The sequence below is a fragment of the Gallinula chloropus genome, assembly GCF_964237585.1.
Source record: "Gallinula chloropus genome assembly, chromosome: 2".
Lineage (NCBI taxonomy): Eukaryota > Metazoa > Chordata > Aves > Gruiformes > Rallidae > Gallinula > Gallinula chloropus.
Genome location: NC_140086.1, coordinates 35623466 through 35911823, shown reverse-complemented (window position 1 = coordinate 35911823; position 288358 = coordinate 35623466). Strand labels below are relative to the sequence as shown.

General features: G+C 40.5%; 1 protein-coding gene across 7 annotated transcripts; it reads right to left on the bottom strand.

Annotated features, from left to right (window-relative positions):
• Positions 1–81116: 81116 nt before the first annotated feature.
• Positions 81117–236421, bottom strand: EYA1 (EYA transcriptional coactivator and phosphatase 1; the record flags this gene model as incomplete). Of its 7 annotated transcripts, XM_084280433.1 has the most annotated exons (19): positions 81117–81240; positions 89792–89892; positions 91857–91978; positions 92267–92381; positions 92596–92756; positions 92958–93016; positions 118717–118806; positions 124684–124767; positions 125883–126022; positions 137171–137357; positions 137777–137855; positions 144358–144499; positions 148663–148808; positions 149189–149258; positions 151158–151238; positions 162081–162143; positions 164030–164157; positions 165582–165631; positions 236389–236421. In XM_084280433.1, the coding sequence occupies 19 exons, from the start codon at positions 236419–236421 to the stop codon at positions 81160–81162; spliced, it is 1932 nt and encodes a 643-aa protein (XP_084136559.1). In that variant the 3' UTR covers positions 81117–81159. The 7 variants fall into 7 exon arrangements, with proteins under 7 accessions (XP_084136559.1, XP_084136560.1, XP_084136561.1 ...); XM_084280434.1 differs by lacking the exon at positions 162081–162143 and having other exon boundaries at positions 125883–126025; XM_084280435.1 differs by lacking the exon at positions 162081–162143.
• Positions 236422–288358: the final 51937 nt, after the last annotated feature.

The following is a 288358-nucleotide window of genomic DNA, read 5'->3' as shown; positions in this document are numbered from 1 at the left end:
CTTGGAGAAGAGAAGACTCCAGAGGGACCTTATAGTGGCCTTCCAATACCTAAAGGTGCCTATAAGAAACCTGTGGAAGAGCTGTTCATGAGGACATGTAGCAATAGGACAGGGGGTAATGGTTGTACACATAAAAAGGGGAGATTTTGGTTGGATATTAGGAAAAAAATATTCAATATGAAGGTGGTAGATTACTGTAACAGGTTGCCCAGTGAGGTAGTGAAGGCCCCATCCCTGGAGATATTTGAGGTCAGGCTTGATGGGGCTCTGAGTGACCTGATCTAGTGAAAATGTCCTTGCTTACTGCAAAGGAGTTGGACTAGGTGACCTTCAAAAGTCCCTTCTAATCTTACACATTCTATAATTCTATGTAGGGTGAAAGTAATTCTACCTTTGAAGGGAATGTAGTTCCTCAGTAATTTGCCTCACTCCCTTGCTTTCTTTGAAATGTAACTTATTATGGATCTAGAAGTATATCTTTATTTCTTTGTATGAAGCTTTGCTGTTATTTAGGGCTATCCTAGCGGCAACCTGCTTCATGCCAGAGTAGCTTCCTTAACCAGTATTAGGAACTGTCTCAATTTTCTGCCATGAAGGCAGAAAAATCACAGCCCTGAGATGATTAATTGTCTCATTTTTGAGGAAAGTGAGACTTTAGGGACAAGAGGAGCTGCTGGGTAGGCTTCGTCCTTTACACTTCCTTAGTGCAGAATACAAGTGTGGGTTCTAGATGTACAATGGTGGGTATGTGGGCTGACAGAGATGATGGGGGAAGGGTTTTTCCTAACCACATCTAAGCCAGCTATGCCAAAATTAAATTGAGAAGGAAAAAAAAGCATCTGGAAAATTGCAGCAATTTAAAGCACAGTATTTTAGTGCAAGTCCAGGGGGATAAGCAGGGGTGTAGTGACATTTATCAATAGCTACAACACAGAGTTCCAACAAAAAGAAAAGGAACAATCTGCTCTCTGCCCTTGGCATGATAATTTGCCTTTTACCTTCTGCATTTTCATATATTAGTTTGAAAAGCAGAGAACCAAAACAATCAGCAACAGATGTTCCATACAATCAGCGTGGTACATGAATTCAGTTAGCATGCAAATTGTCATCCCTGGGCTATTCATGTGGACTGCTGGGAAAACAGGCAGCCTGCTTTGCAAAAATAGATAGAAGGGTTATGATTAAAATGTCTGGATTCAATCACATGTTTAATCACCGTCCCCTTTTTTATCTCAGTTACAATGACTGGTAGCTATTATGACAAAAATTTGAAAATGTGCATGACACACAGTGGCACCCAGGAGCCTGATAGGTGGTCTGTGCTTGATCAAAGTGATCAAAGCTTTGTGCCCTGTTTCCCTCTGTTCCACCTCACCACAACAACTTTAAATGCACAAAATCTGATTTATAGGAGGGTGTGCTGTACTTTCATTCTTAGGCTAGAATGCTATAAACTGCATCTCAGTTTTTCAGTGAAACCAATAAATTATGTTTCTCCCTCCTTAAAAGTAGCAACAGATGACTCTGCTGTCTAGTCAGAAATGGGTTCTTGGGGATAATACAGGGGAACAGAGGCTTCTGACTTGCCTACATACAGATGATGGGTGAATCCCAAGAAACATGTTGTTGTGTCCCCAAGAAAGCTTATTCAAACTATTCTGAAATGTAAGGGTCAGACAGCAGCCACCTTTGTGCTATTTTGGCACTTTCTTTGTAGCTGTGGATGGGTGCCAGAAGGGCAGGGAAAAGTAGTAGGAAAAAATTATAATCTTGATTTCTTTCTTTAAAATCTAAGAAATGGGTTAGTTAGAATTTTTGGCAAGGATATATATTGTTTATTTAATGAATGAGATGCCAAAAAAAGGAGCAGCCTCTGAGGGACAGACTGTGGAAATTTTACTCACTCTGATAAGTGCTTGCTCATGTGAAGAGTTCTGCTGGTTTCAAAGGGACTATTTTTGTGAGTTGCATAATATAGTTCAAAACTAACCCAAATTGGCTTGAAAAGGAAAATTGTAAAATAGACTGAAGACTGTTCAAAGAACACTGTAAATTAGGGATCACCCTAAATGGCAAAATATCAAGACGGGAAATTCTCTAATGGAGTAACCTGAGGATCATCACGGTACTGTAATGACAATGAAATTAAAACAAGGATCACTGTAAAGGAAATTCCTGGACACTATCAAACTTAGAAAAATGACAAATATGGGCAAGATAATCAGAACTTCTCTAAGTGTGGAGACATTAGCAACCTAAAAGGATAAAATAGGATCTGACTTGGGAATATGCATGCTATGAAAGCAGAGGAGAGAGTAATCTGAAATACATAATTAGCAGCAGGAACCTGGGTAACAGAAGTGCCAAGAAGCAGAGGAGGTGGCTCTGTCTGCTGAAGCTGGCACAAGTGAATGAGAGGTCATAACATGGGTTATGCTCAGTTTATGTTTAGAAATTTGCACAAATGTGAAGATTAGTGAGGATTCATAGTTTTGAGTAACAAATGGTGTCTGAGATTATCATCCTTCATTGGGATTGGGTGCTGGCCTTAATCAGTTAGCTCTGACATTTATTGAAAGTCCCTTTCATAGATGAAGGGGCAAGAGAGGTACAGTAAATTTAACTTTCTGAGCATGAAGATGGGTGGATGGTTTTGGAGAATTAAGCCTTTCAGCTTAGTTTTCAGGCAAATAGAATGTCCAGTAACTCCTACATCCTTCCAATGTGCCTCAAGCTATGACAATCCAGCCTCTCCCTGGAGTACCGAAAAAATGCCCATGTGTCCTTCTATGACAGAACATAAGTGACAGAAAATTTCAAATACAGGATAAAGAAGAGATGAGGTGAAGTAAATAAATAAATAAAACTCTTACTGCCTGCTAGATGTGCTATTACACAGTGCTATAAAGACCATTTGGTTTGGTCTTGTAACAGCTCTGTTGGCAGTGGGAGGTTCATGTTGTTAGAAATGAGGGGCTGTAGCTGAGCCACTTAGATTGGGAAGACTGAGTACCATAACAAGAAAGGTAGCATGTGCCAACGGATCAGATGCAATTTGTATATTTTAACATTGAAACATTCTTTCCTGATTAAAACTTAATTGGCCAAAACACTGACTCTGCAGACTTCTTGGCTACAATGAACACAAATATTTAAAACGCACAGTTCTTGATTAAAACAGTGACTGTGCGCCACAGCTAACAGCACTAATACTTAAACAAAAAGGAAAGGAATTAAAATAGAACTGTAGTGGTAATGACTCAGAGGTTGATCACTTTAAGTTATAAAATGAATTTCTTTATTAAAACAAAGAGAAATTAAGCAGTCATTCTTTTTGGTTTTAAATTGGACTTTGTTGGCCAACTGGCCTTGTTGCTTTTGAAAACCACCTCTAAACTTATTTTTCATTCTTTTTATTTGTCAGGCAATTTTAATAATTGCCTGTGTCCTCTAGTATTGGGGGACACTTTGCTGGAGAACAAAACTGAAGAAGGAAATCTCAGCTGCTGGCAAAAGAAGTTTGAAGCTGCAGATCTAGAGAAGATGTTTCAATAACTGGATTTTACTCCTTTCAAATGTAGTTTTTAAGCGTTTTATGTTGTTTATTTGCTCACACAAGCCACCCTTTACTAGTCCTGCCTTTGATACATGACATTTTGGGCCACATGGTGGAAGGAGACAGCAACCAACAGCTGTTACTCACAAAAGTTGATCCATTTTTCATGTCTTTCCATTCATTTCCATCAAGGACTGTGTTAGCAGCCCTTTTCCCCCTCAAGTCTCATGGCAGAATTTCACAGTTCCTCCCATAGACCCAGAAAATGATGCAATCTTTATTCTAATTTGAGGCCTATTTACAAGAATGAGTCATGGTATTATTTTCAGATGATGTGTGAAATTTCCCATCCTCCTTTTTCCAGAAGAATTGCTCATTTTGTAGAAACAGGTCTTTTGTTCTGGCATGTCCCTGAAGTACAGAGCTACATGGCTGTTGACTTAAGTGTAGGTTGTTCTCTTAGCACTAGAATTAAAAAGTGAAACTACCCAGTCCCATATTTAATACATGAAAGACAGAAGGCTTTGCCTAGATATTCCATAAAAAAAACCTAGTAGTGAAGAAGCATTGCAGTGCACTGAGCCTTGCAGGATACTGAGTTAAAGGCAGTAGGTCTTCATTAGTTCTTAATTCTTTGATTATTATTATTTTTTAACATCTGCATTGCAGGCAGAACCCAAGAAGCACACCATAGTGATCAAGCTACAGGAACAGAAAAGAATTCTCTCTGCTAGCTCAAGAAATCTTTCTGCCAGTTTCACATACTACACTGGACAGTCATATATTATTCAGAGTAATGTTTTTTTTTTATTTGGGTGGAAGAAAACAAGCAAGTAAATACTCATTTATGCATAATGAAGATTGGAAAGTAGGAGAAAGGCTACACACCTCAGGAATTTACAAATGTATTTAAAAATTCATTAAATTCAAATAAAGCCTAATCCTGCCATTTTCATTGTTCAGAAGAATTTAAAATAAAAGATGTTAACTCATACTCCATTGTTACATTAAAATCACAACTGCCCATTTTTCAAAGCAAGAAGTTTGTAATGGGATCCCATGGCTTGGAAAGACTTTTGAGTAACCATTTAACTTACAAATATACAGCCAAACATTTGTAGAGAGAAACTTTCTGTAAAAGTCATATTTGAAAACTACTAAATAAAAATGTTTTGCCCTGAGAGACTACCATCTGTTTACTATATTAAACATACAGAACTTTCTGCTTTTATCGGAAGATTTTCCATTAACAAGGCAAACCCTACATATACAGCAAACCCTTTTACTGAAAAAGAGTGTAAGATGCAGTATAGAAATAGCATGACATTTGTGGGAGATTACGAATTTTTTCTCTGGATGCTGTTCAGAGGCAAGCAATACAATTATATTTGCTTTACTCTTGTGTCAATGGATGTAAAACTCATGTGTCAGAGTTTGACAATTTTATTCTGTTAGTAAACCCTGACAATTTGAGAAATTTAAAAGTCCATAGCTAGAGGTTATTTCTAACATACATGCATATCTCCTGAAATCTCCTAGAGGTGTTGATGCCTGTGCAATGGAAAAATCCTTTTGGACCAGACCAGCTGGTGGACCACAGCTGGACTGGAAGTTCTGGACTATCTTGCTTGCTTGCTCAGTCATGCATTTCAACATTTCCTTAAATAAATGACATTTAAATGGAGTCCTGGAATCAGATACATGTAAACTGCAACAGAATCCATTTACTAATAAACATAGGTCTTCCTCTTGAACAATATTCTTTAAAGATATATAATGCAAATGGAGTATTTCAGTGACTAAAGCTTTAAATTATCTACAGAGAGATTGCTTCCCTCAGCAGCAATACATGTCATAATAATGTGAGCAACTTTTCCAAAGACTTTTTTTTTCTTCTTACATAGTCTGTATTATCTAGAAAGTTTCTTCTTATTGACAGGATTTATTGTGGAATTTTGATTGCTGGGATACAACTATGAAATCTCTACCAAGAAGAGAAAATACCCAAGAATTTTGGAAAAGAAAAGAAGACAAAAGGGAGAAGGAAGAGGGAAGAAGGAAGGATAAAGAAACAAAAAAGAGAAGAAGAAAGGGAAAAAGAAGGGGAAGGGAAGGGAAAGGAAGGGAAGGGAAGGGAAGGGAAGGGAAGGGAAGGGAAGGGAAGGGAAGGGAAGGGAAGGGAAGGGAAGGGAAGGGAAGGGAAGGGAAGGGAAGGGAAGGGAAGGGAAGGGAAGGGAAGGGAAGGGAAGGGAAGGGAAGGGAAGGGAAGGGAAGGGAAGGGAAGGGAAGGGAAGGGAAGGGAAGGGAAGGGAAGGGAAGGGAAGGGAAGGGAAGGGAAGGGAAGGGAAGGGAAGGGAAGGGAAGGGAAGGGAAGGGAAGGGAAGGGAAGGGAAGGGAAGGGAAGGGAAGGGAAGGGAAGGGAAAGGAAAGGGGGGAGTTGTTGCACATCACTAGTCTGCTAGGGCTAATTTTGGACTGACTGGTGACAGAGTATATTGAATATGGATTTCTGTTAGAAGAAATGAAAGAAACTTAATGGATGCCACTAGAGCATTAGTCACTTCATCTGATGTGCTTCTTTTAATAATTCACACATAATATAGAGAGAAGCCATTTTAATTCATGTCCTTCTAACATTTAAGAACCTATAAAAGGTCCCGCAGAGAAATAGGACTAATTATCACTATGTCCCTATTTGATATTATGTGCTAAGAGGTTTTCAAGGAAGGGCCACCAAATCCCAACTAGTGAGGTTTGTTTTAGTGGAGAAGCATAGTGATGTTAGAGATAATGCATGGCACTGAGCCCAACTTAATATGCTTTGCTCTGTTTATTTAGTACAGGCCCTGGTCCTCAGCCGATGGGTGGTTGGAGTGGGGGGGATGAGGAAGAGGAGAATGGAAAGACATTGCCATTGCCTATGGTATAGGAATTGGACAAGAAAAAGGGTGTATGATGCTGTGTGATGTTTGGAAAAAGAGCTCCCCTCAAGCTATAAAACCCCATTATACTCAATCCAGAAAACAACATGTAATTAACAATCCTCCTGGTCTAACTCATCCTCCTGGCTTGACTCTTGCCTATATTAGATCTGGACCCCACCTACTATCACCCCCTTTGAATCCTAGTAGCATATGAGATATTTGGTCAATATATATTGTATGTAACGTGAAGTCCTCAGAACCCACCACAAGTTTCTTCAAGATCCTTTACTCCACATTGCCCAAAGAAGACTAGCTCAGTGGCTGGTATTTTAGACTGTATAATAGAAGTATTTATAAGAACATTATCAAGCCCAAAATGTTGGAAAATCCTGTCTTCCTTCAGAGTGAAATGGATTTAATGGGAAAAGTTCAAAATCTACTATGCAAAATCTCAAGAGATATTTAAATAAACAACATGAGATTTTTTTCATCTGTTTGTTCCTGATCTTTTATAGGTACACTTGGAATACATCTCTGAACCAGTCTTCAAAACCAGAAAGGTTTAAAAGTCACGGTTTCTTTTAAATGAAGGTTGAAAGCCTCAAATAATCATCTGACCTAGAAGCAGGGCACTGTAAAAAGGGACACAGGCTATCATGAAGAAGTAAAAGACATTGAATAGTGAATGAAACATTAGTTTAATTGCTTTTGAATGGGGGAAATTTTGATCATTTTAGCTGTTGCTGAGCAGTCCTTACACAGAGCCAAGGACTTCTCTGCTCCTTACACCAACGAGATAGCTGGGGGTGCACAAGGAATTGGGAGGGGACACAGCTGGGACAGCTGACCCCAACTGACCCAGGAGATATTCCATACCATATGACATCATGCTCAGCATATAGAGCTGGGGTAAAAAAAAGAGAATGAATGGGGAGAACATTTGGAGTGATGGCATTTATCTTCCCAAGCAGGAGTTATTTGTGATGGAGCCCTGCTTTCCTGGGGATGACTGAATGCTTGCCTGCACATGAGGAATGGTGAATGAGCTCCTTGACTTGCTTTGCTTGTGAGCGCAGCTTTTGCTTTACCTGTTAAACTGTTTTTGTCTCAAGTGATGAGTTTTCTCATTTTCACTCTTCTTGACATGTGGGAGTGCGGGAGTGGCTGAGGGGCTTAGCTGCCAGCTGGGGTAAAACCATAGCAGTCACACAGTGAAACATGTTAAAAGCTTGTGTCATCCATTTTTAGTTTCCTGCCAAATAGCTACTTCCAACCACAGGTCCCCAAATACTGGAAAGAAATAGCCATTTATTGGTGTTGCCTTTTTGTATCTCAAAGTAATAAAGCACTCTTTAAGGGAACAATGTGACACCATTCCCTCTGGTTTCTCATTGAATTTCTGTAGCTGGCCTTCTCTTTCTTCACATTTTACCTCCTTGGTCACTTATCTTGCTTATGATGCAGTGAAAAAAACTACTCTGCTTCATTTTGAATGTTTTAAAATCTGTGATGATGCGCTCCAAACAGGGATTTAGATGGAAAACACTCAGTAATTGACCCATTACAAGCTTCCTCCTCAGCTCCCCTTAGTCTGGATGCTGAAGAGCAGAGTGCATCTTAAAGAGCTGCAGTTTTATGATGTGCTAAATCAGCTTCTTACAAATGGAGCTGCAATATGGAAAAATCCCAGTGCAGGACTGCTGCTGATTTACATCTCGACAGCAACAAGGTCCTACCACAAAGTAGGAATGTGACCTCTGCTTCACATCCCAAAATCTGTCATATCTAGAAGTCCATGGGGGTGTCAATCAGTCTCCCTTTTTGCTAATTATAATAAGTCTGGATTAAGCAAAATAAAAATTTCTGTGTAGCTTCTTGCACTTGATTGACAACATATTTTAAAAGTAATAACTTAAGCTCAACTGATGCAATTTTTTTCATGCATGGATGAAAGTTGTTAAGGGTGTTGGGACAGAGAAAATAACTGGTCAGAACTCAAAAGGTGTTTCTTTGGGGTTTTTAAATTTATTTCACAGTGTGGCCACTTGTTTTGCATAAATTCTTTTTTTATTAACTTTTGTTGGAAACAAATAATTTTAATTCTGATCATACTTAGACATCTTCAGAGCACAACAAAAATCTCTGCTCAGATCCAAGCTTTCCAAATGTGAGTGGTCAGATCTAGGGATTTGCCATTGTGCTCACTTCCAGGTCATACAGTGGAATTTATTCCCAAAAGTTTTTTGCAAAATTTCTTTACAGTATTTCATCCAAAAAGCAAAGTTTCTGTGATTTAAAAGCAATACTTCCCATAGACCTTTTTTCCTTGGGAGGTGTAAAAGATTGTGATTGAATAAGCATCACACAAGGTATATAAAAGATAAAAAAACTTTTATCACGAGAAAAAACTGTTGTATGAAAGGCTGCTCTGAGAGTAAAAAATGAAAATTTCCTATAAAAAAATAGAGTTCCCTCTTTCTTTATGTTCTATCATTCACACTGTTGTCTTTCTAATGCTACTGGAAAGTTCTCACTGTTCACTGTGACTGCTATAGAACATCCTTCTCTTCCTGAAATACATCCCAGATCACTTTGAAGTACATAATGCAATCAAAAATAGATATAGATACTCTGTGCTTGCAGATTTTTCTATTTAAAAGGAAAAATGCAGTTGTACGTATACATGCTCAAAGTCAGAGACCAAAAAGCCTGCCTAATCTTTTGAGAACCCTTAAAGTAAATAGTTGTTATTTTTAAACAGACCTGACCTTCATAGAAATCTCTGAATTCCCAAAGAAACCTCATTAAAACTACTGCCAGAGGTTTTCAGTGTCTTCTACCTGCTTCCTGAGTCACCTGACTGTGCTAACACACAGGATATTATCTGACTCTCTAGCAGATTTGTCAAAAGCATCAGTAAAATGCTTATTTGTTGCTTATCACAAGATCGGTTATCAAAACCTTGATACTACTCCAGCAGTCATCAGCTCTGTGTGCCATCAAACCTCTGAGTTAAGCCATCTACAAATGCTGTGAGTTGGTTAGCCAGAATTCACTGGCCACGCATAAAAATCATAACCAGCAAAACGGAACCCCCATTCCTCTTTCTTCTCCCCATAGATACCTCTTTCTCCATCCCACAGAGCTGTATTTCCAGTGGGCCAACACAGAAGTCTTTGGTCAAGTTGGCAGTATGGACTTAAGAAAGAACATCTAAACCTATATCAATAATCCTATTTGCTGCAACTCATTTCCTTTGATGTCAGAAGTTGGTAAGAGATCCAAGGAGCTGGCTTAGACAGCCTTTAAGGGTTTAAAGGTCCCCCAAATTTCTTTAATCCGGTCAACCTCATTGTGTTTCCAGACAGGAAAACAAAAATGTCCCAAAGACCAGAACACTGGGACGACTAGGGACTCATGTAGAGACAATTGGCTTAGGATGACAGAGGCATGAATTTCAAAACAGAGGTGGTGAAAGATTTAACTTTATTATTATTTTCTTTTTCAAAAAACCCTAAAAGAGGCTACCGGAATAACAAAAGGGTGAAGTAAGTTTCTGGCCAGATTTTAGGTTCAAAGTTTCTCCTTATATAGCTAAAGCTTATTAAACCACACATCTGTTTTTGGGTAATGGGGTACATTAAGTGTACACTGAATGCTGACAAAGGCGGGTTAGTTTATTTTCACAAAATATTATTTGAGACTGCTCTTGCTTATATGGAAGTGTCAGTAAATACCCTTCCTGTGAGTTTTATACTTTTTTTCCTTCTCCCCTTAAAATGAAAACACTTTCAGGGTCTGCCTTCCAAATTCTTTATCACATCAAAAAAACTTGCCAAGAAATTTATATCATCCACTCATCTGAATATCAAACCAGGCAATATTTATTACCTAATGTATTTGTTATTCTGTCCATCTGCTCTTCCACATATAAACTAGCCGTAAAAATCAAGTAAATTCTCTAAGGTGAATGGAAGATTTTAAAGCCTGCTTACCCTCATACACCTTAAAAAAATTATTTACTTCTAAAGTTCCTAATATAAAATCCTAGTTAAAAATGCAGTCTCCAAAAACACACCTGGCAAGGTGGCAATGACAAGCAGAATGAAGTGGGAATAAAAGTTACAATGAGATTAAATACTGCATAAGAAAAAGGCAGCGGGGGAAAGTATTTGAAAATGCCAAAATACCTGCCAAGTAACAGAGTATCCTTCAGCTGTGTTGAATTTGAACAATTTCCCATTGTATCACATCATCCATTTCTAGGCCACCTATAATTTTTGAGTTGGCTTGTGAAGTAAAGCACACAACAACAACTCAGTAAAATTGAATAATTCCCTGGAAGCATTTTCAGTTCCTTCCCTCTTCCTTTCCCCTCGCTGCTCTCCTTTAGAAAACAGGGAAACGAAATAAATTTAGAACCATGATTCAAGCCAAATGGTCAGCAATGAATATCAGGTTTTAAAGACCTGACACCTGTATTTATTTCTTTGTTTTTTTTAGGTTCATAGAATTTATTTACTGCAGTAGTTGCAATAGTTGCCGTTTGAAGTCCCCAAAATCGTGGTAGAATCAGATTGCGGAGCATTAAGCCCGTAGGCTTTTAAAGGTGATCTGCATTGAGGGCTGAACGCTGAAGTATTTATAGCCAGCAAAACTTCATATTGACTAAAGTATTTTTGTTTGAGGATTTAAATTATTTTCCAACATTTAGGATGGACAATAGGATTAGTTCTAGGCATTGTCACTACTATTCCTTTCATGCTTTTTTGAGTCTTCATGTATTGTCATAGTAATGGCACCAGAGGCTGAACGTCTTCCAATTGCTGTGGACTGCAGGTAACTCATTGAAAGAGCTGGAATACTGAGAGTCATGCAATTGAGGAAAGAAACTAAAAATCCCTATTAGGACCCAGTGGTGACCTCTCCTTTGATGGATACTCACATGTTATTCTGTACTGATGCAGTGCTTTCCTGGAGCATTGGCACTGCTGTGCCAGAAGCTCCAGGGATGTGTCGTTCTTTGGTTCAGTTTGGAGAGATTTCAGCCTGGAAAGCTGAGTGAGTAAAAGGATGGCAGGGTGAACAAGGGCAGGGAAAGTGTAGGAGGGAATGGGCTCTCACACTAGCATCAGCATTCAGGGCTTTCCAGTTCCTGAGGGCTGGCTATACTCTTATCTGGAAGCACGACTGTACAGCAGAGGCTCAGCTCGGAGCTGTAAAACCTTCACAGACATTTGGGGTGTGCCTTGAAGAGGGAAGTGATGCACAGTGCTGTTGCTGTGATCTTCCAACTGAACAGCCCCGCTGCATGCCATTCCTAGATAGCTCCCAACCTGCCGGGCTATTATCCGCCTGTAACTTAATACACGCGTTAGCGAGAGATGAGTTTTCAGGAGGGATTTGAAGGAGGGGAAAGGTTACAGGCTCGAAGAGACTTCCCAGGCAGAAGGTCTGGCAAGGGCCCTCTGGTTCATTGCTCTTTGTACCTGCGGCACATACGCACACAGCCTGGGAGGCAGAGATGGAGTGTTTTCTTGTCAGGTGAAGCAAACACGTATGTCAGGGGATTGCTGGGGCTGTCGTTTCTCCAGCAGCTCCTGGCTACCCTTCCACCAGCACTGCGCTGAAACTGCTCACTCTAGAAAAGACTAACTTTGTGACTCCCTGTCATTTCTAGGTGCTGCAAATTCATTGTCACACCTTAGCTGTACTATTGCAATCTCATCCAGGCCAGAGCCTTCAGGGGGGAAAAAAAGTCAAGCACCCCAATCTTAAATAACTTTTGCTATCTGCCCCATTGCTATTTGTTTGGGCCAAGAGCAATTATTATTCATAATGGAGCAACTCACTGGTTACAATTAGTTCTGTCTTTTTTTTTTTTTTTCCCAACTAGAAAAGTGCTTGCGTGTCAAACAGCATGTGTAAGAATAGGGGGTATCAACCAAAAGGAGTAAAGACAAATTGCACCTATGGAATTCTTCATGGCACTGAAATGGAAATATCTATGTCCAGCATTTTTTGTTCAAAGTATAACTGTGTCTTACAGCTTTGTAGCTGTAACCAGTCTGAATGAACTAAGTCTTCTGCTGCTGCTGCCTCTGACACCACCACTTTAGATGGTTTCTTTTAAATAGCTCCATCTTTCTTCCCTCAACACTTGGTGCAGCTTACAAACACATTCAAAGACTGGAAAAGCAAAAAACATCATTCAGAAAGCAAAATTTTCCCTTTAACAGAAGCAATGTACTAAGGACACAGGCTGGGGGATGACCTGCTGGAGAGGAGCTCTGCAGAGAAGGACCTGGGGGTCCTGGTTGATGACAGGTTGGTCATGAGCCAGCAGTGTGCCTTGGTGGCTAAGAGAGCCAATGGGATCCTGGGGTGCATCAAGAGGCATGTGGCCAGTAGGTAGAAGGAAGTGATCCTCCCCCTCTACTCTGCCCTGGTCAGGCCTCACCTGGAGTATTGTTTCCACTTCTGGGCTCCCTGGTATAAAAAAGACAGGGATCTCCTGGAGAGAGTCCAGTGGAGGGCTACGAAGATGATTAAAGGAGTGGAGCATCTCCCCTGTGGGGATAGGCTGAAAGAACTAAGGCAGTTCAGCCTTGAGAAAAGAAAGCTAAGAGGGGACCTTATTAATGTTTATAAATATCTGAAGTATGGAACACAGGGGGAAATAGCCAGCCTCTTTTCAATAGTGTGTGGAGACAGGACAAGGGGCAATGGCTTCAAGTTGGAGCACAAGAAGTTCCACACCAATATGCAGAAGAGCTTTTTCACAGTGAGGGTGACAGAGCCCTGGGACAGGCTGCCCAGGGGGCTTGTGGAGTCTCCTTCTCTGGAGATATTCAAGACCTGTCTGGACGCCTATCTGTGTGACCTGTCCTAGGGAGCCTGCTTTGGCAGAGGGTTTGGACACGATGATCTCTTGATGTCCCTTCCAACCTCTATGATTCTGTGATTCTGTGGTTCTGTGACACCACATGTTTGGGAGAGGATGAATTTAATAAACTACCCTCTTATTTTCCTGCTTCAGAAACAAATCTCCAAAGATTAAACCCAAATAACTGGCAGCGCACTAGATTTTTATAGGTGTATTCATGTAGAAAAAAACCCCACAATCAAAGTTAAATAAATACTTGAATTCTGTATTTGCTCCAGCTTTTGATTCATTGATGAGACATTTTTGCCTCAAGCAGTACTAATTTTCTGCAACGTTCTGTTCTGTTTTCCTTTACTAATTTGATGAGACCTGCTGTTCTGAACAAGAGAAACTAAGACCTGGGGTTTGGATAGGGAAAAAAAAAAATCACCTACTCAAGCTTAAATGATGAAGCTCCAAGCTGTTGAAAAAACATTGGGTTTTGGGTGTTTTTTTTTTCAATTTATGAAAAGACATTTTGCTGTATTGTTTCTCATTTCACAGAAGTGTGATGTAACAATGACAGTGTTCTTTCAATTCAAGTATTTTTCTGACATACAGTAATTTTATGAATAATATGCAATTGCTTGGGGGAAAAATGAAGAAAAGAATCTCATAAGTTTTTTATTCACAACATAAAATTCAATATAGTTCCTGTATTTCATTTAAAACCATTGTGTGAATTGAAACACTTTGGGAAATGCTTATTAATAATCCTTCTGTAGAACTCTAGGGTAGAGGCCAGGTAGTTTCAATATTCTCCAGATTTGAATGAGGGTAGAAGGATGCCATGAGGGTAGGAGGATGAGCTCTTAATACACGGAACTTTATGGGGAAGGGAAATTTTCCAAAATATGAATATAAATCCTATTTCAACAACTGGTGACTGAGCAATATGGGCTGTATTAGAAATATGCAAAAACACGGTAATCTGAGGAAAAATGTATTGGACTTTCAATTACCAATCCTTGCCAAGGCAGTGTAAGCTTTACATTACAACAGAACTAGCAGTCTTGCATTTTAGATAACAAATAACAATTTAGTTATTTTTATCTGGTTCTGTCTGTCAAAAGTAGCAACACTTGCACTGGTTCAGGATGAGATTGACATTCATGCAGCTGTTTGGTTGCAAAACTTAATTATTGGCATGTAACGGTTTAATAATAAATAAAATGGGATTATTTTGGGAATATGGATTATTGCACATGGGATCAAGAGCAAGAGAATCTGAATCTGAACTCTGCTTCTGCAGGCAGAAGTCAGGAAGAAAATGGAATAAGGAGTTTTAATGCAAAGCAGCAATGCCTCAGTTTTTTAAACTGCAAATACAATTTTTTTAATTCTTGGATGGACTTTGAATGTTATGTTAAAGCAATTTACCCCCACGCACCATGCTCTTTCTTGTCACTTGATGCATCCTTATTACTTCTCCAGGTATTAAAGGGGTACGATATATTTTCATTTCATTAATCTTCTCTCAGGGGGCAGTGATGAGTTCATCCAACTCTCTACTCTCAAGACTGAAAATTCTTTTCAATTAAAAAATCATCTCCACAGATGGTACTGGCATTAGCAGCAGCCCATTCTGTCTACAACAACAAATATTGAGCTATTTCAGGAATTACCCTATAAATCACTGGACATGGAATGATCTGTAGGATTAAAAAAAATAGGCTACCAGAAGTTAAAATGATGAGAATCTGGCCCATATGGTTTATTGTCTCTTCGATGTATCAGTTTCATCACTGTGTCTGGAGAATTTAATTGCATGTTAAGGTGAAATATAGTGAAAAATTTAACAAAGCTATTAAGTGTAAATATGTTATCCAAAACATTAGGATCACAAAGGTGGTAATATAAATGGTTTAAATTCAGGGAAAATTCTCTGTTAAAGGGGATTAAAGAGACCATTTATTGAATAGGATGGATTTCTTCCAACCCCCTATGTGCAGAAAGCATGCAATGCGTGAATAATTCATCCAGAAATTCTATCGTGAAGTTGTATCAGTTTCCACAGTAAAACCTGGCTGTGGAGGAGGAAAATACATCAACATCTGTGACAGGCCCTATGAAGAGACAGTTGCAAAGCCTTTCAGGCACCAGGAGCAAACCAAAATATAATAAATTCACCAAGTGTCAAATTTGTGTCGGCTGAATAATGACACCATATGTCTGGGTTGCCGTGTCACTGCAGGCTGCCCCACAAAAGCAGCCCCCACGCCTCTCATTCTCACCAGCCCCCCCCTCCTCAATACCCTCCTTTCCCCCCCACCTCCAGCTTTATAAAGTGTGTCTCGGCAGGGGAAGTGCTTCAGCTACCGTTTTCCACACAGAAGATGGATAGAGATCCACTTAATAAATATGACTTTTGGCTGTTCTTTTAAATCGGAGCTCAACCGTGTCTTTTTATCCCCATCTCAAGCTGAAACGGTCACTTCCAGTCCAATGCGAGCTCTCTAATTTATCGTCCGATGAAACGAAGGCATCCGGCCCAGAAAGGATGGTTAGCATTCCAAAAGAGACAGCCTTTTCTCAGCCCAAGGGGCATGAAACAAAGCTTAAAACTGCAGTTGGAGACGGCTGACTGGGCTGGTGGCAAACCATCGCTACTCCACAGGAGAAGCTCTTTCTTGGATGTAGTGATCTTTCCTGCAGCGAATCAAGCCAATAAATTCTGGTCCGGTGGCTGTGCCCCAGAAAAAGGTGCTGACTGCACTGTTCCTACTGTCTGATCCCCGCTGGCAACTGCTAGACAAATAAAACAGGAGAAAGGGGCGGGGGGTGGTGGGAATGGCAAGTTTTACGCTGTTAAATTGTGTTGGCTCTACATTGGAAAACAGGGACAAAGAGAGAGGATTCAGTATTTCTCTAAATGGTGCTGACAGGTGAAATCACTCCAGATGACATATTTGACTCAAATCCTTGGAAAAGCACCTGAACTCTCCAAGTTCTACTTCAAACTCCAGTTCTACAAAGTGCCTCATTAGATACCAACTTACATTTTGTTTCAGAATGCTCTACTTTTGTCATCAAGAGCCTCCTCTGTAACCCTGTGATTGCTGTTCCTCTTCCCACAACCATCTTGTCCTCGCTGGAAGCTGTTACAAGTTTGTGTTTCATAAAACTCAATTTAAGAACTGGAAATAAAAAGTTTTTCGAGCGTTGTGAAGATGATCCAGAGAAAATAAATGGAAAACTAGTTATTGTGGAAGCAAGCATATTACATGGGCTGGGACAGTTATGGGTTCTCAAGAAGATATAAACAAGCTATTATACTCCCTTGCAAAACAGAAGAATATTAAATAAACAAAATGTGAGATCAATTAAAACCAACCTCTAATTTCAGCAAAGTCAAACAAGTGTGAACCTATGCAGGAAGGAAAAAAAATCTGATAGGAAATTTTGCTGCCCATCATAATTCTATATGTTTGACACCTGGTCAGCAAAAGTAATCCATAAATCCCTAAATACATTTGCTCTGGAGAAAGGGAAACAAAGTAGAAAAAAGTAAAAAAAACAAACGAGAATTCTAGTCGAACTGGTGAACTCCACCGTGAGTTGTTCAATTACAGACATCTATCTGTCATCATTGCTTTTGTGAACATTGGAACCAATGACAAGTCTGTCAATATAAGGAAGGGAAAATGAAACCATGTCTTTAAAATAGAGGGCAAATATATTGTATATGTATATCTGCAATTCTATATGTATATCTGCAGGCTGTCAAGCTAGTATACAGATGGAAAATGAAATCCAGAATGCCATCTCAGGGCATCATTGAAATGGGGAGGACAAAGTGAAACCAGAATTATTTGGCTTGTGCTTTTTTGCTCATTTACTGAAGAAGCTTATCATTTGGTTGAAGATAAAATTTGCAATGAATAACATAACCAGAAGCAGACTCTTGCTACATATTGAAGGGCTGGTAGATTGCTGGTTGCTTTTGCTGACTCACTTTTATTTGTGACTGATTAGAGAGTAATAAACTATCTTACTAAGAAACTGTTGGACTGATTTTTAAAATAATTAAGTAAATGGAATTCTTACCAATACCTTCTGGAATGCCCAGTGGAAAAGGTGGCAATTTTAGGATATGGGGCATGGAGAGGTATGGTTAGTGAATTTTAACAAGTTAAAAACCCTTCTGCTCTGTACTCATCAGGCCATTCCAAGGACATACCTCTTGGAAATGTAAATAAATGTCAGATTGAATAGTGAAAGAGTAAGAAGTTACCTTTTATCATCTCATTTTCACAGAGTAGTTTTGTGTGTTATGGGTATATAAAAAAGAGAGGTTGGATTTTGACACACTGATTTGAATTATTCCTGGTGAAGCATTCAGGGATCACTTGAATTTGATCTAACTAAACTTTACTACAGCTTTTTTTCTCTAAGTAAGTCCTGTGTCTGTAAGTAAAACTTGACTATGAAAATGAACATAGCATCAGTTTTGAATACAAGTAAGTAATGTTTCATCTTGAACTGATTCAATAGCTGATAATTTTAGGTTTGACAGCAGAAGTAGTAGTTTTCTCTCAGATTCTTCATCTGTCTTCTGCAAGCCTCACTCATCTCTGTGTGGTCCTTTGTTGCTCCCTTGATCTGCTACTTTCTTGTCTTTAGCTCCCACCTCAGTTTCTACAAGAATTTTGTCCTTTTCTCTCTCAGTGCTTCTGCTCACACTGAGATGATAAAGGTTATCCAGCTGCTCCCAGCCTGCCTCACCCTCTTCTTTTCCTCCTTTGCTTGGCATTGAGGTTATGTGGTGTCTATAGCACTGGGGTCCTGAACATGACTGTGGCCTCTGGAGAAATGCAGAACACATTTCAAATGAGCAGCAAAAGCTGAAGAAAAATCCATACTATCATCTATCTATAAAAAACTCTCGAAAGAGCCAAATGGGGAATGCTTCTCTTCAAAAGTATTGCTATTTTCTTCTTGCAAACATAGTCATAAAAGTGGAGCTGGTAGCAGGGAACTCACTGCTCTCTGAATGGATAGAAACAGTTGGAGATATATGGGGAAATGTATCTGTGAGAGTGACCTCTACCCCTGGAGAAAAGTGCTCTTTGATGCATAAATCTCAAGGAGAGGGAGGCAGAAGGGGCTTTAGCTGACGATTAAACTCTCTTTTTCAGTAATAGTGGGAACAGGCAGTAAAAAAATGACTGAGAGATGGTTACTTAAGATGTACTAAAAAGTCCTTTGAAGGAAAGAGAATTGCCCAAAAAGGCTGGAGAAATCTCAGGTCAGTGAGTGAGAGTCTCCCTATGCTATATTTAGCTGAGGAAAATGGCTAACAGATCTACTACATTTGTACAGTTTTGGGTGTTCGTTTTAGAACAGATGTAGCCTGTACTACCCCCATGACAACAACAGGCTGATCCGTATCCTTCTCAACTGTTTCAGTGTTTTATACAGTTACAGAGTATTCAGGAAAAACCATGGGAATTTTACAGTGCGGAGATAAAGCTGTGTGAAAGGGCCTATACATCTACAAAAATATTTCAAAACTCAGAATCTCAGGAGACTCATTTTGCACTTAAAACTGACACGTGAAATTTTGTGACCATGAGATTTTGAGCAACAGTGATCCGTTTTCTTCATACAAAGAAAATCCCCTGCACACATCCTAGCGGCCCCGCTAGCCGCTTACCTAATTTTAGAAGGCTCTTAACTACTACATCCCCCAACCTCGTGTAACAAATTAGACACAGCAGCAACTCTCTGGGAACTGTAGCATTGCCTTTACTCCTTGTTGGGTTCCCCACAGGCTTTCAAAGCAGATACAGCCAGCCTGATGCATTTTCACCGCTTTGAGACTGTATTTTTGAGCACGCAAACGTGTTTGCAAATCCAGAGTTAATGTTAGGACTGGGGACCTTGGCATTAGCCAAGTAAGCTCACTGCTGTCTTGCCTGAATGTCTGTTGGGAGGTGGAGGTTCCATATAACTACTCAAGAAAACAAATTAAAACACCAGTAAGCTGAATGCCAGCATTTTTCTTTGCTTGGCACTAAATAAAACGAGCATGGAAATATGATTGTAATGGAATGTATTATGCAGTCATCTCAAGTGAAATACAAGAGTTCCCTGGCTATATACGTCAAGGGAACTAAAGAAGTTAGTAGGCTGGAGCAAAGACGGGCTTAATCCAGCCAGCGAGGCTTCAGACCCTTGATGCCACAGATGATTTTCTGAGCACTATCTTCCACTGTAAAAAAATATGTAAATGCAATGAGACAATATTGTAAAATGCAACAACATTTCAATCTCTACACTAATTGTAAGTACCCAGATCAACTCTGTCTTTTTAGGCCATTTATACCTCCCTCCTAAGAGCACAATGCAAAAAGACACGAAACTCAGTGTTAACTCAGACAACTAAGGGAGGACTGGGTACTGCAATGCATGACATCAACTGCATCATGGGCTAAAATATTTCCAGTAAAAACAGACTGAAACATTACTGGCATTCAGACACAAAATACTGAAGCCACTAGTGTTTCTTTTTGACTGCAGTTCCAAAATCTGAAGAACATTTTCTAGGGGAGGTAATGTGTTTTTGTGGAAAGAGTGAACTTGGAGAAAAGCAAAAGGAAAAGAAAGGAAAAGGGGAAGGGAAAAGAAAAAGGGGAAGGGTAAAGGGAAAAATTTTCTACTAAGAGAGGGCTTTTTACTATCTTGATCTGTTGCTTTGGTGAACGCACTAATGTTGTGACTGGTGTCCTGTCTCCGAAAGTTTTCTTAGTACAAGGTCTATCTCTTTCACAGCTGTATTACAAACAAGATTTCCATCTCCTAAGCAGAGACAGAGAAGCAAACCAGAAAGTTCAAATTGCCATATATTCATCCAGTATCTTTTGCCAGAATGCTTTAGATTTATATTTGTATTCACATAACTTCAATTTCACACTCAGTGTAACAAAAACATAAAGAAGAAAGACTAAATGTTATATATAATGTTATATATAGCAGTGCCACTGCTCACTGAAATTCTAAGGGCTTGGTAGTCTGCTATGGTGACAAGTGCAACGGACCAATTTGGCTGCTGCCAGTTTTCAGTGAACCAAGTGTTGATCTCTGATTAATAAACCATTGTGTATACCCTTGGCTATCAGATGTTTTGCCTGATAGTTTGTTAGAATATTTACTGTTTTTCCTTCTGTACATTTTTCTAAGGGCTTTTGCCCTTCATTGCAGTTCTCTTCATAGAATCGTGGAATCATTTAGGTTGGAAAAGATCCTTAAGATTATTTTGTTGCTGTTCATGTTTATTCCCTTTTCAGTCTAGCTTGTTGAATGTCACCCTCTCATGCCTAGATTGTTGGATTACTCTTAGGAGGTGTGATGGAACAATTACAGACTTTATAATTGTTCATCCAGGCTAAACAATACAAAATCAGCTTTTAAAATCTATTTTTAATTTTCAGATCTCAACAGCTCCAAGTTCATGTTTACTAGAAAATATAACAATATTATAATACAAAATAAATAAACAGAGTATATGCATATTGATTTTATGGCTGCCATGCTAGTGAATCTGAAGCATTTAAAGTAAATATCCAAAGTATTATTAAGCTGAACACCTCCCCTTTTTTCTTAGGCATTGTTTGCTCTATCAAAGAAATCCAAACATGTTTCAAGGATGTTCTAAAAATTATACCTAATTTTCTGGCTTCATATAGATGTTTAAAGTCTTTGATGCAGAGTTGACCTCTGTTTTACCTGTAGCACAAGCGGAAAACCTGTATGGACCAGAAATCACCTCTAGGCATCAAACTTGCCACCTCAAAACCCACTAAATGAGTTTCTTTTTCTTTCACACATCCCTTCTATGCAGCAAAATATTTAAAGTGATGCCAGAAACATAAAGAAGATGAGCTACCTCATATACTCTTGGCTACCAATGCTTGCCCTGGAGTCACAAGCCCATTGTTTACCTTTTCTTTTGAAGCCTGGGAAAAAATATATCAAAGTATTTCAGTCTGCCAGAACATTGCACACACAGACACTGGCATTGTGACAGGAAACCCAGATGAGAAAAGATGTCTAGGCTTAAATATCACACTCTCCCCTGAGCTCATCTTGGGAACTTGAAAGCTAGCCTGCTTCAAGGTAATGATTATAAAGTCTTGCACAGAAATGGAAGCACTGTACAGCTAACCTGCTCTGCCTTCCATGAATCTGCTGGGCCTGACATCATCTGGCATTTCTTCACCCAGACTGCAATGGAAAAAGACCTGAAGTGGGTCATTTTGTTTTCCTGCTCATGTTCAGCTTTTCCTTACATTTTGTCATGGTCCAGTAATTGAATGATACACAATAATACTAGATAGATCGATATAGATGAAGCTGAAGAGGCAATTAGCTTTAATATAAGGAGAATAGAAAGTATTGGCGTGTTTTGGATGCAAGTGAAGTATGGCTATAGCCATTTGAGCTGTTTAGCTAGAGTAGGTACAAAATTTAACCGTAACAGTGGAACAGCCTTTAAGATAAAGAAAGTGAAGAAGTAAAGTGAAGAAAGTAGACAAAAGTGAAGAAAGTAAAGGAAAGAAAGTGAAGAAAGTAAAGGAATTAACAAACAATAAAACTAAAAACTAATTAAGAGTCAGAGTATATCTTGTTTTCAACTAAAAGGAGTTCCTAACTAGTTAGTGCAGGAATGTGTTTTCGAGACTGTGGAGAAAACCATGAAGAGCATGCTCTGAAGGAAAAGGTAAAAAGCTCACTGAGAGGAAGATGTCCAGCCTTCATCCCTGAAGACCACCAGAAGACCCCCTGAGTGTCACTGAGCATGCTCTATCTGGGAGGAGTTAATGTAAATGACATTCTGGAAATAATTTGTATAACCCTGATTGTTCTTAGAAATAAAATGAATATGTATAGTTAATCTGTATAAATATAAGAAATTTTGCTTTAAATGGTGCATGCATTAGGAGGAGTGATCCCCTGTGCTGCCCCGCAGAATACCTGCTTAATAGTTACTAAGGCTATTGAGTTTTGATTTTGGCTTTTTGAAGCTTCACCTGTTTGCATCATATGCTTTCCTCTCACCTTCCAAGATGGAGCTTTCTGTTCTCTACACACTTTCCATCTGTCTTTTGCCTGTCCTCAGGTAAATATTCAAGTTGACTGGGAGAAACCCTCTGCTTCAAACTAGCACCATTTGACTTCATAGAACTTTTGTCATTCAAACACCACATCAAGTGCCTTCACATACCCATGGGTATAACAGTCCTGTGCTCCAGCTGTCCTGCAGTGTTAGAAAAGCTAATCATGCTGTTTAAGTAAACAATTAAACAATTCCTTTTTCTCAGTGTAAATAATGGCCAAAGAAGCCAAATTCCTTGAAACAAGGACAGAATATTTCGTTTACTGGTTCTATGTATCAGAACTTTTCCTCTAGGGCACAGCCCTGAGATGTGCAAGACTTAAAGTAATGGGATGATCTTGATCCTTTATATGTTCCAAGTATGTTGTCAGGCTGAATGGAGCAACAGTTCCGGCTTATTAAAAAAATTAATCTACTGCAATTTAGAAATACCTTTGTACCGAAGAAGGAGAAAAACATACCACCAAGACACAAGATTTTTTTGCTCCAAAGTACCAATCCCTTCTCTCAGCAGGTTCCTTCATAAACACAGAAATTGGGCAACAGCTCTAGCTTCCTCAGATCGGCTTCCAAGAAAATTTAAGGAACTGCCCTTTATTTTTAAGGCTAACCCACACAACTCCCCTTGGCTCTTTCTTATATAGACTGCGTAGTGTTTGGGCAAGAGAAAGGTTGCAGCCACATATAGACACAAAAGTAGAAAAAGGATAAGGCATAACAAGGAAATAATTTTCCACGCTATGCATATCCCATTCATTCACCCACAACCCTGCCATAACATTCTTTCAGGAGACCACCCTGTCACATCATATAATAAGGTGATACCTTCTCCCATCACTCCATGGGACTTCTCTTTACTGAAATAATATAGCATCTTTGTATTCCAGATGTTCCCACTGAAAATTGTTTCAATAGTATATTGAAGATAAAACTGCTCCAAGATTTTGGCAAGTACCAACTGAAATTCCAGTAACACACAACTTTAACATCAAGATCCTCTGTTTGAGCAATCTCTTCACTCTGGGCTATGTTCCAGCAACACCCTTCTCCATTGTCCTAGCAGCAGAAATAAGAACTGTGAACATGCAAAACCCCTGGGGACCAAGTCCCTCAGCAACCAGTTCCCTCTTCTATGAGAGGACGATGTTTGCAGATGTTGTTCTTACAAGGCCACCTGTACAAATTGCATGTCACTCCCCAAGCCTACAGCTCTGCCTGCGAAGGTGCATCCCAACCACAAACAAGGATTTATTTTTTTTTTATCCTGGAGAACCTTTGTAAAAATGTATGTTGCATTTTGACTAGAAATTTGTCTGTTACAGGTACATTAAAAATAAACCTATAGATATCTGCAAGGGACTATTATTATTCCAGGTAGTTATCTGTATGTGTGTGTGTGTCAGAGACTGAATCATCTCACTTTTCAGTATCCTTACTTCCAGCATTCCTTCACTTCAGCATCAAATATGAACTGAGTTTCAAAATGCAGCTCAAATGATGAAGGCCATTTTTGAACCATCTTTACTTCTACACGTTCCCAACACAGTTAGGGAGTCAAGTCCTGTTTTCCTTTTCTATCCCAAACCCTGTAATAGCTTTGGTAACATGGAAATAGACTACTAGTGTAACCCTGAAAAACTTGAAATCTGACTGAGGAGTTAACCAGATCTATACCATTTGCATTTTCTCTTGTCAGTGGAAATTCCCTCTGTGTTGAGGTACGTGACCTCTTTCCGAAAGAGCTCACATTTCTTTGGATCCCATTTCCAACTGACACTCTTAATCTTATCACAGCTATCTATGAGTTCATCAGTTCACGCTGTGAATGGTCAGGGTGCACCAAATTCTCAGCCAGACACATATGCAAGGAGACACACCAAGAAATAACTCCCCCAGTGATGTTGTAGAGAGAATCGCCCAAACTAAACCCAAACCTCTTACCCTCCTGTCCTCCTTTTTTTTGAACCACTTCCACCTTCTGAAAGGCACCTTTAAGAACAGGCTTGAAAAGTTGTAGATGAAGTTGCTAGCTCTCATCCTAACATGCCTGGGTGACAAAAGGTAAGACCCTTAAGACCCACTGAATTATTTAAAATTTCTGGTCTTGGTTTTGGGGTTTTTCTTTGAATAGTTGGAACTGTGACTGAGGCCCCACAACTGGTTGAAAGCATACTTATGCTTGTTTAATACCATAAAAATTTTCCTCAAAATGGTAACCACAAAGATGTCCATATGATTGTACCTGATCTTGCCTTACCCCACCAAATAAAACCCACATCTCTGTTGTGTTTGGAGAACAGTTTCCTTTTCCTCATGCTTTCAAAAGCTTTTATTGCAATCCATTTAAATGTATAGCAATGCCTGAAACTGCTCCAATAAAAACTCAGAGTCCACAATCTCTCCTTATCCTGTAAAGTTTTCCTGGAGCCAAGAATTACTGGAGTTGCATATCTTGCCACCATGGACTGGCTCTTTTTCTGTTGCTGTTTTTCAAGAAATATTTAGTCACTGAGCACAAACTAGATGTTACTACAAGCCCAGAACTGCTAGAAATTCTCTCCACATTCAAGCTTTAAACTACCAATATGCCACAGCCCTGACTGAATTTTAATGTAGGGTTTTGTAATAACATTGCCAAGATCAATGTTTTATTATTTACATATTTACCTATTCCAGTTATAGGTAGGAAATACTTTGTTCCAGTTTATCCCAAAACACGACAACTTTATCCTCACTTGTTCCCGCCTTATCTTCGTATATTTTCTGTCTGTTTCCATCATGGAAACAACAGGGACAAGGTTCAAAATTATTAAAATTATTATTAGATTTTTTTCTTTTTTTTTTCAACTCAGAAGTATTTAGTAAAGGCAACAAGAGAATCTCTGAGCAGAAATGGTTAAAGGACCTTTTCCTGGCTCAGGAATTTGTTTGAGCTTGCTGAGTTAATAGCTCACAATGATTGAGCTATAACAAAACCACTTCATCCTCAAGACAACAGAAATTGTGAGATAAACTCTGGAATCAAATCAAGGATTTTTGTGGGGAAATTCATGTGGTCCTGCGGAGCAAGAAGACTTGTAGGAAATGTCTTTGAAATCAAAGTTTATGAATCACTAGTGTCTATAAAAATTACATGCAGATGTTATAAATTGCCTTTTCTTTTTTATTTCCAAAAAGGTAAACTGAAAATACAGTAGATGTAAAATGAAGATATATGCTGTTATATATGTAGAGGGAAAAAATATTTTTATTATCTGTATTGTCTGTTGATATATCTGCAGCTGATACCAAGAAAAAGACACATCAAGTTACCTCTTGATTCAGGTTAGTCCTTCTGTATATGTGCAGTGCTCTACTATTTGCTCATGTATATAATTTAAAAGACTTCCCATCAGCATCTCTGATTCTCCCCAAAATGTCGCCCTACTTTGTTAGAGCAGAATTCAAAGCTCTTCTCAAATCTTTATAAGTCTTTATATTGCTTCATGACTCTCTCTGATTGTTTGGGATTTTTTGCATCCTTTCTTTTATGTACTACTGCATGTTGGGGAAAAACTGTACCACGTCCTTTTGCCTTATTTTCCTGCAAACAGTAAGCCCAAGGGTAAAAATCTTTAAAAAAGGTATTTTAAAAGCCAGGGGTCACGCCTATTTTCCACCCATGCTCCTACCACTTATGCAAAGATTCTTACACATTGGAAAATCACAGAATCACAGAACTGTGTGGGTTGGAAGGGACCTCGAGAGGTCATTGGGTCCAAGTCCATTGGGTCCCCAGGACAGATCACACAGGTAGGCGTCCAGATGGGTCTTGAATATCTCCAGAGAAGGAGACTCCACAAGACCCCTGGGGCAGCCTTTCCCAGTGCTCTGTCACCCTCACTGTGAAAAAGCTCTTCTGCATATTGGTGTGGAACTTCCTGTGCTCCAACTTGAGGCCACTGCCCCTTGGCCTGTCTCCACAGACCACTGAAAAGAGGCTGGCTATTTCCCTTTGTGTCCCACACTAGAGATATTTATAAACACTAATCAGATCCCCTCTTAGTCTTCTTTTCTCAAGGATGAACAGCCCCAGTTCATTCAGCTTATCCTCGTAGGGGAGATGCTCCAGGCCCTTAATCATCTTCATAGCTCTCCACTGGACTCTTTCCAGGAGATCCCTGTCTTTTTTGTACAGGGAAGCCCAGAACAGGATACAGTAAAATCTCTTTTCTAGATGCAGCAACACTTAAAACCCCCAGAGGTAGCTGGCAACACTAGTCTCGGGAGTGCTGAAGCAATGTAAAGTGTTTGCAACACACTCCAAGGTTTCCCTCTGTTGCCATATGTCAATGTATCTGGCTGTTACTGAGTGCCAGGTACACCGGTGCTGTCCACAAATATTATAAAATGTTTTCCTATAAAAATTAATTCTGCAGAGCTACTGTAGCACCCTTGTCTGATTCCTTTTAGCAAGCTGAAAGATATTTCTTCACGTGGCTATAACAGATCTTCACTTTTCTCAGTTTTCTGCTTCACTTATTTAGGAGATGGAAATCTTCCTGGGATCTTGACTTTGTTTGTAGTTAAATAAACTTCATGGTAATACATTTAATGACAACAGCACCAAAGGCAAACATATTTTTGTTTCATACTTACAAAATTGGTTTTTTTTCTATGGTAGAAGGGAGGAAGGGGAAGAGACATGTTTCCTTCGCTTTGCCCCTCACATGGATGGTTGGGTACATCTGAAAAGAAAATCTGTCTGGGAAATAATTCACCGAGTTTAAGTAAGTGATGAAACAGCATGATGTATAGACTTAAACAAATTGTTCAGGCATGTGTGCATAGCACTTCAGATATGTAACAGGACATTGAGAAATCTGGACTTCTTACCAAATAAAAAATATGGTATATATTACTAAACCACTCCCCTGAGCATCTGTATATCAAAGATATTGCCTTAAGACTCTCATTTTCACTTATGCCGCTGAATGTGGTGCTATACAGAGGGGAAGAAGTCAAGCTCAGCATTTCCTGCCCTCAGTTATTTTTAGCAAATGAAGGTACTGTATACCTCTGTGAAACTGCTCCATCTATACCAAGCACTTTGTGCCAGGTTGCTGTAACATCATGTTTGGAGGGAGCTGAAGGCAAAAGTCAAAGCAGGTGATGGTCTCAGAGAGCTGTTCCATCTGGCGTTAAATGTGAACGAAGAGGGCACGAGGCAATGGCAGAGGTGGTGGTCATGCAGAGACCAGAAGCACAGGTCCTTTTTTGTTTTGTGGGGTTGGTTTTGGTTTTGGTTTTGGTTTTGGTTTTGTTTGTTGTTCTTTTTGTTGGCCTCCATTTCCATTGAGTGAAGAGGCAGAACCTGGGCTGTTTTCCAAGGTGGTTTTAGTGAGGTGTTTGAAACAATAATAATTTCACATTTTCTTTGCTTGCATTGTCTACTTCAGCTTCCATTACTGAAACATCATGGTCAGTTTGGAAGGAAGGGACAGGGCACAGGGAGAAGTGCTACAGCATGAGTAAAATGGGAACAAATTGCATCAACATTAAAAAAACCTCACCTGCCATTTAAAGTTCATTATTATTTTAGAAGGAAATAATTTACAGAACTTCAAGTGAGGCACAGGCCTCTGGGGCTTGATGTCAAAAGAATGACATGCCTCTCCCCGTGAGGGACAGCAGCTCCCCTACATCTGCAGAAATATAACGCCCTAAAACATACAGGCTGAAGTATGCATGGGTTTAGTTCTCATCTCACCTACTATGCTTCTATCTGTGTTCTCCCAGATCAATATCCCAAACTCCACATGACCCAAGAGAGCTTTTCCAGCCCTGTGACTCTTTATGGCTGAGCTTGTGAGGCTTGTGATTCCTTTCACCTGCACCCAATTGTCTTAAACTACCTGAAATGAAGTTATCCCAGTCATCTCTCATCTGTACCCTGAGGCATGATGCTTTTCCCACTCTCAGAGTCAGATTTTCCATTTGTGATGGAAGATGATGACTGCTAACACAACCAACCTAACAACCCCTACCCTAAACACCTACTTAAACAACTCATGTTTTACTCTTCAGTACAGTGGTTCACCACTTCTTTCCAAAGTGGCTGTCAAAATAGTCCTGCACTCCTATTCATTTTGCATAACAGACCTTTTAATTTCCGTGTCTCATTCGTTATCGATGCTTCAACCTGTTCAAATCTTCCTGGTATGCTCCAAAAACTGTATGTACACTCTGACGTGCGTCACCCTTTTTTCCCTGAATCCTGATTACATGAGTGGTATCTTTATATTTGCATGCATATGTGTTGAAAATCACACTTTCTGCTAAATATTTTGATTTGTGTTTTGGCCAGAACTCAAGAATTAATTTCTGCCATTATCAAGTGTCTCTTTCAGCTGCAGTTTGGATCCAATGAAGGGCTCTACAATCTACATATCGCAAAGTGATTTTCCTTCCACAGAGGAAAATGGTAAGTCTTTCCTAAAGTCCCACCATGGATAAATTATCTGATGTTGGCGCGTTTCAGAGACAATCTACAAACAAAACTGTAATCACTGTGCCTTCAGTTTCCATAGGTCTGGCCAGAAAGGAATTTTCTCCCAGACCTCATCTCATTTAATCTTGTTTCCTTTGTCTTCATCCTTTCACTTTCTTCATACTTGATTTCTTGTGCTCCACTCTCATTCATTTTCTCAATCTCTGCTTTGGTTTCCCATTCCAATTATGACCCATCTGTTAATAAGGCTAGGTGTAAGAAAAATTAAAAATTAATCAGGTTTGGCTCAGGATTTATTATTTTTTCCCTGTCTTCTAAATAAAGCATATATAGGAATTGGAGTCTGGAGTACCGATACTAAAACCTGAGTGAATGAATTTTGGCTTCCACATCTGTATTTTGGCATCTAAATAAAACCGGTTGTTCAATGATGTTGAATGACTGCAGCTGAAGTTTTAGGTGTTGCACTTAGATATTAACATATAAAATGTTTTTAACTGCAGAATTTAAACATTTATGGTGTCTACAATCTTTTTTAACTGAACCTCGAATATTGTCTAGAAATCAGTGCTTCATACCAGTAAAGTTTAAAGTGTTGCATTCCAGTCTTGGGAAGGCTTTTATTCCACCCTTTTGGTGGGTTACGGGAGCAAAGAACAGCATCAGTACATTTTCACTTCTTTATATTCTAGTCTGACCTTTCTTTCCCTTATGCCAGTGTAATAAAGGATCTTAGAAAAAATTCCATTGATTTTTAGAAATTCCAGTGATGGTATTTGAGGTTAAAAGGAGGCTGTATCTTCAGTTAGGAATAAAGCACTCTTTGAAGAACCCCCTGTGACAATCTGAATTAAATTACAGCCAAGACAAGCATACTCCAGAGCAAGACTACTGCAGTGTCCTAGGCTGTTGGACACATCCAAGCCTCGTGATGGTACGGGAGCAAAGACCTAAGAATGCTGGTCCAAAGCAGGGCGCAGAGAAAGGTGACAGGACTCCAAATGTGTTTGGGAGTTTGGCCCTTTTCCATGCAGATTCAGATCTCTCTTTTATTATTGTTTGCATGTTTTGTTTGAGAATGGAGGAAGAAGTGAAGACCATGGCCAGTTTCCAGAAGCCAGAGGCACTGCACATTCTGACACCGTGAGTTACCAGCAACTTCATACAGATCGAGACCTACTGACTTGTGGCACCGTTCTGCTTCAGATTGGATCTCACCCCCCGCCCCTCAAATCTCCACCGTGCTCGTACCTTTACAGCTCCAGTTTGAGAGCATTCACTCCACAGTGTCAACTACCTGCCTTTCTCCTTGTCCTCAGGATGAGAAGGACTTAAGCAGAAGAAACAAAGGAGTTCTAATGATTTCAGGGAAAGGGTAAAATACATTTTCAATTTCTTTGCTTTTTTTAACATTTCTTAAGGACTTCAGCATAGGTACCCATGTGCAGCCATAGCCCAAAAAGTAATCTCAGTAATGCCACGTTTCTCCTGTTATGCTTAATTAAGGTGTTTCTTAGCCAAGAGAATGACATAAGAGTTCAAAAGGAGCTTCAAGAGCCCAATTAATAATAATCCCTATTCCAAAGAGGATACAGAAATTTGGGAAATTAGTACGGAGAAAACTATTGGTCTTTCTAATGCATCCTTTTGCTTTGGACTGCTATTCATTAGCCATGCTCCAAAGTCTTCTCCACTCACTACTGCTCAACTCCATGCTGTTTGAATCTTCATCTTGTGTTGGACTTTTCAATATCATAATGATGTTTCAAAGTGAAAAATCTCTCACTAAACCCTAACCTAAACCTCCTTCTCATTTCTCATTTCAAGTCACAGTGGAAACAAGACAATGGCCATTACAGAATTAGCCCTTTTTATATGACATTTGTTACATTTAAGTTTTCCTGTCAGCACCATTTTTCAGACTACAGACATTCAAGCTTTGCAAAACAAGCAATGGCTGTAACATTGCCAAAGGCAATAGCAGCAAGGGAGTTCAGCAAGCATCTTTAGGGAAGTTTTACATTTGGAATTTTCTTTAGCTTGATGTGAATTATTTAATTATTAATGGCCTCATTATTTTGGTTTAGACCAGTTAGAGCAATATGGCACCAATGGCTCTGTGAGTTTTATAGTGTAACTTGTAAACACAGAGTTTTTGTTCCTAGATCAAATCTCTCTCTCTGAAGTAGGGGTCAAGGTATGAGCTGGGGAAAAAAGTAGACAAACTGCTTTTTTCCCCCCTTAGAAGTGATGAGGAGCTTCCTTATACAATTTAAATGACATGTCCATGGTGGTATGCGAAAGATTGTCTCCCCACAATGCATTTTTCTTTGCAAACATCCTGTCATCGTGCTTCAGTGAGTTCTGAACAGTCTTATCTCTGCCTCAAGGGGAAAAAGTCAGTTGTCTTTATAATCCTGTGTTTTAGGATGTTTGAAAGGCTGATCTAGTGAGGAAGCAGCACTCTGTGGCACGTTCCTTAATCTGGGGCCCACTGATGGCTGCATTCACAGCGGAGCACTCATGTGAGCACTCATGAGCCCTTCTGGGCTCAGCACCAGTAGTGCATGGGAAGAAGGTTAATATCTGCTCAGGTGTTCTTTAAATGGATACACAACATGTAGCTCAAAACATTTAGACCATGAAAGCGCTCCTGGGATCCCCTAAAGAAGTCGTAGTTGAAGCATGGCATGCAAAACTTTTAATGCCTGCAAGTAGAAATATTGAAGGCTTCCAAAAAACACGTTGCATTTAAAACGAAGAATTACCTCCCCCACAACCCTACTGGCAGATAACTGAACCTTCAGTTCTTTTCTCTTGTGTCCCTGACATTGGACACAAAGTGTACACAAGGGATTAGTAGGTGGTAGCCTCGAGAATTTTTAAATTAAGCAGAGAAGGACTAAATTAAATTCCCAAATGTTATGACATGCCAATTTAATAAGGTTTCTTAGAACCTTGTAACACAAAAAGCTACAACTGAATCAGTATTTTATCAAATCAGTTGTTTTCTAACCAAACCAGTGATTTATCAGTACTATCAGTATTTTGACAGCTGTAACATACTTGATTCTCAGGACTTGCTAGGTGCAGGGAACTGGTTGACATGGTCCCTACTCTTAATGAAGTAAATATATTACCATTCTCCATATTTACATGGACCTCTTGTCCATGCAGTCAGTCTATATTAGATTTTGCGTACCAACATGGGCCCTTCACTCAGATTTTGGTTATATTGTACTTTTGCTTTTGTAGAAGCTATTGTTCCTGTAATAGCAGATGTAAGCTGACAGGTACATTCCCCTACTGGAAGGAGTTCCATCTCACAGATTCCTGTTAAGACCACCTTTAATAACTAACTGCATAAAAATCTTGAAATATCATACAAAGATAGGTGATAAATGCTTGGCCTTCTTCCACAAGCCAGTAAATGGAAAGATAACGGCTTTCTAAGCAGTCTGACTCAGATATCTCACCAGTCTGGACATTCCACAAACATTTGATCCAAGCTAAAAAGTTTCATTCTTTGCTTTGTTCTGTTCCCTATGACATAAGCATATTATAAACTTCTTACTAGATCCCAGGGGAGAAACTCTTTCTCTTTCCCAAAACCAGGATAGGAGCCTTTCTTTAAAGAGCAGCCAGCAACCAAACCACGTGGGACCTGAGAAGGTGACCTTTCATGTGCTTGGGCAAATACAACTTCCCAGCGTCCTTTCCCGTACAGGACTAAAAGCTATGAGTACAGTTAACTATTTTAAAAGATATGTCTGTGACTTTCTCTGTTTAATATTACCAAGTTGTTAAAATAGCAGACTGGTGGAACTAAAACAACTGAAAGTTTTAACAGTTGTGCAAGAAAATGCTGTGTGGGGTAAGAAGCCTCAGGTAAGTGTTCTAGTGAGACTTAAATAACTCTGACTACCTTAAGATGACTTGCTGTGATGGATGGCATCCCTGGTAGCTTGCATTCTTTTTTCTTGTGGATTGTTATTAAAAAGAATAATAGGAAATAAGTTCAGGAAAGCAATAAACTGTTACCAAAGGATTACGTGCATTTCTGCTAATGTCACAGGCAAGGAAAAGAGACAAGATGGTCTATAACTAAGTAATGGGATAGTGCTACTGCTGAGAACAGCATGTTTTGCACTAGCACAACGGGTAAGACCAATTATACTTTATACAAAATATAATTGGGAGATGGATGTGACTCACTTGTTGCTTAATACTTAAAATAAGAATTGTTTTTACTATCTGTTGTCTGTGGAGAATGGAATTACAAGTGTTCACACGCAACACAATCTTTCTGTAAAATTCTCAAATGAATGAGCCTAATACAACCTCGGTGTTGTAACATACTCAGATCTTCACCTGAAGTACCTATCTGCCTTTCTGAAAGTCAGTACAGGGAACCGAAAATGCCTTCTCATTTTGGGACACGAGCAGCTGAACTCAGCAGTCATTTTCAAAAGCGATCTTTACACCCTCCTTCATACCAGAAAAACAATCAAAATGTCCGTGGGGCCCCAGAAAAAAATTCATGTTGGCTCAGGCAAATGTGATGTATCCCTGACATGACCCACAGCCCAAAGTGGCCTGGAGAGGTGACGGGAGAAGGCAGAAGTGGGACAGTTGCCTTGTACAACAGGACAACTGCAGTTGTTTCTCACACAGCACAGGTGCAATTATCCCTGCTGTGTTGGGTCACAAGAAACACAGGCACACTGTCCCATGTCCGCTCAGGTACTCAGGCACAGATGAAGTGCACGATCCTGGGCTACAGTGGAGCACCTCAGCCTGCTCCTGACACCCACACACCAGATGCAGCTAGTGGAAATAAGGGCCAGATGTGCGAGCTGGATACATAAAATGTGTGAGCTGACACGTCTGCCAAGGTCCCACCCCCACTAATCCACACTATGTAAAACCCTCAGTAAATCCACCTCGACCATGACAGCCCAAACTGCTTCCATCAGCATTGATTGCCCCTAAGCTTGGATGCCTTGGCAACACAGGCAAAACTTCAGGTGCTGACCACACCACGCACCTGCATCATCCACCCTGCATGGAAAACAGGAGCAGCACCCAGGGAAGGGAAGGGGAAGAGTGAAATCCACCATGTAACTGGGCCATGGTAGCTGCCTCTGTATGCACTCTTAGTTGAACTTGTTGTGTGCCTGTACCCATATCTGGCTCACTCTGGTCAAGTTGCTAGAGGACCCATCCATAGTCCTAGAAAACAGGCAGCACCTAAGCAAGACAATGTGGAGTTCCATGCCCTTAAAAAAACACATAAGCACGACTTCTGCCCATCTACAACACTTGATATTTATCCTAAACAAAGATTATATTCTAACAGTAGTCTCAGTGTTGGCTCAGGAACTGGCAAATCCTGTACTTTAATCCCACTATCCTAGTGGTTCGTTATGTGACTTTTATAAACTCCATGAATAAAATATAGAAAATACATTTCTTGTGTTCCCAACTAGTAAAATCACAAGGATCATTTTCCAATGTTTACAAATCAATTTTTTTTTGCATATTATATACTGATGATTAGACACTTACATTTATGCCTGCCTTGGAAGTAACTTTTGTTGTTAACTCAGATGAAGTATTAGGCTATAATGAAACCGTATTATTTGTATTTAGATCATCACCAGACACACAAAACTGTCTATTTGGACTTTTTATAAACTTTACTTTTTAAAATATTAAAATATGCAGTTTAGAAAATGGTTATTCTTTTGAAGTCTTCACTGTGTCTGTTGCAAGAGCTCTCTCTTGCTATTATTTATGTAGTAATAGCTACACTGTCACATAAAATCACACACACAGAATGCACAATATAGATTTTTTTCTGTTACTGCATATTATATACTCTTCATCATAGTAAAACATCTCGTCCCCAGATAACTCTCAAGAGAATGTGAACTCTGTGCTGTGATCTGAAGGGCTTGCATTATACATTTGCCTGGAGCTTTCATTATTAATAGACTCTCCTTGATCACCTCTTAGCTAACTGACATTCATTTGAGACCACCGGACTCCTAAACATCCCTGACCTTGCAGCGTTAACTCAAGATTCATAGTCTCAAGTAGAATGGATAAATCAAATAAAATATTTTTATTATGAGGTCTCAAATGTTGTCGACAGCAAAATAGACACAATAAAATTCTAGTGAAAAATGTTTCTCTAGAACAATATGCTTTTATTTGCTGGTTTATGATATTTTCCTATTATTTCAATTAAAGCGAAACATTTATGCATTGCAAGCATGGCACTAGGATTATAAAGTATAATTAAGTATTAATTTAATTATATTGTGTTTGTAGTCAAATTTGAACAGAAAGTTTCTCAAAAATTACTTTCCTATTCAAACAGTCTAACTAACATCACGGGTCTTTTACAGTAGCCTTAGTCTTTGCCAGCTATAATATGTCAGTCAGTACCGCCGTAATATGAGACCGTGGTTGGGATAGGGTTTGTTTTATGTCAAGGCTTCCTTCAGATTTTTCCACAGACTCCCTACTGAATGGTTTATCTTTTTTTAAAGTGTCCTGAACCTCCCTTGTGTTTTGAATCACTTCAAGCACTTTGTTCCTTTGTTTCCAGCACTTGGCGAAGCAGAACCCAAGAGGACTGGACACTCGCAGAAAAGTGCCAGCCCCACTGCAGACAACACCAAAATCCCCTTGTTTTGAGGAGTCCAGAACGTGACCCTCAGCAATACCCAGCACACTCTGGCAGCAGTGACTGTGGAAATTTGCCTTTGGCGTTCATTTAACTATGGAAGTTGATGTTTTTATCACAAAACATGCTACTAAGGAGGGCATTTCTTGGACCCTCGTAAGACACCCAGGTATCTGTACCACACAGTATGTCTCCAGGGTTTATTCCTCCCAGCACTGCTGAATTTCCAATTGTCCAAGAGTTATCCTCTTGCCTCGATGCACAATTTGTCCCTTAAAGAGTTTCTGCTAATTCAGGAGAGCATAAAGTCCCACTCAGACCCCAGGAGAATTTCACCAGGGAAAGTTCAATATGTGCATGATAAATAACAGCTAATGCACAGCATAGACATCTTTGCTGTGTAGTTAAGAGGACATCTGCAGACATAAGTTGGGAGAACAGAATCTTTAGGCATAGTCCTCTGTCTAGGTGGACACAGAGTTTCACAGGAGCTCTTTTTAAAAGCTGTGCAAGTAGAAGATGCATAAACTCGAGGCCATGTCCCAGCTACATGACTCATCCTGAAATCCTTGCAGCTGTGCCATGCTACCCTCTCTGAGGTATCTATTTCCGTTTGAGGGATGTGATGTAGCATATTTTCAGGAATAGAAGTCTGTAATTTTATTTTCAATTCAGTGTTTGGCAACAGATTAGGCAAAGGTTACTGCGTTTAGACATATTTATCAAAGCACTGTAAAAAGAGAGGTGATAAACTGTGCACCAGGATATTTGTGCATGTAAGTTCACTGAATTTTCCCTTGAAAATGAATCAATGCAAATAAGAAGGTTGCATCTGATATGCCACCTCAGGAACCTAATTTAAGAGGTTTGAATATATACCTGGAAGTATCTTTTCCCATTGACTGCAGAAAAAGTCCAGGGTGATTGTCTGGAATAAATTATTCACTGAAGTTAGGTTCCTGAACTTAGTATGACTGACTGACTGCCGCTATTGCTCGTCTCTCTTAGTTAACCGACTACTAAATTTGGGCAATCAGCAGATGGGGAAGACATAAGCAGCCACATGTGGTCAAAGAGTGAAGAAATTAAGCCAAACTATTTACAGAGGGACACATCCCTATTTTTAATAAAAAGTCCCCATAAAATATACTGAAGACTTTTTCCTACTGGGAACGATTTCCTAACACTCCTTAGAGAAGGACATTGCTTCTGAAAATGGTGTCTATTTCCATTTACCCAGGCCATGAAAATGGCTTGGGATTAACCCGAGGCACGATGACACCTCGGAAAGTTTTGTATGTTTTTGAGTGCCTGGAAACCCTTCAAAGGGCATGGCAAACTTGCAGTCACTTAGGGTATTCTTAAAGCAGCACAGGAATACTGAGCAAGAACAAAGCTAGCTCCTCCCCAGAGGCATTTGTGGCAAACAACGTGTCCGTGGTAGCCTCCCTCCCACCGAGGGTGCGATGCTGTGGCTTGCAGCTGCCACAGGTGTCCAGGCTAAGGAGTGAGGGTGTAGAGCAAAGGTGAGGCAGAAGCACCATCCACAGCCCCCATGCATGGGAAAATACTGGGAAATGTCACAGTTCCTGCAAACTGAAGGTCACGGGACAGACCTGAGGGTGCCGACAGGGATGGGATATAAAGGGCTTTGTTCTGCTCTTGCTCTGGTGGAGAACAAGCTACCAGGCCTGTTTGCCTGACTTGAGACTAGCCAAGGGTTTATCCCACAGGGTATAAATTATACGCATAAAATATGAGGTATCGGGTAATGTAATTAGCTCAATTTAGGTGCACTATTGACATGACACTAGTGCTTATTACTAATGAATACGCTGCTAGTGAATCATTAATAATGGGAGTATCTAGCTACCGTGCTTATGAATGCTTTATTGTGGAAAGGTGGAAAGTTCATTTAAGCTGCTGGATTTTGTGGGCCAGTTGCTTGCTTCACTTTTGACCTTTTTGATCAGCTATTCTGAATTAGGTTTGTGAACAAAAGGAAAGAATATCAGTTGGCTTTCGAAGGAAATTGGGTGTCAAGTGTAATGGGTATGTGTTGAATACCTTCACTACATTTTCTTTGCACCACACTTCCAGTTAAGTGCCAGGGAAGGTGGTTGGGCAGAAGGCACAGGAGTCCAGAAATAACCGAGTAAGAACCAAATCAGCAGCGAGCAGACTTAGCAGAGAATGTGAGAGAAGAAGAGCATTTAACCAGAGGAGAAGGAGATGCTTTCAGAAAGTATTTGCAAAGGCACAAGGACAGTCACAGAGGTGTGAAAGTATGAAATAAAATGGCTGCAGGAGTCTGCCTTGCTTCCCGGGCCATAACCCTAAGCCTTACAAAGGCCCTTGTCCTAAAAACTGGATCTCCTCAGACAGCTGCACTTGTGGGAACTGGGTCTTTGAGCAGGAATGTACCAGCCATGTGCTACACCACTTGGGGTGTAAGGAAGGGATCAGGCCATGTCTGAGTTCACCAAACTAGAGCAGCAGCTTCTGGCACCAGAGGGTTAATAACAATCCCTGGTGTGGAAAACTGATGGTTACCATGTGGCTTTGGTTTTTAATGCAGAGCTCAGGGAGGGTGAGAAGCCTTTGCAGTGGCGGCTGGGTGGATGGTATAGCTCTGGCTTCTCTCAAGACAGCATCGGCATTGCCAGCAAATCCAGTCCATCCTAGTTTGATGTTTTGCTGCTCACCAGAGATCAGGTAGACCCACAGAGTTGGATTTGGGGAGTGTCAGGCTCTGTGTTTCAGGCCTCTCAGGCCTTGCTGTTACATCCTGAGATAGCAGCTACTTAGTGAAATAAATCAGGGGACTCCAGGTGTAGCAACACTGCATGGGTAACAAGCTTTGTACTGGAAACACTAGCTGGACCCCCCCAAACCCAAAAATATTTTACAACCTGTTTGGAACCTGAGCAGTGGGATGCAGAGATGTGGTGTCTTGTGACAAGCTGTCTCAGCTTCTGGTTTTGAAACACTTCAACTGCTGAGATTTTACAAGGCCAGAATTGCTCTGGTTATGCCTTTGCTAATTGACTGAAGCTTTTCTAATACCAACATTTTTCCCACGCAAAAAAGGATTATCTTTTTGAAAAACATTTCTGCCTCATAAGAAAGAAAGTTTTCTATCAAAACTAAAAGCACTTTTTCTCTACATCTGGGGTTATTCAAAGTGATTTTATCAGTCCAGAGCCCTGGCTGCTGAACAAGCACCCAACAGAAACTCTCCCCATGTGACAACAGTGCAACCTCCAGCAGAATTTAGCATTTTCAAACCAGCCTCCACATCTATCCTGAATTTCCAAGTTCAACTCTCACAGGTACTTCCATGGTACTTCCATAGTACTTTCATAGTTTCCTGTGAATAGGTCATGCATAGGATGTTAGATGAATAGCAATTGTATAAATAGCATCCTAAAAAGAAGAGCTGTCTCCAAGAGCTACTTAATTAGTGACAAATCTCCTCTCGACGGAGATGCCCCAGGCACAAAATGAGTACCTCTGAGCCAGATGACTTATAGAAGCCTTTGTTTTACATAGTCCACATCTTTTGTTAAATTTCCAGTTGAAAAACCAACAGCTCTGTCATGAAGGCAAAACTTATTCTTATGTTTCAGTTTGTGCATTTTTTTCCCCCAGAGATTCACCAATTGAAAACCAAATCACATTTGTATTTAGGGGTAACCATTTTGCAAGTTTACAGTCATAGTTTGTTCTGAATTTCTAAGGATGGATCTGATGTCTGTGAGCAGGACCATATTTCCGCTGCAAACACACCACCCAAAAGGACAAACTGGTCAGGATGTTTCATGACCTTGACCTTCACCTCTGAACTCAAGTTATTAGTCTGTAGAACCAACCCCCTCAAAAATGTACTCAGACCTGCTTGCCCTTCTCAGCTCACACCCTTTTCAGCTCACATCCTTTTCAGCTGCACAGCCTCTTATGCATTAGTTTTCCTCCTCTTAATCCACGTTAGTCACATGAGCCATAGGGACTGGCTAGCCCATGATGTACCAAATTGTATCGAACTATTTTGACAGGTTTTTAAATGCAGTGAACAAAAAATCACACAGCATTTATGATTTATGAACTAAAACAGTTCCTCTTGCAGAGATCATTTGCTTATGAGCAAAACAAGTTGTAGAAAGACCATTCTCTGAAAAAAAAAAAAGGAACCATAGGGGAACATGTTGTGCATTGTTTTTCATAGATTACATTTTATTTTAGAACAGTTATATGAATTTGTAAAGAAAAATAAATAGACTTTGGGAGGCAAACATTATTTGTAAGACAGAAAGTATCTGTGTGTGCTCTCCTGGGTTCTCTTCTTTTCTTGAATTACACTATCTTGGAGCGGATTGCAAGTGATTCACAGTTCAAAAGGCAGCCACAGAAAGTACAGCAATTCTGGAAAACAGACTTTCAGGGTTTTTTTTTTTTCTGGTGTGCTATACATCACACAGAGCATTATAATTTGGACTATATCAGATAAAAAGGGGAGTCTTCCTCTCCTCTATAAACTGTATGAACATTTGCTAGCACTTGCTATGATTTTCCCCAGCGGACTACTCCTGTGTGAACATGCAATAAAAGGTCCCAAATTTCTCATCAGATATGGAGGTATGGAGCCTGAAACCCAACAAGGCTCTGCACAAACTGCAGCCCTGTATCCACCCTACAATGGCTCGGATTTCAGGATCAATGCTCTAATTATCCTAAACTTGAAAAGTATGATAAAAAAATGTTTTTCGCCAAAGAGAGGAGAAGGAAATAGAAAAGCCATTTCCAGTGTGAACAGACATGTCTACGCCATAAAGACAATTGGGGTTAGTTTCAACAGAGTTGTCAACTGTCACTGTCAACCCTGGGAGTGTTTAATCACTGCGGTAGTGATATATCCTTCAGTATGGGAGGTGCTATTAAGGTGTTGTGTTTCCTTCTAAAAGCTTCTAACAATCTCCTTCCTTAGAATGACTGCCCTGGTGTTATACAGTTGGTAGTTAGGAGTGAGCAGAGCATTCAGATTTGCCGTGAGTATTTTTTGCTACTTGGGTCACGGAAAGGTTTGGCACATGAGGGTTGTGTGTCCCTGACTTTGCCCTTGCTTTTTTTTTTTTCCAGACTTCTTCCCAGTCTCAGTTCTTGTTTCTTTAAATTCTGCTCCCCAAATGCCAGATATTTCCACTCCATCCACTATGACGAGCTTTACAGCGTGTGCACAGTAAACCCAATACTTCTGTGTCACATTACTACACATGTGCACAAACTACTTTCACATACTATGCTTATTTAAAATGGTATGCTCCTGCGTGCAGCACTCCACAGCCTGTGCACACGTAGTTCTTCATGGCCAGTTCCTGGCTGCAGTACACCTGCCTCCTCCTCCTGTCCTGCTATCCACAGGGGGACAGTTTTCAAAACAAAGCTGTTTCCACTCTGGGCCCCCATGGAGGTCAGAGCGTTGTGTGCTGAGTTCCTGTGGCAGCCCAGCTGCAAACATGGTATGGCAGGGCTGTAGGCTATTTTGAGCTATTATAAAAACTTGGGTTGTCTGAATATGAGCTTCAGAAAAATGTGGGCCCTGCAGCAGATCCTGAAATATTTGAAAATCCAGATGGCACTGTATGTTCTTCATAGATTAAATAACAATATTGGAGAGAAGGTTGATTTCAGGATGCGTTTCTTTTCAGTATCACCAGCTGAGGCTCCCTCCCAGCATGGGATGATGGACTTCACTCTGCCCCATCCCACCCTGCTGCAGCTGCTCAGGGGCCAGGAGAGCCCCTGCTGGGTCTTCATGCCCTCCCGCTGCCCCTGGGCAGGGGGTGCTGCATAACTGGAGATCCTCTGGTGCACCCCACCCTGCCTCAGCAAGCGCCTGCCGCACGGCACCATCAGCTTAGCAGAAAGTCATTCAGTGGCACTTGGTTCAGCTTTGCAGACTTGCTTAATTCTTGCAACTTATCTGAAATGCCTCCAAAACCTAAGTATTTTTATAATTTATATATATATCATAGAATCACAGAATATCCTGAGTTGGAAGGGACCAATAAGGATCATTGAGTCCAACTCCTGGCTCCACACAGGGCCAGCCAAGTCAGAGTATGTGACTGGGTGCATCGTACAGACGCTTCTTCAACTCAGTCAAGCTCAGTGCTGTGACCACTTCCCTGGGGATCTTGTTCCTGTGCCTGACCACAAACTCAGTGAAGAAGCTCTTCCTAAAATCCAACCTAGAAAGAACTTCATTATATATAAATATCTAACTCAGACTGTTCAATAACTACGTCGAGGATCTGAGACAGACCCATCAACTCACAAGTGCAACAAACCTTAAATCTCAGTTTAACACTTTTGGGAAACAATGATTTGGAAAAGGGCGATTCCAGGGCTGCACCCACCACCTTACGCTTGCGTACAAGGCACATAATGGTTCACACTTCTGCATAAGATTCTTTGGATTTTGTAAGCATGTGCTGAAAGGTGGGCCAGGCCACTGACAGCATAGTTTGGCTGCAGCCATAAATAATCCTGTGTGGTTTCTTATAGGACACAGTTTACTACCCATGACACCTGTAGAAATCACAGATGTGTATTTTTCAATTGTTCTGTGAATCTGACGTACAACGGAAACAAGTGCCTGCATTGAGGGTGCTGGAAATTGAAAATTAGTAGTTAATAATATTGTGAAAAGACTTCTCCCCCTCCCCTATTTTTTGTGGGGGTCTTTTGTAGCTAGTTACTGTGATGATGATAACACAAAATTCTGTGTTTGTAAATGAAAATGTTCATATATTTTGAGGTGCTGCAATAATCCAGTAGCTTTCTCTGTTAATATTAATTTATGTGCATGTCAAAGGTGAATATCAGGGTAAGTCAAGTATATTTTTATATACTTCTTCATAACTTCAAGAAGCCAGAAAATTTCAGAAACCATCCATCCTCCCACTACACCTCCCCACCCCGGCCATCTACCAACATCTTGTGCTGTTCATTACCCATGGTAATTCAGTTCCAGTGAAGAAGATGGATTTGGAACTAAGAGGAAGCCTATGCAATGGTTTTGTGATAGAGTAACATTCTTCCGTCCTTCACGAAAGCACAGGTGAGCTCAGACAAATTGATGAATTCTACTTCTACAGTGGCTGTTCAATAATGCAAAGACTCTCCAGCTCATTTTTCTTGTGGTATAGCTTAGCTCCACTGAAAGCACACTTTTTAGTCAAAGGAAGCTCAGTTACAGCCTAATTTTTTTAATTTTATCTATTTTATTTACTGAACATTCCTTCTGTTCTTCTTTGTACCTCTCTTCTATTTTAATCACACCTCAGCAACTGAAAAATGGTAGAATATTTGTACTGAAGTGCAACTCTCATGTTCAAATTGGTTTGAGCTTTGGGAAAAACGTGTTTGCACACGGCTGCCCTGCAGAAGTGCCTGAAATTACCCGTGATAATTGTTTTCATATTATCTCTAGTGTAACTCCACAGTGATATATTTACTGCCTGTTCTGGCAGAGATACAAGAGCGCTATCTGGGCAAGTACATGGCAGACATTCCTGTGTTTGTAATTATGGTTCCTCACACATACCAGATGAACTGAAGCATGGCACAAGTGCCTGTGCGTTTCTTCGGTCTAAATCCGTACACTTGCTCTAAGCTTTCACCAGTCTGGCAGAGGAATGTCTTGTATTCAGGCTTTCCTCTTCAGCATATAGAGGGTTTTTTTATTAAATTATGAGAGCGATGAAATGCTGAGAGCGCCTTCTGATACAAATCAGGAGGCCAAATTTTAACTCGTACGAGCAGTTCAATTAATTTTGGTGAGATCATTTTTATGGGCGTAGCGGATAAATATTAGTCAAAATTGAGACTTGGGCTTTTTGTTACTTTTGTTGTGAATGAATGTGACATAGCTGCGCTGCAAAACTGGGAAGAGAGCTTAGTGAAACTGTTAAGTACCGCAAAGGGTACTACCAGGGAAATCCTGGTTCCAATGAAATTAATAGGAAACCTGATGTATAGGACAAGCATCAGAAATATGGTGTATAACCACAAGAATTCTCAGGCATATGCTCTTAGTTAAACAGTTTAGAAATTTTACTTCTTATATAAAATCTAATATTAAGAATATTTGTGTTAGTTTAGAACTCAAATAATTTGAAGAGCTCTTCATTTCAACAGATCCCCTTTCATATGGTGGCTTTCCTTATTTGTGGTAGAAGACTAAAATTTGTTTCCACTGCAGAACATAATTGTGTTCTGTTGAAGTACTGTAGGTGACTTGGGAGTAAGTGATATTTTTTCTAATTAAAGCCAGGCTTTTGCCTAATTACATCTGAGTAAGGGTTTCAAAACTTGGGTCTGACAGATTTTGTGTGTGTGATAATTTTATTGTGGCAAATAAATTAGATTCAGTCTTATGAAGCTATGCTCATTGCAAGATGGGAAAACAGGGCCAGGCCAAGACAACTTAATCTTTGCAACTGTTGGAAACTCCTTGTGAAATTTAGTATTCTCGGGAATATTTTGGAATAACCTTTGAGACCCTGTTGCCAGCCTGAGGTGGAAGCTGGGGTGGTGGATCAGAGTCGTTCCAAGATTTTCCAGCTATATCCCTTGCCTTCGGCTGGGACTTCTACAGAAAATCCCTGGGGGTTTAGGAAAAACATATGATATTCATATAATTCGGAGCCTATAGGGGGAAAAAAAAAGTCTGCTATGCTTGTTATATATTAATGCATTCTGAAAAGTATTTGAGTTCTCCTTTCAATAACCAGCCAGAAAATATTTACAATTATTTTAAGTTCCCCGCAGTCTAAACAAATTTACTCATTAAAAACAACTGAGTAATAAAAACAAACATACCCAACCATGTAAACCAAATGCAAAAATCTGCCAGTCATTTGTGAAAATGGTTTTGATTTGACTATAGCTAAATTGGTGGGGGTATTATTTTCCCTCAGTATGACTGATGTGGTTTTACATAAAGGGTTTAATAAAATAGGTGGCATTAGTGAAATGCAAAAAAATGTGTCAGGGATGTTATTTTCACCTAACAATATTGAGAGGAAAAAGCAATAGGCACTGTGGATTTTTTTGAATCGAATGTACTCTTTACCAGCTCTTGTGGGAGGAAGTCCAGAGGTATGGTGATAAATGCTCAGTGATAAATGCTTGATTCCTTACAGAAACAAGTAACATAAATTGTACTCTAATATTCTATTCCTACAGCACACATGCAGCGATCTCTGAGCCTGAGCTCACCATGAACATACTGTGAGCATTTCCAGTTATCCTGAATCTGCAAAGCACAAATTTTATCAGCAGTAGAAAATATATTGCCCACAGCAATCTCTCCAGGAATAAATACCTGTTTGGTGGTAGTTTTTTTCTTACAGCTTTGTTTGTAATTTTATCTATGTTTGAATTACAATGTATTTCTTGATTCGAGGCAGAGAGTTTTGTTCTTACAACAGGTTCATGAAGTATTTCATTAGTTGCTACTAGACCAAAAGTAAAAATAGCTGAAGTATGTAATGGTGTGAAAAGTGCTGGGCAATCCAGGTAAGAAAGTGGACATTTTTATCACAAGGCTGGTATGTTACCTAAATACAAATATCACATCGCAAATTTATATCCAAACCTTCTTTTGGGTAACATCAATTTAAAATGCTGCAGATCATGCTTCTTGTTCATAGCAAAGCATATAGTCTCCAACTTTCTCAACAAAAATACCATTTAAACATAAGATCCAATATTTGCTAGAAAATATTTTTCATTTTAGCAAAACACCATGTTCTCTGGAGAAAATGTATTGCTGGTCTTTGCATTTAGCCCATTTCCCACAGAATGAAATGCCAGTTTGGGCTTATTCTGTGCCTAGTACCCGCATGTCTAAAACTTTGTGGCTACTTTTCATTATACATTCTGTGCACAGTGTGGTAGGCAAAGTAGAGAGATATTTAATTAAGTATCTTAACACACACATAGCAGGACAAGCCTGTGCAAATCCACCAAGATTCACCAAGTTCAGGGACTTCATAAGGACTTACACTGTTACTAACACAGAGCAGCATTTTGTCCTGCATCTTTGCGATGTCTGTGCACGTAATTTATAAATCTCAAATATGGACTCTCCCAGCCTCTCCATACATTCATTTCTTTATCTGAGAGCCAACCTCCTCACTGAGGGAAGATGGAGGATTCTGATGCCAGAGTTCCAAACCCCATTGGGTTGTGCTTACTATGGCTGTACCCCTCAAGGGTCGGGAGGAGTGTTACTGACACTTTGCAGCTGCAGTTCATCTCTGATGGGCCTGAACACCAGCATCTGGTTGACACAGAAGGCTCTTTGCATAGCCATCATTGTTCTTGGACAAAATCTTTACCTCCTTTTCACACCATCCCATCGGGATGACGATGCAAGCAGACAGCAGTCAACTTGGTGGGTCTCCTGCACCTCCAAGACGCAAACGGGGCAATGGCAAGGCAGTTGCATGCAGATCACAAGGCACTTTGTTCTCCTAATTCATTAATTTTCCACCCTTTTTCAGTGCTAAGTTATTAACTGCAGGCAAGGGACCACTTTTCTTCCCCACATCTCAGTACAGAGCTTCCTCATAAGAAACTGGCTGTGGTGACACCAAAACTTTGGAACAACGTCATAGAGACAGAGAAGAGCTGACAGCCCAGTTGAGGACTTTTGTCCTCCCTGGTCAAACATATCCTCCCTTTCCGCAGTAGCTTCTCTCCCAGGTCCAGAAGGGAAAGCACTGGTGCTCGGGGTTTGCTCTGGTTGTGCCATCTTTTATCCAAATTAAAATTGCAGGTGAGAAGATAGCCTCAAGTTCCCCCTTTTTAGACTAGAATGGACTTAACTGCAATTTTGTTTACTGTGTTTTCAAGATTTACATATGGTTTTCTGCTACAAAAAAAAATCCATCTGAAAAAGTGTAAATACCACAGCCTGTGAGACAAGCAAATCCTTTCTCCTTCAACGGCATCAGTGATTTCCAGCCAAGTTAATGCCAGGTTGCATATGTCTGCAGTAAATCTTCACCTTCTTCAACACCTCTGCGTGATTTGCTGTCTCTAGGTATACTGACACCTTTTCTCATGTGAGAACTTTATGGCTTGATAACCATAAAGGGACAGCTGGCTCAGTGGAATGGTTACTACTTACTCTCACCTCCTAGTTAGTAAGAATTTAAATATATAGAAATGCACGTACAATTCTCGCTTGTAACCTGATCTACAGGAAATGTTCCTTTATATATAAGCTTATTGCTGTGGGTCTACAAGTCTTGTATCAGCAGTGGCTTTGTAAGTCCCTTAATAACAATAGAGCTGTTAGCAATGGGCTCAGTCTGCACACCCCTGAGTGCTGAGAGAGGCTAGATCCAGTCTTGGTCTGAGCCAATGGGTCAGGCCCATTTCCAGTTTCGACTGCCTCTGGGCATGCTGCACAGAAAAGTCAAAGGCACTATTTAGAAAAAAAAAAAATACACCTAAGTTGCCTGTGCTGAACGTTCTCTTGTGGCTTTTTTCATAAATAAGGAAAAGATCAAGGCATTAAAAAGATTCTTTTCATTTTTCCCCTCTTCCTTTCTCAGTGTTGTGCCGCTGATGGGTTTTTTTTGGAGGTGATGCGTTAAGAGCCCCATTCGTGTGGGGCTGGGATTCCCTGTGATTTCCTGTCTCCGGGAGCAGCAGACTGTCCCATATTTTACAGAGCAGGCAGACCTGCAAGGACAGTGACTAATTACCTTCATTTATCATGCTACCAGGCACCCTTTCAGGTAATCTGATTGAAATCTTCTACTTGTCAGTGGCTCAGGAGTCGTCGGTTCACAGGACCACTGCAGGTTTTGGTATCCGTTACTGCTCCAGCTGCTAAGGCACTTAATTACTCTAACACAGAGGGAATAAATAGCACGTGTCAATTGCTAATAAAACTTGAGTCCTCAGCATTGCTTTTAGAAATTCAACAATAAATTCAGCTTTGTGGTTCCTATTCCCTCATTCCCTTATCTCACTGGAGTGGGAAAGAATAAACACTACAGGAGACCTGTTGGCTCCAGGCGGCCAGGAAAGGAAGGAAAAGGAAGCAAGCAGGAGCATCACATGTCTGACTCAGGAAACCTGTTGCTATTAAACTGCTTTCCTTTAATCTCCTAGCAGCATTAGTAGCCCATGTGTGGCCTTTTCCACAGTGGAAGAGGCATCACCTGACATCACCTCTTGCCAGTGAGCTGCTGCCAGAGCTTTTCCTCCTCTCATGCTACAGACGAGAGGTCCACAAGGAAAGTGTGTAGCAGGTCCCTGACAATTGCCCTTCTTCTCTTGTGGTGAGGAAAGGCACATGCACAGGATGGGGACAGTGGCAGGAGAGTATTCACCATGGCTTCCTCAGCCATGAGAAAGACTTTTCGCTGTTGCTACCTTTCAGCTGGCTGAACCCTGGAGAATCTTTTTAGGAAAAAAGGAGTTGGAGATAATGATATAGAATAGCTAGAAGCAGTGTCTGTCATGTTTCTCAGAAGTCATAAAGCCCACCACCTCTCCTAGCAACTTGAAGGACATGCTATAGCACAATAACAAAAGTCTGTCTTTGCTTGATTGCTTCTATGATAAAAATTCCTGCAGCTGGGCTGCCCTGATGTTGTTTTGAGAAGTTTCTTAAACATTACCTTTTTCTGTCAAGTTAGTGGTGCCTTTCCTCAAAGCTTGTCATTGGCCAGCATGTTTTCTTTCCAGTTCAAGGTATGAAACATTGTTCTGCATATTGCTTTACTAAATTCTTCCCAATTTATAGGATATGCCTTAAGATCTGTAATATGAACCCCCCATTTAACTACAATTTTAAACCTCATACTCCTTCCTTAGTAAAAATCACAATGCTCTGCTCACACCCCAGAAGTCCTTATAATTTTTTTCCTTACTGAATGAAAAGTTATGTTGCAATTCCAAGCACTTAAAATTGTGCATTTCATGGGAGACTAGATTCAGTGATGCAGAAGTCACCTTCCCTTCATCTCTTCCTAACTCTTCTGTCACCTTTTTCAAAATTCTCCCAAGGCAAGAGTTAATCTTTAGTTAGGCTGAGATGGATTTTATTGTGATCATTCTCTATACCATTAATTTGAATTCTCCCCCTTGAAACCCCACAATTTGAGCATAAAAATCTTATGCATGGAAAGATGTCAGTTTTCAGGTATGAAAAAAACCCAGTAGAAATATGTTTTTCTATTTGCAATATTGCAAGAGGAAAAAACTCAATAAAATTAATCATTGCTTAGACAGAGATTTTATTTTCCTATTCAGTACATTCTTGGAATGGAAAATGTTGAATTGGTCCATTGACTTAAGATCCAAAATTTCCTTTATTTAATATTCTGGAGCTCTGCTAAGTATATTTTCAGCCAGGTCAGTAGCAGCATAAGTGTATGGTTTTGTTAGTCATATGCTGTATGGTATTGTGTTACCTCAATGATATATTTTGAATTCCACACACATCCATTACTGTACAATGGGCAAGCACTTTTATTTTGGCTATGCTCTCATAGGTATTTCCTTACACTTGACTGACATCCTCAAATAATTATTCTGTTTGTTAAATACCTATATATGATTTAATAAGACCTTCCAAGAATGATCACTTAAAGCATCAGGTATGTGGAAAGTTTGAGGAGCAAATCCAGTGCGTACTTGTACACGTTTCATGACCATTTGCCAACATATATTGTACTTTCCTTGACCTGTTCCTTGCTTTTACAGCTTAAAGCAGAGGTTTCCTGAAACAGAGGCATCTTTCTAGGATCACCTTATAATTTGGAATGTGATCACTTGGACTACAGATATCACCTCTGTTTTATTCGAGTTCTGCACCTACAATCAGACCCTGAGTCCAGTCAAGTATCAGAGCTCATGACTGTCTCCCAAACTCTTTGAGTGTCACACCTTGCTGATTTTCCATTCACTGAGCAGGTAGGAAGTGATTGTGTCAATGCTGTCCTATATTCCCTAGCAATTATTCTAATGCAATACAATTTATATCAAGGCTGTATAGTTCCCAAGCTTTTATATAGGAAAGAAAAAAATGCAACATTATTCACGTTACTGATATGCCTCAGAATGGTGACAGGAACATAACATCACAACTGAAGCCAATGAAAAAATTCCTCCTGCTGGGCAGGGGGAGGGAAAAAGCCTGTGTGTCCTGGTTTCAGCTAGGATAGAGTTTAATTTCTTAGTATCTGCTATAGTGCCGTGGTTTGGGTTTAGTATGAAAACAGTGTTGATATGCTGATGTATTAGTTTTTGCCAAGGAGTGTTTGCAGTTAAGTCAAGGACTTTTCAGCTTCCCAGGCCCTGCCAGAGAGGAGGCATGAACCTTCTGCAGAAGGTGCACAAGAAGCTGGGAGGGGGCACAGCCAAGACAGCTGGTCCAAACTGGCCAAAAGGATATTCCATACCATATGACGTCATGCTCAGGGTACTTGGCTGGGGAGAGTGACATCTCAGGAACCAGCTGGGCATCAGTGTTGTGCTGTGCATCACTTGTTTTATATGTTCTTTTATCATCATTATTTTATCTTCCACTACTCTCCTATTAAACTGTTGTCAGTTTTTAACTCAATCCATTAGTCTTACTTTTTTCTGATTCTCTCCCCCACCCCACTGAGGTGGGGGGGTTGAGCGAATGGCTGTGTGGCTGCTGTAGCTGCCTGCTGGCTTAAACCACAACACTGTGGTATGTAAATATTTCTACAATTCATTCAGAAACATGTTTTACTATGAGCTGATCTGTTTTCTCCATTGATAGAGGTGAACTGAGATTACTAGTGACAAAGGAAAAAAATAATCTACGTGCAACATGGAGACAGTAGCACAAGTCTATTCTGAACTTGTATTTTACCTAACTTAATCACCTTTTCTTGGCTGTCACTGGAATGTCTGCAGTCACTGACCTGTGCGTTCATAATAGTCTGCAGTAAGAATCAGAAGGTTGAAGGCTTTTTGTGTGCTTTTACGGAGTAGTCAAAGTATCACTAATTTTGGAGGCACTTACATCCTGCTACCCCCACTGCCATTCCAGAAACTGCCCATGCAATTGAGTGACATCTCATGCACAGCATTATGCCAGATGTTCAGAGGGGCAAGACAGCTTTTGCCTATCCTTACTCAGGAAAGCTCAGCTCTGAAGAGGAAAGGAGAGATGCCTCTTTTAGCCACTTAATCATTCTTGTGCATGAAAAGCTTGTTTGAAATTTCTCAGAGTGGTTCCATTTGTTAGGAGGAGTTTTAGGAAAGACAAATTAGTGGATATAACCAAGATAGTAACCGATCCAAACCATACTTTATCCCTGAGGTAAGTCTACAACTTATCAAAGCAAGTATATGTTTACAGCTGGTAACATCTTAAAACTGAATCACTACTTCTGCGTGTAGACATGACTCTTAATGTGAATACATCTGGCCCAATTCCAGAGTCCTGACAGGTAGAAAGAGAAGGCAAACTCATGGTTTTCACGTATGAAAATGTCTGTAGTAGCTCTGCTCAGGGCTTGTGTGGAGATGATGGGGTCAGGGTTTGGGTTTTTTTTTTGTAACAGAGGGCAATTCTCCTGAAGGATGCTCAGCAGCAGCAAGTGTGTCTGTTTCAGCTGGGCTGAGCCAAGTGGGTGCTGCATTTTTTTTTCTCAGGTGAGAAGCAGGGATGGCTTGCCACATCCTCTGCTCCAGGAAGGATGAAAGACACAGGTTGTGCTGTGGGAAGGTGGGCGGCAGCATGTGTTCAGGACCAGGATCCAGCCTGGGAATCCCACCCAGGGACCACCGACTACGCGACTCTGGCCAGCAACAAGGTCAAAGATCCTGGAGACACAGACTATCACTGACATTTTGATTTAAATTCATCCATCTGGGCAACTTCTTAGGCAATTAGCTGTGCCTCCTGAGTAATCCATAGATATATCCCTGTAACCCACGGAGCTGCGATTGAAAACTACAAAATCATTTTTTCAGGCTGGAAAATAGAAGCCTGAAGCCATGTGACTGTTGGCAGAGATTGTGTTTCAGGGCACAGATTATGTCAGTAATCATTAATGTGCTACATTTAGGTATCACAAGAAAATTATCCACTGTAGAGAAGAATTAGCAAGATTAACTTTTTAGTACTGGGAAATTATAAAGAAAAGCATAAATCAGCAAATATTCCCAGTCTGCAGGTGAAATCCCCCAAAACCACCTGCTGGATGAAAAAATAGCACAGCTATGAGAGAGCTCCACTCAAATGACAGTGTAAAACATAAAGATTGAGTCTGTGTGACTGACTGTACCCTGTTAGCATTGCCAGCAGCCCCAGAAAGATAAAATAATTTGACCTGACTGTATGATTTGTGTTATTTTTCAAACATATCATCTTCTTGATGAGAACATTTTTCAGGAGTTTGTCCATCAAATTGCAATTATTTTAGCGTTACGAACCATGAGCCATTGCTAGGTTAACCACAGATTTATTACTGTGATAAATAAAGCAAGTGCACCAGCTTCCAGTGGGTTCTGCTATCCTCAGAACTGGTGCGCGGCCGGGACGCTCCCTTCCACTGCAGTGGAGTAATGCCAGAGCAGGCTTCCACCAGCACCTCTGGTTGCTCAGCCTCTGTGGCTATGCAAGTCCTCACTGATGTAGCAGGGCTCTGTGGTGGTGGATTGATCTGCTGGAGGGAGATCTTCTGGTACAGCAAGCACAATCTGAGCAATTCCCTGGGAGAGTTTCTTAGCATTGTTTTAGTTTTTTGTAGTTTTTTTAAAAGGTTCACAGAACATCTGAGGTTGGATGGGACCTCTCTGACATCACCACGTCCAATAGCCCCCTGCCCCAAATGGAGTAGTCAGACTTTGCTGTCCCTTTCTGTAAATACCTGCTTTGAGATGCTTGGAGTTAAAGCATACAGAAGAAGTCTACAAAAGCTGTTAAGATCAGCCAAAGTTGTTGAATATCTGCTTTGAGATGATTTGGTTCACCGGCTGAACAGCTCACTGACTGTAAAAAGGTGACAATGCGATAAAAGTTTTGGTAGCTTGGGATGAGCTGAACAATTTTAATTTTGGCTTGTGCAGGGATGAAGAATGTATTTACTCCAAACTGGGAAAGCTGTATTCATGGAAGAAGGTCACTGGGGACTGAGGCGAAGGTCCATCAAAGCATGGGCTGGACACCAAGTACATGAACACTGCCATTGACTTCAGTGAGACTGCTCCCGAGCTGAGGGTGGTGAACCCAACCATTCAGTTATTTCCTGGGTTTGTGCTTCACTTTGCATAGATTTTTAAGGCATGATTTCAGAGATTTGGTCCATTTCTTTAAGCATTAAGCAATACTTCATGCCACTGCAGGCTAATGTAATAAGACGGGTTAACTTTATACACTAAATTAAAAAATAAATCTGTCCTCAGTTTTCACCTGAAGTTGACATTTTCCTTGTTCTCTTTGTGTATAAAATGCAAAGTGGTAGCCTAAGGGAAGGCGTTTGAAGAAATCTGTGTTTATAAATGGTCTATATTATATTTTATATATGTAGGCAGCAGCTATAGTCTCCCCTTTTAGGCCTGAGGGAAAGGCAATGGTTTCCTGCATCACGGAGCCACAGCTCCTGTCTGTAAGCAGGTACACAAAGGTCCCTTTAAGCGGCTCGAAAGGAGCGGTGAGATGAAACATGGCCACTGATGGTTAACAGATCTGTCCCTCAAGACTGCTTTTTGCTGAACATGGCATTTGTTTACACTCAGCTGAAGCTTTTAGCATTTTTGGGCCTATAAGAGGATTTGGCTGGTAGCCCTACTGTTGATTGTCATATTCCCTAGCTAGAAATGTCAGTTACCACTTCTCTTTCTTCTTCCGTTCATTAAACTTTTTTGTATATTTTCTCTATCGTTCCCAGGAATTAGTGATGACATGTCCCATTTGCATATTACTGTAGTTCTTCCAGGGGATGTGAGTGCACACAGAGCTCACAGCTTTTAACCCACTAGGGATTCAGGGGACCAGGAGTGACATAATATCATCTGAATATTATTTGTAGCATTCTGTGTATGGAAAAAACTAGTGAAAAAATAAGAGCTGTTCAGCTGGAACTGAATATGCAGACACACTGCTTTTCTTTCATGACCTACCACTGAGCATTTTCTCTGCAGATGACAGGAAGATATTACTGGAAATCTAACACAGTATAGCTCACTGGAAGGGTGTCACAGCTAAAATTGTTTAACCCACTCTTTTATTTACTGTGTGGTGTTGTCAGTGCTGCTGTACAGATGATTTCTCAGATTCATTGTTGACATACCCTCGCAAGGTCAATCCACTTTTTAAAAGGGTAGACAATGGCAGGACAAGGGGGAACAGACTAAAGCTAAAGGAGGGAAGGTTTAGATTAGAGACTAGGGGGAATTTTTTTACAGAGAGAGCGGTAAGATGCTGGAACAGGCTGCCCAGAGAGGTGGTGGATGCCCCATCCCTGGAGGTGTTCAAGGCCAGGTTGGATGGGGCCCTGGGCAACCTTGTGTAGATACAGGCCTGGAGTTTGGTGGCCCTGCCTGTGGCAGGGGGGTTGGAACTCTGTGATCGTTGGGGTCCCCTTCCAACCTAGAACCATTCTATGATGCTATGATGCTATGATTCTATAAGGTTGCTTCACATTCCCTGCCTGAGAAACCACCACAGGTGGTTTGGTTTTTTCCATATCAGTTCACTCTGTTCTGTGATTTTTTCCCTCCTAGTTCATTCAGAAATCCAAAATAAATTTCATTGACAAATAGTTAAACCAGCAGAACTGAGGAGGCACTAGCCTCGGGGAGGGGAGTAGAAGCAAGCAGCTGGACATCAGTGGCAGTTGACTTAATTTGCCTAGTACAGTAGTCTATGGCTTGTTGCAACAATGAACTGGAGGGACTTAACTATACCGGAGTCATTTCACATACTTCTATATAGTTAAAAGTTATAAGCTTGTCCTAGCTCATAAGCTAAAGTCCCTTTGGTGACTAGAAAGGAGACAAGCATCTCCAGAAAGAAGTTAATCTGTTTTAGGTGCCTTCAGAGCAACTCATTTGACTTTCTCTCCTGGGGTGATGGTGAAAGCACAGATTAGGGCAACCAGGCTACATGTATTGAGACATCCAGGGATCCAGGAAAGCTTTCAAGCCATGATGTTGTCCAGATTTTTGTTACATCAGTGAATAGTCTGCAAAGGATTCACCGAGGATGTGTCTTCCTTCTTAATATGAGTCTTAGATCCCCTTACTAATTTCGAACTTGCAGAGGAGACTTTTTGCCCATCATGCTCCCTGACATGTTTGCCATTCACATTATAGCCATTAATCCTGTGTTTAGACTCAAGCTGCCCTGTGCCAGATGGCTAGGGCTAGACTGTCTTTCTAACCTCAGACTGTTAAATTCTAGGGAAATTAATTACACTTTTAAAGGATAAATAATGGCCACACTGGCTTTAAAGTAGTTAGCTCAGGGAACATTAGCAGCAACAGGGAGCTCAGGTTGGGCTGCAGAACCTGCCTGTATAAAACAAATGGTTAAATAGTCAAGCCAGAGCTCTATTCAAGCAGGGCTGCGGCCTCAGCAGTATCCAGTAGCCACTCAAATCCTCAGGCTGTGTCATGCAAGTTACCTATGCAGTAATGAAATGTGCATGATCTTATTCCCTGTCAGCCCCAAATGAGACTCCAGATACTCTTTGGCAAAGACTCTGCCCTAGAAAGGCTGTCATTTATTAAAAGACCCAGGGTAATCCCAGCTCAATTTGTGGCTGGCGCTTGGCTTTTATGTATGATGAATTAGAAAGTGGGATGGTTCCTCCTCACACTACAGGTTTCATTTTACTCTTCTTTGTGAGAAATTCCTCCCTTTCAACCTACAGACCTGGAAAGCATTTCAAAGTCTGTCCTGTTCATGTGATATTTTGGTAACTCCTCAAGAACTGGTGAATGCAAAGAAGTGACGCTGTTCCCACTTTCAATTCCTGAAGCATATCTCAGAGTCACTCAGGTTATTTCCATTTTGTACCCTTTCTAGAATTTCAGAGATGACTTGTTTCATCTTAGCTGGTAAAGCAATGCAACTACATTTCTAATAATTCGACCAGACCAGCTGAGCATCTTCTATGTCAGCATGAATTCCGAAAAGGGAAAATCCCCCTGACAAAATCTTTATTGAAAATTCCCTGCAGAAACCTGGACAAATTGCATGTGAATGCACACTTTGTTTATAATTTTTCTTTCCAGCAAATTAGTCCCTCTTAAAGAAGTTCTGTGACTATTTTTCAATTGCAAAGTGTAACGTGTATGCCAGGCTGTACATCCTCCTGTTATCCTCTGGACAGTCCAGTGAAATCTCTGCTAGACACCATATGCAACACAGCACAGCTGCTGTCAGATTCGGTTTCATTAGCCACTTCCTGCAGCACTGAGCTGTTGCTGGGACTCTCAGCAACCCTTCTTCCCTTCCTTCAATTCACTCCTCTCTCATTTATTCTCAATAGAGTCATATACTTTAAGGTACATCATCTCCGTCGTCTTTTCTAAGCAGTTTTCAATAGAACTGGTGCCCTTAAAGCAGGCATGGATGAATGTATCCAGTTTCACAAAAGCCTCCATAGATTGATTGGAAAGAGGAAAAATTCAGGCAGTGGCCTTAAGGCCAGCAGGTAGCAGGGCTGCACTGGTAGTTTACACATCAACAAATTATTTACATGTCTGGAAAGTGCAGTGGGAGCACTGATGGAGAAAGGAAGGGACTGCCATAACTTTGAAACATGGAAGCACTTTCTGTGAAAATTAAAAAATGGGGGCATATGCAGGAACTGGTCACATTCTGCTCTCTGAGATGCTCTTCAAAGATAATAACATGTACAGATTTTACAGAGTGCAATTTGGCTTGCTGTACATCTTACAGTGTGGTGTTTGCAGCTGTTTGCTCATTTTGGATAAGGATGTTGTACTTGGCTGGCTTAGAGCAGAGGCTCTTCACTGCAGATGTCTGTCTTCATGTTTTAACAATGTTAACCCAATGGAAGTGGGTGGCCTGTCAATACTGTATGATAAGGACAGTAATGCTACTGATTTAACAGGAGTTTATAGTGACCTAGAAATTTTCTCCTTGCATTATTACCATTGTGCTTGAAGTTTCACCTTTCAAGCTGAGTTAGACTCCTGAAGGAGTTAAGTTGTTAAATTATTAACTTCAAATATTTTTTAATAACAAATATTAACTTTTTTTTTTTTTTAATAGCTGTAGCTACTAACTATTTCTTGGATAAAGATTTGAGCTTGGCACACAAACAGTCCCAAATAGTTTTAAATGTTTCATCATTTCAACAGCCTGGTGAAAGTCCATTTTCTTTTGTCCAGATTATCACAGTTAAGCGTATGCGGCTTTTGCAGAAAGCACAAAGTGATTGTTTTCCTAACTATCTGCCTCTCAATTTTCTCCTGCCTCTGTGCATGCTTATGTAAGTAACCTGAGATGAGCTCAGTCTCTGAGGCTACGACTATTCTAGTAAATTAAAAAGTGGTAAGGAATGTTCCCAGGCACTGGGCTTCAATTGCCTGTACTCCTAAATTTTTAAAAAGGTCCTGGGTATGGTTTTGGCTCATGTCAAATAGCAGTCTCCTGGATGATACCCAGGCATGGTCTGTGTGACAGAAAGTCTTCCCAGTGGGCAACCTGAATGCAGGAACCCTGCTTTGGAGGGCAGGAGTACGACGATGTGAACCCAAGTGCCACTTGTGCTCACCGCCAGAGAGTGGTTCCAAGCACTTTTAGTTTATTAGTTCAGACACAATTTGAGTGGTATTAGGGGACCTCTACCTCTTTGATATTTGACGGACCTATAAAATACTCCTCTCATTTCAAAGGACCTGTTAATGGACCCAGGGAAACTTTGATGTACCAAGGCACTTAACCAAGTAAGTAGTTCTGTGACAGTCAGCAGCGTAACTCATACTCTTGACGTCAGCTCCATCCCTGTCACATTGATGGGTTGTAGCCTAAAGTATGTGAGCTTTGAGCTGTCTGGCCTCACTGAATTTAGATCTTCAGAAGACAGACTCTTGTTACATCACGAAAAGTACCCAAGGGGAAATGACAAATTCAGCCCAAATTCAGAAAGGAGACCTTTTTCGGTACAACCCTTCTCTTGCACTGAAATACTTGGTTTCTGGCCACTTGTACAGTTACTCCAGATCTGACTTGCTTAGTGTAGAAACAGAAAAAGCCATCAGGTGATGCCTCATGTCACCTGTTTTAGCAGACGGATGACAATACCCAGATTGTCATCCAAATTAGCATATTCAAAAATGCACATCCTAGGGACAAGACCTATATAGATGAAAGCCTGACATGGCTGTCTAAAAACTGGCAGATATTATTCATGTCTTAAATGATAGAACAGAAAAGTTAGTACATTTGTCACTGATGGAAAGAGAGAAAAGCCCCATCCAACCTGGCCTTGAATACTTCCAAGGAGGTTTCCATAGCTTCTCTGGGCAACCTGTTCCAGTGCCTCACTATCCTTATAGGGAAGATTTTATTCCTAATATCTGATATAAATCTCCCCTTCTTCGACTTAAAACCATTACCACTTGTCCTGTTGCTACATGCCCTTGCAAACAGTCCATCTTCAGTGTTCCTGTAGGCCCCCTTAAGTACTGGAAGGCTGCTAGAATGTCTCCCCAGAGCCTTGTCTAAAGGCTGAACAACCTCAAATCTTTCAGCCTGTCTTTATAGGACCAGTGCTTCAGACCTCTCATTGTCATTGTGGCCCTCCTCTGGACTTGGTTCCAACAGCTCCATGCCTTTCTGACATGTACCTGCATGGTACTGAACAGTACCTCTGAATTGAAAAGCTACTGGTCCATGAAATTTTACAAAGAGGTAACATGCACTGAATAAAACAAGCAAGATATATAAGTAGGCATGCTATATACAAAAAATGATTTGCATATTTGTGCCTACCAGAATCCAAAGCCACATATCTGACATGGAACCATTCGGTACTGGACAGCCTTTGTGCCCAACGGCTAAAACAGCAATGTAGTTTTGAATGCGGGTTTTGGTTGATTTTGTGGGTGCTTGAAAGAAATGTTAGCAGAAACAAAGGGGAGATGATAACTGATCTTTGATGATCATTCACATGAGTTTCATTCACATGAAACTCTGGATCTGGTGACAACTCTATTCACTGCAATACCTAAGCAATGCAGATCTCACCAAGAAATGTACACATTCTGCTAGGATGGATTAGAAAGAAATCTGAGAAAGCTGACAGAAGATTAGAAAGGGTAAACATATTTTTAACACCTTTACCATCATTTATCAACAATGATGAACCTCCAAAAAGTGAAATCTTGAGTCCCCAAAGATGAAAAAATCAAATCCAGGGAAATAAAAACTGTATAACCTATGGCAAAGCCTGTTGGCCAGGGCCAAAGGCAAAAGGCTGCTATGAAGGGAAGGCAGACAGAATACTTATGTCAAGAAAAAGCAGCTAAGAAAAGAAGAGTCTGGCTATTTATTCAAACCAGAGGAAGCCCAGAATGCTGTGGGCTAATGTGACATCCTTGTGGGGACCAGGCTGTTGGCCAGCCTCATTGGCATGCAGCTCATCTGATGGTGTTCTTCCATGGTGTGTGCCTGTAACTGTTCCCATAACACCAGTTACAATGGGAAAGGAGCAGGTGGGATGCACAGAGGTTGTTTGGAGTACCTGTTAGGGTAACAGGGTAATCATTCCAGCCTGATATAATCACAAGTAGAGATCAAATAGTCTGGGTGTGAAAGAACAGTCCTGCCAGAGCTGTATAGCTTCTAGTACTTATTAAAGACATTTTACCTCTCCTTCTGCTTTGGATTAAAACCCAGCAACTCCTTAGAAAAAAGACCAGCAGCTCAATCAGATGAGGATTTTCTACAAGCAGAGAGACCAACAGCCTCAAAGTGGGGAACACGTAAGTTAATTGCTGCTTCTCTTCTCCTGCCCCTTCCCCTTGAACAATTTGTCATATATGATTGAGGCTGGTTGATTTTATAGTGCAGATGACAGGTCCAGGCAGGCAGCGCTGCTTGTACAGTAGGTCTAGGAGGGAAGCCCAGGCAAATCTGTGCCAGCTCATGAAGTTAAAACAATTTTGCATATAAAAAGGAAACCATAACTAATTAACACCAGGCAGGTGGTCTAGCTGGAAAAATAAAATACAAACTAGGTCACAAGGGAATATGGGACTTGGCAGATGAAACTGTAACTGAAATCATCTCCTAAAACCAGCCAAGTGAGAGCAGAGCCAACTACCCTTATGAAAAAATATGCCTGTGCCAGTCATTTCTGGGAAAAACAAGCCAAGGACAAATGACTGCAGCTTTCAGAATGAGCATGATTGCATTTAGTCTTCAGGCTTTTGTTTCTAAAAGTTTTTTTTTTATTAAATGCCAGTCTTATTTGGTCAGATTCACAGAGAGTTCAAAATCAGCCTTCATGGTGCTTTAAGAAAATCAGCAGGGAAGACGATTGGAAGGTATCAAGAATGAAAACAAAAAGGAGGGTGTGAAAGTTTATGTTAAATTTAGGTGGGGCTTAGAGGAAGCAATAGACCCTGCTGAGTTACAAAAGCAAAAGCAGATACCAGCAAAAAGCAGAGCTGGCTATATATCAGCTACAGAATCAGGGGGTTGTGCCTGGCACCAAAAGGCAGGTGGGTGGGGGAAAGGCATTGTTTGGAGGAAGGAAAAGGAGAAGGAGAGGTTTGTGAGGTGGATGGCTCTGCTCTTATGCTGAAAAAAAGGACTGATCAAACACAAGTACAATGTCTTAAAACTTACCGTGAGTAACATATGGGCTGTGGGAAACTGAACACCCAGATCATGTTTTCAATTGGTGGGCCTTAGGGATACAGAAAGTATTCCCTCCCTTCAAACTCCTAAAATGTAATCTTATGACATACCTAAATGCACGAGCAGGCTGGTGAGGACTTACCCACATGCTAGAGAAATACTTGATAGATTTGGGCTTTTAAAAGCTTATGAAAGGTTGCAAATGTGTAACGTAACAGTATGTACAAAGCCCCAGCTTTTTCTGCTTTTGCAGGTAGATGATTCCACTCACCTCACTATACTCATGGTCAGAGTATGCGCAGTTGCCCATGTGATAAACTTCAGCTGTGCATTTAATGCATACTAAAAATACAGCCTGTAAGGTCAAGTGACTGTAGTTTCATGGAGTCCTTTGACAAGCAATTCAGTGAAGAGCTAATTGTAATCAGCAAGCGGGAAAAGTAGCTCTTTAGCTGTAATCAGCCTCCTGGTACCATTTATACGTACTAATATAAGCACTATTATGGTAATTCTGTAACAATTCATCTTCATACTTTACCAAGATTATGACCGTTCTCCTTTACACTGCAGTGCTCACACGCAGTCACTCACATATGTATAGCATTACACACATGCCTAAAATTCAAAGGGCCAAGCTCTTAACTGGTCAATACTGGTGCAAACTACTGATGCCAGGCGGCATCCACATACGTGCATGAAATCCCTGACTTGTGAATGTTTTTCAGCCCTATTTAAATACCTATAAGGCAAGGCATAAATTACTAAGGGATCAGGATCTGCTTGTAAGGAAAGTTTGTGGTGTGGAATGATGTCTTCTGCCAGATCAAGTTAGAGTACTCGAAGACCTAGCTGTCCTCGTTTCTCCATTGCCAGCTCACTGGACCTTCTCCCAGCCTTCAGCTCTGTGTTATGCAGGTCATTCAGGGTAAATGTGGCCAGATCAACATCAAAACTCATCAACATGGTTTGAGCTAATCCACTAACCCTGTGCCGAAGCAGAGTAGGAAACACTTGCGATGCTTACTGCTGAGGCTGTATTGGCATAGCAAATATCTGTCAGGGTGAGTAACATCTTCTGGCACCACAAGGTTTGCAAGGTAAATGTGTCATGAGTAAAAGAAATGTGCCCAGTCAAAACAAACAACCAGTTCTTCCCTTAGTGAGACAGAAAGGAGAAGTGATTTGTCACAAAAGGCATAGGAAACTATTTCATCTAGAAAACAGCTAAGATTGGGAGGACATGAAAAGGGTAAAGCTAATGCCAGAAGTTGGGGTGGCAGCATGAGAATACATTTTGTAGCACTTAATGCATGAGACAAGCTGTCGAGCTTCTGCACCACAATGGGAATAGACCAGGCAGGAGCTAGCATCCATTTTGTCAAGGCAAAAGGAGAGTTTAATACCTTTCATATCATGCTGTCACCAATTAACTGCTCCCAAGACATTGCCCTGCTAACTGCTTTTGTTGTGTCACTCCAAAAGTCTTCAGTTCTTAAAAAATAAACATTTTATTTTTTAAAAAAACACACTTACAACTGTGCAATTGGCATCTTTCAATGTTCTGCTGTAAGCAAAATACTGTCCTTCCAAGAGGCAAAAACCCTCTCTGAATGGGAGTTAAGCAGCTGAGTAGCATTGTTTTACAGCTCCATAGCATCACTGACCTGCTTCAGGAAACTACTCAAATCATTTGGGAGCCTTCTATAGTTTGTGCACAGAGGGGTGATGGACTAATTTATACAGTCATGATAATCTCTATAGAAACACTTCTCATTGTCTTGAGGGAAACATATCTGAATGCCTAAGAACCTTTATTGCTTATATTAAAATTATTCTCTTGGACAATTATCATACCTGTTGACTTGGGCATTCATTTGAAACGGAGCTATTAAAAAACCACCCTGCGGCGATCTCTGTAAAACTTTTAATTATTGAGTTAAATAAAACATCAGTTGTCTTTTAATGAAATATGTGACTGCATTCAGCCTTTCCCTTGGGTTTACCAAGTGTGTTCAAATAAACACTTAGAGACAGCTCTGTTATTATCATTATTACATTTATAGTGCCAGGTAAGTGCCTGTTGTATTCTAGAGAGAGACAGATAGTAGTCTCAGTATGCTTGGACTATTTAGCAATGTAAATGACAATCACAGAAAAAGAGACTCTAGGAGAATGAAATGGAGGAAGGTCAGTGTTTGGCTCCACAGAGCAAAGCTGCCGGTCCCTATTACAAACTAGCATTGCATGGCTACAGGAAAAGCCAGGCACTTTAATAAAAATGTTAATTAATGTGTTCAGCACGGGTGACATCGCCAAATGCTATTCTCCGACCAATTTCATAGAGGTGCCAGACCTGAAATACTCCCAAAGTACAGGAAAGCAATGCCCAGGGTTGGGCTATTCCTCTGCCAGGATACATCTGCTGTTCATATGGCACTGAGCCCAGGCACACTGAGAATCCCATTATGGCTTTGTTGTGCATGAAGTTCAAGGGAAGAGAGTGTCCAAAACGGCCTGGGAATCACATTACGGAACTTCTTGAGGTTTGCCTGGAGGCCTTAGATGCTCCCTTCCCCATCAGGGCATATGCTGGCTGCATACGTTCACAGCCCTGGCCCCCGGCAAGGTCAGAGGCGGCACCAGAGACAGCTCCTGCTTCATGAAGCAGCAGCGGTCCTCAGCAGGATGAAGTACTTCACTGATGTAAAGCATCCTCTCTGTGCTTTAACTAGCAGCATAGTGAAAGAGTAACGTCTTTGCTATCAGACCTCTGCTGGTTTGTAAGCACTTAAAGTTAAAACAATGGTTACCCTGCAAGGCAATCAATATATGCTTAGATGATACATATGCTACTGCTGGACTTGACCCAAAGCACACTTCGAGTGAAATTAGAGTCATCCCATTGGCCTCCCTGGGATTTGGACGATGCCAGTTTGGCTCCCTGACGACCAGGCACATTTTGTACTGTTCATGCAGATTATACAGTTATCCTTTTCAACTTGATTAGCCATGCCAAAAGAAAATGGAAGCTTGAAGGTTATTGTCTTTATGAAGAGAAATTAATGATGGAGTCGGGTAGCTTGCATGTGGTTCTCTCCAGCTACAAACCCTGTGCTCTTGAACCCAGATACTATTAAGCAATGGGAGGCAACTTTGGTTTTAGTAGAAAACTTTTTAGGGCAGCTTCTCCACAAAAGATATTTTTCCTCCTGACGACTTGACAGGATCAGGCCATGCTTCACCTCCCTTTCTGCTCCTGAGCTTCCTGCCACTGCATCTGCATAGCTTTTTCTACCAGGAGCAAAAGCACACACACACATGCAAATACATACATCCAACTATATCACACTTAATACAGGGCCAAAACCCTTCTGCCCAAAGAACGTTTACATTTTTGAACAGGATCATGCACCCCTTTGAGCAGAGGCACAGGCTTGTGTTCTGATTCAGGAGGCTGCTATCATTTCAGCTACGTATTTAAGAGAGGCACTGCATACACAGAGGCACTTAATAGCTTTTTTCCAGACTTTTCAAATGAAAGGTCGCAGCTTAGTCTACTTCCTTCAGTGAATTCATGCCCAGCCTGTTTCAGACTGCCCATTTCACCGGGGTCATTCTCCAGACCACATGATTTTCTCCATACATTGCTCTTTTCGTTTGGTATCAGATTTTCTGCATGTTTTGTGTATTTTATGCACTATGAGAATCAATAAAACAGATTGAACAATGAATTGTTAATGAATAACAACTGAGACACTGCAGATGTTTCATTTTAAGACGCTTTTAATCTCCATTACCATAGACAACAGCGTGCTCTTGAATGACAATAGTTACCAAGGCAGACGTACTGATCTCGTCACTGACAACAAATTGCTGAAAAACCCTACTCAGCTGCAGCGCTGCTGTGAGCAGCACACATCCATCCTGTGAATCTCCTTCACCAAAGTCAAGGAGTCTCTGTGCAGGATCGGTTTCAAGCATCCAGATCCATGGAATCGTTCCATGAAGCGACTGAACCAGCGCAGCCCAGGCTCTTTCCATGTCTGCTTATCTGCCTAGGGACACAGGGGAAAGTTGAGGCAAACCAGCTCAAGGTGGAAAGTCACTGTGCATAAATTACAGCATGCTAATATCTTCCACAGATGCTCTCATTTAGGTGTAAAATGGTTTAAGGTTATTGAAGTTCCATGCCACCCTTGGCAGGGTTTATTTACATTTCCTGTAGGAGACTGTGGTTTGATGTTACAAAATGGTCAACAGTGATACCAGCTTAAGAGAAATTTCCTGTTAAAAAAAATCAAAACAAAACATGGTAAAAAAAAAATTAACTGATTTTTCATCCAGATCAGTTCACTGATCTCATTCACAATGAAGTCATACATATAGTATGCTAGAAGCTTGCTTTCTTTTTTTCAGATGAAGTTTGTTCTGGATACACTGAGGTTTTATGTCCATGTTTTACTTGAGGTGGTTGAGGGATGCTCCAATTTTAACCAGTCTTATTCATTCCTGCCCTGCTTGCTTGTATTGTAATCACAAAAGTAATTTCTAATGAATGTCCTAATTGGCTAAATAGTGCATATAATATGCACAAAATAATGCCCATTCACAAGTTTGCCTCATCAACCTGTACTTCTGCAAACAGAAGATCTTGCACAGTTGCAGTGAAGCCTAATGCAGAATCAGTGAACAGCATGAAGCCAGGGCAGTCTCCCTGCTTAGTGAGGTATAATTCAACAGGTATAAAGATCATCTTATTAGATACTTGCATTAGGTCAGAAGGTACCTTGGACTGTTAGCACCTCAGAAAACACCTGGGATCGCAAGTCTCTATAATCAGTCTTCTAGCTCATAGACTTATGTGGAGATAAGAAAGTTAGGGACAGGAAGAGATGAGTTGGAACCTGAGTGTGATGGAGAGAGTGTGTGAGAGACCAGTTTCAAATGGTAGCACTTGAACACCCCCTAGGAGCTTCAAGGTTTGGCAATCTCAGGAACAGGACCTGGAGGTGATCCTCTGACATGGGGATGGGCTGGAGCTTCTTCCTGTTGTAGGGAAAAACCTCCTTAACTCTGAAACAGCACAGCAGGAACTACTGAGCTGGTTCTGCCTGACCAAACAAGAGGCAATGACCTTTATTCTGCACTTTGCTGTGGTTCAGCACACTGGATAAATGCTGGGAGATCTGCTGTTATGGTAGGTGGGACTATTAATCTCCATTGCTAAAGAATGAGTTGACACAATTCCAGTGCATTTGAAAATGTTTGAAACTATTTAAAAATTCCCTCTCACTAAACCTGTTATCTGTTTAGAATTATTTCAACATTAGTTAGTAACATTCTTTGAATAATAGACTAGTGTCCAGCTCCCTGGCAGAACTCACCTTGATCTGTATTATCATTTAGACTCCACCTGAAAACATCATTAATTTAAATAAGCAATAGAGACTGAAATAAAATTCCATTCATGCTTAACTCTCCAATGTGGTTTTGAAAAACCTTTCTTCTTTAGCCAGTCTTATGTTACATGCTGGATGGTCTTTGCTTTGACCACCTCATAAAAAAAAGCTCATAAATACTTTTCATGTGTTATTTAAACTAGCGGTACTCCCTGAGGCACCGTGCTTTTATTTTTAAAAATCCTTTGTGTGTTCCTAAAGCATTTCTAAACCAGTAGCAGAGGTAAATGTGTATTTTAACCTAGGAATGCCATGTTCTGTCAGTATCAGACCACAAATTTTCTTACTTCATGTTGATAAGAATAAAACATTTCTAGCAACTTCCACCTGATTTATGTGCTTCACTTCTAAAAATCATCAATTTTTGAGTATGAGATAATAGAACTGAAATGATTTTGCCTGAGTAGATGATTTCCAAAACCAAAAACTGCATTCCCAGTGTGCTACCACAGGTACGAGCAACAGACCAAGAGCCTCTCCCCCTGCTGCTGACTGGGAACCATAGAATCATTTAGGTTGGAAAAGACCTTTAAGATCATCGAGTCCACACTGCCAAGTCCACCACTAAACTCTGTCCCTAAGCACCCCATATATACATCTTGTCAATACCTCCTGGGATGGTGACTCAACCACTTCCCTGGGCAGCCTGTTCCAGTGCTTGACAAGCCTTTTGGTGAATTGTTTTTCCTAATATCAAATAGAAACCTCCTCTGGTGCAACTTGAGGCTGTTTCCTCTTGTCCAACCACTTGTTACTTGGGAGAAAAGACCAACCCACACCTAATTGCAACCTCCTTTCAGGAAGTTGTAGAGACCAATAAGGTCTCCCCTCAGGCTCCTCTTCTCCAGGCTAAACAATCCCAGTTCCTGCAGCTGCTTCTCATAAGACCTTTTTCTCTAGACCCTTCACCAGCTTTGGGGCCCTTCTCTGTATGTGTTCCAGCACCTCAATGTCCTTCTTGCAGTGAATGGCCCAAAACTGATCACAGTACCAAGATGCAGCCCCGCCAGTACCGAGTCCAGGAGGACAATGACTCCCCTAGTCTTGCTGGCCACACTGTTACTGATACAAGCCACAATGCTATTGGCCTTCTTGGTCACCTGGGCACACTGCTGGCTCATATTCAGCTGGCTATCAACCAAGATCCCCAGTTTTTTTTCCACCTGGTAGCTTTCCAGCTACTCTTCTCCAAACCTGTAGCACTGCATGGGATTGTTCTTAAGCCCTTTGAACTTTGTACAGTTGATCTCGACCCATTGAACCAGCCTGTCCAGATGCCTTCCTACCCTCAGACAAATCAACACTTATGCCCAACTTGGTTTCAGTTGCAGATGAACTGAGGGTGCACTCAATCCTCTGGTCATATCAGATAACAATATGAAAGAGAACTGGCCCTAGTACTGAGCCCTGAGGAACACGACCTGTTGGCCCAGCCAACCAGCCAGTTTTTTACTTAGCGAAGACTGCACCTGTCCAAGCCATAAGCAGCCAGCTTCACCAGGAGAATGCTGCAGGACATGATGTCAAAGGCTTTACTACAGTCCAGTTAGACAACATCCACAGCTTTTCCCTCAGCCAGTAAGTGGGTTGCCTTGTCATAGAAGGAGATCAGGTTGGTCAAGCAGAACTTGCCTTTCATAAACCTATGATGACTGAGCCTGATCACCTTGTTGTCCTGCGCATGCCATGTGATGGCTCCATAACCTCCCCTGGTCCCAAGGTCAGACTGACAGGCCTGTAGTTCCCCAGATCCTTCTTCTGGCCCCTCCTATAGATGGGCATTGCATTTCCTAACCTCCAGTCAACTGGGACCTCCTTGGTTAGCCAGGAACTGCTAATAGATGATAAGTGGCTTGCCAAGCACTTCTGCTAGCTCCCTCTGTACTTTTGGGTGGATCCCATATGGCCCTACAGACCTGTGTCTAAGTAGTGGAGCAGGTCACTAACCATTTCCCCTTGAATTATTGGGGCTTCATTCTGCTCCCCTTACCGGTCTTCTAGCTCAAGGGCTGGGTACTCTAAGAACCGGTTTTACTCTTGCTGAGGCAAAGGCATTAAGTATCTCAGCCTTTTCCTCATCCTTTATCCCCTGTGTTCCCCTGCATCCAACAAAGGATGAAGAAATTCTCCTTAGCCCTCCTTTTGTTGCTAATACATAAAACCAGATTTTATCGGCTTTAACTGCAGTAGCCAGATTTAGTTCTAGTCGGGCTTTAGGCCTTATAATTTTCTCCCTGCATAATCTATGACCTCCTGGGTTGCCTACCTCTTCTTCCAAAGGTCACAAACTCTCCTCTTTTTCCTGAGCTCCAGTCAAAGCTCTCTGTTTAGCCAGGCTGGTCTTCTTCCCTGCCTACTTGTCTTTTGGCACACGGTGATGGCCTTTTAATGCACCTTTAAGATTTCCTTCTTGCAGAATGTCCAGCATGCCTGGACTCCTTTGCCTTTCAGGTCTGCCTTCCAAGGGACTCTGCCAACCAGGCTCCTAAACAGGTCAAGTTCTGCCCTCTGGAAGTCCAAGGTAGTCCAAGGGAATGCTCTGAAGGAAGGAGGGATGCATGAAAACAGCTCCTGGAGTCAGTGAGAGTTTTCCTGGAGAAGAGTAGGACTAGGCAGTGACCATAGGTGCATAGAGCAGATGAGTAGATGGGAAAGGAAAATTTCACCTGGCATAAGAGAATTCAAATTTTCTTCAACTGACAAGTATAGATAGCAGTAGAATTAAGTTATACTGCAAGCAAAAGACTCACAAAGAGTAGGAAGTAAAAAAATATATGGCAAAATTGTTGGGATATTACCTTTAACAAAGTCAAATATAAAGTACGATTTAAATAAAAAGGATTAGAAATTAGATAGGCAGATTAGGCATTAGACAATTAGATAAACACATATTCCAGACAATATAGAGTGATTCTTCCATGTTCCAGACCTGCTCCTTATTTACTTTTCAGCAGGAAAAAGAACCCAACAAACCCCTTTTTGGATCACAACCTGAGTACATCCTTCCTGGCAATGTGTGAGCTGATAATCATGAATTAAGGCAGAAATGACATCATACTGAGACAGGTATTCTCGTCCCAACCTCCTTGAAAGAGCCAGGCTGTGGTGCCTACACAAAATGCCAACAATAAAGCCAAGAGAAGTCAGGGTTTCTAAGCTCAATCTTTTCCATAGATGCTGCTGCAGCAGCTCATTTGACACATGGAAGTCAGCTAGCTGGTAGAATGGGTGAAGTCTTCTCTTTTGCTTATGGAGTTTGTAGTCTCTGCCAGCCCCTGACGGGCCTTCAAAGGTTCACATTCCTTTAATGGATGAATCCCTACTAAAAAAATTGTGCACCCTTCAGAATAACCTGCAAAGCAGTAGCTCTTACTGAGATAAATCACTAAGACCCACCACTTCCAGCTTTACACGCAGCTGACTTGCTAGATGCTATATTTACAGAAAACTGTTTTCATATTATTTTTAACAGTTATTTAATCAAGTGATCATACTGTCAAGAATTCCTTTCCATTTATCCTCACAATTTAAAATTAAACAAATAATGAGGAAAACAAAATAATCAGCTCCCCCACTCATTGCCTGGTCATCCCAATTATTGGTTAGCCAGTCAGGCGAGAAAATATATGAGGAAGAAAAAGAGATTTATGGAGAATTTAGGATTATATTTCATGAGGGAGAGAGAAAATCGGTATCAGAAGTGATCTAATAACATTTTTGGTATAACTATCTCGTCTTCCCTCTCACACTCAGATTGTTCCCTTCAGACAAAAGCAAACTTTTCACAACACCCTGACCATTTAGCTGACACAGTAGTTCCAGGATTTTATTTCAGTTCAAATGTCATGAAATGTGAAAGGCTGCTGGCCTGTATTTATCTGACACACACCTCGACAGTAGCCAACAAGGCAGCCGTGGCCTGGGTCAAAAGCAGAGTCATAAGCTCTGCTTGTAGGATTTCTCCTCCTAATATCCTACTAAATTCAACAAGAGATGAGACTGCAGAGCCTCCAGCCTTGAATTTAAAGGAGTGGGATAGCAGAAATTGTCATCTCCATATGCTTTTGCCATGTGGCCACCACGGGTGACTTTTTCTATCATTTATTGCACCCTACACACCACATGGAACGTCAGAGGTGAACCACAATGGCACACTCTCAAGGAGCAGGAAAATTCAGCTGGAAGAGAAGGAAGAAGTGGAAGGTAAGAAGAAGGAGGTGAACTGTCTTACAAACATCAGGATATCTGGTTGATCCACTGGGATCTGTGAGGAAGAAAGTGAGCCCTAGTGAGACTGCATCTGGAATATTGTGTCCAGTTCTGGGTCCCTCAGTTCAAGAAGGACAGGGAACTACTTTAAAGAGTCCAGCACAGGACTACTAAGATGATGAAGGGAGTGGAACAGCTTCATTGTGAGGACAGGCTGAGGGAGTTGGGTCTCTTGAGCTTGGAGAAGATGAGACTGAGGGATGACCTCATCAATGTCTATAAATATGTAAAGGGTGAGTGTCAGGAGGATGGAGCCAGGTTCTTCTCAGTGATGTCCAATGACAGGACACAGGGCAATGGGTGCAAGCTGGAGCACAGGAGGTTCCATGTGAACATAAGGAGAAACTTTTTCAATGTGAGGATGACAGAGCACTGGAAAAAACTGCCCAGAGAGGTTGTGGAGTCTTCTCTGGAGACATTCAAAACCCATCTCTGCATGTTCTTGGTGATCCTGCTCTGTTGGGGGGGTGGAGGGATTGGACTAGAGGGTCTTTCAAGGTCTCTTCCAACCCCTACAGTTCTGTGATAATACACAGTAACAGTAACACACAGTGCAAATGTCCATATAAATAAAATACTGACATCACTGAAAACACTTTTTTTGTATGTCTGAGAATCATAGAATCATAGAAACACAGACTGATTTAGGTTGGAAGGGCCCTCAAATATCACCTAGTTCCAATGCCCCAGACATGGGCAAGGCCACCCACCACTAGACCAAGTTGCCCAAAGCCTCATCCCACCTGGCCTTGAACACTGCCTTTTTCTTTGGGCAGAGTGTTTCAATGTCTCACCACCCTCTCAAATAAGGATTGTTTTCCTAATATCTAATAAAAATCTCCCCTTCTCCAGCTTAAAGCCATTACCCCTTGACCTGTCACTACAAGCCCTTGTAAATAGTAACTCTCCATCTCTCCCGTAGACCCCCTGTAGGTACTGGAAGGCTTCTATAAGATGTCCACAGAGCCTTCTCCTCTACCAGGCTTCCTATGGCTTTGCCTCTCTATAGGTATCCCCTTATGTAGTGTCTGGGGAATACACATGATGTACAACTCTGTGCAGTGTCCAGTATTTTAGGTCTCACTCCAAAGGGGCTCAGGTGTCCCTGCAAGTGCTGCAGAGGCCCAAAGAAAGATCTGTGCTTCAGAAGAGGGTCATATGTGGCTGTGCTCCAGTGGGCTGAGTCTGGATGCTCTTACTGTGAAGCACTGCCTGCTCTCATTCTCACTCTGAAGAGAGATGGGTTAAGTCTCAGCCAAACTATTACAACATATTTCAGCTAACATGGACTCTAAACTTAACCACAGGTGCTGGCATGGCACACAATGTGCCCTCAAAGCCAAATCATTTCTCCTAGCCTGGCTGATCCTTTCTGACAAGCTGCTGCCCATCTTTCCGTTTCTGGGAGAGAAGTAAGGATTGCTGTTTTTCCATCAGTTTTGTTATTCAACCAAACCCATTTATTTATTTTGCTGCTTTTAATCCTATCATAGTGTCCTGTCCTATCCTATCCTATGCTTTTATTTTATTTTCAAAGATCCAGGATGGTTGTTATCTACCAAGCAACCTCAACAAATCTTAAATGAAGGAATAGTAGAATATTTACAGACTCATGTAGTCAGCATCTGGGAAGCTGAAATGCTGTGGCAAAGTTGCAGGGACCACAAGCTAGGTTTGTGGGCAGAGGCTTTTACCATTATCCTATTTGTTTTTTGGGGTCTTTGGTCTTTTCCAGCAGCTGTGCCAATTAGTGTTACTAAAACGTGGTTCTTCTACTGTCTGTGCTACAGAGCGGTGAGTTCTGGCAGGACAAAATCTTGGTTCTGATGTATAAATAAGATGGCAGAGTTGCACGGGTTCAGCTTTTGGCTGGGCAGTTTCAAATCCTAGCTGTTCCTTTCGATTTGTATTTGTTTGCGTTCCTTTTCACAGCAAAGAAAACTACAAACCACTGCAATGTTTACAAGAATGCACAAAGATGTCAGAGCTGGTTATAGTCTGACTGTGTGGGCTCTGTAGTTTATTTTTTCATGGGCTACATCACTAACTGCATGCTTGATCCATGTTTTGGAGAACCAATGACTGATTTTATCTATACATTCGATGCAATTGTTTCCCCCCTGGTGTTGTTTAGACTGGCTTACACTTTGCATGCTGTTGTTAAGGGGTGTTGTAATGAGTTTGAAACAAAACCTTTCTTGCCATAGACATAAATATATGGCATTTTGTTTATTTTACCCGGGCCACCTTTGCAAAACACTGAATGTGAAGATGAAACAGAAAATTCTCTTTTGAGTGAAGATACAAAAGGAATGAGATGTGAGGACCTGACCTGTGATTCAGTGGCTTGAATTTAATGAATAGTCTAACTTGTGTAGAAGAGCCAATACGCCACGACAAGAAGCCACAGCTCTGCCATGTCACAGTTCACATTCTTGCAGCAGCACTACATGACTGTGAAAGTAGGGAATTAATACTATGTCATAGCAAAAGACCAAGACAAATGGAGCTGAGCAATATACTCAGCAGATACGTGAAATAGGATTGTGTATAGAACAGCTTGAGCCAGGCCAAGGCAGAGCAGTCCCTGCATATACAGTGTTGAGGATCTTAATGGGAAGGATGAGCACAGACAAATCTGCTGATGCTTCTGCTTCACGACTTAGGGTGTCACAGGGCTGATGTAACAGAAGATGAAGGCGATCTGTAGCTACAGCACTGATTTCTGCACAGATTTTTGTTCACAGCAGAGTCTGTTGGAAGATGTGTGGGAAGGACATGCGGTGACCCTGGGTTCCTTTGGGAACTCCTCATACCCACATGGATACCAATTGTGTGACTGATGCTGGAAGCGAAATCTGAGTGACCGTGAATGGCAATACTCAGGTTAGAGATCTAGGGCATACTTGCTACACATGCTTTAGCATGTTCATGTACCAGTTCAGCCACAAACATATTGTGTATTGGTTAACTTTTCTCGCTTAGTTACCTTCTCACAGACAAATAGCCTTGAGATTTGGTTATTTAGGTGGATTAGTGAATCCAAGGGCCAAAATCCAAATCTCAATCTTTCTAACGAATGGTGGGAATAATCAGATTTAACCTCAGACTGCAGCTGTCCCTCACTTTTGATTCAAATTATGATTGAAGTGGCTTTACTTTGCATTTCCAGTTATAAAGAAGTGGATTAAATTATTTTTTCCATCTATGAGAGCCAAAATCTGCCTATGCTTTATGCCTCTGAATGAACACAAACCCCCAAATCTCACCTAAAAGTCTTCATAAAGTCTAAATAACAGGATGATTTGAAAAGAGCATTCATAACTCATCTTCAGATTTGTTACACAATGAAGCATTTACAATAGTCTATTCTTCTTTTACATAACAATTAGGTCATAATTCAAATAAGATTTTTATTTCTACAAAATTGTTGGCAATTAGTTTGTCATCTGGATAGTAAAACCATCTGTCCAGAACTATTCCCACCAGGAAACTGAGGGTTTAGAAATCCCATGTACTTCCACACTTTAAAACGATACCACAAATATTCAGCAGAAAGCCACTGTCTAAGAATTAAACCGGTGTCTTGTGGAACAGACTCCTTTTGCCAGCATGTTTTCAAAATTACTAGAATGGTTTTTAGAAACCTGACCAGAGACAACATAACCATTCAAAGTCCTGCCAGAGATCTACACAAGGTTTGAACATCACTCTATATTTGGTACAGATGAAAGAGTAATTAGAAGCCTGTGGAAAATATTAGTATCTCAGCTGTAACTTTTTCTGCACATTTCAGGTACAGTATTCTCCATCTCAGAACAGAAGGAAATGTATCACATGCTATTATGGAAGTATTAAATAGCTTCTGTCTCAGATGTCAATGTTTAAAACATCGGGGTATCATTGAATATGGAGGAGGACATTGCACCCAGTAGGAAGAAGTTAAAATGGCAAGAACAATGTTTGATCAGAGATCAGTTCTTCCCAGACTAATGTTGGTTAAAAGGTAGTAAACCCCCCCCAATAAACAAATAAAAATAAACCCCCCAAACAAACAAACAAAAAACTTCCCCAAAAAAATCTAAGCATGAGGTCAGTATCTGCTCTCATCACCAGGAGACCCAGCTCAGGCCTTGGACTGCTCAGCAGGAAGGAGGAAATAACATCAAACCACATTCCAAAGCAAAACAAGGATCAAGAACCAAACTAAAGTCTTCAGAAAAAGTTCTGGCTTGGGGTTGCCATAGCAATCATCAGGTTTGTCTCATTTCTGTTCCTAGTGGAAAAAAGAGCAAATCTTAAACTAAGACGCCAATATGATTTCAGGGTCTGCTACAGCTACAGATCTGCAGGTATGCCAATAACTTTTATACAAACCAACGGGTGACCCAGTGTCTGGGAATTGTAATAGACAGTTTACATTCCAGTTTTGATGGAAATTTAGTCTTTGGTTTCAATGGAAATAAATTTATAGCCACCATAAATGAACTCAAATTCTGCTTACCTGTAAGAAAAGAAAATGAAAAAAAAAAATGGTTAGAAACCAAACTTCTCAGTTGTCATTTAACACACAGCCATATTAGCCTGTTTCCTATGTTAAGCAAGGTTAGCCAATGGTAACAAGAAGATATTAACATTGGCTTGATTACCTGCTCTGCATACTTATCACCTGGTTTGGATCTTCTGAGGGAAATACCCAATGACCGAAAGCAAAATCTTCAGATCTGCTGGTTCACACAGCAACTGCAGCAACGGGGAGAGGAATCAAGTGGCGTAACAGCAAGTATTTGAGAAATGCTGGACCAAAAGTTACAGAAGGATGGATTTCAAGATCAATTTTAAGAACACACACAAAAAGGATTCCTAACATTCACAAAAACTTACTTTTTTCCCATGCATCTGCCATTTAAAAGGGATATTGCAACCTTGGTTGATTATTTCTGTACAGAGCGCTGGAACAGGCTGCCCAGAGAGGTTGTGGAGTCTCCCTCTGGAGACGTTCAAAACCCGCCTGGATGTGTTCCTGTGCAGCCTGCTCTGGGTGATTCTGCTCTGGCAGAGTGGGTGTTGGACTAGATCATCTCGAGGTCCCTTCCGACTCCTACCTGTCTGTGATTCTGTGGTTCTGTTTTCATTTTATTTCACCGAGTTTTCCTTGTCTTCTAGAGACTTAAGTGTATAGTTTAGGGGTTTTTTTCAACTCCTGTTCAAATACTTTCTGTCTCGAAACAAAAGAACTCCAGGAAGGCAGTTACTGGGGACAAATCTGGGATACATTTCAAACTCTCATTTTGTAAGAACATAGCAGGAGCAGTCCTAGATTACCTGCTGTGTAGTAGAGATATTACTGGACTAATCTCCTGTGACCCCCAAATTAATGACAAGTACCAAATGGCATGTAAGTAGACCACTGATATCTATGACAGAGATGCTCTAGTGAATGTTTAGTGAGTCATATATAAATAATGACTGCATAGATACATTTAGGAGCTGGAACATGAATTTAATGCAAGGTTAATTATCCCTTCTGGAGTTATAGTGCTCACTGAGGTAAAAGGGAGTGTCACGATTTTGTTTCTATCCAGTTCCTCATCTTTGTACTGAGAACTGTATTTGTTTACTCTGGAGAGGAGGGAAAGCAGGTATTGTCACTCCATCCTTCTAAATCTGCTTCAGTTCATCCCATGGATTTTGCTGAGGAGAGCAAAGGGGTATCACTGTAATTCACCAGTGTGAGCAGACATCAGAGGTGGAAGCCCAGACTTAAGTGCCAGCTCCTAGGACCTTCTGTTTTTAGCATTAAGCAGCTATACATTAGCAAAGCATTCCTGCTCTGCAAACACCATCCTCCTGTATTTCTCTGAGAACCTGCATGCTCGCTTGCTCCCTCTCATCTTCTGCTCCCACAAAAATCCTCTGACCCTCTGAACATATTAACAGCACACAGCATCCCAAGAGTACAACACATAGATCTGGATAGGGTTGAAGATGGGCTTGGATTCAAGTCACCTGTACTCTGTGCAAGTAGGCACTAATCACTAAGGTTCTGCAGAGAGGGTGAGCAGCAGGAGACCTGCAGAACATGAGGCATCTCCACCATGTGTCTCACTCAGCACGGGCATCCTCCACCTCCACACAGGAAAGGGTTCCCAGCTGTCGGTCAAGAGGAGAGATGCAGGACCCAAGCTCCTGGTGAGCTCACAAATTCATGCCCAGCTCTGGTGCCAGTAGCTGGCTTCAGCAGCTCCTCACCAAGGATCCCAGCTCTCTCCATCGAGAGCTCAGCTGAAGGTCTGCATGCCCAGTTGGTGGCCAGTGACAGCAACACTTACCTTTGCTTAGTCTGAGGCTTTTTTGGACTGAGGTCCTAACATCATGCCCAGGTTTTTCTGTGGCAGAACCAAGAAACGAAACTTGCTTTCCTAAACTTAATTGACTCCATGCTGGACAACTCATCATTGTTCCCCACTCCTTCCTTTGGACTATTTTTCCACAGAATTATTCTCTCACATTTTTCAAATCAAATGAGCTTTTTTTTTCCTTCTCTTTCTAGCCACTCTCCACCTCCTCTGCTGTTATCTCCTATCTCTGCAGCCTCAGCTCTTTGGCTTAATGCAATCTCTAGATCTCAACTCGCTTCCATGTAAACCTCACATAAGTTGGCAGTGAAGAAAATGAGGCAGACTGGGACTTCCTTTGCAAATACTTCAGTTCCCACTCTGGAAAACAGTGCTGCATCTACACAGGAGACTGGAAACAGCACTGCCAAAGGCCAGCCCTGCGGGCAGTAGCAGTCAGCAGTCCATGCAAAAGATTTCAAAGAGTGGGTGAGAAACAAAACCCAAGCCACAAATACCTCTTCCCAGAAAAATAACTGCTGGTGGCAGTGAAGCAATGGAAAGGGCAGATCACTAATGACATACTTGCGCCTTGGGCTGACTTCTACAAGGTGTTAGTTGGCAACATCATGTGGCTTCCATGAGAGCTGGCAGAGCTGTATTTTCCTTTGGATATATCCAAATCCTTTGTTTTCCTTCTGCTGTTATTCTAGCACCATTAGCAGGAACTAATAGCCACTTAAAACCCAGAAATGACGATGTAGAATATTAGTACAGAATGAAAAATAGAGTGTGTCAGAATGTGAATGTTTATTTGCACTAACATAAAATGACATGCCGACAAGCGGCTATAAACAAGGATGATTTGCGTAGGCAAAAGAGAGTTTCACTTTTCCTTTTCATAGCTTGCTGGAGAACAAGAGGAAGGGGTGCTTTCTATTGTAAACCATTTACTCTAAGGTCAGTCAGTCCTCAAGCCCAATGACATGTCATTTTAGTTCTGCTGTCATAACCAAGCTTGGCTTTTCAACACGTGCACGTGTGTGCTAAAGAAAGTAGACTTTTCCTCTACATCTTCTACAGACCTGACCTGCTGGGCACTTCCAGCACCTCAGATGCCAGTAGGATCGAGCCTCTCAGAAAACATGGCAGGCAGGAGTTGGCTCTATGCCATTCAGGGACTGGGTGCTCGTTTTGGTCATTACTGTTATAACTGGACTATTAGTTCCAAAAGAAGTTAAGATGACTTAATCTCTACTCTGTCAGAAGACAGAAACCCATCCTTGATGAAGCCATGACTTTCTTAGCTAGAGGCGCTCTCCATCACGTAGCGATAAAACCCATGTTTCACAAGACTAGAAAGTGAACACAAGCATGCCCTAGCCCCCATTCAAGGCTCTCACTCATGGGTGGAGGAGCAAAGGGCTCTTTATCAGCCATGATGTGTTGATGGACACATTTTCTCCTGGCTGATCCTGCTTTTCCCTTCAGTGCAGCCATACTCTTTGGTTCACTGACTTCTTCACCACAGTCTCTGGCTCAACTAATCCCTTTGTGCAGCGTGGCACAACAGTACCAGGAAGAGCAGAGGATGTGTCTTGGGAAGATTAGTCTAAAAGTTGTTAATTAGGATAAAGTTGTGGAAGGCAAGATGTGGGTTGTGGGTCTGGGTGCCTCTCCCTCTCCTTAGAAGAGTGAATAAGATCCACATTCTGGACCAATATTTCATGGGTCTACAGTAAAGTGTCTGCTATAAAGTGATTGGCACTGCCACTCTTCCCCTGATTTAAAGGGCAGCCCTGCTCTGTGCTTGAGAAAGGTAAATAGAAGCCCTAAATTCCCAGAGATGTTCATGCCTGCAGATCCTCAGTGGGTGTGAGACTTGCTGCAGCCCTGAGATGCACAAACAATGGGAATTATCCCTTCAGCACAGGAATCACTTCAGATGACAGTCAGAGGCACCGCAGCATCTAACAGACATTTACTTCTGGGAGTCACTTTGGCACGCATTTCCAGGACACCACGCACCGAGTTCTTATTCTGTGCTCATCTTCTGTAGCTCCTGCCAATAAGCAAAACAACTGCTGCCCACCTGACTAAACCTTTTGTAAACTAGATGCAAATATTTTTTATCCTATGTCTCAGCTGGACACAAGCAGGTGAATAACTTCTACCTTGTGACAACAAATTGATGAGAGCTGTCTCCTGGTTCCTGACCTAGAGGGCAGAAATATCACAGACTTTTATACAAGACAATTGTTTAATACGTTCACAAATCAATTTTATTAATTTAAAACAAAATTAATGAAGAAAAATTCTGTACACAATTGTGGACACAACACACCTTTTGTACAATAAGTCCCAGATAAACTGTTTGTTGTTTTCAGTCTGCGAGTGACTAAAAATTGAAAAGAGCCAAAAAAAAAAAAAAGATAAAAAAAAAAAGACAACCAACCCCCATCACTGTCTACTTTGCTTGGGGGGGGGGAGAAAGGCTAATTATAGTCTCAATTCTAAAAAAACTACCCACACCGTGCTTCATGTACGTATGTGAGTACCACGTGAATTCCAGCACTCATACTGGGTAAAGTGAAGCACGTGTGCAAGACTTGGTAGGATAAAAACCTCTCTGTGGGTAATAAAGCAAAATCCACAAACATTGAATTCTAGCAGCAATGATTCCTCCAATAGAGAAAGGTGGTATTGTGTAGCTACATCGGTGCTTTGTAGCTTTGCAGGTAGCTGTTTCAAGGCTGGTGTTTTCAGCAAAAGAAAACAAGAAGAAAAGCTGTAGAATGAGCCAACGAAGCTGAGGCTTCTTTTTAATTAAGAGATTTAAATCAGGTAAAGGGAATTGGTACAATTCAAGCCGAAAAGTCAGACTGACAGTTTATCTGACCAAGTAGCTCATGGCCTTCAAGATTAGAAAAGTCACAAGTCACAGACAGACAGACACAGTCTAGGTTTGTCCTGTAAATGGGTATAGACAAAAGCAAATTTTAACTCCTTGGCGGTAACTATTTCAGTATTTCCATTGCCGGCAATGGATGCTTTATCTTAGGAAAATCTGACTCCTGGTGGAAGAGGATTAAAGAACTTAAATGTAGATGAGTATTCTTGTTCAATTTCTCCAAAATATTCCCATTTATAATTTCTAAAAATAATGCTGAAGATAGATAGCTTCCTTCATTTTTGGATGAGACAAAAACTATTCAGTACCAAGATCCCAGTTTAAGTCACGTCTTAAAATATATTTGCGTTCTCTCTCTCTTTCTTTACGGAATGAATCTGCTAATTAATTTTTCAATACTTTAAAAAAGGGTGAATTCATTGACTTTAAAAGAGGAAACAGAAGACAGCAAAGGACTCCTCTTCAGTTGTGTTCTATCTGTATTTCCTCTGTGAGGGGAAAGGAATCAATCACTTCATAATCAGAGTAGGTGAGAGAAGAAAAAGGTAGAGAAACAGCTAAGAAGAACAAACCCCAATTCTTATTGACACTTGACATCCATGCTTTTGGTCTTGACAAATTTTTCTAAAAAAATCCATTATCTACATATTTATATCCAACGCACTGATAAGGCACTGCACAACAGTTTGTGCACACGTGGCCTCATTCTTCACCGACAAGGCATTACTATCTCTCAATAGCATTTACCTTAACAATATGTAAAAGAATCATTCATTATTACAAATTTACACAAAAAATTCTTCCTGTACATGATTGTCTCAGTGATGTACCTATTAGTTTAAATTAGACATATTTTAAACTACTCTGTAATGTGCTAAAATCAAAAGTAGTTGCTGTACCATAAGGCAAAGGCTTATAATAGCCTTTAATCCTATTATACATATCCTCAGTTACATGATGTCAAAATATAGTCTGTTCATAAATAAGTAAAGATGTACAGAGTACCCTGGGTATGAGAAACCAAAAAGTAAACCTTCTTTACAAGAAAATTACTCCACTGGTATTTTGAAAAATCTCAGTCTTCATTGTGCAATCAAGTTTGCTGTGTTGAAGAAATGGTGTATGTCACATTGAAGAGTCTAAAAACTACAAAGCATTTGCAGGTCCGTATGTTTTTCTTCACAGGTATGAACCTTTTATTTCTTTTTTTTGTTTGTTTGTTTGGTTGTTGTTGTTTTTGTTGGTTTTTTTGGGGGGGTTCTTTTTTGTTTGTTTGTTTCCTTCTCTGTTTCTTTTTGGTAGCAAATATGGTAAAAGATGAGTTGTTCAAACATTTGCATGGCTTATTTTCATTGGACTCGCGGTACCAGCGTCAACAGCTGTTCTGAAGAAAAAGACATGCTCCTTCGTTTACTGAAAGGGCAAGGGTTAAGACCAATTGCAGTTGTACGTCAACATGTTGAAATCACAAAGTTCTGTAGTCCAATGCTGACACAAGACACAGGCATCCCGTCCACGGGCAGAAGGAGGCTCTGGGGTTTCAAAGTGCTGCTGAGCTGCTACAAGTACTCCAGTTCCAAGGCATGGTGAAGGGCCATAAGGTCAGAGTGGCTCGAGATCCTCCAAAATGGCATAGCATGCTGTGAACAGCACAGACAACATGTAAAAATAACCCCAAGCATTCTGGTATTCAGACCCACCCATTGTCTTTCGCAAGGATAAGGGAACACTGCGAGGAGAGAAAAAGAGCTTAAATCCTCGAGCCCTTCATGTTTACCTCCGGTTCCTCTGACCCAACCCCTCAGCGTAAATTCTCAGCAACAGCAGATCTATTTACCAACAGGAACAACAGCAAACATGTCAGGAAATGATAAGGAAGGGAGGGGGTTTCTCATCTCTTTATAAGAGACCAGTTATCAGCACACTGCAGGAGAAAGCATTATTTTCAGAAAAAAAAAATTAAAATAAGTAAAATAACCTATACATGAAACACATGGGTAGTTTTGAAGAAGGGAACAGAGCTTGATTCAAAAATTAAAAAAATAAAGGAAGTGAAAGTATTTACTATCAATGCCTGTACAAACTGGCTTTGTGGAACTATCCCTGGCAGGTGAGTTAAGAACATAGCCATGGTGATTCAGAATAGCTCATGTGTTGCTCACATCACTTTGAAATTAATTTTATCCCGGTGGCTTGTATAACGTTGCTCATTGTTAGCACTGATCTTAAAACATCTTTTCCATATGGGACAGTTTTAAAATAAATACATATTTTTTTCCTATTAGCTGTAATAAAATCTGTCTGGAGCCCAAATATATTTGCAAAGAACCTGAATAAACTAAAAACACAAATACCAGGAAAAGCACACATTACCTCATCCATGAAGGGTAAAAGTCTGATTAAGAGTTATCTTTATACTCTAAACTAGGGTCTATAGTGTCAGCAAGACCTTGTACATAAATAAGAATAATAAAAAAGAAAAGATAACCATCAGCTTTCATCAGGACAATATTCTATAAATCCCATGGGAAAATAGTTTCAATTCAACAATATTCACTTTCTCATTGGGTCAGCTTGTGTCCTCACATCTTTAGAAGGCAAACCACAAGCAATTTATTATCACAACAGCTTCCAAGCTCCCCAAGCATTTTATCAACAATTTCTCAGAGAGGTTTTCTTGATCCTCCAGCACTTCCTGAGCAAATTGCTAGTTCTACTGAAATCAGTGGCAAAACTCCATTTCTTCTGACTATTGCTTCTGTGCTGACCTTTTTCTATTCAGACCTTTTCCTCAAATTTTAAGTTAGAGAATAATTTTGAAAGCAATGTGACGCTCTCTGTTTCTAGCTGCAGGTTTATTGTAAGCCCTGTAATTTTACTTCAGACCTGTTGGAAGGCAAACACCTTAGCACAGAGCCTGTCATACATTTGTCTTTAGAAGCTCAGATAAACACCAGTCTGTCAGTGTATAAATAATTACCATTTTTAGAAGAATGCTGCTTCAATCCAAATAATGATGTGATAATGAATTGGGTTGAATTTATAGAATAAATCAGAGATTTTTGAAAATAAATGTAACCGTATAGGTAGCAGCAGGTTTCTCTTAAGTCAAACAGAAACTGTTAAGGAACAATCAACCATTCCTTTTGCAAGTGTCAGAGAAGCTATTATCAATACTAATAAGCAAGGCTAAAGGGTCATACAAGATCCACAAGGGATCACTGTCAGGAATCTGGAAAACGCACACCCAATGAAGGACAAGTGTTAGCAAGCAGAGCTGCACAGTTGGAAGACTGGAGAGAGAAGGAAGAAGTGCTGAGCACCCAGTGCCCGTGTTTCAGGGCTTTTCACTTCAGAATAGTTCTAGCCTGCCATCACGGAATAAGTGCCCATTAGCAGTTGCGGGGCACTTGGTGAGCACCTGGACAACATATTCCTTACTTCTAGCCAAAATAAATCTGTTTGGGTATCCCCTCCTTCCCCTAAAACCAGGCCAGGATGTTAACCAAAGCATAGTGAGGGGGAGCAACTGCAAGGTCTGCTTCAAAGTGATGCTCCTGATCTGAATAAAATGTGACATGGATGATGCATCAAAAGATGCCCACATTCAGAGACTATCTCAGAGCAAAGAAACTTACTGAGGAAGAAAATAAAAAGACCAGCAAAGAGCCACCATTGGAAGAATTTCTGTTATGCTTTGCTGTACTGTAGATTGTTACAAAGCCTTGAGAAACAGCTGACTAAATCTCAGTTTGAAGATAAATTCATGAGCAATAGCTTCTTAAGAAGAGAACAAAACAAACCAAATAATTCAGAGACAATTGAGGTGTTGGAGAAAACCGCTTATGATATTTCCAAAGCACTTTTGCAGATTAATCCTTTCCTTAAGCATTAAACAGTGACTATGACACCTACTATATCTGTACCTTCAATCTCACCCTCCATTGTACTGCCTCCACACTCCATGGGCAATAGTAACTAGATGCAATTAGCTCACTCAATAACAACTCCTTGTCCCTGTACATTATACAGACAGTCTATCCTCCACACTCCATCAGGTCACACACTGCTGCTTTCCAATTAAAATCTTCTCTAAAGATTAATTTCTTGCACCATGTTCAGGAAACAAACCAGCAATATCAAAACAAAATAAAAGTTCCTAATCTGCACTCTCCAAAAGCTTCTGTGGGCCTCTTATTTAGGCTGGGAGAACTTCCTGGCAGAATCTCTAGTATCTGATAGGGGTGTTACAACACAAACATGCACAGGTTTGTGCTTGCAGCAGGCCCATGCAGTGTTTGCCAGCGGCCTGTTCTTGGACAGTGGGGCTCAGCAGTACTGTCTCCCTTTCTTGCGAGGCTGCAGTTTCCTTCTTCTCTCACAAGCCCCCTCACAAGACAGGTAGGACCTACCCTACCAGCCATAGCTCCCTGCTTCTTTTTGTCAGCTCAGCACCAGCTCTGCATCAGCCACTAAGTCAGCGAGGTGTAAATAGCACACCTAAGCTGCGGCGTGGCAAAGAGTTTGGTGGACACCTGCCTTTGTGCAGTGTCTCTGCAGAAGCCAAGATTCAATGACATGGACCCTCTCCAAGGTCATACAGCAAACTATTGAATAGGGAGAACACTAGTAATAAATTCTTGGCTTCCATCTCCCACTTCACGCAGCTCCAGCGTTATACTGCTTCCCTAGTAACAACCTCAGCATCACAGAGCGTACACACACCCAGCAGCTAGGGCAGTTAAAGGCGCTGATTGATTTAACAGAAGGCTTAGCTTTTGCTAAATCAAATCACAGCGATTCTCGCTAGATGCCCATATGCAATATCAAGTTTTGGATTACCCTCAGCCGTTTATGGTCAGATTTTAACCCAAAACTTTAAGTGGTCGTTATTTTGACTATTTCTTTCTATTTTAAATCACCTAGGTGTCCTCCACTTTATTTCTGTCTGTCTGTGAAAGGAGTATACCTCCATTTATGCCGTGTGGTTACAGGAGCGAGGTGTGGAATGATTCTGGAGAGCCCCATGAAAACAACAAGGCTGTGTAAACCTCAGGATTATAATTATTTTCAGTCCTCTGGCTTATAGGTCAAAAGACGAGGAGCACACTCCCAAGAAATAAAGCATGCCAGGAACGCGGCGGCTGCACGGGCTGGAATCTGCGCTGGCGCTCTCTGCACGGCCGAATGTGGACAATTCAGATCTCTATCAGTCTGACCCTGCGGCGCAGCCTTCGGAGCCAAGAGGAGGGGGAAAAGCCTGATACAGATCTACGTATATCTATAGGTGTATGTTTCTGTATGTATGTACAGCCTTGCACACACGTCTCCGTATATAAGGATGTGCATTCACGGCTCATATACAGTAATTTTCACCTTATCTAAAGCAACAGATGACTGCATGAACTAAAAACATTAAGAATAATAAAATTATCATACAGAAACCTATACACTATTCCTATATTAACATGCCCCATTTAATGCACAACTATTCAGCTCTGTCCAAACTGGCAACACACCCACGAGACAGGAGTACATTTTTCCTTACCAAATGACCGGGTAAGGGTTTCTCTGTATCTCTCTTCACTAAATATTGCCTTCAGAAAGCCATCCCTGCCAACACTTCGCGCACATGTCATGTACACGTGTCTTCTATTCTGAGCACACTGAAAAATGCTAATATCTCATTTGCTGTTCTGTGAGAATGGATGACAAATGCTAACCACTAATAAATAGGCAGTGAAACTGAGAGCATTGGTGTCTTAATGAAACTATAAGAAAGCTTTTCTTATTGCACATTGGAAGAACGTGCATCTAGACTGGCAGTAAAACAATGATTTGGTGTACTGTTTTAGTGTCTTCCAAGAAAATATGAAGCTTTTACTACTGGAAAAAAAAATGAATTCTTATGTAGACAATACTTGGTAATAAATACATTTATGAACTTTTTAATGATTGAATTTTCATGACATTTTGAAATATGATGGCAAAAGTTTGTAAAAAAACATGAAAAGTGAAATTATTAATTTTGTAAATCCAATAATTATAATATTATTAAATAACTGAAAATATGAGATACTTCTGAAATAGAATCAATATTATTTTTTCAGCAGGTATTTACTAAAAGAAAAAACTTCAAGTATTTTATTCAACAAAATAAATTGTTTCTATTAATACATGTGCAAAACAATACCATTTTTTAACAGCAACTCTGGAAAGTGCAGACTATCCTCCTTCCCTTAAATGAATACATACTTGTACAAAAAAACCTTACTCCTGAGGTTTGTGATGAATTTGAATAGAAAACTCATCAGTTTCTGTCATCTTTCACAGTATTTTTGTTGTGTTCCTGCCAGATTTGCTAAGCGGTCGTCTTTACTTCCTACCCCAAACCTGACCAGCACAGTGTGACTGTGAGCTTAAAAGCAGTGGCATATTGGATACCCATTTATATTCTATTTATTACTCCACAAAGATTTATGATTTTTCCTCCCAATTTCCCTCTGCGGCAGCATGACCATTTTGGAGACAAAGGGAGAAGCTGATTTGCCCAGGCTCTCCCGAATCACCTGATGTAAAATCCAGCTCCTCAGTGCAGAGCCTCCTTCTTTGTCTCCTCTCGCAAATTAGAAACCCTTTGGAGGATTCTCCTAAGCAGAAAAACTCAGGAGTTGGGGGTTTTATCTGCCTTATGAGGATTTCCTGACCGTGTCTCCAAAGGCAAAGGTGGCAAAAGATGAGCTCAAACAGAACAAATCAAAAAAACCCCAACAAAACAAAGCAAAACAAAACAAACACTCAAAACAAAGAAAAGAAAAACAAAATTCCAAGACAATGGAGTCTCTGGCAGAAACCCTCAGGAACTGATTCTGTGAACAGCTGTGGCATCGTGGTGGCTCCGACCCACACGGCACCCACACCAATGCCACCTGCCGTTCCGCACCCTCTTCGGCTCTCACACCAGTTTCTCTCTCTCCCCCCATCTCCCTCTTTTCCCAGGGAAGCCAACCCAAAGGTAGAAACCTCTGCATGAACCCTGGCGTTACAACCACACTGGCTGTGTGCTGAACCAATCCAGAAGGGTACGATTATTACTCAGTCTGCAACGCAAATGTCCCAAGAATTTTAATTGTCTTATAAAATATTTTGCTGGAACTGACAGCTAAACAAAGGTGTTGATATCATGGCTTGTCCCATGCTACATGAAACGTAAGAGCATGCGGTTTCCTCAGTGTATTGTATCTAATTTCATCAATTGAGGCAGGCATCTTATGAAAAAAAGTCTATCCTAAAACTGTTTCTTAAACACAGTAAAAAAAAGTGTCTATTACTGCATTTTTACAATAATGTCAATTAAAAAAAAGATCTTGATTGAAAACAAAAAGAATTCCCTATTGTTATATTGACTAGGGATTTTCTGTGAATTTCGAATTTATATGTTCACTTAGAAATACTAGTTATAGTTTATAGTAATCATGAAGGGGAAGGAAAGGAGGAAGGGAGGAAGGGAGGAAGGAAGGGAGGAAGGAAGGAAGGAAGGGAGGAAGGGAGGGAGGGAGGAAGGAAGGAAGGAAGGAAGGAAGGAAGGAAGGAAGGAAGGAAGGAAGGAAGGAAGGAAGGAAGGAAGGAAGGAAGGAAGGAAGGAAGGAAGGAAGGAAGGAAGGAAGGAAGGAAGGAAGGAAGGAAGGAAGGAAGGAAGGAAGGAAGGAAGGAAGGAAGGAAGGAAGGAAGGAAGGAAGGAAGGAAGGAAGGAAGGAAGGAAGGAAGGAAGGAAGGAAGGAAGGAAGGGAGGGAGGGAGGGAGGGAGGGAGGGAGGGAGGGAGGGAGGGAGGGAGGGAGGGAGGGAGGGAGGGAGGGAGGGAGGGAGGGAGGGAGGGAGGGAGGGAGGGAGGGAGGGAGGAAGGAAGGAAGGAAGGAAGGAAGGAAGGAAGGAAGGAAGGAAGGAAGGAAGGAAGGAAGGAAGGAAGGAAGGAAGGAAGGAAGGAAGGAAGGAAGGAAGGAAGGAAGGAAGGAAGGAAGGAAGGAAGGAAGGAAGGAAGGAAGGAAGGAAGGAAGGAAGGAAGGAAGGAAGGAAGGAAGGAAGGAAGGAAGGAAGGAAGGAAGGAAGGAAGGAAGGAAGGAAGGAAGGAAGGAAGGAAGGAAGGAAGGGAGGGAGGGAGGGAGGGAGGGAGGGAGGGAGGGAGGGAGGGAGGGAGGGAGGGAGGGAGGGAGGGAGGGAGGGAGGGAGGGAGGGAGGGAGGGAGGGAGGGAGGGAGGGAAAAGAAGAAGGGGGGGAGGGAGGCAATGGGATATGTCATAGGAAAGTTAATGCCACTTTGGATTGATGGTTTTGTGGGGGTAAATCTTCTACTCTGTTGCACACTCTCCAGAGAAGGTCTAGGCTTGTACTGTTTTCTGACACAGCAAAAACATTTCCTCCTTAGGGCATATGTCTTTAAATCCAAGAACAGTATACACTACAGTGCCTTGCTATGCTCACTCCTCCTACTAACCCTGAAAACCTGAGGAGCAGATAACCAAAAAGTTATCATCTGAGTTGGGAGCAGCTCCTCATCCCGCATGGCACTGTGTGGCTCTGGCTCTTGCAGGAGATGCGACAGCCAAAACTTCTGTAAGTTAAGCAATTCCTGCTTTCACAGTGTGAAAAGGTGAGTTCTTTTTCGGTGGAGTGAGAAGCAGGACAAGAATCACAGAGGCATTTTCCTTAATCAAATTAATAGTTTCTGCAGAAAGACAGGGCTGCTGGTCTACTTACTGACTTCTCTGGCATTGCTGCAGCAGATAATTTAATCCAGAGCATCTAACATGCTTTGAATCTGAAAATTCCTTCCACCGAGAAAGAATACACAGAAATAATGGCACAAAGGAACTTTCTATACTGCTACTCCTCTTAGCGACTGGAAAGGCTTTTTCTTATGCTTTTCTGAATCATGTTTCCTGTTGAAAAAAGCACTGAATTAGATAATGTTACCAAAAGGACTACTCCTGCCATTATCATATACAACACTATTTCACCAAGCAACAGAAAAGGAACAAAGAGATTTCTTTTTTTTTCTTTTTTCCCCCTGATCTTAAATGCAGCTTTTAAAATGTAATCATTTGCAGCGGGGAAACATTTCTATGCAAAGATGAAAGGCATTTCTGGAGGAGAAAGGAGCAAACTGTTCCCGCCAGCCCGCCAAAGGGATACATGAAACTGAGACTCTGCGAAGTGCTGGGACGAGCTGGGAACCTACCCACAACGCTTCGGGGGGCACAAACCCCCAGATTTCAAGAAGCAAAAACCAGCCAATGGTTGTTAAAATGCTATGAGGGCTAATTGGTTTCACTTCTCCAATGTAGAAAGTTGTGGTGGGAACAGATAGAGAAGCACCGCAACGCATTCTGTGGTAAAAAACACAGCTGTGTAAAAGCAATTTACCTGTAAAAGGAAGCAAGGACAGAAATGCCCATTTTCCTACTGTTCAAATAGCCAATGTTATGCATCATTTCTCCAAGTGGAGACTCTGTACCCGCTGTATTTGGGTAGAATAACAAGGCTAGGAATGCTGCCTATTATTTGTCAGTGGGAAGTGCTGCTTTTTATGGAGTTTATTCCATACTGGGGGAAAAAAAAAGTGTGCTTTTCCCTTCTTCCCAGAGGAAAGATGTAGTCAAATAGTATCCTTTGCTCCATAAACTGAGGTTATGAACGCAGGACAAGCCACAAGTAGTTACATGAATGCAGAATCCAAATTATGGATGCACTAGAAAACTGAAATTTATTTATACCTCTCCCAGTCCTATGTAACTTTCAAGATGTGTCATATATGTATTTCATACAAATGGCACACTGCCTTTGATTAGCAAGAATTGCCACCTTTTGCTCTTATTCATAACATCCTATGTGGTATTTTGGGACGCCAATGAAAACAGAACTATTAGTTCTTGGCACAAAAGCCAGGGTCCATTTTCTGGCACCTTTTTGAAATGCATCAAATATACATAGCTAGCTCAATGTGTCTTTCAGAGAACAGCAGGGCACATTATTATGTCAAATTTTATCCAGCTTTTTACTAGATATGGTCAAAACATATTTCATAAAGCAAAGACACAAACCCTAAATGCCAATGTATGCTGTCCCACGTCAAAGAAAAGGTGATTTTGCTTTCAGACTCTTCAAATCAACCCACACTGAAAAAGGGCCATTACCTTTTTTGCACCTTGTTCTTCTTCAACACCATCCCCTATAACAACATACACTACTTTTCTTCCAAATCTTTGAATTATTCGCTCAAAACAACTTTCCTTCCCTGAAAAAAAGAGAGCAGACTATTCAGGATAGGTGGCTATGAGATGATAGAAAATAAGTCACATTTTAGCCTGGAATTGCCAAACACTTTGAATACATAATTAGAGCTACAGGGAGAGAAGAGCCTCTCCTGCAGGATGGCTTATCAAGGCTGATGGCAGTTTTACTCTCGCCGTAGCAGCTGACAGGCAACCTTAAAGTCTGTTCTGTGAGGTCCTTTAGTACACATGCTATGGTAGACATTGTGGACTAGAGATATGCAATATCATCTTTCTTGTCTCCTCCCCTAATGTGAGACAGGTTTTAGAGGGAATTTCCCTACCAGGAGGATTCTCTACCGGTTGTTTAAAGACAATATCCTGAACAGCGCAAATTGAATCTGAGTTGACATTCCAGCTTTTACTCCACAACCTGTGACAAGATTAATCACAGCTCCTGAAACAGTAGTATCCTGACTTAGAAGGTCACTCAGAAGACTTAGATTTAAATGTCTGTAATCCAATACACAGACAAGGTCCTTGATCCTGCACCAGGATCCATTAGCGTGGCTCATTACTTCCCTGCACAGACCTAGGGATGCGATCCCACTGCTCAGGTCCTACATGTAGGAACCGATACTGGGAAGCTTCAGGTAGTAGCGCTGGGAAGCCAGAAAGAATGCTTACAGTTGAGTTTTCATAAATGTCCCCATTCTGAAAAATCCCTTCAGTCTGTTCATGCTCACCCGTGTGTGTACAGCAACCGATTGGAAAAATAATTTTTTTCAAGATTGTTCAGCTCAGAACAGTATCAGCATCAGAACAAATAGGTTCAGAATTTAAAAAAGGCTTCCAGCCAGTAGAGAAGCCAAACTACTCAATGACACCCTGTAACAAGTAGCACCAGGCATAAAAAACCTCCAACACTAACTAGGCTGAAACGGTGCTTGAAAATTATGAATCGTGTCACGTTACAAAAATCTCATGATTTCCCCTGACAGTCAGCGACTCAATGGAGTTTTCCAAAAGTATCCTTCTGTCCTGTGTTCATGAAGCCACAAGTGAATATTTATTAAAATATATTTTAATTAAAATGTGTATTTGAAGTATTCTGATTCAAAGTTTTAATTTACTTTAAAGTTTTCACAGATGGTACCATAACACTTCTATCCAGAAAGCGATTTAAACCTTTCACGGTAATGCTTTCAAATTTCTTCATAAATACTCTCAACCAGGTTTTTTTAAAAACAAACAAAACCAAACAAAAATAATCCACCACTTCTTTTCTCAGCCATTTGAGCTTCCTGTATTATAGATACTTAAGAACACATGAAAACCGTTTTCGTGCAGCCCACAATTTTGAGGGAATCTGAGACAGAACAGATACGTCATAATCACGTTAAAAACTACAAGCACCGTTGCCATCTGGTCCTATGTACTTTCTACATACTCGGACTAAAATCTTTTATATTGAACCAGAAAACAGAAATAAACATTTGCCCGGCTGAAGCTTATTACAGTCAGTATGAATGAACTTAAATAATTACATTCTGCAGCAAAACATTCTTGCTTCTGGTGAATTGTTTACCAAAAGTTGCCCCAGAGCCCATGAAACCGCATGGAGCCAGGGCTTACCTTTACGGAATTTCTTCTCCCGATCTGGGGAAGCTTCAGCGTTCTGTACTCACAGCCCACTAAAAAGCCTTCTCAACTGCTACACAGTCTCATAGTTTTGAGAAATGATGACAAAACCCAATTACATTTCTTCATAACAGAAGCTGCAGCAGCATTAATAAAGCTGAATAAAGCTTTCTGTGGTGGACCACAACAAATATTTGATAAGCAATTTTAGGATTCTTTAACATGAAAAGTGTTTCATGAGACCAGTTACTACTATTACTTGCTACAGTGAATGATAACTACAAACTAAACTTTTTATTTAGAATTACAGCTTCAAATGTATCACAAAATTATAAAAATAGCTCACCTATTTTAGTTGCACTGTAAATATTTTCTATGGGAAATACAACCCCTAGTCCATACAACAAGACTTTTGCCAGAGCTGGAATTAGCTGAGTAGTTGTTACCAGAATGTTCACACAGTTTGTCCTATGGAAGAGAAAATGCAAACATCCTTTTTTTAACAAAACAGAACAGAACAAGGAAAACCTTATCCCTCCCATCAGAACCCCTCATCATTATTACTGCCACTTAAAAAGAAAGGTTTTGGTTGGGTTTTTTTCTACCTTACAAGAGACTAAGGTGCAGAGTGGCATAGTCAGACAAGAACAAGGATTGAAAAGAAGGTCCTCCAGGTTCAGCATTTTGCCCAGGCCAGGCAGCCTCTTCAAGAACAACAGCAGACAACCTAAAGTTTCCTAACTAGTCTGTACTCACCTTGAATGAATAAGGGTGAGTGCTTTCAGTGCAAGTGTTAACCAAGAATCCGTCAAAGCTTCAATTTCTGCTCTTAGCTGTAACCAAGCCTCTCTTTTTGCTGGACCAAGAAGACCTGTGGAGTAGATAAGGGCATTTCTGCACTGAAATGAAGTAACGTTCTCTCATTTTCCTTTCCTTTCTTTAGCTCAGAGACAATCTTCCACACACCATAAACTAAACAGCTCACTAAACACTACTATGTTAAGAAAAGGAACAGAAATCAAAATTTCTTCCTTTTTACTATTTCTCCTAGTAGTATACTTGCTATATACTTCAGAGCCACTTGCCTCCAACGTTGTTTTTGTAGGTGTTGTATATTTCTTTTACTCGTCTGTAGCGGAAGGCCAGTTTCCGCATCCAGTCCACTCCTCCGCGCACCCCCGTCGCAAGGCACAAGTTTGCGCTGGTGGCAGCCGCGGGGAAGCCGTCTGTTCCGAAGTTATAGGTGCTAGTCAGAGATAAGAGCACACACACCCACCCCCAGATTAGCAAAAGGCAACACTCAACCACCAGCTTCTCACTTTCCTGGGCTGCAAAAGGCCAAGAGAGCTAAAAAGACAGCAGGCTACTGCAAGCGTTACAGCAGTTCCTTGCTTTCCCAGGGAGGATTTGGCAAAGCAGGGTTTTATCTCGTTCGGTTCTCTTGTACCTTAAATCCTGACCGTTGTCGTCTGAAGACACGTCATCAATGTGAACCTGGTCGCATTCCTAAGGTGACAGAAATTTTTTTGTCATTTTCTTGCAAATCTCAAAAATAAAGCTATAAAGAACTATGAACAATTTACTCATCTGGAATATTTTTAATTGTGGAAATCAGTAGATGGCAGTCTTGTTAAAACAACTATTTTATCTTTTCCTTGCGCTCATTTCTTAGAATACATGCACACCATCATTAGCTACTGCTGTTAAATGGCTTTCCAAAAACACTTTTTTGTGTTTAGAAAGGAAAGTGGTTAAAAACAATTAGCATATGTGTTCCATAAACGTTCTTGTAGCTTTTCAGGTACCTTAAAACATCATGCTGCTCAAAGCTGATTCAGTCAGTGCATAAGTGTAACTGAAACCAGACATTTTGGTAAATGTAACATATTAGAAAAATTAAACCTGATGCTAACCGCCAATGAAATTATGACCTCTGATTGCTGTTGAGCCACACACCAACACAGCCTGAGGCCAGTGTTTCAGAGGAGCGCAGACGAAAAATCTGTTCCTAGTTTGCCATTCATTTGAGAGTTGTGAGTTTCCTTCTCTCTCTTTGGTCTTAGTGCATGAAAGCAGCATGAAAAGATGAAGAAAATCTGAACAGAAATAGCCAAATCAAACCATCTTTTTTCAATGACTTTTATGCAAACCAAAATGGCACATTCGTAATTAGCTTTGTCCATCAATAAATTAACAATTGTGATGCATATTGTTTGTCCACCAAAAGACATTAGAACATTACTATTAACAATTTAACTTTTGGCAGGAAAACAAATAAACCTCTGGCACTCTAGATCAATCTCAATTCAGTGCTTGAAACAATAATGGATTTCAATTATTTCGATTATTTTAATAATTTCCTCTTCTCTCTCTTAATGTGAAGTACTATAACAAACATGATCTATTTTAAACATGAAAATACTGCAATCCTTTATTTTTGTGTTACTGCTTTCCTCTGAACAAATTTTTCTCTCTCCATGGATTTGCGAGGAAGGGAGGGAAGATAGAAGTGGAAAGAAACTCAAACCAGCTGTTCCCTAACAGAATTAAAATCATGACCCTCAACCCTTTTTCTAAAATATCTATTTTCCAGCCAACCCTCTCCCAGCAAGCAGCAAACTCCAAGGAGGAAAAGACTTTGACCCTGTAACCTTCTCCTCCTCTCCTGAGGTCAACAACCTCAGATAAGAAAAAAGCTGAAATGGTCTATTTGGCCTCACATGATGGCTGTGGATTCTAGATTTTTAAAAACATAGGTCTATGAAAAATATCTCAGAAACTTTTCAAATGTTTTGAACAACAAGGTGTGGTCTTTTGCAGTTGCACAACATATACTTTTTCTTACTGCAATACGTACTTTTTGGTATTTTATGCATACATAGCTTATGCTGGAGAGAGGGAAGCTAGAGAGTCAACCAGCGTAGGAAAGACAATACCACATTTGCTCATAATTTAACCACTATACAGTGAGTTTTCTCTTCATGCTGACAAAATGTATTAGATTTACAGACACAGATGAAACTGTGTGAGCATATGTTGCCAGGCTTTGAAAATTAACTTGCCTAAAAAAAAAAAATAAATAAAGCGAGAAGCTACTTCAGCAAGTTATCAAATTCACAGAAATTAAGTATTTTTCATATAAAACTGAAAGGAACTGTCCATCCAAATGCCTATGAAATTAATGACTCAAATATGCAGTGAGTGTAAGCTAATGAAGGGAAACTGTCCTGAATCCATGAATTTCTCACTGTAGTTACTCTTCCACTGCTCAGTGACTTTTCAAAGACTCCATGCATAGAAAACTTAAGCTTGAGTTGTCAATGTAGCAGTGAAAATTATCAAGTCTATAGCCTCCTCTCCCAGCTTGGAAGCTATGAATGATAACTGGAACAAGTTGCTGGAGAAGAAGATTCAAAATAGTAATCTATGAAAAAACCCAATTCTTTTAGTAACCACAAAACTAAAGGAAGGAGTAGATGAGCTTCTCACGGGAGTGGTTGAAAGAAGGAAGAACTCAATAGACTTCCAAATTCAGCTCTCAGGCAAAAGATAGAGGCAGGAAAGATGACACCACTGCATCTTAGATTCCACAGTTAAACAGGACCTGAGGACTTGGACTTTTCATTTATGCCGTGAGGTCTTAGAGCCATCACTAGACCTGGGACATCACATTCTCCCCTTTTGTCCACCCATCTCTTTGGTACATAGAACATAAGAAATTAAATAATGCAGTAGGAATGTTTAATTGGTGCTGGAACTAACTTTAAGGTCCCTTCCAACCAAATCCATTCTAGGATTCTATGAAACAGAAATCATGGTGTTGAAAGAAAAGAATTTTTGAGAGGAAAAACCCCAGAAAAGAACTCAGAAACTAAAACCTGGTGGAGTAAAGGTATAGAAACTGTGTCAAGAAAATAAGTAAAGTAAAGAAAGGTTGTGAACATCACAAATTTCAGGTGAAATACTGCATATAATGGAGAGAGATAGTGTCCTTTTTTTTGTCACGGATAAAAGAAAAGTCAAGTCAGGAAAGGAACGAAGCAAAATTGAAGCACAAGAGATACATGTTATAATTTGGAAGGGATAAAAGACCAATGTGATTGACACTACATTACAAGTGAAGGAAGGTCACAAACAGTGCATGACTGTTTTGTTCCTGTTGAGTGGCGGGACACAGCTTTGAGGCTAAATGTGAGTTTTGAGTGCCAGGTATTTTTTCACGCTGTCTAGCTGACTCGGACTTCGGGCTAATGAGTGATGGGTGCATTTTTCAACCCCTGAACATGGGAAGGAAAAACACTCATTCAGCGACTGCTCTTTTAGCAGTAAAGTCATGAAGGAATATCTCTTCAAAGAAGCTAATTACCTGCCCACCATTAAATGAACTTGTCTAACTTTACTTCAAAACACCTTCTATTTGTTTTCACCTGCGTGCTTTGTGTGAGGCATTTTGTTTATGACCAAAGACTATCTGAGACACTCTTCCCTCCCCTGATTAGTTAACAAGCAAACACCCATACAGTCAACATTTTAAAATAGCAGTTTAGTCAATATGCACCATATTCAGGGATAGGCTAAAATGAACTTTGACACTGACCAATAAATAATGTACATCCAAGCAGTACATTTGTGCAAAGATGTATGTTAATAGAAATGCTAAAACTCATGATATCCTCAATTACTTTCCAAAAAGGCTTCTGTGATGGAAGCCAAGTTAGAGGCAAACAGCCACTCAGAAAAAAAACACCACTTTACTGGTTTATTTGCACGCTTACCATTTCAAACTTTTACAGATACATTTGACAATTTTTCAAAATTTTCATAGGAAATACAGTACTAGTATTCTCCCCCCTATTTCTCTGGCACAGTGATATCTGAAATTAATATTGTAAGTCCCTGTAGAAACACTGCAAATACATGCTATTTATGCAGATGTATTTCATTATGATAGAATCAGTTTAGAAGTTTGCTCCAAAGCAGAACATTAAAATTGTTGGATTCTCTTTTAAAATTGGCTGAATTGGCAAGTAAGGAGCAAAATATCCTGTGGCTTATGTATAAAGATTATGCAGCAAGCTGTGTTTTGCTCCTAAAGGTGTTGACCTTGCAACTTCAGTGTATCCAGTTTGAAATCTTCATGAAGGACTACAAGTGATGACATGTTTGCACTGATGGTTTGGATTTCAGTCAGACAGGCTGAGATGCAGCTCAGCACTTTGGATCAATCCCTGGAAAGCGAAATGCACTTGGCATAGTTCAGGGGTAACACTTTCAGAAGGGCAAGGCACCTTAGGCATCTAAACCCTATTTTCACATAGGTCTTCTAAATTGCACTAATTTTAAGGAAACCCCCAAAGTGCTTAATTCACATTCGAAAATGAGATTTGGGCTACTAAAACATATAGAAAGTTTACAAGACCCTATTCGTAGTGCTGGATGCACGTTCTGTGTATGAGGGGCAGACACGAGATAGGAGAGGTATTCACAAAGGGAAATTTACTCTGTGAAAGCAATGCTGCTGCGATTCAGATCTCTGCTCCAGATCCCTTGCAGCTGTGGCCAGCAATCACAGGGCAAGTTGGTCAGAAACCTGGAGCAGTTATTGGTTTTCTGTGTAGTCAGCACACTAGTTTGACAGCCACTGTCAGAAATGGCAGGAGAGTGGGGCTGTATGGTGGATGTGGGACTGGTCCTCCTTTGGCAGCAGACTGGTAGCTGCCCAAGGCAGCACCCATAGAGCAACACCAAATAAGTGCCACCTGGAAGCTGGGTTTTTTTTCAAATGGCTTCATGAAGCATTACATTTTAAGGAATAATTCAAGGCAGAGAGAAAATTAATGTTCTGCAAAGGGAGAGAGGGAAATCTTTTCTGTTTAGCAATAGCAGCATGAAAGACAGCAAGCTGTGAAATGCAGGAGGATTTAAAAGCCTGTGGGAAGCAGAATCATAGACTCATAAAATCATCCCCTGCCATGGGCAAGGACATCTTCCACTAGACCAGGTTGCCCAAAGCCTCATCCAACCTGACTTTGGGAGACCCCAGAAAAAGCTGTTTTCCAGGGAGAGAAAGGAGACATTTCCTATGTACCTTTAAAGTGCAAGTTTGGATAAGGGAGGATGCTAGATAGGTGATTAGTAACATGATGAAAGCACACTCAAAGATACGATGCTAGTGGTGATATTGTGTCTGCCTGTGGACTTACCAATTAGCCTAAGAGAAAATGAGAGTGTCAGCATGCATAACTTAGCAAATCCACACATAGTAGTTTAAGAAGTTACTGTCCATGCTGTTCTTTGCTGTTCTCCTGCACATCTGGCCTGCATGAATCCATGTGTTTGTGTCCCTCAGACCTTTCAGAGCCATAACTGGTAGCATAGCTTGAAACAAATCTCCTGCAGCAGCTCAATTAAACCAACAGACATCGCATGGAGTAACTGAGACTTGATTCTTTGTTCCTTTCCATCAGCTTTGCTTTGGGTGTTGAAGCAGCAGCAGATACATGCTTGCAGGAGCTCTGTGAAACTGCTGCAATCATTTGCTAAGTGAAAATATGTCTCTAGTGAAATGCAGTAAGCCAAAGAAAAACAATTGAAAATGAATGACTAGATGCGTCCAGCCTAAGACTTGCACATGGAAAGCTTGTGTCTTCTCCCTCCTCCATTCCCAAAGCATTTGTTTCCTGCTAAATTTTCCTCCTTCTCTTTTCTGTTTTTGTGTGACGAGCCAAAAACTCCCAGAGATGCTCCACAGTCATCATTCACAGCTCTTAAAATGCCTGGACCTATGTAGTCTTCTGGAATCAGTCCTTCAAACTAACTTAGGATCTTTATAAAGATTCATATGCAAAGCATTAAGTTATGGCAGAAATGTTCTGCAAATATTTATATTACTTTGCTCCTTTGCTACCACCCGTCAAGTTGTGCACTTCTGCCATAATTATGTAAAATATGCCTCACTACTCAATTTACTGTAGGAAAATTAATAATAATAATAAAAAAGAGATTAAGGCTGTTACAAGAGTTCCTCTTATCTGTGCCAAAACTACAGGCCAAGTGGAGTGACGTAACGGCTAGCATGCTGATCATCTGCATTTCTGTGTTACAAAACTAACAAAAATAAATCTAATAATTCTGCTGTCCTGAATAAATACTGAGTGTAAGATAACTCTGGGCGAGTTTTGCACATTATGAAAAGGAGTAACGCGAATAATATTCTGAACATAACCTCAGAGGATGCCGAAGTATTACAGTCCTGATCTGCTGATTACAGCTAAAACACATTTCCACATTTGGTTAATCTTCTTAATTTACCGTGAGAAAACTAACACCACGCTGTCAACTAATTGTTTCAATACCTTAGTCTGCAAAGTCAAACGAGAGAGGGGGGAAAAAACCTCAACCAACAACCACCCTTCAGAACAAGCTATTTTCATTTTGTCTTTACATCAGCGTGCCCATTGAGACAGCCTGGAAGCTGGCCAACTCACAGGAAATGATTGCTGGGATTCTCTGTTCCTCTCATATCTGTCATTACCCAATTATATCCACTGCTTCATTTTCCCTACTGAACAGTAGAGAAATTTGGTCATGTACATGTGAGAACAGATCTGGCAAAACAAGTTAAAGCTGCAATCCTTTATGTATGTGATGTATTTGGAAAAAAACTTAATTTAGAAAAAAAATCCTCTAGTGTACACTACTGTGTTTTTTTATGCAGATTTTTATGACAGGAGTATCTCTGTTTATGTCTTTTCCAGAAATAAGATATATAAACTTTAAGATGTATAACCTTTCAGATTATTATCTGTTCCACAAATACTCATCACTTCTATAAGCAATCACAATGTACTTTTTTAGGAAACACAGGCTAACAGATTGTCAAGGAATGTTTTTCCAAGGAATAACTGCATGATCCAAAGCATGAATGATGATTTTTCTTTACAAATCTTTTGGTTTCTACACCTTTTTACTTACAGCTGTGATTATCTTCCTGAAAAATATGAAGCAGATTGCACCAACTAATCTCTATTTTAATTTTAGAAAAATAACAGGCAAGGATCCCAACATTATTTAATAGTAGTCATCAAACTTGACAAGTAAATCTCTGTTTAGCAAAACTTCTGTATGCAGACAGGTTAGACAACTGACCTTACATGAACAACACACATACAGTCTACCTGACATACATGTGCATCACCTGTGCCGCATGCTCCTCTCCTGCACTTGCTAAATATCCATAAAACTCTGCATGTCTTTTCAAGCCAAGGCAATAAAGCCTGAAGTGCTGAACTTCCTAACCCATCATCGCAGGGTGACTGTTAACATACAGCGCAAATCCATGTGAAAGAGCAGAGACTACGGTTCGCAGGTTCTCAATACTGGCACTCAACTGGCAGGACCTGTCATCTCTGTCTAGCCTGCACTTTGTGACCCTAACATTTTCTCTTCTTTCCCACCACAATTATTTGGCGCTGAAGAAAAAAGGTGCAGATTACCTGTGGGTCAGGCACAGGATATGAAGAACAAAGAGAGTTCTTGAAATCCACTTCATTCTGTCTGACAATTTGTGGATGAACAGTCAAGGAATTAAAGCAGGCTGTGAAGGCTTTCAAAACACTCCCATTTTAAACTTAAGACTATAAAGAGAAGCTTATAGTGTAAAAAAAAAAAAAATCACAACAAAAACCCAAACCCCACCTTTTAGTGTTAAAATAGCACATCAGAACAAAAAATAAATTTAAGGCTGTTAGCTATATAAACCATTAGCTATTATAAACACCGAGGGCTAAGCACTAAAATTATTTAACAAACTCATTCTCATAGCTGATGACTAAGGAGTGCCGTCCCGCACCAACACGTAACCCTTTCAGAACACACAAAGGATGCCATTCTTTTCTAACAGAAAAAGTGATTAAAATCCTATTTTGCTTCCCCACACGAACAAGTGCATTTGGATTAAATACGATACGCCTAAAGTAAACAGTGTTTGTTCCAAAATAAATACAGATCTTACTCTGCAAATTGTGTTTACTGAAGTAGCTACACTAAAATCAAGGTTTACATTTTCATTTCAGCTGCACCTTGTAACTGGAAGAATGCGTTCTAAAGTAAAACATGATCTAGAGAAGCATCTACATAACAATGTAACATGATGGTTACATTCCCACAGCCAATTAAAACTATCTCGCTAGTTCTCTTTACTTCGTGTCACGAAGCAGATATCCTAAGAACTGATAGTGTCTCGATATATATTACTTGATACATTGAAATCTCTTCTACTGAAAAATAAGACTAAAAGGTAAAATCATACCTCTAGCACAGAGTCAGCAGAGCTCAGGACAATTACAATAAGTGCAGTCCTCTGAACCCCAGAGCTTTCTTGCCTGCTTTAAGGTATAGATTTGTTGTTTGAGTTCCAGTTCAGAGTTACTCCCTATCATTCCAATTGTGCTCATTGCATTCCAATCATTCAGACAAGATAAAACACAGAACTATTCTACTTCTGTAACCATGGAATCATAGAATATCCTAAGTTGGGAGAGACCCATAAGGATCATCAAGTCCAACTCCTGGCTCCGAACAGGGCCAGCCAAGTCAGAGCACGGGACTGAGTGTATCATTCAGATGCTCCCTGAACAGCTCAGTGCTGTGACCACTTTCATGGGGAGCCTGTTCCTGGGCCCGACCACCCTCTCAGTAAAGAACCTCTTCCTGACATCCAACCTAAACCTCCCCTGTCCAACTTCATACTCATAGAACCACTCCCTCGGGTTCTATCACTGGCCACCAAAGTGAGGAGATAAGTGTCCCTTTGCTCCCCCTCATCAGGAAGTCATAGACTGTGATGAGGCCTCCCCTCAGTCTCCTTTTCCCCACACTGTACAAACCAAGGGACTTCAGCCTCTCCTCGTAAGCCTTCCCCTCCAGACCCTTTACTGTGCTCATTCCTCTCCTCTGAACACTCTACAACAGTTTTGTGTCCCTCTTCTATTGTGGCATCCAAAACTGCATGCAGTACTCAAGGTGAGGCTGCACCAGCACAGTTTAGAGCGGGACAATCCCCTCCCTGGACCAGCTGGCAATTCCATGCTTGATGCACCCCAGGATAGGGTTGGCCCTCCTGGCTGCCTAGGCACATTGCTGGCTCCTGTTTAACTTGCTGTCAATCAAGACCCCAGATCTCTCTCAGCATGGCTGGCCTCCAGTGCCTGATCTGTATGTGTAGCCAGGGTTGCCCCTTTCCAGGTCCAGAATCTGGCCCTTGGTCTTGTTAAACTTCATGCTGTTGGTGACTGCCCAGCTCTCCAAGATGTCCAGATCTCTCTGTAAGGCTTCTCCACCTTCAAGAGAGTCAAAAGCTCCTCCAAATTTGGTGTCATCTGCAAATTTACTTAAGACACCCTCTACTGCTGTCTTATTCAGTGAAGTGTTTTGGAGTGCCTCTCTAGCAATCAATTCTTGCTGCAACTCTGACAAAATATTTTATTATTCTATTTCTCTATGTTTTGCAGGAAGAGGAGGATGTCAGAAGAAGAATTTTACCCATAAATAGAAACTGTTCAAGTTTATCTGTTTAAAGAGTCCATGTAACTCCTGGAAAGGACAGTGTTAAGTTCAAAATGTCAAGCTCACTTTATTTTAAAAGTTCAACAATTCATGTTGTAAATACCTTCTTTACAACATGATTCATGTTATCTGCAGATATATACTTTTATAAAAAGAAAAAAACTACTATAACTGATGAAAGCCAGTTAAAATAAAATATGAATGTGTTTAAAGAAGTAACAAAAGCCATGGAACTGGTCAGCATACCATGAATTATTCCCAAACTTATTAACTTGAAAGTACACTTTCAGGAACACATACACTTTATTGAAACTGTATACTACAGGTTGTTCAAATATATTTAAATTTTAAACAATTTCAAAATTAAACTTATGAAAAGAATGATTTTTCCATAAAAGCCTGAAAGCAGTATCTCATATCTCAGGAAATTACGAGTGCTCTTTTGGTTCACATGGAAATGTGACAAAAAAAGATGTAAGGTCTCTCTTTCAGTCCTACACAACCATTTCACATAAACTTGCTGTGCCTGGGTGCAGTTGACCATCTCCTAAATGCAGATGTTCAAATGAGAGCTACAATACTTTGGGGTAGTGAGTTTCCCATCCTTGTAAATATCTGCTAATGGGACAAAACTGGGATTAAAATTCTTTCTGCTAACCTTGTTGGTAATTGCAGCTAAAACTTTTGCTTCTATAGGCACCCTGAAGACCTTTGCACATTGCATTGCATTTTTCTCCTTCCTTTTCCTTCCCCCTTCAATGTTGTGGGGCAGATGTTGACCCCTATACCACTGCTCAGTGGCACATGTAGGGAGTGATCTGAGGCACCACTGCCTTGCTCAGCTGGAGCAGAGGATGACTATCTGATTCACTATAGCTCTAGAATTCCAGCAGGATAGGCAAGAGCTTTTGTGCCACCTACACTTAGAGAAATGGAGAAGCAACATGAAGGCAAATAAGGTGATAAAGTGATGCTACGAGCTTGGTAGGCTCCCAAGTATTTCAGCCATATGTGTGGAAAGACCACTCCATCTTTATTTTCAGTGGCACCTAGTATGAAGGTACTTATCACTGGGCATGTGAAAAAAGTTAAGTGGTTAAGAAACTGTATAAGCTCACAGGAATGATCTTCTTAAGTAAGCTAAGGAGCTATTTGTTATTCTTTGTAGCTCTAACACTCATGACCCACAGCAGCACATTTCACAACAGCTAGGCATCATGCATTTCGGGTGGGTCAAAGCTTTTAGCTGGGTTTTGCACACAACCAGCAAAGCCAAAATTCTGCCTATGAATAAAGACATTGTTTTGCATCTCTGTTCATATACCTACAGCCACATGTGTGGTGTAATTTAGTCCCACATTCATGAAGTAGAATTTCACAAGCTTTCTGCAAGTCACCCATGACTGCAGTATCATATAGATGAGAAACCATTTCTAGTCATTCCCTCATATACGTATCAGGGCAAATTCCTTACCATGATTTGTATTTGCTTTCCCTTCTTCCTGCAGCAAAACTGAGCTGTTCCTAGATTGCTATTGTGGAAAACTAAATGCCATAAATATATGGGTTTTGTGTCTCAGTTTGAATCTGCAATGCCTGTTAGATGGGACTTCACAACTCTTCATAGGGCCCAAAGTACTTTAAAAATTAGATTTACATCTCCAAATACATGGAGTACTGTTAAAAAAAAAAGAAAAAGGAAAAAAGCTCTACTGAAGCTTTAGGATTAATCACATTTGGTTTTCTCAGAACTCTGTTGCTGAAGGTGAAATATCAGAAGTTGAATCATGGGCTGCATACGCAGCCCCGGTCTGGCTGGGAGTTCCTATTACAGACATTACAAACATCAGAAGGAGGTGCACTCTTATTTCAGCCAAAATGCAAAAAGGCATTTTTGAATGGATATTCCTCTGTAGGTCTCCGGACAACCCCACTCACAGTGATCAGGGATTAGTCCAGTATTTGGGGGTGGGAAAGAGATAATTCAGAGGGCTCTATTTGAAGTTTTCCTCTCCCTGCAACCATCCCTTGCATCTCACCAGGAATAAGGCTTATTCAAAAGCTTTTCCTGTGGTTGCTTATATTTGAGTTTGATGGTCCCAGAAATCTATTTTTGGTGTGTTCTACATTCCTTTCTACTGGCTTTTGCAATAAGTGACTACAGTTGTTTCTTATTCATCATCCAGCTAGCCAATTCGGAAGTAAAGGGCCAAAGGTCCGTTAAGATTTTCCGGGATCCATCCTCCAATCACAGCCAAATCAGACTCACTGCCAAAATCAGAGAGGTGCCTCAAGGAAAACAACTATTTCTCACAGCTGTAGAACCAGACCTAATGGTCTGAACATGAACTTCTGTCCATTGTTCCTTTGTAAATGTAGGTCATCCGGCAAAACCCATCATTTTATGACAAGCCAGACTCTTAAATTCCTAATTTTATGTATTACCAGCAATAGATATTTACATGACCAATATGAATGACTACAATCCACAATGGCTGAGAACTGATTCTGCTTTCAGCTGCATCTTTAACTATCATGTGCTTTTGAAAACTATTTTCAAACAAAAAGTACTTTCATAGATTGGTTTTTAAACGTTTCTATCTTCCTAGGATATTAAAGAATGCACATGCTATTTTTCTGGTTTGAGAGAACGTGAAATGTAATGTTCTTAAGAAATACATTTTCTTTGGCATCATCTTAGTAAATATTAATTTTGAGGCAGTGAACCCACCTGCTTACCTCTAGAGAGCTTAACGTCAACAACCTATCAACAACACTGTTGCTCTGTACTGGATTAATTTTATTTTCCCCCTAACATTGACAGAGATAGGTTGACTTTCTTCCTTCCTGGTACATCACTGGTGACCTCAGGAAAATAAAGGACATTCATAGATTCATGCCATAATGCTACATCAAAGTTTTGCAATACTCTCAGATGTGTTCACAAATGAAATCTTTTAAATAGAACTGGGGTAATTGTGCATGGGAGAAACAAAGAGCAGGAAGCACTCAAAGCTGCTGCATTTAACTCTTAAACAGCTGCTACCTATTCCTTTTAAAAAAATGAAAATCCCAGCCAAAACAGCAAAAAACCCACAATCTTTCTTCAGGAATGACCAACAATTAAAACCCATAAAGCTGCGGAATGTTTTGGGGAGAGTCATTAAATTTTATGTAACTTTAGTCCTCATCTTGAATGGAAGATAATACCAGCTCTAATGGCAGGGATGCAGACTTAATCAATGGTTTAATCTTTTGACCATTCCGAAAGCTTATCACAAACCTAATACAAAGAAAGTAATTGTTAATACCAATTAAGTTCATTGAAGTATTAACGCATTCTCCAGCATACATCCTTTCTAATAATATATTTCCAGTTGAAAAATAGACAAGCGATAAGAAATAGATAAGTAATAATAAGAAGTAATAATAAAAACACAATAATAAATTTAATAATAAACTGGTTATTAAATAATTTCATAACAAATAATTTGTTAGGGGAAATAAAAATATTTAAAATCCAATCAAAGGATATTTTTTCTTCTTTCTCCTGAATGATTTAATTCAATATTTATTTTTTATCTCAAGGAAAATGGTATCATTTTGCTGTAATTTTAGTGATTTCTGAAGAATTATTTCACACCCTTGCAACTCAGACCCTGGAAGTCTTGCTTACTTTATGGACAAGAGAAATGGGAGCTATTAAACGATACAGGCAATCACGAGTAACTTGCTTTGGAACAGGAGTACTTAGAGGAGCAAGACTCTGATTTACTGTTGTTCTGATTTCTTCTTTTTCAATGGGTTACCCTATCATTTTGTAAACATAATTTGTCACCAACACCAGCCAGAGTTCTCTGTAACTACTTTTTGTCTTTCTTTCAGATCTGTTATCCCTGCTGAGAGAATCTACTAAAGAAGAATTTTTCATACTGACACCAACTGTAGTCTTGCTGTGAATAACCACATTCCCATAAAAATCATTCCATTTATTGCAAAGTTGTTGGCAGACCATAGGAATAATAGTCAACTCAGGAAACCTTTTATCCTGAAATCACATAGCTTAACCCTTTGCATGACCACATAAAGTTTATACCTAAAAGCCATTCTACCACCTTGCTGATTTAATGCTTTTGTAAAAGAATTTTTGTTTTTGGCAAGTTTTAAAAGTTATTTTTTCACAGTACTTATTTTTTAACTAACTCCCCCCAAAACCCAAAGCAAAAAAGGAGGATTAAATTGGAATCTGTCCAGTAGTATTTTTAGGTTTTTATAAACTTAGAATTATAGGTTCTTTCCCAATGCATTTAATAATACATTAGCATAGGTACATTAGCATGATTTTGATCACAATCTTAACATTTACATTCATATGAAAATTTTTTCTGTTTCTATTTTTCCTACCTTCCTATGGTAAAGAAAGATGCATGAAATCACAGTATAATGGAACAATTAAAAAAAAACAAGCCTGTTTACTTTATGATTTTTTTGTGGAAGATACTTCTGTTAGGCATTATATTTGCTTTGTTAAACACCAAACGAGTGGAGATTAGCTTCAGGAAAAAGACATTAGTCTTGTTAGTCCATCTTCATGATAGTTTGTGAGTCAGAGGTTGCCTGTATTCAAATTCCTGTCTGAATTTATTAAATTGATGGAACAAAAAAAATGCAGTGTATGTTTCCACTGTCTTTTTTCTTCTGTTCATCAACCCTTATTTATAGGTAATAATGGCTTGATTTATACTTTATTCATTTGACCGAGGCAATAATGGGAGTTTTGGACTTGTGAACACACTGTTAAGAAATATATACACATTTCATTCCAATAAATGAGGTATTTGACTTGCATTTTTAAACTTTTCAATCAGAGAAAATTCTTAGGAAACCTCTTTCTTGAGTTAGAACTGTAGCTGCAATTGACTCTCCCCCTTGCCTACCAATGTTAGGGAATGAGTTATTCCCCTGTGTATCCATGCTTTACATTCACAATGCGAGTTACACAAATGCACAGGAGAATGAGAGCAGACACTCCAACTGATTGAAATTATTTTCTACAATTCAGAAAGGATCACTTGCTTAGATATAGCTGATCCTCCCTGTGCCAGTAATATTGCAGCTGAGCTCAGTACTCAGTCAGCAGTCTGTGCTTCGCTGCTAGTGAACATGTAAGAACCATCATCTCCCAACTGCGCAGTACTGCAGGTAGCGTTCAGAACGGGCCTGGACTGCCCTGTTCCAACTGGACAAGGATCTTGGAAAAAAAAAAAAACAAAACCAAATACTCCATTCCTTCAATACCTCGTTGTTTCTTTTGTTAAGCTTTTCATTTACATTTTTTGCAATCCCCATTAAATCCTCGTGTTTTAACAGCACAGACTGATTGCTTTAGTCCACTACAGATTCACACAGCTTCTTGACCATATCTAAAGATGAATTTTAAAAATGCAATTAACAGCAAACTTTACTTTAAAACACAGAGAAATAAAAGTGATACTGCAATGAGTAAAGGGAATAGTCCCCTCCCCCTTTCTTTAAAGTTTCATTAGACCATTGAACTGGATGAAATTCAGATAGAGGCCTTATTGTAACCACACTGAAACAGTAGAAATCTCCTGAGACCATGAAACTCAAACATTTTGGGAACCAACTTCAAGCACTCCTTTCGTGCTTTCAAAAAAGAAAATGAATGAAAGGCACTTCTTAATTTTTCTCCCTACAGCAACATTTCGATATAATTCCTACCAAAAAAAACCCCCAACCCCAAAAAATCCAAACAAAAAGCCCCCAGCACAAACAGATCTTTTTAAAATACATGTGTATGAATTTTTTCTTAAAATTTAAATTACAGCCATAGCAGTCATACGTAGCCACACCAGCACAAACTGCTTGATGGCTCATTTGGATAAACAGACAACTGCACTAATAACTTTGTAAATTCATGCTAAAATTAAACCCAGACTGAAGAGGTTGATAAAAACCACCTACCATGCATGCTGCACATACTGTGCATAAGATGCTTACGCTGCGCTTTCAAGTGTTTGTATTTGAGGATTGGCTAATAGCTAACGGCATGTAAGGATAACACTTTCCCCTAGCTTCCCTAAAATAAAGGTACATCATTTTCAGAAACTGATCCACTTAAAACACCAACCTGAATAACACAAATCTGAGGTTTACAGTTTAAGATGGTATTCAGATCAACAAGAAGAAAATTTTTTAAAAGACAACTATTTATTTTCTCTTCAGGTTATCTTCTGGGTTTTGCACTGGAAGAGTTCAGTGAGGGGAAAAACGTTTTTCCTCAAAGTGGTGAAATCAGCACAAAATAATCACATTAAGTGAACAAAAAAAGGGTGTGGATGTGTGTGTGTGCAGCTGGGAAATATCTGAGTGTAAATTAACATTGATCTTCACTGGAATAACTCACAGTCTTCAGCATTTTCAGCTGCACCCAGGACTTGACTGGATGCATGAGATTTTACACATCTGTCAGCTTAATCAGAGATGAAAACACAAAATCTACTCCTCAAAAATATTATTTAAATTCGTGAAACTTTGTAGATTTTTAGGTTATAAGCTGATAATGGATTACTTTGGAAACTTATGAATGAGTCATGACTACAGCATTGACATCTGTAGTAGTAGACAGGCTTTTGGTTCGGTGGTATTCATAATATCTAAAGAAAATGTAAACCAACTTTGCTCACATCAACTTCACAATACCAAAATTAAGCCTCTCTATGCAAGAAAAAATGGAAATAAATTCATTAATTAATAGCAACATTAACTGTTTTTGTTGTTAGTATCAACTATTTCCCCTTTCACTTTGCATCACTGTTTTATTATTTCAGACTTCTGGTCTCAGGTAAATAAGAAAGACAACTTATTCATATCCAAAATGGCAATTCTAGCACTAAGAGGCCTTCAGGATGAATCACGTCATTGCCTGGTTTTGGATTGAATGTGCTGAACCATCACGCAGTGTATCACATCTGTGCTTAGGGCACAATCTGATTGGCAGCAGAGCTCTGTGGCATGTATTGGGGTGCTTCAACCCCTCAAAAGCACAAATTTATCAAGGACAGATGATTATATGTCAGCAACATAAAGTACGTCAGTGTTTGGACATCTGGTAATGGATTGATATCAAATGCATGGAAGCTGACTGCAGACTTCTCAATCTGCAAAATTTCTTAGAGTGAGTTTTGCCTCTCAGTTTCTGGAAGTTGTTTTTTTAGAACAACAGCAATGTTTCAGTACTGTTTATAAGAGGAGCTTCAACGTTGTGTCTCACGTCCTTCTTCACTACACAGAAATCTTAACAGCACCCTTCATAGTCTGCCACTGCAGCCTGGTGCTCATGTTTCCATTGCCATTAAAACAGCCATTATCCTGTGCAGATCCATGATTCCACTAACAGATGCTGTCTGCATAATGCTTTGATGAGAATACTACAATAAATTCCAGGCACCTTACTACTGCCCTTCAACACACTATCTCCTGGACTGGCAGATCCTTGCAGCTGATATTTCAGGCTCTACAGAACCTAGCTATTACAGACAGGTACAAGTGTTACCATGAAAAGCATGTCAGCATTTGGTATTTTATTTCCCATGGCAGGTACGAGAACTACAGTTCTTTCACTTTTTTGAATATACAATTTGGGGAAGCACGTAGACAAAACATGTTTTTTTATGTGATAGAAATTACTTTAGGGTATGATCTTGGAGATGGTTAGCTAACCACAAGGTTAGCTTGCTGTCTACCACAAACCTTTTCTCACTAGCACGTATACCACTGAGAAACGGGATGCCATCCAGAGGGACCCTGTCAGACTTGGGGAGTAGGCCAATGACAGTCTCATGGAGTTAATAAAGTCAAGCACAAGGTCATACATGTGGGTTGAGACAATCACCAGTAACAGCTGGATGGTGAATTGATTGAGAACAGCCCTGCAGAGAAGGACTTGGGGATACTGGTGGATAAAAAATGGGATACGAACTGGTAATGTGCACCCAGAAAGCCAACCATACTGTGGACTGCATTTAAAGAGGCATGACTAGCAGGTCAACAGAAGTGATTCCCCCCTGTGCTCCACTCTCATGAGACACCACCAGGAGTACTGCATCCAGCTCTGGGGCCCTCAACATAAAAAGGACATGGAACTGTTGGAGCAGGTCCAGAGGAGGTTCCACAGAAATGATCAGAGGGCTGGTGCACCTCTTGTATGAGGAAAGGTTGAGAGATTTGCAATTGTTCAGCCTGAAGAAGAGTAGGCTCCAGGGAGACCTTATTGTGGTTTTTCAATATATAAAGGGAGCCTGTAAGAAAGATGGAGGGAAGCTTTTTACCAAAGCCTACAGCGATAGAACAAGGGCTAAAGTGTAACAGTTTTAAACTGAAGGAGGGAAGGTTTAGATTAGATATAAGGAAGAAATTCTTTATGATGAGGGGCGAGACACTGGAACAGGTTGCCCAGAGAAGCTGTGGATGGCTTATAATTGAAAGTGCTCAAAAGGCCAGGTTGGATGTGGTTTTGAGCCACTACATCTAGTGGAAGGTGTCCCTGCCCATAGCAGTGGGGTTTAGATTAGGTGAATTTAAAGGTTCCAACTCAAAACCATTCTTTAATTCTATGAAATACTCTTTACTATACCAGGTGATTTGCGTGTCGATGTGTTTCTTCACAAAGCATTCCTGCCTATTCTTAAGCTCATTTATCCTACAGCAAAATCTAGGCATCCCAAACAGAAGCCCTTGGTACCAAACAGTAGATTACATGGAATTCATACTGGTTACTAGCTCACAAGGACAAACACCTGAAACACTGCAATGACTAGTGATGACTGATGGCCAACTGGGTTGGTTTGTTTGGGTTTTTTTCCCTGTGGTTTTAAAAAATTTACTTTACTTGAAATGTATGAATAACTCAAACTGGAACAATTACAACTTTCAAAACCAATCCAAAATAAAAAACAGTAGAAAACAAATTAACAAATACAATGGAAAACTGGAAAGTTTTCTTGGATGACTAATTGCAATGAGTTTTTGCCCTTTTTCTTTAAAGTTGTTTGAATATACGCATTTTATAATTGTCTCAGCAGAGAAAGCATTAGTGCCAAGATGTTCCTAAGGACTAAGACATTAAAGAGACCAAGCTGTTAGAAATCCAACTGCAACTGCACACAGTAAGCTACAGCAATCATGAGACTATACTCTCTCTTTTCCTTCTTTAGTACTTTATGACATAATTATCATCCTTGTATCTGTAGATACCATCTTTATCATCATCCTTATCTGTAGATGAAGAGACCAAGGCAGTAATCAGTAATTACAAAGTAGGGGCAACCACAAAACCAGACCTCGTGTCACTTCATTTTGCATAAATGTATGTAGTATCTACTGATTAGTACATACTGCCAGCAGAGGCTTACCCTATAAGTACTCAAAGCTTGGAGCATGGCTTCAGACACAAAGTGATCTTGATCTGATTTTTTTCTATGCAAAGAAGTTGAGATCTTTCTGGTGATCCTGTTTTCACAGTCCCTTCACAGTTACTCCACTTCCTCAGTCAGCCTGGCTACGTCTTTGCAGCTCCCATAGCTTCCACCACTGACTGCGGACTTCTTTTACACCTGAGTAAGTTTAAATCTAGGCAACAACATACCTATCACACCTGCCCAAAGCTGGCTCTGTGACATTTCCACAAGGTGTGAGAGAATAAATGATGGACTTCCACACTGCTAATAGTGGCCAACCAGCTTGCTCTGGAGCTTGCTCAAAAGCCTGCACTTAAGGGCTGGTTTGCATCCAAGCAGTTCATTTGTTAGATTACTTGATTCTAGAACCAGATGTGCTAAAATGCTTTCAGAAAGATGAGCATTTCACCCTGCAGTGGTCATGGTTCTTTGAGATGTGCAGTAACCTGCACACAATAAGTCTGCCAAATGTTATTATTCAATAATGTGTATTATCATAATGCCCGCGATCCCAAATCATGCTTCAGAGTGCTACTGTGCTAAAAGCTACCAGCCCAAGTCTGCGGCGTATTAAAGTATCAAGGTCTGAGGGGAAATAGTTTCCCTTTCTCCTCCAGATTAAAGAAACAGAACATATGGCTGTGTTGCTTCAAAGGCATTCCTACAGGGCACTGCGTGGTATGCTGGGGACATAGCTCCATGCACAGCCACTGAAGGACCCGTGAGGAAAGTCACTTAGTTTCCTGCAGTGTTACTGAGACCTACAAAGGAGAAAATTCCCAGGCTGATGAAAAGAAGAATATATGTCCCTGTCATGAAGAAAAGGTCTCCTTGAGGCCTAGAAGTGATTTATATAGTGCATTTGCTTCCAGCAGCAGGGAGGCAATCCAGTTTCACCTGTAAGAACTGCAGGCAAAGGACAAAGAGGGACTAAAGTCGGAGAAGTTTTGCTCTGTGATCAGGCTTCACCGTTGCTGTGCTGGGGTTTTATTTCCTTTGTCAGACCTGAGCTCTCACTATGATCTCAGTGGAGCACCTCTTCTCGGAGCAATCCCTTCAGTGCCCATTGTCAGTGCAGAAAGTATCACTACCTGCTTTAGTGCCCGAAGAGTCTGTATTTCAATGTGGGCCTTGCAGATGCTTTACATTTCTTTAAGGAACAGAAGGGCGGCTGCATACTGCTGGGTGTCACACATCCCAGACACATTTGAAGTAGTAAAAGCTGCCCTCCACACAACCTCGAGCTTGCAAAGGAGAACGAGAGAGAGGCGGTGTTGATATATACTGATAGCCTGATGATTGGGAGCTACAAACAAGGAGAGCAGGCACCTCCACATAGTAAATTATGCACGAAACAACCCACAAAGAGCAGTTTTCATAAAAAATACCTGGCAGTTAATTTCTCCCTATCAACTTCTAGATCTGAGTAAATCCAAGCTAGCAGTTACAGACTAGCAGGAGTCCTAGAAAGATTTATTGCTAAATGGGTGGAGGGAGCATGTTTACAGGGCAAACTCAGAGTGTGAGAGTACAAGAACGTAAATGCTGTTTATTCATTGCTTGAAATTGCGAAAAGATGCATCCATGTAAGTCAGTGTCTCACTGTTTCACAACAGCCAGTTTCGTTCCCATGTGTGTCAATTTGTAAAACATTTCAATATTAATCTAACTTTTTTTAACAGTGTGAAGAGGCAGGAGAGTTAGAGCAATGCAGAGGGCTGCTCTTCTGCCACTTGGTGTGGGAGGACCAGCCAACCATGTTGGCAGCAGACAGGCAGGACAGCGGGGCAAAGGTGCTGCCTGGTAGCCAGGGGTGGAAAGGGAGCACCATACCCCTCCCCACCCAGGCTGCTGCTCCAGCCAGCCAAGGCTACGGAGCTGCGTCCAACAGAAATCACAGGCAACTCTTAACACAGGCAGCTTTTCAGAGGGGTCTGTGCATAGTAATATGCTAATGCAATGCCTTAAAGGTTCATTAATCTGAAGTAGCACTGTATTTGTTATCACAAAGCAGTTATGCAGCTCATTTTGACACACAGAAGAGACCAAGCTCTGAATGTCCATCGGGCACACATTAATATCCATCCAGTTGGATTTTAAGTAAGAAAATGAAGAGAAATTAATCAGAGTTAGCATTGTTAGAATGTAACTATTTTTTTCCTTTGTTTTTCTTCCCAAAGAGCCAAAGTCACTGCTTTACAGAAAAACCTGATAACATTTCCTCATCTTTTATCAAGGTATCAGTAGCTGAAAAACACTGCTGTTCATTACAATCACTCCCATACAGGGACTCCACAAAGAAAAGTGAATAGTAAAGCCATGAGTGTGCACTATATATCCTTCACTAATGGCAGTAAAATGAATGCTAATCATCTTTACTGTACCCATATGCATTACTGCATTCCTCAGAGGTGTCAAAATTATTTTTTATAGCACCATAATACATAGAACTTGATTTTGAACCTACCCAAAAAAGCCCAAACCAAAAACCTGAAATGAACAAAAAATAATAGAAAGTTGTAAAAAAACCCCAACCCAACACTGCCCCCCCAGAACCCCTACAAATTAATTTGATTTTATTTACTTCTATAGAATTCAACACACACCAAAAAAGCCCCAAAAATCTTATTCATAAAACCAGGTAAGATTAAAAGTGAAACTTCGCAAGTGACATTTTCAGTTTCAGTATAAATATGTAAATGCATAAATACATAAAATCTTCAGAGGTACAGATAGCTGGTTGTCATATTTCAGTCCTATCATCAAGTTGCTAATTTCCCTAAAACACTGGAGCACGCATCCTAAAATACCTAATATGTGTAATAGCCCCATATACACCATTGAAATCTAATACCTTATTATCGCTAACACAACATGATCACAGCATGTGTCCTGCTTTTGGCTGGCGTAGAGTTAATTTTCTTTCTAGCAGCGGGTATGGTGCTGTGTTTTGGATTTAGGATGAGCATCATGTCGATAACACACTGATGTTTTTAGTTGTTGCCAAGCAGTTAAGGACGTTTCATCTTTTCACACTGCCCTGCCAACAAGAAGGCAGGGGGTACCCAGGAAGCTAGGAGGGGACACAGCCCGGGCAGCTGACTCAAACTGGCCGAAGGGATATTCCATGCCATATGACGTCACACTCTCTGTATAACTGAGGGTTGGCTGGAAGGCAGTTTGGCTCAAAAACAGCTTCAGGTGGTGAGCAATTGTGTGCTATGCGTCACTTGTTTTGTACATTATCACTGTTGTAATTGTTCTTCCTGTTGTTGTTATTAGCTTTTTTTGTCCTAATAAACTGTCTTTATCTCAACTCACAAGTTTTACCTTTTTTCTTTTTCTTTTTTTTTTTCCTTTCCAATCCTCTCCCCAGTCCCACCGGGGGGTTGGTGAGCAAATGGCTGTGTGGTTGTTTTAGCTGCCTGCCGGGTTAAACCACGACAGCATGTAAAATCACACATTCTCTTTTGATGAGATAACTCTGGTTCTCTTGAGAGCACTACATCAATGCAGTTATTGCCTCCTGCATGCAATTAAAATTCTACTATAGAACAGAGGATGAGATACTTAAATGAAAATTTTCAATACGGAAAACCTGAATTTCCAATACTTTGAAGCCCAAATGCAGATTTTGGAATCTAAATTTTGAGAGCATTACATTAGTTTCTACTGTTTGGCCTAGTATTCTTTTATAATTTCCTTATCAAATTACTATTAATGCCAGAAAACGTTTAATGACAGTGTTTAGATCAAAATATGCATTAGTAAATATTTTTTCCACTTTCAGTATGTTAAAAAACTTGTCATAGTCCTTTTAGCATGTTGTTAAGAAATATTTATCCAAGATCTGAAATTATTTGCTATCACATTAATTTGGAATTAATTAGTCCAAATAAATCTGTGCCAAGTGAAGAAAATAAGCCATCTCTTAATTTTTCTCAAAGCAATAAACTAAGAACTAGTACAAACTGAGGATGCAGTAAATAATTGTAAATCTAAATGAAGCTTAGCCATTTCTAAACAGGATACTAACTTCAGAGATAGTCTGAGAGATCTGATTTTTTCACTGACTTCAAAAAATGCCAATTAAAAATACTATTATTATTATTAATTATCATTACTATTACTTAAAGAGCAACATATAGGAAATTGTATGATTCACTTACCTGGCTGTGTCCCCTACTAAATTAGGATGTGTAAACTAGTTTGCAACTGATACACATTGGCATTGATTCACTTTATACAGACTAAAAAATGAGTGCTGAAGTTTACAATGTAAGCTAATAACATAAAATAAATCTCTAGGTTGTACTTTGAAAAGTCAGTTGGGTCATACACAAACCAGGCAGTGCTTCAGAAATCACTGCTGCAACTCTGCCCTTTGCATTCAAAATGTTAAATCCATCTTATAAGCAGTTTATAAGAAGAGAAAATACTTTCCCCCTAACTTGGATAACAAGAGAGCTGTTCTGATTAGAGCTTTCTGGAACACGTCAGATGAAAAGAAGATTTTTATTAAAAAACATTAACTTGTGGTATCTGGAAAAATGTGCATCATAGGCCAAAGTTATGACAGATGATTGCCTGCCTGTAAACCCAGCCTCTCTATATGCCAGGAAGGGTTCCCTCTGAGCCTGGGTGAGCCGGAGAGCATCAGCTTTCAGGTTCCCACTTTGAATTATGCATAGACCCAAAGACATGTCTACACTGTGGGTTAGACATGTTCCAAATCCAGCTTTGCTTGCCTTCATACTATTTCTGGGAAAGGATGCCCAAGCTCTGTGCCTCACTGGCAACGCTGCCTACAAACTTCTCAATTCCTAACAGCTGAAATGCTTATGCAAATAAATTGGAAAGCTTAGGCCTGAGCAGGGTCACCACTAGATCTTCCAGACTCAGTCCTTCATCAGCAAGAACAGATGCTTTGGGCCTGAGGCACAGCCAAGCCAAATTGCCTGCAGTTTTCATGGAAGCCTGTCAAGCCATAGGGGAGCCTTAACTTCCAAACCACCAAGCAAGGACTTCGAGTTTCTGAGATGGATGGGAGGAATCTGTCCCAAGGTCCCAGGCCTTTGAAATCAGGCAGGCCCTGTTAATTATGTGATGCTCACACAAATGACAAACTGAAACTTCAGGAGGACACACTCCTTCAAAAACACCACGTGTCTGCAACACGCTTCAGAAAACCTGAAATCTCTGGTGAGCTGAAAGCCTTAGTCTGTGGTCAGGTCTAGTCCTTATGCGCTACTTCCCACAAAGTAGAGGCTCTCATACACCCCTTTCCTGTATATACCTCTGAAGACTTTTCTGTGGCAAACCACAAGCACAAAAACACTGCCCTAGCATTGTTGAATATGCTTCTCTCCCACTTGGACAGGCCATGATCTTTCAGATTGAAGTTCATGTCCCTCAAAAATCATAATCATAGAATACTAGGATAATTTGGGTTGGAAGACACTTCAAAGATCATCTAGGTCCAACCCCCTGCCATGGGCAGGGACATCCTCCAATAGACCAGGTTGCCCAAAGGCCCATCCAACCTGGCCTTCAACACTGCCAGGGAGGGGACAGCCACAGCTTCTCTGAGCAACCTGTACCAGGGCACAACCAACCTCACAGGGAAGAATTTCTTCCTTACGTATGAAGAAGTAGCTACAAGTGTACTAAGTATCTGGCTATCCAGAGGAAATGAAAACTCACTGAATTTTATCAAATATGCTGTTAAGATACAGTAGTAGTTTCTCTTTCTGCTCTGGATAAAAGGAAATATTGCCAGAAATCAGAAACAGATTTGGAAAATAACTATCATTGTTATACTTTTCTACAAATCCAAAAAATCACTATATATGCAACACTAATAACGTTTCTTATATCCAAGAAAATATATTTACATATAGCTACCTAAATGGAAGAAAACACTACTTCAAAATTTAAAGAAATAATTGATTTTATTGTAAGTATAAAAAAAAAGCTCCACTAAGGAATGGAAGAAAAAATAAAGCACATTTAAATAATTTCATTACATTCTAAGATGCCAAATCATCTGTGAGTGGTTTCTTTTTAGATGAAAAGAAATCAAAATACAGGACAGATGTTGGACAAACCACATTTGAGGTCTATCACACACTGGCATTTTTCAAATGATTTTGGCTCATCTATTAAATAAGGTGTATTTTGCTTGATTTCGAAAAGGGAAACATCAGGAAATATTTAAAGGCCAATTGCTGCCAATTAACTTTGATCAGCAAAAGTTGCATTTGAATCTTTTAGATTCTTTTGCCTGTCTGGAATAACACACTATTCTAAAATCTAGCAAAACAACAACTTGATGATTAATGTGTGTTGGCAGCCCCACCACAAGCTTGCTTAACAGTTGGATTTTAAATAAACAGCTGTCTTCATTACGATGGGAAAGAAATCTGACTGTTTTCATGTTTTCATGTTATTAAAATATGATCAGAAATTGCTTTTTTGCCTTTTAAGATGAAACAGCCAGGCATTATGGTGACAGTCTCTTTCAGCAGTTCGGATAGTTTTAGAATGATCTCACAAGCGTCGCCAAACCATAGCCTATGTAGGCTGAAAAAGCCCTTGGCATACACCACCAGCTCCTCAGTGCATGCCACAGGGGAGAAGCAGAGAAAACCTAGCACATAACAAATCGTACCTGACACCAGGGAAGGCAGAGGACCTCCAGGAATAGGCTACTGAGACGGACAGCATATACAACATTAATAATTTCCCTCAGGTTTAAGGTAATACTTGTCCACAGTGGGATGGCAGTGAGAAATCTGTACCCAGCCATTAACTGTTTATAGAAGCTGAAGTTTAATATTTAATGGCCTGTGCAGACTATTGAAATCTAATGTTTATAGACATTTTTGGAGTACCCACCTCTAAAGCTCGTCTGCTGTGGTTGTGAATACTAAGACCTGTGAGGACAAAACTCTACCATTTCAACTACTGTAACCTTTGAAGGCCAGTGCAGATGTTTAGTGTAGATATTATTATATATCCGAATGATTATGTAATACAGATATTTTTCTAAATGCTTCCATAGGAAAATTGCAAACCAAAAAAAATGTCAAACCATCTATCACCACACAAAACCAGACAAATATTAAATCACCACTATGTTTTGAAGGAATGAACACTTACTTCTAAATCGTTAAAGAATAGATGCGTGTCCGCCAAATTGAAAATCATCTCTTCCATTCGGAGTCCAAGAGACACAGAAGTGGGTGGATCCTTAAAGAAGAAATGAGTACACCATCAATACCGTGCCTATATACACACCAGAATACAAACTGGATGATGAACCACTTTTCAAGAGAAATTATTTGATTCATTGAATGCAATGCCTACTGCTTCGGTTTAACTTCAGTAATTCTCTGATCCTGTAGTATAACACTAAGCAGTAACACTCAATACCATGACTTTTAATTCAAATGATTCTGTAGTGGACCCTCTTGATCACCCTTGTGCATCCATGGCATGAGTTCTTTAACACCCACACCCACCCACCCACCTACACACACACACACACACACACACACAGAGAAGGGGCAAATCCATTTCACCTAAACCTTCTCCAAATTTTACAACCGTTTACCAGTTTTATGATCAACCAGGGGAATGATAACACTATTGTAACTCAAATTTTCACTGGTCACAAGTGAAAGGATTTGCTCCTGGAAATACCTAGTGACTTTAAAGCAAATCACCATTATTGTTTTACTTGCAAATAGCAATTATATTTAAAACCACTCCTTGATTCTCCACAAAACCATGCTTTAATTATGTTTTTAGTTTGGCCCACCCATGAAGAGTGAACAAATCTATTGTTTGTTATTAATACATAACACACTTTAACTTCTCTACAGAAATTACCATAACAACTTATTCTTTACTGAGCTAATAAACTCAAAAAGCATGTTCAGCATTGCGGTTACCAAATGCATTACAGATGTTTGTCTTGTTCTGATTTTGTGTGTGTGTGTTTTATATATTTTCAATCTGAAAAATCGAAAAGAAAGCCTAACATATACATTTGATATAGAGTTTCTCATTTATAATGCCAAGTATATCCAAGTGCACAGAAGCATGAGTTTGAAAGAACATGTTATATTATCTCATGACACCCCCTATTAACTATGTTAGTTTGTTAGGAATTATATTTTAAATAGAACTGCAGGAGTGACGACCCATATTTTACTTAATATAGTATTAAATGATATAATATTCTAAACCTGATGACAACTCAAAGTTAAAAACCAAGAGATGCAGCACCTAGTTTCTTTTTCCAGCTCTCAATCAAATTAATAGGTGTTTCAACATGATCTCTGAACTTTTAAACACTTTTCTGTAACTACTGGTTAAAAGGCAGTATGTGTTACTAGCAAGGATTTGGAAAAGAATGGTGATTTGGCAGCCTGTTTGCCTTCTGGAAATGCCAAAGCAAAACTAACAAGAAAAAGCTTTTCAGAAGAAACATGTACAAACAAAGCTACATAGGACATACAAAACATTTATTCTTGAACTCACATATGAGAAGAGTAAATAAGTTTTCTAGTATCAAAAAAAATAACCCTTATAAATGGGAAAGAAAAATTGCATCATGCTATTTTGATGAACTTAGCCCTTAAAAATAAGCCTTCTATTTAAACTGGCACTGCCAAAAAAGAAAAGATTATTTCATATTTTCCTTCTTTATTCAAACAGAAAGACTTTAAAATATGATCAAAACTATTCTATCTCTCTGTTTTAATACTACTCTATTTGTAGACCCATGTCTTCCTGGAAAGCAGGTGACATTTTCTCTTTACCTAGGCCTGAGGCTACTTTTCCCTTTGACATTGCTGCTTAACTTGGTGCCTAGTGCTTAGCTACATTTTAATTATCAACTGCTAACATAATGGTGTAGATCAAATCTTATGCAGAGCTTCAATTTATAAATAAAAACATTATTTTGAAAAGCAAAATAAATGGACAGGGAGCGTATGATATTGCTTATGAACCCATACAGTTAATTTTAAGCAAATGTATCTGAATATATATTTCAAGTTTCAATGTACACCTTTGAATTAAACTTTCATCACACTTCTGAGTCTGAAAAAATGGCTTTTTGCAAAGCTTTCTGTGAACCATTTTTAAAGGGAATACAAAATAGAATGGGGATTTCTCTAATGTAGTATTAAAATAATGCCAATTATTAGGTTAATTTAATTAGGAGAAAAACAAACAAGAAAATCATTGTCACCTACTGAAAATGTCAGATTAAATACCATAAAAACTAAGAGAAGAAACAAAACAGGTGGCTTTTCAAAGAAAACTTAATTCCTTGATTAAACACAATTTTTTTCTATAGAAAGTTCCACTTAACGTAAAAACCATGTTAAGCTGCAGCTCTGGATACCCACAAATATAACAGAAGCAAAAGCCTTATCTGCATTAGGGTTTTTAATATCTGCATAGTCACAGTACTGCAACTGCTCTAGTAAAACAACACAAGAGCCTTGGTTTAAGGCATGGAGTAGATTAAACTCTGATGTCAGACATTACAGTGGGGGCTGAAAACTTAAAAAAAAAGACAATAAGGTTTTTTTTTTTAAAAAAAATAAATCCCATACCAAAGCTTCTTTTGCAGTTCTAAGCCACTAATTGCTAACTAATTATTGTGAGGTGCCACACAATGAAGAGGAAAGCTAACAATCTCTTCTTGTTGATTGGATTTGCAGGTTCAGTTCAAGTGTCTTTTCAGGTATGGTCAAAACCAGGTACGAATCTCTGAGGGAGGTACAGTTTAGCTAAAGAAAAGAAATACCAATGTCAAACTGCTTAAGCAGGCCTCTTGTTTTGAATATTGGTATTGGAGCCAAAACATTGTCTGTATGTCATTTCTAAAATCTACCCACTTGATTTCTTTGTTTTGTGGAGAAACAAGAAGCTGAAAAACAGGAAAGTTCACTTTGGGTACAAGGCTTATTTTCCACTTAAGCCTACAGGTCACAAATGAAGGGTTAAGTGAAACCAGGCTTTGTTTTTCTCAATCTCTAAAATATATTAGACCACATTAAAATAGCTTATAATTTAAAGGAAAATTCCTTTAAAGCCTCTGAATATAAATGCTTTCACGGTGAATGGAAATGTACGTAAAGACCACAGTATTCCAGTGCCAATACTGAAATGTATCTTCACCTGTTCCAAGATACTAAAGAAAAGCTCCAGCTTTTTCCAAATTCCAAAACTGAATCAGTTGACATATGGCTCAAAACCTAAGTTTTAAGGTGCTAGATGCCCTAATGTCAGTTAAAGCAAACTGATAACTAGATATTTGATCAATAGATCTCTGCACATACTGAAAAAAATATATTTCAAAAGCAAAGGGAAATATTTCTTTTTGTTTCTTTTTCATCTCTTCTGGAAGGACAAATAATATTGCTAAACTAGTGTCATATATTTCTATGAAATTCACAGAGTTCAAATCACCCTTAAATAAAAACATAGCATTTTATACCATGACTGTACAAACTGAAAAGCAAAGGTATTATTTTCTTCCAACAGAGCTGAAGGACAAAAGCAGGGAGAAAGCAGAACACAATAGCAGCAAAAGGAGAGCAGGTGATAAAAACCTATGAGAAAGTAAGAATATACAGAAAAGGGTGGCACAAGCAAGAAGTTATGAGGAATGAGGTAGAGAATAAGGAAAAGAAAATCAATCCCTTCAGCAGCAGGGCTGCTCATCATTCATAGTCATTCACCATGAAACTCACTCAGGCATTATGAAAAAAGCTGAATGCCAAGTTGCCAAATCCTCTATTACTTAATTAGGATATTTTTGTTTGTTTGGAGATCCAGTTTTTGTATTTTAATAAGCAGCTTAGATTTAGTTTTCTTAAAGGGCTTTTCTAGCCCTCACCACAGTGCAGAAACATATGAGAATGTGATGTTAGATAGCACAAAAAGCAGAATGGGAGTGAAAAGAATAAAAACTGCCCTCAACATTTTTTTTCCAGATTGATTTATGATCCAGATTTCTGATTTTAAGGCCAGAAATCATTACAAAATACTCTTTAAAAATATGCACCTCCCACTGCTGCAAATAAAGCCTAAAATTCTCATGTGGCAGGTATATGTTTTAGCATGTTTGCTTTCAACGCTTGATACTGTCTTCCTCCAATGTCTATGAAAATTGCTAACTGTTTTCTGAAGCTGTCAATTACCCAAGAAAAAATTGTGACATGAATAAAACTACGAAAACAAAGCAAGAATGGCACACTTTCTTGAGTGCATCTGGGAGGCAAGGACATGCACATTGCTGCTACTCACCAAAAAGGCCTAACGTTTATCCACAGCATAAGTGCTAATGCCATCCGTCATGCCTCTTAATATCAACGGTTGGTTGTTGTTTAGCAATGCAGAAGTACATGCCATGCAACCAGAGCCAGCTGGGCAAAACCTACATCTCAAGCAAACAGTGCCAACAGTGAGGGAGCTGCAGTCAGGAGTCAGCCATCTCCTTGGAACATATGCATTTATATCTCTTTGCAGCTGAATACTAACCACCTTCCTCAACCTCCAGCAGCCAGCAAGAAAGGTGTTTATGTTCAGGCCCCAATTAATGAAACCACTATTGGGAACTAGTAACAAAATGGAAAAAATATGCTTGCACAAGTTCTTCTAGGGCAATGACTAATTAGGCTTTTCCAGCACTGCTCTGCTGCTCAAAGCATGTGCTGAGATTCTGCTGGCACCGACTTTTTTTGTGAATACTGGGATTTGTTTTTCTCATTCTGAACTGAACTCTTATAGATTTGGTGCTTTTGGGGTGCCATGCAAAAGCTGGTTTGGTCTGAGAAAATGAAAATAGCTTTTGGTAAGTGTTTAACACTATAAATCTGTTGTCTATATACATCCATACAATAATAGCTGAAACATTTAAAGTTCTGGTGTCTTTTTACTCCTTGAATATAAATTAATAACACCTAAGAAAACAAAGCAGCTGAATTAACTTGCTTTACTGACACACTATGAAAAAAATAATAATTATATTCTTCAAACAGGTAAGATGCCGTTTCAGCAAAGGCTTCTGGAAATACACTGTACCTGAACATGCAAAAAAGGTTGGAAAGCAGTACTGGTTTAGATTTTTATAATGAAAAGAGCTATTGGGAGCAATTCAAAACCTGACCCAAGCATGGACTGTATCAGTGTAGCTTTGCCCCTTTTGCCTTTTGCTGGGTGTAGGGTAAAACCTTTCAGTGACATATAAAAGCTTTATGAGAAGACAGTGACTACATGAAGCCAGATAAAACTATCTAGTTGTTCTTTATATGTAGAACTTGTTAAAGTTACCAAAAGAAAAATCACAGTCTAGTTATACCTCACATGAGGTGAACATGAAATGGCCTAACAAGTTTTAGCCCAAGCTGAGACGTTAGCTTTCAAATGTAATTCTGGAAAAACAAAGCTTGATCTCACAAGTGCATTCCATTCATAAACTGTTCTTATTCACCTAAGACCATGTTTCTCTTCTGAGATTACTGAGGAAACCCACAGTCTGTACACATATTCATCAGGTCAGTTATGATTTATAGACTGTGCATAATAGAAAGATTTGACTCATAAGCAGACTTTCAAAAACCATCAGTCAACATGTACGATAAAAAAAATGTTAAGGTAAAAAATTTTAGACTGGTCTCCCTGTGTCCCAAAATATTCTTCTTCTTCCCTTCCTAATACAGAACACAGTCCACTGCCAACTGCTCAGGACTAAAACATTACTTCAGCAATCACTCCTGGAAGTTCTTGACTTTATGAGGGTAGGTAAACCTTTGCCTATTTTGGTTGTTACAACAAGCTTAAGACGCTCTGTACCTACAAACCAAACCTCAAGTGGTCAAAGTATCACTCCTAATGTTATTTAATTATTTACTGAATATAAGAACCAGCTGAGTGCAAAGAAAGGACACATGAGAGAGCTTTACTCTTTGATTTTTTATGTCTTGAAACTCCAATATTTCATGTTTGCCTCTAGAAAATCAACTAACGTTCTGGTCTTCTCTGTGTATCAACCATAAACCAGCAAGTATTACTGAAAACTTCCATCAGTTTCTTGACACTTACCCTTCCATATCTGTTAGCATAGGACCCTGTAAGCAAGGAATGGAAAATGATGATTGTCTCATCCAAATCCCAAATGAATACTCTCTGTAAAAAGAGAATCAAATCAATGTGTTCCTCTGTGAAGCCGATACTTGAAATGGAAAGTTAAAATTTGAATCAGTAAGCGCACAAATGAGAAAATTGTATTGAAATGGTTATGTATTAAAACCATAGTTTCCTTGCCATTTGTTTTCAGAACTAACAAGTTTTTTCCAGAATCGGGTAATACAATCTGTTAGTTTCTTACTACAATTGCTATTATATCAAATTATTCTATTAGAATAGAATTATAGTTATTGTCAAATACACACAGAAAATGAGATTGTACAATGTATTATTTTAAAGCCAGATGTGAGATAGAAACTGAAATAAATTAAGAGAAGCCTCTGAAAATTAAATCTTTGGGGTTTGAATTCTGTATTTCTACAAGTCTGACAAAACACAGTTCACATAACTGCGCTTGAAAATTACCTTAAAGCCAAAATAAAGCAAATTCCTGCTAAGCACTTAAATCCCCTTAATCTATGTTCACTTTTAATGAATTTTAGGCACCTGAACAATGAAATTTAGGAACTTAGATGCTGCATGTGTAAGGATTTATGGTATCAGTAAATAATTCTTTTGCTTACAGTCAATGGAAAATATGTGTTTTAAATTTGTCCTCTGACCACATACAAAATGATATTTTAATGAAAAATAAAGTGTCCAAATGCAAGTATTTTAAATCATGGTGAGATTGTATTTCCCATGATGAGAAACGGGCTACGCTTTTGGAAAGGAAAAGTAATGCAGTGAGGACACTTCTAGCAGTGGTCTGTCATTGGAGATGTGTTCTCGGCATAAAGTATGGGCCACTGGGAAGAACGTGAACAGGAGAGAACAAAACCCACTATTGTGCTAGAAGTGTCTCCTGTCCAAACATAAACCTCTCTTTGACTTTATAAAAGCTTGTACTGCTTTTTTTTTTCTTTTTGAAACAATAGGAGAAAGAAACTCCCAGAATTATTGAGAAAAGTATTTTTCATGAAGAAGGTTCTATAGAAGAAAAAGTGTATCTTCTACAAAAATAGTGTTGGGAAAAAAATTCATAATACTTCTCTGTACAAAATAATTACAAAAATAGAGTCTGTAACAGGTCAAAGACATCTAATATAATGTACCTCTAGATCAGAGTCTGGTGGTGGTGAAGGATTATTGTTTCTTCTGCCACGGCCACGTGATTTCCCATCTGAACTACGACGCAATCTATCTGAATCTGAATCTTTAATGGGTGTTGATGGACTGTGGATTGTACTGTATTCTGCTGCAGCAAAGAAACGACAGTTTAAACTTCAAAATGTTCAACTTGCTTTTTACATGTGACACTAAAACCAGGACATTTATCAAAGAGTCCTAACTAAAATAATTAAATCTACAATGATGAGTGGCAACACTGTTACATAAATTAATTCAATCAAGTTACATGTAAAAAGAGAAATATTAATTATTTCAGTAAACAAAAAGTAGAAAAAAAATCTTCATTCTTTCAAATCATAGAGAAGATTATATTCCTTTAAAGATAAGATTAAATTCTAAATGAACAACTTTAAGGGATGCCAAGTTTTTTTAAAGAACACCGCTTTAATTCTAAGTTTTCAAACATGCTTTAAGATAAGCATTATGGTAACTTGTAAGAAAAAAAATAATCCAGATGGGAAAAAAAAACCAAACCCATACAGAAAATGTAAACTTCTCAAAAGACACTTATAGATTGCTACTTTTCATGCAGATGAACATGGTCCTTTGCAAATATGGCATAGAGTCCTTATTTTCCCAGGGTAAGTTAAATTAGTAAGTTTTAAATATGCACCAACTATGAAGATGAAATTTATAGTACTCTTCACAGGCCTACTCAATATTGAATTTCTCCAAAGAGTATCTTCAAGACAGGATACAATTCTTAATTACTATGCTTCAGCAAAATTTATGGACAAAAATATTTACTGTTGTTGAACAAGTAAAAAAGAATAATGAATGATTTACATATGAAGAACAACAAAGTTTTCCTAAAACATGCTAGGTGGAAAATGTTTTGCTATTCTTAACATCCATAGACTCAGTAACAGTGAAGTGCTTGAACATTAACAAAGAAGACACCCAGCACAAATTATCATTCCTAACTCATTTAACCAGAAGTACCATACTCCTCAGAAATGCAACAGCACATTTTTAAATCTGTTTTCATGACTTCATTTCACAGTCTCAAGTTCACAGAGAAAAGACTTATTTTTTTTCCCTAAAAAAACCCTCTACTTTTGTGAAGGCAGCTGAATTTTTCCGCATCTGGCGTATTTATCCATTTCACTTCTCAGTTAACATTAATTACTCTTTAGAGTTTGTTGGATGTGGATAGTTGTATCAATATTAATTTTCTTTTTAATCAGCCTAGACCATGGCATTCCAGTTTGATCAGACAGGTATACTTCTCACATAAGTGACTCTTTCTCCTACAAAAACATCCTGTTGAGGTCAAAGGTTAGATTAAGGAGGAGACTGTGGACATCTGTGTAACACTACATACAATTACTCAAAATAATAATGGTTGCTTGTTCTGAATGAAAGAAAAAGGTCTTGTAATTCTGATGTTCAGCCTTCAAATCTACAGTTAATGGAAATCCGTATATATCATATATTTCACATTATACCTCTACCTAACTATCTCAGGCTACAATAAGCAAAGCAGAATAAAAAGTTAAAATGTAACTCTAGGATAAAAAAAAAAAAAAAACTTCAAAAGAGACTAGACCTATACCTAAAAAAGTGATTCTGTGTATATGCCAAAAAAAAATCATCCAGCCATGTCAGTCTACACAACTAAAGGTAGAGGTTTAAATGTTGAAGATCTATATTCCAATATTATGTATTTTTCCAATGTCAATGTACACTTAATTCACAATATTTATTTAAACAATTTGAACTTTGAATGCTGATTACTTTTTTCACCTACTGCATTTGAACATAAATAAGAAATCACAGATCAACCACTACAATTTTTCCCAAACTTTTAAACTTAAATAGGTTTACCTGCTATACAATATTATTATTATAAATCCATTTTTAAAAGATAGAAAACAATGCACAAAAGCCTTTAAATAAATCATAACCAGGTAAAATAAACAGAGTGAGTTTCTTCAATAGGCATATTGCCGAACCATGTTTTAAATATGTGCTCTAAAATTCAGACATAACGAACAATTAGGCTTCCTACTGACTACTTTTAATTAGGGTTGCTCTTCGTCTCTGACAATAGTTTCAGGAGTTTGGCTTCAGATTCCAGTTTTTCAAATTCTCACATCATACACATAAAACCTAAAAGTAGTAAGCTTGGGGTAGTAACAGTAACACTAAAAAAATAGAGAACAGATAGCATCGTAAAAGTATAAACAAAACTTCATGACAAATAAAACCAAGTATACCTAAAAGAGTGAGCACACAGAGCAGAGCACGGTGAGGGCAGGGAAGAAAGTCTGCTTATAAATGCCATCCAGCTTTCCATTTTTGTAAACACCTTCATTTACTTATACAGCATTCAAAATTTCACACACAGGGCTGCAGGTTTGAGTGGATGCTCATTTCCATATCCCCTTCACACATACAAATTATCTGTCTGGATGGGCCAGACCCTCGCCTGTCAGAAAGGCAACCTCAGGACCACAAGGTTGGCTTGGCACACCTTAGCCCACCCTTCTTGGTACCACTCTACCTGCATCATTCCCAAGAGAGATTTGTCTGTCTTGCTGTTATGGATCTCTCCAGCAAATCCACTCTGAGGCTTTAACAGCCACGCCATTAGAAACAGAACATACAACTTCAGCATTGATTACAGCAATATAAATTCAATCTGTGAAAGCAGGGGAAAAAAATATTACCTTTATTCTGCTTGCATGCATTTGAAGACTGTTCGCAGATCCCCTTTATTGTTAAGTTAACCCTTCCCTGACGATCCTCTTTTCTAGGTTTTGATTATCGCTCTCTGTAGTATCGCCAAACTGGACACAGTAATCCAAAGTAAAGTCAAGCAAAGCTTCACTTCCTGTTTTCTGCAAGCTACCCTCCCCTGGACACCATTTGGCAGCAGACAAATTGCATTTTCTGCAATATTTTTAATAAATGTTAGTTTCAGGATCTCTAGATTATCTTCCAAGAAGAAAGTAACATCTAACTGGTTGATTCTCAAAGACCTGGTCAAATATTGCACATGAACTGAATACACAAAATTGCTAATACCTGGAGCTTCCGGGCCTACTCAGGAGACCAGTCTGTTACGAACAGCATGACAGATGGCAGTAACCAATGGCGAGAAACATGACATCGTGTGCAAGAATAATTCCATGTACATAAAGGGAAACTATAGCATGTGCCTTTTTGGATTAAAGCTGTTTGATGGGGCAGCCTCTGTGTACACGGCTGAGTTGCCAGCTCCCTGTCCAATGGTCGCTCTCAGGTCCTCATAAGGAAATCCAATTAAAGAATCCAGTGCCCAGCTAAGCCCTGAGCCTTGACAGGCCCAAGCCCTGACAAATTCTGGAGCAAGAAAAACAACAGTGGCTGAGGGTACTCAGTGTGACACTAATATTTGCAGTACTGAGAGTGGTCCACAGGGAAAGGTAGAGCCTAGAAGGAGCTGCCAACATTCCCCATCCCACATTTGTGCAGTTCATCATTCCTGCCTAAATGTATACCTCACACCTGCTCCTATTCAGATCACATCTCCATTTTTTGAGTTCTCATCCTGTCTCCAAAGAACTCGCAGCCCCTCTCAGCATGGTGTCATCTACATATTTAATAGGCAAACACATTCTGTTCCGTCATCTAAATGATTAATGAAAATGCGGTCTGGTGCTAGGCCCAAGACAGACACTGAGGAATGCTGCTGTAGCCATCCATCTATTTTAACAGTGAGCTCTCAATGACTTCTCTCTGGCCACGGTTTCCCAAACAGCTTTATATCATTCTGCTATAGTTTCTGCTGGATTGCTTTAGCCTAGTTTGCTTATAAGCTTTTAAAGTGAGAAGATTTACTTGTCAGGGCAGCATAGGCTCTGAAGTCAAACCACAGAGACACAAAATACGTTACTGTTACACCCATTATTTTACATTAATTCTATGTTCGTAGGAGGTTAATTTGTTCAACCTCAGCTGACTTCATAGTACCAGACGCATTGTAATATTAGCCAAGGGAAATGATGATGTTTCTAAGGCACTGAATTTAATTTTATCCTGTTCTTGAGCATCACAAACACAGGGAGGTGCAGGAGAAAACCCAGCCTGCCAGAAAAGAAGATGAGCTCTCCACTGCCTGTCTCAATACTAAAGCAAGATCACCAAAGGAACTTTCTGCAGCCAGGTTGAACACAAGAAGTTCAGATAAAAGCTAGGAGATTTGTGGTACATTTGCTGAAAGATGTCAGGCTCCCAAAAAATTAGAAGGGTTCATGGGGAGCCTGAAGATATCACTGGACGAGCAGCGCTGAGGGATGATACAGCCATGCCGCATTAGAGTCTGTGGGATGAAACAAGTGGTGGCAACAAACCAAAGCTTCACTGCCTGTTTCTGAGAAGTCATTTCAGTGTAAGTCCTGCCTGATCTAATCTCCTGAGCATCCTCAGTAGGGACTGGAGAAATTAGGAACTGTCCTGGAGGACACCTTCCAGGTTAGTTTTGTCTGGAAGGATTCCAGCTGGGTGCTCTAGGACTGCTTTGCTGAGCCAAAGTTCTGCGTCAAAACAGAACCCTGCTCCAAATTAAAATCTTAATCTAGGCACACCCTAAACATACAAAGAACAGCAGCTTTGGAAGCTCCCTGAGACAAAAGTACCTGGAAGCTGTAAGAGTGCTTATGGCAAGTCTTATAAAATTTAGCCTGTCCTTGCTGCTGCCAGGGTGTCTGCTGATGGCGACCACAGCAGGCAGGGTATGATCCAGCAGTTTGGACCACAACAGCCACTTCAGAAAGTTACTGTTCTGCATCCAGACACATAATTTTAGATCTCTCTGTTATGACACCTCTCTATGAGGAATAAAATGTTTTTACATTCTGGTTTACCCAAAATACATGAACCATACTGCAGCATTCTCCTATGCTTTAAGACACTATATTGTTGCAGCTTGACATAATGCTTCATAAGCATATACTTCCCCATTATACATCATTAGACTGTCCCAGGCGGGTTGTGGAGTCTCCTTCTCTGGAGATATTCAAGACCTGTCTGGATGCCTACCTGTGTCTGTCCTAGGGAAGCTGCTTTGGCAGTGGGGTTGGACTTGATGATCTCTGGAGGTCCCTTCTAACCCCTACGATTCTGGGATTCTGGGATCACTGCGGGCAGTTTTGATGGTTCTGTCACAGAGGACACTTTTCCATCACCTCATAAATAAGAATACTTTGATTACTTATGAATAGACAATACAGCCAGAGATACCATTCACAACACTGAATTCTGTAATTCTGTTTGTTATGAAAATCCCCTCTAAGTAACTGGTGTATTTTCTTCCTATTGATTTCAATGTACCATACAGCAACAGTACCAAATGATAAATCAGGAGAAAACAGCAAATCAAGTCTATCTCTGGACTGACTAGTAAGTAAATCCAACTGGCAACTGTGTGGATAGAGCTCTCGCTGTTGACAAAAGTATTGCAAATGTCACCAGACTTTTTCCCTACGACACTGAAAGGGTATGCAAAAAAGAGTAAATGCACATTATCAAAGTAATCATATCTCATGTCACAATGTAAATCAGGTGACTGAGATGGGCCTAGGATAGCTAGCATAGTCAAATGTCTCTGCAAGTAGGTATGTACAAATATTTTCCATTTAGATTGTGCCTAGATTAATGGTCTCCCCTCAAATATTACACTTAATTTTGAATAAAGACTTTAACTTCTCTAGCCATTGTTGTTTCAACTCCTGAATACCAAAATAAAAGTACATGATTCAGGTAGTTTGAATATGTCAGTCTCATGCTATGATTTTCTGTACTTTTGCATAAATAAACATCAAATTCCATAAGCACTATACAAATGTCTTCCTTTACTGGACCAGGATCAAACAATGCAGCAGAATCACATAGACATCTGAGGATTATTATTTTTTTTTACTTCTCTATAAAAAATATGACTACTACATTAGTCATAAGTTACTAAAAGTACTAAGTATTGCACAAAATACAATAATGCCTGCTGAGGGGATCACAGAAGGACATCTTTAGTCCTGTTCTGACAAGACGTCAAAATCTTCACCTCAAAAATGTATCTACTCCTTGAGGAGTATGAAGATACTCTTATAAACTTGACAGAAACCCCCACTAGTCTGTTAAAAATATTGACAAAAATTACTATTTATTTCAAGGCTTGGGTGAACTAATGGCAAATCTTATATGCAATAGCATACATTAACTATATATGACAACAACTATATTAACAAGCCCTACAATGGGCCAGATTTTTTTCTCCAACTTTCAATGTTGAAGAAAAAGAGATGAAGCTATCCCATGGACAGGTAGTACTTGTCTCCATTCCTTACTTATTATTTATGCTTTCACACATTTTGAAATTAATAATTTTTAATGCTACTAAAATTAATGATTTATCTATTTTTAAAAGAGCATCAAGTTTTTAGCCGCAACATATCTTGTGATAGTGAGTCAGGCTACGTGTTGCTGGATGCAATATGAGTTCAATGTTAAACTTCGTTAAGCTAAAACCAGAACAACCATTACCAGAAAACCAAAAGCAGTGCTGTATTTTGCCATTCATTATAGCATTCAATGCCATTTCTCTTGTTACAGAATTTTCATTGAGTTTCCTTCCTATACAAATATATACTCTAGATTTACTCTTCATTTATATTTATGAAAAAGAGCAAATTTGAGAACACCAGTAATGTACTGCAAATACAGCCGTATTTCTTTCCATACAGGTATTAGCAAAAAGTTGTCTATATAGTCTATTCGCTCTGTTTCACTTTCCTGTCTCTAATTTATTGTTATGAAACCTGATAAGGAGAAACTGTAAAAGTAGCTTTCCCTTCTGCAGTACTAAATGTGATATAGTGTTCAAGGAAAAAGAAGTTTAGTCTTTAAGAGCAAAATGGTGACCCATGGCTGAGAACAATTTTTGTTGGCTAGCACAGCCCTTGTGGGGTTTGTAATCTGCACTGTGAAGTATGTGAGTAATATTAAAAAAAAACCCCAAACCTTCCAGTAATATTTTAAACATACTTATTGCAGAAACCAAGAAACCCGAAAGAGATCAAATCCCAAGAACAATGCAAGTCTCTCTTGTGAGAAACACTGTTTAATACATTATAAATACAGTATCAGATGAAATAAAGAATAAATTTGGCTTTGTTGAATGGATTTCTAAACAAAAACTTCACAGGTCAAGAATTCTTTGTTACCAGCAGTGGTGACAGAGATGAACTATTCCAAGGGAAAATTATTAAAGCTTTAGAAAAAGTAGTAATTTTCTACATCAACTGTTAGAAATACATGTTATGAATGTTCCTCTAATTATTTTACAACATGAAGGCAGGCATAATAGATTGAGACAAAACTCCATCCGTCCAGGATAAATTTCAACACTGGCCAACAGCAGCTGACTGTGAGAGAGTATAAAAAGGACAGACATACACACAATACTAATTCCTCACTGTCTCCAGTGATTTTTTTGTGTCAAGAATTTCTCAATTTGATGTTGGTGTTTGTGTAAAACCAGTCCTTGAGTTTGTATAAGCAACGCTTGAACTGGCATAAACTTTTTGCATCTACAACATCCTACAGCAAGGAGCTATACCACTTACCTACATGAAATACTTCCTTTTGTTCACTCTGAACCTACTTCAGTGAATTTGGAAGAGAGTGAGAGTTTTTTTTCACTAGTCCACTTGCATTTTTAAAAGTAATTTTAATTATTATTACCTCTCTTACATACAACAGCTCATGAAAAATTAGCCAGTCGTTGTTCATCCCTGGGATAATCTACTCGTGTGTGGACCCAGAAGGGCCCTAATATTCTAGTGTTATTCTGATGGAAAACGTTTTCTTCTGTAAAGCAAAAGTTCGAATTCTACAAGTGGAAGAAGACTTGAAAATTCTCACTTTTGAACTGAAACAAAATTTCCAACGAATTCTGAAGCAAAACACACATTAAAAATTTGGGAGGTCATACTGAGATTGTTTTGTTTCATCATTTTCTGACTATGTCACTGTTCACAAGGAAATCACATTCATTTGTATGTCTGATTTCTGGAGACAGGAACTATCTGCCTCTGTGCAATCAATAGGTTTTCTCATGACTGATGTAGAAGAAATTTTTCAGATCCACAAAGAAAAAACACTGAACATGGAAAATCTCAGGTTCTTCTGCAACAATCCCTGGACATCCAGGATTGCAAAGCAAAAATGTGCATATTTAACTAAGAACTGTAGGAAACCATAAAAGGATTATTTTATATTTGGACAAGGAATTAAACATACTTTAAGTGAAATTATCTGAGCTTTCTGAGTCTGCAAAACTCTACTAAAAATGTCACAAGAGCACATAATTACTTTCTCTCTTTTCACATGTTTCTTACCAGACTCTTCTGTTTCACTTACTGGACCAAATTCATAGGAACCACCTATGTCTGTCAAATTATTCTGGTGCCTCTCTAAAGTCTGAAGGCTGTTCTGTGCTTTTCCTGGCATGGTTCAGAACCGCACAGATTACATGGCTTTTTTAAATATAGAAGATGTCTAGGGATATCAGATCCAGTAAGAATAGCTGCAATTCAGCAGCTGGAGCCCATCCTACTAACGGGATAGAGTAGCCTGTACTGCTCCCCACCATCCCTCATATGCAGTGGTCCAGTCGTGGTCGAGAATCGACAGCCTAACTTGACCAAATGTAGCAAAACCTCCTAGAGAAATGTGACTAGGTTAGTTTGCTCCTTTGTTCTGTGCTTTTCAATTTCAAACTTCCCTCTAATATGTCTTTCACTTGTTCCCAACTCCACCAGAACTCCCTTGCTGCATGCTGATCCCCGTTCCTTTGACCCTAACCTTGCTTTCTCTTCCAAGCACACCATGTATGAGCTTTGCAATAAACCTCAGCATGAAGAAAGTAAAAAAAAAATTGTACTGCCCAAGGGGAAATGGCAGGCACAGCATTGGATTTACTGACAGATTCTTGCTTTCCTTCTACTAGGGTTGAAGGTTCAAAAGGTTCTCACCTAATTTTAACTTATGAAGCCACTACAGGTCTATCAGCCACCTTAAACTGCTCTCACACCAGTGGAGTGGGTTTGGCACCTCAGGATTAAGACTGCAGATAAGCTGAACTCTAAATAGAAGTACTCATCTCTCTCCACTCAATACAGAATTAGTTTAAACAGGCTTGATCCATCCTTACTTAAATGTGTAAAGTTAAACGGAGAAATCTGTGTCTAGCCCCATACCTTCTGCCAAATGCGACTGTGTTGGTGAAGTGGAACAGAAAGATGGTTTCCATTAGCTCCTAATAAGAGAGTGGCCCACAGCAGGTACTTTCCTAAATATGCCTCTGCCTGTGGCACAGGCAGTCAGCCCAAGATAACTCCATATCTACATTAAGACTTATTATTTGCAAACCATTTGAAGTACCTTTTTCAGAACTGTTAAATCAGTGACATAAATATCTCAGGGAAAGAGACGGCAGTCCCAGCAATGCCAGAGAAGGTGTGCAGATGTCCAAGGAATGGCTATCTCTAAGCACGCAGTGGTAGGGCACCCATGGATGTACAGCTTTCAATACAGGGAATCATAAACAAGAAGAGGGCTTAGGTGTAGGACCCATCCATGAGAAAGCCAACCAACTTATTTCAAATTTTGAGACAAAACTATCTTAACAAGAGTGTGGAAGATTAGAGGGAGAAAAGAAAAAAAACTTCTTAAAAAGGAACTGATAGAAAAGTCCTGTTCAGGCTTCCTGAGCACAGAAGACTATTTAAATAGGAAGGCAAGCTTTAAGCCACTAAGTTTGAGCTTGGGAAAATACATATTTCCTCTTTCACTATGTGTTTACTGTTGCTTTTAGAAAGTATCAACTACTTTAAACAAATACATGCAAAGGTTTTGCAAAAGATCAGGACCAAGATAATACAACAAATCAATTTTAGTAGCTGATAAAAGCTAAAACTTGATCACGTTGGGGGGTGAGGTGGTCTAAGAGGAACTGTGTCCAACTTTAAAATAAAATTTAAAAATCCCACAAGGAAACAAAACCAAATAATAAAAACAAAGTGAAAAGCCAAGTGATTATGTAGAGTCTAGTACACAGCCATATATTCTAAAAGGTGCAGACTGCAATATGCATTCATATATTTAGAGACATTCCTTTCACAAGTACACTGATCACACACATGTGATCTTCTGTATATAAACACACACCAGGTGTATTTTCCTCCCTACTTTACTTTCAGCAAATGTACCAGAAGACACAACACAGCATACATTTTCTTCAGGTACACACTCATGCAGAAAAGAAACGGAGTACTACCAAATTATAGCAAAGTTCACACTGCACACGCAAGTACCATCATGTATTTAATGAAAACAAAATCCAACCTCCCTCAACAAAAGTCCAAAACAAAACCACCTGAGAAAATTGCCAAATCACAGTTGATTTTTTACCACATTGCTGAGAACATACAACTGCAACCTCGGACTTTCCCTCTGACAGGTTTCAAACTTCTGCCATCTACTAACTACTGACACACTTGAACTGTTAAAAAATGTTTCAGATTTTTTTTTAATAAAGAATGGGAAAAGTATTTTTCACCCCTCACTTCCAAAACCAGCTGGAGCAGTTTGGCATAAATGTTCAAAAAATATCTCAACTGGCATAGGACAGCCAAATTCCAGCAAGAAAGGTAAAACGACTGGGAAAAAGGACAAGCCACTGAAAATCTTTTCTTAAAATGGAAACACTTGTGCAATTTCAACTCCCCATTACAAGCATTATTATGTTCTCTGAAAGTGAAAAACACAAAAGCTCTCTTTCAAGTGGACAGTTGGGCTATGGTCTAAAGGCCTCTCAATTTCAGTCTTAGGAAAAATCAAAGGAGTTTATCTTGATGAAGACAGAGCTTAAAAGCATCAGGTTCTGGTTTAGTGTAAAGACCTTTCCATACCCTGCAATTTTTCACACAAGCACTTTACAAATAAATACAAACAACTTGTATTTTTGTACAAGATTTAAATTTTTACTGATCCCAGTTCTTCTTTAGTCTATTTTCCGTTAAGAGTCTGTGCAAGATGGGCCACAGGCTCAGGATTAAGAAATAAAAAAAAAGTTGACGACTATACACAAAACAAAAAAAATCCAATTCAACCTCCTTTCAACTTACAAAAACGTGCCTCATAGGGACCATAAAATCCATGTAATTACCTGCTGCAGGATCTGTAACCGCTTGACTGGTGATGCCAGATGGTGGTTCTTGAAGCTGGTATGTTGCATTTGTGGAGGGTGTCGTTGGGCTGGTGTTGCTGTTTGTCATGTAATGTGAAGGATACGGTGAGCTATTATAATACTGTGCATACTGGCCTTGGCCAAAACTGGGATAAGAGGGATATTCCTGCAAGACAAAAAAGCAACTGAATAGTCCATCAAAGTTTTGCTACTTTTTAGTATAAATTCCAAAATATAACTACAAACACATGTCAGATTTTCAGCACGTATGCTTCCTGGACTGGATGCGGCAGGACCTAAAACTGTGAGGCAGTAAAATGAAATCTAAATTACTCATAGTTTAGTATGTCTTCTCATACAAATAGTTTATTAGGCACACTACTGAAGATGTGTGAATAAAAAACATCAATCTCAATTAGTTCTATTATTGGAAGATGATGAATTGGAGAAAAAACATTTATAAACATTACTCTAACTTGAAATTATGCTAATTGCATTCAAAAAGCTATTTAAGGGTTACATTTTTTCACTGTATGAGAATTCGAAGTTTGCCAAAGTTTCCTTAACTCATATTTACAAATTTACCTGCTGTGAACTATTAAATCCAGTAGAATTCGTGAGTGAATTATTTCCTGCATATATTCCTGATGATGTTGTAAAACTGCTGCCTGAAATGAAATGAAAAATTATGTGAATTACTAAAACACAGTATCAGAAAATAACTTCCATCATGCGATTATATCATAAGGGTATGGCTTATTTGTAATATTTCCCATATGTTGACTGATTTGGTTGTCATCAGCTCTGTAACATGTTAATATAGGGAAAGTGATAATTCATTGTTCCTACACCCTGTGTTTCATTGTTGCAATAAAGAGAAAACTTGAGATTTAGATAGGAATTTGGAGCCACATCAGATTGAATATTAGGCTATCCCACCCCTCTGAATAGTTCCCAGTGTTGTGGAAGTAATGAGGGTTTCTTCACTTTCAGGGTTTTTTTGTTGTACAATAACTGCAAGCCTTGTCCCAGGACATGCCGTCATTGAAACACACTGGCTCTGTTTCTCCTGTTGCCTTTGAGAACCGGGTCCTCTTCCCCCCACCCTCACCCTCCCCCAAACCTCAGTGCCCGAAGGAGCAGCAAAAGCTGTAACTCCCTGCTCTGAACAGTCCAGCCCAACAGTGAAGCCGTCAGGATTCACTAGTCGATCATAGACAGCCTTGGGCTGCAAACCTTTTTTCTTCTTTTTGATAGAGCCTATCAGGCACGACACAAGGGAAAAAAGTACCTCTCTGAGAAGAGGGGCCCAAGATTGAACGCAGCGCAGAGACTGAATTACCGCCTCGCTTTCCCTCCCCTCCTCACCTCACCAAAAATAGACAGATGGGGCTCTTGTTTAATACCTAACCTGAGAAGCTGTTCCACTAAAAGGGCAGCAACCCCCTTTCAGCTGTTTTGCCCTTGCTGGTTATAACCTGGGAGTGACACAGCCACCAGCTGAGACATATGGATGCACAGGGTGAAGCTACATAAGCCCCCAGAAAGTCTGTAATGAGGCAACCTATTGAACTTGTCCAGCAGGAGAGCACCAGCCAGCGAGCAGCTCGCATTAAAGCTGTTTACAGCCTTCCCCGCCACCGAAACCCGCCTTAGTGCAAAGATATACCAAGACCTTAGGAGCAAGAGCTTGTAGGTGAGCCGAGGAGGCAAGGAGGGATGGAAATCAACAGGGAGCCAGGGGTACAGATACACCAACGCTCTGATGTACCCAATGCAACTCAATTAACAACCACATCTTACACAGCGGTTACTCACTGGGAAAAGTGACATTTCTTGCAACTCCAAACAGAGAGGAATGCAGGCAGGGCTGCATGCTCAGCACAACCCCTAAAGGGCATTTCTGAGCTATTCACTTTTTTTAAACGGAAAAAAAAAACCCCAAAACACAAACCAATAGGTACTCTAGCTATAAGAAGTCAGAAGGAAAACTATTTAAATGCTTTGATTGTAAAAGTTACTAAAAATGTGCACTAGTTAAGCCTCAAAGTAGATGTGGAGTATGCCTAACAGCAGCGGGAGTAAAGATGAAGGCTAAACTTAAAGTGTGATAATGACTGTAAACATTTCTCCTGTGTTCGCTATTAGTGCAAAAGCTCTGTGGTTGTTGATAGATGCTACTAATCCCGTGAACTAAAATCAGATTACTTCAGCAGAAGAGTTGACATCCAAGTTTCGCAGATAGTACAGATAAACAGTACTAATGAGAAAAACATGTTGTTTTAAATTTAATTTAAAATTGGAAAACAGATGTTATTTTTTATTATAACAAACCCCAGAGCCAAAATACAGCTGAAAAATATTTTAAATTGCAAAACTTTGAAATGCTATTTTATTTCTAAGAGTGCTTTGGCTGGAAGAATGTAAGTCACTGTGTCTATTTCTGTAGTTATTTCTGAGTGATTCAGTAATACATTCAAACACAAGCTTTATAGGTGTGTGGTTTGAACCATTCGGGAAAGATATAAAAGGACTCTCATAAATGAAAAAATAACCCACAAAACAAAACTTTTTTGAGGAATACGTTATCTTTCCACCTAAAGTCTGGCAAATAATTTGCAAGAGCAAATGAGAAAAGTAATTACGTGCCAGCCAGCATCTCTCCCTCTCAGACAAAGACACACACATACTAACACGCAGATATCTCTTTCATCTCATGGTCAGCATGGAGGAGGGGTAGGGGTCTCCTAGACCGTAACAAACATGAAGCAGGTTTCTCAGAAACGGCTCCGTGGGCCACCCAGAACTACTGACCTGAAGTTGTTTTTAAAATACTCCAATTTTGCCATTTGTTTTTTAAATAATTGACCATGGCATGGCACAGAGCTGCTGCTCCTGCCTTAGCTAAACACAAAAATAAGAATCTCTACGAAACGTTTGAGATTTACAGCCACAAGTTGGCCAGCTACGTAGCTTTAAAATGTGATAAAAGCTGTAAATTGCAGGTCAAAGGTCTATTTTGCAAAGAGCACGGACCCACATTAAAGCTGGGAATCCCAGTCAGCGTCGGAAGACAGCCGGACCCTGCTGGGACCAGGGCGCGGGCTCCAGGCGCGGGGCTTGCCCCCGTGCTGCCGCGAGGCGCAGGATGTGGTCCTCCCCTGTGTATTGGCCACAGAAGCCCATTTGCTTTCCTAGCTCAGACTCCTTGCCATGGGCTATGTCTATCATCAGGGTACAATGTATGTGGCAGAAGTTTAGCGCAGCTCTCCTGGGAAAGCCCAAGACAGCCAGATGGGCTATTTAAACTCAAGGTTTCTTCCGTTTGCTTACAGTGTTTAAAAATCCTTGGCAAACTCCCCCTTGTTGTCCTAGTAACTGCTTAGCCATCCAGCACAATATTTTTATACTGTATAATAATAACCGAATACCTTAACGTTTACTTTTTTATGGATGAATTCCCAAACCAATTGGTTAGTATATTCTCAAACATCACAGTCTTGGTAACTAAAACAATGCTGGTGCTCATCACAGGTCTAGTACCCTTCCAGCAGCAGGATACTTGGGTGCAGGGTAAAAGCCACGCTTTCACCTCAACCGAAGGGATACTCAAGAGACAGAGCTCTTTCCTTGGTGTTTACCCCGGCCCTTCTCCACTCCATTTCTCCTCACTGAGCAGTCCTTCTAACAGTGCCAATATAGAAACAACAGCCCGTTCCCACAACCATAAGCCACGTAACTGGTCTTTAAACATCCATGAGGCAACTTATATGAAGATCAGCTTTAGGAACATACTCATTAAAGTAAGGGTGTGAGGGGCAGTGTGGAGACAGGACGTCAGAACCACTCTGGTCCTCTTCCCACCCTCTCCCCTCTCCACCCTCCATTATAGGGATGATAAATTTGTAACAAACAAAAATCCAATTACCAGAATAATCATAGCAAGGAGTTGAAGGCAGAGATTTTTCTCATCATTTTAAAAAGTTGGCAGTCTCTCCCTGGGCTATTGTTCAGTGACTAATCACGCTGTAATTTTAGCAGGGTCAGGAAAAGCACTGGGTTTAATTGGCTGCACACGCACAGCGAGGAAGCGCCTTTACATTGCAGGGAGACATTCGCCCCAGGGAAAGGAACCAGAATAACTCCAGAGCTTTCAGGCACGAGGTAACCCCAACCAGGGAGCACGAGCACAGCAACTGAAAGGCCGCTAGGAAATTCCCTTTACTGCAGGCAAGAAGCAGGGCCTCCAAGACGCTGTCATGTAATGCTTGGTAGGTTGTGGGATCCATTATCTCCATTTAGCAGCTCAGCAACCACACACAGGAGGTGAAGAACAGCTATTGCAGGCTATGACAAGGCTGAGAGTGCTGCCTGCTCGTGTACTGCTAGAGGGGAAAGGGACAATAAACTCATTTCTCCCTCTGGAGGTTTTCTGCACAAACAACTGAACAGCAGCCGCGCTACCTCCAACTTCTGTCAAAAGAATCAATTTTGTCCTTAAAGAGCAGGTAAAACTTTGAATAAGTTTTACTTCCCAAATTAAATGAGAAAAGGGAAACAAATGTTCCGGTTTACTTTTAACTTTGATCTGTTCAATGAAAAGGAACAATTATGGCAGTTTAAAGGTGTTTCCAATTTAAAAGTTAGCCTAATGAAAACATTAAAAAACTTATATCCTCATATGTAATATAGATATATACTATCAACATTTAACTGCAAGAAAGACCTGCTCAGCAATGTGATTCTCTTCTACTTAGCTTCTAACAACTCCACCAATATTTTAATTTGAAATATTCTGCTTATTTTGATTTTTATGGTCTGTAAGGTTTCTGTAGGAGACCAGTCCTTCCCTCATCCACACACCATGTTGTTCATGAGCACAACAGAAATGACATACGTGCCATGGTAACCACCAGACTCTCCTACTCTGACCTGTGGTTATTCTACTCATTGCCAGACTGTCAGCAATCTGCTGCCTTCCACAGTGGGCAGCTCTCAGCCCAAGCATGGCACAGCTGGAGCAGAACCCAGGCTCAGACTCCCTCCTTCTGCAGCCCTGCAGACAGTACTATCGTGAAATCAATGCCTCTGACCCACTCTCATTAGAGCTTCACAACTGAACTGTCTTTAACACATTCCTTTTGCAGAATATTTTTAGATCCTTGCCTTTCAATGTGTATGCCTAAAATGCTTTCCAAGACCTTACTGTTCCATCTCTTGACAACCGCCACTCTTTCATGACCTTGACAACTCTGATCTTAATACACATTTTGCATATTGCAGGAAACAAAGCAATACCCTTTATGACAGACCTCTACATAGTCCATTGATGGAGTCCTAGCTTTGCTCCACTAATGCCAGAATTCACTGCTTACTCTTAAAATTTTCCAACAAGCACTCTCTCACGCTATCCCATGCTGCTCCCCCTTTCCTCCCTCCATCAAATGAGTTCCACATAGACATCTGCAAAACTACTTCACTGTCCTCCCTAAAATCCCTCTTTATTGACATCTCTCTGCTCTGTACCTTACAAAAAACCCCACCTTTAGAGCTGTTAGATAACCAATATGGGGTGACAACTATTATGCCTAAACAGTGTCAGCTTTATTGTTGTATTAGATCTTCCTAGCTTGTGTGTTTTATTTTAGCCTCCAACTTCTATAGGGACTATATTTTCATTTGGCTGTAGAAGTCAGCACAACAGGATCCCAAGACATGAGCGTGGCACAAAGACACTACTGCGATAGAAATTACAGGCAACACAGACATGATTTTTCAATAACTCTATTTCCTAGCGACCATGAATTATCAGTTCCTTAAAAGCTGGAATGTTGATCCAGGAGTCCCTCGTAGCTCCTGCTGGCAAGCATTTTGAGCCGTCTCCTACAGAGAGGTAGGGTTTTTTTGTGGGGGTGCTGTGTGAGGTTGGCTTGGATTTTTTTTTTAGTGTGGCTATCTGCAGAAAGCAAACCCAATAACCTGGTCACAGTTATACTGACTCAGGTGAGTAGTTCACCATTATTCAGCATGTAGATGAAAGTTTGCATACTACTCGTACTAACTTCTGCTTACTCACCAGAGCACACTGGAAGTAAGCAATACCTCAGATGTCAGATGGTCACTTCTGCCCTGAGCTACTCAACACATGGCTTAAAAGAGGACTTTTTTTTTTTTTTTTAAGAAAAGGTCTCTCTTGTGGCTGAGCAAAGAACTGGAACAATATATCCTTAAAGTCACAGAACAAAAGCAAAAACTCATTTACTTGGTCTCCGAAAATACTTCTGCTCCAAGGCATTTCATGGAGCATTTACATGATGGCACACAGCTTAAACAGAACATGACAATAATAAAGAGAGATGCTAAACTTTGAAAAAAAAATTTGGTCCCATTTTGGAAATGATCACTTATTTCAACAATTCTAAACTCTACAACACACCTGATTTCAACCGTCAAATTCAGGGGTGAAAAGTTCTTGCAGCAGACATCCAAAATTAGCTGTTTGTAGTAAACAAATATTTTTTAAAATATCCCTCTAAAGTGGTGAAATTCCAGACCTGGGGCACACCCAGTGACTTCCCGATCAGAAAGGGAAAATGAAATTAAGGAAACAAGGTGGAAAGATTATCAGTACACTGAACAGGCAAGCAAGGCTACAAAATATAATTGATAATAATAGCCCACACATACAAAGACTAACAGCTTTTAAATAGACTTCAAAGAAACAGACTTCAATCATAACTTAGCTACCTCCACAGCTGCAGTAGGTATTTTTATCTTCTTTTCCCTCCCTGAACACACTCAGGTGTCAAATTATATTTAGCACTTCCTAAATTCATAATCCTGACACGTTTTCCAGGACTCGTTTTGTCACATTCACTATTTGTTAGACTATTGCTATTCAGAGATACATTTTTACTGTACTAACACTGCAACACTTCACTATTTAAAAATTAATGAAGTCATTAAGTGAGAAATCTTCCAAACTGCTGAGAGCTGACCCGTCACTGCTCTCAGCAAAGGCAATCATCATTTCAGCTCCAACTGCAATAACATCAGAGGTAAGTGCTCAAGCAAACATTCATTTTTATCCTAGGAATGTAAAGAAATAAGAGGTGGGAAGCCCACAGCATTAACTACATCTAATTAACGGTAATATCTGTTTATACAGACCTTGCATCTGGTAGCTATAAGGAGCCTGTCCGGGTTGAGGTGTGCTAAAGCTGGCACCGTAGCTTAGAAATCCTGTCTGTCCAGGTGACTGTGACTGTGCCAATCCACCTTCTGTCTTGATGCCTGCCCACAATGCACCTAAATCAGTTAGTGACAGCAAATCTATTTGTTCATATTCAAACAGGGATGGAAAATAAAACCACTTAATTAACAGCACTTTTAATGCATACCTACTGTTGCATGCATGAGAGAACGAATACCAAGAGCATGCACAAACGAACAGGGAAAGGGCAGTCTAAAAGCACACATAAAACTCAGGTTCACCAGGGAGAGGTTAAATTCAAAACTGTGTTTCCAATAACTGCAAAAGAAATTTATACATGAACAGGAAGTTGCATTATTCCTTTTTTCCTTTCCTGCCAGAGGCTAACTTTTCCATATATTCATGACATTTCACAGAGGTAGATTAGCAACTTTATATGATTTTAATGAAGCACAGCATAGCCAAGCTGTCCTGCCATCCACCCATTAATGACCTAACTGAGATTTGCATTGTATAATATTCCTACATGAAAATTACCTGGCTCGGAGTACAATGGCTTTCTAAGGAATTAGACGTGGATGAAGAGAACTAGCAGCATTAAGCATAATGATAATTTTCAAAGCTAATTAAACACTATAGGAGGCAGTCTTTTAACAAATAAACACCTAATAGACAGGAACTATTCCTGAAGTAATCTCCCAAACTGGGAAAAACACAGCAGAGTCATTAATCTGCACTGACAGGGAAATCCATTACACATCACATTACCCTCTCATTTCCAAATTTAGTAATAAAAGAATCCCAAGTCCAATTAAATGAACAACTTGCCTCCCAACTTCAGTGATTCTTCTCCCAATTTGTAAGGCAACAACCAAGTAAATATCAGCAAGTGAAACACCGAGGAAGCGCAAACAATTCAGCCTCTGTCTCTTACTTTTAATTATAAGGTTGTCCCAACATGAACTACCATTTAAAAATAATTATAGCCAAAGCAATGGAAAAGTAATACAATACTCTTAGGTTTCACTGTGGCATTCAGTGATATCTCATTGTTCAGAAACCACCGTTATTTGAACAGAAATAACTAAGTGTGAATTAATAACATTCCTTAGAAAATGACTGTTAATCTAAGTCCGTTTCCTGTTTGGATTTTTTTTTAAACAATATTCAACGACTTCTGAGGTGGGAGAGGGTTGTTTGCAAAACTTCAATATCTTCCTAGATACAAATAGCAGCTTATTTTCATCTGCCATTTAAATCATTATTTTTCAACTGCTGTCATTAATTACCCTTAAATTTCTTCTGCCAGATTAACCCTGTTTGCTTGTTTTTCCCTGATGTTTACCTGACTCTTCTGTTTCATGTACAATTAAGCAATCCCAGTGATAAATGTGACACCTTGTTTCCAAGAGGAAACTCCTGCTATAGATGTCTTGGTATCAACAGTTTTTCTTTGTTGACTGTTTAAGGATTTCTGAAGTGTTGATTAAATATTGCCTAAAGAAAGTTTAACTAAATCAAGCATTGAATTTCTAGTCCAGCTTTAACAGCCTGATTCAACTCTCCACCTCAGACGAAACAGGAGGAGACGATCAAAGGCAGAGGCAGGAGGATGCCACTTGAGTGAAGACAACTTGGCACTGATGTGCCCTTTTGCAAAACTCCATGTTATGAAGACCCTTTCATCTCCTGGGACTTACTCTTCCCACCTGCTCTCATCCAGAAAGTTTTCACTCATCAAACCCTGATGCTCCCTTCTCCCAAGTCTAATACATGCAAGGAAGTGGGAAGGGACAGTGAAAAAACATAAGGGGACTGCCAGTATCTGGAAAAAGAAGTTGGTAAGTGAAGCCTTTGCTGGATGCTGGACCTGGAGCAGGCAAGAGGAGGGAGCTTCAGGAAATTCTCCAGCCTCCTCAGGGGCTTTACAGATGAACCAGAGCCAGGAGCCCCTGGGAGGCAGCTGTCAGTGGCATTCCCCTCCACCCCCCTTCCTGCCTGCATGGCTGCAGCACAGTGGAGGTGGGGGAGTGGAAAAATAAGGAGGCTAGAGGTGCATTTGAGGCAGCACCTTCCCAAACTCTGCCCTAGGGAGAAAACTCGAGGGAGGTTGTTACGTGAATTCATGAATGCTTCCCCCACCATGAAGTCCCAGAGTAAAGAAACAGAAAGAAGCCTCCCCCTCAAATTCATTTTTATTTCCTTTTAGGTATGTCATAAGTCTCCTCTTTGTAGCTATTGGAAGCTCTCTACCTGGGCGAGAGAAAGCAATGCAGGAGGTACATGGGAGCTAAGCTGCAGACCCCAGAGGAGAATTTTTGCTCTAAGTAAGACTTCAGTTCTTGCTTGTTGCAAATGAGCATCCCTGTGCTCCCCATGTAATTTATTTTGGGAGCATGGACTCTATGTGCCTTAACTATGCAAAAAATATATATGGTGTTAGGTCCTAAAACTTTTTTATGGTTATTTGCTTTTAAATATTACTGCTATAAAGTACATCAGTGAGGAGCACCTAAGTCCCAGTCACGGGGCATTGTCTGAAAAGAACAAAATGCATTAAAATCCACTTGGCTTAGGAGCTGGGGGGTTCAGTGGCCAAAAGCAGCTCTGCAATGTAAAACGTTAAGCAAAATTATCTTAAGTCCTAGGCATGGGGGATGGACTGGAGCAAGAAAACCAAACAAAACAAAAGAGCAGGCAGGCATGTTAACCCCCGGTGAGCAGTTGCCAAGTAAAGCAACTTTCAATTATAGCTCTGATGACAGCGAGACGGCTAAACTCAAGTAGTGAAATCAAGGCCTTGCTAAAGGCAGTGGGGGTTTTATAAGTTGACTTCAGTGAGGTCAGGATTTCACCCAGAGAAACCAAGTAAAAAACAAAAAAGTCACTGTTTGGGCTGCCCAAGTCACTGCAGCCAGCAGAGTATGAACAGGAGGTGTCCACTGGAGAAACGGGTCAAGAGCATGGTGGGGAGAGGAGTCATCTGTTATCACACCACCTGACCCAGATGGAAATAGCAGACAAGCTCTCATCAGCAACATGAGCTCAGGGGTGTAAGCCCCATCTCCACAGTCTTGAACATATAGTTTAAATATCCTGAAAGTATTTTGTTTGTGTAAGTTTAAAATATGTGGAATAGAACTGAAACAAATATCTAATTCATGTTTACAACTATATTTTTGGTGGTCAGTCGTCAAGGCTTCAGCCACAGGAAGAATGCCTCCTTTGATCATATATATATTGATGGTAGATTAATGAAACACGTTTTCTTAAAGTAAAGGCAAATCATAATCTATTCTTGTACCTGTTGCCCAGAGTAATCTGCTGTAGGATGTGCTTGAGACCCAGTGGATTTCAACTTAGAGATTTCAGGATGAAAGATTCACCAGCTTTGCACTTAATTTTTAATGATTTTAAGGGGCATGGCTAGTACTGTGAGTTCTGTCCTTTTAGTATAAAACTTACATTACCCGAATGTATCTTTACAAAATATACTGCTAAAAGTATGTGGATTGTGTATTTTCAGTATATTCCCCCAGAGGAATATTAGACCTATTTTCTAATAATGTGTCCTTACTGCCGAACTGCTATGTGGTCTGCCAGCAGACAGTCTGGCAGCAAAATGGTCTCACCCACAGCAGCTTGTTTTTAAATTAAATTTTTTTTAAAATATCTTCTACTTAGTACTATCTCCTTCATCAGGCAGACAGAGCATTAGTGGCAATTTACCTAAATTTTCACCTCCAGGGAGTTTTAAAACATTGAAAATGAGATTTTGGTTTTGGTGGGGCTCTTTTTGAATCAGTTCTTCACCTGCTGAAAATCAGCACAGCTTCACTGATTTACTTGGATTCCAGTAATCTGGACCAGCTGAAATTCAGACCTTTACGTACTGACCTACACTGTTGCATTGCTGGAGAGCAGAGAAAATGTGTAATGGGGGTCCCTAGATCTCATTTCCAATTCCAGTACTTTCTTTTTGGTTTGTTTTTTGTTTTCTTTTGTTTTTTTAATATCACCAATAAAAAACTAATGAATCTCTATCCTTGATCCCAAAGCAGTCATCCTCTTGAGTTACTTCTTAGCTCTTTAAATACGTAAACTAAGCATCACTCACTCCAATGGGGAAATTACCAGTCTTCCACAAGAAATACCCAAGATCCCAGCTGTCACCCTAAACACTCACTCAAGGATCACACAATCTTGTTCTAAAAAATATTTACCTCTGAAATAAAATAACACAGATGTGATTTCTTACCGTACGAAGGGATTCCATAGGGTTGGCCAGGCTGTGGGTAGGTGGCATAAGCTGTAGCTTGCTGCATCCCCGTTGTAAACTGTGTCTGCCCATACGCAGCCATTGTTTGTGAAGAGGGGGTAGGAAGAATATGTGGGTATGGTCTGCTATTTATTACAAACGACAGAAAATAGGACAGATACTGCATTAGACAGACATGTGTGTGCTTATTTTTAGCTTTATTATATTCCTGCTACTTCATTAACACATAATCATAGGCTGTGCTAGACAACAGAAACTGTAAGGCAAAGACAAAACAACAACAAGAAATCAAAAATAAAAGAATAAGTAAAATAAGAACTTTCCAAATATTTTTCAAATACATTCTTAACATTTAAAAAAAATATTTTTTTTTCCCTAGAAGCTGCTGTGGTTTAAATTATGACTTAACAGATGGACCCAATTATTATTTTAAATGAGGTTAAAATCTGCCTATTTCAGTTATTATTATTACTACTACTATTATTATTTTTAAAAGATATCATACTTGGAAGGGTAAATCTGTGGTGGGGAGAACTGGTGTGTTTGTCTTGGGCTGAAACCACTGCTTCCAATTGCTGCACCAAGGAGAAAAGAAAGCACACAGAAGTGTAAATACACACACCAAAGATAAATATTATTTTTCCTAATAGAATTTCAGAGTATTAACAAGATTTTAATTAAATTCAAATATCACTGATACCTTAGATAGAAAATAATATTTTATCAGGAACTATACAAGAATGCCCGACATTAAAATCTTGATTACAGTTTTCAAATTCTAAATTGCCCCTTTGTAGAGCTCCTGAGCAATAGTTTATTCTTTGCTCGCACACAGACAACATTTTCAGTGCAAACAATCTATTTCCTAATGGAAACATTTCCCTTCATATTTTCAAAGGATTATTGATATCTCAAGTGCAACATTTTATTAACTTTTAGAATTTTTAAGACCTACATTTTATGAAGGAGCTTTATGCGTGCCTCGATTGAAAACATATGTCCTGCTTCAGAGCACGTGCCTCTTTTTTTCTGGTTTGTTTTTTTTTTAGATATTTCCATAATGCAGATGATGTATTACCATACTATGCTTCCTTCTCTTTTCCCCCATTTTATCTGCTTTCTGAAATGCTTTCAAACCTTCACAACACTCAATACTGCATAAAGATGTCATGACCAATGTGCAGATTTTCTCAGGGAAACACTGAAGCCTAGGAGGCTAAATAATGAGCTTTTCCCCAGCCACTGCAAACACTGAGCTTCACGCTAGCCCATCCCAATTTCTCACAGCATTTCTGGGTACTGCTGAGAGCATGGCAGATGTGCCAGGGGTTATTTTCAGGAGACCTTCTCTCTCTGGTTACCATTTGGGTGCCATGTCTTCTTGAGGCTCCAAGGTGGGTTTTGGAGCCTTTGCCAGGGAGGGGTCAGCAGCAGGTTATGAGACTACTGTAAAACCGACAGCCAGAGAAACAACAGGCCCTATTGCTAAGTACTTGGAAATAAACAAGGCACGGATAATTACCCTTCGCCAGCTACCCCTTTCCTGGTCAACTACAGGGAAAATCCATCATCTTTACACTCCAGGAGCGCTCGCGAAGCGTGGAGGGAAGCAAGGAATCTCTTTCCGTGCCTTCCACACCTGATAGTTTTCTGTGGCCTGTGAGGCTGCAGATACATCAAATGTTAAGGTCCGACCTTTAGTCAGATCACCAGAGATGTATGTAGCTGCTATGAAACACACTACCTTTCCTTATTTCAGAGATTTATAATACTCTAGAAACATTTTTATTTTTTTTAAATACTTTCATACTCAACAGCATGTGCAGAAAATGGAGGCTGTGATAACACCAGAAAATTGTGGGTTATTTGGAGCCTGACTGGTTTCAAAATGTCAAATTTTGCTACCCTGGAAATATAATCCCTCAATTTACCATTTGTTCCTTTTTTTTTAATCTGATTTGCCCCATAAAAACAATGTGCTTGAAGTACCACAGTTATCCATAGGTATGCAACACTGCAAACACCTTAGGGTTTTCTCACAGTCTTTGTCTCCTGAAAGTTAGCAGCTAAGTTTTTTGCTTCCAGGAAGAGAAAAAAAAACTTGACAAAAAAATTAATACCTTGATAATAACAAATGACAATTAATGAGGAAGACCTACCCTTCAATGACAATGCTAAGCACAGAGGCAGGTATGTTTACTCACAGAAAACAAGAGTAATTACTGTGGGCCAGAGTACTCCCTAGTGAGACTCTCACTGAAGACACTGATGGACATCAATAAGCCTGATGCTGTAATGCTCCTTGCTTGGGGAAAACTCCTATTGACTTAAACTGTCTGAGTAAGATGAACAGAAATAGGCATAAGCTGCAAAGTGCACAAGACTTGAACAGCTGTGCACAGGTTTAGACCACATGGGATAAGAAAATAGTAAATTAAAAAATGCTGACTTTAAAACCTTTTTTTATTCCTTACCTGGTCCTGAGAAATTGTCTAAAGACCCGTCTGTGGTAGTAGTAGTAGCAATCTCACTGCTGCTCATTGGTTCTGTTTTAACTATAGAAATATAAATAAAATATATTCTATATGCACCTAATATTCTTGCACATGCATGCACACACTCACTACAGCCACAAATTCCATAAAACAAATTCTGCTGAAAATGTTTAAATCATAGCTGTCGATATTTTGCATTTTATGTATTTGTGTATACAAACAATGCAAAGTACTGGCAGCTATGATTTACACACACACATAAAATGATCAAGACAGTTATTTCTGTCACCAAGGAAAAAGAGCCACTGTAACAAACCAGAAGTCCCCATGCAACTCTCTGCACCTGTCCTGATTCCTCTTAATCCTGCAGACCCAATAATAAGGGTCCACATTTAGATCAGGTCACACAGGCATTTGCGGGCTTGAAAGACAGCAATTTGAGTAAGACAAAAAAGGAAATAAGTTTTAAATGGGTTTCTCTGAGAGCTATTCAATTTCTTTTCCACCCAAATAACTTTTCAGAGGAAAAATGAGCAATCATGATGAAGTGAAACACTTTCCTCATGGTGGATTTCTCCTCTCAAAATGAAAACCAACTTTATACTCAGCAACCCTGAATAAATAAAGGGGACACAGTCCTCACCAGATACTTCCACGAATGCTTTTACATTTTATTCCCTCTGCACCAATAGCCCAACACTTCTGTCAGAAAGTGAAAAAGAATGAGTAGGAGTGAGTCTCTCCTGGCTCATGCTGCTTCATAGTTAATTATTAATTAATGACTTTTAATAAAGCCTCAAGTAAATGCATTTCCCTGTCTGATACTCCAGCGCAGTCTCAGTAACAACAGCATTCTGGTCCATGGCACAAGGATGGGGCTGACCTGGCATGGATGTAAACAGGCACAGTACCTACTCCCTGTGAGTTACCAGACCAGCACAGCAATCTCCCAAATCCATTTTAACGCACCTCGCTTTTAGAGTCACAGCACACCAAAAGCAACTGAGGGTGACATCTCAGAGAACAACAGAGCTGATCGTACTATTAACATCCCACCGCTTTCGCTCTTGTTGACACACAGAGTCACCGCTTCCCACACACCAGTGCTGGTGCATACCTGACCTTTCAGCCAAGCAGCTCCTTGCCACTGCAGAAAGTGACTCCAAGGAAACCAAGGTAAAGTGCATCCTATTTGACTTGTAAAGCCTTAGTGTCGTCTCAACACTAGGTGTGCATGTGTGCATGTATGTGTTGTACACATGGATGTTCCGGAACAGGAACCAGCACTAACAGAAACCCTTTTGGTGCCCAGTTTGCAAACGGTGAGGGGGAGGCACTTTTCCCTTTGGGCAGATAACTTTTCCTTGCCAATCCAAATTCTTATTTCCACATGCCTCACTATTCCTTCCCCTGAACTCATTAAAGGGATTTCTCTCAAGATTTTACTAATTGCTCACATTTTTATTTTGCTTCTCATGCAGGATGCTTTCTCTGCACACGTTAACTTGGGAGGTCAATACTAGTTCCACAAGTAACTTTTTTGTCTGCATCAGCAAGCAGTGTAGCCTGGTAAGAAAAGTTCCATGAAATGAAATGGTTGATGCAGAGGGTCCAGTACCACAATTTTGGCATTTTTTGCAGAGGTTATTCATTCTAGGTTTAGTCTTGTTCCAAGCAGTGAGCACTCATCAGCAGCTGGAAAACGTTAGCTGCACTCCTGCATAGCACTTGTTTTGAAAGAAGTTAAGTCTAAGACACTCAACAAGGTGAATTAACATGGGGTAAGAAAGGGTAGACAAGAGGTTAACTTCAAGAGTGCACTCACAGATTCATAGAATGCTTTGGGTTGGAAGGGACCTCAAAGATCATCTAGCTCCAACCTCCAGGGATGCCTTGACTAGACCAGGTTGCCCAAAGCCCCATCCAACCTGGCCTTAAACACTTCCAGGGATAGGGCTTCCACAACCTCTCTGGGCAATGATCTGAACTATAACTTCAATACAAATATATTTCTTAAAACACATAGCATATCCAACTTGCATTTTATGACTAAATACTAAAATCTAGCATGCAGATACAACAAAATATCTGTTGCAGAGTGTATATATCTATAAGTAATTCTGGAGAAACTACAAGATTTTTACAGCAAATCCTACAGTTTGCTAATCTAGATACCAAGATATGTTAGCATCAACATTACCTTCTGCTTGTTCTTAGAAGTTTATCACAGCTACATTTTACAGTCAGACTAATACTGCCCTCATAGATTACTCCAGTTTTCCCCTAAATTTATATCTTCTTAACCTAATTTTCATAATGCAATTATACTTGCAGAAGTATCAGCGACCTGCTTTTTTCTATAGCTGACAGCTATGGGGGAGGAAAAGAATGGAAGATGAGACAGATCAACCTAACTTGGGATAAAGCATGGAAGATTTCAACACATGCTTTCTCCAAAATCTGCCTCTCCTTTACTGGGAAACAATTATTCTCTATTCCTTATAGAACAAAATATCATTGTTAGGATCACCACAAACTAGCAGTCCAAGCTGAGCCACCTTACACAATATAGAGACCTATAGCATCATTCATTCTAGATAAATTGTTTTTAGGACGATCTCCTTCTAAGTGGATGTAAATGCTTCATTTGCCGTTAGTTTAAAAGCCTACTTCATGTGTCTCTGCACCTCAGATCCTTGTTCAAGATACCATACTGGGAAAATCCTCATCAAAATGGAACTTCTGTCTGTATGATTCATGAGCAATACTTCCACGCGTGTTTATAACTGAATGCTGTTTGCTAGGCATACTACTTTGGAAGACAGAGGATAAAAGATCTGAAATACAGTGCAGTGCCTCCTTCATGGAAGAACTGAGGGTGCTTACAATTTTTTCATAACAACTGTTCCCTATGTCTCCTCTCTTAGCTGTTGTGTTTCCTGAATGTATGAAAAACAGGGTAAGAAAGGCTGTTGAAATTAATCCTGACCTGGATACCCATTAGTGGGGTGATAATAAATAAGCCCTATCATGCCATCTTTAGGAACAACCATACCATGACCTTAACAGACCTTTGCTCCCTTTAAAAAAGACCGATAGGAACTGAAAAGCCCTCTACTCCCCAAGCATTTGAAACAAAATGCTAGAAAATGACTGCCTAATTCCTTCTATCTGAACCTAAACATATTTCAAGAGGATAAAGGCTTGCTGTACAAAGAAATGAACTAAGAACAGGCATGGTTTTATGCACTGGAAATATTTATCGTGTGAAATCTCGCTGCAAAGGAAGGTCTCTCATTTGCCCAAGGCAAAAACTGACTACCAAAGAGGCATGGGTTTGCCCCAGAATCATGGGAAAGAGTGCTGTGAAAGGATTTCCTAAGGCTACAAGTTTGCCAGTCTATCAGTGTTCCGTCAGTAATCCTTGTCTATCATGAGAGACATACGGAGCTGTCCAAGGAAGTGAAGCTTTGGGTGGGCATGGATCTGCCCGTGCTGTGTACTCCTGAAGCATGATCTGGATTTCAGCTCTCCGTATTTTCCACGACAATTAACATTTCTGCAACACGTCCTAAGCTTTCACAGGGCGATACTGGGCAGTAAGTGGGAATATTAACACATCTACACAGGACACATTGCAAGCTTGGCAGTAACTCCCTGCAGCGCGTTCAGCCATGGCAGGGACCGCAGAAAGCAAAACGTGAGAGTTCCCGTTTCTGCTGCTCCTTTAACAAAACGGACCTTTAAAGAGGTGCAGAATTATCAGATTTGTATGAGAGAGATGGACTCTGATTTAGCAATATGCTACTAAGTTTCAGTGCTGGCAAAATCACTTATGCAATAAAAGAGATTATCAACAAGAAGTTCAAGAAGAAATCTAATCTGCTGCAAAAATTCAACAGTTATTTAGCATTACCAATACAGACTTGGTTTACATATCAAGGAGCTTAAGAAGCTGTGTCAACAGAGAGATCTTTCCTCCTTATTTTTCTTTTCTAGTTGTTTATGAAATTCTAAAACCAAGAATTAAAAAGAAGTGCATAAGGGAAACATACAACAGAATAAGAGAAAAAATAGCAGCAGCAGATAATAATACACATGGTAGTTCTGAGGAAAAAAAAGCCCTAAAATTCTGAAATAGTATAACTGCTGATATAACATTGCATGATTGTCAAGGTATTTCTTCTTAAGATACTCAGAGACTGCAAGTGCAACATGAGCAATATTTTAAAAGTTGGTTAATAATGACCAAATGGCAGTTTCCAAACTCCACTGAGAGAACTTCAGACCAGAGCCCACATGTTTATGTGGTTCATTGGCCAAGTAACAACTTTCTGAGTTCACAGCTTGCTATGCAGTAACTGGTGTGCATAGCTGTAAAGAGTGCTATGAAGAATAAGACGCTGGTTGTTTTTAAAATGGATTTATAGACCTAAAATTTGGCTAATCCTAACACAAAAGGGTTTTGAACACACCATATTCAAGTATAAGGCTTGCCATACTGAAATGGTCTTTGTTAACAGCTATGTCATATACATTAAACCAAAATAGAAACATAAACATGGGTAATTAAATCAGTTTCTATTTTTTTCAGTTTTAAGACTGAATTAATACTTCAGTGTTATAGTGTTTTTATTATACAAATAAGTGGGCAAAATTAAATCATTCCTGGATGACAGATCTTGATATTCAAAGGGCACAGAGTCTCAACAAAGTAAGCGAGGTTGTTAGTCTCTTTATAGACATATGTACAAACAAAATCTCCAGTTCTATTTTGCTTTGTCTCAGGGTGACATCTTCAAATCATGTTAGGAACCTGGTAGATATTTTAGTTAATTATCTCATAAAACCATTGTTATTTATCCACTATTTTGCTTGATACCCTCCTCCTTCAGTACCCACTACAAGCCCAGAGTTCACCTGAGAGCTCAAAGATAACTGTCAATAACAACGGGACAAAAATTCTACCTGGAATCTCTAAGCTGATGATATTTTCCATTATTTCATTCAAACTCTCAACTTTTTGCACTGAAAAGTCTTGCAATTATAAACAACTTACTAAAGGTTACAGGTTACTTATAAACAAGTTACTCAATCATACTAATTCCTATCCAGGCCTTGATTCTCTCTTTTTTATTACAGGCTATCAAATCATCAACTCCTGACCACGAAGCTTGATAAACTTGCTCCTGCTTCTCAAAGCAGTGGACTCTTCCTGAATTTCATTTGTCTGGAAATTACCAGAAGGTAATTACTACAAGGTAATTTCCAGCCTAAATTTATGTTTGGTTTTCAAAGAAAGTCCCTGCTCAAAGCAGCACATTCTAGTTCAAGCCCAGACTCTTTCCTGCTCTCCCTTCCTCTGACACAAGAAGGCTTCAAAACTTGTCCAGTATTCATCTGTCTGCGGCTAACACCTAGCTTTTACTGCATGCATGGCCCCCCCCACAGCCTTTATTTCCCTCTTATGTTGCATTTCAACATTGCATTACAACAGAAAGATCCATAATGTCATTGTAACATGCTCATCTAGCAGTAAAAAACTTACATTTACAATTAAATGGTGTCACCATTACAGTGCAAAATCAGAAAGAAAATTCAAAAACATCTGAGTGGAAACAACTTCTGATAGCATTTGTAGCTGCTAATCAAGATTTGACCTGGATATTCATCTGACAAGTACAGTCAGGGGTTGAAATAGTCTCATTGTCTGTAGTTAGGAAATGAGAATATCTGAGTCAAACTAATGTTCTTACCCCTTCACACTCACTTGTCAATTTATACAGAATGATTGTATCTCTCCTCTCCAAATGGAGGCAGGGTATATCCAGAAAAAATCCTTTTAGAGGTATTACAGCCTATTTCTTTTTTTCCCTGTCTTATCATCAGTTTGGAATCTGGCCACAGGAACTCCCCTCCAAGTGTAAGAGTTCACATGGCGTCCATGTAAAATATCCATCCTCTTTAACAAAAGCCAGACAGGAGAACCACAAGGCATCACAGTCCCAGCCACAGATGGCAGAGAAGTTTGTCTTCAGCTACTTTCTGGGAAAACAGGGGGCTTCAAGTAAATAGAAATCATCATGGAGAATTCAAGCCCACTCTGCCATTTAGGTGTTCAAGACACAAGGCTAAGACATGAAGACAGAAGCATGACATGAATGACAAAATGTGTGGGACCTTTCCTAAGCGTGAAATAACATCCTCTGCTTTTGTCCAGAGTCTGAGCTCCAGGACTCCCAGACTCAAAGACAAGTTCATCTGGACAAAGAGGGATAGCACCAGCTTCCTTCCACCCTGCAGTAGCAGAAAACTCCCCAGCATGTCTCAGCAAACCAGGTGGCACAGGTCCTTCACTCACTGACCAAATGATCCAACTAACACTGAAGTGTAGCCAAGTTTCAAGCTTTTCCATTTACCTATGATAAGCAAAACCCCTCATAAGACTGCAGGATACTAATGGAAGTGCTAAATCATCTTAAGGCTCACAAGTCTCTGAAGTGCACAGATTCATAGAATTGTAGGGGTTGGAAGGGACATCCAGAGATCATTGAGTCCAACCCCAAGTTGCTAAGTCTCTTCAAATATCACCCTATTGTTTAATGAAGTGTTATCTCAAAACTAGTTTTAGATATCCTACTTCCATTCCCTGGAGTTTCTCCTGGTGCAATGTTGACTGCAGGGGCTGGATTTCTTTCTTGCCTGTATTACTGGCCAGGTGTATGGTATTTGTCTTATGCTGTGCAATCCTGTGATTGCACAGGCAGATCTTGCATGGCAGCCTGGTCCCACTGGAGAAATACCACACCTAGTGCAATGTGTTCAGTTACAGTTTTGCATGAAGTAGTGAATATCTTCACAGGTTCTTGATATCCTGCCGCCTGTGAAAAGCTACTGTGCCAAGAGGGACTCTGGGGCCCTCAGGCACGCTCAGAGGGTGCTCTCACACCACCATGCTCCACCCACAGTCTGGAAAGAAACATGCTGCAAAGACACTTACAAGAAGTGTGCAAAAATAAATATTAAAATAACATTGCTCCCAAGATGTTCCACTCTTTTCTAAATTTATTTTTTTATTTTTAAGGTCCTTTGTCATTAGGAGTATTGTTACTGACTTTTCACTTAAACAAGGTCCTTCCTTTAAGGAAAATGTTATGGGGGAAAATGAACTTGCAAAGTTCTCACAAACAGATTCAGATACATACAGAAAAGACAATAAATACTTAAATATTTACTAGCCAGTTTCCTCCTCAAGACCTTGCAATAGGAGCTGTGAGTCTAAGCCAACAGAGGAGTAGAGAACTTATTTCACTGGCCTAAAACCTATGAAAGAGGAATAATAGAGCATTATGCAACATGTGCTCAGAACAGATGGAAGGACTCTTAGGGAAGCAGAGAATAAAAGCACAGATAGGACAAAGAGTCTGGAAGGAAGCCAATGTCGTACAGCAAGAAGAAAAAGGTGAGGAGCAGGGAAGAAAAGATAGTCCAAGTCATCCCCCTGCCTTCACATAAATGGGCAGAATTATGTGTATCTGGTTTTTATATTTTGGCAGTAGCGGCAAGTTGAAGACCAGATTACTGACCCCTACAGACTCCCAGGTTGCTTTTGCCAATCTGGGGCCTGGGACCACTGCAGTCTTTGCCTCTGGCCACACAACTGTCTCCCTGTGCTCTTCTGAGGCAGCATAAAGAAGGTGGCATCAATAGTTCTTGATACCCTACTGAAATGCAAAATCGGATTCACCTTTGCCAGGCAATTTTTTTGGGCTGTCTAAATATGGAGGTGTTCCTGCATCAATTACAAGTTTCGTTCTGTCAAGCTCTTCATCACAAAGAGAATTCTAGAAACTTCAGCATAACTCAAGAAATGAGCAATTAAAAGGTACCAGAACCCAAACATCTCCTAAAGGAAAATAACTTTGTCTGATTGCTATCATCAACCACAACTTTGCACCCCAAAGTGCACAACATTCTGAATAACTTACACAAAATTAAAACCATTCGCTGCCAGTCTGTAGGTTTGACTGCAATACTGAAAGACTGTTTTGAGTGCTACAAAGTATTGTTAGAATTACAATGACTACTCAACATATCATTTACTTGCAGAAATCTACATCAGCAGCCCTAACAGTGTTCATACCCTCTCGATGGATTTCAACAACTTCCTCCCTCATTACTTCGGAAAATACCGAAAACAATTTTTCTCCATTCCAGAGTACTACAGCTTGACAGCAAACACGCTACACAGCGCTGCCTTTTGAAACCCCGAAGATGGATTTATGTTCACCAGACTTAAAACAACCTTTCTAATGGCCACCCATCAGACAGTCGAGTAGTGGGGAGCTTTGAATGCCTTTGTGTGGGATCTCATTCTCAAGTTGCAGCAGGTACTTAAAGAGCAAGAACCCTTTTTTTTTTTTTCCAAAGGAATTTTGATGTCCAACTCCCTTTGAAGCCTTCCTTCATATGCATCTTTGAAAATCTGATCTTCAATCTGTTACCCGTTTTCCCTTCCCACTTGATATGAAAATGCCTTCTCTTCTTCCTACTGAGCACTCAAAAAGGAGGGCAGAAGCAGTTCCATACCCCTTGTATGAATGAAGGGCAGTTGCTTGGAAAACCACAGCTCCTTCTCCCAATTTTCACCTGGTCTTTTCCATTCCAGTTACATAAAACATCATCACGATAGGCCACAGGCTTCTGTTTCTCACTCTATGCTACCATTCAGAACTGATTTACATTCTTTAGATAAATGTAAAGCTCACTGTCAGCAGAAGCTGGACGCAGTTCTTCACAATGGAAAGCAGCTTTGCTACTCCTTTCAAATTTATTTATTACTCGCAGCCTTTCCCCTCTAAAGTGTATCTACCAAAGTGGGCACTGTTGTTGGAAAGCCACTAGCTGTCTGATAAAGCTTAACAAATGGCAATTTTATTAGCTTCTGTTGTTATTGTTTCTTTAACTCCTTCAGTATCAAGCCACCACAGCAATTTGCTGACAAAGGAAGATTAGAGATAAGGCACAACTATGAACATGTTGAACCCTACTTCCATTCTCTCTCTTTTTTATTTTGCTTTTTTTTTTTTAACAGATTTTCCCAGGCAAGTCATATAGGGTCAAATTTTAATGGTTTCCAGTGTCTGCTCTTCCCTACGACAGAGGTTATTTTGTGGACAAACACTTAAAGAGATCATGGAAAACTCAAATACTGCAGTATTTATAACATCAACACCAACATGGCATGCCAGGACTGATTTTTCTGAGTGTCTTTATCCAGACATTTTAGCATTACTCCTCTGCCTTTGATCCTGGGAAATTTCTGACTGGTCAGGGTCTATAATTTCCTTGTTACTTCCCCATCACTGGCTTGAAGACCATGCTGTCTGGCCCAGAGAAGAGAAAGGAAAAGAACAAACAGCAGTGAAGTAATTGCTTCTTATTAGCTGTGATTTTTTTTTCAATCAATGTGTTAAGGAAATTCTACTTTTCCCCCTCACCACACATACATCCAGAGTTATGAAGACTGTCTCATGATCTGCAAAAATCTTAAAAGAATAGCCTAAGTTCTACAGAAATCAATATTCTCTAAGAGAATCCTGTAGAGGAGTTGCTATCTGAGGCAAGAAGTAGTACATCTGACTTGTGTAAAATTATTTAGATGGAAGGAAATAAATAGCAGTCACCCAAACTCCCCCATTCCTGCCTCCAAATTTCTTCAGCTGCAGTCCTTGGCCAGCACTACCTGGTCAGTTCTGCACGACGGCAAGTTTGCTCTACCAAAGTGAAATTAAGCACACAAAGAGTTATTATATCAAAGCTGCATGCAGAGATTAAACTCAGACTCAACCACACAACTAAATCCCCATTCAGCGCTTTGAAAACTTACCACTAAGTGTGAAGCTAAAAATGTTAGCTAATAACAGCGAGCTATCTTCCAACCACATCCTCTTGTAGAACAACATCAATAAGAGACAAGTCTGAAAATGTGCCTTGGAGGAACTAATGAACATATTTGTTTGAAACAGGGCCATTTCACTTTGGGACAGGGGTGGGGGGCTTTCCTACTTTTTTCTTCCCTTTTTTTTTCCCTTTCTATTTTGCCTTCTCATCCAGGGAGCATATCCTGCACTTCAGGGTATGGAAACTTGCCCGAATCACACCCACAGTCAAATCAAATTTAACATATCTTTACAAGATATTTATGACATGCAAATACCTGGAGGGCCTGTTTCTCGTTCACATGAAGGTCCCTTACACCAGAAAAGGAGGGGTCTTTCATGTTAGTGAGAATAAGTGTATCGTAGATTAGAAGTTGGTTTCACATGTTATATTTAACATGTGAAGGTTTGGCAACTCACATCTCCACTCCACATGCAACAAGCAAGCAAACCACACCGCAGCATTTTAAGAAAGGCGCTTGGCAAGCCCTTATGACTGCATCCTAACGATCTGCCACTTGTGTCTCAGCAGGATTCTGCTTAAAGACTCTCAGAAAAAATAATTTTACTTCATCCTTTGTTAAAATTATAAAAAAAGAAACCCTTGCTTCATTCACTCCATTTTTTTTCCTTAAGCATGTTTAGCAGCTCAAGGAACCCAAACCAAGTATTGTCTCAAGAAAAAACAGATTAACAGCAAAAACTCCACCTTCAGATAATTAGGTATCCGCCTCATTCACAAATTTTGTCTGATGGCACATATCTAATTCAGAAATAAATTGTCTGGTTATGATTCTTTAAAAAAAATCTTTCCTTGTTTGCCACCAAAGAGCAATCAGAGACAGGAATTTTCAATTTAGAAAGTTTAGACCAGAATCGCCAAGCACAAGCTATTTTCTCAGGACGCTTTCTGGACAGCATCTGAAAACGCATGCTGAGTGCCCACGGCAGCCACCCAAACCTGCGGGGGTCTGTGTGCTAGGGCTTAGCAACCAGTCTGCAGTGCTGAGGAGGGTCATGTCACCTGAGGGAAAATTGCAGAGAAAAGAAAAAAAAAAAACAACGTTTGGCTTCATCTCAGAACGTAAACGTGTTTTGCAAGTTACGGCTTTCTGGGTAGAATTCACCCAAAATGAAGAAGCCTGACCTTTACCACTCTAATGTTACATCAGTAAGTTATCATGGTTTAAATGACTTTCTTTGGTAAACTCTGATACCTACCTAAAAATTGGGACATTATTTCCAAAATTATTTGCTACCTGAGGTCAGTCCATGGAGAGCTGCAACATACAGCTCGTTTCCTGACAAAGCCACACGAAGCCCCCCGTTTTCCAGAGTGTAGGCCTACATCCAACAACTAGTTAGAACAAAATGCCCTGCCAGATGGTGAGCGTCCTCCAGTGTTTTAAGGAACATCCCCTGGTTTTGTGAGGCTAAAGAACCTTCGAGTTACATAGAAGTTACAAAAGCTGGTGAAGTTTTACAGCAAAGGCTTTCGCAAACAAGAGAAATTTAAATTTGAAACGGTCAAACAGTTTAAGCCTGTACCAAGACTGGCACATACCTGATAATATGACATAAAAATATAATAATATATCTGGGTATTAAGAAGAAAGAAGACTCATCTGTGGACATGAAATATTTTTTCTGCTTAAACCACATTAACACATTAAGCACTTTATTCTTTAAAATGCTACTTTTGTTTTTCTTTTTCAAATGGCTTAAAATTTGATTGCACCAATAGTTTTACAGCAATAGCAAAAAGTAAATTATACACAACTCTGGCACAATCGCCTGTTAATCTGATAACCCATAAACCCTCCCTGCTACAGAGGGCTCCAATTAGAATGAATAACAGAAATGTTTGGGGAATTGGGGGGTGGAGGGGGGATGGACATTTGTTTGACTGACATGTGCCTTTCCTGGAAGAATGCAATGCATGCCCATAATCCTAAACAATCTGACAGCACTAATATGACCCAGTTCTTGGGTGGAAAAAAGACATATCTTTGCTACAACAGTTGTTTAACTCTACATCTATACTGAAAAGTAATATTTGAAGCTGCGTGACTCTCTCTTCTAGTAATGCATTAAAATCTCTGTTCACATAGCTAGCCAAATGTCATGTATGATCCTTCCTACTATTGCCATGTAAACGTTACAGGAAAGAATATTTTTCACTGCTTATTATAGAAATCATTGTGTTTCATTATATGTATTATTCTACACATATATAATAATAATACCTATATATATAATAATGTATTATATTACTGGCAAAGCTGTTAGATTGTTCTGCTATTAGCATTCTACTGAGAACAAACATAACTTATCAACTGCCTGACTGCTTCTTGAAAAATAGCTATCAGTTTACCCCATTGAATTACTACACCTGTTTGAATTTTGGCCACTCCGTCAGAGCAGCAAGCTAGCCCGAGGAAATTTCAACACTCAGCTTTATTAGCCTACTCGACACAACTTTCAAAGCCTTAGGAGCTTGCAAAAAGCGACAACATAAAGAAATACCAAAATAGCGAAAAAGAGTGAAAGGTTTTATTTTGTAGCGCAACAACTGTAAACACCTCCTTTTTTTCCCATCACTAAACTACCCTTTTGGGGTTTTTTGGTTTTGTTTTTTTTTCCTAAGCTCTGCACATACTACCTGCTCGGTCCATTCCAACTCCACAAAAGGAACATAAACCTGGAATGAAAGCTATTGCTGAAACTTGATAGTAGTAGCTAATGATAAACACTGAATATCGGCTCTCTATACCATGTAACATAAACACGTAACACCTAAAATAGTAAAGCGCTTTTTCTATACGGCTTACTGACTGCTAGAACACCAATGCAACAAGGAGATAAAACAAACTATGAAACACTAAAAAAATAATAAAATACGTGGCTCACCTTCTGTGCCATTGGGTGTCATGGAATTATTATTTATATGGGAGTTATCAAGTTTTGGACCACTGGGGGATTCACTACTACCACTTAGTCGGCTATGTGGGCTGGCTAGATCCTGCATTTCCATAGACCTGGAAACAAGATGCAATTTGGTTTAGTGACATACTGAACGTGGATTACAGAAGAATTACTGATACGGGACACAACTTGCTATTAATCAACATCCTGAAAACACTTAGTAGTAAATGAGCAGCTTCTCCCAATTTGATATTTTCTGGTGCTAAACTCATTCTGTAGCACCACACCCCCCCACAGGACTGACAAGCTACTGTAATTATTATGCAGTTTTTAACAGAATAAAATTTAGATAGGAAGTACTGTACTTTAAATATTCATATCACCTTGTATTTTTAAGATAAGTACAAAGGCAGAATCACCAGTATGCAAAGACATATATTTTCTTAATGAGAAATTAACACTCTGCTTTTTCAAGATTTACCACTCAGTGGGCAATATAATGGGCCTCCAAACCAAATAAAACACTTGAAGCAATTGTGGAAACCTATCATCTACTGACAGGGAATGAGATATTCCTGATGTATGTGTTTACTCTGGCAAACTACTTAATTGTTCCTCTGTTTCCGCTGAAACAAATGCAGCATTAAAACATTATTATGTCTGCTGACTTGTTTGCTTTGTGGATTACATAAAGCGTGCCCAATTGAAAAGGGATATGAGCAACATACAGTGAATCCATACAGGCGTTAGTGTGCCTTAGCACTCTGCTGTATCTCAGCAGCTGTCGCTTAGTCGAAATACAAAGAGAGCAATTCCAATTGAAAGCAAAAATTAAACGTTTTTACAGCACACAAGCAGCTGAATATTTCCGATTTGTCTTTTCAAAAGCCTTATGTAAAGAGGCCAACAGCCATCGCCACCGGGATGTATCGCTTGGTTGATGCTGGGGAAGCTTGTGTTTGAAGTGCCCCATCCTTCCCTTTCTTTCTACCTAAAACTTTTGATAATGTTATTTGATTTACTCAGCCTAAGTAATTGCTCCCTGTAGAAATGTCACAGGTTACTGCACCTCCAAGACATCTGAAGCAGTAAATTTTCAGTTTAAAAAAAAATGCTTAGGCTCTTTTAAAGACTAATAAAATTATACATAAAATCCCTCCAACACTAATGTTATAAATATCCTTAAGCCTAAGTATAATTTCAGCTATGAAGTTTTCACATTCTAAATGAGATTTTATCACAAAATCCTTCATTTTATATTTCATTACCTAAACATATCTACACATAAAAAGAACCATATTGCAGAGTCTGAAAAGCCCCCCCCAGTCTAATTTCAAGTCAAACAATTTAGTGAAAAAGTGTATATGCTCGTGGTTTACAGTTTTGGTTGTGAGCACGTAAAATCGACACTCCAGCACTTACTCATCTGCTTAGTGCAGAAAACAAGAATAAATATTTACTTATCACCTGAAATTTAAAAAAAAAAAAAAGAATAAAAGATTTGCAGCAAAATAGCAATTTTCAAAGCAATCCTTACCTGCAGCTTGAGGAAACAGCAACATCTGAACTGGTTTGGGACTCCTGCACCTGCAAACCAGGAAACAAACAGAAGCCTCTGTTACTCCGCTTTACTACGAGGCCTTAATTTAAAGAAAGGCTATCACCAGAGATGACAATTCTGTCCTTTAAACCCAAAAGGAGAGGAGGAGGGTGCAGTGCCCGTGAAAGGCATATTGTCTTTAAATTGAAGGCTCAACTGTTGTTTCCTCGGCAGGTCTCTCTCCCTCCTCTCCGTGCCGGGGGACGGCGGCCAAGTGACGGGATAGTGATTCATCAGGGGTTCGTGACAGCTGCAGAGGGGCTCACTCCTCCCACAGCATGGCACCCCCGCAAAGGTAACCCCGCCACGCCGCCCTGCCAAGGGCAGCGGGAGCCATAGGAGCTGTGGGAGCTGCTCCAGCCCCAAGCCCCCCAGCATCCTACAGCCCTCTCGCCTCTTGTTATCACTAGCCCGGTTATCTCTCCCTCCCATCCCCTTAACTCGTGACAGCTTCTTGCCCTCATCACGCTGGCTTGCTTCTTCGCCATCCTTCCTCTGCTCCTGGGCAGCGGGGAACCCACAAGTCAGCTCACCCAAAGGCAAGGAGCAAAGCGAGACGGAGAGGCTGACACTATTTTTTTTAGGGGGGACAACAAGGGGCAGATCTACCTAGCATACAGATCTTCAATATATGAGCAACTATCTCCAAAATGATCCCACCTCCAGCCAGGGTGAATTAAAGTAAAAATCCCACACGTTATGGCACAAGGTCTTACTCGTAAAAAATTCGGTCACTAATGAGATTTCTGATAAAATGACCAAAAAAACCCCATTTCTGGCTAAATAAATAGGAGGAAGCTGTAGCATTTACCTCTGAGGTCACTCATCATGAAATAGAATCTGGCTCCGCTGGGAAGCCCAGCAATAATTTTCCAGTTTAATAAAACAACTTTTTATAATTCAGGTGAGTAACCGATTTTCATACCCTAGTAGAAAGTGAACTCTGCTTTGCTAGCAGACTTCTCTGTAGCCAGTAACGATTGTCAGCAGGTGATAAAATTCAGGTGAAGAAACACTGCTAGACACTGTTGGCTTAAAAGCACACAAAAGCTTCTCCGGGCAAGGTATATATCCTCTTAATGTCTGCATTGAGGATCCTTCGTGTGCGTTTCCATTCAACCTGAACCAACATCTCTTAAATGACCACAGAGCAAAGGCAAGAGAGATGAGGCATTTTAAGTGCCATAAAAATCATCCAAGCAAATTCTACTTATGTGTCTGTAGGGTTTGAGTTTGGGTTTGTTGTTTTGTTGGGGGGTTCTGTTGTTATTTTTAATCACAGACAAAATTACTACTAGCAAGAGTAAACAACTGCTAGGGGCAGCCAGGCAACGTAGAACATTACAAACAATGTCAAGAAGCATGCAATAACGCACGCTGAAAAATGTCAGTCTTTTTATAACTTGGTACTTAAAGTAGTGCATAATGTGCTTTTCAATGCATTGTTACATGCCAAATCGAACTAGATGAGGGGATACATTCAAAACTGTGCATTTTGTCCTAATTTTTTCTCTTTTTTTCAGTTCTTTACCCCAAGAACTGCAGCAGAGTGCCTTAGGATATGTTTCTGCTGTTACTTCTAAACACCTGGAAAAAATTATAGGTGAGAACTAAGTTTGCTTACAGAGCTATCTTCACTCCTTCTTGCATGGGATCCTTTAAAACATACAATTTATAATAGAAAAAGCTTCTTTTTTCCAAATAGATGCTTTAATTAACTGATATTTTCCAAAGTGCCCTGTGGTATTAGTCATATTTCATTGAACTTTAAAATAATTAATCCTCCCTTTTTTATTACCCCAAATTAAAAAAAAATTTACAACTTTTGTACACTTACAAATATATAATATATGTGCACGTGTTTGTGTGTGTGTGTGTAGTGAGAGCGAATTAATCTAAGGATTCATGGGAGAGGGGGAAAAAAAATCTAGCTCATTCATAGTGAATTAAATATATACCTTATATGTCCTTTAACGCTCTATGATTTGTGAAAGTTCATATCCACAATCTTCATTTTCATTAGACATACTTTAGATATATTCCTTTGTGTCTCAAGGATTATTTAAACCATGTGTTGCACGTTACCATATTTAAAAATGACTCTTTAATCAAAATAACTTTAAAACAACTAATCCTCACTTAGGCTGGTCAGCTGAATCCACAGAGTGGTCCAGGAAAAATAAATCTACTCTCAAGAATGCGAATGCAGACAACAATTAGACACAGATGTGAGTGAAATTAGTTACAGTTTACAAAATGCTACACTTCACATGCTTTCAGTTTTTTATGTGTAGTACAAAATTACAACGTAGTAAGGAACCACACTTATGACGACCAGTTCATAGAATAAAATCATTTCTGGGTGGTGTGTGCTTCCTCTCATACATTCTCCCATTTTGACAACAGATCTCTGGATAACTGAAGTTCTGCAATGTAACTCTCATATCAAACAAAAAGCAAAAAAAAGGGGGAAAAAAAAATAAAAGCAGCAACAGTGTTACCCGGCCAGCCAAAGGGGCATATTAAAAAAAAAATCAGAAAGAGAAAAAAGGAGCTGTCACTCACCCTTTACACTCAGTGCTCTGCTTAAACTAAAAATGCCTTACATGTTAGATGACATACACATTCTCCTTAATACCTCAAGAATATTACTGTGTATAATTTGATGGCTGCAAGTAACTTTGACATCTTTCTCTTTAATAGGGATTGGGGATCTGGGAGCTACATAGTACACGTCAAGCAAAAAGGGACAACGATAGCAAAGCTACTTAAAATTCATCCATTTAAGAATCTTAAATCAGTACCATCAAATTCTGATTAGTTAATGAGGTCTTTTAAGTTTGCCTTTTTTCTAATTAAATTTATAATTCTTCACAGATGTAGGTTTTGTTGATGTTCAATTTGTCTCTCTCATTTTGTTAAACCTCACATAGTACTCCACCAATCCATTGAATAGCCACATTAAATCTGTTAATACCATGCTCTTCAACCCCAGAAATTATTTCCAGAAGGCAAACTTGCTTTGAGAGATCATCAAACAAGACTTAAGGTACACATTTTATCACATTTTCCCTACCACAGAGCTCAGGATGCGGAGGAAAATTCATGACTTTTGCACTGTTTATTATACTTTGCTAAATTACAAATCAAAAGCATCTGACAGAAGATCATGTATGAAGCCAAAAAGTTAATAATGTTCTGTGAAAAGTAAACTGTAAATGGGAAGGGATTCTAAATTTCAGCAGCACGGTGCAAATAAAATGTAGGTACTTGTCTAAATTACAGGTTTTCCACAGTATTTTTGCTTGCTAGAAGCAATTTTTTTCTTTTAAATGGCTATAATTTAAAACATTTTTCCAGCTGAAAAGAAATTTTCTAAGGGAAAACAAGAAGTTAACCCAGAAAACGATAACCAGCACATTCGCTTTTTCTTGAAACACAGTTCTACTCCAAAGAAGCAAATTTCAAAGACAATGCCAGTTTTCAAATCAGAGTGTGTCTCCTTGGGGGGGGCGGGGGGGGGGGGGGGGAATAATAATAATAAAAAATGTCATTTTTAGCAGGGGGGATGGAGGGAGGGAAGATGGAAGAGGACTTTGCCCCCAGCAGTACTCTTAGCCTCTTTAAAAGCGCTGTGCAACCGGTACCTACAGACCTAAGGGCTCCAACAGCCAAAATGTAACAAAACTAAAATGCAAATTAGCTACAAAAGGCACCTTGCTGGCAGGACGTGAAACTTTCACTCCCCCAATAATCTGCACGGCTGGGCTCTAAGTGAGGACACTCACATCAAAGCCAAATTGCGTTTATTAAACCAGAAGCAGGCAATTACGGTTATTTCATTTTTAATTGCTAGTTTAAACTCTTCTAGGAGTGCTATCCCGCGTGCTCATTTCGTACCTTTATGAATGAAACGGTCTGAAAACCCCACTGCTCTCTTCCCTTCAAGAAAGAAGTACTACAACGTGACAATGCCCCTATTATTATGACCAGCCATTTAAGAATGTCTTTCTGCTTTCACAAGATTCTTTATTTGTAGGGGGATTTTTTTGTTGGGTTTTTTTTTTTGGCTCCCAAGAAATATTTCATCCTTATTGCAACTCAAACAAAATGATTACTCATTCTTTCTTCCCCCCACCCGCCCCCCCCTGCTCTCCAAAAGGCGAAGCAGCGTGACTCAAGCCGCCTGTCACTACACAGAACTGCTGAGAGGGGATGGCTGCTCATTTCCAGACCCTACCAGGCCTTGGGAGAACTCCGCCAGCGGTGAGGTGCTCGGCTGAGTAACCGCGTGTCGGGGGCTCGCGAGCAACACGCGAGACGCGCTGCACATACCTGTTCATATACATGGATGCACAGAACGTGTGTATATACATTTACAGATAGATACACATGTTATTTGTTTATTTTGCACATCAGCACTCTGCGCTCCAGCAGATGCTTTGCAAACCAGCTCAGCATGGGATGGGAAAGAAAAGATTCGTCGTTGTAACATGGTATCTAACGTAAAAAGCTTCCAGCGACACACTACACAACATTTCCACTTCTTTCCCCAAACTCCTCTTTGTGACAATTTTTACATTCAAGCAAACTGCCTGAAATACACTATCCTTTTTTATTCCCCTGAAAGATTTTATCTCTTCCACTTGCCTCATTTTTAAATGTTTCCTTACAAAACTTAACACCAAAACCCAACCCACCTTCTAAGAAACACTTTTAAATGCACTAACACCTTTACTTTTCCAGATCAGACCTTTCACTGCAAAGGGTAGTCCTTTCCCTTGTTGCTGTTTGTCAGAAAACACCGAGAGAAGTACGGACTTGGGGCTGTTTTGTGGGTCCCGGTTGCTCAAAAGCAAGATGTGAATTTAATGAGACTTCAAAAGGTCTTTAACTTCCTCATTCTAAGATCATTGCTCGAAATAAGCCACCTAAAATGTCAATAAACGTCAAATACTTCAGTTGTGTAGATGTTTATTCTGTCCTCTTGAAAAGTTCTCCAGAGGGGGGTTGTGGGGTATGGAATCTGTGTGTTTTCCTTGGTGTTTGGAAAATTTAAACATATTAAGCAAAAGGATTTCCTGCTTCAGAAAGCGCTGTCAAAATCTCTGTCAGACATTCCTCCTTTCCATTTTTTTTAAATTTTATTATTATTTTTCTCACGCTCTGGTGTCTCTTTCAGAAAGATCTACGGGTTTCCTATACTACGTGCCTTCTCCCCCACCCCCCCACCCCCCCCCATTCAGCATCTCACCATCACGTTATTCATATCTGCCGAACCATTAGCACGCCAGGATATCAAACAGGAGATTCCCCAAACCTGGCCGATCACAACAAATAGAACCGCCTAACATCTGCTGTGCGGGAAGCCTACAAACCCCAGCCTGAAACACGGCCAGAATTAACTGCCGCACCTAGTGATTGATAATTGAGCGCCGCTCCGCTCCGGGACGGCAGAAAGTACCGCGGCGACTCCGCGCCCGCTGAATCCCCGCCGCTTGCAGAACCCCGGGCAGCTCTGCAATTAGGCTATCGCAACCGCCCGCTCGGCTCGGCTCTTTTCCTCCCCCTTCCGCTCCTCCCGCTGCCCCGCGCTGCCCGCCTCGCCGCCGCCGACAGCCGCTGTCAGCGCCCGCTCCGCCCGCCTGGTACTCACGGTGCCGGGGCGCGCCGTCTCCGCGGTGCGCAACCTCCGCGCTCCCGGGCTCAGAGCGCGGCGGCGGCGTCTCCCATGGCGCGGCGGGGGCAGGCGCGCCCCGGGGCGGAGGGGCGCGGGCCGGGGCCGGGGCCGGGAGCGGGGCGGCGGCGGCGGGCAGACAAAGCCGCGGCGGAGGCTGCCTCCAGCCCTGCCGTCTGTTTGCTCAGCCTTGTGGGTCTGCCCAGGCAGTGCCTGGGGGCACGCCGCCGCTCCCGCGCCCTCTCTCCTCCTCACTCCCCTTCTTCTTCTTTCAACCGCCCCCCCCCCTTTTTTTTTTCCTTTGGGTTTTGTTTTTGTTTTTGTAATGCAAACCGCAGCTATTCTCTTGTCCCAACCTTATTGGTTTAAAAGCTACAACTGCAATGAGGCTTGCGCGGGCTGAAGTCAACCTTCCAGCCCGGGCGAAACGCAGCCGGGTGCTGCCGCGCTCCGCCGGCGTCCGGCTGCGCGCAACCGGCGCGGGGTTTGCGCGCTGCTGGCCGCCCGGCATCCCCCTCCGCGACGGAGCCCCTTTTTCTGCACCTTCTTCAGCCTCACCCCAGTACAGCTAAGGAATCCCCCCGGGTCCCTCCTCATTTAAGAAAACAAAAAAGTTTAAATTGTGTGTAGACGCGTCCCCGCGAGTAAGCCCGGCTTAGACAAAAGCCGTACTAACACAAGAACTGGAATTAAACCAACATTATATCAATGAGAGAAGCTAAATAAGGATACTCACGGAGGGCTCTTAAGCGTACAAGCAGCATGCACGTCCGGACATGCCGTTTTGATTGGATATGTAACAGATTTGTTCTCAAATATCTGAGATTCTTGCAACCTTGTAAAGAAAGGGTCTGCTAAAACTATTTAAGCCAGCCTTCTCCAATTTAAAGGTATTTATTAAATAAAGTATCTGGAACCTTTAAAATGGTTTAAACTACACGGATATGTGAAATAGCCACACTTCTAAAAAACAATCGTAAATATAGTCAAATTTGTATTTCGAGTTACTGGTAGTCACCTACCGACGTTTTAAAAGTTAAAACTGTGTCAAGGCCCTTTCCGCAGACCTCACAAGCGTTTCCAAAGAAGAGAGAGACAGAGTTGCACAGAGTTAAATTTGTGCATTAAGTAGCAGTAACTCTTTAAAGCTTAGCTTTTACAAATCAATAAGCAATTAAATTATTTCATTAGTAAGCCATTAAACTGAAATGGGTTTACGATACATTTCTATTACAGCACTTTCAGTTGCTCATAATTAAAAAAACCCAACTTTTAAATACATATATAGATTATGTCAAAAAACATTATAACGTATACAATAACTAAATTTGACCAGGGTTCTCCAGAGCATTTCTACTTTGTAGACAGTATCTTTCAATTCATGTAACACTTATATTTTGTTTTTACACTTTTTCAGTACACATATTCCAAAATATGATGAGGAAAACAGCGTAATGATTTGCAGTACCAAAAAAAAAAGAGAAGTCTCAATATCATGCCAGATCTATAGTATTAAATAAAAAAAAAAAAGCCAACACTTTATGCTGTATAAATAGATTCAAACAGAACTTTTTTTCTTTTCTTTATGAAAAATCTGTGGTTATTCACTGCTGATATATCCTTACCTTCAATTAACTAATCTGTGAATGAAAGCAATACTTCTAGAGCAGAAATGTCTTCTGGCTACTACATCCCAGTAAGCGAGACATTATTTTGTAGCAAGTACATTGGGAATACTTCAGGAAAGCGGATCGGTTTGCAAGGCTACAAGTCAACCTCGAGCTGAAAAGGCACCTAGGATTTCATTTTGTTTAGCGGAGAAAAGGGATCTCGGGACAGTCACACACCATATATGGGAACCCAGGTCAAAATAAGCAGCTTTCGATTGGGCCCGTCTGCGTAGCCAGCACAAACACAATCCCTTTGCTTCTTTATAGTCACAAACCCCATCCCGCGCCAAGAAAACTATTTATGATGTTCTATATTAAACTGTGAACGAAATACAAATGACTTATTATGGAGACACGCAGTTTTGTCAGGTAGGCTTTCACTGAAATCCTGCAACACAAGGCTATGAAATCATTCTGAACCGTGTGCTTTTTTGCAACAGCCATGATCCTCCGGAAAATGCTTACCACTTAAGTCTTTACCAGTGATAATAGGATCATTTTTTATAAAAAAAAACCCCAAACCCTACCCAATCCTATATAAAGACACATGTCTTGCTTCACTGTCTCTAGTTGCTCAGGCTATTATGTGAAAAAGATCAGGCACATAGTTTTAGGAAGCAGACACTCTGGGTTGTTTTTTTTTCTGGAAAGATCCATCAAAAAATATCATATTCTTGTTGTGAGGTACCATCTGACACTGGAAAATGTAACTCAAAACCCTCTCTCAAAAACAGTGATATTTCAATAATGCTACAGAAATAAAAAAAATACTCAAAAAATACAACTGCAACTTCTAGAGACATTGGAATTTTTGTGGAAATCTACTTCATTCGCTACTTGAAACAAATAGCACGAACATATTAAAGAAATTTAAAAAAACCCAAACTGTTTTGAAAGCAAAGCTTATTGAAACAGCTTTACTGATGGTTGGAGCCTGTAGTCCCTAATGGGAGTTTTGTCTAAGTAATAACTTCAGGAGTGTGCCCAGCCTCTGTATTTAATTAAACTAAGACAGATCCCCACGCACACATACAGAGCTTGATGATGTGATGATAAACACGGGATAAATTACACAGGGGCTAAGATGATCAGGAAAAGGGTGCTGATGATGCATTGCAAGAAAAGAATTGGCTTTGAATTTTTAATCTCTTTGGCAGTACGGCATGTAGGCAGTATGGGAAATGAAGCCATATAAATGATCTAGATAGGGGATATAAGATAAAGTAGGGTCCTCTGTGTTTATACAGCCATTAAACAGTGCCTTAAAGTTCTTTATCTGATGTCTGAAGATTTGACTTCAGATTAGTGTATATCATTACCCCATGGTATGGTCTAACCTATGAACTTATCCTACAGCTGATACCATGGACCAGATCCTCATTTGGTTTAAGTGAGTGCAGGGGTTTTTTTTAACTTCAATAACTAGTCTAATTACGCCAGCTGAGCACTGCACCTATTTGAAAGAGGTTTGTTTACTTGGCTTTTTGGTTTTGTTCTTCCAACTGACTTCACAGCAAATCAGTGCAGGCTGGGTTGTTGATCACTGGCACCCAACCTCGATTTTAAACCACAACCACACTAACACTGGGTTTGGAACAGTCATTTCAGTGGGATTTGTATGTGTTTACATCATGCCTGAATTTGCCCCGATTCTGCATTCCTGCTGATGCAGCTGGCATCTGAAGAGTCACAAGAAGTAAAGGACCAGGCCTATTACATAATATCAAATACCTAACGAGCTATTGGGTATATTTTTACAGCTATTACTCATGCAATGTGGTTTTAACTTCATACACAGTGTCACACACTTGTTTTAGCACAAGTAAAGCCAGTCCATCCTAAACACAGCATTTACTGGGCACTTAGGTGCCACAATGACAGATGCTCCCGTAATTAAGAAAAACTAGATATAATATGTACACGGAACAGTGTGATGTTTGCATGTTTGTAGGAAATGCTACTCAGATATTTAACATCAGAAACAGCCCCAGGAAGACCACACAAAGCAAAGTAAAAGATGCATCCCATTGGTCCCAAAAGCCGCCGCACGGCTCTTCCCATAACAACTGCAAGGCAACGCCAGAACGCCTTGAAGCAGGCAATACCCCTCCTATGTCTCCACACAAGTTTTATCTTACATGTAGCAGCTGTTGCCTAGAGACGTCCCTGGCTGAGGCAGAAGTTTGCCGCATTTGACAGGAGCGCTTAGTACCTCACACTACTCACGTGAGTAAAAGCAGAAGGGTCTTCGTAAATACAAACAAAAAAAGGTACCAGAAATCAACCGTTTCAAGTGTTCCGTAGAAAAACTACTGGTGTGTTTGAGAAGGACAATGTCATTATATTCTTTTTGAGATACACTGGATACAATTAATAATGAATCAAGGTCTACGAGTAATGCATTGTAAGAAAAGGTGAGTGCTGCTAACCGTGGCCCTTAGTCACAATGCGCATCAAGTGCTGGCCCCAATGACATCGTTACTAGTTTGCATGCAAGTGTACTTGCTTTAAGTCAGCAACCTCAGTATGAAGTACAGAATGATTTTGCATAATCTAAATAGGGAAATAGTATGCTTTATTAATCTCAAGTAGATACTGCCTTAGCTTTTTGAATAAATTCACATCTTTATTGGATACTGAAATAGTTCTTGACAGCTATGACATAAACAAATGCAGAGATTTTCCAGGGAAGGAGTGGACAAACTCTAGTTTTAAAGCAAATAATGCCCCTCAATTTTTCACTTTCCAAAATCAAGATTTTCATGTTTTTTCCAATGGATTTGTTGCATCTTAAATCATTATGTAACAGGTAAAAAATGTAGCATATATGTATTTATAGGCACAAATAGTGTAAACTATAAATATGCTCAGTACTCTAACTGCAAAATAAATAAGTAGTTTGGCAGGAAGAAGGAAAGGTTTCCTACATGAAAGTAAGTTTTAAATATATCTAATACTGTCATCTCTCTTTCGTACTTTGTAACACTCAGCTGAAAACTTCCTATATCACTGTACTCTTCTAGAGATTTAATGAAGGTAATTATATTTATTTCCACCACACAAAAATATGAATAAGTTTTGGTGTCCCAACGATCAGAAGTAGATGCTGTACCCAAAAGTGATGGCATCACTTTTCCCTGAAGACAGATGCCGACTCTGTGACAGTCCGAGTGCAGAGCTGCGAGATCTACTCCTAATTGAAGAGCAATGTTGTAGCTTCTCTAACTACCACAGCCTTCATTTAAGCAATTTCTTATCCTTTTAATTGAACTATTAAAAATCAGTTTTACGGGGGGGTGGGGTGGGGGTGTGTTGGTGTTTCATACTGTCTGTGCTACCTAAGAATCAGTGAGAATGTCCCTTTTTTGCACAAAAACCTCAGCTCAAAAGCTGCACAAGCTTGCTAACAACTGTTTAAAGTAGTCCCGCTGAATGCACCATAATTGTGTTTGAACAGAGTTATACAGAGAATTAGCTGTTTGCAAGATAGGGAGTGAAACGAAAGGAGCAAATTGCAACTTGTAAGCATCCTTGAGAAAGAACTGATTTTTCTAATTTACATTCAAGCTTTTGCTCCAGGTCAGCATGGAAGCGTAACGTCCCAGAAACTAAAAATAATCACCCTTCACTGCAACGTGTGAATAGTAATTTGCTTACAAAACTGAACAAGTCAAATCAAATCCAGCAGTGATGGTGAGGGGCAGCGTGCTAGCACTCTAACGGGCAATAAAAGCTATACTCAGTGGATCCTCCACAGACTAAGTTGCACGAAGAACGCGGTACAAATGAGAGATTACCAGTGAGCTGACAAAATAATCAAGTCCCCTTGTTCTGTGAAGGCTATAAAACACATCATTTCACACACACGGCATTTTTCCATAGTTTGCCCTCCCACGACTATTTAAGCCTTCCTCATCTTTCATTTAATGCTACTAGAAATAAGTTAGAATCTACAAACTATTGCAATTTTTTATTTCGCAGCAGGGACTTACATTTTTGCCAGTGGTAAAAATACAGTGCACTGCACAACATGAGTCAGCTCCATAAGGCTAGACTGTCTTTTCTCCAACTATTTTCCATTAGCATGAACAAAACCAGTTTTGTCAGCACCTCCTAAAAGGTGAAGAGGGAGATGGAAAGTTCCTCTTTGTTTTTTAGCTCTGAATTGAAGTCCTACTCAGAATTCTTAATTCTGCAAGAAAAATATATTTGTTCACTAACCGCAGAAACAATAGGTTTATTTGTTGCAAATTCCATTTTATTATTATTATTATTATTTCCTAAATGCGTTCTTTACTTTTTTCCTGGAGCATTATTCATGTCACTGTTCAACAGTAGATGGAGCAGTGGATCATTACTGTATTTAAGTTATTTGTGTCAATTATTGCATAGTTTTTCAGCTGCTGACACACAAAACTGGACAAGCAAATAAAATAGAGAGTACATAATTGTTAATTAAAACATTTAGAGTTATGAAAAAAAGAATCGAAAGAACAGCAATCCAAGCCCACTTTGACAAATTAAGACAGACCTGCATTTAGGACCAGTATAAGTGATTCATAAACACACATTCAAATCACAAACCTTGTGATAGTTGAATACAGTAAATATGTACGTCCTTAACCTTGAAACATTCAGTCACACATATTTTTCTTGCGACGATCAGGAAGGGTGAAGTATCTTCTAAAAGTGAAGTTCATAAATATTCCACATTTTGGGCCTTTTAATGAAAAGGAAAAAGTGGAAGTCCAAGTTAAAATAAGCATTACAAGGGCAGTTTATTTTACACCCACTTTTCCTGTGAACTGCTTTTAAGAAATTTACTGCAATAGATTCCTGTGAACATTACAGTAATTATACCATGACCCTCATTTGTTCAGCAGGGGTTAGACTCTCACCTAACCATCTACAATGAAGCATTTAGTTTAAGTGATCATCTGGACGCTCATCTTCAGTGAAGAGACAGGCTCATCCAGACAACCTATCTAGAACGTACTCAGTTTTGAGGTTCCCCCTCCTCCCCATAGACACAGATGATGGGCTTAAGCTAGCTTGCAGGTTTTGATGGCTGCTGCTCCCCTCAAAATCCTGACCTTTGTGTAATTCCCCTTAAAATCCATTGGGTCTCAATAATAATTGTATTCACAGAAATTTCAATTGCCGCATGCTCTATTTTGAAACTTCGAATAATTACTCGGAGTCAGACTGCCAATATTTGTTGTTACAAATCAAGGCCAGAGGAAAACTTCTCAGATGGCTTCAAAGTCCCATTTCTCATCTCCAAGCCGGGCTCCCTCCCCCGCTTCCTTCCAGCAGCATTAACTTCTTCTCTGCAATCTCACAAATCGGAAAAAGAGTAACCTCTAAAGCTGTTTTAGACTGAAGGTCAGAATTCAAAGGATTGGTAACTTTATCCACAGAGCCTTGCAATCACATTGCTATTGGAAACACACCCAGAAGCACCAGCACTCGAGATGTTTTTATTAAGCAATGTCAATAGGTACAAAATTTGAAGGTTTGGTGGTTGGTTGTTGTGTTGGGGTTTTTTTTCCCCCATACTGTAAGGTTTATCAAGACTCATATTTGCAAGAGATCGAATTGCTTTCTGCCACCGAATTTTAGTTTAATGTTCTCCGAAGTAAGGAAACTGGGCCCTGTGTTACACGCTAATGAAAACAGCAGCTTTGGTTTGTTTATCTAAATACTTAAAGAGAGGCACCTCTTGTAGCCAAAATGTAAACAAAGCTTAAACTCTTTTACTGCTTGGATACTTCCAGGCTGCTAATACGGATTTATTTTTAATTAAGTCCATTTATACAGATTTTCTAGATATATTTCCTGCTTGATAATCTACCTTTCCAAAGAAATATTTAATTCCTGAACCAATTATTCATAATTACACCTATATTTTCAGCCCATGAACATAAGATGACAGATCCCTTTCAAACCTAGGTTCAAGGGAGGAAAAAAAAAACCCACAGAGGGCAGTCAGTGCTTTTGTCCCTGCAAACCTGTCATTAATTCAGAGGGAAATAGGTAAAAATAAGGATTTGAAGAGGGTTTCACAAGAATTAATTACAAGGGAAAAGTTTTATTTCAATACCTAAAAAACCAAATCATATATTTTGCCCTTCTGTCTCGTACCACATTTGCATATGCATTCATATCCACTTGAGTGATTCACCTGATGAAGTTCTGAAAAACGCGCCTTTAAGGCTGCCTTGCCTTTAATAATAACCAACAGCCTCCACTAAATAAAGGCCCTAAGCTAGACATGGGGAAATGAAAACGTACCTGGCACTGAGTGCCGGTGCGTATGCTGAAAGCACGCGGCAGGCGTGTAGCACGCTGAGCAGGGGCCCAACACTCCTCACCCAGCGATACCAGGAGAACGTGGTAACGTTAAGGCAAGGAGAACACAGATATACACCCAACAGCACCCAACAGCAGGAAAAAACACAGGTGGATGAGCAGAAAGTTTTTAACTCTCCTGATTTGATTTTTAAACCATTGTAGTTTGGCTGCTGTCGGCATAAGGAATGTGTTGAGTGCGACTATAAAATGTTTATTTATCTTCGGTGCATCTGGTACAGCTTTCCTTATTAGCAGTGTACCGTTGTGTATCTAGGCTGATCTTCAGTAGCTCTTCTGGAAAGTAGCAAATCCTACCTTAGAGACACCTAGGAAAATTTAGTAGCCTAAAAACACACAAGCCTGAAACACACTCCACCAGTAACATACTCCACCGTACATGACTGCTTATTGAAATAATGTCAAAATTATACTGCTGGAGACCAAATGCTTCAAGAGATGCCTTGTGGTGCCTGGGACACAAACAAGGGCTCCTTTGCCCTGGCTGAGGACACCAACGGTGCTGCTGCCTGCTCCACCAAGCCCCAGCGGGCTGTGGCCGTCCAGCCAAGCATCCCTGGCCCCCGCAGCCGCTGGTTAATTGCTTCCCCACCCCTCACTGCAAAGCAAAACAAGTGTCCAGAATGAAGGCTCCCCCTCCTAGAAAGGGGTTTGAATTCTTAAATTCAAGGAACTGCATGGTGCCCACAGTCAGAAAGGGGGAAATCCAAGGGCTGGAGAGTGGCTGCCCCTCAGCTGGGTACAGCTCAGGCACTGTAAGGCTCTTGTTCCTCTGTGAGACCCAAAAAAGCCACCACAAACCAGCAGTGATACCACTACAATGTAGATCTCTTCCTCTCGTCTCCCCTCTCAAAAAATGATCTTTATTTTTAGTTTGTTTTCTTTTTTAAAAGAAGAAAGCACTATTTACATTTTCACATCCAAAACACTATAAAATATTGTGTATGCATACTAAAAGCCTGGATTAAAATAGGATCAGCTTCATGTTGAGTTTCTTTTTATGGAGTTGGCCTCAGACATACACCGTATGCCATGCACAGCGGGACCTCTATATAAATCTTTCTCTATTAGTTGATGAATTCTAGGATTTGGCTCATGTTTTTCTGGTCAGTAAGTAAATAATAGCAAATAGTTATGTAGTATGCATCATAAAGTAACAACTGGTAGGTGAAATATTTTTTATGATAATCTTGGGGTTGCCTAAAACTGGTTTTACCATCTGATGAATGCACGGGTTGAAATACATTTCAGCAGGTCCTACAATACGAGGTGTTGAGGTTTCCTACAGCCCAGGCCACCATCCTGCATCCTGATCCAGAAGTGGACTGTGGTACCCCACTGACAGTCCTTCTGACCTCAAAAGAGCTGTCTATTGCTGCTGGAGTCTACCTTCACAGCACAGGCTGCAGGATCCAGGTCTAGTCACCTTGTCATGTTTGGGGGCACTGGAGTCCACCAAGACATCAGTTTCTCAAAATCTGGATGGGTACCATAAAACGGTTTGAAGCAAATGGCAATGAAAAAATGACTGAAAGTTAATATGCAGTAAAAAATGTTTCCTATTAATTCAGTAAGAGAAGTGGACTTTAGAGACCCTGAATAAGAGATTTGAAGACTGCTGTTTACATTTGGTTTAGAAATTCATGACCATGAATGAAAAAAAGAATAAATCACAGTGATTTAAGAGATTGGTTTGAGACACTGACTGGCTAAATCTTTACACTCACCTAAGCTTCCTTGTAATTTTGCAAGACATAAGTTTCTTTGTTTTAATAAAACTGCACTGTAGAATTTAAAGAAACATGCCAAATTTCCAAGTTGAGCTCTGTTTAAGCTTTTTGCTTGCTAGAAAGATCCATGTATAATACCAATAAATTGTCAAGGAGCTGAGAACTAATAGTAATGAGAACTATTAGCACTTGGAAAGCAGTGATGCCATTTGACAGTCAACAAACATGAAGGTACATGTGCAGGCATTAGTGGAAACGTGATAACCTAATAAATAATATAAATGGTGACATCCAGACTTTATGTGATTTCCACACATCAATGTGTCATAAGCACACATAGGTGTCATTTGCTCAAGGGAATGACTATTTAATTTAATATTTCCTTTAGCATATGAAAATGTGTTTCTTTCCTCCCGTCCTAGAAAAACTATTAATCCATAGCATCATTCCCTGCCTAACACCAAATGCAACAGTGTCCAAATTAACATCTCTGCAGGGTGGATTCTACTGAAAGAAGCAAATCCAATAAATTTTGTTCACTTGAATGGATATTGGATTAGCTCCACAACTTGAAAATCCCAAATAATTTACTCCCTACCCTGCCTTACTAAAATGTGCATATGGATTCACAAAATACAATTTAAAAAATAATTTTGAAACATTCTCTGATGAAACTTGACAGAAACAAGTAGGCTCTTAAATGTGCAAACTGATGTTGAACCTTTAAAACTGATTTATAATACTTGAACTCTGGTATTCCAGTCACAGAATACTAAGTAAAGGTTAGCATCTTATTAATGACTGTTGGCTAACAGTTACAATGGAAAATGAAGTTTATGACAAGGTACTAGTATTATGAGCAGTTGCACTGGATAATTAAGAGTTGGATCAACAAAATGAAAGGAATATTTTTTCCTGTTTAGCAGAAAAAAAAAAACCCAAGCACCCCTAGTGGCTTCCCAGCTCCATGAATCAGCCTTAGCTTTCAACCTAATTTACAGAGCAACCTAAATAACTGTTGACATCATCTAAGAAAAATGAAGTAACTAATGATACCAGATTTATGGAACTGGTGCTTAGACTGTGCTACTGAGCAGACTGAGTGCCATTTCTCCCCTAGCAGAGCTGAGCACTGCGCTTAGGCTGCCATTCTCTGCTGCCAAAGGCCTAGACTCAGAAAACATCCCAGCACCCACATTCTCATGCAAATGCAATTTGTTAGGGCCAGAAACGGCACCTCCTGCAGCACACCAAAGTGGCTTGGCCAGGAGAGGTGGAGAAGACAGCTTGAGGGAGAGCAGGACAGCTTGGTGAATTGGTCTCTCGCGCAACTCTGGACCTACCTACAGGATCATCAGACAGCAGCCTTTGTACCCCAGCCCTCACTCCCTAAGTCATGTCGCTCTCCTTCTAGATGCCACTTGAATGACTCAGTTCTGGGAGGAGTGGCAACAGCAGTGTGAGGGCTCCTACATGAAGCACTCGGTTCAAATTTTAAATCCACGTCATAGAGAGATGCAAGCCCAACTCTCATACAAATGAGTGGCAGGAGAAACCTGCAACAGAATGGCACTGTATCTCCACACTGCAGATGGGCTTCTGGGATGGGATGGGGCTGAGGAGAGGCACAGATTTACATCCAATGGGAATTTCTGCATTTTCCTTACAACTGGTAAAACCTGCTTTTAATCTAGCTTCCAATAAACACGGCTTACGTATTGCCACAAAGGAAGCATTTTCTGAACTGAATCTCTCGTGAAGTCATCATTTTCCTCTCCTGCCATTTTCACAAATGTTTCTACAAGACTTTATCAATACAAATGTTAACAATGTGTTTACTAGAATGTTTGCTAGAATTCCCCCCCCAAAAAAAGAGCTATTCCTAAAAGAAGCATTTTCAGTATTTCCTCCTTTTCTTTCCCCCAACCATATAGGCTAATATAGATGAAACCCTGACTTCCTGCAAGTCTAGAAAACATAAACACTGATTTACTGTTCTGTTTTTTTTTCTCTTTCTCTCACCTGCCTGCAATCACAACTCTGACTTCATTAGCTGAAAACTACTAAATGCATCCCAATTATCTTTTCATAACTGCACCCTGAAAGAGTGTTTAATTTCATCAGTCTTGATCATTTTATCTGATTATTTTTCCATTTACATAATTCCTTGTTAGCTCCGGAAATTACTTTTCAGAGCGTGTTTATCACAGAAGCCAATGCATTGTCCGACATGCCACTGTCTTGCCTCTAACCACATTATAAACATTTTCTGAGGAGTCCGTTCTCCCACGCAGGGGTGACTGCCTTATGGTATCTCTGAAGCTTGTTTCCCTTCTCTTGACTTTGAAGATGACAGAAGGGAGTGGATGTATCTCTTAGATCTCTTTTGTGTTCACTCTATCAGCTCTCTTGATCTGAACCACTGAAGTAGGAATCACGGATATTTAGAATCAGATTGGCAGTGGGGACAGTCCTGTGGCAATGCAAGCTGCCTGGTAGGTTCTGCTATCCAGCTGTTCATAAGGTACTTTCAACAGCTAGAAATGCTCCCATTCACCTAGCACAGTTTTCCAGCCCTCTCTCAATTTACCCTTTGGTTAACCAATGTACAGAATTTGTCTTTCTTTACACAAACTGGTCAATCTCTGCTTTGGGGAAGAGCAGCACGTATTTCCCAGGGGAATTCATTCTCCTGGGAACAGGCTTCCTAGAGAGGTGGTGTATTTGGTTTGCATGGCAAGGTTTTGGTAGTGGGGATGCTACAGGGGCGGCTTTTGCCTGGGGGCTGCGGGGGTGGGGGTGGTGGTGAGAAGATGCTAGGATCTGCTAGAAGCTTTCCACATGTTAGATACAGTCAATACTATCCGGTTCCAAGACAGACCTGCTGCTGAACAAGGCTGAGCCCATCAGAGATGGTGGTGGCACCTCTAGGATAACAGAGTTAAGGAGGAAAAAACCCACCAATAACCCAGGTCCATTTTTTTTTCACCCAGAAAGAAGAGTAAGAAGATGTAAGAAACAATTCTGAAGACACCAAGGTCGGTGAAGAAATGGGGGGATGAAGTGCTCCAGGTGCCTGAGAAGAGATTCCCCTGCAGCCCAAGGAGAAGACCATGGCGAAGCAGGTTGTCCCCCTGCAGCCCATGGAAGATGATGGGGAGCAAAGATCCCACCTGAGGCCTGTAGAGGGCTTCATGCTGGACCACTTGGAGGCACCTGAAGGAGGCTGTGACACCGTAGGAATCCCATGCTGGAGCAAGCTCATGGCAGGACCTTCAGCTCATGGATAGAGGAGCCCAGGCTGGAGCACTTTGCTCACAGGACTTATGACCCCATGGGGGACCCATATTAGAGCAATCTGGTCCTGAAGGTACGCACCCTGTGGCAGATACCCTCAGTGGAGCAGTTGAAGAACTGCAGCCCAAGGGAAGGACTCAAGTTGGAGAAGTTCATGGAGGATTGTCTCCCATGGGAAGAACCCCATGGTGGAGCAGGGGAAGAGTGTAAGGAGTCTACCTCTTGAGGAGGAAGGAGCAGCAGTGACAAGGTGTGATGAACTGACTGAAACCCCCATCCTCCATTTCCCTGTGCCACTCCAGGAGGAAGGAGAGAAATTAGGAATTAAGTTGAGCCCTGGAAGAAGGAAGAGGTGGGGGGATGTGTTTTAAGATTTCTTTTTTTTTCTCATTGCTTTACTCTGTTTTGCTTGTGTCATAACTTAGATATTATTTTTTCTAAGTTGAGTCTGTTTTGCCCACGATGGTAATTGCTGAATGATCTCTCCATCCTTATCTCAACTCACGAGCCTTTCATTGTATCTTCTCTCCCTGGTTCAGCTGAGGAGGGGAGAGATAGACCAGCTTTTGTGGGCAGCTCACATCTAGCCAGGGTCAACCCACCACAGGTGGTTGATGCCCCAAGCTGTCAGTGTTTGAGAGGCACTGGGACAATGCCCTTAACATGCCTGAACTTTTGGTCAGCCTTGAAGTGGTCAGGCAGCTGGACTCAAGGATCATCGTAGGTCCCTTCCAACTTGAAATACTCCTATTCTACTCCATTCCATTCATTGTTTTTCCATGGGACAGAGAGGTCACTTGTATTTTGCTTGTGACATGTAAGGGGTCACTCTCTCTGATACTGATCAATTTCTCCTCACCCCTTTAAATTCCTATGCCAGGTCTTGCTAGGAAGGGTGCAAGCAGCTCAGGCCTACTGGAGATGTGACTGTTTTTCAGTTTGGGGCCCTGGGGAGGAATTTTGCTGCTTTACAGCTTCAGGGGAGAAGAATGTTTGGGTTAAGGCACTGCTACACAGAAAGCAAGCATAACATTTCTTTTCTCTTGATCTTTGTTTGCTAGCCAGTATTCAGTCCACAGGGCAGAGAAGTTAAGATAAACTGACAAAACCTATGACAGACTAATTGGTGACGGAATTACTTGGTGGAAGATTGCTGCTCGGTTTGACAAGACTTCAAAATGTAGAAACCACTCAGCAGACAGGGAAGCCCAGAGAAAGCTGCAGAGTATCTACTTTTCCTGACAGGTTTTTTAAAGGTTATATTGATGCAGACTTATTCTTGTTTTGCAGGTATTACAATATTGCCATTCTTTGACCTGCTGCATCCATCTTGGGAAAGCAAAGGTGGTGCAATAATACTACTAACAGCTGAAATTAGCCCTGGGTGTCTTGAATTTTGAAAATTATCACCCTATGATTACCTTTTTTCAGACATAACTGCTTCATCATTCATTCTTTCCCTGAACAAACTTAAGATCGGGATCCATGAATCTGGCTAGTTACCTTGCTTTGGATTTATGCTGTTGAATAAAAAGATCAGTGGATAATAAAATTAACACCATTCATGGTTTAAGATAAGCACCCTGTGTCTTTTAGTAAGTTAGCAGTAACTGGTCAGAGGACACTGTGGATAGGTGGGTTCTTAAGCGAAAACAAACCCCTTTCCTTTTATCTCCTGCACCATTCTCATATCATCCTTCAGCACAGGTATGGTCTTCTGAATGCCAAGAACTACTTTAACCCAATGTTGAGATAAAATTAAGACTTTTGGTACACTACCAGAAGTTGTTTGATACCTGGTGATCCAATTGACATAAACCTCTCCTCTTGAGTGATACAATCGTCTGTCTTTAGAAAAAAAAAAAAACAACACACCAACACAACATATAGAAGAATAACACAACATATAGATTTGAAATATCTTTGTTAAAAGTGCAGGCAGGTTCAGTGACTTATGTGGAAACTAAATCAGAAAAGTATTTCCTTTTTAAATAATTGCTGATACTTCTGTGTTTAACTACTTCATTCATATGCATTTTTTATTACTGGGCAAAAGTGGAATTTATGTCAATAATTAAAAACATGTAAATTGCATGATCACTTTGTATTTACACTGGCTTTTGCTTCGTTGTCTGCATTTTATTCCTGATTGCATAAATATTCATAGAGCAACACCAAGGGAAATTTACCAAGTGGCACACAGAGACCAAACTATGCAGTTCCTATTAATTTTAATGAGTCACACGGTTATGTTCTCACACTCTAATTTGAAAATTTACCTCTTGGTTTCCACCATCTAAAATAACTGTCTAATTCCAAGTGTGCACTGTCTGCATCTCCCACTCTACAGTCTATAAATACACAAGGGACATGCCATCTTTTCATATAGACACTTCAGGGTGCTCCGGAGGCATTTTATACCCAAAGGAAAAACTCCCCAGACTAATCAGAGTTACTAAACTCATGCTGTTCCTAATCTTCATCTCTAAAGACGTTTCCATTCATTCCTTCGCTGAAATGCCTATTTGGGTACATGGAAAATTAATATCCTGGGAACCTCTGACATAATTAAAAGTACAATTACAAAAAAAAAGTAGGATCAAAAGCACTGCTAAAACCAGAATAAGACATAATCAACCTGGTAAGCCATCAAACAGTCCCAGAAATTGTACTTTGACATTCCTTCCCCAGATGCTAATGACAGCAAGTTGTAAATGAAAGATTTTTGTCATTTGACTATATTTGAACTTCCCCCACAATGTGCCAGGAAGGTCAGCCAGGGTATTTTAGAGCAAGGCTGTGAGTAGACAGAATTACAGGCTTAGAGTTACTTACAGTGTCTTGCCAGAGATTCCCTCTGTTTTATAGCTCGTAGGCTTCAATTTTCACAGTTACTGCTTCTAACCTGCTTTGTTACCTCTCCTGGAAACCAAAAGTGGTGAAAGGGAGGATTTTTTTTTCCTCCACACAGATAACCTCAGAGGTTCTGTGGCCACTGAGGCAGGGGCAGTGAACATGGGCAGCCAGAGAGAGCACAGCCTGCTGAAAGCAGAACCTTGAAACAGGCTGAAATGTGGTGGAGTAGCAGCTGCAATGGGTTTGAAGAAACCATGTTGGGAAACTTGGGATCATGGAGGGGACTTAAAGGGGATAAAGAGGCAGGGAAAAAGGAGACGTTTGCTGATGAGGATGGTACAGTTCCTAAGAGGAAATAATCTAGCTTCTGGGATGAAAGATATTTAGAAGTGCAATCTCCAGGCTTGGAAGTACTGAGGGTGCATGGCTTTGGGTTGATATAGACCAACTCTACTGTGGTCCTCTTACAAAACCCATCTGGAGAGAAGGACACACACCAAGCTGCATCCATTAGCAGTACCCCCAGGGCCAAAAGGCAGCTAGCCTGTACTGAGGACCAACATGCCTCCAACCTTGCCATCCTTACCACAGGACAGCCTTATCCTGCAGATTCATAGATGTCTACTGAAAGACACATTTATCTTTAGCCTTTCATCAGCCAAGGACCTCTATACACATACTCCATAAACCATCTGCCTGTTGTCAGAGAACTTGATAGAAAGTGATATTTCTGAGGTTGCTAGGTCTCTGTCAGACTGGGCTGAGATTTCTCAACAAATTGAAACGTAATTATTAGGAGACATACAGCTAGACAGACATGTACAAAGAATGTGGTTGCAAAAGCCTTTTTTTTTTCTTTAGGAAACCAGGTTATAACAAGAACAGAGCTGTAAATAGAGATCAGGCAGTTTCAGTTATTTTAATGAACTTTTTCATTTTGCTGACATCCATTCTGCTGACAGAGCAACTTCATTTTACGTAGAAAGACACTTCCCCAGAGGGTAAGATCTGTCAGTTGTCACAGGAAATCCTTTCAGTCCCTACCTATACAAGCAGACCTGTATGTCAAGAAATCAGGTTCATCCTATAGAGCTGCTAAAGGAGGGAAAACACTGCTACAGACATAAAAACCTTCCTCAGTCTGGTTGTCCACACCCAGCTACTGGGGCCTAGCTAGGGGCACAATTAAAAAGTCACTTTTCCATATTATGGATTATTGGAAATTTTGGGTTTTAGCCAGAATCTCAGACCCGATGCAGGATTGTCCTGTCTCACACGAGGGCTAGACTGACTTTCTCTTCATCACCACGTAGCAGCAGGTTGTAAGTGATATCAGTGAGGAGGATCTTCTTTCTTCACGCATTTGTTCAGTCTACTTTGATGAATACCAGAAGATAAAATCAAAGGAACCATAGGAATGTAGTGAGGGATGAGACCACTAGGAAAGAAGTAAAAGCCACAAGAACTGGCACCACGTATGAGCTCATCATGAACCTGATTCTACATCAAGTAGGCCTTGAAAGGGCTTTGTTACACAGCCTGCTGGAAAGCCTTAGGCTGTCAGCTTGTTTCAAGGAAAACGGGAGGAGCATTAGCAACCTAAAATTAAAGGAAAAAAGCTTTGCATCAGGGATAGGGGAAGCAAGAGTCTTTACCCCTGACTTAAAGACCTGATGTCTTGACAATTTCAAGCTACGGTTACTTGTGTTGGAAAAATTATAGATGTTCTGTTGAAAAGGAATCTTTTCCTGCAATAAGCGAATCCAAAATCAGAAGTCTTTTCACCCAAACTCAACAAAGTCTTACTTCTCTAAAAATATTTTAAAAGCTGTAAGAATAAAAAAAAGCTGAGCACACTTTGATTGAAATTATCCTAAAAATTTTACTGGATCTTGTAATTTGCTGAAAACCCATGTTTCTCTCCATTTTTAACAAGTTTTCTTTTTAAATGTAATTTCCCTGATACAGCAGCATTTTTACTCCTATCTTAATCCCTCTGTTTTTAGTTGAAGAGTTATGGAAGGGAAAACAATAAACAAGCAACAAAAGTGGAAACTTTATGCCTCTAAAAAATATTATTATTAAACCTGTTATCTTTCTTTTAAAACATTTCTAAATAATATGAACTCAGAACCATACTAAATCCATGCTATTCTGCTGTCCTTTATTAATAAAGGCAAGAGACTGATTGTAGCAAGCTAGATTAGGCCACAATGTCTGCAGTGTTAAAGCTTAAAAAGGTACACAACTGAAATTAGTTGCTTTTTAACACAGTAATAGTTATGCAGTATCTTATTAATTGCTGTCTTTTTAAAATAAAAACCAAAAGGATATTAATGAAAGTTAACAAGCTGTTAGCAAGCTCTAAACAAAGAGCCTGCCTATGAGTTTTTGATACCAATATGATCATCACTGATTTTCTATTTTTCCTCATAGATCATGTCTTTGCTCACGTGAAACTGTCAAAACTTGTATACAAAGCATTGAAAAGCTGTATTCAATATCCCTGTTCTGCTATATAAGCTCCATGTACAGTTTCTTTACTATTTCAGCATCTGAAGCTCTTAGAAGGCTCACCTTTCTTGTAACACTTGGAAGAGGAGATACTATCACATGTAAAAGGAAGAGAGGAATATACGGAGACTTGCCACCACAGCCAATGTACAAACACTGAAACCTTCGTGTAATATAGGTGTGGAACTTGAGTACACCTACCAATGCATATGGCCTGACCTAATAGCTATAATTTAACCAGGTGGCTGACAGATGTCATGTCTCAAGCATGCATTTTCATGTTCATTTTCATCTCATTTTCATGTCACAGGTATGCATTTAAAAGTATTTGCTTACATATCGCAAAGTTTAGCCTACATGATCCTTAAAGGAGGTTTCAAAGTAGAGTTCAAAGCTGCCAACTAATTATAGAAGAGGAAAAAATAGAATAACCATTGCAAATTTACCAGCCCCCAACACAGACTAAGATAGGCTGTTCCAAAACCAACTGCAGCACCGAGGTTTCAGAACGCAAAACACAGCTATCATCACATCTTTGCCACAGTTAAAATGAAATTTTCATATATTTTTCAGTAAGTTACAGCAAAAAAAAAATGCTGTTAGAGACTGAGAAGATGTCAAATGTAACTCACCCTTTCACCATTGAATAATCTGCAGGTACTAATCTCATTGCAATATAGTGTTGCAGAGGTTTTGGTCTAGATACTATTTTTTTTAGTTTCACTCAGAGGTTTGATTCTGTGGAGAAAGTGTCAGAGCCCAAAAAGTACTAGTTGTGGTACCACCATTCACTTCATATATGATCTTGGGACTTTGGCAGAGGAAGCATTTGTGTGTGACTACGTACCGATGTCACAGATGTGGCTTTACCAATGAGCGTATGTATCCAAGCGTAAGATGGGTGGCTATTCTGGAAAATGAGAGCTAGTGCTTGGCTGGCAAAGGCAGCATAGAGAAAAGTAAACTTCAGTTCTGAATGTCGTCTGGAGAGCTGTCCTAATGAATGTAGTCTCCCTCAGAGGAATAAAACCATCCTTATCAAGCCCGCTAGGGTACACCAAGATTTAATTAACAGTCCTGACTTTCAGGGAAAAAGTACCAAATAATAACAAACAGTGATGTTGATAAACTTGTAAGTACAGGATATGTCTGTTTTGCCAAATACAGGCAGTACTCCTTTGTTTTTATTAACAGATGCATCATGTCTCATTCCTTCAAGATGAGCATTGAAATGCTGCTCTACAATAATTTGTGTGAACTTTGGGGCACATTTACTTAAATCCTCTAAAACATGCAGTCTATTTGGCCGGTGAATATCAAAGTTAATGAAGCAAACATCCTCTTACATTCATAAGTGAGGGGAAAAAAAAGACATAAATCTTTCTGTCTGAAGCCCATTCACATCCGAACAAGAAGCACAAGCACTTTTTAAGCAAGGCAGAATTTTGTAATATATTAAAAGCATGTAATGTATTAAAAGCTAAAGCCTACTGCTACTAAAAAAACACCTGCTCCTCACTTTATCACTGCACTGCTTATGCCCCCTCACAGGTGTCTATGAGCTTTCATACACGTGCTATTTCTAAAAGTGAAGAAAAGGAGAGGAAAAAAGTAAAAGCAATCTTATGATGACTTTGCAATTTATAAAAGAAAGCGCTTTGAAATGCTGCCCTGAGCCACTCAGAACTGCAGTTGAATAATTAATTACATATTGACAAGGTCTTATAAAAGAAAAGCTCAGAGCTCTATTGACGTTTATATCTTCTTCTTAACATTCATCAGTAAATGTCATTCTGCTTGAAACAATTATTGGTAGCTTGTATGTTTTTGACTCCATATCTAAATTCTTTTCAAGAAGATATGTGACTGATGATGTTTTATGGTTATAGACATTAACAGTTTGCCTAAAATGGATTCTTTACGATCAACCATTTGATGTTAAGAGAATATTAACATCTTCTATAAATTAATAAGAAACTCTTGTATGAACTTAGCTACAAGCCACAGTGTGCTGTGAACATTTCTTTGAACTATTCTAATTAGGCATTATGTTTGATTTTTTTTTGATAATTAACAACCATTAAAAGAGAAAATACAACAAAAAAATTAAATAAATTAACTGTTCCTGGCTTTTACTAGGTAGGATGTAAAAGGGAGATGCAGCAAATAACTGCAAAATGTGCAATTTTGAAATATCAAAAGGAGAGAAAAGAAACATTCATATTTCTGTTTCCCTATTACATTTGCAATTAGTGGAACTAGGATGGCATGCACATTTCTGCTAGAGCTCCTCTGTTACAGTGCTTCAGATGCACTTAATAAATTGCACCTTCCATGAAAAGAAAAGGTGATGGATTGAAAAATGTTTAGCACAACCATGCATAATTGATAGGCTCCCTAGTGCAAATAAGTGTCTAATAAATAATTAAATTTAATCTCATTATAAGAGTTTTCATAATGGGATCATTTAATTAAATGAAAGCCAAAGGGTTTCTAGGGGTTGAAAGATGCTGCTGTTGCTATATTTGGCTAATGGTCTGGGGATAGTGTAGTGAAGAAGGGTAATTCACATGGGTGCATGCATTATTTAATGAATCCCTCTGAGATGGAGGAAAGGACAGATCAATGATAACTTGTCATTTTATCATTGCTTACAATGCACATTTAAACAACCTGGGAAATGTTAAAAACAGAGACAGAATCTTGCCACTCTTTACAGTGCATCAGGCCTCTCTCTGCCAGACACACCAAGAGCAGTCTTTTGCAACATACAGTTTCACTTTCATCTAACACTGCTATTTCCTTTTTTTCCCCCCCTTATTTAAGACCAAAAATAAGAGCAAAGCCTTACAAGCTCCTGTACAGTTAGGGCAAGCCTGCCCCTAAGTGAAAGTTATAATGGATACAGCATGTATATCTGATACTAAAAAATTGATAGCTGTGTCATGTGGGACCCATTAACAAGCTTTTTGAGTGGGCTGAGTTTTGAGCTTTAAGTCTCCAGAAGCACTTAGCTAGGCTAGGATACTAAAACCATACAAGTCTGAGTAGTTAGCTCATTTGCAGGTGATCAGTTATGAATTAATATGAATAGTGAAGGTTATATCTTTTCAAGTGTCATCTTTCACACAGTGAATGTGCAAGACCCAAAAGCTAAATAAGGTGGGTTTTCAATTTGAACTTCTGCTTTCTAATGACCTGTACATGCACAAGCATGTTCTGCTTTAGAAACTTTTATGTTTATTGGTGAACTCCGAACACAATGACTGCTGTACCGCCACAGTCTTGTGGTTTGTCCCTTCCAGAGGGGGTCTCACCCACCCAATGGTACCAGACACTTCTCAGAGAGATGCTGATTGCTCTTCTGGAACAACAGCACAGGGATACAGTTGCCCATGGTTTTGCCTTCTGAAGCATAAGGATTATGTAACATTAAAAAAAATAATCTTTTTTAGGACTGCTTTTGCTATCTGTATTATCCTTGTCAATATCCTTTTAAATCCTTCTGAAACACAGAAGTAATTTTTCTCCTATGGGTTATGCAGGCTTATTACTTGTGCAAAGAAAGCACTTTCTAGTATCGATGTAACCTCTTTTTTTTCTGAGCAGAGGTGACAATGAGCTACACAAAAGGATGTTTGAGTCTTTCTAGGAGATCTGGCTGAGACAGTCCTTCCCAATTGTCTGCATCATATTTGCCAGTTGTATCAGGTCCCACAGGACTTCTTTAGCCTTTCTTAATCTTCACCAAAATTATCTTGTCTGAAACGCACCATTTCTCTACTCACCCTACTTTCAGTTGATTATTAAGTGTATTTATCACAGCACTTGTAGTATAGACTCTAAAGATTTTGCATGATGACTATCAATCTACTCTTTCTATTTGTTCTTTGTTCTCCCAGCCACTTTTCAACCCCCACAGAAGTTGAGTGATAATGTGTTTCTTGAATTCCTTCTTGCGAGAATCTGTAGCTTTTTTGAAAATCCACCATATCTGCCTGGGTTTTGTTCACCTTCTCAGTGACCCACACAAAGAATGCAGAAGCCTCATTGTGTCTCACATATGTTCTCAGAGGGATTTACACCTCAACACTCACTGCCTACCTCACATAAAAATGCTTCAGTGCTTTGCAGTCCTGTTACGTATTTTGCTAACCAGCCCCTTTCTCAGGCTGAATAAATACAATGCCATTTGGTTTTCCTGGTGCTGTTCCGTTATTTGGTTTAGCACCTCCTTCAGCATTGTAAGCACAAACAGTTCCTCAACTTTCTATACAAAGTAGGTGTTTAATTTTACACTAACATGAATGAATCCTTCATGAGTCATTATAGGGATATAATGCCTCTTCCCTTCTCGACTATTATATTTCATTTCTTGCAGTTTAATAGCCTGACTGATTAATGTTTTGGCTTTTACAAAATGAATAATTGGATGGATTTTATTCTACTGGGAATTAGAAAAGGCATCATAAGGAAAAATATCACAAGTTATTTTTTGTTATTTATAAGGTAAGCCTTTCCCTCTATTTCTCTACAACTACTCCCCACCTCCCCAGTAATTAGGCACATCTTGGCAAAATACAAGGGGCTGTGTTTTCTGACTTGGGTGCCCAGAATTCAGTAGCCTGATTTCTATGAGAGTTCAATACTGTCAGTGCCTATGAAATGAGTTTCAGAGACAGTGGGCTGAAATTAAGATGTTCTTTTTTATAATTCAACTTCCTCAGGCACAGTCATCTACTTAAATCTCTGGGAGGATTTGTGTACATTTTATTACAGCTTATTTAATTCAGACAGCTGGGAGGTAAGATCTCTGCTGATTATTCAATAATCTATTCTGTCCTTCAAGAACTAATGAAGTTCTCCATGCACTTCTCTGCTTCTCTAAGGAGACCTTCAGGAAAACAAGCTAAAATATACCTGAGGCATTATAATATGAAGACTTTTCCTGCTTTATATAAAATACAGGACAAATATAAAAGACAATTCCTTTTTTAGATGGCATTTCCACAACAGCTTGTTGGAGTCTAGTTTTAAATCTGAATTACTTTGTATGGTGTTCAAAACTTTAAGGGGTTAGGGCTGGAGGGGTTTGGTTTGTTTAAGAGTGGGACCTTCTATTTATTTTTCCGATTAAGTTACAAACTCCATTTCCCCCCCCCCAGGAACTAGCATTCTTATACCAAAACCTCAGCAGACAGCAATATCCACTGTGCAATAGCAATCACACCATAAATTTAAATTATAATCTGTGATTTCTACTCCCTGTTACAAAGCTTTCCCAGACTGTAAGACAAAATTCCAATAAGTCATAACGGGGGAAAGAAGAGATTCAAATGAGAAAATAACATGGAGATATTTTGGTGGTAAATCGGAAGTGTATTTACGCAGTATAATTCCCCTTTTTCATGGTTTCTTTTCCTTATGGAAATCACTATCAGCCACCTTAAACCCCAGGCTTCAACAGTCAGAGTTTTCATGCAATGCTCCAGTATATGCAAAAGTTAACACTGCTCCGTGGCTGAATAGTGGCTCCATGTATTCTGAAACAGTAAAATCACCACTGTTCAGTATGGAAATACTGTAACTTCAGCTTTCAAATCCAGGGTGTTTTTTTTTCTAACTAGTGATTCTACACGTCAGCGTCTTCTAGTAAAGAGTCAGTATCTGGCACTAACGAGTACATCAATAAATGCTTCCATAACGCTCTGCTTTTTTCATATATGCATTACTGGATCTTAATGTACAGGAACTAGGAGGAGACAGAAGAAATACGTGCAACATTTGCCCTTAAATGTATCCCAAAACTCATTTTAAAAAATTCACTTGTACCCAAGTTATTGCGCATTTGGGGTTTCTTTGGTTTATCTAATATTTCTTTTGAAATCTACTTCTGTAAACATAACTGGGTTGTACTACTATTACCGAAAGCAGGAGTGAATCTATTTTATGATGACATTGGGATAAACTTCGCAAAATATACAAATTAAACCTGAAAATTACTTCCTAAGTAAGTATATCGTTTACTATTTCCACAATTCACATGAATTAATATCCCAGTCTGGCTTGTATATAAAACAACAAGCAACAGCATATTAATTTACGCCTTTAATTGCTAAAGTTTGAAATACAGGAATGATCCTAATTAATTTTTCCTCAGTACACTGATTCATATCTTGTAAGTTTGCTCACTTAAACATAAATTTAACAGGCCTCAATAACCAAATGAAAAACCACAGTTTTACTGCCATTTCTGGACTCCTTCCTGCTGCTGTGAAGTCCTTCCCCAGCCGATTTCCATGACCTCAGTTCTCTATGAGACACGCTAGTTGGCATCATGAACAACAAAACTTCAGTTACGCTGAAGACTACTTAAAATAGAAAGAAACCAAAACACTAATAGTTTTCCTGCTTGCAGCATGGGAGGGATTCTCTGAAAGAACCAGTCAAAATCTGCAGAACTTGAACTGGGTACGTCTTGCAAACTGGGTACCTCTTGCTAACTGAAACCTTCCCAATGCACTGCAGGGATCCTATCAAACAAAAGTCAGTAAGTCTGCTCAAACTGTCTATCTATCCAAATGTAGATACAGCTCATCAGTAGCTATCACCAAATCTAAATGATCATAATTTCTGATATTCAGAAGGACCTGGTGACATGCTCCCCTCCCTTCTGTCCCTTCTCCTTCCTTTCTTTGTATCACATCTCACAGGTCACTAAATCTCCTGTAAGTTTTCTGAGGATAAGTACAAAGCTGTCACTCATTTCCATAAATGCGGAAATCTAAAAGAAAAACTCACCATCCCTACTTCTAGCCAAAGTAGAATGTGTCTTTACAGTAGAAATACTACATATTGTAGGGGGGGGGAGGAAATCTCCAAATAGCACTTACAAAACTATCAGAGAAGCTCAAGGAATTCCTCATGTTCCCTGCTAACAGTTTGTGATCTGTTGGATATACATCACTAAGGCTTTTTGAAAGCATTAGCTTCACATAACCCAGTTACAAGTGCACAGCTCCCCTATAAGGACAGAAACACAGAGAGCCAAGCCTGAAGTTGTGACAGATGAGCGAGGCGCTGAAAATATCTGTGAATCTGGTCTTTCCAGTGTTTCACACACAGTAATTCCTGGTGTGCTGTGACTGCTGACTGCATGCTAGTTCATATGGCTGTACAAGTCATTTCAGTAATTGTTAACTACTGATCAGAACAGATTGCCACTTTTATCTCTGGGTGTGCACAGGTTCTCTTCTTTTAAACAGAAAATGAAAAAAATAAAAAGGCTTTATATACATAACACTTGTTTTGGGTCAATTTTACAAATGTAAGACACACCCTTGAATTCCTTTTGAGGACACATGGGAATATCCCCACCTACTCCCTCCAGTCCAGTCTCAATCCAGCCACGGGAACAAAACAGTTTTGAATGCAAAGTAATGATGACAGCTAATGGCAACTTTGAAACACATTCTCAGGAAGCTGAGATTCATCTGTTTGTAAAAAAGAAACTGTTCATAAAAACAGATGAACCACTTTTCAGCATGAACATTTTCAGACATCTCATGTTGAAAACTAAACGTGCTAAAAATGCAGAGCAAACCAGGTAGCAAAGAATAGGAGTGAATGTCCTAAGAGGTTTGTGAAAACTACTCAGTAGTAGAAGGAATGGTGTAATCTGGTAAAGATGAGCTAAACGGAAGATCTCTGAAGATGAACTGGTGTTCCTAGTAGCTTTGTGGATCTGGCTTTCATTTCAGAGTTTAAAATCCCCACAAAAGGGCAGAAAGCAAGAAGGATGCAAAGAGGGTATGTCCTCCTGAATAGATTAAGTGGAAATAACACAAGAGAGGAGCAATCCACTGACCTTTGGAGGAACCGTGCGTGACTAATGTAAATAGCAGATTGCTCCTATTATGTGAAGAGGCACTCAGACCCAAAACCTTTCTGCATCCAACAGGGAACATTGAGTAGCCACAACCTAAACATACCCCATCCACCCCCCAGCATTTTAGTTCTCTCCATGATGAAACTCTGAGCACAACACTCAAAACTACACACAATGCAGTGCCCTCTTCTACAAAGAAGAGGGCAAAAAGTCTGAAGGACCTAAACATGCTATCAGTGAGCTGTTGGGAGTCGTTTAAAGGTCAAAACCTGGCCCAAACCTGGCCCTTATTCCTCAAAGTAACATGTGACTGTGCCAGTGGATTAAATCAGGCAAACTCTACCATGCTCAGCAGGCATAAGGGGAACCTAATAGCATCCTTCCAGTACCTACAAGGAGGTCATCAAGAAGACAAGAGTCAGGCTCTTCACAGTGATATATGGTGAGGATAAAGCTCTGAGCAACCTGGTCTGACCTCATAGATGATCCTTCTTTCAGAAGGAGGTTGTACTAAAGACCTTCTGGGGTGCCTTCCAAACTGAATTCACCTATAATACTAACATCCTAAGTTATTAACTATATAAACAGACAAATAATTAAATACTAATTGTAGAGGAAAGAACAAACCAAGAAGAACTTTTAGCGGTAGTATATTACTTAGCATTAGACGCTATGTTAGTCTTTCAGATCTCCTGCATCACTTATTATAGAACAAGTGCCTTGATAAACTGCTATGCAGCATATATTAAAAGCTCAGAATAAAAAGGTCACAACTTCTAGTCAATAAGCCATAAATTAAATGGTCTCCAAGCAGATCTTGGCATGATACACTACATTTCCATTTGGTAGACCTTAATATGGCTGATTGTAGTGATTTCTATTACATCAGTAATTCATGAAATAATACAATACACATGATCCTAAAACTGTGTTCAGACATAGTGGAGAGAGGAAGCTACAAGATGATGGCCATTCCTCCTCATTCCTAACCTCCAGCTAAAACAACCAGAAGCCCACCTGTACTTCCACTAACACAGTCCAACAAAGCAGTTAGCTCCACTATGACCTGTCTCTGCCTACAGTTACACTTCTCTTAATGGGAGAGGGGACTGATGGCACAGAAAAAGCATCCGTATCCTTTTTGGAGCAGAAGCAGGATTCTCACCATCTACCAAGGATTCAGCTGACCACATATCACGTACTACAGAACAACCTGATGACCTGGAGAAATCAGTGCTAAAGCAAAATGCTGTGGCTTTCCAGAATCTGAACATGTCTGTGGAGTCAATTTACTGTTGTTACACTCCAGCACTGTCCATGAAGTTACACTTTCAGTAGGACTGCAGGTCTACAGGAGTACCTGGAGCATACCTTAGCTACTGTAGGTATTCTACAGGCCAATATGTTTTTAAGGTTTAGGCTTTATATACAGTGCTACACATCTCTGAATGTCTAGGTATGTATTGATATAGATGCACACATGCACATAAATACCACAACTAATTCTCTCAGGAATTTTTAGTTTCCTGTCAGTGGTTGACTTGCCAGACCTAGGCGGTCCCACTAGAACTTGGAGAACAGAGAGCTAAAGAAAGGTATTTATGATCTATTAAATCAAAACTATGGTGAAAATCAAACTCCACTTACAGCATCACTTTATTTGCAGTATTCCTTCTAGTGCAGTGAAATGGTAATGAAATAGTTCTGGTTTGTACGTTTTTGGTAGTTACTTTGTAGAAATATTTTCCATTTGCTAAGTAAATTGTATTACAGAGCTTTCTTAAATAAAGAACTGTAATGCTCATATCATAAAATTATGGCGCCAGGGGTTGTTATTTATATCGATGATGTCCAATATGCCATAAAGGCTCGGAAAGGTACAGAAACATACCTCTGCAGTATTATCTATTAAACAGACAAAAAATATGGGTCCTTGTTGGAAAGAGCTCTCCTTGTTCTCTGTCCTTGATGAAGGTACAGTTTCCTCAATCGGAACAGAAGGCTTACTGCTGAAGTTAACAAAGAACATCTGGTTTTCATTTGAGGTGCATTCAAGTGTTCATTAAAGTGTCCTTGCTGGTCATTTTCAGCCTTTTTTTCTCTGCTTCACAATGGTTTGTCTCCAAACACTGTGGCAATTACAACGTGTTACTAAAAATGGTCAGTGTCATTGTACCATTTCCTTCGAAAAATAGCAAGAGAAACATGAAAGAGAACCAAATGTGGATCTCATCTGACTTCGGTGTAAGAGCAGCTTCGATAGCTCACCTTGTTCATACTTCCTAAGGGTGTTTATTTTCTGCAATTATTCATCTAGGCTTCACTGAACTTGAATAGTAATAAATTTTAAGAAGTAAAACAAGAAGCCTTCACACTGTCTGCAGGGAGGCCTCAGAAAGCTCTGCGTTAGGTTGTGAGTTATTAGCGTTAGCACCTTTGGTGCTAATACTTTGTTACTTAGCACAAAAAACCAGATCAGGTAAAAAACATCTGAAAAACAAAACAACCCCCATTGTATGTCTTCTCTGACTACATGATCAGCCTTACATGATCAATTTAAAATGGAGGGGTTCATTATAATCTGTAAATATTTTCTTTTGATTTGAGTTGAGGCTCTCTATAAAGTTATTAGATGCATTTTATAGAAATTTTAACTTTAAAAAGCAATTTAAATACTAACTCTAGTAGTTTATAACTAAATTTGAGGCAAATCATTAGTTATTTCATTATACAAAACTGTGCATTATTTATAGTCACAGTCTAAATTTAAGTAAACTAGTGTGCTCTAACTTAGGTTTCTGTCTCAATGCTTAAGGTCAAGGAAATTCAGCAGTGTGCTGTAACTGCATCCTAAGTAAATTAACATTGGTATGGATAAAAAAACTATAAGCACTCATGACACTTAACAGGCAAGTATAAGGACAAGACTGCCTTTAAGCACTCATACATCTGGAGTTAGACTGAAACTTCTCTGAAGTGTGCAACAAAAAATTCAGAGGATGTAAATGTGGCATTTAAATACACACAGGATGCGCATTCATACTGTTTTATGTGAAACTAAAAGTATTCTAATAGTTGCCTAGCTAATACAGAGGTGGTTCTGATTGATAGTAGGTGTAATCTAAGTGTTCTCTGAGTGACCCGGACTATAAAAACAGTTACAAGCCTCACAGTCTGACAACAAAAGGGGAGCAGGCAGTTGCAGAAGAAATGGCTTTTCAACTTACTTTTCAGCTTGACTAGCAGAAACCTAGAAAACTTAAGTGCACACATACTTCACTTACTAGAGGAACAGTAAATTTACAGCTTCCCCAGTATCAAACAGATTGATATGAAATTTGGATCAAAATTGTTCAGACATTTCTGAGAATGATTAAAAAAAAAACCAATTCCACCCACATTTTTTTTTTTTTTTAAAGCTGATTACACATCAGGAACATGAAAATTATTTCTGGGCAGCAACTATTAACTTCCATATGAATGTGGTAAACAAAATAATTAACCTTGTGTGGTGGTTTGGCCCCAACCAGTGGTTGAGCACCATGCACCACTGGCTCACTCCCACAGGAGAAAGAGACAGAGCCTCTGAGGGTTGGGATACAGACAGTTTACTGGCAAAACCACCAGTGACAGTAGAACAATAAGTGCCAACTACACTCACACCCAGTGATAACACAGAGTACCTTACCAATCCAACAATTTCAGAGTACTGCATGACACCCCAGCCACACTCAAACTACCTTGAAAACACCAGGAGTACCCCTCCCCAACCAGTCCCTTCTATGGGGGAGTGAGGTCAGGTGGTGTGGAAACAGCCTGGGCTAACTCAGCTCACCTGTGCTAACGCAGCATACCTGGGATGACTCAGCTCACCACTGCTGGCTGCCTGGGGAGAACCAGGTTCTCTGCCTGGCCAGAACCAGGACACCTTGTAAAACTGCAGTTCATGGTAATGACTTTGTAACGTACTAAATTTTATTAGGTCAATCCTATGCAGCAATCTGTCCATACTTGGTGTACTTTGGAGAATTCTAAGTGGGGACTCTCATAAAGTTAGGGCAGAAACGGGGTTTTATCTTATTTTAAATGGTGTTTTCCTTCCCTTCGTTCTCTGCATTGCGTCCAGGAAGGACAGAGCTGATTGAAAGTTGATTGAAATGCAGGGAAAGAAGAGCAGATGAGAGAGAAAACGGACTCTGGAGCTGAGAAAAGCATGAAGAATAGGCAGAGAGGTGAGCAGAATGAGAAAGGAGGAATAAGAAAACTAGGACTGATGACACAGAAGCTGGGGATGCAAGGGCATAAGAAGCAGTGCAGGACCTGGGACTGGAGGGAAGAAAGAAGAGGTGGAAACATCTCAGGAACAGACACTAGAACTGACCACAAGAAAGAAAAGTGACCAGAGGGACCCACCAAGGAAGAAACATTAGTATTGGCAGTGCTGAGAATGTTTGATGGAGTCAAAAACACAGGGAGTGCTCAGAGTTGCAGCTTGGGGGTCTATCAAAGCCTTCCCAAACAGTAGATACCAGCAGATGATCTACATGAAGTCATGTTCAAGTATTTCCCTGGCCAGCCTGATTATATAGTTATAAATGATTAAGGACAAGCAGGGAGCCACTCCTTGCTAAGCTTTTCATAAAGCAGATAAACATAGCCCAACAGTCAAGGAAGAAGAGCAAACAAATGCACAGGGAAGGGATAGAAATTACACAGGCATGATGCTAAAGGAAGAGAGATTAATAAGCAGAAGTCCTGTTTACAGATTCTGCATGTGATCACTAAAGTCAGGATACCAGATACTTATTTAAAGTGGAACCACTTCTTAGAAAAAAATTGCTTCTGCATGAGCACAGGCCAATTTTATCAATAATTTTGTTAAGTGCAGAAGGTGGTTCATTCGAAGCAAAATCATTCCTAGTAGTTCTCATTCATGCCATCTCTTCTTTTTCCCTTCTTACCTGAATATCCAAAAAATATTATCCAACAAGGACAATCAAGAACTCTCAAGTCTTTGAAGCTCTTATCTACAACAACATTCCTAAGTTTGTTGAATGTACCACTTAGGGTCTCTTAATGCATCAAAGATTAGCATATAATAATATTGCAGGATTGTTCACTGCAATCACTTTAAGTCAAATATCCAATAAAATGTCATTATTAAAGGAAACCCTGAACAAGCTGAGTTTCCTGTTCCCCTAGCAAAAAAAAAAAAGCCCTGATAGCTACGGACACTGATAACTTCACAGGTCCACACTTCTGACTAAGCCAATATCTCTAATTACCATCATTCACATTTCCATGTAATTTTTTTTTTTTAGTAAACCAAACTTAAGTTTGTTTTAAAATTCATTTTTATTTCTTACAAATTCTACATCATCCAAATATTTAATTTCTATCTTATATGTGATCCATGTATTACGCCACAGTACCCTCTGCCTAAACGCTCCCATTTACTACAAACAGAAGAATAATTTGTTTAGCTATATAATCAGCAGAGAGGCAGCACACAATAAAAGAAAGCATTCTAGCTTTAAAATGAATAAAAATTGATTGTGTCCCTATAAAAACTAAATTGGCGGAGTGTTAATTGCATTTCACATAAACATCTGTAGCAGACGGTGACTCGTTACTGCGCTGTAATGCAATACAGGACACTTAGGAATAAATGCATCCTCTAGATGAGTTCATAGAGATTTTCTAAAAGCGCCTGATGAGATTGTAAAAATCTGATTAGTCAGAACTGCTAATGACACTTAAAACAAAGGGAAATTTTTAAATAAAATTATTTTGCTTTGCTTTTCTCTTGATAAATTATATGCAAATTACTGTTGATTGAAAAATGCCTGCCTTGAAGGGAAATTCATACTAATGAAGGAAAGGTCATCAGACAACAAAAATATTTGCTAAAGAAATCCGCAGGCATTGAAAATCTGGAAGAACCTTATTTTCCTTGTGTATAGTCGTATGCTGGAATAAGAAAAGATATACATTCTTCATATTATTTGTTGTTACTATAATGCATGAGATATACTCTCCAGGGAGGAAAGTAGACCAAGTTGCTTCACTCAAGATCTCGAAAGTAAAGAGTTGGTACTCAAAAGATGTAAACATGTGTTTAAATGTATGCCCTGAAAGCAGTCCCCTCAGCTGCAACCACATCAGTTACATGCATATGTACGGCTGCAAGAACACGGTCCAGGAAAGCAATGTTACAGGAGGACATAATCAAAATCAACAGTTTATGTCTGACTATCTGACAAAAAAAACCCCAAAACACAACAACTAATTAATTTGCAGAAGTTACCAGTAAAAATAAATGTCCTTCCAAGACTTCCACTAGAATTCAAGAAAAGAGGACTGATAATGTTATAGTTACAGGGTCCTGACAGGAAAAAAAATATATGAGTTTTGACCATTTAAAATGCAAACTAAGTGATTTCGGTCTAGTTTCAGTATAGCACTAATTTAATGTGTACTGAACATGTATTTCAACAACAGTGAGGATAAAATATAAAAATCTGTTAAATAAAAGCAAGAGTCGGAATTAAATCTGCTCACTGAAAATTTCTAGAGTTCACTTTCAGGTCAGAAAATTGAGCCTGAATTTTTAATTCCTTTTAATGATAATAAACTAAAATTATACTTAATGTGTAAAACAGCTGGAACATCTAAACATGAGAAAGCAATGACTGGCTAAGTAAGTAGCAGCTCTGGAGAAACGAGTTTGCAGCAGATGACAAAGCGAGTCCGAACAATCCGTGTAAAAAAGTGTGTTCATCCAGTTGTGACAGATAAACTACAATGTGAAATGCAAGACTTGCAAAGTAATTCTCCCACCCTTCTACTCAACGTAATTTCAGCTGCTTCTAGGTAACACACCCCAATAAAAATGTGAACCTTGCAAGGAGCAACAGGCACAATGAAGTTGAGGAAACATGAGTTACCATGAATTATCAGACAAAAAGGACTGATCCTGGTGGATCTAGAGTTGGTGGATCTGGAAAGGAGAAAATTGAGAAGAGGTGCAAGAAATCACTACCAATTCCAAAAAGTGTCCCTCAAAGAGGGCAGTGAATTACCCTCTGTGAACTGGGAATGGAGCAAACGCCAGCATCCCAGATTTCAAAGAGCACATTACATAAGTGTCTACTGGTAGAACAGTAATTAAGGTGTTTGGCCCTACTTTAGAGGTGATAGATGAAACACCCTGTTGAATTACATTCTCATTTATGTTTCTATTAACATTGTTCAATTTACAGTCAGCATATTTAAAATACTATGGTGATATCTAGTAAACATGCCATTAGGAAAGCAAAAGTCCATTAAAAGTTTATAAAGGTTGATTTTATTCTTACTGATAGACCAATGAAAGTTAGTCTCAAATGGGCCTCATATATATAGATATGTGTAAGAAATGTTCTTTATAGATAAATGGTAAAACAACTATTGATAACAGGAGTCAGAGTTGTCTTATACCATTTTTATTATTACCACTTAGTCTACTGCATCAGCCATGAATGGACTTTATCCTCCATAGTTTTCTATAGGGTGGAGTAGTCTGTTCCTACTAAGTGTCTCTAGAAAAACACTCTTCTATAACTCTAACTCCCAGCTTTAAGCACTGGTTTTAATGGAATAAACTCTCAGAAATTTAGCAAAAGGAATAAGCTGTGATCCTTGAATACACAAGTTCCAAACAAAATAAACATGTTTTCACTTCACCATTATACAGACTGCATTTTTTCAAATGAACAAGGCTTGTCTCAGCTCACAACATATTACATATTCCCATCTCAAGTAGATTATAATAACGTGTTGTAAAGCAGCTTGATATGAACTGTGGCTGGTGCAATACCTTTCAATAAGTGAAAAAAGAGGGGACATGGAACCACTAGAATCCACTCTATTCATACGTTAATGGAGAGTCCTAAATCATGAACCATGACTTTAGCCTGTTGGTAGCTGCACTGATTGTAATGAGACCATTTACTCCTTGGGTTAATGCTTAAACTGATTCAGATTCTTAAAGCAATCAGATAAGGGCGGCCAAAATGTGGTGTTAGAAGTGGATGCTGAAAGGGGTTTCCCTACAGTGAAGCTAAATAGAAGCCAGCAGCAAGGTTTTAGTTGGGCTGCCAACTAAATGGTTGTTGGTAATCCATATCACCATCAAGGTTTGGTTTGCTGAAGACGACATCCCTCAGCTGCTTTGGGACGCAGAGGGAAAACAGGTCAGCCCTATGGAGCAGAGGGACTCTTTTGTCACTTCTTACTGGGAAATCACACTCCTTCTATCCTTGATTCTCTGACGTATGCAGTGTACCCCATGCAGCTTTCTATCCACAAGGATTTTAGGATGGGGGTCCTACAGTGGAGAGCTTTGTCCACCTCTGGTTTAAAATTTGCAGCCCTATTGAATGAAATGAACTTCAGTTCGACTGCTTCCAAGTCCTCACCAGCCTACCTACAAGGAATACAACTCAGCTGTTTTCTCAAAGGCATCAGGAATCACAGGGCACACTGAGTTTCTCCTTTCTTCCCTCATTGTCATTCCCTGTGGCATACAGCCATGAAAAGGCAGAGCAACCTCTAAAACACTATAACAGCAAAGTTCTTCCCCTGAAATCTAAGCACAGTACCTCTGATTTTATTTAAATCACTGGTCAGAAAAGCATGCCAGGAAATACAGTGGAGTCCTTCCAATGAATATTCCTGTTTTCTGTGCATTTCTCCTAAATAAATAAATACAGTTAAAATAATTTTTACAGCAAAAGTTTTATATGTTCTACAATTACAAACTGTATGCATCTTAATGGGGGAATTCACTCTGTTTTCCAGGATGCATGAGCAGAACTGGTAAATTCTAGGTGCAACGAAAAAAAAGTACTAATGCTTTCAGCATACCAATAGGGGGGATTTCCTATACATTTCTTTCTCTGACAAAGTAAAAGCTAATGTTTTCGTAGCAGTTTCAAAGCAGCTCTGAGCAAGTAACTTCTTGAAAAAGGAACAGAAGAAAGGAAAAGAGCTGGTTCTCCAAGCATTAGCTGCAGTATTTTGCTCGTATACATGGCAAGTATTTTTCAAACTCAGTTCTTTAAAAACCAATAAAGATACCATTTCTGACAGACCAGAAATGTTTCTGTATTTACTGATAACAGATATTTTATGCTTTTAAAAATCTATTATACAGACAACCTGTAACACAGCCTTCTGAGACTGTGTGTCGTAGCAAGCAGTCTGGTATGACTACTTACTGAAATACTTCCAGTGCATCATAAAATTAAATTATGTGTTCCAGCTCATTGGCTCCTAATTTAGATAAAACAGTAAGATCTGAATTCATAAGGCTAGTTGGTCTGTAAGGGGCCCTCTGTAAGGGACTGTATATTAGGCTATTAAGACTTCAATTTTAGCCGGGCTCCAGTTATGTCATGCACTTGAAGTGAAAACATGATTGAACACTTTGAGAAAAAAATGGTCAATGGGGTGCTTATATGAACATTTATGGGGGTAGCATTTAGACCTGGTGTTTACACAGCCCGTAAACAATTTCTAATTGCATCCACTATGTCTTCTCTATGAATAGATCATCCTTTCTTCCTCTTATAGATAAGCATTTAGATAAGAAGGACAGAATTGGTTTGGGGTTAAACATCATTTCAAATAAGCATCAGATTTAAACAGAAAGATACAGTTAATTGCTCTCCCTTGCATGTAACTGAATCATCATCTTCTTCTCTAGAAGGAATAAATCTGAACATCTCTCTTCCATGGCAGCAATTTTCCATTTTGCACAACCATTCACTCCTCTCTGTTACATTTTAAATAAGTTCAGTGAGTGAAGAGTCTACCACAGAGAGTTCATTTTAACAGACTGTTAGTTCAGCTGCAACTTCTCCTGAATGATTTAATACATATAGCTATTATGTAACTCAGATTGTCTTCCCATGTTTTAATTTATTCAGTCATTTCCTTTTTAAAACATGTGCTATAGGGCACAGCATACCTCCTGGTTGTGATTTTGAAAGCTTTCAATTTATTAGTTACATTTCTGACACTAAAATATTTAGTTATAAAAATGTAAAGATTTAGAACAGTTGGAAACCGTTGTTTTCATATTTTACCCCTGTCATGTATTAAGGGCTTTTGTCCCAAGGTGAATGTGGTAACGAAGTAGATGTGATTTGGATAAGCCCTAGAAAAGGGATCTTTTTCCAGAAACACGCAGTAAGAAGTTTGTCGGGAGAAAAAGTTATGAGAATAAGAGCGACCCACCAAGGATTAAAGGAAGGAAACTTGGAGCTACCTCTCCTCTGGTGTTCAAGTATGTAGTCGTCCAACTCATTAGTTATCTTATTCAACCTTGACATTCATTTATATGGAGAACAAGGCTACAAATGACTTTAGCAGGCATGCAGAGTCTCTTCCTGAAAGGAATATAGTTAGGAAGAAAACACAGTAGTCATTTTACAGTAACTTGCAAGAGGAATGTGGTCTATGTTAGGAGCTTATCTCAAGATGTGAATTATTTGTTTCCCCTAATAAACATCCTATTGCACTGGCTACTATGTTTAGGCTCAAGATTGACAAGGAGGTCTTGCATAGCAAAGATTTAGCTACTGTCTCATGGTGCTGCAGACCAGATGCTGAAAAAACTTGTCTCACACAGAGTTGTTTTAATATTTGTGTAGCAGCCAGGCAGGCGAGTTTCCTGTATAAAAAGAACATTTGAACTTCAGGCGTCAACACTAGAAGAATTCATGTTCTTTAATTAGGTCACTGATCCTTCTAAATTTCTATGTCTTGACCAGACATACTAACTTTTTCTGGTCCTCAAGACAGTCAGCCTGTCCCCTCTGGTTCTTTTGAAATAGTATGGTTAAAACTATCATCCAGGCACATTCATGTAAGTCTTGGGCTTTGCATGGTCATCTACATACAGAGTCTTCATAAAGGAATATCAAATCCTATCAAATCAAATCAATCATGTTGCATACTCCTTTTCTGGGGTGTATGTGATGAAGAATGGCACCTGGACAGTAAGAATATGGCCCACAAAGATCTAGATTGGGTGCAATCATTTTTAATTATCTGAGAGTTACAGAGAGTTGCAGATGACTTTTTAAAGCCTGTTGGTCTATTAGCACTGTTTGTATAAAAAAAATGGAACTAGATATTGAAAAGCATATCTAAAGTTTTACGGTTTTGTATAATTTTTGTGTTATTCAGGTTGGGTGTTGAAGTCTTTTAATTATGAATAATCCTGGGTTTAGTCACTTCTCAGCCACTAAACATAAAAAAGTTTTATCTCAAATAAAGCTATTAAAGAGACCAATACTGCTTAATATCTTCATCAGTCACACAGTGGGATCAAGTGCACCCTCAGTAAGTTTGCAACCACCACCAAAATGACTGGTGCTGTTGACAAGTCTGAGGGATGGAATGCCATCCAGGGGGACCTGGATAAGCTTGAGGAGTGAGCCCATGTGAACCTCCTGAGGTTCAACAAGGCCAAGTGAAAGGTTGGGGCAACCAACCAAGGCAACCATCCTGCATTTGGTTGGGCCAACTTCAGTATCAGTGCAGCATGGGGGATGATTGAGAACAGCCCTGTGTGGAGGTACTAGAGGAGGAAAAGCTCAACAGGAGCTCAACCATATCCTGGGCTAGATTAAAAGAAGTGTGGCCAGCGGGTGATTCTCCTCCTCTACTCCACTCTTGTGAGACTCCACCTTGAGTAATGCATCCAGCTCTGGGGTCTCCAACATAAGAAGGACATGGAACTGTTGGAGTGAGTCCAGAGGAGGGCCATGAAAATGATCATGGGCTTCAAGGTCAGACTGGATAGGGCTCTGAGCAACCTGAGCTAATTAAAGGTGTCCATGCTTATTGAAGGGTAGATTGGACTACATGGCCTTTAAAGGTCCCTTCCAACTCAAACTATTCTGTGATGCTATGATTACATAGGTAATTCACTTCCAAGGAATGGTTTGGTACCCGTAAGAGAACGACATGAGTTCCTACTAAAACATGTAGGACATAGAAGTCAGACAGTAGAGGTTACACATCCTTGTTAAGCTTTCCCACACTCCCTCTCTCACTGCTTCCAGGATCTTAAATAATTAAGAATTGCTTCCCTGAGATGTATCATTCAGGTTATCAATTTTACAATCAAACTGTGAGAAAGATCTGAAACCTTATTTTAACAAGTGATTCTAAAAGATCTTATGGAATGTTACTTGGCATCTAATTTCGTTTACTGGAAAGAATATTTTCAACACAGGATGAAGTTTAAGGACTTACCTTGCACAGTAGCATGTCTGTTACTTACACTTAATATTTACATAAGAGGAAGGTGAAGATATATTTAAAGATTACTTTTTTCCACTTTTTTAAATTACACAGCAAACAAAAAATAAATTTCACATCAAAAGAAAACACACTAAGTATTTTCCTGTCATGAAGGCCATATGTCTCTCATTCTTTGCTTGGTACCTTTTGAACCTGGCAGACAGAGGGCAGCTTCTACAGTGCTAAGGGAGACAGAAGCATAATTGGAAGGGGGAGACTGATTAGCTCTTCCCCATAAAGGGAAAGGCTTCCTCATAACCTCAGTCAGATCTTAGATAGTAGAAAATCCACACAGGAGACAGCTACTGAAAGCTGAGCTTCATAAATTTCACCCAAGGTCTACTTTTAATCTGATATCACTCAAAATAATAGTATTTGAAATGTATACTAGACTAATAGACTAACCCACTATAGACTCATTATCAACTGGCAGAAACTGGCATTATAAAAAGTGAGGAATTTGGACCATAAAAAGTAAAAAAAAAAATACACTTACAAAACAATTGGAAGGCTAGTCCCTCAGTGATAATACTCTTGCTGACTTCAACATGATTATAATTTCTCTTATGATCTTTGCATTAGGTCATCATTCACTTATGAAGACTAGTCTGTGATTAGGAACCTAGACACTACAGTGAATTATTTATATGTTGTTTGCATTATGATAAACTAATAATAGTTCATAAATACAGAAACAGTAGGTCTGCAAAAGTACTGGTTTTGGTAGCAGTAATTATAGTAACATTGAAATTTTCCACTTCCACTTGGTTCATACTCAAGATGTAAAATCAAAAGCTTACATCAAAAATCAACCAACAATGGAAAATCAAAGTGTGATAAATGACCTTCCTAACCATCATCCTGGCTGCAATTCAGAAATGTCAGACACCTTAAAAATGAGTCTTGACACTAGCAAAATTTTCTCAATAATTTTCTTTCAATCAGATACCTAAAAAAGTTGAGTATAAAATTCCCTTTTCACAAGTCCCCTTCTGGGACATGATCTACTAAATCAAGTCTTCACGATTTTTAGTGATTGTAATACTTTGCTTCTGAAAAGATTAAAAGTTAAATACAGAAGGAATGAAAGCAGGTACAAACATTTCCAAAATTCAATTAGCATTTCGAACAAAATTTAATATATCATTTTTCAGGTATGTAAACTTGAACATTGACAACAGCCATACCTGCAGTACTACCAAGAAGCTTCCTACACATCTTCCCAGTTCACTTAACACATACATAATGTGCATATATATGTTTAAATAAAACAATTACATATGTATTTACACAATATGCATATTTTACTGTTTTACAGACAAAGACCTGTCACTGGCATGAAAAGTTTAAAATTAACCACATCATCATAGATACTACTGTACTACTATGTTCCTCAGAGCTGAAAACAACACTACTAATATTCAACTCTGTGCCTCATTTTCCCCTTTGTGAATACTTGTATAAATCTCATTAAAAGAAACTCAAAGATGCAAGGAGTTCAAAAATGGTTTTGGCATAAAAAATATTTCATTTTTAATAAATTCAACAGCATGTTTTTATATCTTAAGTAGTCTTTTAAGACCTGTCCATTTATTGTCTTTGAGTTGCTTAATGGAGACTCAACTACCATGACTATTCCAGAAACCACTGGGTAAGTCTACCTCCAACCACTAAAGGATCAAGAAAAGATGAAAACTCAGGCCTTTTTTAATTATGATGATTATTATTTTGTGTACATTTGAGAAAAATCAGAAGTTTTCTTGATGCCTAACATCTAGTTTCAACAGATAGGGCACCTTAAGAGAAGTATCTGTGATAGTCCCAGTTTATTCCCTAGATAACACAGGCTACATTATAAAACTAAGATTCCATAATTTAGTATAAATAGCATTTTGTGTTAAGGATATCCCCGGGCTTAAGGTCAGCAGGGCAGCAGTTTACTTGCCGGAAACCTGACTGACTGCAAGTCGGAAAGGACTACAGAATTTAAACTAGTTTTTGGTAATTGATCTTGAAGTCTCCTTAGCAATTTCAAAATTAACTATGTTGCCTTTAGCATTCAGTAACATAAACTCACTAAGGTGGAAAGGGAAGAGGAACTGCTAACATTTTAACATCTATATCTATACAGCTCAACCTCTTCAACATTCAGCCTCTTCGTGTCCCAATCTTAAACTCAATACTACTGTATTTCTCATCATTCCTTATATCACATACAAAAGTCCACTGAAAATGATTGAAGACTTACTGTTCTTTGTCAATTTATCAGTAAATTTAGTCATTGATTATTGTTCTTCTCTGCAGACAGAGCCAACAAATGGAGTACTTATAAAAATCTTCAAAATAAAAGGCAGAGAACTGTAAGCATCCCAGGAAATAGGGAAAAGCATTTTTTTAAATGCTGTGGGTATTGAATTTGTCTTGTACATTACATAATGGGAAAATATTTGGGCCCTGGAGTTCAGCTGCATTAAATAGTTTTTGTGGTTATCAAATCTTGTCGTCTAGCTTCAGCTCTTCAAAGTTGCCGCAAAAGCGGTTTTCTGTGTTGTACACTGTATGGGCATAAACGTTATCAATTAGATAAACTGACATAAAATTACTGGTCATTCAAAAGAGAGAGCTTCCCCCAGGAATTGATAAAATTCTATCAGGCTCTCAGAAGCAAAAGGCTCCGTTTCTGCCATGAGCATTACACAGAAACAATAGTCATTCAAAATATTGTAATTGCTTCGCATTCTTCTGTAAGGGGTCGGGGGTGGGGGGGTGGGGAAAGAACACTTAAATCAATTTCCTCTTTCAACCTAACCAGCCATGCTTTACATCCACAATCTGCACTCATGTTTTACTGTTTGATTTCTTTTTTATTTAAACGGGCATTCAGCCAGCTTTAAATATTGCCAATTTCTAGGCAAATGCCCACTTATTTAAAGCTATTTCCTTTGAAGGTTACAGATAAAAATGGCCTTGAAAAATTGTTCTCATCTCAAGAGAAAAGAGTATGTCTCAAATCCATTAGCAAGGCAGGGATAAGGCTGCCGTAAGGAGCATCCTTATGGTTTCAACACAGCGCAGCCTTGGAAGAGTTGGCAATGGGTACACACAGTTATGGATGAGATCAAAAATATAGCAAAGGCACACTGCTGCTACTAGGACTGTTCAGATGATTTGTGCCTCACTGCTCTGCTTCCCACTCCTCAGGGACCCTCTGGCCCCTCCAAACTGCAGTTCTTCCGTCTTCTCCCTCCCCGTGGTATCTCTCTGGCAGTCCAGTACAGGCTGCTCTCTAGAGTAGGTCCCATTTGTTTTGTCACCTTAAACAGCGTGATTAATTTTTTTTTTTCTAATAAGATCTTTCAGATTCCAATAAATGTTAATTTTTTCAAGCACTGGGAAAGTTTGACTGCTTGTTATGAATATTACTTGTAGATTGCCTTTTTCTTTCTTCGCAAGTGATGTAAGGACTTCAAGCTACTGTATTTTGAAGAGTTGCTTAAGGTAGCTACACATGCAGAAATTCCGTCAGAATCAAGCCTTGTAAGAGCAGTAAAGCAGCAAATTAGGGAGACTGTAAGAACTGAAGATGGAGATTTTGCATAATGCATAATATTGTACTCAAAACACAAATAGTGCCTGTAAATATTTTTTTCTTTTTCTTTCTGGTTTAATAATTCAACAGCAGTAACCTAAACACAAGCTCTACCATTTTTCTTTCCCTGTCATCAAGTCTCTTATGCTTTTTCTAGCCAGTTTGCACTCAAATAAACAAACTGATTTTCATGAAAAAGTGAGAGAGACAAATCAATTACTTTCTAAGGCTTAGAAGGTCCCCTGACTCATTAAAACTAATGTGAGGTCCTGTTTCTTTGGAAGACCCAGAGCTTTCCAGCCTACCTTGACTCTACAGAAAACAGGCACAAGAATTTGGATTCAATAAGGAAAAATCATATAAATCTTGTTCCATAAACAATGACAAAACAAGTATAGTATTATCTACACACTCTTCTGTTTGTTTTGTGGGTTTTTTTAAGTGGCTTTGTCATGTCAATGAACTATTGCTATATTAGAAATATTAATTGATGTTGGAATCCAGTATGTCACCAGTGTGTAAGGAAATTGGCAGTGATAACATAGGGCTACTGTTATACAATATCATCAAATAACAGAACCACAGACTGGTTTGAGTTGGAAGGGAACTCAAAGATCATCTAGTTTCAGCCCCCCTGCTGACACCCCCCACTAGACCAGGTTGCCCAAAGCCCCACCCAGCCTCGCCCTGGACACTGCCAGAGAGGGGACAGCCACAGCTTCTCTGGCCAGAGCCTCACCACACTCACAGTAAAGATTTTCTTCCTAATATCTAATCTAAATTTACTCTCTTGTCTTAACACTCCATGTCCTTGTTAACAGCCCCTCTCCATCTTTCCTGTAGGCCCCTTTAGGTACTAGAAGGCTGTTATAAGGTCTCCCTGGAGCCTTATCTTCTCCAGGTTGAACAACCCCAACTCTCTCAGAGGAGGTGCTCCAGCCCTATGATCATCTTTGTGACCCTCCTCTAGACTTGCTCCAGCAGCTCCGTGTCTGTCTTGTACTGGGGATCCCAGAGCTGGACACAATACTCCAGATGAGGTCTCACAAAAGCAGAGGGGGAAAATCACCTCACTTTCTCCCTTGACCTAGTGGTCATGACTCTTTTGATGCAGCCCAGGTTACTGTTGGCTTTTTGGGCTGCATGTACTCATTGCCAGCTCCTGTTGAGCTTCTCATTCACCAACATCCTCACAGGGCTGCTCTCAAGCCATTCTCTACCAGGCCTGTAGTTGTGCTCAGCACTGCCCTGACCCATGGGCAGGACCTTGCACTTCCCTCCAGCATGTTGTCCTCACCACAAAACTTGATGCCATCTGCAAACTTGCTGAGGATGCACTCAATCCCACTGTCCATGTCACCAACAAAGATGTTAAACTGTGCAGGTCCCAACAGTGTCCCCTGAGGAACACCACTCATCAATGGTCTCTATTTAAACATTGAGCCATTGACCCCGAGTCTTTGAGTAAAAGCATCCAGCCAATTTGTTATCCACCGAGAGGTCCATCTGTCAAATCCATGTCTCTACAATTTAGAAACAAGGATATTGTGCAGGACAGTGTCAAGTGCCAATATGCAATTACCTTTTAATTATTTAGAGTTAAATACAAAGGGGTTGGATTTGTCATATGAAGGCCAATTGGCAGCTAGTTTCCAGTGACATCTCTCAGGTATTGATAATATGGCCAATATTATTTATTATCTTTACTAACAAGAAGGGTGATGAATATATAATATCAAAAAGGTTGTAGATTGCAAATTTTGCAAATTCAAAACCCTGCCCTCCCAAACTGGAAGGCCAAGGCTGCTATTCATTGGAGGGACCTTGATAGGCTGGAGATAGAGGCCTACAGGAACCTCATGGTGTTCCACAACAAAGTCCCATGCCTGGACAAAATAACTCCATGCAAAAAAAAGGAAACATTTACAGAAAAGGGTGGGGCTATCTGGTGCAGCATTTGAACAAGACCAAAGCATATGGTGAGAAAGTTATTTTTCCTCTCTATTTGGCACTTGAAAAACTACATCTGGAGTCCTGTGTCTAGTTTTGCACTTCCCAGTATAACAGAGGCACTTCTGTACTGGAATAAGCCCAGCAAAAGCTGTCAAGAAGATTAGGGGACACATGTCATCCAAGGAGAGGCTGAAGGAACTAGGTTTGTTCAGCCTGAAGAAGAGAAGGCTAACAGGAAACATTACTGCTCTTTATAAGCAGGAAGATAAGGAGAAGATGAATCCTGTTTCTTCCTGGCATTGTGCAGTGACAGGGTAAGAGACAACAAACACCAGGTTCAACATAGGAAATTACACACAAGGGAAAAAATTCACCATGACAGTAGTGCAGCACCAGTTTTCAATACGCTAATTATAACATAAAGCAAAGAAATTAACCCCATAACAGAAGGCACTGGAATGCTGGAAAGCCCATTAGGACAAGGTAGAACTTATTGAAACTCAGAGCATCGCTGTAGGACATTTCTACTGACTGTCACTTTGTTCTTTTGAAAAACTGAACACAATTTATCAGGGATATAAATTAATTTGTCGATACCATTTTTTTTCTTCATGGCAAGTCTGCAATTCTTTATTGCTTCACACTGGAATTTGCTGTGACTGCATAGCAACTGCTCTCAGGAGCACCTGACATTATATATATGCAAGGCTGGCATAGCAAACGTTGGTCTCATCCTATGAATGTTTTTTTTATGTGCATGAAGATGACTGTTCCAACAAAATGTCTCTTTCCTCATAGCTTAATTACTGAACATAAATTATGCAGTAAAAGAAATAACTTTCAATAGTAACATCAAAATATGACAACTGGCTACACAGCCAGACATGTTTCTATTTAACACATCTGATGTAAGGAAGCTATTAATTTTCTAAATGCGTGGCCAAACTTCTTCGTAACACCTGACACAGCATTTTGCTAGGGTAATAAAAGAAAGCCTGACAGCTGCAATTTTCTAGAAATATGGATTAAGCCTTTCACTGTGCTCTTGGGAAAGTTTTCTCTTCTATAAGCTTCCATAATTTGTTTTAAAATGGCTTGCTTGTGATCATTGAGACCCAGAGTTCTCTTGCATCCGCTCCAGCTACAACTTATATTTTGGCATGCTCATATTAAAGCACTGAAAAACAAACATATATTCTTCTAAATAACCTCTCTCACACTGCTTTTTAAATTATTTTGTTTAAAGCATTTATTTCAGGCACTCATAACACTGAAAATGACAGTAAAAATCACACTGATACATTTGACCAGCACTTCTTCAAAAAAACCCCAACACCTAACCCAAATTATATTAACTGAAGGGGAACATTGCAGTGAAAGTAGCTGGCTTCCTCCTCTGAGAACGAGACGCACTGGTGCCTTGTGCTGTCTGGTGACAGGAACTAAATATATTTTCTGCATTCTCCATGACATTCCACTTTGAACTTAACATGCCAGTAGTCATGGTACGAGTGAATAGACAGCTGCCATGAGGAAGGCATTCAATGTTTGAAACAAAGATTAATAGAGGAACCACCGCTAAATATAAAATAAATATAAGAAATACATGTGGCAACTATCTTTATATTTATCATTTAAAAATATTTGTTCTAAAATTTGCATTGCTTAAAAACCCATCAAGATACAAGATAATAGATTGTTGCTACTATTAAAATTGCATCACGTAGCCCTCTGTTCATGTAGTATCATTTTTGCCCAGTAGCAACAGCAGATGTCTACAAGTAAGTCTACTAACTTTTTCCTATTTTAGAAAGAGCTAAAGAACAAGTTTTAAATTTTATCCAAGCATTTCCTTCATTTGCCTCTCAGTACTACTGTGCATTAATTAATTAAACTACTCAATGGACTAAAAATGACGAAGCATGTTCTACAATGTCAGGTTATCACAAAATATTCCCACATTATATTCTGACTAGAAGAGAACAAAGAAATGGGGAAGAATTGTACAGTGTCATTTAAATATGTGCTCAGTGTTTAGTAACATCTGGTATAGGAAATAATTGCTCTAGAATTTAAATAGCTCAGAAACATGCCATTTTTCCTTGACTGTGCAACAACCTTATGATAAAACGTGTGTGCACTCACAAAGAGGAAGAACCGTGCATAAGAATACGCTTTAAGAGAAATTACTGTATTTACGGAGTACAGGAGAAAATTCTGGGTCAAATTCCAGGCTTTTGCTGTGCACACACAACTCTTGCTACTCCCACATGGACAGATTATAGTGTTCAAATCTAGACTTCAGATCTCTATCTCTGCAAAAGTGTGTGGGTCAGGTGCTGTGTGTTTTGGATTTGTCTACTGGAATATAGTTGCTATAAGTGTTTACACAGGAATAATGTTTTGAGCTTCCTCATTTTGGTTACTGAAAGTAAAGCTTAGAGTAAGTTAATCTTTCATGTCTGACACTCTCTCACTTGACTTTGAAAAGGAGACACATATTCAATATTCAGGACTGCAAGACAGTGCTTAGTGCAACTTCTATACATCACACAAGCTTACTGTAATTATCTCAAATTAATTAGACTAATATGATGAGAGGGAAAGCATTACTATCCCATTTTGCAGGAAAAAAGAATAGGCAGAGACATATACCACACGGCATCTCACGCAAGGCATTTGCAGCACAGCCATGGAGAGGACTTGCATATCCCAAAGTGGCTGAACCACAAAACTCTCTTTGCCACCTAAACATTACATCCAATTAGACAAAGATATCACAAAGCAGAGCAAATTTAAGTTCTTCCTCGCTAACACCTTAGATCCTTCAAAAGAGTGAGCAGAGCAATCATGAAATCTCTACTGACAATTTGGGCACACTGGGCTAACGCAAAGAGTTTGGATTAAACCCATTGGATGTTACAGACAGTTGAGCCAGTCTTTCAGTTTTGATAGACATAGGGCTGTTAATAAATTTTTAATACTCCTTTACGAATGTTAAACTGAAAGGCTGTACTGAATGAAGATAATCTCTGGTTCAGAAGACCTGCCCTCCCCATGGTCAGCCTGCTTGTGGTCCCAGTGGTATTTGTTCTGTGTCCCTCCAAGAGCCTCTACAGCTCTGCTAACACCACCGTCACACACTTCGTCACAGCCATGTTTATTTTTGTTGGCAGACCTACACAGGTCCTGTGTAACACTTCTTAGCACTTAATTCACTCAAATGTTACTTTTACACCTAGAAATGACTTGAAAAAAACAAATGTTAACGTACCAAATACATCGGGTTTGTCAGCACCACTTGCTTCTAACAATTCTCTTTGACTTAAAATTGTGAGAGTTTCACAATTTCTCAGCAGTGCACAAGACTTGCAGGCAGAATAGCAACACCCTCTAAACTAGTATGTCACAAGGACTTGGGGTTAAAAATACTTAAGCGTGAAACGTTTGCCGAGTAACCCTGTATTAAGAACTAAACAGAAGAAACACGAACACAGGAGCTCTGTGACAGTAAATGCCATCTGTCATAAAACGCGTGGCAAAAGTTTATGATCCTCTCTAGGTAACAGCAGTAACCACCACATGAAGTCTCCCTCTGGGAAGTCAGTTTGACATGAGCCATCCACAACTGCTCAGCAAAACCAAGAAGGACGTGACTTCTACTTCTAGCAGCTGCTTCTAATGCTGAATACCCTGTGCATGCTTTGGAGGGAATAATGTTTTCATGCTTAGCCATTGAGAATGAGAAACTAGAGTGGCACAAAACATCAGTGGTTGAATAAGATGTGTGCAGGGAAAAAAAAAAAAATCCCCAAAAGAGCACTAGCTTTTTGACAAAGACAGCTGAGATTCACAGATTATTATTAGCACAAGCTGACAGTGAATGGGAAGAAAGCCAAAGGTGTACCAGGGCTTAAGGAAAGGACTCAGGATGACCTAAAGAGCATCAGCATTAGTGTGAAGTAAGCAAATAGTCGCAACGCTCATCAGCAGAAGATAGGTCTACAACTGACACCTCTCAAAGTCACTCCAGCAAAATGTTTAACACGCAATTTTAATTTCATGGCAGGTAATATAAGACTCGAACGCTCGAAGCACAAATAGCTTTTCAGGCATGAGGTGGTATGATCCTTGGTCGTGAGCGGATCTCAACTGGAAAAAATGACTGTTCTGTGCTGGTGGATGTGAAAACAAGGATGAGAAATCAAATGCTAGGAAAGGCAGGTGAGTAGAAGCATGCTTTCACCTGCAGGCAAAAGGAGGGAGTAAAATGACTTTCTCCTTCTTTCTTCCAAATTTCCTTGCCTCTCTTACAGTTCAGTTATTGTCCACAGCATGCATTACACCACACACTGCAGTTCCCACCTTCCTCCTCACCTTCAACTTGCAGTTGCTTCAACTTCACAGTGTCCTCCTGCACAATGCATTGAATGCCATAACATGCAGATAACAGCTGTAAAACATAGGAGAACAGACACACTCTCTGCAGGAGGCTTCTTGAATGTTAGGTATGATAAATCTGATGGACTAAGACTATGAAGGTGACCCTTCTCACTACACAGTCAATGTATCTTGGTATTGCAAGTACAGAGAAGCCATCACATTCCACCCTCCATGATGATCCTCACACAGACTGTCTAAACCTTTAATAAAGAATAGTTAATGTTTTCAAAATATTAAGGTGTTACATACTGCTTTCCTTTTGATAACACTTCTTATTCTCTTCCCACTTACATGCCAAACATTTCATGGGGAAGGTCAAGAGGACAATGAAATATTTTTGTGGTTTCATAATAATCCAACTGTCATCAAATTAACTCTTCTCTGGAAGAAGTCTAAGAAAAGGCAGAAAAAAAGAGGATGTGGAGCTAGTGTCCATTCTTGAATATAAACCAAAGAAAATACTCACAAAAGGAGAGAGAATCATAATTAAAATAGAGCTTCTGTTTCCCCTGCACACTTTTAATTGCAATTTGTTGACCAAGTTGAGCTCACAATCTTGTCAGCCATTCGGAGCTCTACCAAACTATGCTAGCACCAGACAACTAAGGCTCGGGTTTTACCACCTTTGACAGCTGACTTGCTAAAGGAATCATGCTGGCTACCAAGGACATGATTTTCTTGAACAGAAGGCAATGAAGATGGGAAAGATGAGGAATAAGATGCAGGAAGGAAAGCAGAGCACAAGGTAAGAGCAGAACCCCACATTTTGCACTCCAAGTGATTTGCCTGGGATGTAGCCACAGTGGATAGGAGTAGTGATGCAGACTCTCTTTTCTGTCCCACGCTCTAGGATTTATCCAGCAACATTGCAGCAGGCACTGGCTCCAAATGCACACTGAAGCCAGGGTGGTTAAACTACCTGAGGGTCAACAGTTCTCAGGGGCTACTAATATTTAACAACAGGAATTAAGCCCTGTATTAGACCCAACCTTCAATTACCGCATCTGTTCAATTAAAAAAAAAAGTCACAGGTTTCCTTATTAAGGGTATCTCTTTATTTGGGGGGTTGGACCCAATGACCTCTTGAGGTCCCTTCCAACCCCTATGATTGTATGATTCTGTGATTTTTCGTAAAAAAAATATTAATAGAATCTTTTTTTCCAAAAAATTAATTAATTCAGATTTCAGAAGCTGCTTTTAGAACAGATGGGTTTACAACATTTACTGTTCCACCACATCTTGCTATAAACTTAACTTGCAGCAGTTTGCTTTAAACTTGATCTTTAAGCAACAGCTTGTTTCTCTCTTTCCTCTCTCTGTGCTGCCTACCAGAATGGGTCTTTGGTCTTCCCCTAGGTATAAAGGGCAACAGTATATATGTTTTTACGATCACGGAGCTGCTAATCATATTAAAATAGCATTACATAAATAATGGAACATATCCAAGCATTGTCTTTTCTTGGTCAGTAAGACACAGGTTCCAGAAAGAATGCAAAATATACAGCTGTGAATACGGTTTTGCTGGAAGGCTATGTCTCTACTCCCCCAAAACTTTCCAAGTCAGACTGCAAATCGGAATTTTCCAGAATTTTTCACTAGCAAGAGGAGAATAAAGTTTTGGAGAACGAGTTCTTAGCAAAAAAGATTAGGTGACAAAAGAAACTGGGAGAGGAAGTGGCGTGGGGTGGGTGGGCAGATGGCTGGAGCTGTTGTTTCCTACCACCCTGACTATCCTACAATCCAAAGAATGCAAAACAGAGCTTAAACCCCACTTCTGCCTGATTGGACCTGCAATTCAAACTGCTCCTCCAAGAAAGCATCTTCCCTCTTACTTTTCCAGAATAGGTTGCTCTGAAACCTCTCCATTGGAAATCTGTAGTCCAGTGAGTAGGACAACACTTGCTCACAAGGGTCAGGTGTTCAATCTGCTCTGACCCAAGCCATCAGCCATGACCATGCATCCTAAAGCATCATCACTAGAGAAAACAGTGAAGAGGGGGTGGAATCATAACTCCATTACTTCCAACTGATGCCAGTGCCCTCAATTTCTGAGTTTTTTGGCCAAAACTATTAGGCCCAATTCAACATAAATTCACAAATAATTTCTGTTTCAAAGTTACTCTTTCTTTTTTTTTTTTTTTTTTGACTGCACAGATGCAGTGAGAACAGTTCTGAATGTTTTTTCACCTAAAATTGATTTTATTTTTCCAACCTCAGTCCAACATTTTGAACCTTAATCTGTCATTATAAAAACATAATTTTTTTCCCTGCAAATCTTACCTTATTTACCTCTAGTTCATCACAGCTATGTCAACACTTCTACCACTCACTGCAATGACCTCTGCTATTCAGCTCGTGCATCAAACGTTGCAAACCACGTGAAAAGCAAAATTTTGTCACCTCAGTCCTCAGCTGGAGCAAAGAGCTTTTTCTGCTGACAGTCTGTGCGGCTCAACTGTTCAAACAACTCTTTCTAACAACAACAAAAAGCTTTACTCAGATCTCACCCTTGTGCTGTGCTGTCACATCTGCACAGATTATAAAACCTCCCACTGTAAAAGTTACCACGGGATAGTAAATTCTGTTCTTAGTCACTGGCACATAATACAAAAGCTTTACACATCGTCACAGGGTGCTCTGGGTTCGTGGAACACCGCTAAGAAACAAAAAAACCCAAACTGGAAAAATCTTACACAGATGAAGGGAATTCATAAAGACAACCTGTTGCTTCATATAATAATAAAAAGTATACTTTGCTTGTTTTGCAGCTTCATTTCCATGGTTATTTATGCTGTAAGGAAATGGCCTCAAAAATGCTGTCTACATAGCAGAGTTTTGTGATCTAGTTCTCCCTGATGCAGTTTAGAGAATTATCCTTCAACAAAACAGGCAGGAGGATAAAATTCAAAAATTATTCTTCCTAAGTGTTTAAAAATGCTTCAGGGATGTTGAAATATCCTCTTGTTTGTGCTGCTCTTTTAGCTGTGACAGAAAGAGAAGTCCTATTGCCCATGTAGCTGAGTTTTACGTTTTGACCTTGTATTCAACCTTGTTAGCAGTGAGAAGGTGGTACAGGGCATCTGCCTGGGCGGGAGACACCACCACCTTCTCTGCCTTAGACGTTAGTGAGACTGTGGCTGCCCACCTACACGAACCAAATCTCAGAATCACATAATCACAAGGTTGGAAAAGACCTTTAAGATCGTCAAGTCCAACTATTCCTGTCCTATGCTAAACCATATCCCTAAGCACCTCATCTACCCTTTTTTTAAACACATCCAGAGGCACTGACTCAACCCCTCCCTGGGCAGCCTGTTCCAGGCTCTGACAACTCTTTCAGTAAAAAATCTTTTTCTAACATCTAATCTGAACCTGTATCTCCACAATCTTTCAAAAGCATAAGGAGGTTTCTAGTCTTCTATTTATTTTTTGGGGTAAGACCCAGGTGGTAGATGACTTTCTGAAACATACAATTAAACAAAAAAAAAAAAAAAAAAATTAGGCCAATAATCACATTAAAAGAGCTTTGAATACCAGGGCTCTTGCAGCATACAAACCAGGAAAAGTTACTAAACAGCTATTATATTCTAACACCAGGAGTATTTTTCCATTTCCTAAGAAGGAAGAAAGGGTTCCAAAGGTACAAGCTTGTATTCAGTCATACTACCAGGCACGCTCACAGTTGGCATGGGAGGTATGCTTCAAATAATACATAATTTTTTGGAAGTTACGAAGCTTGTGCTTTATAACTGCATCACCTGGAAGTCAACATGCAATCCATCCCCCACATTTTCTGGTTTTGTGTTTTTATACATAATATCTGACATAGATGTCACTACACCAAGGATTTATGTACGCAAAATAGCCAACACCACTTGCAAGCCGTGAATGATCTGCATCAGTACATTCATCACTCTATATTCTGCAAAGACAATGAGTACAAAAAGACAAAATTACTGAATAGGATACAAGACTAAAATAAAAAGACCCTGCAATTCTGATGCTCAGACAGGGCTTCTACTCCTATTTTAGATGTCTGCGACACCTGCACAAGACTAGCTGACCTGTGCAAAGCTGAAAGAAGACTGCTGGAGCAGATGCTCACAGTCCAAAGACATCACACAGCCTGAGTGCCACATATTACAGCTAAATACCTGAAACTGGAGAAGACTGGAAAAGGGCTTGAGTACTGTAGATTCAAATGCAATCGGGGCTGGGGGGAGGGGGGGGCCCAACAAAATCACACACCAACAAAAGACAAACAAAAATAAAATCACCACTGAAGAATCATTTGCTATTGTGTCAGATTCATGTAAAAACTTCAGAGAAAACATATGGAAAGACAACGTTTGCCTGTGATAATAAAGGAATGCTTGGTCAAGACAGGATCATTCCAGAAAAGCTAAACTAATTAGTTGCGTGATACTGTCTATGCAAGAAGAGAAGACCTTGACAGCTCTAAATCAAAGTACTAGCAGTGGAAGCTTTGGGGCAGATTAACAAAATGAAGGGGCACAAAACACCCAGAACCCGGAGTTCACCCAAGAGTTCTAAAATAATGGAAGCATGATCAAATCAGCTGCTATAATAAACAAGAGAATTGGTGGGCACACGGGAATATGATGTAATGGGGAAGAGAAAGCACTGCTTTGCAAAGAGAAGTCATAACTTCAAGATTACTAGCATTTCTGTAAGGAGTTAATGATTATTTGGATAAGGATGATTTGGTTAATGTAGTATATTTAGATTTCGGCAAAGCTCTCACAAGCCAAAAGCTCTTAAACAATTTGTCACAAGGTAAAAATAAAAGGTCTGTCATTAATTACAATTTAAAGGATGGAACAGAGTAAGTGGACAGTTTTAACAACATTACTAGAGGAATTCCCAAACAACCTGTATTAAACAAGAATACCCTGGAAAAGATGGCAAACAGCAAGGTTATAAATTTGCTGAACTACTCAGGCCAGCTCAAAATAAAGCTGCCTACAGAGAACTGCCACCACGGTGACTCCACACAACAAGCACCAATGAAATTCTCTGTGGATTAATACAAAGTAAAGACAACTCAAACTGAGGATGGGCAAGGATAAGTGCTAAACTAACTACTGTTCCCAAGGAAGAGATCTCGGAGTTGTTGCCATAATTTTCTGAAAACAACAGCTCAGTGGCCCATGGCAGTCGAAAGGGTGAAAAGCGTTAAAAATTATTCGGAAGCACAGAGTAAAAGAGAAAACATCATAAAGCCAGAGGGCTCACATCTTGAATCTCTCACACAAAGCTCATCAGCAGTCTCAGGAAAAAACAAGGCTCTTCATCTTGGAAGAGAAACGTCAGTGTTGTGAAAACAATGCAGAAGTCTACAGAATCAGGAATGAGACTTAGGGAAGTGAACAGAAACTGATAATTCTTTACTTCTTGTGTCAGGAAAACTTAAAACCCCTGTGGTTCTGCTGCAGTTATGAGGCAGCAAGCTTAAAACAACAAAAAGACTTTCTTGGAAAGTGCATGATTAACCTGTGGAACTCAGGGCTACAGAGGCTCGAAGCATAAATATGTCCAAAGAAAAGGAAGTTCATGAACAAAATGGTTTGGATGTATCTTCCATTCTATCAAAAGCAAGATTTGCTCTATTTCTCCTACTCCCCTTAACTGTTTGCTGCTAGTCCCTGTTAGACACAGAACAGCAAGCTAAATTATGTCTTCTGATGCAATGTAGTGGCACTTACGTACCTCTTGCTCTTCTTTGCCGGTCCAATTCTGAGCGTTCTTCAAGCTGTCACACAAGGCTCCTGTTTTCCTGTCCATTCCCAAAAGTGTTTGCTTCTCAGCTGCTATTGCCTTTAGCTCTCCTTAGACCGAAATGTCAAATTAATTACACTCATCTCAGGCAATTATTTTATGTAAAACTGCAGATGGGAAAAACACTGAGAAGATGCCGAGTCCATCTACCAACAAGTGCAATATGGTCTTTGCTCCTGACAACCAAAAGCGGATGCTACGCTGGCAAATAAGACAGTCTTTGAGCAACAATAAACAAGACAAGCTAAGAACAGAAAGAGCCGGTGTCCAGTGCTGCACGGATTTGGCAGCCTTCTTGCCTTCTGTTTATAGAAAGCCTAATGGCAGCGTACAGCCCTTCCAGGGACTGAGCAGAGGATTTATGCAATGCCGGCGCTCTATAAACCCGCTCGCTTGATGTGCCACTTCGCTTCTACACCACCTTACTAAAACCAGAGAAAAGTAAAACATAGATATTACACCAAAATGTTGTTGCAAACGACACAAATCTGATGTGCCAATCAGCCTACCACTAAATATACCTTGTCCCCCAAAATCCTAGAGTAGAAAAATGGAAGTGAAATAGGCAGTCTCTAAATTTAGACTCTTTTTTTCATGTACAAATAACTGAAGGTGAAAGCGAGGCATATCAGCATTTAACTAGTTGATTCTGAATACAGAGGTACTTTTAGATCTTTTAAATTATTTACAGGCCTAAAAGGGTGGTCAAAAATGAAAAATATGTCCAGTTATTAAGAATACAAATAAAATAAAAAATAGCTAATGCTTACTTTCCTAAAAATATCGCCAATACTAAACAGCAAGAGCAAATGCCTGCATCTGCCAGCACCCAAGCAGTGCTTACACTAAAAGCTATCTCTCTTTTAATCCCCATTCATTTTGCCCAAATGTAACACTTATATTTTAAAATTACTCCACTGCATAAGGAGAGTGTGAAAGTGTGCCTGAAATGACTTACTCTCCTACTAGCTCCTTTTAGCTTTGATTGAGGAAAAAAATGAGCAATTTTTTATCTTCAAGCAATTTCATTCATTGACTCACCACCATTAACAACATTTATGGCTCTGTAAATTATAATGAGAATAATCAAATCCTGTGCTCCAGGGGATGAGCTGATCACTGTAGGAGCCGGGAAGAAATGTTCTCCCATCTGCTGCTCTGCACAGTTGTATAGGTGCATTGTTGGTGCAATGGAAAGTTCACTTTATGTCAATGCTGGTGGCAGAAAATAAGGCTTTGAATGCCAAAAATGTCAGAATGACAAATTCTGTGTGATTGATGAGAAATCCCTACGAAGCCTCCCCCCTCACCACCAGACTCTGCCGCTGTGTGATGTGCATGGACCGTGAGACCAGTGAGTCTACAACTTCCAGGACAGTCTAGACAACACAGCTAAAGCAAGGCAGACAGAAATAGAGAGGCATCTCTGTCCTAGAAACTCTGAATTTTAATTTCTCTTGTTGTAAACAGGTCCTGGGCTGACTAATCTTACCCCCAGCAAATATAATTTGATTTTACTGTAGCCATATATGTAAACATAATATGAGAAAATCATGGCATTAACATTATTAACTGCTAACAAAATTATATTCCTCAAGTAAAAGCTGGAACATAACTTAATTTAATCTAATACATTCCATGCACACAGACACACATACATACACTCACACCAAAATAACATTAATTTAAACATCATGTTTCTGAAATCCACTAATCTGAGGTCAGTATATATAAGATTGAAAACTGCACTTAAACAGGCATTCTCTGTCATTCTATCACGTTTATCTGGTACCGTAGGACAATACTAAGCACAAATATTTCAGAGAAATCTGAAATCAGGGTAAACTTATATTTCAATATCCCATATAATATTAAAAAAAACCTCCAACCAAACAACTAGGAGTTGGATGTGCACACAGGAGCGGTACCAGAAGTAACTATAGCCAAATTGAATACCACAAAGCTTTAAGTGTCAAGTCTAAACTGCCAACTTAAAATCACTATCCATAAAGTTATCAGTTCACACATGTGAACCCCGCAGCAATGCTCTGCAGACTCCTAAGCCCATGATCTCACTGTGAGTGCACAGGAGGTGGCATTTACTTTCTCCCTTAACCATGAGTGTTATATCTGTAGGGAACCACTGAGGATATCAGAAGGACAAGGGCGAGTTGGTGACCAAAATTCTTGCCAAAGTACTGTTTTAGGGCAATATGCTTTTACTAACCATGGGTAGAGAAGCTTCACTACTGGATGAGTAATTCCTTCTTACAGATGACACTCTTATTTGCAAGGAGGCTCACACTGATCTGTCACAGGGACAAAGCTGAGACCTGGAGACGGTCTCTGTCATTAGTGTTGCTGCTCACAGGGTTGGACCTGTCACGTAAAAATGCACGGTAAGTTTGAGACAAAAATTACAAGAGGGTGCCTCTAAAGAAGTTGCTGAAATCCATGAGATTGCTCCATGCTGTTTTTAAGATACACGTTCAGTACCTGCTCTGTAATGTTCTAATTCTGTTCCTAAATATTCACATTCTCTCTTTCTCCCTAGAAGTGTTTGTAGAAAATTGTGGGGTTATGTATACATAAAAAAACCTTCCCCTTTGTGTCTGCAGGACTACTTCAGACTAGAAAACTTAAACTTTTAAATTATATGAATTTCCACATTTATGTATATGGCACCAGGGCAGGGAGTGTAACAAAACAGGTAATGCATGGAAGTCTTGGCATCCAAGTGAGTATCCCAGCTTTTTCAGCAGCAACAGAAACACATCCTTCTAATTAAAAATCATTGTTTCAAGGAAAACAGTATGCACTTAAGAACAGCATTTCAGGTAGTTCACGTAATATTGCATAGATATACTCTGTACTAAAGCTTTGCTGTGAAAGTGAAATCCAGGCAGCAGTTTAGGCATGTGCATGTACGTGTAAGTAAAGCAGCATGTGCATGTGTGGGTGTGTAAATAGTATATACACAGATGCAAAGCTTCAATGCACTGAGTAAGCCTCAGCTCTATACCTTAGTACTCACTTCTGAGTCTGGTTACCTTCCGGATTGTTAAGTCTTTCTAAATTAGAACAAGCAATTTCTCTTTGTTTTACCTAATATTTGAAAATGGCAAAAAAGTCCCATGGGTCACTGAAAATTATCCCTTCATTCCTGCCGCCTGTTTCAAGTCAGTCAAAACATTCCAGACTTCAAAAGGGGGCTTTGCCTGCTTAGGCCATTTTGGTGTCCTTCTATGGCCGGCCTATGAGGGATTGGTTATTTGGATAAATTAGTTTGTGGAGCCTGCTGGCCTTCTAGAAGACCTCAGTGTCTGACTGCAAATTAGTTCTACCGAACATGTAGAAATCCCTGGGCAGACGAGAAGAAATAAATGGTGATAAAATCTAATACTACAACGTTTGTAATGCGATTTTATTCTGCTCTGTAGCTTGTAAGCAAAGCTAATGTTGAATTAAAAATTTTAAAATATAAAAATGTCCATGAAAGCACAAAATCAGATCAGTATCCGAGTCACAGCCGAGAAGGCTGAATGCCAACTTTAAAGTTAAGCTTCCAGCAGGAATCTTTTACAAGAACAAACAAAAAACCTCCTGGTTTTCCACAAAATCAAGTAGGTATTTACATTACGGATGCACCCCCGCTTAAGCCAGGAAGTCACACAGTTGAATTCTGCTGGAGCTTGTGCTGTGAATAAACTGCTATGCAGTCTTTTAGTGCATAGTTGTACAACTGCCTAAGGAGAGTTTATCCTTAAGGAAGAAAAGTCAGAGAGCCAAAACTAACAAACATGGCTCCTCGAGCGGAACAATGGTCCAGAAGACCTAGTAAAAAAGAAAATAAACTTCACTGGCAGTTTGCTTTTTACTGTTAAGGGCTAAGCTACAACTTCATCAAGACTTTCAAGAAGAGACTTCATGCAGAACAGTATACATTCACGGGCGTGGATAGAGCAGCTGGAAAGAGTCAGACGGGTTGGGTATTTTTTACGTATCTATTATATCCCCATTTTTATAAGGTCATCTAAAAATGCCTCACGCCATAACAAAGACAAAGTTCCACCTCTCCGAGGAAATGAGGATTTGTAGCTAAGAATGGTGGTATCTTTCGACGGACACCAACAAAATCCGTGCAAAGTCTCCATCCTGTTCCTAAAGCCGGGACCATAAGGTCACCACGGATGCGTGTGTGTGGAAAGCACACTAAGAGTTACGTTGGGATTAGTTTCCAGTATCATTGGCGGAAAATTACAAACGCTCGTTAAAAAACAGAGTTACAATGAGTGCTATGTTCAGGCTTTGGTCCTGCAGAGATGAATATGCCCAACACTACAAGCTGCGGGTAGAAGTACTTGTCCCGGTGCTGCAAGCATCGTTGCCTACGGCGCTGCAGGATTTCTACCACCGATTAGGAAAAGTACATTTTAAGTAACAAGAATTCCTCCGTGGTGTTACTGCAAACCCAGCTGAATGAATAGTTTGTATTGAGCAAGGTATGCTCTTCAAACTGCCCACAAACAGCTTAGAATTTTTCAGGAGTATTTTCACTAAAATGTTTTTAAAGAAACAATTCTACCAATAGTTACTGACTGAGCCGGTACCATAGACCGCCTAGCAGCAGCTCATTTCAATTCAAAGAATTTAAATACATCAGCTAGTTCCGGCTGTTCATTATTTCTGACACTTACTAAGGGTTATAAGTGGGTTTTGTGGCTTATGTTTCCAATATCCAACCAATTTCAGATCGAGAGGGGAAGGGGAGTGGGAAGGGTGCAGGCGATTACATTTTATAGTTACTGATCGCAGTTGCATGGTGCTTGTTGGTTACTGCCTTGCTGAGCCGTCCACAAAGGAAGCGTGTTACATGTTTCTTCAGAACAGCAAAGGTATGCAGAAGGGAGCACAGGGCTGTGCCAGCCTCTGAGAGAAACTGAGGTAGCACCAAAATACATGATTTTCACATGTGTTGATGCTATGAGTTTTCAACCAAAAGTAAAATACTTGCATTTTCACCCATTTTGCTCACAGGCTTTGTTCCCTAACGTCACAGCACAACATGCCATCATTGTTCAAACCTGGAGGCCTTATCTGGCTGTCACCAGCCATGCCCACAGGCACACCACCATGGTGGTGGCCTCTGAAACAGCTTTGGAGCTAGAGAGCACTGCCACCAAATCCCAGCTTGCCTCAAACAAAGTGAACTTTCTAGCCCTTCTGGTAGTGAAGATAACCTTGAAAATGTGAAGAGAGTGTAATCTGATGCCTCAGTAAGACTGCAAAGAGCTCGAAACAAAGACAGAGAGATGTGAACTGCCCCAGCCATCTCACTCTGGGCCCCATGGACTCAGCATTTCTGTGGTCGTGGAGCCTGGCATTTTTCCAAGATTCCATAGAATCTCGCATGTTTGCTGCAAAATTCATTATTTTGCTGCAGCCAGGTGCTGGATGTTTTTTGGTTTGGGTTTCCCCCATCACACGTTCCCTTTTTTTGCTCAAACCAGCTACTTGCACTGCATCTTTCCATTAGCAGATGTATGAGCTGAATTTTTGGTGCAAGTGCTGCTCTCCAATACATGGCATGGGCTAAGCAGCAGAGTGGTGTCCAGCAAGTAGCGGGGAGGAGCAAGAAGCTGGCGGTATGCAGCCAGGCTGCCCAGAGCGCCGACGAAAGCTGAGGTTTGGGGACTGTGTTAGGAATTGGAGATTAACTGCTGAAGCAGACTACAGCACCTCCTTTCTTGGCTCACTGGGTACTTGGCTCATTGGGTACGCGCTGCTTGGATCTAACTTGACTGCTGAGGGCCTTGGAGTCTATGCTTTGTTTTCCAGGCGGGCAAAGTCCATCATCAAAAAATACTCAATGCTGAAAATATTTCTCGGTGCACAATTTTGCAATGAAAATTTTCAACTAGGAGTCTGGACAGGGCAGGAATGAAAAATATTTAATGCCATATAGTAATTTAATACTGCATCCAAAGAGAGATTGACAAGGAAGAAACACCCTCCCAAATACTCCCACAGGGTATAGTAATTGTGGAAAACATGCCAGTATTTACTTGTGAAAATTTACCTTTGCTGAATCTTGCAAATGGCCAGAATATGCATAATTTTAAAAATCAGTAGCCAAATTAAATTAAATGCTTGCTTACCTCTACAATTCCTTTTTGGAGTTTTTAAAAAAGTTGCCATTAAGGTACTGCTAACACAGGTGTGTATATAACTCAAGCATATCAAGCCAGAATCTTCTGAATATCAGTGGTTTTCATCTTTTTATGACTTCTAGAGGGGTTTTAGGGCAAGCCACTTATGCCAATGCCAACCTCACGACTGGTAGAGATTTAGCCTACCACAAATGTAAGCCACAATAATTTTTACATCATTTTATTAAAATCAATTTGGTGTAAGATGTACTGTGACCCATTCTCAGTACCCTTACAATCAGAATTTCTCAAACATCCCAAGTGACATTTTTACATTTTAAAAAGATTTAAAACAAGATGTGATTTTTTTTTTTATTCTCAGGCATGAGTGAGCAGTGCAAATGACTGGTGGGCAGAAGAGCCCCCTCGGGATGGTGAAGAACAGGGCTTCCAAACTGAAATGGAGATCAGAGCACTGGTATATCAAATCTCTCACGAGATGGCACCTTATGCATGGCACTTCAATGTTTAAATATGTTGGCTATGTATAAGACTTGCAAATTTCAGTAGCAAGTCAAAATATCCTACTTTGATGGTATTTGCTACAAAGTCAGTTAAGTGAAGCAGTATACCCACAGAAAGATCAGTGAGGTGAGCAGCACAGCATTTGGACAGCCTTTGAGTTGAAACAGCCCAGGCATTGGGGCAGCCCAGGTCTAAGAATAGAATAGAATAGAGCAACAGAATGGAAATTTCAGTTGCAAGGGACTGACAATGATCATTGAGTCCAACTGCCTGACCACTTCAGGGCTGACAAAAAGTTAAGCGTGTTATTAATGGGCATTGTCCCCTGACAGATTTGGGGCATCAACCACCTCTCTAAGAAGTCTGTTCCAGGATTTGACCATGCTCTCTAGAAGGAAATGCTTCCTAATGTCCACTCTAAACCTCCTCTGCTGCAGCTTTGAACCATTCCCACGCATCCTATCACTGGATATCAGGGAGAAAAGCTCAGCACACCCCTCTCCCCTTCCCCTCCTCAGGAAGCTGTAGAGAGTAATGCAGTTGCCCCTCATCCTCCTTTTCTCCAAATTAAAGTAGCTCAAGGTCCTTAGCCATTCATCACAGGACATGCCTTCCAGCCTTTACACAAGGTTTGTTGCCCTCTGACACATTCAAGGGCCTTCACATCCTTCTTAAATGGTGGGGCCCAGAAGTGTACACTGTGTTCAAGGTGATGCTGTGCCAATGCTGAACACAGTGGGATAATCACCTCTTTGCACCAGCTGGTTATGCTGTGTTTGGTGCACTCCGGCATGTGAGCTGCCCTCCTGGCTACCAGGGCACACTGCTGGCTCATATTGACCTGCTGGCAACCAGCACCCCCGGCCCCTTTCTGCAGGGCTGCTCTCCAGCTACTACTCTTAATTTATACGTGTGTCTGGCGTTACTCTGTCTGAGGTGCAGAATCCGGCATTTGAACTTATTAAATTTCATCCCATTAATCACAGCCGCTGCTCCAATCTGTCTAGATCCCTCTGCAAGGCCTCTTGTCCCTCAAGAGAGTCAACAGCACCCCCCCAGTTTATCACTGAGATCTCTGATAAACTGGGCTGAAATCATCAACCAATTTATTAATACCGAGATGCAAATTACAAATAACTCACTGCTTACAAAGATTCAAGAACTCTTAACTTCAGCTTGATAAAACACAAGTGGAACATCTTTAATTGGTGCATATATCATTAGCAAACAAGCTTTAAAGCCTTTTTTGGACTTGGAAAGAAAGAAACGAAATATCAGTGACTTTTTCAGGCAGGATAATATGCTGATATGCTCTATCTAGCCAGCCTCCTATTTGTGTTATCCTTCTTTCTCAGGCACCTAGTAAAAGAAAGGTGGGGGCAGATGCAACATTCCTACAGAAGGTAAACCAAGCACATGATGGTACCATTAGGACCATTTTTCCAGGTGATGAAAAGTGTTGCTTAGATGCTAAAACCCTCAGAAAGCAAAACTTAGCCTACTAACACTGATGAGCTGCATTCCCATGTGAAATACCATCGTTTTTCTCATCTAACAAAGAAATTTTGGGCAAAGACAGTGGCAAAGAACTTAGTCCTCACTCATAGTGCTGTCTGAGAAACTGTTTTCATTTTTCTTTCCTTTCACCTTCTCCCAGTACTTTCTCTGTTGTGCATCTACCTCTATTTTCCTAAAATAATATACACCTTTAATTCTCAGCTGATGAATAAAGCTCCTCCCTTATTCACATGTACCTGAAATTGCTTCCACAGTGTAGTTTGCATTGTCCAGTTACAAAATTCAAGTACCTTCCAATCGCTGCTTGTAGAACAGTTTTCCCTTTTTTCCTACGGACTACCACCAGGTTTTAGAAGTCACTACATGTGTTTGGGCACTTAAATCCCAAACAGTTTCTGGCTTCTGTGTTGTAAGTGCAAAGTGTTAATCTACCACTCACCTTCTCTTTCTTTCTTGTATGCACGCACAGAGAGCAGAATGAATAAAAACAGCGTTCACACCATCGTCTGTTTTTCACTGAGACTGTTTTGCCTTCTGCTTTTAAGAAGTCTCTGCACTGATCAAATGACTGTTGCAAGCATGGCAGTCTGTCCAGTTATGAATGAATTAAAGAGACGCCCAATTGCGTGATTTGATTCCCCAGTTTGCTGCCTATCCAAGGTTTAAACCTATTCCCCAGGTTTGAACCCGTCCAGTGGTACGTCAGTCAGAACAGCCACAGCCCACAGCAGTACTCCTGCCCTGTGCCATGTTTCTTTGGGCTGTCCAATCTTCATCATTACAGCCGCTCAAGCGCTTGTGCAAGCAGCAAATCCGTTCAGCAGTTACTGGTTTAGATTTTGATCATCCTGATAGCATCCATGACTACCACCCACTTGGGTGATGTGAAGGGAAATTCTGAGCAGATTAAGTGTTTTACAGGCTCTCCGGACTAAGTGGTGAAAAGAAGGAATGGAATGAATAACCCCAACAGGAGTGCTGGTGGTGCCAAACCATGAACAAATATTTCCCTTAATACTCCTGTTACATGAAGTGACAGTTACATTTGTCATTACATTCAGCTCCAGCGTATGATTACCCACCCCAAACCCACTGCAGCACACGAAGCCCGGGCTACGCCGGGCATTCGGAGAGGCAGCACTGCAGTGGGAGCCGCAGAAAATCCGAGCGCCTTCGGGGAGAGGCTTTCCTTCACACATAGAGGAAAGCCTGATGTGGAACAGGACGAGGACCGGGCTTGGGTGGTGCTGAAAGCTCTGGGACTGCAACTGCAAAGAGGACCATCCCATCCCTGTTTAACACCAGTCGGTAACCATGGCCACCCCTTTCTCTAGGACTGAATTGGTCTTTTTCACACATTGCTGTAGCAGCGATGGATAAATACCCAAACGTACACATAGAGACGGGCTGTGGAACAAATGAACGCTGGAAAATAATCAAAGCCATATTGCTTCAGACAGTAAAAATGACACTAGGCGAGAAGTGTAACAAAACCACGCAACACAACAGGCTTATTATTAGGTGGCTTAGTTCTTTCTTCTCTGTTGCTATGTGAAAAACTAACACAAGCGTCGGGGAAACTGGATATATCAGGGGAAGAGTGAGAGGGGGTGCAGAGTATTGTCCAATGTATAAAATAAACCAGAAAAAATGTAGGAAATACACCTAAACACATTTATGAAATAGTAGGTTTTGGAGTTATTTTACAATTGGTAAAAATAAGGCAACTTCAATGCGAGCTACTTCTGTGAAAACAATCCAGAATAAAAACATATATGCAGCATTTGGATGTTTGCTGAGTGCCAAGAATGATATCAAAAACTAAACTAACAAATCCGTAACACACATTAATCACTTGACCAAGCATGAAATATTATTAACCACATCTAAAAGTTCGCAAAATTTCTTACTGTTGTGACTTTATAAACAGGCATTTACAAGAAACAACAATGCTGCTCAAGATTTTTTTTTTTGAAGAAACACAAATTTTGCCACTGGTCGTAAGGCTTGGCATCTGCCAGGAGCTGCACCCACTTCTCCTGGAAGCAATATTTGCATATACTGACACAGGCAAAGAAAAGTAACTTCAATTAATGGGATGAACACTCTCTAACAGATGAAAATGTTAACAATACAAGTGCAGCAAGATGAATATTTCCTAAAGAAAGCAGCAACACTCACTTTGTAACAGGAATCACGAGGACATTTTTAAATCTATACTTATTTTCTGTAGCTTTAGCACAAGCCTCCACGTCTCGATGAATATCATCATTCATGGCTTCCAATCATTAAGAGTGCACATAGCTTTCAAAAACTTTCCAGCCACTCGGCTGCAACAAAAATAATTGCCACTTTAAAAGCCGTAACTTTTTTTTTTTTCCTCAGGACTGACAAGTTGTTTACTTACAGACTTCCCATTTATTCCCTGGGGGTCTTCCATTGAAGATTTCTTCTTCCAAATTATATACAGGCTATAAGTTACAGTGAGACTCCGACAGTCCTAGTACACATACACACACCTGTGGAAAAGACAGTACCACATTGCTGTATTAATTTGGTGGCGTGGAATCAAGAGCCGATCTTTACATCTGCAACCTTCCAATCGCTAACAAGTATTCACAAGTTGGGAGCTGTTATCTTCAATGAATTCAATTAATCTTGAAAATAAATACATAGTCGAGTTGTTTATTGCAAATCCACATGAGCCAAAAAGCATGCAGCAGGAGCCCCGTTGTGCTTGCTCGCTGTCGGCAGAAGAGTCAAAGGCAGCCAGGAACTCTTCTACTGAAGATATTTCTGCGCCAACAACACTTCTCTTTCCTTTTTTTTTTCCCTTTTTTTTTGGTGAAGTTCAGCCCCTCCCTGATATCTATCAATGTCAATTGTACTTTAATGCTAAGAGGAAATAATAACAAAAGAAATATGATTGCAGATTGAGCCAGGATAAAAGAGAAAATCCACAAAGTTTTCAAAACGTTGCCCTCAAGCTAAGGATATTTTTATACTAAATCTCTTCAAGTTTACATTAGGTTACAGTCCTAGCCTCTATAAATTATAAGCATGCAATGCTTTGTGTTCTCTCACCTTTGGAAGTGGTGTTCTTTGATGTTAAAAATAACAGGGAAGCACTGAGATGAATTAACAAATGTTTACCCCCCCAAACCAACATCAATTCAAAATATGGCTTCCTCACAGAGACAATTTACTTTAAATTAGGTGCCGTCTTAAAATTTACAATTAATCATTCAAGTAATTCAATCAAAATCAACTAAAATCTTCATTAGAAAAAAAAATTGGCTTGTTTTTGTTTTAAAGACATGGGGCAAATGTAGTCTGCTAAAGATTAATAAAGATCCAAATCTCATTTTTTAAAGTGTGTGTGTGTCTGTATACATGTACACACATCTTTTATACACAGAGATGGGAGTAGCATTTTGCTTATCTACAACAGGTGAAGTTCCAACGCCCTGAAGATACTCAATTTGTTTTAAAACTACACTCTAGATGAAACATACATATATACATATATATTTAGCATCAGGATCCAAAATCTGCATCTTTCTACCTGGATGGGATTCTTTTAAGGGAAAAAAAAATTAAGAATCCCTTCAAGCCCATTGTTCTCTGCACCATAAATCCATACTGGACACTACTCATTGCACACATTCGGCCCCTTCTGTAAAATCTAAACATTAAGAAAGTGTTAACAGGTCCACTCCACACCCTTAGGAAGATGCTAATATGAACCATGCTTCTGTAATGCATCCACTCCCTTCCTTCTGGTTCACAATTGAGAGAGCTGATCCAGTCCCACTCCTGCTGAGAACAATGGCCAATCTGAAACATTGCTATGAAATCAGGGTTTGGTGCTCAGATTTGTTCTGCCACCAGATTATAGGTTAGAAAATTATTCAAGGCTTTACAAAGTGACAATTAAAGTTAGGGAGGGGAAAGGACAAGAATTTCTCCTAAGTTTAAAAAAGATAAACCAGCAAAGAGCAGAATAAAACAGCTTTCTCGTAATGCCCCACTCCTAAGCAATGACTGACATCTGTTTCAAAAACTCTTTTATTGCAAAACTCAATAAATGGAAAAACCGCACAAGCTGAAAGTCTGCCACTTCAGCAAGGGAATAAAATGGAGTCTTTTCTAATGGAAAAATATTCAAAAGTCAATTGATGTAATGCTGGTATGTGAATGACCTGACAGCTTTTCAGATCAGCAGTGCTCTCTTTACTAATGGAAAGAAAACTTTACCAAGACTGGTAATCGTCTACATTTAAAAAGCATTTTCTACTAAAGCCCGTAAGGAAAAAGCATATATGTTTTAGTGTATATCATAGTCTGACCATAATGAGACGACCTAGCTTGCAGAAGCTGCTGTAAGTGAACATTTTCTCTCTCTGGGAGAGGTTCCTATAACACATGACCTTCGAAAGAGCCTGCTATTGCATAGTCTGCTCCAACTTACTCTGCCCCTCCAAGGCACTGCAAAAGAGATTCAAGAAATGGTCCTCTATAACTCCCACCCCCTCAGTCTTAGGGGCAAAGCCTTGTCTTTCTCAGCAGACACCAGAGACCTCTGGCAGCAGAATCAAGTTAGCTGTAACGTAAGGGCTTAGATGTTAATACAGAACAGCTGATTTACAATGTAATTAAGTCATTTTAATTGAAGAAATTCAAGTTTTAAACAAGAGCAACTTAGTTATCCTTATTATAATTGTCATCTTAGGTTATTTTTAACTTTTAGTAAAGCTTTACGAAAACTAATTAAATTCCCTTGAGTTGTTAATGTATCAGAAATTACATCTAAATTACGTCGAGTATCTATTACAGAGAAGTTGTTATATGCAAAATATGCCAACGAATATGAGGAGAAATACTTCAAATGATTGAAAAAGACAAGACCTAAATTGAAGGGAAGTCATGAAAGTACATATCCCCTCTTATTTTTCTCTACTACTTTTGAAGTTGTTTGCTTGGTTGTATTATTATTATTATTATTATTATTGTTGTTATTGTTATTATTGTTATTATTATTAAATACACAATGGTGGGAGTTAAGAGTCAAGGGAGCTAAAGAAGCACTATTCCACCAGGCATGATCACCGGCAGTCCCCTTTTCCAAACAGCTATTACCATCCTAAGAGGAATAAAAAAAGCCTCACAAAGAGCATGGAAGTGCAGAAAGTGGTTTACAGGGGGATTTTATTCCCTTCTTGCTGAGGCGTTACCCAACGCTGTGCAATTTTCCCGCACATATGGATCTGAACACGTGCCTTTGCAGCCAGGCACGGGGCGGTTGCCAACCGCTCCCCAGCCAGGCTGCAGAGGTGGCCAGCAGCTTCAATAAGCTGCTTGTCATGCCGGCGCTGTCCCCATCTGAGCACCCACCTGAAACCCAGGGAAAAGGCAGCGGATGATTTCATGGGAAGGAGATTGTAAACGCAGTCAGGGAGGCTGCGAAATAATCTCTCGGGGCTGGAAGGTACCAGCAGAGGGTGATTTCTTGCACAGATGCTGCCAAATGCAAGGGTGACCAAAAAGTGACTGGCCACAGCTGGCCCCCAGCACATAGAGAGGCACCAGTGTTTAAGGATGGATCAACCTAATTTCTTCCTGTTGCTGAGCTGTTCTCCACACAAGCTTTGTACTTCCTGTGCAAGCCCTACTCTGCCACTAATACCCACACCTCAGAGACATCCCATGGCTGCTGTAACGTATGTTCGTCTGCACTGAGCCCCTGCTGAAGCTCACCTTGATCACCACCAGCAGGAACACACAATACGTTGGCTACCTTCCCCTTTCCATCACCAAGGAGGAGGAACTAAAGTTTTTCTCCTCTTCCTGTGCCACCAGCAAAACCGCTTCTGTCTTAGAACCTCCTGGCTGATTCTTCCATTGCAAAGTCTCCAAGATGATATATGTCACTTTTAGGATCATCAGTAGATGCTTGGATGCTTCTTTATTTATTTTTTTTCAGTTAGACTGATGAAGCTTTCTCATGAACCGATAGGTTTTTCTATTAACACCTAAATAAAATTATCCCCCCAAATTATATCTCCATCGTGTTCTAAAAGTAAAGAAAACCCAAAACCAACCAGAACACAACAAAAACATAAAAGCCACACAGGCTCTACCATTTGGTAGAGAAAGAAAGAGCTTATGATGCTGGGTGAAACGGTCTTTATTTTACCCTTTAGGTGATAGCATGTGTTATTTTACAGTTAGGGAACTCGATGGTTTTGATTTTAGGTGCTATATTTGGGAAGTTTCCTTTTTAGCACTTGGTAAAGGCTCACTACATTCACTCCATTCCCAGGTAGGTCTCTCACCCCCCGCTCTGCTTCCTTTTAAGGTGTTAAATTTGGCAGATAACCTGGGTAGCATTTAGAAAACAATTATTTCCAAATGCTTGGAAAGAAACTTGCCAAGTGTAACAGCTAAAACCCAAAAAAAAAAAAAAAAACCAAAAAAAAAAGGAAGGAAGTAAAACAGAAGAGGGAAAGATTTTTTTTTAAAAATGAAATTTAGTAGGAACCTTTCAGCAGCTTTATAAACAATTCACTCCAGCACTGCAACTGAAGACCACCTCTGATTCAGCCTGGAGTGCCTGCAGATGCAGTTCAGCATCCTGCCTTCCAGCGAGCCTCAGGGGCGCCCGTGAAACAGGTAGGTGCCCAGATGTGCAGGACCTAACATGCACATCTGCTGGAAGACATCCCACAGCAGCTGCCGTGCTGACACTGACCTAAACACAGATTCTGGGCCTCTCAGCAGGTACGCAAGCCTGCAGGTAACATACTCTGCACAACAGCACGGGAGGCAGGTCACCGCTTCTGCATCCCCATGAACATCCACACCCATCTCAACAAACCTTTTTCTTTTCAGTACCATTAAGCAGAAATGCATGAAGCATTAGGACTTGTGGCTGGACTAAACTTGCAGGAGACAGGGGTGAAAAACTTTAGTTTTATTGGTTTCTTGGTAAGTTTTCCTTTTTAAGGAGAGAACAAGCACTCTGGTGTACTGGACAGGCACATATAAAACCAGTGGCACCAACGCTCACTGTGATGGCTAGGTCAGCACCAGAGGAATATCATTCTTTTTAAGTCAGAGACATAGATTAAATATCAAGGGTTGTTTCCTTAACATTTTTAATCTCAATGGAAATTAACATTTCTGGTGAAGAAATGTGAGGGCTCACAGAAATATCACTGGGTGCTGGACCAGACTAAGAGAGGAGACACAAGAGCACAAGGAAGAAAGAAAGGACTACAAACATACCGTAAGCAAATGATGTTAATGACAGCCTAGGTAATATATCTTTACTACATTTTGAATCCTGATAGTATTTCTAAAATTGCTACAACACTGTATGCCTAAGTGTGTCTTGAAGAAGCCACTTGATACAGCCTGTGTTACAGTTCTCCTGTAAATGATTACATCTAAGAAAAAGGAGGTGCTGAGAACAGAATGACCACAATACTGGTTCAGACCAACAATCCCCCTGGTGTTGTCTCATCAATGGCCATGAACGGACACAGAAAAGCAGGAACAGAATGAGCATATGGCATTTCCCCAGTATTTCCCCAGTATTTTCCCAGATTCCTGCTCCTTCTGTTTGGAGGACTTCCTGAGCCTGGTGGAGTTCACCTGTCTACCAACCCTCAGCTCTCCCAAGTACTTGTCAATCTTCCTCTTGAACCCATGTAGACTTTTTTGATTCCTAACAATGCTGAACATTCATTTCTGAGGGGCTTTGCTGAGCACTGATGACGTTTCCTTGGAATTATCTTTGATACCAAGATCTCATTTCTGAATTATGAGAGTCAGCTCAGCGTCCATCACTTTCCACATACAGCTACAACTATTTTGACAAGGGTCTGGCAGTTTACATTTATCTCTGGAGAATTTCATTTGCCATTTTATGGTCTAGTGACTTGTCTCATAATGTCCTTGTGTGGTTTATCACAACCTGCTCTCATTGCTATTCACCTTGTTCTCCAAGTCGTTTATGAATAATTTGCTAATTTAAAAATGCCATCCTGGAATATCTTCCATTCAAGTGGAAGCAACCTAGAAAAACAATTGAGCCTGATTAGATAATTATTATAACTAATATTTTTGAAAAAAAGTGGAGTGATAATAACAGAAAATTCCCACCTGAATAAATAAAGGCAAAAGGTGTTGGCATATTTATCAAGGGATGCGACTCGGCTGGCTGCTAATTTCAGCAAGCTCAGAAGAGCTCTCTGGTCAGTGTTGGAAGAAATTCAGTCAAATACAAAGAAACCTCTCCCAAGGTGGAGAAAGAAACCCAACAACATAGTGACCAAAACTCCCAGAGCACCTGGGAAGGGCAAAGGTTTAGGACTGGAGACCTGCAAAAATGAGGTTAATCATTTCCCATTGCTTTTACAAGTTGTAAAAGCGAAATATAACTGGTTCAGAAACTGCCTTGATAAAGCCTTTGTGTTGCTTTCTTCATCTATTGTGGTCAGGAACAGTTTAAACTGCGGACAGGAATGAGGCCCTGGTGAGCATCTACACTGGGCTCCAAACCCAGTGCCAGTGATGCCCAGGTTGCTGAGAGCATCTCCACAGAACAGGCGCCCACAGGACGCCTCGGTCAGGAAGCTCCGCAAAGTGCCAAAGTAGGAGACACACATACATATATAATTTTAAAGCAATAATGTTATTCTAAAAGCACAGCTCTCCAAACATAGCAGAAGATCGTATTTTTCATTGAATACTAAATACACATGCAAGTCAAACTGTTGAACAACGTTAAAATTATACTGGCAACTTGCTTGCCAGAATTTTTTTTAAGTGACTTACAAAACTAATACGATGTTTAAACTACCCAGTGGGATCAACTTTATTTGGGTCTGAAACGTAGTTTGAAACTGTTCAGCAAAGAAACACATTAACAGTTTAGGCCAGGAAATAAAAAATAGTTTTAAGGTGAAAACATACAGGAAACTTACGCTTTTAAAAATTAATAAAATTACCATTTACAACATGAATTCCGTGCCTCAAACAAGGATCAAACAGTTTTGCTCTCAGCAAATGGAATCCTTATTATCAAAAACTTGCAAGACTCCCTAACTTCCCTGGTTGAATTTATGCTTCATTAACAAAGAGAACAAAAACTGAATGCAACAGCTAATTCCTTTGTCACTGAGTTTCTGGAGCAATAGATCCGTCTTCTGCTTTTTATGTGTCAAGCATGCTACAAAAGGTGAGGGGATCCACAGATTAACACTATTAGACTGTCATGGTTAATAAAGAATATGAAGTACATACAAGAAAAATGCTGCAAATCATAACATGCAGCTGGAATATTTACCTACCTCAGGAAAGAAGCCTAAGATGCTCTAAAAAATTTACTTTCAACCCGTGCAAGTTCTGAACAATGTTTCTAATGAGTAGTAATTACATACATGCTCTAGAAAGCCTTTCTATTCCTATTACAAATTTGGATTAAAGGTAAGGCATTATTTATTATTTTACATGGGCTTTTAAAGCAGTTTGTAAAATACATGCAGTCTATAAAAGTTTCTGGCCTAACAACAAACAACTGTACTGCTTCTGCACAGCTCGGTGCACGCAAGTAGAGGTTTGCTAATTATAATTAATGCAGGTCATATGTAAAGATTTTAAGGTTTACACAAAGCAATTACAAGTATTTTTTCCTCAAGGTGAAATCATGTTTTTATCTTTTTTTAAAAACATTTATTCAATTTTTTTTTAATAAATGAGATACATTTGAGTCTGAAATTGTACCAACCTTTGTTAGAGCCTAGGCTTCCCCCAAGCTGGTAAAAATATTCAAGTAAGAAACACTACTAGCAGTATTTTCAGCAGGGGAAGCTGCAGTATCCCAGAAAGCAGAAATATACACCCAAATGAGATAGGTTAAGAGAAAGCAGGGTTGGAAGTAACTCATCCTGGCTACAGAAAACCAATGCTTAGCTGAGAAACGCAGGGGCCAAAGTCACAGCATCTCCCGGTGCTGAGAGACCCAAGTGCTGGGTTAGGGTCAGCTGAGGCCCTTTGCTCTGTGAGAACCACTACATTGCCTCTGGACTCACACTGATCACAGGAGCAGCGCAGTGGCACTGGCATGGCTCAGAGCCACAGCTCTGGTGTCTCTGAGTGAGGGCACTTCCAGTATCCAAAGTGGATCAATCCCCAGATGGGGTTCAGCTGTTCAGCTGGATGTGCACACTAGTGACCATCCTCATATCTTCATCAGCAAGGCTAAGGGTGCTGCCTTCTGATTTACCTGCCGTACGATGAGAAACCTTCTCTGTCTCTCGTGCTCAGCCACACACTTCAGTGGTAAGCCCCCACATCCCCATGCTGCAAGAAGCATCTTGTTTTCAATCTTTACAGCACATCATCCACCAGAATCCACATTTTCAATCTACAAATAGTTCTGCTTCTCATCATGCAGCAAAGGTGTAAGTTTTCCTGGTAGGCACATCCATGAGCACGCAAGAAGGAAAAGACAGCCCTAGTCCCTTTTTTTCTTTCCACCTCTGTTGGAAGTCCAAGTGAAGGAGCATGAACGGGTCTAAGCCTGAGAAAACCAGAAGCCTGTTAGCTCTGAACCATCACAGTTGTCTATGTGAGGTCCAAAGGGATATTTAAAGGCACTGCCTGCAGTTAAACATTTATAGCCATTTACAGTTGTTTATTTGTTTGTCTGATACTGCGACCACCCTTACGAATGACAGTAAGTACCCAGCTGCAACTTCACTCCCCTAGTACCCTTGGAAGTCCTACCCATGGCGAGCTGCAATATCAACAACTCACTAAGAATTAATTTTAAGACAGAAGTGATACAGCATTTACCTAACAACGAAGCCCGTTTTCCTTTACCTTTCTGTGCTCCATACTCAAGCTCCTGGTTCTTGGGGTAATCCCAGGGACGGTGCTGCCCGGCTCCCCACAGTGCCATCCCTGCTCTGAGAGGGTCAAGGGAGGAGGTACTGGCTAGGACCTCTCTTCTCTAGCCAGCAGTCACTTCTTATGAAACTAAAACCTCACCAATAAATCTTCACCAAATTTGGACAATTGATTGGAATAGTACAGGGGAGGGGAAAGAAATGGGTGTAAGAGCATTTGCAGGGCTCTCAGTTCCTTGGAAAACAATGCTGAAACCCATTTTTAAATGCTGGTTCTTTCAACTTAGTCATAGCTGTTGCTTGACAGATGACATTCTTTTCCTCTGATTTTTGCCAGACTGTGTTTTCATGACAATTAATTCAGTAACTCATCATTTTTAACATAATAAAAACTGAAAACTGAAGGATTGAGAACCTTGATAAATAGGTTCTGCTTACACAACTATGCAAAGAGTCATTACATGTCCTTTGTCAGCAAAAAATGCACCTCATCGAACAGCAGCATTTAGTTTCAGTTCTTCGTGTCCCTGAACTGTATCCACCAATGGGAATTAATTTTATGTACATTTACGAAAAAAACCAAAACATGGTTGAAGTTAAGTCATTAAATCAACCTGTCCTCTAGCAACAGCCTTGCTTCTTACAAGTTTGCTTATCCTAATACTCTTGCAATCATTTTCATCATCACGGCTCAAGATAAGACTGCAACTATTGTTGTATATTACTGGCTGTAGTAATAGGTTAAGTGTGAAAAACATAACAGACAATACTTACTACCTATATAATATCATTTTTACAAATTCTTATTAAAGGTGAATTATTCTTTATCAAATAATGAGTTATAACAAATATTTTATAATAAAGGAGTATGTGAAGAATGAGCTATGGTAACATTCTGAACGTAATGTTTCACTTTTCTTTGAGGAAAGTGCAACCTAAAATCTAAAAAAAAAAAAAAAAAGAAAATCACGCAACTCCACGCAAACTCCTTCAATATGCAGATGATGAAGAGCTCAAGCTATTGAGCTGAGAAAGCAAAATTCAGAAATCTCAGGAATTAGCCCAATTGCCTAAAGTGGCAGTAGGTGTGACTCGCTATGGAAACAGCATAGGAAGGACAGAGAAACAACTTGGAGTTGGAAAAGCTTTTAAAAGCACATGAAGTACCCAGCTGTGGCCTCCTTGATTTTAAGGACTTTACACACAATTTCCGTTCTTATAAATAAAAAGAGCTTTCTCCTAGCTCACTTCATTATAAGGGGAGCTGCAAAAATGCAGACCCACCTCATCGGGTGGGAGTTCACCTCTGTGATTTTTTCCGGGCAGTCTGGTACAGCGGGGGGCCCTGGGCGGGTTGGGGTGTGGAGTATTTGCTGCCTGCCCTGCCCACGCACCCACCCGCTGCCTGGGGTTTGCCCTGGGTATGGCCACCAGCTGCCCCCCAGGCTCTCCCAAGAATTACCCCTGGGGGTGCTTCTCCCAAGCAGCCTCAGCTCACTGTCACACCATGAAATCTGGGCAAATCTTTCTTGGTCGAAACAGTTTCCATCATAGCTTGACCTGTATCACAGAACTTGTCTGTAAATTCACATTTTCCTTTCTATGGCCATGCAGGAGGTTCAGCACTCTAAGAGTGAGAAGAGCTGCTGTGTCACGAAAAGGTAAAAATAAATAAAAGTTTTAAAAAGGTAAAAGAGCATTAAAAATGTCCGGACATTTGAGAAATCATTACCTTATGATGTTTGGTGTATCAGATTAAACATTCAAAGATAAAAAGAGTAAAAATGAAAGGAAGGAAAAAATCTCAAGCCTCTCAATTCAATTAAATCTCCTAATTTTGTATTACTCTCTTTCTCTGAATCTGGAAGGAAAGGTTATTTTGAGCAATAATATTTATGGATTCTAGAATTAAGTAACGGAATAACAAAAAAAAGCAAAGAAAATAACCTAAAATTCTCTAAATGCAGAGGATGCAAGAGGCCCCCAGTTTCCAGCTGACTTGGAGAAACTGTTCAAATGACCTTTGAAGATTTTAAAATTCTGCAGCCAGAGTCCATCCCTCACCTTGCCCACAGTGACAGGATTTGCAGCAGAACCAGGACAGGGCCACAAACCAGAGGAAGAGTGAGTTTTCTTCCTACACTTTTTATGATTCGGTTTTCATAGGAAGATGCAGTTAACAAAAACTGTTAGGAATGAAACATCAGGCCTGAAATAAACAACAGCGGCTGTCAGGAACCAGTGACTCAGTTTCTACTTAGGCAGGTTGTAAACATTTTTGTGGATGCTTTTACAAATTCTGCATCTCCAAAAACTGCTGAACCATTCACAAAGACACATTTTAAGATTTTGTCCAAGGATGCAGATACTTGCAGTTTACCTTATTCTGAAATTTATGGTAAGTAAGATGTTTGCAAGCTAGAACAAATGTCCAGGGAGAGGGTACCCAGACTAGCCCTTAGCAGACAGGTCAGCAACCTTCCCCGAGCTGCAATCCTCAATTAGGGGCATTTTCATGCATATTGCCCTTATTTTCTGGTGCAGACAGAGTACCTGCTCCACGACTGTTCTGTGATCCCACAACTACTCTCATTATAGTTCATGCTTACACAGCTTTTGGCAGAGAATGAACAGCTCTAATCTGGAAATTGTTTCATAGGGACTTTCCACACACCACGTTCTCTTTTTAAAGAGCTTCTCACAGCATTGAATGACTGATTTCTCTTTTTATAACTGTATTTTTATTTAAAAAGACTGTGGAAAGTGTGAGAGTTCAAATGTAGCGACTGTCCAGGGCTGCTGTTCATACTGCAGTTTGCTAGAGCATATGTAACCGTGAAAGGATTTTGCTCCTAAACGTCGATGTGAACTACTCTTCTCGTTGCAATTTAAATGTAACACTATGTTCCTTACAGCCTGGAAGGGGTGGGAGGGGGGAAGCCTAATGTGCCTAATGTTATATTTTAATAATTGAAGACAACTCTGATTTTGTGATAGAAAAAAACCCTCCCTATTTAATTACAGCATTAGAGAACAGAGTATTCCCAGCAAACACCAAGCTTTGCCTCCAACATCAGCAAAACGAGCAAAACAACGTCAGAACTATCCGCATCCAACAAGCCTTTCGAAGGGCTTTGGTGACGGCGGGTGAAAGGAAAACCCGTGGGTCCCGTACCCCTTCCCCGCCGCCCATACGCGGCTTTCTCCCCGACCCGAACGAGGTGCTGGTATGTGCGGAGAGGGTAAGGGAGAGGCGAGCATCCCTCCTGCCTCCTCCCGACACCCTGAAGACAAGGCTCCCAGCGGCCCCCAGGCGGGGATGCGCTCGCCCCAGTGCGACCGTGCCCGGGGCACCGGGCAGGGCGGGGTGCGACGCGGTACGGGCGGTGGGATCGCCGTCGGTGCCCCGGCATCGTGAGCCTTTCCCCGTCCGTCGGAGGAGGAGCTGCCCGCTCCTTGGTGGGGGCTTGGCCACCTCCCCCAGCGCTCGCCGTGCTCGCAGCCGGCAGGCCCCGGGCGAGGGGGTGAAGGCAGACACGCTCATCGCAGCGGTGCGCCCGCACTTTTTTGCCCTTAGCCACAAAAATCACGCGCCCAGCGGAGCCGGCGGGCCGAGGCCCAGGCGGAGCCGCAGCGCCCGGCGACCCTCGGACGGCATCGGAGCTGCCCGCGGCGCCGGGCGACACGAGTTCTGCCGCCCCTTCCCCTCCCACTAACCCCCCACTCCCCCCAGGGCTCCCGCAGCCTCGCCCCTCCCTCGCCACCGCAAGCCCCGCGGCGCTGCGCGCCCGCGTAATCACCCTCGGCTGCGCAACGCCCGGGGCTGAGACAGCGTGTCCCGCCCGTCCCCCGCCGCACCCACGTGTCCGGCACCCCGCGCAGCGCCGGCTCCGGGGGGCGGGCAGCGGCTCAGCACAGCACGGCACGGCTCGGCTCAGCACGGCACGGCACGGCTCAGCACAACACGGCACGGCGCGCACTTACTCCGCGGGGCCTCAGGGGCGGCGGCTCGGGCCCGGCGGCTCCCCGGGAGCCGTGCCCGGCGGTAAGTTGCGAGGAGCGCGGAGCCGCGGTGAGCGGGGAGGGGTTTCGGGGAGGCGGCGGCGGGGAAACTTCCCCGGAGCCGCTCCACCGCCCGCCCGCCCGCCTCCTCCTCCTCCTCCTCCCGCCGCCGCCGCCTCGCCCGGCGGCAGCACCGCGCCTGCCCGGCTGCGCCGCCCGCTACCCCCCGCTGCAGCTGCTTTCGGCTCGCCGGGGCAGACGGAGAGCCCCGCCGTCCTTACCCCCCTCCCCCCTTTTCTTTCGGTTTTGTTTTTATTAATATTTTTCAGAAGGAAGGTGTTATTACAGCGGGGAATGATGGGCCCTGAGGAATCCCGGCTTGCTGCGGGGCCGTAAGGGATGGCTGCAGGTTAAACACTCCAAAGCCAGCTGGCAGCTCCGTCGCTTTCTTGGCAGCGCGGGGGCTGCAGGGCGGGCAGTCCCCCCGCTCCCCCCTTCCACCATCCCCCGTCCCCTTCCCTTACCTGCAGCATCCCCGAGCCGCAGGGGTTGGTTATCTGACACCGCTCCGCACCGCGCTGGGATCCGTCGCTGCCCTTGATGGAGAAGGCAAAGAATGAGTCAAGACATGAAGGACAGCGTGGGAACACGGCTCGGGGAGACGCTGTGCTGCGCCTGTGGCACCTGACCCCGCGGACATCGGATTGCCCTTAAAATCAGAGCTTGTGCACATCATCCCCTCCTCATTGCCTGTGAAGAGAGAAAGCACGGATCTGATTCCTTGTACAGAATTCCTTGAGCATACCTGATTCAGGTACCACGTCGGTGCAGAACAGTGGTGGAGCACTCACTTTGCTTGTCCATCCTGAAGGCATGAGCTTAACCACTCGTCAAGCACAAAGCACAGGCATCTGAGCCTAACGTAAATGAACACCCTGCTCAGTTTGCCAAGCTGGCCCACGCGTGGGAGCAGCACGGCCGCTGATTTTTATTCTTTTTTTTTAACCTGTACTGTAAAGATGAATGTTGCAGCCCAGGCCTCCTCCTGCCTTGCTTCTTTCTTAAACCAGAAAGCAAAACAAAAAAGTTCCCATTGCTTCAAGCTCTTCCATTGCTTTCAGACGGTTGTCTTCAGCGTGTACTCTGCTGCTGTTTTCCAGCTGCTCACAGCCTGCCTGTGTGCCAGTTTCAGAAAATAAAGAACACATCTCTACCTTTAGAGAAATGGAATTTATGTTCCCACAGTCATTCACGATCTTCTGTAACTGTAGATACACAAACAATACCATTTAAGTCACTAGAATATCTAGATGTTTGTCCTGAAGGACCCCAAATCACTCTGAATCCATTCTTACTTTTTAACAATTTTAAGGGTTTTTTTCCCTCCACTCATATCTTTCCCAGTGTAACAGTCCTGTAAATTAAAGGGTGGGAGTTAATTAAAATGTCAAGCACGGGGCCGTGTACAAGCATACTGACAAACTGAGATGGAGTCTACTTTCCTTTGAAGTTAAATTAATCCATTAGGCCACATCCTGAGTTACCAAATATGGGTTATTTACATGTATATATTTTTTTCACATTTTCATTGAACTGGTTTGACACAATTTTAAGATACTAAACGGAGTTTGCTCTTGATCTGTGACAATGGGAAATAATGGATGATACTACCTCAGCTGAGCATTTTTATACTTCAGGGAAGCAGATTAAATTGCCATAACATACCTGAGGGCAGAATGTGATCTATGGGGTTGTAAAAATTACAGTCCACAGGTTATAAGAAAGATTCGAGTGAGGCTAAATCTAAGGTCCACTTGCTCCTTTCCAGTGCAATATGAAAGGGAAAAGAGCATATGTAGATCCACAAAAATCTCTGGAAGCAAAGATATTTTCAGATACTTACAGATACTTTCTCCAGAATTCATGAAATAGATGACTACAGCCTAAATTCTAGAGTGTACAGAGCAATTTCTTCATAAATTCACAATCTTTGAACAGGTCTTTGACTATCCAGTCTTTTACAAAGCCTTTCTTCAAAGTCAGGTCTAGGGTTAAGCATATGTCCAAATTCTGTCCCTTTTCACCTAGAAATATTGCCTGGTAGGGAAAAAAAAATAAATCAAATATTCGTATCTCCTAGGTATTTACTAATTTTGAGCAAGGAGTGGAGTATTCAAAAAAAAAAATAAATATACATGTCCAAAATAATTAAGAAGGTCTCTGCCAGAGCACATCTAGAACCACAGGGATGCTCTCATATTTTGGTGGGGTACCTCAGAATAAAAGATGAACGTTGGCTCCAGCATGAGGGGAAATGTTGCACAGATGTGTGAGAATACTGGCAACACAATCCCAAAGACAGTTCTGCTCTCATTAGAGCCATGAGCCTATTGATTGAAATAAAAAGAGTAGACCTTCCTATAGGAAGCCCTGGGCACTATGGTGATGAGTGAGTAGGATTGTCTTTGATTTGAATTTGCAGAGTTTTCTGTTGCCTTTTTCCCCTTTGTTTTGGATGTTTAAAAACAAACAAACAAACAAACCCAAACCAACATTTGCAATAGGTGATTGATAAACATAGCTTATAGATCAAAATGTTGAAAATAGCACTCAGATGGCTACCCTAGTTCCTTGAATCCAATCCCACAAATTGTCCAGCATCTGCTGTTGCCACAGGACTAAAAGCAACTTGTGAAAGCTCCCTCCCACCCCAAGAGCTGTCAGGCCACCTGCTGCCATTATCCCCTTACTGTTAAGTACCTTATAGGTGAGTGTTATCTCAAACCAGTCTGGGTCTTCCTTCTATAACAAACGAATTTCAATAAGAGTAGCAAGAAAATGTGTTAGTACTGACAACTCAGAACCCTGAAATATGGAAGACCAGTGTCTTTGAGAAATGACAGTAGTTCCAAGGTAAACAGTTTCTTTTCTGTTATTCTTTCATTCCTCAAAACAAGCACCTATCCAGATCTGAGAGCTCCTGGCAGGTATGATGAATGGCAAATCCTAATGCAGGCTATGGTTTGGCCTGAAGTGTTAGGGCTTAGCACACTGTACAAATTCTCATCTGAAATAGGAGTATCAGGAGCCAATTTCTTGAACTTAATTTATTCCAGACACTAGCTGGAATAAACAGCATTCTGTAACCTCCTCAGATATTTTGCCAGTAGGGAGCTGTCTTTACACTTCTTTCAACTAAGTTAGTGATCCAAATACAAAATTCATAACTCAAGAATACAGTGTGGTTTTACAGACTAGAGGATTTGAGTTCATTACCAGAGACATTGTTGTGCCCTATCTGTATTGTTTCTTCTTTCCAGATCTACTGCAGCATGCTGCTTGCCCAGCCCTGACAAGTTAAAAAAAAACCCTCAACCCACCCAGCACTCCATCTATACTGAGGTTTAACTTTCTAGAAGCAATTCAAGCAATTCAAGCATACATTCAGGTTCTCAAATATTCATTGTTTTATTTACATGAGGTTTCATACTGGGAAGCCAGGGTGTAAAATGGTACCTCCTTAGTCAGTAAACATCCTCTTGCCTGCCTCAGAATCTTTTTGGACTCCTTCAGTCACGGACAGATATGTTTAGTGCTCTTGCCTCTAGTGCCCTGCATGATGCTTACAGCTGTGGCAGAGGAGCTAGATGCTCTGGCACAGGCATTGTGAACAAAACCACTGCCCTGGGTATAAACCTGACTCACCCATGCAAAGACAGACAAATAAAACTGAGGTTTTTGATTACAGATGTTATCCTTGGCTACATCTACATGTAACGAAAAACAACATTTTAATTGCTAGGAAAAATACAAGATTCAAAGGGAGCATTTTCAGTAGTGGTTTCTAATGGAGCATGGAAGCATATCTGAGGCAGATGCTACTGGGATCCAATACGTACTGGCACCTGTAGTGCCATGTTAGTGAGCCACATGTGACAACAGAGCTTCAATTATTCCTTTAGAAGATCCTATGGGAAGACAAATAACAAAGAGTCCCCTGAAACATCAGTCCGTTTCATCTTTTAACTCTTGGCTATATGTTCTTTGACTCCCCAGAAAAAAAAAAAAAAAAACAATCTTACTCAGTGCTTCTGTTTTCAATGCCTCCGATGTTTGTTGTTACCTTCCACATTATACACTAATTTAGAAAATTAAAATTAATCTTTTTTAAATTTAATAGTTTTTCCTCTGCTATGCTGCTCATCCTCCACCCACACACTCTCTTAGATTTTTCTTTATCTTCTTGATGGGGAGTTGTCTAAAAGTGATGAAGAAGGAGGGAGGTCGGGGAAGGAACAATTTAACATTGTGTGGAGCTGGTAAAAAGTTCATCATCAAGTTCATCATCCAGCTTCTTAATTTGATAATTGTGTCACTGCAGACAGGAACTTCCCATAGCAGTCAGTAGTAGCAATCCCTCTGACTTCCAATGAGTTCTGAGCACTAGTTTCAGTCTCTAAATTAATCTCTAACACTTTTTAACGCTGTGAACACTCATGTTTGTAATTTTGATGAAACTACTCACTGAGCTGTTTATGAATACATGGATTTAGGAAAGTTTCCTCCACGGAAATCTGGCTAAAACCAGATTATAAAACAGATCATCCATGAGGTCATGTTTTATTGCCTCATACTTTAAACTCTCTGGTAATTTTTATCGTTCTCCCTGATATTCCTTAAGATCTTTAAACTGAGTACTCCATATGAAATGGAACAATGTCCTCAGCTTTGGTTTCTCAACAATTCTAGACCAGGTTCTTCAGCAGTAGAGGCCTGATACCAGAAGCCTGCGTACTTACACAGGTATTAGAGGAAAGTAGTTAAGCACAGAGAAACCATTGCAAATTTGGAACTGCAGCTTATCAGATATAGGAGTTTAATCAAAGGTGCATTGATTTGGGATTTGGGAAAACTTGGCATTTCTCATTTTGCTTTAAACATTGTGGTTCCATTTAACCCCTAACAGTCCGAGAGGCTGGTCTGTATTTTACCCACTTTGTTGACAATGTCTTGCTTATCCATCATTACTGCATCCTCATAAAGTTCATAGGAGAAAATTACTTGGTATATTCAAGAAAATTGTCTTTGCAACAGGATGTTCAAATGCCATTGATACAAATATTAACCCACAGGGCAAATATTTAGTGCTATGATGGGGAGATAGAAGAACAGCATTCCTTAAATGGATGAAACCATGTAACATTATAGTATATTTCTGACAGGTTAATAGGAAAAAAACCTCATCCTTAGATATCTGGGGGAGGATACTGGATTTAGTATTACCTTCTCCGAGTTTGTTCAGGCCTCTTCTGAGTGCACGTCTGGAAAATTTCCAGCAAGAGAATTTATTATCAAGAAACTTAACGAAATGGTGAATTTTAAGTAAATATTACCCCACGATCACATTTGACCATGGAAACGTGGTGGCAACAAACCAGGGAAGAGGGAGAAGCGGTGCCCGCCGGCCGGAGCAGCCTCGGCAGAACCGCGCTCGTCTCCGCCCCACCTCCGCATCCGCGCAACTGCTTCCGCAGGCCCGGGGCTGCGCGGAGTCGCGCTGGGGATGCTGAGGCCAAACAGCTCTCCTGTGTTTTGAACACCCCCCTCCCTGGCTGCTTTGATGGGACTTCTCAGGCTTGAGGTCCCTCGGGGGCCATGGGGCCGCAGCGATGCTCAGAGGGGTTCCTCCGCCTCGTCCCGCCGCAGAGATCGCGATGGGAAACCAGGTATACGCCTGAAATCACCTCCTTTCTGTCGACCCCGTTTCCTCACAGAAGGGACCTCCTGAAGCACCTCCGGGGTGCTCCTTCAGCGCTACATTGAGTCACTCGAGTGGTTTCCTACCTCCAAGAGAGAAAACTAGGCGGACCTCTCCCTCCGCCCAAGAAAAAGCCACCACCTAAGTAGCTAAAGACTGAGCCACTGCTCCGGTTTAATAACGTGCTAAACACGAGGAGCTAACGCGGCCGCGATCCTACTGGCTGTTCGCAGCGCTTGAGCGTAATAATCGCGTAAGGGCTTTGAAATTCTGGAAATCGCCTTCGCAGGCGTTAGTCGGGATTTTCATAGGTCGCAGCCTGGTTCGCTTGCTAAAAGATGTAAGGAAGCCAAAAATTCAGCACTCTTCTGGGGCATCTAAAACATTAGGTTCCCTCCTCCGAGAGGGATTTCGATGTGAGACCAAGCGGGAAAAGGCGAGTGAGCGCATGTGTTCAAAATTACATTTTCGACAGAAATTCAGCTCTACCGGGTCGTGTTTAAATGCGAACTGGGGGCGGGAGGGGCTCAGTGCGCAGGAAACACCACTGGGAAACCTGGAATGTAACAGCAAGGATCAAAAGTTAATGGCCTATTTGATGTGAAAAGTGAGCTGGGGATGCTGGAGAGCGGGAGCGAAAAGAGTCGGCGAGACGCACGCAAGGCGCCCGCACCGCGCCGCGCAGCCAGAGCGCCCCAGCCCCGCGCAAATAGCTAAATCAAAAATACAGCGCAGGTAGGAGCGCTTCGCTGGCGGTTCAGCCTTTAATCCGGTGGATTTAACCCCCTGAAGCGGGGCGGCAGAGCCGCCCCCGACTCCGCGGGAGATGCTCAGCGCGGTTTCTCCGCGCCCTGACATCGGCTGCCCGCTGCCAACCCGCGTACAGGCCCTCCACCGCCTGCCGCGCAAAGCCTGGAAAGTCTCCGGGGGCTCCCGTCCCATCTTTCCCCGCCGCACCGGGGGCGGCGACGTGAGCGCAGGGGTCCCCCGGGAGGTGCGAGCGGGGGGGGCGGCGCAGGACGCCCCACGTTGCGCAAGGGCGTCCCACGGCGCTGTTACTCCTGCCCGCAGACACCGCCCCCCCTACCCCGTGCTCCCACCGCTTGCGCCAGCCGCTGCCGGGGAAAACGGGAGGGTGTCTGCGTCTAATTTAGACCTAACAGGGGGACGCTCCGGAGGAGCCCGTGTGCTCCTCTGCGTTGGCGGGCCGCGGCCGTAGCTCGTTAAAATTACGGACCGTCCCCACACACCGTATCGAGACATCTCGTCGCTGATAAAGCAAGGAAAAAAAAAAATATCAGCCTCTGCTACAATCAAAATATTTCAGCCATGCCAACATGTTTAATAATATTTTTTCTAAAAATAACGCTCTCCCTCGGACCGCTTAATTCCTCCGGGTTTAGCATACGCTTTGAATTAAATCTGTTGACAAGATTGTAACGAAAATACTGATTGATGTAAACATGGCCTGAAACAAATCCACACCTGATTCTGGTTCCCTGACAATGCTGATTAAAGCCAACCCCCGCCTTCCCCCAACCCCGGCCAGGGTCTCTGGCTTCCAGAGAAACTCTCCGTCGGGGTGTAAGGGTGACAGAGAGTAAGAGCGTCCGGGGAGATGCACAGAGAAACGGGGTTTGAAGCGCTCGGGTCTTCGCGGGTAGTTTTTGAAGAGGAACCGAGACAAGTATATTGAGTGCAGTCATTTTCTCCCTACTTGGTCTTATCCCAACCCCTAGATACACTCGACTGTTGAGAGAAATCTGAAATCAGTCTATTGCCAACGCTAGAATAAGGCTAAGGGAAGCCAAAAATGCCTGTGGTCTCCATAAACTACGTTAAATCACGGGGAGGGGGGTGTGTGTTATATTTAGGTGGATAATGAAGCGCGTAAAACGGTAGATAAAAATCAGTTGCTATGGACTGTCTAGGATTTCGTGTGTTTTTATTAATTTTCATAGGAGATTTGAAGATTTACGTGATCTCCTCGTTACAAGCGGAGCCCACCCTCCGGACGGAGCGCCCGTGGCTGGCTGCCGCCCGGTGGGAAACGCTGAAAGAAACGTTAGCAGCCTCCCTGCCTGCCGCAGCCGCTCCGCGCCCTACCTGGGGCCGGATCAGCCCTGCCCCGGCCCTGCCGCTCAATATAAGCGTCTTGCGCTGTGAAAGGAGTCCAGGGGCGTTTTAGCCGGAGGGTGAGGTTGGGGCTGGGGGCGGGGAGGGCTGATGTCTTGGCTGCGGGTCAGCTCTGTAGGGGTATCAGGGAGGTTTGGCCTCCGCGGGTCTCAGCCCGGAGAGATGCAAGGCGAGGGGGGAGGATGCTGTCCCCCTGTGCCTAGCTGAGCAGGAGGAGTTCAGGCTAGGTCCTAATATAAAGCAGCTGCTTCTGCAGCCTGGCCGTCTCCTAGTTCACCGCTGCCACCATCTCCCTCCGTCTCGTCCCTCCCCGCTCCTCCTTTCCCTCCCAAGGGCGCACATATCAACGGTAGCAGCAGCGGGGCCACCGGGGCCGGGTAAACAGGAAAGTCCTGCCGGATCCCCAGGCAGATCTCCCCGACCCGAGGGGAGGAGCGGCCGAGACAGGAGCAAAGAACGGAGCGGGAGGTGGCCTCTCCCCTCCCGCCCACCGCCGGGCACGGAGGCGGCGGGGATCTCTGAGGCTGGGGGCCGGCTGCGGAGGCAGCCCACGGGCCCTCCCGCACCCCCGAGGGGAGAGGGGCATCCTGCAGCACGCGGGCTTTTAACGTGTGTTTTATTTTCGGTGAAAATCACTGTCACTGGGAGCCTGTGACGGTAGAGCAGGAGCTGAAAAGCCATCTTCACACAGGCGGGGTTTGCTGCGGGGCACGTTTCCAACTGCAAATCCCCCAGCGACCGCAGCGCTGGCAACTAGCAGCCTCCCCACTCCCATCCCCTCCCCCGAGGGACCGCAGGACTCCCCCTCGGCTCGCCAGCGCCGCTGGTGCACATCCATCCCGTGTGCGCCCGGGGCTCCGCTGCGAGCCGTGCCCGGCGGGGCTGCGCGGAGCCGGCTGCGCAGGGGGGGCCCGGCGGGACGAGCAGGTGCTGCCGGCTCGCAGGCGCTGCAGTGCCGGCGTGCCGCTGCGGGCTTCGCCGGCCGTGTTTTTTGTCTCTCTTTCTCTCTTTCTCTTTTTTTTTTTCTTTTTTTTTTTAAAGCTGATTTAACAGGTTTCCATGCAGCGGGGCTACCCCTCATGCTTTGCCCCGCGTCGTAGACTTCAGCTACATGTGGGCTGCAGCCTGAGTTCCTATTTGTTGTGCCAATTCTTCCTTATAGTCCATCCTTTTTTCCCTTCTCTTTTGTCTTTTTCTTTTTTTCGTCCCGTCCCGTCCCCCCGGCAATATACAGACATAGATATACAAGGTTATTTCCATGTGGCCAATGGCTAGGACTTCAAACTGGTTAGCCTCCTTTGTTTGGCGAAGCGGTATCATAAACTCTCCATTAGCTGTGTTAGCGTCACGGCGCACGTCATCAGCCCAAATCGTACCATTCTGACTGTCGTAGTTGCCCTGCACTTCTCCCCGCCATGCTCCGGGCCATCAGCAGCCAAGGAAGCATCCCGCGAACGAGAGAGCTGACAGCACACCCGAAGGTGTCATATCGCGTAGATATTCAATGTCGTGCCGCTGGCTGCTGGTGGAGATACCTGCCGAGTTAACAAATCGAGGTTTGAATCCAAACCCGTCCTCCTAAAAGTACACAGTATAAGGAACCCGGAGGCTCCTGGCCTGCAATTCACCTGTACCACTTAATAGCAACTAATAGTAGCACAAACTTTAATTAGGAGCCCCCCACCCCCCCCACCCCCGCTCCATTCATCCGTGCCTACGTTGGTTTCTATTGCACGCTGTGTATCTGGCTTTCTGTATCAGAGTGTAAGAAAGGTATCGTGTTGTCATTTGGGACAGGGACGAGGTATAAGTTCAGGGATGGGAGTTTTTCTTGCCAGGCACTCGGAAGTGTGCAAAAAAAAACCAACCAAAAAAAAAAACCAAAACCGCAAAAAACCCCTCAACCGACAAGCAGCAGCAACAGTAAACTCCAGATACCAATAAACGGGGGGGAAACAATTCTTTCGATGATTAAATCAGTGAAGTATAAGATCTGAAAACAGAAGCACTGCTACGGCACACAGAAGGCAGGACTCGCCTTGCCTCCGAGCCACCGCCAAACCTTTCTCTTTGAACGAGAGCGGGGAGAGAAAATCGTTCTCATCCGGTACTGCTTCTTCGCTTCTACGGCTAACTCCTCACGTCCCCGGCTGCTCGGGGTAGCAAAGAGCCACCCCAAAGTAGCCAAGATCCCAGCCGTGCAGGTAAAACTGTAGAGCGTTTAACCGCTGTAGTTTATTCCTGGTTTTGTATAACGGAAGAGGAGGGTATTATCTCACAGCCAGGAGCCGCAAAGCGTGTGACACCCACGAGTGACTCGAGTGTGTGCGTGCGTGTGCACCCTAGAATATGACAGCGTGGAAAAGACATTATTTCTTGAAATAATAAACAGTCGGCTTGTTCAAATAATCCGCCTTTTGCTGTGTTCTCTGTGTGTGGAGGAGTGCTTACCTCAAGTCTACTCAGGTTTCCCAAGCATAAAAAGTCTGTAAACATTGCAAATCATCTAGAAGTGTTGGGTTGAATTCTGCGAATCTAGAAACAGACACGTACTGCGTTAAAAAAAAAAAAAAAGAGACAAGATGAACAGGATACGCTGTTACAGAAAAAAATAGTGAAGGGGAAAATAAAGGAATAGAAATTGAAATTGTATTGGAAAAGACTTGGCGCTGGCAAGCAAGGAAACACTCTGTCTTCTTCTTCCAGCGTCACTTGATGAGACCATAAAGAGACACATATTGTGCATTTTGTCAGACTTTTTCAATATCCCCCCCCGTGTAACCCTAGCGAGTTTCGGCAGCTATTGCCAGGACTCGAGTCGGTTTCCCTCAAGTGAAGAAATGCATCTTTAAGTGGGAAATCTGCCATTGGCTAACCACAGTCAGAGATGTCTGCTGGGATAAACAACATTGTTAATTCCTTCAAGCTCCATCTGTGGAAATGATAAAGTGCAGCCATTATGGAAGACTGCAAGGTTAAATTAATTAGGTTCTTCCATTATGCTGCAGTCTTCTGAAGATGATTGCTATTTCCCTTTGAAATGCCATTATTCCTAGATCTATCTAGCAGCTGATGCAATTAAAGGGAACATAATGTAAATTTAACAACACAAATAACACTTCCCTCCACGTATGTTTGAACGGGGCGTGCAAGGGCTATATGGTAAGCTTCCACTTTCCCCCGTAAACATCTGATGTAACCTTCAAAAAAATTCAAACGAACCGGTGGGTATTTGGATACTTCTCTTCTGCGAAATCTTGGATCAATACTTTTGTTTCATGTTTTCATGTTCTCAGTAATGTTAAGGGATCCAGTTACAAACTCTTGCCAGTAAGAAAGAAAATATGCCCCGCTGTGCACCCTCCTAAACACTTCTAAGAAATAGTGTTTTCTTTTCATTTGGAATGACAATTTTGTTTGTCTGCTCTGCCCCGGCGAGCGAGACTATAGATTATTAGTAGACACATTTAATTCCGGACCATAACGCAGGCGGCTGCGCCCAGGGCCGACACACGCCCTCCCGGCGTGGCAGTGCCGGGCGGGGGGCGAGGGCACCGAGGCGGGCACCCGGGGCCGGAGCCCACCGGGGCCGGAGCACCGCCTCCCTCCTCCGGAGCCCCGGCCGCGTAGCCTCCCCAGCCGCCGTGCTGCGCTCCGACGTTCGGTATTTTATTTTATTTTATTTTATTTTATTTTATTTTATTTTATTTTATTTTATTTTATTTTATTTTATTTCATTTTATTTTATTTCATTTTAATTTTTATTTTTTTTCTTTAAGGAAGAGGCGTGTTTTTCCCCCTAAGTCTTTGCAGTCCTTCATGGGTCATTATGGCTTGATGCAATTAACGTAGCCTTTGGTAACCCAATATCAAGTACTTCCAGGACAAATCTTTAAACAGATCACTAATCGTAAAACAAGTTATGGTGTCTGGGAGTAAAAACTAAGCTATCTACTATTTGCGCTGGTACTTTCAAGCTTCTCCTCTTCCTTCCCCCTTCCCCTTCTCGCTACTCCTGCATCTCGGGTTTATGGCGTTCGTTGAAACGCTGCTTCATGTTACTGTCTCCTCGTCCGCGTGTCCCCCGGCGTGTCATGTCGTGTCGTGTCCTCTCCCCCTCTTTTTTTTAGCGGTCTGTATTTAGCCACCAGAAACCCAGCATTGGGGTTTCGGAGTTTTCATGACGAAGGCCGACGGGAATACATTGAAAAACCGCCGGCGAGGAGGCAGGAGGTTGCGTGTAAAGGTGAGTGTCCCCGGGGCGGGGAGGCGAGCCCGGCCGGGCCCCCCGCCAAGCCGCCGCTCCGGGAGCCCGAGGTGTGGCGGGGGCCGGGCGGGGCCGGGGCCGCGTAGGCCTCCGAGGGTGGCGGGACATCCATCAGCAGCGGCCCAAGGAGCTGGCTGCCCGACCCCCGCGCTAATTGCTTTTGCTTTTCTTTCAACAAGGGCCGGGGCTTCCCCCCACCATCCCTCCCCCCACACACCCCCCCATCCCCCCTCAGCCCGGGTGGGAACCGGGCTGGTGAGCCCCGGGCGGGGTGAGGGCGGGGGGGATAAAAGAGAAACCGTAAAACGCGTCGCTACATTCGCAAACATAAGTTTCCCCCCTTTCCCCCTTGTAAAGCTTTCTGCAGCACGATCAACCGAACAGGTCTGGCTGAGAAATTTATATTTTATTTAATGATGAAAGGCGCTTTCTGGCCTGGCCTCTGCTTCCCGCTGTGCAGTTTGGGAGTGAATCCAGGTGGGGTGTTTAAATTTATTCAAATGTCACACGGATTTTTGCATTTCTAGGTGGTTCAAGGTAGAAGCAGGCCCTTTCCCCAGGCTCAGGCGTAGTGCTGTGTACCTCGGCGTATGCTCCTGTAGCTGAGTGTTAAGGTTGATCATGTCCCTACGACCTACAGCGTGAGAGGCCCGGCTCAGCGCTGGGGCACCCGATGCAAAAAATGGAATGAAACAAGTTGGAAGTAAGTCACACAGGGACTCTGGTTCGGGGGAATTACATCCAAGTACTTAAACTATTAGATTCTGTTTGGATAGATTAAATAATCTACCACACACCATCTCTATACTTTAATTTTCTGGATTATGTGTGCAAAAATGGTCTTGTGGTGAATTTCTGTTTTACAGATGAGTTTTAGTTTACGTTCCTAGTGAAGAAAGAGATTCCCTCCAGCAACAGGACAACGCAGGAAAATTAATTTGCAGTGTCACAGGGTACCTGTGCATTGTGCTGGGTTTTATGAAGAAGTCCTGATGTGCAGTGTTTCATGAAGAAGTCCTTAAAAAGTGTCGTCTTTTACAGTTTGTGCATCAGGAGCAGGAGCTAGCTCTACATAGTTATTATAATGATGTATTTTCCATTGGATATAACAAAGATAATATTTAGAAGGTCCTAATAGTATGGGGTTTTTTTTTTTGGGGGGGGGGGAAGTCACTGTGCCCTGGCTGTCTTTGGAGAGGCTGACAGGTTTTCAAAGAAATCCTGCAAAATGCACAATGCATTCACCTTGTCTAGTTTAATAGGGGCAAAAAATGATTAGAGTGTGTTTTAATACTTGATGTACATGTGACGTAGGAAGCCAAGCCTCAGAACGGTTTAAATGTTGATATACCCAGCTTGAAAAAGCTTGTCAAATAAATCAAACTATTCTGGGGGCAAACCCATGTTGTTTTTAAACCACAGAGTGAGGCGGTGGGCGTGGTCACTCCCATGGTTGAATGGTGAACGTATAGATTTAAAATGCATTTTGCCACACTGGTTTCCAGAGGATTGTTTTGGCCTCATATTCCAATACCATGAGCCAAAACTCTGGTCAATGTTTTGACAACAGAGCCAGGAAAAACAAAAAAGGCTTAGCCTGTGAAAAAGAAATGAAGATGTAGTGAAGGAAAACAGTAGTCTCTCTGCCACTGCCTTACTCAATCCATATGTGGACTTAAACACAGGAAATACCCACCATTCACCGCAATCAGGCCAGGGGCTTGTGCATCAGAAAGTGCCTTGTGGAACTAATTGGACTCTATTAATAAAGATTGTCATTGACATAGGAAAGCATTTTGAAATTTGAAATCAGAACATTTAAAGAATACAGAATAAAGCTAATCTGCTGTAAGAGTGCTTGGGTTTTGTTTTGTTTTTTAAGTACATTCACTACAGTGTTACAGTCTTACAACGTGCTTCTATTATGGCTTCTTGCATAAATTAATTCTCATCTTGTGATGTTTGTGTTCTTAAACTCCTTATGCTTACTTTTCATCTAAAGTCTTTCTGACAGAGTACGTACTGGGATCACTTCACAGTGGAAGAAAATCCAAACTTCACTGATTTAAAGTGGTGATAGCAATGTGTATGGTATGTTTCATACAGGCAAAGTTTACGGACCAAATGCAGCTATAAATAATAGCTCCTAGAGTTTAGGTTTGGTTTGGTTTTGGTTTTGGTTTGGTTTTTTTATTCATTTTATAGATTTGAATGAAAACAACATTTGTCCCTCTCAACAAGTATTCGGCGAAGTGTTTGCTTTAGCACTTAGACACCAGATCTCTCCTCGTGAGGTTTTGGTGATGCTTTTCCTGACCACACTTTTTTTTTTACTGTACTGTTGCATTTTGATCTTTAGCTTAGTGACTCACTATTAGACCTGACAAAACAGTGCTGTGATCGCCAATTAAATTCAGCCTCTGTGTCATTTTCACTGAGTTCACACTCCTGTGGACTCCTGTGGTCTTTGCCTGCTTGATTTTTCTTCTCATGTGCTTTGTGTCAGATCAGTGGACCTGTTTGTGCTTCAAATGGTAGAGGCTGCTTAGTACTCTGCTGTACTGTGAGTTAAGTCTCTTGACCTTCCAGACAGACTGGGGAGTATTTGAGGGGGTGATACCTTTCCCACCGTTTTCAAATCATTAGATAGGACTGTCATAGAGCTGTACAATAAAAATACCAATTCCTCCACCTCAGCCCAGCAAGCACCATGGTGGCATTACAGACATAGAAATTAAGGGGTTTGGATGTTGTAGGTAGGTGAAGTATTTTAATTTTTTATTTCATTTTTTTTGCCTCTTTGATCCTTGTTTGCATCCAAATGGTATTTAATCCAAATTTAATGAAAAATTTCTTCAAAACTTCCTGTATCAGAAAGACTTGAAAGAACAAACCTGTTCATACAAAGCAAGAGTTGCAGTCATAGCTTCCATGTGTTGCAATCCAGCTGACTGATGTTTGCAATACAGGTAGCAGAGCTTCAGCTCCTGAAGCTGCACACCCAAGCTTTACATGTCGGCAGTGATTTTAACCCACTAGCTATGAGTGACATAACAGCAGTGGGAGCTTGCTCTCTTTTTCACCATTTCTTGAAATCCCAGTTCTCCTTGCCTGGTCCACAGTCTGTAATAAAGACTTGGTATGCCTGAGGGTCACCATTCAAATTTCTCCCCTGTTTCTAGAGGTAAAACGTGTGGTGAGAGAGTACTCCAGCTCTTCCTTCAGAGTCAGCCCACAAATGATCACCTCCTAATCCCCACTACCAGTTATTCTAGTTTAAGCAGCAGCTTTATCCCAACATTTTGCAACTTTGGCAGATATTACTTCAGAATTTATGAACCATTCCTTACATTTTATGTGGTCTGCTGGGGGAAAGAGTGGGGAGAAAGTCTGTGTGTAGATATGTAAAATGGGATGGCTTTACAGGCATAAGTCAAGCCTGATTGTAATGTAAACACAACTGATTATTGTGTTGGTAGATGTCTGCAAAGTGTATTTGGAGCACAATAGTCCATATGATATGTGCAGAGAGCAACTGAAAGTCTAATAAATTGAGAACAGGCAAAATGGTTATTTCCCTATAAATAAAGTTGTCCATTCTCCATACATATGATTCTTCAAATTTTTTCATCCTGAAACAGTATATATTTAAAAAGCTGATCTGAACAAAACTCTTGGCCCCATCCATATATCTCTGAACACTTCAATGGGAACTAAAAGGAAAAAAGAAAAGTATGGCATCTTGAGACCTGGGCTGTGGACAGATGCACTGTCATTAACTTTCAAAATTGGGAACAAGGGACTGTCAGAACTAAGATGATATTCTGACAGTATGTATTCCTGGCTTTAGAGGGACAGCAAGTAAAAATCACCCTTGAAGGTCAATGTAATTGGATTTTTAACTTATCCACATTTTTCCTGATGGAACAAACATGAGGCTGATGTGCACTGGAGGCAGTGAAATTTAAAAGTTTTGGCTTCTTTGCTGATTTTGCAGTAAGATTTCCTTGGCTGTTACCCATTACAGTTCTCTGCAAAGCAAATGTTTACACTGTTCCATTTTATTTTGATCTTTTTTTTTTCACTGCAAACCTTTAAACATATAAAATGGTGCCATTCCACAAAGAATTGAGAACAACAGAACAGCAGAGATGTACCGGGACCGAAAAAGAAAGTAAAGAAATGAAGGTGGGGGGGTCACAGGAAAGGCAGAGATAAATTTGTGTGTGTAAATTCATTTCCTTTGAGTGACACTCGATGAAAACTATAAATTACAACTTACATAACAGTAAAGCCTTCGCTAGCTGCATCTGCATCTCATCTGCCACATGCTGACCCGGTGTCTTGCCCCGTTTAATCAGATGCCATAGGCATAGGCGTGGAAGAGGGAGGAGAGATGTGCAATTAAGATGCAGTAAGCCAAGTTGAAACCAGTATGAAAGCATGAGCTCAAGGGAGGGTAATATTCTCAAAAAATAATAATTAATATTTATCCAGGGCATCAGAATGCCAAAAACAGTGGGGGTGTCCTACACCTACTCTATCTTGGTGTTGGCATTGGTGTGTAGGACTTGACTTTCGTTCCACCCCCAGGTACTGTCAGTTATGCCTGTGGACCGGCCTTGGAGTCCTGTTACATTAAAGAAAGGTTTTTAACCCCCCAAAATTATAAATAACTTTACTGAAGAGTAGTGTGAATGCAATAGCACAGACTATTAGAACCATTCTCTTTTGTTTGTTAGCACATAGTATCAGCAATAGTTGGGGGACCTAGTGTATAAATGACACAAGACTACTGAATGCAGATTTCTCTTATGGGACATCCTAGAGTTCTTAAAATAACCATGTCATCAAGTATTCAGTCCAAATCAGTTAAGCTGTCTTGGGAAACATGCTACAAACAGATAAGTGATAGATACTCAGCTGATGTAAACATGTGGTTCTACTGATGTGCTCCTCACACAGCTGTGGGCTTATCTCCATAATAATCTACACACTGGAAAGTGCTCTTCTCCCCAGTGGCTCAGTGACTCCCTGCTGTGCTGTCCATCCTTCTGTGAGATGAAAAATAGAGAGCTCGAAGTGTATGGACTCTGACTTGAAGAAAGTACAGCTGTCAGTGTGTATGAAAGTGCATTACTGGATCAAAATAAAAATAATCAATTTATTTCTGCTACTCTGTGTCTTTAATGGCAAAAATGGTATTATTTTGCACATTACATTTTCTAATATTCCAAGATAAATGGTCTGGAAAAATCCAAATGTTATTTTTAGCCCTGTTTTCCCTCTCACTCGCCCTTTCTCCCCCGCTAGCCCCTCCTGCCCCCACAAAAATTCAAGCCAACTCCAACCACATTTGAGAGAGGAGGAGAACTCTCAAACATCGTTAAGTTCCAATAACTGCTGTGAAAATTTGTGGTTGGATGTAAGAGAAAAAACATATTTGTTCTTCCAGGTAACTTGGCCCCTGGTTGGCAAAGCCAGCTTTGCTTCTGCCTGGCAACAGCCAGACACACGACCGATGCTCTTGGCCACATATTTGCCAGCTCACCAGCCAACCCATAGATCTGAGCTGCCTTCAGGCGTTGCTCTCTCTTGCCAAAAGGGTTTATCAAGTAGGGACGTGAGAGATGAATAGGGTTAATATGGCAGTAATGTATAGAGGATATAAGACACAAACATACAGGGGGTCAGGGTCTGTTGGCTACTCACAGAGCAGCTTGTTTTTTAAATACTACCCAAGGTAGTTATTACATTTTTCCCTAGACATTGAGTCTCGTGTTTACGAACTATAATCCTTGGATGATTTATCGCTTTCAATAAATAGCAGCATTCGATCTTCATGCTATGGCCCTTTCAATGAAGTCATTTAATTGAAACAGGATCTATGGCATTTCCACACCAACGCATACAGCATTAGCTTCTTTTAAAGGACAACACGTTAAAGTTCTGTTCATATTCTTCACTGTCAGTGCAGTCATTAACTTGACAATTCTTTCTATTATTTTGCACATGTATTTTAAGACTTTTCAAATGTACAAGCGATTGATGTGCACACCCATTTTAATCTGAATGAACAGTGTTTAGGAAATGACCCATTTAAAAAAGTGAAAAAAAAAATCCTGGTAGACGTAGAAGGTTAAGCTTTTAAATTCACTTTACCTGTGGCTTTTGCTTTCAGTGTAAGACATCTGGAGCTAGCTTGGGAGGGTAGGTGGTGGAGCACTGCCCCCTTAGGTCTGGACTTCTTAGGTCCCCTGTACGAGGCAGGGAGAGAAAAAGCATTTTCCTGAGGGAAGAAAAGCAGCTTCTGCTCAGAGTCTCTCTCTTGTTCTTCTGACTGTGTGGGAGCAGACAGACCTGACCCCTGGATCAGGCACTATCTTCAAGTGCCTTCAGCTGGACGCTGCAAACAGCCTATGTGGAGAAGAAACTTGTTAGGACCGTACTCTCAGTATGAGCCCAACAGCTACAATGTTGTAAGAAAAAGTTCCTTTGCCCTCAGGATATGCCTAAAGAAATGCAATTTCTCTGTGAAGGTATGTGATTAGGAACCTCAGCTGTATTAACATCCATGGAATTTGCCATCACTTCTCGGCTCAGCCCACACCAGAGGGGCAGAGGTGGGGATGACTGCTTTCAGGGTGGACACAGATGTTCCCTCATGGGCTCTGCTGCTCTCCACCTCCTCTTCACTCCCTGACTCAGGGGCTTCCCTTTCACATGTCTTCCCCTGCATCAGCTCTCCTGCTGTGCTTTCACAGAGGGGATTATCACCATCTCCAAGAGGATTTCTCTTGCTGCTTCTCCATCACTGATCTTCTGTGGTCACTCATTCCTTTGGACAACTGAATTGCTTCTAGCTCTGATTTCCTAATGCCTCTAGAGTTGCTCAGTACTCCCCTTCCTCTGCTCCTTTCACTGCTTCTCCTCTTCCTTTGCCTTTTAGCGTCTTCTTAAGGCCTTCTTCTTTCATTGCTTCCTTTCTCCTTTTCCAACTCATCACTTGGCAGTCTAATTAATCTTCATGGCTTTTTTACCATCTCTAGGAGGGTGGCTACCAACTCTTAAGTTTCTGTTCCTGACAACATCTTTTTTTTGTCTCTGGGATTCTCAGATTTCACCCCTCAAGTCTATCCAATGTGCAATTGCCAATATTTTCTGGCCAGCTTGCATTGCAATTTTCTCACTATTTAAATGAAAGGGGAAAAAAATAATAATAATAAAAAAAAAAAAAGAAGGGCAAACCTTGGGTCTCCTTTCTCAAGAATATGAGGGGATGGTTCTATTCTTGGTGGCGTACCAGGTAATGAAGATAGACCTTGCTTTATTCTGAAGTCAGATGAGACTGTATATATTTATATGTAGCTGCTATGGTGACATGTACAACAAATCATTATCATTCATGTGGAATAATCTGTCAAATATGCAGGGATTTAAATATTTTACCACTAAAAATTGCCCATGCTTTTCTTAGTTTTATGTTGAAAATTCCACATAGTTCTTAAAACAACACTTTCTCCTCCAATATATATTTTCCAAAGTTGTATTATTGTAAATTGCTATAAATGATTATCATTTGTGTGGGAGAGAAGGATGGCAACGGGAATGCTCATTCCTCCTCAACAGCCTTTGTTTGAACTGGCAGAAGACAAGCAAGATCCTTCTGCTGTGTGCATTGCTCAGAAGGATAAAGAGAGATGGAGGGATCTCTTTGCCCAGCAGTGATTTGGCTTTAAGTGAAGAGTCTCACAAAGCTGAAACTAGGAAGATGACTCCTCTCCAGAGAATTACTGAAAATAGCTCAGTCCAGTTTCATGGGTAGTGATGAGCCATGGGCAGGATGGATAGGTCAGAGATGGGAAAGAGGAGAAACACATAGAGGGGACAAACAGATAGCACGAATCCAACAGTTGTCATTTTGCTTTTGATGATGGGAACTGTCTACTGGCTCCAAAATGAAACAGCTGCATTTACTTCTATGGTATGCTGGACACCGAACAAGACAATGGAAGCCATCCCTCTAATGTGAAAGAGTATGAGTTTCTACACAAAGATCATACTAATTTATAGGTCTGATGACCTTTTGCTACAGTGTTGATTCCTGGATGTGTACAGCCAAATGAGAGCAAAGGGATGTCACACTCCATGTCCTCTTGTGGTGCAGAGAAGATGACCAAAGAAGCAAAAGATGACAAAGCTATCCATGAATAAAGATGAGAAAGACAAAATTAAAGCACACACTTCATTGGCATTAAGGTACAGACAGAAGTATATTACTTTTTATGTTGCATTTAATCCTTTGGACAAGTACCAGAAACAACAATTCTTTTGTCTGAATGGAAAGCTCTTATTTTCAGCTGCCAAAAATCCAAGATTTTCTTTTAAAAAAATCTCAGAGAACTGAAAACAATAAATGTTCTGTTGCTTCAGATCCAGTGGTGGAGATCTGACATGCCAAAGTTATCCTTCTGTTCGGTAAAGATCCCTGCAATGTTTGTCTTCCCATTAGGGAGGTCACTAGAACTGAATACATATTATAACATAAGTACATGTTTTACACATTTGTTTCAAAGATGAATTTAAGACATATTTAACACCTTCTGGGTACCTTTGAAAATATGATGGGCTGAATTCTGGCCACACATACAAAAATCTGCACCTAATCTAACAACATCTGAATCAGTTTTGTAGCAGTTTCATACAGCCAAAAGGCTACCTTTCTTCCATACCCTTCATAGAGCAGGATCAAGGGCAACTGGAGCAGAGGATGGACAGAGGGTGGTAGTTTTGCAGCATGTATACATCGCCACTACATTTAGCTGGGGTCGCTGAACACAATGACTTCATCCATCCTGGCATGCCTGAAGCGTGACCTCAGCTCACTTTGGCTTCAGTTTGTGTTGAAGGTTCTTAGCAGGTGCTGGCAGCTCCGTGGATGTGACACAACATATATAGCTCTCTCTTCATCCAAGAGCCAGGATCAGTTTCGTGCTGACCCTGCAAATTACATTTGCACTATGCGGAGTTTGTCCTGTTGTTGTTGTATCTTGGATCATCTAAGTTTACAACCGAGTCAAGGCTTGTAAGGAGAGCTGGTGTCTTTTACTAGACTCAACCAGAGAAACAAAGTAAAAAAGCAACCCATGAGCTTCCAGGCACAAAGGTCTGTCTAGTCCCTCTCTAATGGCAGACCAGCAGTGCTGAACGGCCTGTGTCACTCTCCAGACATGTGCTATCTCCTGATACCATTTTCCCCCAGTTAGTCTTTCTGTTTATTTTTAAGAGATATTTCCCCATGATGGACATTCATAAGAACACAGGGCACTGATTTTAAATAGAGACTTTACTTTTGTTCAGTCACACTCACAAATGTCTGTTGTAGCGATAAGTGACAGGTTTGATGGGAAGCAGCAGCGTGCAGCAAACAACTATGTGTGGAAGAATCAAGGCTTCCTCGGTACATCTACCAAGAACGCTTTGCTTCAGCTGAAGCCCTGTCTCTCAGCAAACCACCCGTTCAGTGTGCAATGCTTCCTTTTGTACCAGGAAATCTTAATCTGCTCTGAAATCCACCGCTGTGTTTTTATTCATGTAAACTTCCTTCCATATGGCAAAATTAACGCTGGTTGCAGAAGCTGTGTGTGCAGTATCAGGCAGTACAGATCGGTGTAAGCAGATCAGTAGAGCAAATCTGTTGGTGCTGAGGACCAGGCATGTGGCAGAGGTTTGCTTTGGGTGAGGTTGTACCTGTTTCCGGGACCTGTTAGTGGTTAGAGGGCATCAGGTGCAGTCCTGGGACACATCTGGGTTAATTTCACCCAAAACAAAACTGTTTGTTGAACCGCCCTAGGCTGTGAACTAAAGTGCAGTGAACAGGAACAACCAGGAGATTTGGTCAGAAATAGGCTTCTTGTCTGATCTAAACCACCACTGCAGATTCCTCTGGAGCACCCTGCACTACAGCATGGCTCATCAGAAAGGTGACGTCCATCACGACCCATCAGCACTTCTTCAATTCGTCACTGTGTTTCCTTTACTCAATGAGGCACACTTTCCTCCAAGTGATTTGGGATAGACACTTTTGCTTCTGACATTGCAATAATAAAAGCAGAAGTTCTTTGTAGCAGCCAGTATCTAATGAAAATATTCTAACATCACCAGGCAAATTTTATCCCTGAGTCTGGATTACAATGCCATAGGTCATATATAGAAGGTACTTTTTAGGGATAGGTCCTAGTCAGGCGGTAATATTTTACTATCTATATAAAAGGAAATATCCTATTTTTAGTGCCTGGTGCTGGAACCATAAACTTCCAATAACAAACAAATGGATGTAATGCATTTGCTAAAACTCCCCCCAAAACTCACCAAAGAAACCAATTCTAAAAAACCCCAATACCTCCCCCAACCTAAAAAATCAAGGAGCCTTTTAGAAGCCTATATGAGCATATTCAAGATAAGGGAGTGAGAGGCAATAGTGTGAAACATAAGGCTGACCATACTTACCCTAAGGAGAGATGTTTTCATATCTGTAGTGGAAATGCTCCTTAAAAGGCTAAAATGTTTAATTATCTCATCTTTGCTAGAATGTTTTAATCACCAGCCTAAATTAAAACTATAGAAAGTACTGTAAGTGCAATTGTTTCAATAAATGTGAAGGAAGAACTAAGTGCCAAGAAATACATTAAGAAATTATTTTTTGTCTCTACCGTCATAGTTAAGAGACAAGAGATCTCACTCTTGCTTTGCTAAGGTCTTTCCTCTGAAAGGAGTCCCATCGATTGTGGCAAGAAGATGTGACCTTTTATTCCAGCATGTGACATTATTCAGATACTTTTGTGAAACTGTTATAAAACTTAACAAGAGCACATGACATTAGAAAGGACTATTTTATTTATTTATTTATTTATTTATTTATTTATTTATTTATTTATTTAAGGGGGAGGGTCATATTCTATTCTGCGTGCTGAGCCCACCTTAGGGTTTTATGGACACTGTATGGGCACTGCAGGCACAAAGAAGAAACTGCAAAGATTGTGATGGCTTTGCACCAATTCCAAGTGGATTCTGAAGGCCTTCCCCACACTCCCGAGTTTCATCTCTGAGCTGCCTATGCTGAACTGCAGGACTTGGCTTTAAGTGCAGCTTGAGCTATAGGAAGGTTTGGAGCAGACAGAAAAAAGTACAATGTGTGCCTGAACACATTGTAAAATAAGCAATGTAAACTATGAATATGGAAGAAGAAAACAGAAAGTAGATTTCTAATGTCTTCATAAACCATAAAATATGTCCTACAAGTAAAATAAAAACCTTTGCCTATGCCAAGCATTACTCCATGGTAATTTTTCATTGCACTGTATCCATTTGCATGAGCCACTAACTCCTGTTTGTAGCCGTCCACTGGTCTAGACAGACAAATCTTGGGAGATCTATTCTTTTTGATGGATTTATCAGATTTCCACCCCCATTTCCCCCCCCCCCCCCTTCTAATTTCTGTTCCTTCCTCACTGTTGTGCTGGCTGCAGCAAATTGCTGAGGTAGGTCCATATAACTAATCCCGTGGCATCGGGGCGAGCAGCTCGCTTACTTGCCTTCCTTTTCTTTTACTCTTGTTTGAAGTGACCCCCCACCTCGTGCTTATTATGATATGGAAACTGGCTGCCTCTGCAGTAAATTTAAACCCTGTATGGTACACACAGTATGCTACCGCCGAGGAGCACGGAAAAAATAGCTCTGTCAAACTCTTGTGCTCCAGCCCCTGCAATACAATGTGTGTTCTGCTCTCGCGCAGCGCGTACGTCGTGTATCCGCAGAGCTTGATATCACACCCTGTGGAAAAAACTTTGTTGAAGTAAGATTTCTAAAAAGGGCTTTAATAAAGCTGTTTTCTAACATGGTAGTTTTTGTTTATTTTCAGAGTTCAAGAACACAGTGCTTTGGTAGTTCTGCAGTCCCGGATGTGTAAGGTATTTAAAAATCAATTCCAGAAACCAAAGCCGTTCTATCCAAGGTACATCAAGGGCTAGGTTCCAGCCACACATTCAGTATAAATAATGTAAAGCCATCAGTCACATTTTATAGTAAGCAAAGTAAAATTGAAGAAGTAAAGACAAGCTAATAAAATAATTAATATTAGGGGAAAATAACTGGTATACAGTAACAAATACATTTCTGTAGACATACCACTTAACTCTAAAAAAATATATACATACATATATGATGGCTACAAATGAGCTTGTGATTTTCTTCCAAAAGTATTTGAGCAGGAAGTAAAACATTTTCCCAGTGGATGAAATAACATTCATTTTTGCCAATCTAAGCAAGGCAGATTTAAATTTTATGTGTGTCCAACTGCTTGTTCCCTCTCAGCTAATAACCTGCCTGCTGGAAACATTTCAAATGAAAAGGAGTTCACAGTTCCTAAGCCCAGCTCTGAATATATCTGCCATGCATGTAAACAAGTAAACCATTATGTTTCTTGTTGAGATAAAGAATACCATGATAAGTGGGGACTTTTACAAAACAATGGGCTTCCTATTGCGAGTGTGGATAATCTTCCAGAAAACCCTGTGTTTTGGCAAATCACACCAGATTAATCTATTAGGCATCTCCTTTCATCATCAAATTTCCGCTGCCTATCACAGTGGCTGCCTTATCAAGCACCCTTTTCTCAATAGCGGGCCCATTCCTAGGATTTCAGGTGCTGGCCTTCCACGCTCGGAAAACAGGTGTCCCCACTGTTTTCAGGCAGGAAAGGTCCCTGCACAGAAGCCTGGGAAAGGGCAGGGGTATCAGCCGCTGTTCTACCTGAAGGAACAGGTAACAGGAAACTGTTGATTCAATGAGCTGAACTTAATTGGCACACATTAGTCAGCACTGAGCTTTTTTTTTTTGTGAATTAAAAAATCCTCATAAGAATTCTTCCTGATAAAAGTTTTTGGGAGGGGGGAAGATACATGCCCAGAGATGCCCTTGCAGGAGCAGCCAATTCTTCTAACTCTATTTTAAGTGCCGCATTCTCTCAGTGTATTCCAGAAAATACGAGCTAGGGGTCGAGGGCAGCATGTCAAGCTCTACGTGGTTATGTATAGTGCCTGAGCTGTTAGGCAAATTGCCTATATTCAGGAGGAAATGGATTTCAAATCTCAACTAAAGGCTAATATTCCAAAGCAATTAGTATGATGGATCAGGTTTTCGAGCTCTCAGTGCCTTCCCTGGCCAGGCTTTTTTTTTTTTTCCTCCTTTTTTTTTTTTTTTTTTCTCCTCTCCTCTCTTCTACTTAATGAAACTGGGCATATGGTTTCTGACCAGACTATTCATCTGTGCAACAGGGCCATCCACTTGGTCACCCAGAAACACCGCAATATGGAGCACAGACAGAGCCAGGGGTATCAAGAATAATGATATTTTAAAGCTGACAGAGAAAGGTGTTTTACAGGAGCCAGTAAATCCTCGCTCCTCTTACTTAACTTCCAGTGCTTATCTCTTCTCGTCAAGAGAGCATCAAGCAGCTCTTGTCCTGGCAGGTGTCTCATGCCTGCCCATCTTCTCAGGCAGAAAGACCTTCATTCTGTGCTCCAAACCCTGCTCCTGAAAAATTGGCTTGCGCAGACTTCACTGTAATAAAATCAAGGCAAGCTGCAAGGCCGGTGTAGTGACAGCAGGAAGAGCCCGTCTGCTCTCAGGTCCTTGCTTTGACAGCAGGGCTGCTCAGAGGCATCGGGATGAGCTCCCAGCCCTGCTCAGTGGGTAGGAAGCTTTTGATAAGCGCATGCCTGCCCTTCCGGGACTCCACAGCACAGGCTTTGTTTCATCTACAGATGATTAAATGGTCTACGGGGCAATTACAAACCGAAGGAAGGAATAGTCGGCTCTCTCCAGGTTTCCTCAATCAGCACGATTGAATTTCTCAAAGGAAGGCAGCAGTAGCAACGCAGGCTCAATGACTTTTCCTGAAAAATGTTCTCCAGTTTAGGATTGAGCTTTCATTTAACTACTTGCTGTTTCATTTTATTAAGTGCAAATTGTGGCTTAATAGATTTACAGTTGCCATAAACTTCGGCATCATGAAAGCTGTCAGAGTGGCCAGTCGCACAGCATATTACTCGTGTGATGCTAGAAAGGACGAAGTGGACAAGCCAGGCACCAAGAATGTCTGCAGAGCATTTTAACAGGTCTGCACACAGTCTTTTGAGAGGCAGACAGAGCTGAAACAGAAGCAGCCACTCAGTAATTCCTTTTTGTTTCTCACCTTTCTAGGAATAAGAGGGGAGGTTTCAAAAGTTTATCTGCAAAAAAATAGCAGCGTATTTTGGCTTTTCAAACACAGACTTTGTAGATGAACTCTCCTAGAGAAGCCCAAAGACACAGACTATTTTTGTGTGTGCATGTGTGCACCCATTACACTGCAGCTCTGTTCTGCGCTCATTACGCAGTGTTTAGTTCCAGATACATACCAGCAAAAGATGTAGACATACTGGAGGGAGTTCAGAAAGAAATGTCAGGGCTGATTAAAGCGCAGGAGGGACAGACTCCTGTGAGAAGATTAAAAAAAATTAAATATGGATAGTTGGGTTAAGCAGTGTTGGGGCAGCAAGCATGAGAGCCACCTACAGATGTTTTCCTTAGGGCAGAGACCACAGGCTGTACAAGTTTTAGCTAGGCAGTTCCAGGTAACCTCTCTCCTGGTCAGGCAACTGCTTTTCCATGGGTGAAAGGGAAAGCTGCTTACTTTCCTCAAACAAACCAAGCGAGGAGGGCTAAAGAGAGGAAGAGAAGATGTATTTTCATTTTGTGTGGGTTATTTTTTTCACCTTGTTAATAAACTCTCCTTTGGGAGGCTATTAATTTCGGAAGTCGGTAGCTTTTCTCACCAACCACAATTTTTTTGGCAAATATCTGGAGCCCCTCTGTGCATTGCTAAAGAGTTGGCTCGTTTACTCCAGGCAACATACGCAGACATCTGGGTTACCCCCCATCCAGCTAGGTACAAAAAGACCTCTGAGGTCTTTGGGGAAGTCTGATGCTAGAATAAAGCAGTACTGGTAGAGCTCTACTCGGTTGCATCCCCTGAGCAAAGAACTCTTCTATGTAAGAGTATCAATGTAAGGGGAAAAAAAAAGCTGGCGTCCAGTACAGGACAAACATTTTCCCTCTGTGTACACACAAGGGTGTTTCACATCCTTGGCTTACATCAGCAAATGTCTCCATGTGTAAAGACGCACTGCAGATACGAAGGGGTAGAAAGGAAAGCTGTATGTCAATGAGGGGACACACATCTATTTTTGCTGTTACTGCATTCTGAGAAAATTGTTTGCTTTCATGGCCAAATATTCTGAGAAGCATGGAAATGTGTGTATGATCTGAGTGACAGCAGCTCTACCAGAGGACAATATATCAGGGGACCTAATAATTATGTAAACGGTTTCTTGGTGTAATGATCCTGCATGAAACAAGACAATTTATTCCAAAACAAATTTAATGGACAAATAATTGTAGAATCACAATAGTGGGAGAGTTAAATCACCCGCAGAGCGTGTATTCATACCATTTTATGGTGACTTGTAAAGCGGCATGGACCTGCCAACAGGGATTGAGGAGACTTTTGCCCTCCTGCCCAGCTAACAAGCCGGCAGTTTACAAAGCCACTGTACCCTTACAGCCTATTCCCACTCCTTTCCTGTCAACAGCCCTGCCCTGTCCTATAACGTGGTGCGTAGATCACGTCAGAGGGACTGGAACAAAATTATAATGTGTTGGGCTATGTTCAGAGGTGCACAAATCATTACCAATAAAACCCAAACCACCTCCTAAAAACAAAGGAGGTTCATTTTCTAGGTCTTCTTGTGGTCTAGCTGTTAAGTGGTGCTTTAAAGGAACCAAACAATGTTTCCAAGGCAATTTGTAGTTACCTTTGCCATACTGTCAATCTGCGAAATGCAACCTGTTCCTTTTAAACAAAGCTAAACTGTGAGCTTTCCTTGTTTGTGAATACAGCTTAATAGACACAACCAACAAGACTTCTTTTTCCCCTCAGTGACTTCATGTGTAAATTCAATTAATTTATTTCTGATAACCAGATCTTACTGTACGAATAGAAGATCTGGGTTGTAAGGTTCTCAGTCCACTCAGCTGACTGCAGCGTAAAACACTGTGTGTTTGTTGCAAAAGACCATTTTGAAATGGCTCAAATATCTCAGAAAATTGCCTAAATTTTCTTCACTTCATTAGGAAATGTCGTATGTGCAGATCATCAGAGGACTTAATGGTGGCCATGCTAATAGACAGCTGCCAGCATGCTGCAGTGAGCGAGGCCATTTGTAATTCTCATTAACAGTTCTACCATTTTCAGTTGTATGAAAAGTGATAACACACTGATCTAACAGTCATTAAGAACTTTTTCTTACTCCTTTAGGATTAATTTGCACTGACCCAGAATTCTGTATTTGCTTAACACAAGCAGTGGGCCACTTTGATGCTATCTGCTTCTATAAACAATAGCGTACAGTTCTCTCCTGGGCTAAAACAGCTCTTAGTCTACTGAGAATTAGCTGTATTAATCATTCTGAAGTCCAAGAGTGCATGATCATAAATTGTGTGCAGGGACCTCACTTAGCAGCTCCCAAGACTCTCATTTATCAACATTTTTTTCCCTTCCTGGATGTTTAGTATGTAGGGAGTAATTTATTTCTGAGCCGGTGCTTTGTGATGTCTTTCATGTTGAAGTAAAGTTGGAAAACTTTCTGCAACAAATATAATTTTTCTTACTTCCTTAGTGTAAAAAAAAAAGGTTATGGACCAGAGCTACAGACTGATTCCCTCAAGTGGCCAGAACAGAAAACACAGGCCCAGCTTCTAGCCACTAAGCTCTGAACTGACTGAACCTGGCAACAGTAGCCAAAAATGAGGAGAACTGCACACTGATTATGCCTTTGCTTTGTTATTGGGTTAGAGTTTTAAAAATCTGGGGCATCTTTAAAGCTGATACCTGTCAAACTTTTCCTTACCTTTCTTAAACTAAGTTGCTAAACCATAATTGAGGTATAATTAAAGCAAGGTGAAATCTTCAGAGAAAACTAGCTTCGTTTATGTTTTCTCAGAATAGATCTACAAATGAATGATGTGCTTGTTTGTACCATTCTTTGGTCATTTTCCCACCACCAAAACACAATACAATTCTCTCAAAAAATGTAAGGAGGAAAAATGCTGCTCTGTATCAACTCAGAGTTAATATGTTACCCTGTCTTTCATGTATTTTAAGGCAGCCAGTAAAAGGCTTTTATTTAGAGCCTACCCTCACTTGAAAAAACCCCATGCAAAAGGGTACAAAAAAATCAAAGATAGAGGCAGGAAAAACATTTTGAGTGAAACGATGAAAACCTTGGGTCTTAGATGACTGCCTTTTACCCACATGGCTGGATTTCTTCAGGTTTTGGGGATTTTCCATTGCCTTAACCAAAAGTAGAAACAGAGGCTCTGATTCTGCTTTTCTAGGGAGAAGCATACATGAAGTATCTCCACTGGCTTACTGGGGAAAGTCCAGATTTAAGTCACTTTTGAAGAGAAAAGAATTTTGGCCCAACTCGGGCAAAGTCAAACTCACGAGCACAGAAACCTTTCTGACTTTTTTTTCCTAGTTTCATCCTGAGCTTAACTTCGATTTCAAAGCTCTTGCTGTTTTATTGTAAACATGTGGTTTTTAAAGCACTGCACCACTCCAAAGTTATCTGCGTGTGAGTTTATTTTATATTAAGTACTTCAAAAAATGCCTGAACATAAAATGCCAACAGAAACAACAAAAATATAAATAAATCACTGCATTCAGAAATGCTTTAATTCAGAATGCAATAAAGACAGACAAAAAGTTTATGCCAGAGTGTAAACTGAAGGAATTAGTAATTTATTTTTTTCCTGTAGACAGTTTTCCAGGTGCAGCCAAAAGATTCTCAAAGATTGTTAAAAAAATAAAGAAAAAAAGACAGTGGAAAAATGTTTATTTTCCCTCAAGAAACTCTGGCTTCTGCAATTTGGCATCCTTCTCAGCCATTGAGAATATTTGTTTTAGCCAAGCACTGCTGTTATATTCACAGATTCTCCCTCTCTTCCCATAAATAAGTATTCAGAAGTTGTGATCTATCCTTACCTAGAGCTGTGTGCTCTTGCTGATGGCCATAAAAGTGCGAGGGTAGCTGCAGTGAAAGCTCCTCATACTTTAGAGGCTGCCCTAATTCTTCCTGGCTTTCTAATTTTAGAAGAGTTTGCTTCCACATTCAGGGGGTGAAATTCTGCTAGCAGTGACGTGAGGGACCCTGGCTGATTTTAACCTAAAAATCTACCTGTAGAAGAATTTTTCCTTGGGACTGGGAACATGTGTTGCATGGGTACAGCAGCTAATGCCTATATGAGGGGATGTAGATGTGCCTGAGCCATACCTACCTCAGTGTGACAAAATTCTGTGCATTCCAGTTCACTAGATGGGGTGATGTGTCCTTTTGTGGGGGTAATGACATTTTTTTTCCCCTGCCTGAGTAAACACTGCACCTCACTCCACAGAGCACTGCAGACATGCCCACAGCACAGTTAATCTCTAGCACATCAGCTCATCTTTGTTTAAAATCCTATGGAGGGATGCTTGATACAATCTTCAAGAGTTATTTGTGCATCACCCATGCACTGAGAGCTGTATCCGTGGCTAAAACAAGGGTAAATAGGGGTTTTGAAGCACCTTCTCTTCAATGCATGGTCAGCATGCTTTGACTGCTTATTCTCTGCTTCTTTGTATACTGCTGCTGCAGTGAGATTTGATCTGGGTTTATGCCTTGAGCATTATCTACTGGATCCTGTGTCTGCAGCCTGAGAGAATGAAGCTATCTGCTTAATTTAAGATCCATTTTAAGAAGTTACAGCACTTCCACTGCCCTTGTCACTCACGCTTGCATTGGCACATCTCTGAAGAAATGCACAATTTTAGTGCAGCTATTAATTTATTATTAATTTATTGAAGTCTTGCTTATTGTTATTATTAACTCTTCTGAGACTTAATTCCTGATACTAATTTTGCACTTTCCATTAGTTGTCACACTATATTAATTTGTATTTGTAGGAAATCTATCTTTTGTTCTTCTGTGTGCTCCCAAAATTTGCAATGCCGAAATATGTATTGACTTATGAAAGCCCAAGGTCCACATTGCATTCTCATCTAAATGTGAACTTAAACATAAAATTGTGTACCAGTCACATTACAAACAACAAAAAGTAAGTTAAAAAGTTCATTTTAGTCTTTTCCTTTTATGTCTGTGTTTGGTGGCTCACCTGCATTAATGATTTCATGATAGCGTGGGAGAGGCTATGTAGACTCAAGGGTCTGTCATTGAGAACTCACCTATTTCTACTCCTTGGACGTCTTTATGAGGGCAGCTATGCCGACAGCTAGAAAACCTATAGATGCCTATATATATATCTTTTTCATATGCATTATATCACTGGCAAAAGAACTTCTCCTCATCCAGGAAACCAGAAGGATAGGCTCTAAAATATAGGTACTTGAAATTATACTTCCCTGTGACATCACACACACATTCTCTGAAGTGATTTAAGAATGGGGTCATGCAGTACCTGTCCTTTGCAACAGTAGTCTTTCCAGTTGGCGTTCCCTCGAGTTCTGGATCCCTGCTGAAGGCACTGGCAGTCCTCTAATGTAGGATTTCCTGCAAAAACTTAAGAAGGGGCAGGAAGGAGAACATCTGCATTCAGTTACCGAACGCATGTATCTGCTGCTCAGGAAGAACGGGTGGCTGCTCTTGCTCGGACAGAGCAGCTCCCTGTTCTTTAGAAGCAAACTCTGGCAGATCAAAAAGACACAGTATTTTATTTTGGTGATAATTCTGGTTTGAATAGGCCAGGCAGAAACTTGCCTTGAAGAAGAGTAGTCTCCCAAGAACTTACATGTTGTGGTGGTCCCTCTAAAATAAACAAGCAGAATCTTCCAAAAAGCTCTTTCCCTTATGAATTGTTTCTGCTGCAGTTTGGGGGCTGGGGATAGGAAGGAAACACTCTTTGATCAGGGTTTGTCTTGAACCTATAAAAACGAAGAGACAAAACTTGATGGTCTGTGTGGATAATTTGCTCCCCAAACATCCTCTCCTAATGGTTCCCTTCTGGTGCTTTGCTCCCTGGAAGTTTGGTTTCTTTCAAAGTGGAATATGAAAGTGATAAATGAGGACTTGAGGAAGAGATCACTTGATGGGAGGAAGATGGAGCCAGATTTTAGTAACAGAGGCCATGTCAAGAACTTCATTTACGATCCAGTTGTATGTTGAACAGCAGGAAATGAGGAATCTGCTCCCTGTCAGCAGGTACTCTACAGACCCAAAGTAAAAACTCAGATGAAACCATTTGGACAGTCATTCAGTTCCTCAAACACTGGCTCTGCTTTTGACACAGTGTATCAGATTCTTCAAGGGGGTGGAAAGGAGAGGATGAATGTGGGAGGGCTTCAAGAGCAGACCACAAACACACTGCTCGTGACAAAAAAAACCCCTCTCATATAGGCATATTTTTTACTTCATGTTGTTTTTCCAAAAATGTCTGATGACTACTTAAAATACCGAATTGTAGAAGACCACCAGACTACACTGAATTTAATAGAGCTCGGAAGTGAACTGGAAAAAGTATACAGATTAAGGGCTGTTGAATTGGAAAGCAGCCAACATTGTTCCCAGGATTTAGGTGAATTTGGATATTAGAGCATTTAATATTTGATTTGTGAATAGTCTCCAGCTCATTTACTGTGGGATTTAAACAAAACAAAACAAAACAAAACAAAACACCCCACACACTCCCCCAGAATGCAGAGTTCAAGGATCTTAAAAGTAAGTAGAGGAAGGAGAAGATTAGACCATGCTTAATCCTACAATTTCCTTACTGCTAATGAGTTATGGGAGGATGTACAGTTCTAAACTGTGAAGGGCAAACAGGAATACAGGTTCTGTTTCCCCAAAGCAAAATCTGGTAGTTCTCAGAACGTTCCTTGTGTTCAATAAACACTTCCTTTCCTTCTGTTCAATAAACACCTCCTTTCCAGAAGGTGTGAGGGTCTTGAAACTACTCAATCCAAAAAAAGAGACACAAGAACTTCTGCTGAATCTGCAGTCACTGAACCCTTGGAAGCTTCGTATCATTATTTGTAGATAATACATCCATTGTGTTATCTATATGCAGCATAAGGCATTGTAAACAGGAATTTGTGGAACTAGTCAGGGCTTTGCTTTGGCACTATTGATAAGACACATGGTGAGGTTTTACAGCCCTTCTTGGCAGAGTGAATGGGACTGGTTGTAAGCAGAGGTAGGTGGTGATGCAGGAGGGGGTTATGGTGACAAGTGGGGAACACGATGACCAGCAGCAGCAGTGACAGCTGGAGCTGTGCAGCTGCGTAGGCAGATGGCTTATTTAACACAGAGGCGGAGGCTGCTTGGGTCGAGCTCCACAAAGGAGTCAGTGTTGCTTGTATCCACCGTCTGAGATGATGTGGAGAAATGGCTTCTGACTTCAAAGAGAAACAGTTCTTATAACCAGAGGCTTATAATGAAGAAAGTTACATTGCTTTAAGGGAAGAGAAAAATGCTGTCAGTGCTTTGGTGGAGAAGGAGGACAGACGGGACATAAGGTGGAAGATGTTGCCCCTTTGGCCAGGAAAAGCACATGAATGATACGTTTATGACAGAAGATGAATAAACATTTTGTTACTTTAGTGCCTTCTGTCTGCATTCAGCTTTCCTTGAATGCCGGGTTTGGCTTCCCGGTCAGTTCCCATGGCGCTGGTACCTGTGGGTCATGCTCTTATCACATGGAGAAGTTGCAGCCGTGCTGGTGTGCCATCATTTAGACAAGGGCTAAGCCTACCTCTTGGAACTATATATTGCCAGTTACTGCGTCTTCTTAAAGATAAGCAATCAATTATAATTGCTTCCAATGCAACTAATGCAACTTTTCTTCTTTTTCTTTCCTTTCTTTTTTTAACTCAGCTGCTTGGAACATGCCCCTTCTGCTTCACATCTGTTTCAAGATATGCAGTCAGCTTCTGTTTCCTTGTTATTCCATCTGCAGTTTCACAGCTGCATATGTCCTACATGCTGCTGTTTTGTTCAGTGACAGCATTTAGATTAAGTTATTATTTCTTCATATAGTCACCATTCTGATATATGTACTTGTCTTTTCAAACCCACCTAGGGATCAGGATTGAAATTGTATCTACCTCAGTATAATCTGCTACCTCAAAGGACAGGCAAGCCATATTTTTTTCCTTTGAAATAGTTAAAAATAAAGTTTTATGTATTTTTATTTTTGAGTTAGTTCTCATTTCTGCGAGGTGATGGCGATATTCAGGTTTTTTTATGCCAGTGGGCTAAGCACTACTGGAAAAGCTTGCAGTCTTTCAAAAGTTGTTTTCAGGGACTGTGCAGTTGAAGGGATGGAGTTTTTCGCCAAGTACAGATGTTTTGACCATTTTAACAGACATGGGTATATCTCAGTGATTATCATTATGTCATATCACAGCACATACCCAAAGTATTCAGTAGGCTTCCAGAACTGAACCCCGCCCCCCCCCCCCCAAACAACACTAGCTATCAGCTCTGGTCTGTGAGAGAAATTCACTCAGATAAAAGAAAATGAAGAGATTTTATTATCATCAAACTTCAGGATGCTGTTGCCATTTGAAGTGCTGATTTAACTTTAAGCCTGTCTTTGATATCCTTACTTGATGAGAGTACATGATGGCCATAAATCCAACTTGGCAATGATTCTGAAAGGTCACCTGTGGATATTGTTTTTCATGGTGTTAAATAGACGGTAATGGTCTCATTATTTCTCCAGAAGGACAAGTGAAAGTCCCATTGGTCTTCTTGCTGTCTCATAAATAATTAACAGGCTGTTTTAACTGGGTATAACCTTTGTACAGAGTTGCTGAACTTCACCGCATAGCAGGGGTAAAAGAGATTCAGAAAAATATCATCCATCATTGGTGGTACTAAAACATTCAGGTAATCTAGGAATAAAAATAAAAGACTAACAATCAAGTGGTAATCAAGCAGTTTTAGATGCAACAAGAACAGTTGCCTTTCTGTACGCATTCAAATATTCTTAGCATCCTCAATCATCCAGCCTTTTGTTTTATTTTGGTTTTTGTACGTCTTTCACAAGAATCACAAGAATCACAAGAATCACAAGGTTGGAAGAGACCTTTGTAAGATCATGGAAGAGACCTTTGAAGATCATAACACATAACCACTTAGCTAACTTCCAACTTGGGAAATGCAAGTAACTGTGAAATAGGTGAGAAAAAGTTCAGAATGTTTATTTTTCTTTTCTGCAGTAGGTAAAATTTTAAAGAAGAGGGATAAAAGAAGGACCGGATTCTTCTTTTTATTACCAAAATCAAACTCAAAGGTTTCAAGTGGCAATGACTAAAATAAAATCCTGTATTTGAATTATTTCTTGCTTAGGTAAATGATCCTCTTCAACCTTCCATTTTGAGCATCTTCAACAAAATATCAGGGTATAAAACTTGTACTGCATCCAGTATCTAAAACACAATGCTGAAATCTGCCACGTCTCACCTGGAAACTTCCCAGTTTTCTTGGTAACAACAACTGGTGTCAGCAAAAAGGAGCTAGGACTGAGCTCACAGAAGATGTTTCGTCATGACAAAGTGAAGGGGTGAGGGGGGTGGGAGGGAAGAAAATGTGCTTGCTGTTGGACAGATAAAAGATTGTCTGTAAAAGAAATGCTAAATTCCAGCCATGCAATTAAAAAAAAAAATAATAAAATAAAGAGACTTAGACAAACAAAATCAAAGGGGAGAGAGAAGAGACAGAGAGTAGCAGTATCTCAGACATTTCAGTTTCTACAGAAAATGAGGCACAGATAGTCACAGCTCTGTCTTTGTAATGAACCAAAAATCTTCAAATCTGAACATCCCTACTCTCGGTTTGGAAACAAACAAACTAAACCCTGTGCCAAATTTCAGAACAATTCAATGCTCTTAGGCTATGGTGAGAAGACTGAGAAATTACTGTACCTGAGGTAATGCTTTACTTCCCGGCCTAAAAAGAATCATAAGAAAATGAACTATGTGTTTCCACTGCAACCGTTCCTCTTGCCTTCTTTGTTCCCCATTTTGGGGAATGAAAATATCTTGCATACAAGTCATGGCAAGTTCATATAGGAAAAAAAGATAGCTTAACATTTCTGCTTTTGAAGTTCACTTTGATGTAATTGTATTCTCTCTTTGGACCTTATAGCCTTGGGCTGATGAGTATGTGATAGTTGGAGGAAAAAGAAAGCTCTGAACACCCATCACAGGAGGACATGTAGGAAAGATGGTTCCTGAACATGTACCTCTTCCAAGATGCTTGTAGTAGCTCCACAAAGCAAAGAGCCCAAGGTAGGGAGAGTAAGGAATGTTTTAGAGCAGGACTTTGTGGGAAACTCCAACAGCATCTCTCAAATGGCTGATGGGAATATCAGCTCCTATTCTAAGCCATTAGCTGCTGGTGGCAGCGTGTCTCTGAGGAAAACCATGATGCCAACAGTCAGGGGACTCTCGAGTCGGGAAGCTTTTCATGTGGAGGCCAAGGGAGGTTTCGACTGCTTTGCCCTGCTGATCCCTGAACTTCATGGGTGTTAGAGGACTTGCCTTCCTGCCCTTCCAGCCAAGAAAACAAACCTTTCCCTTCTAAGGACACACACATAAAATCCCCAGCTTAAAGAAACTAAAAAAAAAGAAAAAAAAATCCCAACAGGGAAAGCTGTCTATGTATCTTTCTGGAAACTCTTTCTAATACCAGGGGATTTCCTTACAGTCTTATAGTCAGCACTTTTACAGGCCCTTCTCTTTCTATTTTTAGCTGGTTTTTTACATTTTTCAACTAATTTATGGAAAAACAGTAAAAGCAGAAAGACAGTGTTCAGGTAATTTTATTAAGCAGTTATAATGGGTGGTAGTTGCTAGTTGCATGCCACAGAACCTCAGTGGCAGTGATCAAGACGTCTATGAGGTGAAGGGGGACTACTTGGAGAGATTTATTAGGTTCTTAACCTCAAGTTATAAAGGAAAGATAAATAGAGGGAAGTCTCCTCCCAATAGACCTCAATTACTTACAAATAGCCAGAAGACACATTGAAAACCTTATGTTTTTTATCACAAGCTTCATTATTCTTTATCTAACTTTTCTTAAGGTTGAACTGCGGAATTACATTCAGACTGAAGAGCAGAGCTCCTTCCCCTTGAAGAAGAAAACAAACTGAAAACAGAAGGCAAGAACATTTCTGTGTGCTCTCCTCCACCATGTCCCCCCACATGTGTACACGCATGACTGTGGAGATGTCCACACATGTGAACATTTCTACCCTCCCCTCCTGTTTAAAAGTTGCACTCAATGGGCAGATTCAATGCTTCATGAAAACGCAGGCTGTCTACTGATTTCAGGAGGTCAAGCCTCGTATACAAGCAATTTGAGGAAAGAGAAACAAAAACCTATTAGCACTTGCTGACATTTTTCGAGCCCTGAAAAGAAAAATTTGAATTTTCCATTAATTCCATGTTAAAGTAGGAATATGCAAACTGAAAGGTGACAGCTGGACTTTCAGCGGCAGCAACCCAATGGTGAACATCATGCACTGGCGTTAACTAATGCGGTTTCTGTGCAACCTGAGGGCATAACTATGGGCTGTTTGCAATATCCCAAATTTCCCCCACGGTCTCTTATGTTTACTTAAACTTGAGAAACTGAGATGTGGATTTTCATTCATTTTAGCTTCGAAAATATTGTGCTCTTACTGACTGTTGCTATTGTCTACTGAATGCAGTCATGGGATAGAAAGCAAACAAACCCTGAAGATGCAGGTGTGTGATGTGTTGAAATCCAACACGTCTCGCTGCCTGTAAGTAAAATAAACAGAATTGACTTAAATTAACTTAAGTGTTGACTGTAACCTCAAAGTCATTTTTTTCCTTTTATCTCTTAAATATATATATTTTGGTGACATTTTAAAACCCTAGGTCTTAATTAATTTTCAGGGGGAGTTCTTCCTAAACACACAGCACAGATTCTGATCTTCTTTGGTGCTTGGTGGGGTGTAATGACAGAGGAACGTCATTCTATTTCATCACTGGCTTCAAGGGATTTCACAAAATTTCCCTGTTGTAACAATTGTTTAAAACGAGACCTGGATCTGCCGCCTTACTGCCAGATCGCAATCATCACAGAAACTTTAAAACAAACAAAGAGCCAGAGGCTACCTGTTCCTTTGCGCAGTGACTGCAAGCTGCCAAGCCTGGACTGCAGCCAGCCTTGGGGTCAGGTTTACATTATCGCCGGCAAAGAAGAAAAATCAGGTTCTGAGAAAGAAAAAAAAAAAAAAGAAAAAAGAAAAAAAAGGTACTGTAGTTAATAAGAGATTGGAAAAATCTGATTAGCACATCTGCGATCAATCAAAGCCGTCACAAATAATCCAATGAAATGTAACTCTTTGCTGAAATCTATTTTGACTCAGTTTACAACAGCCTGAACAATTGTGCTCCCCTTCAGAAAAACAAACAAACAATTTCCCTGGCAAACAAAGCGGTATTATTTTAACCCTCTGCAGGACGACAGCTTTTCTGTGTACACATTACTATGAGACACAGTGCCTAGCTCATTGAACGTGGTTCCAAACCACTTACAGGGTAGTTGTACATATTTCTGAAGGGCTTGTACCCTTAACGCGATGGACTGAGAGCCTGCAAGTCTGAATGAAATAAAGGTGTGTTTGGTTTGGTAAGCACCTGGATGAGAGGCTGCCAAGGGAAGTTTGGGGCCTGTTGTACATAATACAGTACACTTTCTCAAGTCTCTGGGTTTGATCAAAGCTCCCGTGTGGTTTCAGCAGAAACTGTGTCCGTAAGGAAATCCCTTTTTCATTTCATTTTTGTTTTATTTTATTTGAATATAAAACTGAAGCTCTGAAAGCTTATTTTAAACCTTAAAGATCCCTTGCAGCCTTCCATAAGAAACTATAACATCAATAATGATGCTCTGGCTTCCTGAACTTCCCCTGCAGTTTTCTTGGATTCATTATTTTTCCTTCTCCAGGAGACGGGGGCTGGCTCTGTTATACAGCATGGATGCCCCTGGGTATTTGATGGGGAGCACTTCAGCCTTGGGGATCCAGAGAGGCCATGATCCTGTGCAACACTGAGAAACTCTTGAAGAAAGAGGAGGGACACTGGGAGACCCAGAGATTTAATAACAGT